Genomic DNA, 252,813 nt, shown 5'->3' with positions numbered 1-252,813 from the left:
TGTGGAATAGCTTGATTGGTGACCCTAAACTGGCTATAGTGGATGTTAATTTTCTTATTTTCAAGAAAAATCTTGGACTTGCCCAGATTGTATCACATTTTCAGCAGAAACATCTGCAGAGGCAAGACAGGTTGACAAGCATTCTGAAGAAATTAAAGCAGCAGAGATGGCTGTGTGTCCTTCAGCCGAACTTGTTGGACAGTAGCTGGAATGTCACCTCTCCTACAGCTCTTTTATGACTTCAATTGCAGAAAAACTGCATTCATCAAACACACATCAATACACTGTATTTGGAACAAATGCTTAAAAACACATTTTACTCTACTGGATGTATGATATTTCATTCTCTGCACAGCTTGATTTTTAATGGCACTTTCAGTAAATGTTTGTATCTAATCTCAAAAAAAAAAAGTCTCACATTAGTTAATACAAATAGCATGCAGTATAAGAACTAGTATGTTTATCATTTCTTTTATTTAAAGGAAAGATTTTTGTTAAATAACACATAATCTAACAAATTAATAAGTGTAATAGGTCTGTCATGTATTGTATTATAATTATACTTTTATAATATACAATATACTATTGTCTCCAACAAGGCTTACTGACTGCCTGTGCTGTTGACTTAATTGGAGCACTAACCTTCAGCCTCATTTCCAGGTTGGCTGTCAGTGTCGTCACTGATCACGATATCCATTTCTGTATTTGTACCACTGCAAAGGCAAAATAATGACAAAAACATAAGCCTGTAGTTTACAAATACTTGATGGATCAAAAGAAAAACTTAGTATGGATGTAATGTTGCTGGTCTATAGGGAAGCTGGAGAAAAAAAAAAGGCCATCACTACATTAAACTTGAATTTAGGGGTTCATCAGTGGTTCATCAGTATGTTGACAATATGGCATATAATACTGTAATGGCATTTATTTATTCTGTATGATAACAACACAAACATATCCAACAAACATAGAAGACACAATCAGCAAAAGCCCATTACAAAGTGGTTAAGTACATTTTTATATTTAGCATTTTAGACAAGTATACAGTAAGTCATTAAGCCAGTAGTAACTTTAGAGGCAAATACAAACCTTTCTTGTTGAGCAGGCTCCGAAGACTGTGAAGCAACTGTAAAGACAGCATATATAGTTAAAAAGCACTTAACTTTTTTTTTTTAACTGCTGTTAACTTTATTTGTTCTAAGATGTGTGGTTAAGAGCCCTACAAGCTGCATTTGGCAAGGGCTATATATATATATATATATATGTGTGTGTGTGTGTGTGTGTGTGTATAGAGTAGCAGAGCTGGGTCGTATTTCATTTCGGTTGGTGACTATTTATTAAGTAAAAGTGATTTTGTGACAATCATCACCGTGTTGGTATTCATTTAATTTGGGCACCCACTGGCAAAAACATAAATCGGCGCCTATGACCTGTTGGAGCTTCCATCAAAGTCCCATACCTTTTTTCTTTTGGGGCCCAATTTCACATGTTGGCAGCGTTATATTGGCTAGCATTAGCATGCTGTTCAAGTACTTAAAATTACACTTCTGAGAAGAACACCATGCTACGCGGAATTAAAAGATAAACACAAAGCATTTCACAGACATCCCACAAACATACCGCCCACCCACACACATGCAAACAACAAAATACACACATTTAACTGCATGTACGTTACCTTCTGCCAAAGTTCGGATATAACTTGGAGAACGAACATTAATTACGACCTCGTCGGAGCTGCCCAGGAGCCATACGACCAGTAATTTGACGAGGTCGTCTGGGTAGCAATTGTCCCATACAGCTTCTCCTCTTATATGAAGTCCAACACCGTATACTCTCGTTTTGTTCAACAAATTTATAATATTCTGTGGCATGTCTAGACTTTTCGTGTCAATTTACCAGCCGTTCACAGCGGTACAAAGTTAAAATCGTGTCATCCAGTAGCAGGATGGATTTCAACAGACCTGGCAACTTCCACGCATTCGCCATGACAGTCACGCATTTTGTCTTTGGCAAAATCATACAGTCTATGGGCAAAATCCCACGGTGACAACAGTGGATCCAATAGTTTAGAGGGCCTCAATCCCAGGTAAAAAAAAATTTACTGGAATGTTTACGTCTCGACAGTCATAATGTGTCCCCTTAGTTGCTTTTTTAAAAATATATCTCTACACTGCATACTGTGGCCAGTTGCCTCCATCTGGAGGATACATGCAATGATGGTGTTATTGACACTACATCGGCATCATGAAGATTCACGGGCAAGCAACAGAAACAAAAGAGGCATGGGAATTCTGCAACAAGTCAATTAGTGGATTTTACATTGTAATTTGTGAAGGCTTCAAGTCAGGATGACTTTCAATTAATGTGGTTATTACATATATCCTGAATGCTAATGTGAACCTACCAGAATAAAGGAAATAACATTTACCACATCCAGCATTTCTTGTGGGACAGACAATCACTGTTCCACCATTGTCTTTTTGTGATGTAATTGGATGTAGGCCCCCCTCCATTCACGAGCAAAAGTTTTTCACCCCCAGGCCACATACACTGACAGTCATTAAAACTTTGAGACCATATTTTTCAAAATAGTTTTATTTTGAAGCCCTGAACTGGATTTGAGTTAAGTTCTCCACAACAACACCACATACGCTCCCAACAATGAGAATGATTCTAATTCTAATTCTCCGGTCGTTGATCGAGGGCTTGTTCCTTCTGGGTGTTTTCCGTGCTGCAGAACTGGCCCGTTGTACCAATACATCCGGTGGCAACGCCACCACAAACAGTAACATCAATTTTTATAACAGAACACATAGCTTTGAAATGATTCACACCTTGTGCAGTTTCCTGCTGTCATGGAGCAGGCAGCCAAGTGGTCCATGTCTGTGTACTTTTCCCAGCCAGTAGTTCCACTCAACAAATTTCAGAGTTCTCTTGAGAGACAGCTCTGACAGATTACCCCTGTACTTAAAAACAAGGTCTTTGTACGTACGCCAGGCACGCTCAAGGTGCTGAGTGTGTGCCCCTGTTTGTGGATGTATAAAATAGCGTTGGTGGTTAACTTGATAGCGTATAAAGCCTTGCTGATGCAGGTTGTTGTAGGCCCTCCAACAGTCGCTAATAACTTCACTCCCTGGCCTTACATATTTAACCACAATATGCTCCAATTGCCTCCTGGTACGCCGCCTTACAAGTTTCAAAACTGGCCGTCGACATTCCCCTGCCACCTCCAGCATGCCAAAAACCCATGATCTTCTCCTCCAAGTTCTTCCGAACCTCCCATGATTGTACTATGTAAAAACAGACAAGGAAAAGTAGTGAGCATATTTTCCCATTACTATCAAACATGGCTGCTATGCCACACACAGCATTAAAACCTAAATATTTGCTGCTTGTACAATGAATACTGCAAAACCTTTCGTTTGTGGCTGAATTTGCTTTCATCGATGACAACAAAAGCACATTGTCCTCCGATCCTCATTTTTCTCCTCCTTTCAAGGCGCTTCATTGCGTGAACACAGGCCTCACGGAGGCTGTCATATACCCTGGTGATAGAGGTGCTGCTCCCACAAATGCCATCTTCAATCAGGTCGATATGTCTCCTCCTGATACCTTGGGCAAAACTGGAGAGACACATTTGTAATAAAAAATTACACAGGTTAGATAGATAAAATACAATTGTTTTGTTTTAAATTATGTGGGTATGTTATATGTATGTTTATGTATGTTTATAAATGGAAAGACATCAATTACACACATAACACCCCAATAAGTAGCACCACTCTTGCTGACTTACATTCAGTCCACAATCTTCTCTGGCTAACTATGGCAGCAATACAGTGTCCTTACCACTACCATGATACAGTATATATGCAATAGAAATACAGGAAATGCTTCAAATAAATCATATTTTTTGGATACTTTCTGTGACATTGTAATATCTGCATAAAGTTTTATTTCTGACAGATGACTGCATGCTAGCCATGACAAATCATGATACATGATAGCATGTGATACTCACTTGTGCATAATTTTAAGCCACAATGAAAGGTTCAAGTGTGAACCTTCAAATATGGAGCCACTCCCAATGGATCTGGAGATGTCTCCATGCCTTCTTCTACATCTCCTGTGGAGAAGACAAAAGGAAGTGATTGTATTAAGAATTCTTACACAAAAATAGTTTATTTTAGTTAAGTTGAGTTTACCTAAGTGAAGTTGGGTACATATTTGGTTGAGAAGAAGTTATTTCACATTAAATATATCTTAACTGTTGAAAAACTTAAGACAATTATTATTCTTCAATTACATTTAGCAGACAGTGCTTTTGTTTAAAGCATACAACAAACACAACATTTCAGGCTGTATGTTATAACTGTAGGGAGAACAAATGCATACAGTTTAATTGAATGCATCTGCAGCAATCTAGTGCCAGAAGAACTCATAGTAGGAAGGGACAGAGGCTCATCTTGTTTTTGGTAATTCATTGTAATGTTTTGGAACAACAAAGGAGAAGTGTCTTGCAATAGATTTATATCAATTACATCACTTAGCTATTACCTAATAATGTCAGATTCACTGTTTATCTAAAAATATATATATTCTGTTAGTCATTCTTGGGAGACTCTTTTATACCACACAGTTTCATAGCGTGGTTGTACTTTAATGACAATATGTATTCGAGGCAAATATTCCCACAAGTACAAAGAAGCACAGCGATGAAAGTCCGTTAAGTTATTGAGTTGATGAACATATCCATTCAGTAACTTACCACCTATATCCATCCCTTTGACAAGCAGCTCTTGTCATTTTCATGTGGTGTCCACATACAGGGCACCTCATTTTACGTGCAAGAAGTTTTTTTTTTTTTGTAGCCACTTCAGTAGGGATGATCCACCCCTTTCTGCTTTGTGAAGCAACTGTCTTGTGATCCTGGCCATGCCTAAGAGACACAGAGCAGTACTTTTGTTAAAATCATTCACAAAACTGTGTGAAATACATTAACAACCTATATTAATCATTCAATATGATTTTCACACAGCTGTTGGAAAGATGCCAGTGCCATAATACGTATGACTTTACGTAAGCCATACTTTTCACAACTTTTATTCATTTCTGCCCTGATATAAATGGTCTATATCTCTGGAAATACAAGCTCTAACTGAATAATCTCAGTATCAAAATAAAGGTAATGATTGTGGGATTGTGGGTACTAGTAATAAAAGTCAGAGTTTTGGCATGCTTCTGTCACAAACCTGTCTCTGGCTCGTGCGGACTCAGCCTCTGATTGGCTGGTGTTCGTTGCTTTGTCTGACTGTTGTCCAGCAGTGAACACCAGCCAGTCATTTCACACCTCTGTTGTCTGTTGTCAGATAATGTCAGCATTTTTTCAAAAGTGTGTGGAAAGCCTGAAATTAATCCTCGAATAGTCTGATTACTAAAATATTTAAATCCATACCACTATGCAGCGAAATTAACAACCTAAAGTTAAAAGTGCCAGACAACTGTGAACGTCATACATGCCATTATGCCAGAATTACAGGTGCTTTTCACATCCAATAATTTTGACAGTCTGCCATTTCTACTGTTGTTCAAGTTGATGGGATCCCATGGCAAGTGAAACTTAAATTACAAGGCCAAACGCGTTTTCAAAGAAATCTTTGAAAACGCGTTGAGGCACACCGCTGAACAGGCTAGAATCTCCGCTCTTGTATTATGAATGATAATTTAGCAAGCCTATTTTAACGTTTACATCGAAATACTCAAACTGACCACATCTATGGATCATGTGAACCTAGACCTAAAGTACTATTATACTTTCTCATGAGCAACATATATCTTAGTAACTTTGGCACCAAACAAGCACACTTACCCGAGAGACAAAAATTTAAATGAATGACTGGACGGTTGCCTCTTCTTGATACACTTATCTTATTTAGCGCCTGCTTGGTCTTCGTTGTCTTCTTCGTCTCCTTCTCCGTAGTCGTCTTCTTCGTCGTCTTTTTCGTCGTCTTCTTCAAATTCGTCTTCTTTTCTTGTTACGTTCACACCGGAACTTGGGCATGAACGTGACGCTTGGTATTTGTATAGCTTTATTATAACATGTAAACATAAAATTGACCTTGTCAGTGATTAAATTATACTTTTCACTACCAAGTACACGTATTAAAAATGTAAGTATTTCAAAGATATGTTATAAGAAGATAAGATTTCAACTTCAGTACCACACTCCAGTCCGGAAGGTGGGATGCCTGCATTACCTATACGTGCATACTATATACGCATGCGTTTAATTCGCCCATTTAGCGTGGACTAAGGTTTTACATTTGAAGGCAAAGGTAGGTTGAAAAGTGAAGGTAAATATATGTGCGTTTTATGTTATTTTCATCCACTATTACGTTTTAATAATTGCATGTGTGTAAAGTTTCGTGTAGAGTTTAAATTAATATGGACACAAATGAGACGTGCTAACCGTTAGCATGCATTTTGAATTGTATGAACGTTAGTGTTACTGTTTGTATATTTTTTCACAAAGAAAAATTGTTGTCCTTAGAGAAGAAATGTCGAGGCCTCGACGGAAGAAATGTCTGCCACTGAAGAGCATGGATGCGGCCCAGTCCGGTGTGGCGCAGGGTGGCGAGACTGGTGAGGAGAAAAGGCAACATTCATCCTTTCTTTTTTGCCAGACAGAAAGCCATTTATAGCGTGGAATAACGGCAAAGTCTTTCTCAGTTTAAGAATAGATGACATGGAGTTATTTTTGTATTGACATTAAAGTACAAATGTGTATGAAGGTAAATTTGTTTCTTTATTCTTTAATCGAAAAAAAAGTTGCTCCAATCGCAAAACATGTTTTCAATCAGAAAAAACTTCACTTCAATCAAAAAAAACGTTTTCAATCAAAGAAAACTCTTGTTCAAATGCAAAAAAATATTTGAGACCCAAAAAATTGCATATAAACACGTTTTTTCTTTGATAGAAATTTTTTTGTTGTTGTTGAAAATACATTTTTTGATTGAAGTCATATTTTTGGATTTGAGCCATATTATGGGTAGGACATTTGTTTCTTTATTACTCGATGAAAAAAAAGCATCCTCAATCTCAAAAAATGTTTTCAATAAAAAAAAGGTCACTTCAATAATAATAAAAAAATTAAATCAAAGAAAAAAACGTTTTCCCAATAGAAAAAATATTTGAGACTAAAAAACAAATGCATTCGAACACGTGTTTTCTTTGATTGAAATGTTTTCATTATTGAATTCAGTTTTTATTTGACTGAAAATATATTTTCTGATTGAAGTCATATTTTTGGTTTTGAGCCATAAAATGAGTAGGACGTTTGTTTCTTTATTACTCAATCACAAAAGATATAGCTTCAATCAAGAAAATTATTTTCAATCAAAGCAAATAAAAAAGTGTTCGGAGTGTTTCGACTTTGTTTTGGCATTCAAACACCTTTTTTTCCGATCGAAGTGAATAAAGTTTTGAAGCCTGTTTTTTGCGATTGAATCATTTTGACACAAACATCCCACAGTGGGCGGATGCTTCTCCATTGGTCGGGCATATTTGAGTGACAGGTGTCCACACCAATGACGAATCTCTCTCCAGAAGAAGCTACTTGTGTGCAGGGAAGTCAGTCTTTTCTATAGTCGTATGTTTGTGCAGCTGACACTGCATCTGTGGTTGCAGGCGCAGGCCACTACTTATTCCACCACCAGCTGCAGCTGCATTGTAGTATCCATGATACTGAATTTACTGTGAGTACAATGCCCTCAGCACACTTCATATTATAGGCTATATAAACACTGTTAAGCACGTTATATGGTTTATACTGGCGGATTCATGAGAATCTGAGCTTTCCATCGCCGTATAGTGTTTGTATATTCATGTTTGCAGTTTCAGACATTTAGCAAATTGCTTATGCAGATCTCAAAGTGAACCGCGGGCGGGACACTGAAGCGCAACTGAAGTGCAACGGGTTAATATAACGCTAAATTAAAAATCTGAATTTTAAGGAATTTTTATGTTTTGTATGCCATTTTTCCTGTGTGTTCTATAAAATATACCACATACATGAAGAAAAGTGCCATTTTAATACTCATAAAATAATCATACAAAACATAAAAATTCCTTAAAATTCAGATTTTTAATTTAGCACCAAACAAAGAGTTGTAGTATGACCAGCAGGAGACAATTGATGGCTCCAGTGATTTTGGTGATTGTACAGTGTGTAAGAGTGAAGTTATTGAATTTTAATACTCATAAAATGATAATTATAAAAAATACAAATTCCTTAAAATTCAGATTTTTCATTTAGCGCCAAAGCAAGAGTTGTAGTATGACCAGCAGGAGACAATTGATGGCTCCAGTGATTTTGGTGACTGTACAGTGTGTAAGAGTGAAGTTACTGAATTTTAATACTCATAAAATAATCATAAAAAATCCTTAAAATTCAATTTTTCATTTAGCACCAAACAAAGAGTTGTAGTATGACCATCCGCAGCCGATTCATGGCTCCAGTGATTTTAGTGGCTCTACAGGGTACAGGAGTAAAGTTATTGAATAAATGTGTAGTGTCTCTTTTCGCTGTTGCAGCGGTTTTGCTATTTGCAGACGGTCCCTGTTCACTCGTTGCACCGCCGGCTGCTCATAGACGCCAATGTTATTTCTGTAGCTTGAAAGACAGCAACTTTTGATAAAATTGGCCTTGTAGCACATTGTCTACCTTACAACGATTTGAAAGAGGCATCGTTCATGTTTTGACAACATATATCTCACGAGTTATTGATGCCGGAAGTCCGAATCTGTGAATATCTTTCCAACTTTACCGAACTCTGCCAGATTCATTGTAAACTAAACTAATGCACGTGTCTGAGTTTGCAAAGAACTAAAACTGGACTTAATTTACAGCAATTTAGACTGTACAATGGGCTGATTCATACGCCAATTGCCACGATTCATAATCTCAAATTATGTTTGTTTTGTTATTAAGCCTCCTTAGCCTCCTCATTAGCCTCCTTGCATTGGAAGGCTAATGTGTCACCGGCCCGGCTCGTTAGCGTGCAAGCTAAGCAGTACCGTCTTTCGTCCATAAACGGTATATCAATTAAAACAGTACAGTTTCATGAAATAAATAAATTACAAGAAGTTGGATGTGTTATTTACTTGACCTGTGAGGCATCACCTGCCCCGGTAGGTCCACCGGGTCCACCCGGCATCTACTCTTTATAAATGGCGCATGCGCGTTTGAAGCAATCGGTGTTCGATTACCTTCCCCTGTGACCTATGTGACGTCATTCCAGTATTTTTCTACTCGTACCCATAAACTTGAATTCGTCCTCACAGGGAAGACTTTGTAGTCGTAGAAATTAGAGTTGCGCTCACAACTTTTAGGTTCATACTCGTAAAAACAATCCTAACCCTTAATTTATCAAACTCATGCATATGACAGCAGAATTTTGTGTACAAGTTTTTTTTTAACATTCAAATGTTTAACATTACGAATACGAATGGTTAGAATTGTGGATGAATACTTTTGACAGTAATCTTATTCCATAATGTAACTCAATTATGTCTTCATGTAATGTAAAATAAAAATGAGTGCTATAAATCATTAGAAAAAAAGAAAAACGGACATTCTATTCTGTGATTTAGTTTTTTTAAAAATTGGAAAAGTAAGGAATTAGTATACACAACACATTTTCAGGTACACTCAAGTCTAAGGGACTCATGAAAAATAGTGTTGGTGTAACTACATTCAAGGAATCTACAAATTCTCAGGCTCTCAGGCTCTATCGTTGGTGCAGCGCTTCTGAGCTACCTGTCAGACACTGCAGAGGGAGGCAGAGTTTAAGGATTTTTTAAATGGCGACCACAGCTTCTACAGAAGTCATTCAGGGCTTACTGAAAATAATAAGAGGAGTAGAAGTATTTATTTTTACAGAATTTAGCTACAGCAAATGGTTTATTTTCTGCAAATTTTCAAAAAAGTATGAAAATCGAAGCGACTTTCAAGAAATTCTGTGTTGTTCTCCGGTCTGGCCCGCCATCTTGATGACGACGGTGGTGGTGCATTCTGGTACCGTCGGAAAGTTGAGAATCTGACGAATACGCCAGTTTTTTTCGGGTTTTAGATTGGACAAAATGCAGTTTATTAAAAATAAGTGGAATTTTGAATCCACCGGCGGGTTTGGGATCCAGAGGGTTAATATCTTTTATATATGGTCTTATGGTTGCCAATGGGGCCAACTGATGAGTGTGCACAGAAACCAACCACATATACATGAATAAAATGCTGAAACAGGAATGCGCTGCAAAAAGAAAACGCTGCAAACAGAACAGGTTTGCAGGAAATGTACCTGTTTGAAAATCAAACCATTTTAAAGCTTCTGCTCATCCCATTTGACCTGTTTGAAATAATCATTGAAAAAAAGCATGTGCTCGTAGACTTATTTTGAAACAAAAAATTTCAGTCAATGCTCATTCCTGAAGAGAAAACTGGATGACTATAAGATGCACAGACATTCATTCGGTTGGTTATCATCACATAATCAAAATAAGGCTCCACTAGAACCCCAACTTTCATTAAAAGGCCTACATCCTTTATGTCCCGCCTCCAGGTCACCCACCGGAACGGACTCTCCGTCCTGTCCATCCCCGGCCAGTCCGGCCCCCGGGCCGCCCACCGGAACGGACTCTCCGTCCTGTCCATCCCCGGCCAGTCCAGCCCCCGGGCCGCCCACCGGAACGGCCCCTCAGGCCCACTCATCCCCAGCCAGTCCGACCTACGGTCCGCCCGCCGGAACGGACCCTCCGCCCACCGGAACGGACCCTCAGGCCCACTCATCCCCAGCCAGTCCGACCTACGGTCCGCCCGCCGGAACGGACCCTCCGCCCACCGGAACGGACCCTCAGGCCCACTCATCCCCAGCCAGTCCGACCTACGGTCCGCCCGCCGGAACGGAACCTCCGCCTACCGGAACGGACCCTCCGGCCCACTCATCCCCAGCCAGTTCTGGAGCTACTGCCTGGCCACTCCAGTTCTGTCCTGTCCTTTCATTCAGTCCAGTCCTTTCCTGTCCTGTCCTTCCCTTCACTCCAGTCCAATCCTGTCCTGTCCTTCCCTTCTCTCAGTCCAGCCCAGTCCTGTCCTTCCCTTCTCTCAGTCCAGCCCTGTCCTCAGTTCCGTTCAGTTCAGCCCAGTCTTAGTTCATTCCCTCTCCCGTTTCTTTCCTTCCTGTTCCTCCCGTCGTTTCGGTCCCTCCCGTCCCTCCCGTCCTTCCCTCCCTCCCATCTTCTCCTGTCGTTTCGTTCCTTCCCGTTCTCCCTTCCTGTCTGTTCCCCTCGTTTTTTTCTGCCCTTCCTGTCCTTTTGGTTCCTTCCGCTCTGTCTGGTCCCTGTGTCTGTCTGTGTGTCTCTGTCTGCTCCCTGGTTGCCCCAGTGGGCCCCTCTTTGGTTGGGTCCATGGGGCGCCGGGAGGCGCCCGTTGAGGGGGGGGGGGGTTACTGTCACAGTTCCTTTCCTCTGCCCTGTCTGTCTGTCTAGTTGTCTCCCATCTGCTTCTCTACCCTGTCTGCCTGTCTGGTTGTCTCCCATCCGCTTCTCTGCCCTGTCTCTCCCCCCACAGCTCGGTGCCTGAGTGGAGTCTAGCTTCTCAGCTGACTCCACTCAGGCAATCAACTACCTCCACGGCTCCCGGACAGCTGACGATCATCTCACTAACGACTCACCTCTACAATAAGTACCGGCTCAGCCTTCCACTCCCTGCCAGAGTGTTGAATCAAAACCACGCAGTTAGTTCGCTCTCTAGCCTTTTGCATTTTCTGTTTTGAGTTCCTGCCTTGTTTTTGACATTGTTTTTTCCTGCCTCCACACAGCCAGCTGTCCGGGATCCCCGCTGTCATCCTTCCCCTCCGGCTCTCCCCCAGCCAGTTATCACCGGTTCTTCCTTGCCTGGACCCCCAACTCCTGCCTGGACCCCCACTCCTGCCTGGAACCCCCCACTCCTGCCTGGAACCCCCACTTCTGCCTGGAACCTCACCCCTGCCTGGAACCCCCTGCTCATGCACTCTGGTTTCTCCATCCTGGCCCTAATCCACCCCATACAATAAATCATTCTAAATCATCCTCTGGTCGAGGAAGCGTGGCTCTCTGCTTGGGTCCAACCAGCTCCGTTTCGTGACACTTTAAGGCAGTGGTTCCCAACCTTTTTCCTCAGAGCCCCCCCTACTTACATCCAAATAAGCCCGAGCCCCCCCTGAAATCGCATGTGGAAAAAATGTTTTCAGAAATTAACTTGAACTTTAATATCTGCATGAGAAATTTTAACATGGAAAATGTACCACTTTTAGTAAAAGTAAACTTTCTTCCTTAAAACTCCAAGTGAATCTCTGAAGACATCAGTACAACAAAAGAAAATAAAAACAATAACTGGCTAAATAAATTCGTTATCAATAACCAGTTCTCTTGTCATTCAGAAACAGAATTATGCTATTTAAACACATCCACGTTTACTTGAAAATAAGAACATTAATAATAATATCATCTGTTTAAAACTTGTTTGCACCAGAGTAGAACTTTTGATAAGTGGCTCAAAAGGCAATGAGACACACTCACAAAATGTATTCTTTGTAAGAAATGTGTTTTTAAAAAAAACAGTGCCCTTTTTTTTGACGTTGTCATCTTGTTCATAATCTAATGACCTCCTTGGGCTTGCACATCTCTGACGAGAGGAGGAATGTCAGGTGTTACGTTTGTGAATGCAAGCCTGAAATCCTGGTGGGCATCGAGCCTGTTACGGGCTTTTGTTTTTATTATAACAAGTGCACTGAAGGCCGTCTCAGACAGGTATGTGGTGCTGAACGGCAGAATAACCCTCCGTATTGCATGCATGGCCAGCTTGGGTGCAACAGCGTGTCCTTTCACTATCCAAAACTTTTTGTATCCATTCTCCTGAAAATATTTCCTTGACACCGTATCAGCTTGGAGGTCGGCAAGCTCATCTTCACAACCGATGTATTCCACGACCTGAAGGCTAGAGGTATAGGGATCGACCACCCACGCTTCCTTTGATAAGTACTCATCAACATCAGCAAAGCGGGACTTAATTTCTTCCTGCAACAGGTTCATGTGCCGCGTAAACTCCGCGCGTAAAGACGCACGCACAGTGCCCCCAGACTGTTTCATCAGCAGCGGAAACTGTTGCAAGTCTCCTTTTGACATTTTTCCTGATCTGTACTCCAGTTTACGCACAAAAGCACCCAGTGCGTCTTTACAATGCACAATGTTTGATTCCGGTCCCTGCATCCGCTTGTTTGTCTCGTTGTACAGAGTAAATGTGTCCCCCAGATATGCTGTTTTGATGCAAAACGCATCAGTAAGTTGCTCGCGCAGCTGTGGGTTGTGATCTTGCTCAAACTCCTTTATTTTTTTCTTGCAGCTCTATAAAACGCACAAGCACTTTTCCACGGGACAGCCAGCACACCTCTGTGTGCAGTAATAGCGTATGGTGCGCTTCATCCTCGCACAGCTGGGCAAAAAGTCTCTTGTTTGTGGGGCGAGCCTTTATAAAGTTTACAACTTTAATTACAGTTGTTAATGTGTTATTTAGGTCCTCGGAAAGTTTTTTGCTGGCTAATGCTTGGCGATGCAGCATGCAGTGAAAAATTACGCACCGCGGCACATTTTCCTTCAGCCGGCTATGATGCCATAGTGTTCTCATCATTATTTTTATGTCTATAAGCAAATCTAATTTTGACACCCTCAAAGAAGTCAAAGCCTTGCGCCCCCCCTGAGCTCTCTGGCGCCCCCCCTGGGGGGGGCGCGGACCCCAGGTTGGGAATCTAGGCTTTAAGGCACCAGGTTATCAAGTGGCTTCCTACTTTCTAAGAATAATGAAGTACTTAGAGTAAAATAAATGGAAAAAATGGACATTATAATGACTGAGTATAGTAGATCCTTTTTCCACCAGTCAACTCTGCATCGCCTTCACTATACTTGTTATGCTAACTTACATACTGTTTGAATTTTACTGCTAGCTATATATGGAGTATGTTTAATATCAGAGCCGTACATCATAAGAGTAAATTATGAGTCAGTTTTCAATGTCAGCTTATACTTTGTTTGTGTCACATATCCTGTCATGCATGTATCCAAATGTGTGTTGTGTTTTCCTTGCTTTCCCACCCCTCCCTCTTCTCCCATCCCTCCCCCTTGCCCTCCTCTGTCCTTCTCAACCCGCCCGGCCAGCAAGCAGATGGGTCCCCCCTATATAGAGCCGGGTTCTGCTCGAGGTTTCTTCCCTGTTAAAAGGGTGTTTTCCTTGCCACTGTTGCCTTTGGGCTTGCTCTGGGGGTCAGGCATATGGGTTCTGTAAAGCATCTTGAGACAATTTGACTGTAATTGACGCTATATAAATAAAATTGAATTGAATTGAATTGAATTGAATTGAATTGAATTGAAAGAAGAAAAAGAAGAACAAAACGAAAAACAAAAAGCATAAGGACTGCAAAAAAAAGAACAAAAAGAAATCAAGGAAATAGGGCATCACTTTTTTTGAAAGCAGACAATGTTTATTGTTTTGGGTGAAACAGTTGTTTTGATTTAAAATCATGGACAATTATCATGTTTTACAGTAAATAGTGTAATAGTTGTGATTTTCTTAGTTGTCCTGTTTCAATGCTTGTTTATTTATGAATAAAAATATTTTTGATGTAGTTACTTCTGTCATTTTTTTAGTGTTCTAGTCTGTTCTGATATCCTGTCAGAACCACCATTGATATTTTGGTGTGTGATGTTAATGCGAACGTACTTCTAGCAGTATTAACTGTAATTATAATATTATTTTAGATAAATGTTGAAACCTTGTACCTTGAATTTTATGCATATTTAGGAAATGGGGTAAGTGTAAATATGATAATTCAACCTGGTTCCAGAGGGTTTTTTTTTTCTTTTTTTTTAAAATTAAAATGATTTGAATGAAGACGTTCCTCTCATCGAAGAGAGGTGGATGAGAGGTGAAACGTCTTCAAGAAAACCACGACGTCCAGTTGAGCAGATTTACTGCCTTGGATGAACGATGACCTGGATAAATGAGAACCTTCTTAGACATACATGAAAAGTACTTGGTACTTACACAGTAAGTAAAGTCAACAAGTGTGATCCTCATAATCCGGCCCGGTTCCAGATGTTACCCTCTTGTTACAGGAAAAGGAGTTAGTAGTTAAACAGTAAGTAAAGGCAACAAGTGCAAATTAAGTAATCCAGCACGTCTCCAGGCGTTAGGGAGTAGTTGATGGTAAAATACTGGGTTGTTGCAGTGGAAGTACTGCTTAGTTGGACAGAAAGCAAAGTCAAGTGTGATCTTAAGGGCTGGATACTTCACTGGAGATGAATTACCAATTGGGTTCTAGGTGTGATAAAAGAAAAAACGATATTTTATTCATCTGCATGTCTTGTCATTGTGTGAAACACATTCAGAATACATTACAGCATTTTCAATTTATCATTGGTCTACACAATCTATATCCATGGTAATTCTGAAGAGGAAGTGACACGTCAAGGTTTGTACAGTAAAAGCACATGTTAAGGAAAAGTACAGTTTTTTGTTAAGTACATAGTAAGACATGGGAACCTACACTGTAAGACACCAATACTTACACTATAAGACACAAGTGTTGAGGAAACAGTTGAGGAAACTACAGCCTAAGACACAGAAAGCTACACTCTAAGACACCAATACTTACACTATAAAACACGAGCCTAACTTCCCCTTAGATTTCGCAAAATGGCATGGTACATGTTGGAAGTTACCCCAACAGTTGAGGATATTACGCTGAAAGAGACCGGAACCTTCACAGTAAGACGCGGGCCGTGTTATAAAGTGATACCTAAAAATCAAATGGAAAATCATATAAGGACAATGTAATGAGGATGTCCTGCTTAAAATAAAGTCCACTAGTCAGTTAATTTTCTTACCTGGTTCTTCCTGTTCTTACATGAACATCTCCTTTCCCTTTCCACTAACAACCACATTAAAATATATTGCAGTCATTAAAAAATTAAATGAGTAATAAATAATAAAATAGTAAATAAATAATCTACCTCTGTGTTATCAAACACAAGGTGTTAACCAAAAAGATATAAATTCAGTATCATCAAAAACAGTATCAATTCATAACTTTCTTAATAAAAAATGATTAAAAGTTAATCATCAAAATGTAATGAAAATACCCTGTTTAGAATAAGGTCAACTGACATGAGGAGAGAATACATAATTATCAGAATACATGTTAAATTATATTATGGATGGAGTGTTTTTAACTTCAGTCACTGGTGATATTTTGCTTCACAGTGACTTTGTTACCTGTTTCCTCCAGGTCTGCAGGTGCCCTCTCCTCCCCTTCTGGCCCTCTCTCTCCTAGCGCTGACAACCATATACAAATAAATTAGGAAGAGGTTTTCTGTATTTCTTTATAGTTACTGTGGGTAATACACTCTCGCCTGAACATGGTGCTTTTTTAGCGAAAAATGTTCGTATGTCCATGGGTGCTGGGAGGATAAACACACGCACCAATTAAGCTAGGCTGATAGACTATAATATGTTCCATTCAATTCAATACAGCTAAAATGAAGACTGAAATCTGTTGATGATAATAACAAAGTCATGGTATTGGGTGGTAGAATAGTTGTTCAACTTAACCAATGTGTAACATAACTACTACTCTCACCGTAATAAGCCTGAGCCTCCACAGACACAGACAGTATGTCGCTAATGACAGGAACGAAGGAGGAGCGGGAGGGAGCAGTTGGGAATCAAATGGATTGAACCATTTCAAGGCAGTTGTTTTGTTTTATTCTTTATTTCTTTATCTAGCGTTTTTTACATCACATTTAAGCGCATCCGGTCATTTATGAGGGAAAAGAGTTTAAAAAATGCTATCATTTTTGGGGGTGCTAGGATTGAATTTGGGGGTGCTTGAGCACCCCCCCAAAATGGGCTGGTTACGCCCACGGTGCCACCTTAAGTGTTGGTGTGTGGAGCTGCTGGTTGATAGCTATGGTGGATTTGCTCCATTTCTTTTGATTTCTTCGTGAAGATGAGCTTGATTGAGTTTGGAGCTGGTGTGATCGTATAAAGCACTCTGGTGGAAATAACCTCCTCTAAGAAGCTTTTTGGAGCCTTGACAGAACCATGAAGCTACATTCCAGGTAGATACAATCAGAGACTCGGCACTCTCAAAGGTTCGTAGGTATCTGAGGTTCTTCTCTGTCTAAAATCCCACTCACAACTCCCCAAGGTCAGCGCTTACACATGCACAACGGTTTGAAATCCACTCCTTGCAGCAGGGAGGAGCGTCCCTATCTGTGATTCTTCATGTGCAACCATGAAAAATCTCTGTTCAAGAGTTGACTACAGCTGCTGAAAAAACAGTGGCTGTAGTTGACTTCTCCACAGAGAAGCCTGTCCATCTTTAAATGTGACAAAGAAAAACTCCTGAAAGTGTTCGGTTCTGTGTCAACATGTTTCACTGTACACCTTCAAACTGGAAGAACATGCAGAACAACCTAAAGGAAGCAGTTCAGGTTGTGGTTTCACTTCCAGCTGCTCTTGTTTTAGTTGGTTCTGGGGATGTTTTGATCAAGTTTTGTTCTCCTGATCTGATCAAAGTAATTCAATATTTAGTCCCAATTGGATATCATTTAAATAAGCATCAAACAATGAATCAAATCATCTGTATCTGTCCTTTGCATTGTCTTCATTAGCAGCCTGCTAGTGTTACACGGCTGAGAAAGATGGGCCAACTCTTCCTGGTGCAACACGTTTATTTTGCAGGAACTGCAAAAAGATGCAAATTAACGTTACTACAGGCGCTCGATGTTGTGACATTACTCAGATCACTGTACTGACTAGGCTTCTTCTACATTACATCTACACGTACTACTGAAGCAATATTAGTACTGTAAACACAATATTCCAAAAGCACATCTGCCTGATTCAAGTTGTACAATTCCACACTTTTACAAAGATACCTTTATGAACACAGAAAAACCTGTCTTTTAACCACTGCTCTTACCATGCTTTTAACCACAGCTAAATTAACTCTGAATTATTTGTATGAACTGTATTTATCTTATTTTTACACATTACTGTAACTTATTAATAACCACTGTACCTGCAACTTATACACACTAAAGCTACTTAAAGTATAAGCCAATGCACCATGTGTGACAATACAGGCTCTCATGCCTCAGCTCAACTACGTTAGCATTGAAATAGCTCCACATGAAAACACTTGGTTAGCTGAACACACAGCTCATGTGCTTATGACCAAAAACCTTTTAACAGCTTGTTTTACATGTCTTTCACATACACTCACGCTTGTGCATTGCTTTTGTACATCTCTGGACACTTGGCATAACTTTTACTTTGTGCAAGTTTCAACAGTCTTTGGTTTATTACGGTGGTCGCTACTGACCGACGTCCGCCATTTCATAAACACAACGTGGTGGCTAACTAATTCTTAACTCATAAACTTTTCAAAACACATGTTAACTCGTCAGACTCTACTCTCTAAGGTGCTTAAGAAACCCGACTACTGTTTTATACAACTTGTGTGTTGCTAGAAACCAGCTTACCTGCAAAAAGATGCAAATTAACGTTACTACAGGCGCTCGATGTTGTGACATTACTCAGATCACTGTACTGACTAGGCTTCTTCTATGGCGTCAGCTACTGATCCTCAAAGCACCACGCGCCCTCTGCTGGTGTAAACGAGTTTTACATCTTACCTTAAAACACACTGTAACTCATATAATAGTGGCAAATATATACCAAAAAGGTAGTTAGTCTTGTTGTTTTCAACCTTACATAAAATAAAATGGGGGGCAACTATTTCAAAGCACAACTGAAACACATAGTGCCACACTAGCTCAGTTGCCATGACAAGGTGTTATTTTCCGAATCTCTGTCTCAGTAGGAAGGAATTCTGGAACTCAAGTTAAACTTTTGAATACTCAGTGAATTTTGTTTCTGGCCAAGGACACAAGCAAACAAGGACAGAAGCATCAACCATCTTCTCCCGAGAGTCGACACCATTTCTGACAGCCAACCGACAGAAAAGACGTCTTCTTTTGACAGCTTTTTTTCCATTAAGGTAAGTAAATAGTTTTCTCATAACAAAATACACTTTAAACATTAGCTCGACTTTCAGTACTGAACAAACTCTATATTTTTAAATGAACATCGAAGGCAAACAATCCAGTTTCTTTCTTACCAAATCTCCACACTTGAACACTTTAATCAAATATAAGACACATTTTAACCTCAGTCTTGCATAACTGACCTGATCTTTCCCAGAGAATCTGAAAGTACACATATTTAAACTGTAACACTCCTCTTCTGCAGTAATGACAGCTGAAACCTGAGCTATACTATAGATGTCGTTTGTAATATTACTTTTTCTGCTAAATCAGTGTAATATTATTCTGTGTAATATTTTACTTTCAGGTGTATATAGAGTGCAATACTTTGTTTTTCAGCCCTAATATTTAGCTTTCATGTTTCATTACTTAGGTACTGCCCTACAGAAATCCATCATGGAGCAACCGATGAAGAGAAAGCTGACCGATGACACTGAGATCTCCTCTGACTGCATGAAGATGAGGATCTCTGACATGACACCCCTCAGAATAACCTCAGACTTCTCCTCCTCAAAAAGACTGGTTGAAGTCATTGAGACCCCGCCCAAAGTCTGGATCATCGGGTCTAGCTACATCCGACGAGCAGAGGACGCGGCCCCCAAAGAGTTCGGGGCCAATCTGGGTCTGAACGCAAAAGTCCACTGGTTTGGCAAAGGAGGCCTGAGATGGAGCGGCGTCATTCCCCGTTTCTACGCCGAGCTGGCCCAGCAGTCTCCCCCCGACGTTTTGGTGGTTCACGCTGGAGGCAACGATCTAGGACTCGTGTCTCCGATGGAACATGTCGCCAACATCCAGGCTGACCTGGTGCACCTCCACAAGGCCTTCCCCTCCATGGCCATCGCCTTCTCAGCCATAAACGAGCATAAGGCTTGGAGATATGGGAAGCCTATCAAGATCAACGCTGACCGTAAGATTGTCAGCAGGTACATCAGCAAGACTGCTGGAAGCTTCACTGGTCGGGTTGAGATATTGACATTATGAACAACCTGAGACAAAAAACAAAAAAACAACACAAACAAGACAAAATAGATACAAATGGCAAAAAATAGACACAAAAGGACACGAGAACATAGTATTTTAATGTATGATCCAAATAACTTGTGAAGGTCTAGAAACTGTTTCAATTTCACATTTTTTTCTATGTAGTTTTTACAGATTGTGAAGTGGGCCAGACTGGATGCTCCGTTGGGCCAGTTTTGGCCCGCGGGCTTGACACCCCTGTGTTATAAGGTTTGAGGTGAAACAGAGGGCTTGTCCGGGATTTCAACACGGGACCTCTCAGACCTTAAGTGAGAATCATACCCCTAAACCAATGAGCCGCACATACATCTGTTCACATCTGTAATTCTATGCAACAAAGTGCTGTAATCGATCTGTTGAAACGTGGCGACTTGGGGCTCCACACTTGGTGGTCAGATGTCAGTACAGTAACAGGAGATTTCTTGTTGGTATCATGTTCAAATGCTTTTTTTTCCCTGTAGATTAGATTCTTCTGTACAAGCTCCTGTGAATCTGACTAGTTACGGTATGACAAGAATTGTTATTTTTGTCACAGCACTGTTTGAAAACCCAGCAACTTAAAGTTGTCATTTGAACTTAATTGTTATGATTAGATTTCTGTGAGCTTCAGAGGTTAAAGTGAGGGCTTGTCCGGGATTTGAACCCAGGACCTCTCGCACCCAAAGCAAGAATCATACCCCTAGACCAACGAGCCACATATACAGCTGTTCACATCTGTAATTCTGTCCTGCTAAGACCTAAAATTGAATCCCCCTGTGACAGACTGGCAACCTGTCCAGTGTTTCCCTTGCCTTCACCCGAGTCAGCTGGGATAGACTCCAGCACCCCCCACGACCCTAGTGAGGATAAAGTGGTGTATAGAGGATGGATGGATGGATGGATGGATGATCATACTGGTGTTTCTTTTGTGTAAATCTGTGATAATGGATTTGGTGAAAGGAGGAATTACATTTTAAAGTTTTGTGATTTATTTATTCTGTTAGACAGTGCTAGCGGGCCATAAATAATACATTATAAGACCGAAGTTGCGGACCGTGATTGGCCCCCAGGCCGGACTTTGGACATGCCTGATCTAATTAAAGCTGACACCAACTTTGTTTAATTGGGGTTTCATTTCAGAATCTACTGTCACCAGGGGCAGATAGAACGTTATTTCATTCGGTCGCTTGACCACATCTAATTTTAGATTACCTAAAGTTCGAACTACTCGTAAAAGTTTTTGTGTGTCTGTGTGTGGGGTGAAACTCTGGAACAGTCTGGACTTACAACACAAGCAATGCCAAAATACTAACAGATTCAAACTGTATTATAAACATCAGATCTGGTCTAATTATACACACTGCATGCTGTAATTCACCTTGTCATTTACAGTTACTGATCAATGTGTCCCTATTGTCCCTATTGTGGTGTTGTCCATTACCATCGCTGGTATTTTGTCAATTTCCAGTATTTTGTCCATTCTAGTATCTGTCCATTTCTGCTATTAGTCCATTACCATTGCTGGTATTTGTCAATTACCATTGCTGGTATTTGTCTAATTGTTTATTGTTTTTTGTATATTATATTGTAATTGTCATTGTAACATAACGTTGTTATGATGAGTCACAGCTCATAGTGTTTCCGTAGATGAGCTTGGGGGTAGGATTTAATAAGTTTTCTTCCTCCTACTCCCTTTTCAGGCATTCTATGTAAGTTACCATATTGGAATGTTTGTTTTTTTGCGTTGTTATTGAAATCGCCTGAAATGAATGAATAAAAAAAAAAAAAAGAAAAAAGAAAAGCTCTCGAAGCGTCGGCCGGACAAAGTAAAACAATAACAGATGGTGCAATTTGTGGCCCCTGTGCCTGTGATGGACCGGCTACAGCAAACATTTCTGTTATTGTTTTACTCTGTCCGGCCGATGCTTCGAGAGCTTTTCTTCTCTTTTCTCTGAGCGCATCTTTGCAATGTGTTTCTTCTTGCGTGTTTGTGTGCTGTATCGTGACGTGACGTGATGACTTCGACGAGGCCCTAGTGTGGATTGGAAGAGTGGTACGTTCAGCGCTCGATTTAAGGCTGAGAGGTCCGGTGGCCCTAATGACATTTTTTGGGCCACCAACAAACGTTAATTTAGACATTTTTAGGAGCCAAAATCAACTTTTAGTGGCCAAAAAAATGAATCCTACTTTTTGCATCCTTTGTGCGTTAAATGTGTAATAATTTGTCTGTGTGTGTCACATGTAGATGTTTAGTGTATTTTATGTGCCCTTGGGCCTCTGTCATCCTCTGCAGCATGCCTGTTGGAACTTAACATAGCTGCATGATGAGTGGTAGTATTGCAGTGCTTGGTGCTGGGTATAGTTCTAAGTTACTGTTAAGAGTAGACCAAAATTGGAAAATGCCTCTTGTATTTGCTTCCTGCTAATTGCTTGCACTCTTTTTTCTGCACATTCCATTATTTTTTAGAAATTATATTTTATTTTTCAGCACTGCAATGCATTCTACACAATAGCCACATGGTCCTTAGCCAGGCAACCTCAGTGTAGGAGGACCTGGGCCTGTACTAAGTACTGTACAGGAGTAAGATCAAGAATTACTGGTGAGTTCTTGATCTTACTGGCTCCATCAGGAGATGCACTAACAACCAGATTATTATGAAATCAAAGACAACATAGTACTTTGTCACACTCTTGGTGACTGAGTGATCAGTAAGTGATGTAAGATGTGCGCTGCACCTGGATTAGAGAATAGAGCAGGATGGGACCAAAATTTCATCATAAATATGATCTGAGCATAAGTTTTAAACTGATTTTAAGTTTTGGAAGAAAACTACAACAAATTAGAAAGCAACAATTATTTACATTGGCCAAAAATTTGTTATTTCATGTGTTTTTTTAATATTTTTATTTCCCAATTCACTAGGCAAAATCAGATTAATGTGTGACAGAAATAGAAATAAATATTTTGATGTGAAATTTACTCTTTTATAATATGGCAAAAGTGTGATTTACATACCTTTCAACTACAGCAGCCATCAATTTTAGGTGCTTCTATTTTCACATAATTGCAACTCCCTGTTCCCAATCAGACCTGAGCTGGAGTTTGTCTGAAGGCAGCTTGTCAAGCTTGAGACTTCACTCAGTCAACTAGGCTAGTAAGTTGACCAAGCGCCGGGAATCATGGGAGGTTGATGACATCATACAAAATGGCTGCCCCCATGAAGAAAACATGATAGGCGGTTCAGCTCAGTGATTTTCGGCTAAAACTTGGATTTGGAGGTCAGTAGCCCAAATCAAAATATTTGGGCCCCTAACCAGCGTGTTTTTTGTCATTTTTGGTCGCCAAAATCGGTTTTTAGTCGCAAATGGCGACCTGACAACCGTGTAAATCGAACGCTGACATTTACTACCTCAGCATTGTTACTTTGGTTACTTCTTTGTGTAATTAGTAATTAGTGATAAAACTGTAATATATTGTAATTTTGAAGTTGTAGTGTATGTGTGTATTTGCGTTGCAGTGATTCCACTTCAGCAGTATACTGTATGTGGGTTGTTCCAAAAAGTCACAGGCCAAATTTGACTGCAAATCCAGCCCTGACTCTCACAGACAGACTCAGTTTTATCTGAAATGTTATTTTCGTTTTGACACAGTAATCAAGACTTGTTCAGAAGACAGCTGTGTTTGAGATACATTTTATACAGGAAGGGCTCGTCCGGGATTTGAACCCGGGACCTCTCGCACCCTAAGCGAGAATCATACCCCTAGACCAACGAGCCATGCATACAGCTGTTCACATCTGTAATTCTGTGCTGCTAAGACCTAAAATTGGATCTCAAAGTGGCTACGTTGTGACTTGGGGCTCCACATTTCACCTTGTCCAACAGCACCCCTGGTGGTTAAAATGTTCTTCTTGCTTTCTTCATGCTGTAGTTTAAATATCGATGTATAATTTTCTGATCTTGGCTGCTGAGACGGTGAAAAAGCTTCACCACGACAAGGTGATGGATGAGATCTGGATAAGATGCTGAAGGCTCAGGACACAGTTGGGATGTCTTGGCTGACATGTCTCTTTAAGTGTCAAGAAGAAGTCAGGGCCAATCAATTTGCTCATTTATTGTATTCAAATTGCACTGTGACTGTGGCATCAGTGCTAGAACACAGTATATGTACTTTATTTTGCAGATGTACTATACAAATAAACCGCTTTTCTGTTTTATGCCTCCAGCAATCCATGTCCATCCAGATTTGACCTTTTGAGTATAAAGTATCATGCCCTGTTTGACTCTTTTGTGACCCTGGCATTTCTGTGAGATAATGTCATTTAATTTTGTCCCCCAGTTGAGCTGAAACTGTGGTATCGTTGACAAATTTGCATTTGAACACCTGCACATTTTGGTGTTAATGTGGAATTGATTGCAGTTTGATTTCTGCAGTTATGGGACTTTAAAGCATGGGCTCGTCCGGGATTTGAACCCGGGACCTCTCGCACCCTAAGCGAGAATCATACCCCTAGACCAACGAGCCACATGTGGGCCTCTTCACAGCTGTAATTCTGTCCAGCTAAGATCTAAAACTGGACTGCTCAAACTGCCATGTGGCAAGTTGCAGTTCCACATTTCATCTAGTCCAACAGCACCCTCTGGTGGTTAAAATGCTCATCTTGCTTACCTCAGAAGCTGCAGTTTAATCGACCCTCCAGAAAAACGTGGGCAAAAATCCTTGATTATGCGGGCTAAAATCCTTGATTATGCGTGCTAAAATCCTTGATTATGCGAATAAATATGCCGGGTTTTTATGCCATTTTATGCGGGGAAATTGCGGAAAGTTGCAAAGTATGCGAATAGTTGTGAAATATGCAAAAATATGCGCGATTCACCTGCCGTCTGGCTGCGGAGGGATGTGTCCTCTAATCAGACACTGGGACTGCTGTGGAGTTACTGGACTGACAGCCTGTGCTTTGGGAGGGGGAGAAGCTCACAGCAGCACCTGCTGCTTGTTGAAAACAGTAACTGCAGAATGATCCGAGTTTTCCTGTCAGTCTCCAAAACGGCAGAAAAAGTCGCTAGATTTGTGGCTAGTCGCTTTTGACAAAAAAAAGTCGCTACGGATGAAGAAAGCTGCGTGGACTTCATTCTTGAGTACATGCGCTCTGACACCTTACTGCAGTTAGAAGATGAGGGCATGAGTCAGTTACTAATGTTAAATGATCATCTGTTGTCCATCATTGGGGGTTGTACCACAGGTGAGGTCACAAAGAGGGTAACACAGGTACAAGAAACACTCAACACCACTACTCCCACTCAGACAGAAAGGAACACTACACTCACACACACACACACGATGGTGACACACCACCCACCACCACGGTACATGTTACACAGCACACTGACAATAATATGGTGACAAACATCGCAGGACAAAATATACATCAGCTAAGGATGATGTATAGTGAATTAGGCAAGAAATTGCAACACTTCAACGATGTGAGTAGTACAGAACCTATTGAGACTGGCAGTGCAGGTGAGCCAACACCACGCTCACAGGTAGTGATGGACAGAATGGTTCCATTAAAGGAGCTTTCTTACCTGCAGCGGAGGGAATTTAAGTTACATGGGGGACAAATTGGGGACCAAAATTCTGACATAACCTACAGTAGTATCTGCAAACAGATAGATGAGGGGGTCAGGGAGGGTTTCGCAGACACAGAGGTGGTTCGAGGGGTGTTGAGGGTTATTAAGCCAGGTGTTTTCAAGGACATGCTTATTAACAAGGATGAAATCACCATCAGCGAAATCAAAGGGTTTATCAGATCCCACCTCGGTGAAAAGGCAAGCACTGAACTGTTTCAGGAATTGATGTGTGCAAGACAAAATGACCAGGAATCCCCCCAACAGTTTCTGTACCGCATGATGGGACTCAAAAAGAAAATAATTTTCCAGTCAAAGCAGGCCACTGCAGACATCCGTTATGACCCCAGAACTATTCAGGAGGTTTTCATGCACACAATCTATCAGGGCCTAGGGCAAAAAATATAGTGACGTTAGACAACAGTTGAGATCACTGCTTTCAGACAGTCAAGTCAGTGATGAGGAAATTCTAAGCAAGGTTATGAAAATAATTAGTGATGAAAATGAACACCAGCGCAGGCTAGGTCAGACATCCAGACAGAAAACTACGCATACACACAGTGTTCAGGCTGAAGGAGGAGATCGAGCTGCAGACAAGAAAACCAGCGAGGCCATACAACAACTCAGTGCACAAGTGGAGACCTTAACCAGCATGGTCGCTACATTGATGGACCAACAGATAGGAGCCTTACAAGCAACACACTCCACAGTGGTGTCATCCCAAACGCCACGACATACACAGTTGCACAGCTCCCAGTTTTCATCTCACCAAGCACCATCTTCTTCCAGCCAACCTTCTGTAAAGAGAAGAAAACCATTTGGTTGTAATAACTGTGTACAGCAAGGCTCAGAAAACTGCAATCATTGCTTTGTGTGTGGAGGCACAGGACACAGAGCAGTAGGTTGTTTGAAAAGAACCAAACAACAGGGAAATGGGAGTTGGCCTCTGCCGAGGGACAGCCAGAGGCCACACCACCACTTCAGTCCCACCCAGTAACTGTGGCAGACAAACGAAAACACCTGAGAAAGAACAAGAGGAGTACAAACATCAGCCAACCCCATCCAGATGAAACACAAACAACCCCTGAAAGCAAACCATGCACAGCTCCACTAATTGGTAGGAAAAGCCTGCTAAATTGTTTCATAAATGGTTTCGCAGTGACTGTTTTATTTGATACTGGTTCACAGGTTAGCATCATTGATAGATCCTGGAAAGAGAAATTCATCCCCAAGGAGATGGTGAGGCCACTGAATGAACTTTTAGACTCAGGAGAGAACCTTGACCTGTGTGCGGCAAATGGACAACCAATCCCATATGATGGATGGGTGGAGCTAACAGCCAACCTCCCAGGAAATAACAACCCTAATCTCACAATTCAAGTCCCCTTCCTAGTTAGTCAACTCCCTCTCCCCCAGTCCTTACTTGGAGCTAATGTCATTCAAGAGATGATTAAAAGCGAAGCGTCTGCTGCTGATGCGCATGGCATGGTAGTCAGCCTCCTCCGAAAAGCACTTGGAGGGGAAGAACAGCAGGCCAATGTCATGGTCAACTTTATTGAAGTTCAGAAAACAGCAAACTACAGTACGACCACAGTCAGAGTAGGAAGAGAAGGTGTTAGCATCCCAGCTGGTAAAACAATGCATGTGCGATGTAGAGTACCACCTACCTTTGATGTGTCCAACACTGTAGTTTTATATGAACCACCAGAAGAGAGCACCCCCTTAGAACAGCTCAGTGTTGGGGAGGGGCTGCTGGAGATTAGTAAGAGTAGATGGCCCTGTGTTAGGGTACCCATTTCCAACCACACTAAGCAGGTAATCACTATACCGAGCAGAACCCAAATCGGGTCCATCCAACATGTAGTTAAAGTACTTGAAATAGACCAACAGGAGGCGTCACCACAGGCTAGTGTAGTGAGAGCTGAGGTTCAAAATGTCGACTCGTCCAGCAGCTCCCCTGCAGACCTGTGGAAACCACCTGTTGACCTCAGTCATCTAAATGCAGAACAACAGCAGGTAGTGGAAAAAATGCTTTTTGAGGAGTCAACAGCATTTGCTCAGGATAGCAGTGACATCGGATGCATCCCATCTCTGCAGATGTCGATCACGCTCAAAGATGACATCCCTGTTCAAAAGGCTTATGTGTCAGTTCCAAAACCGCTGTACAAGGAAGTTAAAGAATACATCCAGGAGCTGCTTGTGAAAGGATGGATTGTGAAATCACAGTCACCCTATTCTGCACCCGTTGTATGTGTGAGGAAAAAGAATGGATCATTGCGTTTGTGTATTGACTACAGACTCCTCAATAAAAAGACTGTGCCTGACCGGCACCCTCTCCCTCGCATACAAGACCTGATTGATTCACTTGGGGGCTACAGCTGGTTTACGATTCTAGACCAGGGCAAAGCGTACCACCAAGGCTTCATAGCCGAGGGGTCTAGACATCTGACTGCTTTCACAACACCCTGGGGCCTGTATGAATGGGTGAGGATGCCCTTCGGGTTATCCAGTGCACCTGCAGCCTTCCAGAGAAGCATGGAGGAAATGCTTGACACACTCAGGGATGAGTGTTGTATCCCGTGTCTTGATGATGTCCTCTGCTTCTCCAAGTCTTTTGAAGAACATGTTGAAGTGCTACGTTGTGTGCTCAGAGCTCTGCAACGCCACGGTGTTAAACTGAGACCTGAAAAATGTGAGCTGTTCCGCAAGGAAGTCAGGTATGTGAGCCGTCTAGTGTCGGCAGAAGGGGTGAGAACTGACCCTAAAGATCTGGAGGCAGTACAAGCACTGAAAGAGAAAACCCTACAGACAGTTGGGGATGTCAGGAGACTGTTAGGTTTCCTAAGCTATTACAGAGCTTATGTGCAAGATTTTTCATGTATAGCAAGACCTCTGTATGAGCTTCTCCAAATAAAGTCTAGTTTGTCCCAATCAACACCAACAAAAGGGAAGACTAAGGGTCCACAACTGCCCTCACGTGCCCAAGTTGAGTGGAACAGTGAGCATCAGAAGGTCCTAACCATTCTAACCAACCCGCCAGTGTTAGCATACCCAAACTTCGATCTCCCTTTCATTCTCCATACTGATGCCTCCCAACAAGGCCTGGGAGCGGTTCTTTACCAGCACCAAGATGGCAGAATGAGGGTTATCAGGTATGGGTCCCGCACATTAACACCAGCCGAGCGGAGTTACCATCTTCACAGTGGCAAGCTTGAGTTTTTAGCTTTAAAATGGGCAGTATGTGAAAAATTTAGGGATTACCTATTTTATGCTCCCCATTTCATTGTCTACACTGACAATAACCCTCTTACTTATGTCATGAGTACTGCAAAGCTTAATGCTGTAGGCCATCGCTGGGTGGGGCAGCTTGCAGACTTCAACTTTGAAATAAGGTACAAGCCAGGCAAATAGAATGTTGATGCAGACACCCTTTCTCGTTGCCCCCTTGACATTAACATCTATATGGGTCTGTGTTCAGAGAGATTGTCAGAAGAGGCAGTGTGTGCTGTTTGGGAGGGTAGCAGAGCAGCCCAGCAGGGGGAAGTAGCATGGGTGGCAGCCCTTAACATGGCATCCCAACCAAATACTCACAGAATACCTTTCCCAGTACTTGATCAAAATGAACTGGCAAATGAGCAGCGCAAGGATCCTAGGCCGTGGATTTCAACAGTAGTGAAATCAAAAGTCTCAAAGAGAAGAACAAAGAATTGACCGAGGAAATAAAACAACTTAAGGCTTCTAATAATGAGCTAACAGATAAACTCCGTCGGGTTGAGAAAAAGGCTGGAGAATCGGAGGAATACAAAAGACGGTGGAACCTGCGTCTAAATGGGCTGAAAGAAGAAAAGGATGAAGACACTCGGAAGAGAGTCGCCGACATCATCATCAAAATTTTGCCACATTGGTATGACAAGTTGGATCTGGTTTTGGATATTGTACACCGTCTCAGACCTACGAGTGATGGCCGCCCCAGACAAGTGATTATGCAGTTTTCGCTGCGAACCCACAGGGAGGAACTCTGTAATATATTGTAATTTTCAAAATAGTTTTGAAGTTGTAGTGTATATTTGCGTTGCAGTGATTCCACTTCAGCAGTATACTGTATATGGGTTGTTCCAGAAAGTCACAGGCCAAATTTGACTCCTAATCCAGCCCTGACTCTCACACATTTTGACTCTGGCAGACACTCAGTTTTATCTGAAATGTTATTTTCGTTTTGGCACGGTAATCAAGACTTGTTCAGAAGACAGCTGTGTTTGAGATATGTTTTATACAGGAAGGGCTCGTCCGGGATTTGAACCCGGGACCTCTCGCACCCTAAGCGAGAATCATACCCCTAGACCAACGAGCCACACATACAGCTGTTCACATCTGTAATTCTGTGCTGCTAAGACCTAAAATTGGATCTCAAAGTGGCTACATTGTGACTTGGGGCTCCACATTTCACCTTGTCCAACAGCACCCCTGGTGGTTAAAATGTTCTTCTTGCTTTCTTCATGCTGCAGTTTAAATATCGATGTACAATTTTCTGATCTTGGCTGCTGAGACGGTGAAAAAGCTTCACCACGACAAGGTGGTGGATGAGATCTGGATAAGATGCTGAAGGCTCAGGACACAGTTGGGATGTCTTGGCTGACATGTCTCTGTAAGTGTCAAGAAGAAGTCAGGGACAATCAATTTGCTCATTTATTGTATTCAAATTGCACCGTGACTGTGGCATCAGTGCTAGAACACAGTATATGTACTTTATTCTACAGATGTACTGTACAAGTAAACTGCTTTTCTGTTTTATGCCTCCAGCAATCCATGTCCATCCAGATTTGACCTTTTGAGTATAAAGTGCCATGACCTGTTTGACTCTTTTGTGACCCCTGGCATTTCTGTGAGATAATGTCATTTAATTTTGTCCCCCAACTGAGCTGAATCTGTGGTATCGTTGACAAATTTATATTTGAAGGCCTGCACGTTTTGGTATTAATGTGGAATTGATTGTAGTTTGATTTCTGCAGTTATGAGAGTTTAAAGCAAGGGCTCGTCCGGGATTTGAACCTGGGACCTCTCGCACCCTAAGCGAGAATCATACCCCTAGACCAACGAGCCACATGTGGGCCTCTTCACAGCTGTAATTCTGTCCAGCTAAGATCTAAAACTGGACTGCTCAAACTGCCATGTGGCAAGTTGCAGTTCCACATTTCATCTAGTCCAACAGCACCCTCTGGTGGTTAAAATGTTCATCTTGCTTACCTCAGAAGCTGCAGTTTAATCGACCCTCCAGAAAAACGTGGGCAAAAATCCTTGATTATGCGGGCTAAAATCCTTGATTATGCGAATAAATATGCCGGGTTTTTATGCCATTTTATGCGGGGAAATTGCGGAAAGTTGCAAAGTATGCGAATAGTTGTGAAATATGCAAAAATATGCGCGATTCACCTGCCGTCTGGCTGCGGAGGGATGTGTCCTCTAATCAGACACTGGGACTGCTGTGGAGTTACTGGACTGACAGCCTGTGCTTTGGGAGGGGGAGGAGCTCACAGCAGCACCTGCTGCTTGTTGAAAACAGTAACTGCAGAATGATCCGAGGTTTCCTGTCAGTCTCCAAAACGGCAGAAAAAGTCGCTAGATTTGTGGCTAGTCGCTTTTGACAAAAAAAAGTCGCGAGGATGCTTTGGAAAGTCACTAGATTTAGCGAGAAAGTCACAAAGTTGGCAACACTGGTGCCACGGTTCGCATCAGCTTGTGCTTCTAGTGTGTGTGTGTGTGAATGCACGAACTGATGACGTCAGGCCGGGCGTCACATAAAAACTCACTCACAACTCCATTTATATCGGTTATAGTTTTCTCATTTTTTGCGAAAATTGTGAAATCAAGCGGGACCCGCATATTTCTCTTTTTTTACGTGAAAATGTGAGATTCTTGCGGGAATTATGCGCTGTTTTGCGGGGATTATGCGGCCTTTTGGGAAATAATTGACCCCCGCATAATCAGTGGCATTTTGGTGATTAATGCGGGAAGTCATGCGATTGCATGATCGCGTTTTTCTGGAGGGTCTAGTTTAAACTGGTTTAGTCTGAACCTAATATTGCAGTCTATTAAGTGGAATAAAGGAAAATCAATAGGATGGTAAAAAGAACTAAACAGTTGACAGAATAAAACAGTCTTTCCAGTTCCTGTCAGAACTTTGCAGAGGTGAAGTATATGAATAAATAGTGTAACATCTGTAGATCAGTTGACTTCTTCATCTCAGTTTGCAGTGTTTCCATGAAGACTATCATTATTGTGCTGTTTCCTTATGACTTTTATAATAAGAAAGTGGAATTGTCGTCTCTCTGTTCTATGTTTCTCAGCTGGTCAAGCTGCAGATTCAATCCATTTTTGTCCATTACTTCTGGAAATGTTGGATATAAAATGTTGCGGCTTCATCATTTTTGTCATAATTACTGGATAAATTCAAACTTAGGTTTCGAGTACAACTCTGCTTCTGTCTAATTAAACTTGACTTGTTAGTGAGTTTGAGGACATTTTATGGTCAAATTAATCCTGAACACCAAAGTAATGACATTCAGAGTAACTGTATGGTGAGCTAGGGTGTTTGTGAGGGCAAAATACAAAAAATTTAAAGTTAAGGAAATCTTTGCCTTGAAGAAGTTCTTGAGTTTCTTTTTTTGTAAATGAATCCTGATCCTAGTGGTGGTACGAAGTATGATGTAAGCGAGTTATTGGTGTCAGCTTAGGTCATTCATATCATATCTGATGTGACCTTTCACCCTGTGGAGTAAGAACGGGGCTCATCCGGGACATTTGAACCCAGGACCTCTCGCACCCAAAGTGAGAATCAAACCCCTAGAAGAGTGTTTTTCAACTTTTTTTGAGCCATGGCACATTTTTTACATTGGAAAAATCTTGTGGCACACCACTAACCAAAAATGTTACAAAATGACACTCTGTACAGTATATTTAATTACAATATAATTTCTCAATTTGTTTATACTCACTCAGTGTGAAACCTGGGCCTGTTTAGATGAACACAAAGCCAATATCCTGGCAGGATTAGAAGAAAGACACACACGAAGCTCTTCTTCAACAGCTCTCAGTCTCTCTCTGTTTTTAGTTTTTATAGCAGTTAGGCTTGAAAAGCTCAGCTCACACAGATATGTTGTGGAAAATGGGAGCAATGTCAGAACAGCTTTGTTGGCCAGAATGGGGAACTCCTTGGCAGCAGTCATGTCCTTTCCAACAACTGACGCTGAGCTGTATGGGTCCCTAACCCAGTCAAAGCATTCAGTGGAGGCTATATTCAGTGGAGAAATAAAATGACAACCACTGCTGCACTGTGTGAGGTAATAGGTAAACATTTGAAAACTCTTGAGGAGAAGTACTTTGCCATTTCTCTGTGAGTGAGAACATCTCCAGGTTGGCACGTTGCACATGTTGTTGCCAGAGGTGCACCTTTAAAAGGACTCCATTTACTTTATCTGTGCTTGTTAGCAGGTTTTCATTTCAGCCCTGCATCCTTATGTTCAGTTCATTCAGATGATGAAATATATCAGTCAGGTGTGCCAGCTTTGCGCACCACTTATCACTTGCAAACAGATTTGAGTAATCAGCAGGGGCGGCTGGTCAATAGAGGGCGCTAGGGCGCCGCCCCCTCTGTCTCACATCATGTAGAGTCACAGCCCTTCCTTTAGTAAAACGTTTTTAAAATAACATTTACATGTATATCCTATGTTTTTAACAAGCAAAATGGATAATAGAGCCTGTAGAGAGTTACTAAAATGTATAATTTGTAATAAAAAGTCAGATTAGAAACGTCATATCCGGCCGGGGCCCACTAATCTTTCCCCATTGACTCTCGTTATAGGATGACGGGAGGGGGCGGAACATGGCGGAGAGAGCGTTAGTGCTGTAAAACCTGGGAGTAGTAAACCCTGAAAAAAAACGGACTCAGAAGAGATTAACTCGCAAACTGGCATAAACTCGACAGGTAAAGCATGAAACTGTCCAGCGTTCTAAAAACTTTGCCAGAAAGTTTGAAGAAACAAAGGCCTGCCAAGTTAAACAACGCCTAGCATAATGGCTAACAACAAAGGTAATGGCGCTAAAGCTTCCAGAGCGCTAATATCTCATGATTATGCTATCAATCAAGAGCCCATGGAGACTAATATCAAGGGAACCAAGAATGCCTTAACATCGTCAGCTAAAGCTCCGGTGCCTCTTAAAAAACCAAAAGGGCAGGAAGAGACCACCACAAGTCCCGAGACAAACATCATACTAGCCACAGTTGAAAATCTGAGAGAATCGTTTGAGGAGGTAAAAATCGACTTGAAGCAAAACACACTCGCCATCGCAAACCTGGTGAAGGCCGTGGATTTCAACAGTAGTGAAATCAAAAGTCTCAAAGAGAAGAACAAAGAATTGACCGAGGAAATAAAACAACTTAAGGCTTCTAATAATGAGCTAACAGATAAACTCCGTCGGGTTGAGAAAAAGGCTGGAGAATCGGAGGAATACAAAAGACGGTGGAACCTGCGTCTAAATGGGCTGAAAGAAGAAAAGGATGAAGACACTCGGAAGAGAGTCGCCGACATCATCATCAAAATTTTGCCACATTGGTATGATAAGTTGGATCTGGTTTTGGATATTGTACACCGTCTCAGACCTACGAGTGATGGCCGCCCCAGACAAGTGATTATGCAGTTTTCGCTGCGAACCCACAGGGAGGAACTCTGTAATATATTGTAATTTTCAAAATAGTTTTGAAGTTGTCGTGTATATTTGCGTTGCAGTGATTCCACTTCAGCAGTATACTGTATGTGGGTTGTTCCAGAAAGTCACAGGCCAAAATTGACTCCTAATCCAGCCCTGACTCTCACACATTTTGACTCTGGCAGACAGACTCAGTTTTATGTGAAATGTTATTTTTGTTTTGACACGGTAATCAAGACTTGTTCAGAAGACAGCTGTGTTTGAGATATGTTTTATACAGGAAGGGCTCGTCCGGGATTTGAACCCGGGACCTCTCGCACCCTAAGCGAGAATCATACCCCTAGACCAACGAGCCACACATACAGCTGTTCACATCTGTAATTCTGTGCTGCTAAGACCTAAAATTGGATCTCAAAGTGGCTACATTGTGACTTGGGGCTCCACATTTCACCTTGTCCAACAGCACCCCTGGTGGTTAAAATGTTCTTCTTGCTTTCTTCATGCTGCAGTTTAAATATCGATGTACAATTTTCTGATCTTGGCTGCTGAGACGGTGAAAAAGCTTCACCACGACAAGGTGGTGGATGAGATCTGGATAAGATGCTGAAGGCTCAGGACACAGTTGGGATGTCTTGGCTGACATGTCTCTGTAAGTGTCAAGAAGAAGTCAGGGACAATCAATTTGCTCATTTATTGTATTCAAATTGCACCGTGACTGTGGCATCAGTGCTAGAACACAGTATATGTACTTTATTCTACAGATGTACTGTACAAGTAAACTGCTTTTCTGTTTTATGCCTCCAGCAATCCATGTCCATCCAGATTTGACCTTTTGAGTATAAAGTGCCATGACCTGTTTGACTCTTTTGTGACCCCTGGCATTTCTGTGAGATAATGTCATTTAATTTTGTCCCCCAACTGAGCTGAATCTGTGGTATCGTTGACAAATTTATATTTGAAGGCCTGCACGTTTTGGTATTAATGTGGAATTGATTGTAGTTTGATTTCTGCAGTTATGAGAGTTTAAAGCAAGGGCTCGTCCGGGATTTGAACCCAGGACCTCTCGCACCCTAAGCGAGAATCATACCCCTAGACCAACGAGCCACATGTGGGCCTCTTCACAGCTGTAATTCTGTCCAGCTAAGATCTAAAACTGGACTGCTCAAACTGCCATGTGGCAAGTTGCAGTTCCACATTTCATCTAGTCCAACAGCACCCTCTGGTGGTTAAAATGTTCATCTTGCTTACCTCAGAAGCTGCAGTTTAATCGACCCTCCAGAAAAACGTGGGCAAAAATCCTTGATTATGCGGGCTAAAATCCTTGATTATGCGAATAAATATGCCGGGTTTTTATGCCATTTTATGCGGGGAAATTGCGGAAAGTTGCAAAGTATGCGAATAGTTGTGAAATATGCAAAAATATGCGCGATTCACCTGCCGTCTGGCTGCGGAGGGATGTGTCCTCTAATCAGACACTGGGACTGCTGTGGAGTTACTGGACTGACAGCCTGTGCTTTGGGAGGGGGAGGAGCTCACAGCAGCACCTGCTGCTTGTTGAAAACAGTAACTGCAGAATGATCCGAGTTTTCCTGTCAGTCTCCAAAACGGCAGAAAAAGTCGCTAGATTTGTGGCTAGTCGCTTTTGACAAAAAAAAGTCGCGAGGATGCTTTGGAAAGTCACTAGATTTAGCGAGAAAGTCACAAAGTTGGCAACACTGGTGCCACGGTTCGCATCAGCTTGTGCTTCTAGTGTGTGTGTGTGTGAATGCACGAACTGATGACGTCAGGCCGGGCGTCACATAAAAACTCACTCACAACTCCATTTATATCGGTTATAGTTTTCTCATTTTTTGCGAAAATTGTGAAATCAAGCGGGACCCGCATATTTCTCTTTTTTACGTGAAAATGTGAGATTCTTGCGGGAATTATGCGCTGTTTTGCGGGGATTATGCGGCCTTTTGGGAAATAATTGACCCCCGCATAATCAGTGGCATTTTGGTGATTAATGCGGGAAGTCATGCGATTGCATGATCGCGTTTTTCTGGAGGGTCTAGTTTAAACTGGTTTAGTCTGAACCTAATATTGCAGTCTATTAAGTGGAATAAAGGAAAATCAATAGGATGGTAAAAAGAACTAAACAGTTGACAGAATAAAACAGTCTTTCCAGTTCCTGTCAGAACTTTGCAGAGGTGAAGTATATGAATAAATAGTGTAACATCTGTAGATCAGTTGACTTCTTCATCTCAGTTTGCAGTGTTTCCATGAAGACTATCATTATTGTGCTGTTTCCTTATGACTTTTATAATAAGAAAGTGGAATTGTCGTCTCTCTGTTCTATGTTTCTCAGCTGGTCAAGCTGCAGATTCAATCCATTTTTGTCCATTACTTCTGGAAATGTTGGATATAAAATGTTGCGGCTTCATCATTTTTGTCATAATTACTGGATAAATTCAAACTTAGGTTTCGAGTACAACTCTGCTTCTGTCTAATTAAACTTGACTTGTTAGTGAGTTTGAGGACATTTTATGGTCAAATTAATCCTGAACACCAAAGTAATGACATTCAGAGTAACTGTATGGTGAGCTAGGGTGTTTGTGAGGGCAAAATACAAAAAATTTAAAGTTAAGGAAATCTTTGCCTTGAAGAAGTTCTTGAGTTTCTTTTTTTGTAAATGAATCCTGATCCTAGTGGTGGTACGAAGTATGATGTAAGCGAGTTATTGGTGTCAGCTTAGGTCATTCATATCATATCTGATGTGACCTTTCACCCTGTGGAGTAAGAACGGGGCTCATCCGGGACATTTGAACCCAGGACCTCTCGCACCCAAAGTGAGAATCAAACCCCTAGAAGAGTGTTTTTCAACTTTTTTTGAGCCATGGCACATTTTTTACATTGGAAAAATCTTGTGGCACACCACTAACCAAAAATGTTACAAAATGACACTCTGTACAGTATATTTAATTACAATATAATTTCTCAATTTGTTTATACTCACTCAGTGTGAAACCTGGGCCTGTTTAGATGAACACAAAGCCAATATCCTGGCAGGATTAGAAGAAAGACACACACGAAGCTCTTCTTCAACAGCTCTCAGTCTCTCTCTGTTTTTAGTTTTTATAGCAGTTAGGCTTGAAAAGCTCAGCTCACATAGATATGTTGTGGAAAATGGGAGCAATGTCAGAACAGCTTTGTTGGCCAGAATGGGGAACTCCTTGGCAGCAGTCATGTCCTTTCCAACAACTGACGCTGAGCTGTATGGGTCCCTAACCCAGTCAAAGCATTCAGTGGAGGCTATATTCAGTGGAGAAATAAAATGACAACCACTGCTGCACTGTGTGAGGTAATAGGTAAACATTTGAAAACTCTTGAGGAGAAGTACTTTGCCATTTCTCTGTGAGTGAGAACATCTCCAGGTTGGCACGTTGCACATGTTGTTGCCAGAGGTGCACCTTTAAAAGGACTCCATTTACTTTATCTGTGCTTGTTAGCAGGTTTTCATTTCAGCCCTGCATCCTTATGTTCAGTTCATTCAGATGATGAAATATATCAGTCAGGTGTGCCAGCTTTGCGCACCACTTATCACTTGCAAACAGATTTGAGTAATCAGCAGGGGCGGCTGGTCAATAGAGGGCGCTAGGGCGCCGCCCCCTCTGTCTCACATCATGTAGAGTCACAGCCCTTCCTTTAGTAAAACGTTTTTAAAATAACATTTACATGTATATCCTATGTTTTTAACAAGCAAAATGGATAATAGAGCCTGTAGAGAGTTACTAAAATGTATAATTTGTAATAAAAAGTCAGATTAGAAACGTCATATCCGGCCGGGGCCCACTAATCTTTCCCCATTGACTCTCGTTATAGGATGACGGGAGGGGGCGGAACATGGCGGAGAGAGCGTTAGTGCTGTAAAACCTGGGAGTAGTAAACCCTGAAAAAAAACGGACTCAGAAGAGATTAACTCGCAAACTGACATAAACTCGACAGGTAAAGCATGAAACTGTCCAGCGTTCTAAAAACTTTGCCAGAAAGTTTGAAGAAACAAAGGCCTGCCAAGTTAAACAACGCCTAGCATAATGGCTAACAACAAAGGTAATGGCGCTAAAGCTTCCAGAGCGCTAATATCTCATGATTATGCTATCAATCAAGAGCCCATGGAGACTAATATCAAGGGAACCAAGAATGCCTTAACATCGTCAGCTAAAGCTCCGGTGCCTCTTAAAAAACCAAAAGGGCAGGAAGAGACCACCACAAGTCCCGAGACAAACATCATACTAGCCACAGTTGAAAATCTGAGAGAATCGTTTGAGGAGGTAAAAATCGACTTGAAGCAAAACACACTCGCCATCGCAAACCTGGTGAAGGCCGTGGATTTCAACAGTAGTGAAATCAAAAGTCTCAAAGAGAAGAACAAAGAATTGACCGAGGAAATAAAACAACTTAAGGCTTCTAATAATGAGCTAACAGATAAACTCCGTCGGGTTGAGAAAAAGGCTGGAGAATCGGAGGAATACAAAAGACGGTGGAACCTGCGTCTAAATGGGCTGAAAGAAGAAAAGGATGAAGACACTCAGAAGAGAGTCGCCGACATCATCATCAAAATTTTGCCACATTGGTATGATAAGTTGGATCTGGTTTTGGATATTGTACACCGTCTCAGACCTACGAGTGATGGCCGCCCCAGACAAGTGATTATGCAGTTTTCGCTGCGAACCCACAGGGAGGAACTCTGGCGCGCCACCAAGAATCACCCAGTGTGCAGAGAGCTCGGAATCAAGTTTGCGGAGGATCTAACCAAGGAGGAAAGAGAAGCGCGCCTTGCTGTGTGGCCTAAGATGAAACGTGCACGGGAAGCTGGTGAAAAGGCGGTGTACAGAGGACGTTACGGTTACATCAATGGACAGAGAGTGTCTGCTTAGTTTCAACTAGAAACGGACTGAAAATCCCTAAATGTAAGTTATAGTGTTTCATGTTGCACTCAGGGTTTGGCTACCTGCTATGTTCTTATTCTCTAAGGTAACATACTTATATATACCATCTCATAAGTGGTTATTCCTTCTGTTTGTTTATTGTTAGTGTTATATGTTCTGTTTGAAAAGTGATTTATCTTTAATATCCATCAATGCAAGGGGTTTAAGAGATATTACCAAAAGGAAAAGTTTTTTCTTATTTTGTAAAGGGAAAAATGCAAACATAATATTACTGCAAGAAACTCATTCGAAACCTGAGGACAACACATTTTGGTCTAAACAATGGGGTGATGGAGCCTATTTTTGTCATGGCACTTCAAGGTCAGCAAGGGTTGCTGTGTTACTAAAGAACTTTCAGGGTCAAGTAGTCTCTCAATATAAAGATGAACATGGTCATTGGTTAACACTAATTATTGGCATAGACAATATTAAACTTATCTTGACAAACACATATGGATACAATACTATAAATCAAAACCGGTTATTGTTAGAAGAAATTGCCCTTCAGCTTGGTCACCTCAAGCTAACACACTCAACTAACAATGTGATAATAGGAGGTGACATGAACCTTGCTCCAGATGAATTCTTTGATAAATGGCCATCAAAGTATACAGAAAGTCATCCAAATGCTGTCCTAAGTAACTTTTGCAATGAACAAAATCTAGTGGATGCGTGGCGCCTTGTTAATCCCAGTATAATTAAATTTACATGGTTCAACACAAATTATAAATCTAGAATTGACCACTGGTTGGTAGCAAATGATTTATTATCTTATGAAATTAGTTCTGACATTTCTGTCGCACCTCTAACAGATCATAGTCTCATTTATTTAAAATTGAAACCTCAAAACAAAAATCAGGGAACATCAAAATATTGGAAATTTAACTCCAGTCTTTTAAATAATGATACTTACTGTGAAGGCATAAGATCCATTCTCTCAGAGGTAATGGCTTTAGAAGAACTTATATCCCATGTTAGTAAATGGGAATTCTTTAAATATAAAGTGAGACAATACTCCATTTCCTTTGGCAAAAAAATTGCAAAAGAACGTCAAGAGAAGGAACTCAATCTGGTACAACAGCTTAATTTATATTGTAACAAACTTAATCCTTCTGAAGAAGAAAAGCAGAAAATACACACTCTCCAATCAAAATTAGATGAAATGTATATTCAAAAGGCTAAAGGAGCATTTGTTAGGTCAAGGGCTAAATGGATAGAGGAGGGAGAAAAAAACACTGCATACTTCTGTAACTTAGAAAAAAGAAGACAACGAAATGCAATAAAATCCTTGATAATAAATAATATGGAAACAACAGATGACAACTTAATTTCAACAGAAATATTTAAATTTTACAGTAAATTATATTCTTCCAAATTTTCAGAACAGAAATGCAACGCCTTTCTGAATAGTATTAAATCTCATATTCCTAAAACTGATGATAACTTTAAACAAACTTGTGATGATAACATAACAACAACAGAGCTTGATAAAGCGATTAAAACCTTATCGCTTAACAAGTGCCCAGGTCCAGATGGACTTACAGGTAACTTTTATCGTCACTTTTGGGATGACATAAAGGAATTATTGTTTTGTGTCTTCTCAGATATCTTTGAAACTTGCTGTCTCCCACCCACAATGTCCCATGGAGTTATCATCTCTATCCCTAAGGCAGATAAAGACCAGAGATTTATTGAAAACAGAAGACCAATTACGCTTAGAAATACAGATTATAAACTTCTCACACACATTTTCAAAATGCGTCTTGAATCTGGTATTGAAAACATTGTTGCAGATACTCAGTCTGTTTTTTTAAAGAGGTCAATTCATAACAATATTAGATTGGTAATGGATCTAGTTGAATATAGAGATCTAATAAATGATGATGCATTCATCTTTTTTTTAGATTTCTACAAAGCCTTTGACTCTGTGGAACACAGGTTTATTTTCTCAGTTTTAGAACAGCTTGGATTCTGAGTTAAATTTACAAACTTAATCAGAGGGTTGTATCAGAATGTCAGCAGCTCTGTTTTATTACCAAAAGGAACCACTCCCAGATTCAATATCTCTGTTGGTATACCCCAGGGTTGTCCAATTTCACCATACCTTTTTATTTTGGTAAGTGAAATGTTAGCAATTCACCTAAAACACTGTGAAGATCTCAAGAAATTGGACATCTTTGGCACAGAATTAATAATAACTCAATTAGCAGATGATACTACGCTATTTCTTAAAGATAATAAACAAGTTCCAATTGCTATTGAAAAAATAAAATTGTTCTCGGAGGCCTCTGGCTTGACTTTGAATTTTAAAAAATGTGAACTTCTTGCAATCCATGACACCCCCTTAAAGGAAATTTGCAATGTTCCCATTAAAACGGAAATCAAATATCTGGGTACATATATATCGAAAGACCAAAACTCCAACCTCACAATGAATTTTGACAATAAACTTAAAGATTGTAAATCAAAATTGAATTTATGGCTTCAGAGGGGTCTCTCGATATTAGGGCGCATTTACCTAACAAAAATGGAAAGTTTATCAAGAATTATATATCCAAGTTGTAGTATTGCAGTCTCAAATAACTTAATTTAAAAAATTAATACTATGAACCTTAACTTCATCTGGAGAAACAGACCTCATTATCTTAGAAAAGATCAAATGGTTAAAGAAATAAAAGATGGTGGCCTGAAGGTCATTGATTTTGATTGCCTTAATGGAGCACTTAAAATTAATTGGTTAAAATCTTTGCTCAATAACTATAATGTGTTTTGGTATTGTGTCCCAAATTTTATATTTAACAAATTAGGGGGGCTAAAAATATTACTCTTATCGGATTTTACTATAAATAAACTACCCATTAAATTATCAGAGTTCCATAAACAGGTATTATTATATTGGAAACTACTTTATGTACACAATTACTCCCCACACTCCACTATAATATGGAACAACAGATATATATTGTACAAAAGTAAGTCACTATTTTATAAAGAATGGATGAACAAGAATATATGGTCTATTGTACACTTGATGAACACTAATGGTGATATGCTAACTTACGAACAATTCTGTATCAAACATAACTTTAATCCTCCTGAATACGAATTCAAAAGACTTATTAAAGCATTGCCAAAAGAATTTATTTTTCTAACCAAAAACATAGTTGAACATCATCCCATCAATCCACTAAGGGGTACTGTTGCAATTCAAGGTGTTTGCCTTACTGTCAAGAAAAGCACAGACCAATTCATAAGACATTGTCTAACCAACAGTCTATTCCCTGATATAACGAATAAGAATGACATAAGGAATAAATATGATAAAACGTCTATTGACAAACTAAGAACAATGTATTTAAAACTTCCAATTCCACCAAAAGTTAAAGAAACACACTTTAAAATTATGAATTGTATTTACCCTGCCAAAGAATTATTAAGGAAATGTTTTAATATAGATGATAATACATGTGCTTTTTGTGAAAACAATGTAGAAACCATAGACCATATTTTTTTTTTGAATGTATCAAAACCCAAATATTTTGGAAATGCATGCAAGACTGGACTCATGGACATTTGGGAGACTCAAGACCAATATCAAGAGACATTGTAACCTTTGGAACTCTTCTGGAAAACAAGAAACAAGAACTACGTTATAATTTGATCCTCTGTCTAGCAAAATTTTTATACATAAGAAAAGACTCCTTAAAACACCCCCCATTTTTAAAGTATTCATAACAGAATTTGAGAACTATTTAAAAGCCCTAAAATATATGAATAGATATGAAAATGTTTATGACCTATTGTATGAACTCAACACTGATGTGTAACTCCCTTGTCTGTTTGCACTTGTTTTTGTTTTGTTTGTTGAATTGAGTGTATAACACTTTTTTTTTGTTATTTGCATTGAAACAACCGAAATAAATTAAAAAAAAAAAAAACTCTCGTTATAACTTTGACATGCGCAGTTCGTTCCTGTTCAATACAAGAGATAGCAGACCGCGGGGCGCAGGATGACCGCGCCCTGCTGAGCGATCAGAGCGATCAGAGGGAGACAGTCTGTGTCTCTGATTGTTTTACACACCACCATCCATGGGGTGGCAGCAGAGAGCGAGCAGAGAACACAGATGTGGAGGTGCTGGCTTTAATCTCTAAAATGTGAGGATTTACTTTTTTGTCATTTAATAATGTAAATATAAATGTTAGTTGACACAAGTGGCACTTTAGACTGAAAGCCTGTTGATTTTCATATGTTCTGAAATCTGAGGAATTACTGTTTTTCTTTATTTTCATTGTAAATATTTAATGTTAGTTGACAGAAGCACTTTGGGCTCAAAGCCTAAGATAAGATAAGATAGGTTTAATTTGTCACATGCACAGTTATACATAGTATAATGCCTAATGGTTTCAGTATTTTTTTTTTCAGGTAAAGTAACACATTTTTATTGCTTTGATCTTAAATATGCAGATTTGCTGTTTTCTCATTGTCATGTAAGGTTGTTAATATAAAAGTTAGCTCACAGAGGCACTGTCTGCTTTAAGCCTTATAGTTAGATTTTTTAACAAAATGTCCAATGTTTGTTGGTTTCACAGGTATGGATTTGTTTTTGTTTATCTGAGTATGTAAATATAAATATGTTGTTCCAAAGATTTTGCTGGACAGAAGAAGCACTTGGCACTCTTTGAAGCTGGAAAAATGAATTGTTTCTTTTTTTTAACTTTTGAAGTAAAAAATAGATTTGCATATTTATACATTCTTAATTTGTTTAATTATAGAAAAGGAGATTTTAAGGGTTTGTGTACCAATTACACCTTATCTGGAGCAAATCATATCAAACACTGGAGAGATAAATTCAAATTCACTAGCTGGTAACATTTACGTGCATTTAATTGTCTATTTGACTGAGCAGTAGTGCTTAGGTGTACCCTCCTAGTGGTGCATAGTAATAGCACATCAAATGGCTGTGAACATAATTTGCATAAATTCTTCTATTCTGGTGTTGCCGACTCGGCTATTTGGTTTGGTAAATTAAGTGCGCCCCCCAAGAGAAAAAATCACCAGCCGCCACTGGTAATCAGACCTCTCATTTGTCAGAAATATTTTAAGTTCCTCTCCCAGCTCATACACACGGGTCAGCACCTTAATGCGCGACAACCATCGGACCTCCGTATGGAGCAATAAGGCTTTATGCTCCGCTCCCATTTCCTCACACAGAGATGCGAATATATGGCTTTTCAGAGGTCGTGTCTTTACAAAGTTCACTATGCGCACTACATCGTCCAACACAGGAACCAGTTCGGCTGGTAAAGTCTTAGCAACAAGGGCCTCACGGTGCAAAAAAACAGTGTGTAACAATCACATCTGGGTTTCTTTCCTTCACTCTGCTCATGAAGCCTTTGGTGCGCCCGACCGTGGCTGCAGCTCCATCAGTGCAAACACTTGTGCAGCTTTCCTACGTAAGTCTTCCCTGGTCATGATATTCCGATGTGACCCGAAAAATTTCCTCTCCAGTTGTTTTTTCTGGCAGTGCCTTGAAAAATAGGAAGTTTTCTCTAATGACATCTCCATCCACAAAACGCACGTTGGCCAAGAGCTGAGAATGTCCACAATCTGTAGACTCGTCAAGTTGGAACGCAAATTTCCTACTGATGCGTATCTTTTCCAAAACATGGCTTTCGATGTCTGTAGACATGTCATCAATACGCCTGGCAATTGTGTTACCAGAGAGCGGGACTTTAAAGCTTGCTTGGCACCATGGCACTGTTGGATAGCTTCTCGCCACACACCAGGCATAATGGAATAGGTGTCGTCTCATCCCCGGTGAAAGTAAATCCGAACGAAAGATAGCTTTCACTATATTGCCTTGAGCTCACCATCTTTGCTTTCTTTTTCCCACCACTCATACTTGGGCCTTCATCTGGGTCAGAATCTTGTCCAGGGCCCTGTTCGGAGTTTGCATTTGTCCTTTTTAAAAACTTCTCCATGACTGTCACCACGACCTCTCACGTGCATCACTAATTCTCTTGGAGGAACGAAGCAATCAGCTATTTGCTGCCACACGGATGAATATGACATTACTCTGCCAGTCTTTGCAGCACGGACACTCGACAATGACATAATATTTGCAGAAAATGATTAATAAATGTTAATTTAAAAAAAATGATTTTGGATAATTTCTCACGGCACACCTGATGATCTCTCACGGCACACTAGTGTGCCACGGCACAGTGGTTGAAAATCACTGCCCTAGACCAACCTACAGATGTTGTGAAAGGACACGTGTCAACGACATGTGTTTTCAGGGTTGACAGAATATTTCAGAGTGTTGATGTGGTATTGCCTCACATTCCATCTCACAAACTGGCACCCTGTCAGCATGATTCGTTCATGTCATGTGAGGTGTTTTGACACAACAATCAGGTCTACTTTAGTACTGTACCAAACAATACAAAAAGTGCATTTACAGATAACAGTCTTTTTGTAGCATTTATTTTCTGCACTCTTTTTGAAACACAAAACTTAAGATCTACTCATATGATCTTAGGCAATACTGAACATAAAATGTACAGTGCAAAAACATCAGTTTGCTGAAGAAACAGGGTAAAAGAAAATATGTGTAATTTTTATAGTGCGAAGATTAACGTGCAAAACAAAGTGAGTGAGATTTGTAGAGAATGGAATATCGTAGGGTCTGTGATTAAACTCTACAGGCCGTGAATGTAGCTTCTTTTTTCCTCTTTATTGCTTCTGCTCTGTTTGCAGTGTTTGCTTAAATCTCAAAGACAGTGTGTCTGACAGGGTGTGATGAATAAGATTCACTTGAAATTATTCTAATAAAGAAAACTACTTGTGAGATGTAGTTGGCCACAAGTACACTTGAGATAAAGACCCAGCCAACTCAACAGCAAAATTTTTTCTTTTTTTATACACTGTTTTTTTTTTGTGGTGTTGACTGAATGTTTTTTATGCGTTTTTTATTGTCGTTATAGATAAACTATAGGGATGTCAGTGAGACGTTCAGAACCGAAGAAGCCAGAGTCCTCATGAGATCTATTTGAAACACAGTCCTCTTAAATGCAGGTGAGTACAGTTGTATACCCTCATCTCTACCTCTTTGTGTATCTTTGGTTTAATCACATTATTTCTCTTCTTGTTCAATTCATTTTTTAGTTTTATTGATCATACTGATAGGGCTGCACAGTGGAGTAGTGGTTAGCACTCTCACCTTGCAGCAAGAAGATCCCTGGTTTGCGTCCCGGCTTTCCTGGGATCTTTCTGCATGGAGTTTGCATGTTCTCCCTGTGCATGCGTGGGTTTTCTCCGGGCACTCCGGCTTCCTCCCACAGTCCAAAAATATGCTGAGGTTAATTGATTATTCTAAATTGCCCGTAGGTGTGAATGTGAGTGTGATTGTTTGTCTGTATATGTAGCACTGTGACAGACTGGTGACCTGTCCAGGGTGTCTCCTGCCTTCACCTGAGTCAGCTGAGATAGACTCCAGCACCCCCCATGACCCTAGTGAGGATAAAGCGGTGTATAGCGAATGGATGATCATACTGGTGTTTCTTTTGTGTTAGTCTGTGATAATGGAGTGATTTTTTAATAGAAGAATCTGTCATTAGCTTAGTTGTGGTTCAAGGTTTTAAATGAGCTGAAACTTGTGTTCACTGGTCAGAGTCACAGGATTACTTCAGCTCTGTTACTACCATACAACTATTATATGTAGTTAAATCTGACATCAACTGAGGTTTCATTTCAGTATCTACTGTCACTGTTCTGCATTCTGACAGTTTTGACTCCGGCAGACAGAATCAGGTTTATTCTCATTTTGCCACAGTAATCAAGACAGCTCTGTTTGAAATACGTTTTGTACAGGAAGGGCTCGTCTGGGATTTGAACCCAGGACCTCTCGCACCCTAAGCGAGAATCATACCCCTAGACCAACGAGCCACGTATGCAGCTGTTCACATCTGTAATTCTATGCAGCGAAGTGCTGTAATCGATCTGTTGAAACGTGGCGACTTGGGGCTCCACACTTGGTGGTCAGATGTCAGTACAGTAACAGGAGATTTCTTGTTGGTATCATGTTCAAGTTCATTTTGTTTTTCTGTACATTAGATTCTTCTGTACAAGCTCCTGTGAATCTGACGAGTTACGGTATGACAAGAATTGTTATTTTTGTCACAGCACTGTTTGAAAACTGAGCAACTTAAGGTTGTCATTTGAACTTAATTGTTATGATTAGATTTCTGTGAGCTTCAGAGGTTAAAGTGAGGGCTCGTCCAGGATTTGAACCCAGGACCTCTCACACCCAAAGCAAGAATTATACCCCTAGACCAACGAGCCACACATACAGCTGTTCACATCTGTAATTCTGTCCTGCTAAGACCTAAAATTGAACCACCCTGTGACAGACTGGCAACCTGTCCAGGGTGTCCCCTGCCTTCACCCGAGTCAGCTGGGATAGACTCCAGCACCCCCCACGACCCTAGTGAGGATAAAGCCGTGTATAGAAAATGGATGGATGGATGGATGGATGGATGGATGGATGGATGGATGGATGATCATACTGGTGTTTCTTTTGTGTAAATCTGTGATAATGGATTTGGTTAAAGGAGGAATTACATTTTAAAGTTTTGTGATTTATTTATTCTGTTAGACAGTGCTAGCGGGCCATAAATAATACATTATAAGACCGAAGTTGCGGACCGTGATTGGCCCCCGTGCCGGACTTTGGACATGCCTGATCTAATTAAAGCTGACACCAACTTTGTTTAACTGGGGTTTCATTTCAGAATCTACTGTCACCAGGGACGGATTGAACGTTATTTCATTCGGTCGCTTGACCGAAGGGCCGGTCCACATCTGGGCCGGTGTGCTGGTATTTATTAAATAATTTTGTTTATTTATCCATATGCGGCCGAATGGGATGAGCGTCCAACCATTCATCAGCCCCGTACAGGCACGCAGGCACACATGCGTCACACCACACGCACGCTCAGCCCCGCCCTCAGGTGACAGCTCTGGGCTGAGTAGAGTTTAGACTTGATATCGCGGTGTGTGCAGTAAAGCCCAGCCAGGCAGTTGGAGATGGAGAAGAATGTCATAAAACGTAAAGGAGGGGCTGAAAAGCTCAGAGAAAAGAGAAGAAAAGCTCTCGAAGCGTCGGCCGGACAAAGTAAAACAATAACAGACGGTGCAATTTGTGGCCCCTGTGCCTGTGATGGACCGGCTACAGCAAACATTTCTGTAATTGTTTTACTCTGTCCGGCCGATGCTTCGAGAGCTTTTCTTCTCTTTTCTCTGAGCGCATCTTTGCAATGTGTTTCTTCTTGCGTGTTTGTGTGCTGTATCGTGACGTGACGTGATGACTTCGACGAGGCCCTAGTGTGGATTGGAAGAGTGGTACATTTACTACTTCAACATTGTTACCTTGGTTACTTCTTTGTGTAATTAGCAATTAGCGATAAAACAAATTTTTTTTTGAAGTTGTAGTGTATGTGTGTATTTGCGTTGCAGTGATTCCACTTCAGCAGTATACTGTATGTGAGTAATTATTAAATACAGTGTACAAGTTCAAAGGTTTGTTGTATTATGTCATATTTTTTAGTGCCAATCAAGACTCTGTTGAAAGGGTTGCACAGGTGGGCTGGTCCAAAAAGTCTCAGGTCAAATTTGACTCCCAACCCAGCCCTGACTGTCACACAGTTCAACAGAATCAGTTTTATGTGAAATGTTACAGTACTTTCGTTTTGACACAGTAATCAAGACCTGTTTGGAAGACAGCTCTGCTTGAGATACATTTTATACAGGAAGGGCTCGTCCAGGATTTGAACCCAGGACCTCTCAGTAATTCTGTGCTGCTAAGACCTAAAATTGGATCTCAAAGTGGCTACATTGTGACTTGGGGCTCCACATTTCACCTTGTCCAACAGCACCCCTGGTGGTTAAAATGTTCTTCTTGCTTTCTTCATGCTGTAGTTTAAATATCGATGTATAATTTTCTGATCTTGGCTGCTGAGATGGTGAAAAAGCTTCACCACGACAAGGTGATGGATGAGATCTGGATGAGATGCTGAAGGCTCAGGACACAGTTGGGATGTCTTGGCTGACATGTCTCTTTAAGTGTCAAGAAGAAGTCAGGGACAATCAATTTGCTCATTTATTGTATTCAAATTGCACCGTGACTGTGGCATCAGTGCTATAACATACTATATGTACTTTATTTTACAGATGTACTGTACAAATAAACTGCTTCACTTTTTTATGCCTCCAACAATCCATGTCCATCCAGATTTGACCTTTGACCTTTTGAGTGTAAAGTATCATGACCTGTTTGACTCTTTTGTGACCCCTGGCATTTCTATAAGTTAATGTCATTTAATTTTGTCCCCCAACTGAGCTGAATCTGTGGTATCTTTAACACATTTGCATTTGAAGCCCTGCACATTTTGTAATTAATGTGAAATTGATTGCAGTTTGATTTCTGCAGTTCTCAGAGGTTAAAGCAAGGGCTCATCTGGGATTTGAAGCCAGGACCTCTTGCACCCTAAGCGAGAATCATACCCCTAGACCAACGAACCACACGTGGGCCTCTTCACAGCTGTAATTCTGTCCAGCTAAGATCTAAAACTGGACTGCTCAAACTGCCATGTGGCAAGTTGCAGTTCCACATTTCATCTAGTCCAACAGCACCCTCTGGTGGTTAAAATGCTCATATTGCTTACCTCGGAAGCTGCAGTTCAAACTGGTTTGGTCTGAACCTAATAGACGGATTTGGAGCCGACATCACTCTTACGTCACACTCAAGTGACTACGCATGACGGCTGCAAAAAGCGCCATATTTACCGCGGAAAGAAGACCGAAAATGTCTTGTTGTGCTGTTGGTTGCTCAAATCATTTTGATAAAAACCATAAAACGCGCAAATTTTACAGAATTCCAAGTACTCGTACCCTTTTTAAGGCAAACAGGAGACGTCTATGGTTGCAAGCCATCCGAAGGACCAACTGGAACGAGCAGCAGATTAGCAATGCCAGAATATGCAATGATCACTTCATATCAGGTAACTAACTTGGCCTTCACTAACAATAAGTATCCGCCTGGCTAAGTTATAAAACCATGATCAATTGTATTTTATCAAGCTTGTGGGAGCATGTTAACTATGTACTATATGCACATGTTCTCTTGTGAAGCAAACTGTTGCTAATGTATGCTAACATGCTAAATGTTTGAGATAATGTAGGTTTTGTCAGTAACATCAGTCATCTGAGTGCATTGTATATTTTGTACAGGAGAAGCATCTGATGACATCAATAATCCTGACTTTGTCCCGTCTATCTTTTCTTATTCATTCCGGTCAGACAAGGAAGGCGATGCAAAATTGAAGCGGTAAATATTCTGATTTTCTTGTGTTGCTTCTCTGATATAACTGTATGTTACCACGTAGTGTGATCATTAGTAATAATAAATAGGAAGGTGACGTTTTAATATATTTGAAATAACTCTGGTTAATGAAATAGCATTACTGGACATCTTTGAATGAACCTCATGGAAACGTGTAGTCAGATTTGAAATGATAAAGTAATCCTGTGCCTAAAAGTAGCTGCCTTCTTTGCAATTGATTACTCTCTTCTGTGCATTTCAGATACAAGAGAAAAAGATGAAGAGATGAAGCCTCCAGAAGATGTCCACACAATGATCAATCTACACCTATTTCCCCAGCAAATGATAGTGGAATGGACCCTGATCAAACTACACCCCCTCCACCTGTGAATGACTGTGAAATGGAGCCAAATGCTGATCTTTGTAATGGTATGAACTCTGAACACTCTTCATAACCAAAACAGTACCATCATTAAGAAAAAAAAAAGTAAATCAAAACTATGTGCCTTTCTTTTTTGTTTTTAATGTTAATATGATAATCGTTTTAGACTGGGACGGTGACTTAATAACATTTATCAGGCTGCCCTAATTGTTTATCAAAGTCTGAATTATCTCCAGGAATCAAATCAAATCAAATCAAATCAAATCAAACTTTATTTATAGAGCACTTTTTCATACAATTAAAATGCAGCACAAAGTGCTATACATGTTAAAAACAGTCCCCTCCCCCCGCCCCATCTCCAATCCCAACACATACACACACACACACACACACACACACACACACACAGATGAAGTAATCTTAAAAGCGCGTGGCTGAGTACAGAAGAGCCAGGTCAGTAAACGCTAGAGGGCCGACTGCACGGGGCGCCGCCTACAGCACAGGGCCAGATGCCTCCGCCCGGGCATGCCCCGCCACAAGGACAGTGGGGGGCCTGCACAGCAAAACAGTGTTGTAGACCCCCGACTTGGCCAAGAAGATGCCAGCCACAAGACGGAGACATCCCAACCAGGGCCAATTTCAGCCCCCAGTGCAGCCGGCCCCCACTGAGGAAACACTGGAGATATGGAATAAAAACGTAAAACTACAAAGTCTAAGAACATAAAACTTAATAAATAAGTAAAGTTAAATAAAATATGAAATAAAATATAAAGTAAAGTACTAACAAATGGCTAAAATATCATTTAAAAGTAATAAAATAAAAATACGGTAAGTAAATAGAGGGCTACGATTCATAAATAAATAAAATTAAATAAAAATATTAATAAAAATAAGACATTAGTTAAAAGCCAAATTAAATAGGTGGGTCTTGAGCCTGCTTTTAAAAATATGAACATTCTCTGCGGCCCTCAGGTCCTCTGGCAGGCTGTTCCACAGACGGGGGCCATAGTGCTGGAAAGATGCCTCACCGTAAGTCCGTGTTCTAGCTTTGGGAACCATTAAGAGGTCGGTGCCAGAGGACCTCAGGGTCCGCGAGGGCTCATATGGTAAAAGCAATTCTGAGAGATAAGAAGGTCCAAGACCCCTAAGACATTTAAAAACCATTAAAAGGACCTTGAAATCAATCCTAAAACACACAGGGAGCCAATGCAGTGATTTTAGAACCGGTGTAATATGTGCCCGCCTTCTGGTCTTCATCAGCACACGTGCCGCAGAGTTCTGTAGCAGTAGTAAACTTGAAATGTTTCTTTTTGGAAGACCACAAAGCAGGGCGTTACAATAGTCAATACGACTGGAGATAAAAGCATGCATCAGCGTCTCTGTGTTTGCCCGGGAGAGAAAGGGGCGGACTCTGGCGATGTTCTTTAAATGATAAAACCCTGTTTTCGTTACGTTTTTAATATGTGGAATAAAGTTGAGCTCAGAGTCAAAAATGATGCCCAGATTCTTCACCTGATTGGATGGAATTAAAGACAGGGTTTGGAGTTTTGATAAAAGTTTCTCTCCCTGAGCCTTAGGATCAATAATTAAAACCTCAGTCTTGCCCTGGTTGAGCTGTAGGAAATTTTCTGCCATCCAGGATTTGATGTCTAAAATACAGTTAAAAGGGGCATCAATCGGCCCTGTGTCATCAGGAGACATGGAGATGTACAGCTGTGTATCATCAGCGTAGCTGTGGAATGTGACACCATGCCTCCTGATGACGTCTCCCAATGGAAGCATATATAGGTTACAAAGTATGGGGCCTAAAATTGAGCCTTGGGGAACACCACATTTTATTTCATGGATCCCTGAAGAGCATGTGTATAGACTTACAAGGAATTTTCGATCTGTGAGATAAGAACTGAACCATTGAAAGGCAGTACCAGAGAGGCCTACTAGGTGTCTTAGTCTATTTAAAAGAATCATGTGATCTACTGTATCAAAAGCAGCACTTAGATCCAGCAGCACAAGGACAATAAGCTTGTGTGAGTCCAGGTTGCACCTAAAATCATTAACAATTTTCAGTAGTTCAGTCTCTGTACTGTGGTTCGTCCTAAATCCAGATTGAAATTTCTCAAGAATAGAATGGTGACTTAAAAAATCGTTCAACTGAATAAAACAAGTTTTTCTAAAATTTTGCTTAAAAATGGTAAGTTGGACACTGGCCTGTAGTTATTAAGAACATTAGGATCCAAATTGTTCTTCTTCAGAAGGGGTCTCACTACTGCTGTTTTAAGAGCAGCAGGGAAAGAGCCCATCTGAAGGGAACAATTCACTATATTTAAAAGCTCGACTTCAAGGAATCCATAAAATGTTTTAAAAAGTGATGTGGGAATTGGGTCTAAAATGCAGGTTGTTGGTTTTACTTGGGAGGAAGGCAATTATGAATTAGATTTGGGGAAAAAAATAGTGACATATATTTTCTTCTTATTAATTTTACAGAAGCTACAGTCCCAAAGGCCGACCATGAGGACCTCAAACAGAAATACCACCTACTGAATATCGAGTGTGACAACCTGCGTGCAGAAAACAACCAACTGAGAGCTGAGAATGAAGAAATAAAAGCAAAGCTCAAAAGTAGACAGTTTCCTTTTGCTTCTGTCAAGTCTAAAGCAGCACAGGTGCTATTTTTCACTAGTTTGACTAGTGCTCTTTTCAGTTGGGTCCTGCTAGCCATAAAAGACAATGTAGAACTTTTACGTTGTGCTTTGACTCTGGAGGACCATCTGCTTGTAGTCCTCATGAAACTGAGATTGGGGCTTACCAATAAGGATATTGCAATCAGATTTAATGTACTGAAATGTGACATATCAAACATTTTAAGGAAGTGGCTCCCTGTTATGGCACAAACTCTGAAACCGTTAATCAAGTGGCCAAGTAAGCAAGCCATATTAAGGAACATGCCAAAATGTTTCAAACCTAAATACCAGCATTGCAGGTGCATAATTGATTGTACTGAAATTTTCATTAACAGACCCTAATCTAACAGCCAGAGCCCAAACATATTCAAATTATAAGAGCCATAACACAGTGAAGTATTTGGTTGGCATGTCACCTGCTGGAGCCATTACATTTCTGTCCACTGGCTGGGGTGGACGTGTGTCTGACAAACAACTTACAGCTGAGTCCGGGTTTTATGACCACTTAGAAATAAATGATGAGATACTGGCAGATCGTGGTTTCACCATAAGAGATGAGCTTGCATTGAGAGGAGCCACGTTGAGAATCCCACACTTTACCAAAGGGAAAAAGCAGCCGTCTGCTCAAGAAGTGGAAACATCAAGGCGTTTGTCTAATGTTAGGATACACATTGAGAGAGTAATTGGTAGATGGAAAACATTCAGAATTTTAACTACTGTTGTCCCACTCTCACAAGTTGACCTGCTAGATGACATTGTAATCGTGTGTGCAGCATTAACAAACATTTGCAAATGTGTTGTTCCAAGAAAATAAACTACAGGATTTGTGTCGTAAACAACACTCAAGTGTGATATTGTGCCAAACACATTATTCATTAACTAACTAATGTTGGTGATATTCATTTCATTGCATTTGTAAACTTTCCTCTATGTAAAGTATAAATGGCAAGTGCAGTAAATTGTAAACAATGGCCAAAATTTTGAGAACAAATTTATTGACACATCATGCCTGATTATGTTTTTTTTTTATGAATTTTTATGGCATCTAACTTAACGGGTATGTAACAAACATAGGCACTCAGTAACCAGTGAAAAGTAAAAGTACAGGCATCAAATTAAAATTTCACTGTTTTGAATACTTTCTACTTCACTACATTTACTTTGAATATTATTAATCTGGTAAGAAAGTCTTCATAAAATGTACCTAAGTGTAAGTTCTTAAAGTTTGTACTTTTTATCTGTGCTTTTACTTTACTTTCCACCACTCCCAATAAAAATGACAGTCAGTTATTCAGATATGTTTTTATTTCTTACTGTTTTATATGTTGAACCTAAGTGCAAACTTTCAATAGTTAAACAGGAACTGGTCCTATAAATAAAACTTGTTTAAGTGCATACTCCAGCTCTTTTCACTTACACTTAGCACAATACCATTGTTTCACCTTTCTTTTTACCTTTGCACATTCATAGTGGAAATGCTTATTGCACTTTGCACAGGTAATGATCTTTCCAAATTCTGGTCTTTCACAGTGAGGGCAGACCGTCGGTGCTTGTTGTTGCTGGTCCATGCTGCGTGTTAACAGCTCAGGCAGAATATTTTGTTTAAAGAACTGTTCAGCAATAGGGAGGGCTGTGGAAAGGAATGGATCATCTCTGGTTGTAGTCATGTAATAAAATATCCTGCACATGGCTGTCCATTACATAGCTGTATGCATCCAGTGTTTGGTAGGATTTCAGGCTTTCCCGGGAATAGAGACTCAGAGTCTCGATCAGGTAAGAATGGATGTCTGGCCACTGAAGTTTATGCCATTTTTTTTCGTCATTTATCCAGGCAGCAGCTTGCAATGCATATGGGTCGTTAAGGCGTATACCGCTTACTAATATCAATTTAGTTGAATAACTTACTTTATCACTTGGCGATAAACTGTTGTAGTATGCTGACAACATCGCTAGCTAAAATTAAAACCGCTATCGACCGCTAACACGGCTGAAAACTGTGTTGACAGCCGACTTGACAATTTAAAGGGCCCTGCCTTTCTGCAGCCGTGATGCGCGCGCATCCTCTCGTGCTTGTAAACAACAAATCCCTCTATTCTGGCATTGCTAATCTGCTGCTCGTTCCAGTTGGTCCTTCGGATGGCTTGCAACCATAGACGTCTCCTGTTTGCCTTAAAAGGGGTACGAGTACTGTAAAATTTGCGCGTTTTATGGTTTTTATCAAAACGACTTGCGCAACCAACAGCACAAGAAGACATGTTCGGTCTTCTTTCCGCGGTAAATGCGGCGCTTATTGCAGCTCTATACAGTCTATGCATGTGACCCACAGGCTCCAAACCAATGTTGATTAACAGGAATGTAAAGGGTGATGAAGACACACCATTTTTTATTCCTTTTGGTTACTTTGTATATTTTATATTAATATTTAACTGTAAATTTTGTCATTTCAGCTCAATAGCTCCCGGGTCATGTGATCTTTTGGCTCAAATCCAACACCGGATAGTAGAGCTAAGCCTGCTCTATGACACACACCTCTTTTAGTCACTCGTTTTATTTTGAAAACCGGAAGTTTTCTGGCGCTTTTGTAACTCACGCTGACTTTTCCACTTGTTTCTGTGCGTTTGCCATAAAGTCTGTACGAGGAGCGCACATAAAGGCCCAGTCACACCGCCCGAACTTTGCTGGAGTGTTCCTGGAGCGGTGAAAAAAATTCATCACCGCTCGTAACCGTTCACCACCGTTCACCACCGTTTACCACCATTTAACAGAAGTTGGCCCCCGTTAAAGCAACGCCGTATACGCTCAGCCACCGCTGATGTTTCTGGAGGGGCCCTCCTACCGCTCCGAAAGTTTTGAGCTGCACAAAATATTGCGAGTGGTGAGGAGGGGGCAATTTTCCACCCCGGCAAAGTTCACCCCCGCTCCACCAACGCCCAGTCAAAGTTTGGCACCGCTAGACGCAAGTTCGTGGACGCTTGGGTCCGCTAGGCCAACGCAGAAATCTTGAACGCTGGACCACCGCTGCTTTGCCAGCGTTGCCCGGGCGGTGATTAAACGTTGCACAAACTTCGGTGGAGCGGTTGTAAGCATTTTACGAGTGGACACGGGGTTGCTGGAACGGTGTCGGGCGTTGAAGCAGCGATCCATGGCAGCGATGAACTTTGGTTTGGCGTTGGTATAGAGGTGTCGGAGCGGGACCAGAATTTGGCTATAAATACGGGGAGAAATGGACCAGGAGCCCATTTGGAATCGAGCTGCCGTTGAGTTCAGACCTCATCTATATCAAATTTGCTCAAAGTTAAAGTAAAACTGTATCACCATGGATGCTGAGAGACTTGCTATGATTGGTGCACTAGTCCAGCAGCAGAATCAGAACCTCCTCAGATTGCAACAAGCTGTTGATAGAAGGAGAAGAGAGAGAAGAAGGAGAGACAGAGTTGTGTGGGTCAGACAGTGGATACTGAGAAGGCCTGAACATGGACTGTATGACAAGCAGATGGTGGCGATCCGTTCAGCGCCGTAGTCACAAGCGGTATGCCGCTAAACCAACTTTATACCCCCGCCGAGCCAACGCCCGCATGCGCAGAACGCCGCTATGGGAGACGCCAGTGTTTACAAACAGTGACGTCAGGAAGTCACGTGATTACCGCGCTGGTTGGCAAGAGGAACCAGAGGAACAATGGCTGACGATAACAATGCGAACTATCCTTCCGTGAAATTGTCCGATTATGCTCAATCCTTATCACCTGAGGCCCGACAAAGATACGTGAGTAAGCTGAGATATCAGGGAAACAGTAAAACCTTGCCAGATCCCTACATTTTGAAGACTGGGTGGGTTGACGATCCTTCATTGTGGCCGGACATTTCCTTCACCGACATTTATTTTTACTTGATTGACACCCCTGGGCAGTTCACACACCCAAAAATATATAATTATGAATTAAAAATAATATATCTTCTGTTAATCTTCAACAAGATGTTAAAGAAACGTCAAGAAGTTGCTGTATTTTTTGTCTATGGCTTCTATGTAACAGTAACAGACCCACAGCATTGGTGATCGAAAATATGACAATTCTAAAAAACGATTGCTGGACGCATACAGAAACAAATATGGTTACAAATATGAGGCTACTGGCTTAAGGAGATGTTATTGAATATGCTTCATTCGACTTTAGTATACTTTCATCGCCTATAAAGCGATCGGTAACACATGACAACACTGAACCAAACCGAAAGTGTAGAGATCGCTTCACGCGAAGGAACGCTTCCTACAGCTAACAACTACACATGATATTACCATTGTGGTAAATACATGTGCAATTTCATTCATGAAAAGCGATAACTTTACGTATTTGTTTCAAACCCAGCAAGCCGTTATGTTACTGCCGGTTCTTGCCAACCAGCAGCGGTCTTGTACTACGTGACCATAACAAATGACGACACGCGGGCTTTTCCCATACCAACGCTCGCATCACCGCTAAAGCAACGCCGGCTTCAGCGGTGCACCGCTTATCCAATGCCCGTGTTTTCGATTTTTTTCCCATTTTGTGCGCGGTGACGAGCGTTGTCGAAATTCGGCCCCCCCTCCCTACCGTTCAAGGAACGCTCCAGCAAAGTTCGGGCGGTGTGACCGGGCCTTAAGATCTTGGAGCGGCTGGCTTGACCACACGAAAACGAAAGACGGCTGACGTGACCGCAGTCCGCAAACGTCACCACAGAAAGCGGGTGAAACGAAGCAGCGTCTTTGTTCAACTGAGAGCCTACCTGGCGCAGTCAGAGGATGATCGTCGTCCTGGAGTCTGTGGTTTCCCCGGGAATATGACGGCTTCATCGTGCGGTGCTCCCTGCAGGTCAGCTGGCTCCGATCAGCTGTTCCAGATGCTAGCGACACATCCCTGCCACTCGTGGCGTGTCAGCATCTGCAGACGAGGCTCCGTGCAGGAAAATCTCTGCCCTGTTGCTCACGGTTCCAAGCAAACAAATAAAACTTTTATCCTGCACGATTTCTTCTCTACACACTGGATTTCCTCTTGTTGATGGAAACGTGGATTAAACCCGGTGATGACAGCGCGGTCACTGTGCTCCTCCCCCCTGCTCTTTCCTCAGCACACCGCAAGCGTAAGGCCGAGGGGGTGGATTCGCCACAGTCTTTAAGGATAATTTGACATGTAAACCATCGCATGTAAAGAATTATTCCTGTTTTGAAGTACAGTTGTTCATGATGGAATTAGCTTGTCCAATCTTATGTGCTGTAGTGATTTGGTTAATTGCAGTAATCTTTGAAAACAGTAACAGTGTGTCTCGTGTTGTTTCTGTCTGACCATTGGACTGAAGCTTCAGACTGTCACCAGAGGGGTATTCCACGAAGCTGGCTTAGGTCGAAGCCTGGCTTATTTCGGTCAGCTTCGCTAACTTTAGTGAGTTTAGTTCCACCAACAAGGCTCAGGGCTAGCCTGGCTTGGTAACCATGGTAACTCAGCCAGAGCGACAAGCTTGGTCCGGGGCAGGCTAACAGTCAAGCTTACTTTAGCCCCATGTCAGAGAAGGTTCTGACGAGCTTCAGAAAGACGCCTGTGAACCGCATGTTACACATTAAATTCATCTTCATCTGTAATCAATGATGTTCTTGTTTGGTGACATACATTGAGACCTTTTTTAAATATTCTTATTTAAATAACGCCGGAATAACCGTGAATCAAACTATATCATATTACACTACACATTTTGTCACAGTGTGCAACTGTGTGTCAGTGGTTAAAGCGTAGTTAAGTAGATTAAATGTGGCTTCACTTTTCATTGCGCCGTGGGTTCAAATTCACCAGCGGTAAATACTTGGAAATATCCGATTTTCTTTCTTCTTTCACCCTCAAAGTGCAGTCAACACGTAACAGGAATAGGCACAGATTGTGTTAAAATAAGCAGGACACAACAGCCACAGTTTTCCATAAAGAATGCCTTCCTTTTACCAGCGGTCCAATCTGATCATGATGATAATCCAAAGGTGATGCCAAATGATGAGAGAACTATTTTGTGTACAAGCTCATTTGTGTCTTCTCCCTTATTTAAATGTAGGGCACAGTAGCACTATCATCTCTAATAAAAATGACATCTCCTCTATAGGCTTACATGTTTATTTCTGCTTTTTTATTCAAAGTTTGAGTGTTTGATGAAACATCTCCACATGAAGTTGCCCCTTTTTTCCAAAGTATTCCTACTTTGGTTTTAGGTGTTACCTGCTGCTTTATTCATCTATGGTGGATATATATTTGTCAAATCAAGAACATGAATTAGGCCTACCAGAGTAAAAAGTGAAAACCACCATCACATTGCACAAAACCAGGCTATGTTGTAGCCTCTTTCTCTCATATATATATGTATGCATATATATGTTTATACACACATAAAAAATGTCTTCAATGGGTTTTGAAAAGCTTTATTTCATCAAGATTGATCTCCTCTGGGCCACAGTAGTGTGACAAACTTCAGGGTGAGGAAAAAAAAGTCATCAACCACTGCAGTTGTGGGTTATCCCTAATCGGTGTCAAAAACTTGCCCTCTGAAAATTAAATTTTCAGACGTGTGCGTGTGTACGCTCAGACTAAGTGCTTCATTAAAAAGAAAATAAACACGCATTTAAACGGTCGGCAATGCTTTGCCAGGCAGCGTCTCGAGCTTTATTTATCGCAACCGTGTTGCCTTTTCTTGTGATAATCTCCCTGTAGTCCTCGTACAACTCCATGAGAAGTTTCTGCTCCGCCGAAGAGAAAGTCTCCGCTCTGTTTTTGGACATAATATCATCATTTCGACGATCGACACGTCTGGGCTTTTTATCTCCCCCAGACGTGCGCTCAGCCTGGCTTGGATCAGCCTGGCTTGAATAAGCGTCTCTGAAAAACAGCTGAGCCTCGTTTGTGGAACTACTTGCAGCTGAGATTAAAGTTGCCGCTTGTTCAAGCCACGCTTACCGGCGTAAGCCCAGCCTGTTTTAGCCAGCTTGGTGGAATACCCCCCAGTTAATCTGGTGTAGATTATCACACTCTACTGCAGCGAAGCGATATTTCCACTCAGTTAGGTGGAAGTCCTCATAAAACCGTGTATTTTATTGGTAGACTGAACAGCCGTGATTCAGAAAAGAACAATAGCGATTTTTGGAGCCAATGTTAAAGCTGACAACAAGAGCATTTCAGAACAGTTTATTGACATCTGTCTGTTTTGAACAGGCATCAACACAGTCACCTATGCTATGTATTGCTGTTGTAACAGCTGTCTCGCTCACTGAATATCACCAGTTGATCGGAACACCAGTTAATCTTGAACACCGGACCCATCACTAGTATTCAACAACAATAACTCACTTCACTAAGTGTGAGAGTTTGAATGAGAAAAGTAACTGTTATATTGATCTATTGAAGGTAAACTCTGAGTCTCATTGGTTCTACTGAGTAACCAGAACACTTATTTCCATATCATTTCATTTTCTATGGGAATATCTGGACACCTTCTACGAATCCAAGAGGAGTGCGAGAATCTCTTCTCTCCCCCTGATCTCTGGCTTCTTCTATGTATCTTCGGCCACATCAGCTCCCGTGTTGCTCCGTCCTCTTTTGGTAAAATCTTCTGCAAACCAAATGCCAGGTCTTTTACACATCTCACAGCCTTTTGACAGCATCCAGATTTCATTTCTGCATTCTCCTTCTCAAACTGAATGATGATTTGCCTCGTGTGGTTTTGCTCTTTCTTCCCGATGTGATGAACAGTGTCTACCATGTCCTCTATTGACCATGGCACTCCTGGCGACATTTTGGAGAGAAGAGAGATTACTGTTGCTCTGATATTTTCATTTTCCTTTTCTTTCAGCCCTTTGACGCGTAGATTCCACCTTCTCTTGTACCCTTCTTGCTGGTGGCATTTCTCAGTCAGTGTCTTCACTTCTTTCTGCAGTTTTCTGACCTGTTGTTCCAGCTCCACTCTTTTCTTCTTGTATTTGGTAACTTCCTCTCTCATCACTACTACATGGCTGCAGTTTTCCTCCATTTTTCTGGTGAGCTTTTCCATGTGATTTTCCTGGATATCAAACCTGTCTGCGAGCATATTGACAGCTTCCAGTATTTTATTAGTAGCAATGTCTCCTAGTTGTTCTTTTTCGTCCGCAGATTTTTTTTCTCGAGGCTTGTGGCTTGTCCGCTGTAGCTGGCGGTGCTTCTTTTGCTGTTCATGTTGACGGCCGGTTCTCTTGGCGTTGTTGCAGAGTAGTCGTGCTCCATACATCCACAAAGGGAAGACAAAATTATCTCCTTTCTCTTAAAAGTCCTACATTCATTTTTTTAGACTAAACGTCAGTTTAAGCAAACCATGAGGGATCGTTCGCAGCTTTCCCAAGGTGCTGCTGCTCAGAGCGACATCTTGCCGGAAGTCCATGTGATCTGGAATTAACACACTTCCTGGAGAAGTGTTTTTGTAATGGGGAACTTAGTAGAAAGGGATTTCTCAGACACACATACAATTTGTTATTTTCCATATAAAATTTGATACATTGGCAAAAAATAAATAAATCTGTCATGATTATCTCAACTTCATAAAAAGAACACAAACTATTTCTGAATAAGCTCATTTTATTATTGTTTAGCCAATTAGAAAGTGGTTGTTATTAAATTTGGTTATATAGTTGACATTTTAGTGATATCCAGTCATTTTTTTATTAATAAGTGATTGTTTACATAAGTATTTATGGAATTTGTAAAGACATAATCCCAATGAACACAAAAACCATCAGTTTTTTTACTTTTAATAAAAATGTATGCAAGATATATCCCATGGACTTTTATCCCTCAATTATATACTCATGCAAAAGAAACGCAAGTTTCTTTTACCAGATGAAAAATTAAATTTGGTTTCCCAAAACAAAAATGCATTTGGACATGTTCAGGAACCAAGCCATCGGACGTCTGCAAGTTGGAGAGTCTGTCCGCTTCGGGGAAGGTCATCAGTGCTCTGTGTGGTGTTGTATCGACGCTGGAGACGGTAAATGGTGGTGATGTTGACATTAAAGTGACGGGCAATGTGACAGACTCTCCAGCTTGCAGACGTCCGATGGCTTGGTTCCTCTCAATTTAGTTTAAGCGTGGCATAGTTAAACAGCAAGTGAAATGCCTATGATCTTGAATGAAATTTATACCCACTGAAGGTGTCAATAAATCGTGCATATTCAATTGCACGTGCAAAGTGTGAATCATGTCCACATCATCAATGCATTGGTGTATTGCGACAATTCGTTTTCCGTTTTCGGTTTTCACACCAACCTTACAAAACGCAACAGAAAATGTTAAGAACACACCATGCACCACAAAGTACCAAATGCATTTTTGTTTTGGGAAACCAAATTTAATTTTTCATCGGGTAAAAGAAACTTGCGTTTCTTTTGCGTGTGAGTATATATTGACCCTGTAACAGCTAGCAAAATATCTAGCTTCTACTGCTGAGAAAAGTTAACATTAGCATGGATTAGCAACCCTGTTACTGTGATTAGAGTAGGGTTAGCAAACAACACATAAAACATGGAATAAAAATTCTACCACTGATGTGGAAGCTGAGCTAATCAAGTTTTTGATAGTTTATTGCCTGTTATTGATGAATATGAAGCAGAAAACAGAAAAGGTCCATTCTTCAAACATTTTGAAGCCCAAATGTCCTCCATTTCTGGAATGAGCCACATCTGTAGACAGCCGCCCCAAAAGTTCAACACGTCTACATTACCTCTTGTTCAGCGAGTCAAAGACTGACACAAATGTTTGATAAAATCTCTTCAATTTTTTTATTTTGTTATTTAGAAAAGTAAAGCTGTTCCAGCACTTACTTGTACACAAGGTGACATCAACAACACAGTTTTCATGTGTAGGAATTTAATACATTAAATAAAAAGAGAAAACCAAAGTTCCACTCCAGAAAGAAATAGGACATGTTGGGTTTGACAAGTAAAACTACAAAACAATGGTGTTTGTGATTTTTATTCTGGTCTGTCACGGCCTCAGGCAGTAGAGCTGAAGATGCTCCACTCAAGATCTCATCTGGAAGCATTCGACACTCCTCCATGAAACTTCCAGGTAACTAAAGGGATGTACTGTGCTCTCAGTGGACGAATGTCAGTGATAACAAGGCCCGTCTGTCAGCCTGTTTTGTCCAAGCTATTGCTCATCGGAACACTGAGATTCTGCTGAATGAGCGGTTGGACTGTTTCTCTAGTAGTTTCTTTTCCTTTCCACTGCAAACTTCAAAGCTGGTAAAATCCATCACAAAGGACTGAATTTAAGAAACCACAGCCATTCCTTGGCAGAGGAAGCTACAACCTTAAAGGGGAGTGTTGTCACTAAAAAGGCTGATCTTGGGTGAAGCACATCCCTCAACTGTCGAAGTTTTGTTGCTACATAAAGGAAATGTGTAAAGTGTTGCAGATCCTGGCCGTTACTGATCCTGGACAAATAGGGGAGAAGACACTACACTGACCTGATTTCTATTCACAGGAAATCCAGCAGAATGTGGAGCACGTGCAGACCAGTTTAACGTATTTGTGTGTAACAGTATGTAAGAACAAAACAGCTCATTTCACTCTATAAACAATAGCAAAAAAAAAAAGTATGATAGAAAATGGCAGTTTATGTTCACATACACTACCGTTCAAAAGTTTGGGGTCGCCTAAAGTGTCCTTATTTTTGAAAGAAAAGCTTTTTTTTTCAATGAAGATAACATTAAATGAATCAGAAATCCAGTCTAGTCATTGTTCACATGGTAAATGACTGATGTAGCTGGAAATTTCTGACGCTATATCTCCATAGGGGTACAGAGGAACATTTCCAGCAACCACCACTCCTGTGTTCTAATGCTACATTGTGTTAGCTAATGGTTTCAAAAGGCTAACTGATGATTAGAACAGATTAGCGCATTAATGAAAGTGGGAGTTTTCATGGAAAATATGAAATTGCCTGAACGGCCAAACTTTTGAACGATACTGTAGCTCTGGAAAAATCCCATTCAGTACCCATTATGCCTCATGAGCCTCGTAAACAGATCACAGCAGCTACTATTGGAGGGGACATTTGGAATTTCTGATGCAGAGCGCTGATGAGGACAACAAAGACTTCCCAAGTCTGTCTAAATCGTAAATAGCTGCTGTTTTGTCTTTGTCTTTCAGTCAAAAGCACACTGCTTTGTAGCTAAAATAGAAGTTTAATAAGTCATCAGTTATTGTAGTCTAAAAATACTCCAACTCCAACTGTGAATATTATTATTAAAAGCACAGAAAAAGCTCCTGAAAGAGGTGGCTTTAGAGAAATGGCTTTTATCACTAACCCCTCCAGAAAAATCCGTTATATTTTCAGCATATCTTTGGTTCTGGAATTATGCTTGAACACATCCATCCAGGGTGGAACTGAAATACACACCGGTAAAGATTAACATCATGTCAACCTAATGATTGTTTAGAGGGGTTGGTGAAAAAATATCAGTCATTTTTTGTCATTTGTTCTGCTGTTAAAATAAATTTGCAGTAATCACAATGGCATCATGTAGCAATCTTATGCACAAGTCTTTTGAATGTTGTCTGAAGCAACATTAAAGGCACAGGTGAGACAACACAGACAAAAATACACTGAACACAAGATGAGATTGGTCTCAACACGAATATGGAAAGTTCTTAAAATCAACAACTATAAAGGGAGCTGTAATAAAAACCACTGGCATCTACAGGAATGACAGCAAGGTGCTAAACACGTACAATCTCACTATTCATCTCTATTGCATGAAAGAAAACCGACTGTAATCTACACCTCACTAGGGAGAATGAAAAAAACATTCATTGAAAATAGCAGCTTCTCACGCAAAAACATAGCTGCTAAAAAAAAATCTAAATACTGCCTACAGAAAGCAGGACAAACACAGCTCATGAGTAAATCTGTTGCTTCAGAAATGAGACCAAGGTCTTTTGATCCCCACAGAAAAGCTGCATTTACACCGTGAAGAAAGAGCAAGAGGAACAGTTGCTTTCTGTTTGAGATTTTTTTTGGGAACACGTTCCTCGCAGCAGAGATCGGACCATGTGTTCACATTGTGCAGCATATAACCAGACTGGTCTCTTCTTTTAGAGCAGGCGGCTTCTAGAGCTGCCTGCTGAGTTCACTTTTACTCAACAGCTGGCAGGAATTCACACCCAACACGTCATTACTAGATATTTATACATTTGAATCAATGTTCTGAAGTGCTCTCTGTGCTCAGCCAAGCTACCAGCAAATTAAAAACCAGCAGTGTCACACCTACATGCTTAATGCGTCCAAACCTTCAAGTTCTCTCAGTGTTTGCATCAAGTAGAGGTCACAATTATACTGCCAATCCAGGGTAGTTCTGCCAGCACAGTGCAGTTCCATCATGGTGGTTCATTAAACTAAATCAGAGCCAATCTGTCTCCTCCATAAAAAGAAACAAATGACCATGGCATCATCATTTAGAAGAAGCTCGAAGGGCTCCTGCAATACTTTAAGGCGCTTTTCCATTAGCACCTACTCGGCTCAACTCGGTTTAGGTGGTTTTCCATTCCAACTGAGTACCACCTCATCGCGGTGGAGTCATCATAGCATGGCTGCCCGAAAGTCCCTTCATGTCATTTGCGACACAAACACAACAATGGAGGACATGAAGGCGATGGTATACCTGCTGATCGGTCTGTGGGTTAGGGTTAGCCTAACCCTTTGTTGGATTCAAAGTAAAACAAGAGTCAGAGAAAGCTGAGGGCGGCGAGTCGAAACACGAGAACAGGAGAGTTTGGGAGGCGACTCAGCAGTATCAGAACAAAGACAAGAGGATACAAACTAGACGACGTATGAGGGTAAGCTAATGCTAGTTTGCTACAGTTATCGTATGCAAGTCCCGTGTACCACCCTGTACTGGCTCCAATTTATCGCTATCAAGTATTAAAACATGTATGCTGTGTAGTGTCGTCACTCCCTGTCCAATCAGTGACCTGCACTCTGTAGACGTCACATTATCAGCTCAGCTCGCTTGGAACCCATGGCTGAGTAGGTGCTAAAATTGTACCTGGGACCAGGTTCTACTTCCTAATGGAAAACCTCACAAACCGTGTACAGCCAAGCCGAGTAGGTGCTCATGGAAAAGCACCATTATTGGGCATTGAGATAGCCTAGAAGTCCCAAATATGCAAACATATCCAGCACCATCTTGGATGCACCCTCCATCCATTCTCTATACACCGCTTTATCCTCACTTGGGTCATGGGGGGTGCTGGAGTCTATCCCAGCTGACTCGGGTGAAGGCAGGGGACACCCTGGACAGGTCACCAGTCTGTCACAGGGCTACATATACAGACAAACAATCACACTCACATTCACACCTACGGACAATTGAGAGTAACCAATTAACCTCAGCATATTTTTGGACTGTGGGAGGAAGCCGGAGTGCCCGGAGAAAACCCACGCATGCACAGGGAGAACATGCAAACTCCATGCAGAAAGATCCCAGGCCCAGGCCGGGATTTGAACCAGGGATCTTATTGCTGCAAGGCGAAAGTGCTAACCACGACACCACTGTTGGATGCACCCCAAATTTCCTAAATAATCGAGGCTCTTTGATTATTCTGGGGAAGCGGAAGAAGTCACATCTGATGAGTTAGCCAGGTGAAGGGCGAATATCGTGTTGTTCAGGTTGGGACGAATGTTCTCCTGCAGGATGCTCCAGTGAAACTCTGCCTGGACAGTCCGAGCATAATTGATGAGTTCATGGTGCACAACCACGTAAATGTTCAAGAAAGCATTAAGCATGCTCCCTCTCTGGTCTTGGAGACTGTACAAACTGCAAAAACTGCTATCTGGTGTTGAGTCAATGTTATAGACCCGCCTCTGGTCTCCAGTTAAGATCTCTCCATAAAGGTTGGAGCATCCTGGCTGCTGACTGACACAGAATGTGATGTTTGTACCAGTGGGACGGTGACATGCTCCATGTTAAGTGTGTCAACTTTTTATTCAACTCTTGCATGATCCACCATCTGGCTTGGTTTTCTCTCATCTACATTTGATGTATAAAAAAAATAGTAAGAATCTGTAGTCACAGTGACACATTGGCTGTGCTATAAAAATAGTGAAAATGTTGACTGGTTCACAGAATGGCACCCTGGTTCCACAGTTCTAAAGCAGGACAGGAACTTCCATCCATTCATTCATCATCTATACACCGCTTAATCCTCATTAGGGTTTTGGGGGGCTGGAGTCTATCTGGGCTGATTTAGGATGAAGACAGGCAACACTCTGGACAGGTAACAGTCTATCACAGGGTGACACGCAGAGACAAACAATCACACTCACATTCACACCTACAGACAATTTAGAATCACCAACTAACCTCAGCACGTTTTTGGACTGTGGGAGGAGAAAACCCACGCATGCACACTCCATGGAGAAAGACCCTGGGAAGGCCGGGACACAAACCAGGAATCATCCAGCTGCAAGGCAAACGTGCTAACCGCTAACCACCAAGCCACAGTGCAGCCCAGGACAAGAACTTTTCTGATGGGAAAGCAGTTAACAGCAAATAATACAAAGATTTTAAGTACCAGAAAGCTACTTTAGGGAAAAACAAAGGGAAAAGGGTGTACGGTGAAGTCTTAAAAGGAGGCTGCTCATTGACTTACAACATTACACATATCGAGAAATAAATGAGAGCTACCTATGGCAGTGGTAATGACTCAGTAGAATTTCACACAAGAGTATTTTAGTGTAGCACCTCACAACTACTGTTGGCCTTACTTCAGACAAAGTATTAGATTTTCAATGTGCTACGCTTATCTCTGCTGGAGTTGTTGCTTACCGTACTGCATCATTAATTCTGAATAAAACTGTAAAAGTTTGTTGTTAGGCACATTTTAAACATATCAAATGAGATGCTAATAAACCAGTGGGCCATTAGGGCACTTTTGGGTTGCAAATAATCCATTCAGTTAGCATATCATCTCCACTCTCAGCACGGTCCAGGCAGATAGCTGCTTACCCTGAACCTGAGTGTGATAAGATGGCATATGTGGGAAATGTGTGCTACATAAATAAAACGGAATTGAACTGAAAATATCTAGTAAGAACTTATTTTCACCTCCTGAACCCCAAAACGTGCCAGCAAGTTAAAAAGGCATTTTACCTTCAAAACAACCGAGCAAGAAAATCACCAAAAATGAATCAGCCTAAAACGATAAAAACAAACAGAACTGACAGATTTTTTCCTCTGTGATGGCCACTGAACTAATCATGCTGGACTTTTGTAAGGAAATGAACCAAGTCTAAGCTTAAAAGCATGTTACTTTACCGGCCACGTTTAAAAAAAATTGTCAAAAATAAACCATTTGCACCAGATCTTGTCAAAAATAAACGCATCAAGCTAAACTCCTCGGCACAAATGTAAATCCACGACTGACTCAGCTGTGACCCACAGTTCCATGACAAAATTTCACAAAATTTCTACTAACCTGCAGGCTGTGTTTTCACAAAGAAAAGACAAATATGGAAATGTAAAATATAAAGAGTAACATATCTAAAGCATGTAAAACTATTTTGTTTATCACAAGTTGATTTCATTTTTTTAAATTTTAGTAAAATTAATCAACAAATAAATTAAAGTTTTGTTTTTTCTTTTGTAAAATCTATATTATTAGACCTTTCTGAATTATCTTTACTTTTAGCCATGACTGCGCAAGACTTTATATTTCAGTAAAAACAAGGCCACAGTGAGGAAAAACATGACCAGGGCAGTAAGAGGATTAACATATTCAGCCAACACTGCATCTGTACTTTACCTCAAGTAAAGAATACGACTTCCACTGCTGATGCACAGTAGGAGAAGGAATTGTCAGACAAGTTGGCTAAATCCTCTTTCAACCATGGAAGATTACTGGGTCCATCAGTCCATGAAAGTGACGGCATTCTGTCACTCAGCCTCCTTTCAGTCATAGGTCACAGTTGCTCTGTGCATAACTGTGCAGTTCTCTCTCTCTAGAGACACTCATGGATCCTACCACTGTCTGATTCAGGTTTGTGATAAATATGATGAAATAATCCTAAACAGCTGGCATTCTGTGTGTGACAGCTCACCTGTCTGAGGTGAAGACAAGCAGTTCTACAGTGTGACCTGTTGGGTGCTGGCTCAGACTGACCTACTCTCCATGCTCTCTCGGGGGTAATTTATAATTGAAAGAATTGAATTAAGCTGCTGGCTCTGTTGCTCCCTCTATTTGGACACACAGTATTGATCATGATGCTGCAGACTCAGTCAATAGTTTCAAACAGGCGTGAACTAACCGTGACGTCACCCGTTGGTTTCAACGTCGAGAAAATGAAGGCCGGATTTTGCTACTTCCTGGTCGCCGTTTTGGATTTTTTGGAGCCAGTGACGTAAAAAGCGTCATCAAACAGGCTGGACCGGAGAGCAACTAGGGGCAGGATTGGCTGAAGACTCTTATCCCGCCCACATTTTACCGCAGAGGCTTCTGTTGCTGTCTATCAAGTATAGCCACGCCCCCTGGCTCCGCCAACTTTAACGATTTATTTAAAATTCAGTATTGATTTATTTTAAGATCGGCCACCTGATCTCTCATTTTGATCATGAAAACTAACGGGAAAAAAATCCTGAGCTGCAGAAAGTCAGTCAATCAAATTTTATTTTTTCCAAAAATGAATTGGGGTCTATGGAGCAAAAGCTTTTTGGAGCCAACCCTAGCGGACGGCGTGATATTGCAAGTTTTTGACACTTCCGGGTTGGCTTCAATTTTGGAGCCAGATGCTACGTCCACTATATATACAGTCTATGATTTCAAACAGCTGGAAGAAACACACTTCGGCTCCTCTTAGCATTTTGTGGAGAAAACTACTTGGACTACATTCATTACTGCTGGGTATCATTAATCTTTAAATTGCGCCATTAATTCGACAGTTCAGTTCACACTTGTGCTGTGTTGAAAGTTATGTGGAAATGTTACTAGGTCCAACAAAGTAACACTGCTGTCGTGACTTTTACAGATTAGCGACGGGCGACCCATTGAGTTGCCATCAGTGTAACAGAGTGCATGTGGTAAAGGGGTATAACTACTCCACCAAGGAGGTGGAGCCTCGTTGGACTTAGACGATGGCTGTTGTTTTTTTCGTCTATCTGTTCGCAAAATTTCACAAAAACAACCAAACTGATTTGGATGAAATTTTCATTGAAGGTCAGAAATGACACAAGGACCAAGTGATTAGATTTCGGCAGTGATGCAGCTTATAGTCTGAACCAACGGATTTGTTAAAGACTTCTATACAAGATAGCAGCACAACATCACTGTAACTATGACAACAAGTGAACAACAAACAAATCTGCATTTCTGACAATGCTATATGGGGGAATGAACAGCCTTGGCGGACTACTACGCTCTGAATGCTTTTCTAGTTGATACCTCTATATGCCACCATGTCTCCCAGCTGTACAGCAGATGTTTTGTCTGTGAAACATCTGGAGCTACTAACACCGACACTGAACTTGCCTGGTCAGTCATTCATTAATCATGTTGCACTGTGAGCACCTAACAAGCCAACTTTCTCCTCGACCCCAAGTGACTGAAAGAGATGATCTTGTTGAAAGGTCGTATTTCCTAAGGGACATGATTGCCACATGGGGCGGCCAACTCACGGACTGAGGGATCATTCATGTCTCGTCATAAAGCTTCAGCTTGATTCTCTGTTAACAAGCAGAGAAAGGAGGGCATCTGAGAAGAGTGTTAGCAACAGCACTTGATAATCATCAACACAGAGTGAGTGATGAGGAGTTGGCCTCTTCTCACACTCCTTCAAGCTTAACAATCAAGAGCAGTCAGGCTGCAGGTAGCCTTGGTTTCAGTTCAGACAGCTGGCTGCTGCTATTAGGGAATGTGGTGCTACAAAGGCAACCAGCCTGCTGTCACTCCCATTCATTCCCTGCAATAATCCGAGGTCCAGGCCAAACACTGGCTTTGTTTTATCATGGGTTAAATGCTGTTTGTCCATTCCACCACTCCACTGTACAAAATATGAAGACTTGGAAATTGTTTTGTGAACATTTTCTGAACATAAAAGTGGCTATTTTAGATACAAATGAATGTTGTACAGCTGTAGGCAAACAAGCTCAGCTTAAAATTGAAGATATCTGTATCCGTATTGAAATATCTGTATCAGTCTGAACAGTCGCTTAACATGTAATTAAGACAGCTTTGATTCAAGTCATGATCAGGTTTTTCTTCAGTGTTGATGCAATCTGAGTGTCCATGAGGATAGAAACCATCCTCCACTTCTTCAGCATCAACAGTGTCACTACTAGAAGTCCATGCCGAGAAAACCAAATAAATTAGCCAGCTTAGCCACAAACTCAACTTGACTTTTTCAGTGGCTATCCATGAATACAATGGTTCAGTCAGTGGAAAGGAGACTTTTCCATCTGTGGTCTGTGTTCAGCGGCACTGTTCTGACAACAGGCCATCACTGACACAGAAGACAAAGAAATGATGGGTGTTAGACCAACCCTGAGAGATTTGTTGTGTTGTAATGTTTGCATGTCTGTGTGTCACGCAGTGGAAGGCCATATTGGCAGGGGATGAGCTTCAGTGTTGAAGACATACTGGTCTAAGCTAATGAGGTTGGTGTTGTTGGAGAAGAGCAAGTAAAAGTATTTCAGGGTCTCCCCCAGAAAGAAACTCTCCATCTTGTCTCTTGGGCTTGGGTACTCTGGGTCCCGCACATTGTTAATGGAGGTGTAGCCGCCAGAGGAAACCTGAGTGGAAACACACATTTGTCCACATTCACACAAAACATTCAGAAGGTTTCCTGATCTAATTACCGCTACCGTTGCAATAAAGCATTATTTCCTAAAGCTAGAGTTGGGCATTGAGAAATGATTCTTTCGAAGAACTAGTTCCAAAGTTCTAATTACAAAGGAATTACTGAGAAAGTTTAATTTTGATTATGCTCATCTGTTCCTAAACAAACTGTACTTGTTCTTCTTTACGTGTACTACTGCAAACACCTACTGTAGACCTACTGTGTTCGTCTGCGTCATCAATCATGCAAGCTGAATGCCTGTGCATCTTTCCATCTCATAATGGATCTGTCTTAATAAATCATTAGTTTGCATTTTTCTCAGTTAACTTACTCAGCCACTGCTGAGTTGCTTGATTAGCAGTTAAACAGCACAAACTGTGCACTGTTCAACTGCAAATGTTCAATTAATATAACTGTTAGAAGACGAGTGTGACTGTAACAGTTACATTAAGTTAACAAACGGTGCAAAATGCTTTACAAGGACAGGATTGGATTCTTAAGTGGCTGCAGTAGACACAAAAATATTCAACAACTGTTGCTATGGTTACTTTATGCAGCTCTACATTTCTGCGGCTAAAATGCATCCATGCAAAGTACTGTTTTCGACAACTCTTCTGTGAAGGCTGCAGAAGGATGCCATCGTAACACTACATCAAAGGGAATTCTTCATTTTCCTTGTGTGACAACGATCATCACATTTTATTACTCCTGCATTACCACCTGCCCAATCCAACCTCACACTAGAGATGTAAATGACACACACATCACACATTTTCCTTACTTTAAAAAAAGGGAAAAAAACAAATATATATACAGACTGTGGTTGATTCAGACTGCAGTTTTGTTAAAATGAGCTTATGACAAACCTAACCTTTTCATGCTACCAACCTTTACATGTGAGGCTGATGGAACTGACAACAGACTTGCATTTGTTCTGATTCTATGCTACAGAATTCCCCCCTTAGGCACTAATCCTTACTTAACTTAATTTGAGATTAATACGTTTGATCTTATCTTTACTTATATCTCTTATTTTATCTTATTAATTTGATCAATGCAATTATTGTAGACTAGCTTGTATTTGACTGACCTTGGTGTACTTTTCAAAGTTTTGGAGAATCTCCCAGCCCCAGTCCTGGTATTTGTGATCATTTGTCAACCTGTGCAGGTAAAAGAGACTCTCCACCGTCTCCGGTCGCAGGAGGTTGTGTCGGTCTGCAAGCTATCACAGACGATATGAAGGAGACACAAACAGGAAAGCAAAAACACATTAACATCTGCTTGACTTACACCCTTCGCCGGATCGTTTACAGTGACATTTTGCTTATTTCTACTACTTTAAACATTTTCACACAATTACAGAGTGAAGATATTAGATGGTGGTGTGACTTTAAATGATACGACAATATAGTTCAAAAAGTATGAGGACATCCAGTAGCAGCTGCCAAAACCCAGACCAATGAAGCTCAGACTACAACAGACACACAGGGAGTGTGAATTCATTCTCTGCTGTACAGGTGCATTTCATATAATTAGAATATGGTGGAAAAGTCTGACACTGCCGAGGGGAAACAGTGCCTTGACAGTGGCCTACAGTTCCCCAACCATTATCATTAAAGTTAAAACAAATAAAGGCTTGAAATTTTTCAGTTTTTGCGTAAAACATATACAATTTTCATTTTGAGCAATGTCTGATGAAAAATACTGAACGTCTTCCACCATATTATCTATGTATCTATATTGTATATATGTATATTATATGAGATGCACCTGTAAATGTCATTATTCTACTATATCTTTACAAAGCCAACACTTGTTTGCTGCAATATCAATCTTCTGAATTTCCTATTTAGAACCTTGAACAGAGCTGAGCCATCATTATCTCCACTTTCGCTTTCCCTACTGTGACAAGTTAAAACGTTTGTTTTTCTAGATTTCACTTAGGGTTCGCGAGCTCTCGCGTGATTTCGGAACGAGATTTGCTTTCTAGCTTCCTGAGATTTGGATACAGACCACAACAAAGAGCGATCGCCAGGTAATGTGGAGGTTTTCGTTCACTTCTCATCTCAGTATGTTGTGGGACACTCATTGAGACTATCTGAGCCGGTCAGTGTGGGGCAAAAAGCATGTTAGGGCGGACTTTGATGCGGGGGGGGCCAGCTGCCCCATATTTTTCGCTAGCTGAGCTGCTAGTTGAGCTGCTAAGCTGCCTGCCTGGCTAAATACTGGAGCTATGTCGAAAATTCATTTCTCCATCACTCACATGTATGAAATTACATATGAAAACAGACCCCAGGTTGAAAAAAATTGAAGTTCCCTTTTAACATTTTTTATGTGTGTACAGAGTCGCTGTCTTGTTGGAGCACCCAACTGCATCTAAGACCCAACCTTATGGCTGATGATTTTAGGTTTTCCTGTAGAATGTCAAAGTAATTCATCTTCATTACTCCATGTATCTTGTGTAAAGCAACAGTTCCCCTGGCAGCAATAGTGTCCAAAGCATAATACTACCACCACCATGCTTGATAGTAGGTACAACGGGTCTTCGGTTTACGACGTCCTCGACCTATGGCATTTCAGTGTTTTGTCGGAACTGGTTACGTAGAACTAGTTGGCGAGCGGAGCAGATGAATATGTTGTCACACGGTGCTATGAGACGGCTTTGTTTACATTCGCAGGTTGTATGTCTCCTTGGATTGTGCTACATTTGCTAACTTTCCTTATGGCTCCCCAACGCAAGTCAGATTCTTCTGATGAGAGAAATATGAAGAAAAGGAAAGCCATCTCCATGGAAGAGAAATTAGATCAAATAAAACGCTCAGAACAGGGTGAAACATTGACGAACATTGGCATTATTAGATCAAGTTGTAAAAACAGTCCAACATATTCTGTTATCTTCTTGCAAAATGACTCATACATGCATGAAAGTCATCGGTATTTATTACTATTCCGAATTACTGATCAATATTGTGATGCACGTAACAGCTTTGTTTACATTTTCGCCGGAGTTCCGACTTCAGGTGAAAATTTACTATGCATTGAAGATCGTAGGAACGGAAATCTGATGTAAGTTGAGGACCAAATGTTTATTGTTCTTTGGGTTAAAGGCGTCATCTTCTCTCCTCCAATAACTTAGGTTCAATGAGGTAAAAAAGATCATTTTTGTTTTATCTGACCACAAAACTCGTGTGTCGTCACTTCCTGTCCAATCAGCGGCCTGCACTCTGTAGACATCACATTATCTTCTCGACTCAGCTCGCTTGGAACCCCGGCACTAAAATAGTACCTGGTGCCAGGTACTACGCCCTAATTGAAAACCTCTCAAACTGAGTAGAGTCGAGGTGAGTCGAGCCAAGTAGGTGCTAATGCAAAAGCGACTTTAAGTCAAATTTTTTTTATTCCCAGGCATTTAGGAAACACCTTTATCCAGAATTACAGAAACTGAATTTGTATGCAGGTAGGACTTCTGAAGGCACTACCAAACTAGTTCAGTCTCTATACTATTGGAGGACTGCATCTACTTACCTTTACTTCAATGTCTCGTGTGCTGCCTTGATGCATGTTAAAGTGGACTATCTCTGGACTGAGGCCTGTCTCCATCTGGATGTACATCTGGTAACAAGTCTCCATCAGTTCTTTGGCCAGATCCATGTGGTCAGCAGGCAAGCCATTGTGAGCACCAAGGGCCAGAGTACCGGGCAGGAAACAAACTAGATGGTCCTGGGGGAAAGAAATAAAAAAAGGATGTTTGTAAGTTTCAAAATGACGGACAGCTGAGTCTACAGATATATGTCCCAAAACACATTTGTGGCAAAAAACACTGACTTGAATAATTAGTTCATGAATGTAAAAGGAGTTCTTGAGAATATAGTTTCATCTCTGTAGCTTCCAAGTTGATCCGTTATCTTCATTTCATAGTGAATTATATAATTTATATCAACAAGTTCTATTCTGTTCATGAAACGTTTTTCAAAAAGTGATAAATTTTACTATATGTTGGCACAAAAGCGCAGAAAAGAAAACCTGTTTTTAGAAGGTTTTCTCTGTTCTAAATTCAAGAGATGTTATGTGAAAAGTCATAAGGTCCACCAAAGTCAGTTCTGAAGACACATGAACAATAGGGCTGCTACAGTTAGCCAGCATAATTGTTTAAAAATGCATTAATATCAATATTTTAAAAGATTTATTTATTTTTTTACATAACTGCTGCATTATGACATTAGTCACTTTTGACTCCAGTCGTTGGTCGACTGCATTCAGTGCAACAGTTTTAGAAAATGGTGACTGAAGAGTCTGACACAGTTCAGTGTACAAGTTTTCAAAGACCCAATGCTGCCAAATTCTCAGAGTACGTAAAATATCATAAAATCAAAGGTTGTGTTTACACTGTGTAAAGTTTCAGAGGTGTGTCACAACACCTGTAGCACCTGAAGATTTTATGAAGGAACTGTGCTCCTGGGAAGATTTTTAATATCACCCATGGTTTTTGGTGCCAATATATACAGAGGTATGCTTTTCTAAACCATTTCAATTTGCCACAGGTTGGCCCCTATCAAGTTCAAGACACATCTCAACCATAATTAAATTAAACAGGACTGATTCTGATGCGTCTGAAAACTATTTCAATAGTGCAAACACTTTTCAAATGAGAGATTTTCTTGTATGGCTCCATCAACCAGAAAAAAAATTGCAGTTTACAGACATATGCAATATATACAATGGAGACTTAGAAGTGTGTAGATAAATACAGTCAAATAGCTTGTTGGGGTTCATATGTTTGTCCAACAGAGCTGATTTTGAACATGAAGTTGTAACTATGACACTGAGCAATGCTTTCAAAAACAGATGTTTCTGCAAAGGAACTCCAAATTCTAAAACATTGATGCTTCCTACACTCAAGCTAAAAGTACAAAAGGTCTCTATACTCACCACAGTGTCAAGGTAGCATCCAAGATTAGTGTCACAATTATGTATCTGACTAACTGTAAAGTATGTTTACAATCTGCACTTCTCTTCCCAAATTATTGTGTTGAATAACGGTCAGAAAAGTGTTTCTGTAGAACAGTGCAATGTCAGAGTGAAGCTGACATTATGGACAGACGTACCTAAAAACAATGCAAATATCTACGGTCACCAGCATGGAGGCATTAAAACAAACCAACAACAGAATAATGTGTGGAAAAAGGAATGTCAATCCACTGTGAAAGAAAACTCGACAAGTGTCAAAAACAATGACTGTTATGTGGATGTTAAAGTTTATTTTGAGTGTAAAATAGATTTAACAGTGAATGCTAATGTGAAAAATAGACATGAGCCAACATCAGTTAAAGAACATACCGCTGCCTTTTTAAACAGATTTGCTGAGACAGACGTTGCTCTCTCAACACTGCACATTTTATGATTTATCTGTCGAGTGTCAACACCAACTGATTACAACTTAACAGTCATAGAAAAAAGAAATTAACTTTTAAATTAATTTGCATTCGACAGGGAAACATTCGTTTCACACCTGAAGTCATAAGAGTTTTAAGAGGACTAACCATTTTTGGGCTGAACTGTCCATGTGAGAGCTCTCCAACAAAGGTAAGGCCGTTTGGTGAAGACTTCTGTAACAGGTTCTTCTTTACACCCTCTATTGCCTGCAGATAGTCCTCCAAGAGTCTAAAATCATATACACACAAGCATAGTCTTCAGGGACAGCATTCTGTTTTTGAAAATTAAATGGAGAAAAATCAAAAACACAGTGACATTGCCCAAAAAGTAAGCAGCTGTGAGTCTGTGAAGACTGCCAACTATTGGTTAAATTAGAAGCATCACACTTGGGCATCAAATGTAACACCTAAAGAACGGCGACAATGAGTAATTCCTCTATGCCCTTTGACTCCAATGTACTACCAAAGAGACGGAGACAAATATTCCAGATATTTAAGGCTTCTTAATCCAAGCCTACATCCTCTTTCATCGGTTCTACTGGCACAGTCAAAGCAACCAAATGCCTGCTGACAGTAACGTCAACAAACAATCTACACATGACACTAGCTGATATATAGACTTCAATTTAAAGTTAATACTGCTCCATTTTGCATGTATGGATCAACAGCTGAAATGGCTGATCCATCAAGATTGCAATAATGATAGGTTTTGATGCTACAAACACTGGCCATTTCCATTGTGTATTCATCTGGCATCTCACTCCTCTTTCACTATCTGTATACTTTGTCCCAAAAGTTCGTTCTCCCCACTGGACAACATGTTTGACTGTTTCTCAAAAAATGGGATACACCTGGTCAATCAGGTACTGCTTGGTTGTTTGTCTGGTCAAGCTGTCAGGTCTCTGGATATAAATATGTTGCTTGACCAAAATGTATTACGCCTGCAACCAAATTTTGGAAGCGTGGTTACCATGGCCAAGAGTGAGAGTGGAAAAGCTACTCTTTCAGAGTCTGAGATTCGAGCTCAGGCCATTACTCTTTGAAATACAGGAAAAACTCATCAGTAGGAAGCTGAAGCCCTTGGAAGAAGTATCCTCTGGGTGCAAAAGTACAACAAAAGAGGATCCCTCAAAGATTTGCCTTGCTCAGGATGTCCATCTGGCCTAACGCCAAGAGACAAGGACCTGATGAGGAAGGCCAAGGGTAAAAGACGCCAGTCAGAGTAACCCAGTCAGAGGCTGAAAAATCTTGGAGAAGATGTTTTTAAGAGCACTGTGCATCTTTATTTAACAGAAACATTGGGGTGAAAGCTTACAAGAGGCAAAATACCTCACAACTCACCAAGCTGCAAAAGGAGAAGAGACTGGCTTTCACAAAGAAGTACAGAACGCCGACTCCCAAAGACTGGCAGAACTGGATTTCCTCTGATGAATGCCCTCTCTACTTATTTCCAACACCCAAAACAACCAGTACCATCGATACAGTACCATCTTCTGAGCAACTGAAATTCAGGGCCCATAGTAAGGTTCTGGGGTCCATAAATGGTAAATGGTAGTATTTATATAGCGCTTTTATCCAAAGCGCTTTACATGATACGTCACATTCACCCATTCACACACACATTCACACACTGATGGCGGGAGCTGCCATGCAAGGTGCTAACCATAACCCATCAGGAGCAATTAGGAGTTAGGTGTCTTGCTCAGGGACACCTCGACATGAGCTGGGGATCGGGGGATCGAACCGCAACCCTCTGGTTGCGAGACAGCCACTCTTCTCACTGAGCTATGCCGCCCCATGTCCATGTCCGCTTCAGGTCTATCAGAGCTGCACACTGTGCCTCAAAGTACCAGTGTTCATGCACAATATTATACTAACAACATTCTAGAAAACGTACTACTTGCAGTTTTGGCCAGGAGGAAAAAAATCGGGACCTGTGACTGAACAGACGCTTGGAAGTAGTATTTATGCAAGATGGTGCCCCTGCTCACACTGCCCGTATGACTCAGCAGTGGTGTTCTGAGGATCTATCTGCCTTTCTGTGTAAGGAGGAATGGCCACCAAACTCCTCTAGCCTCAACCCAACTGAGAACTGCTGGGGAATCCTAAACAGTCACAACTTTACCAGTCCACCATTGACCACCAAGAAACAGCTCAGCTCTAGGTCTGCATGGGAGTCAGGGAAGACAGAACCATCCATAGTCAAGAACCTTGTATATTCTATATGTTACTATATATTCTATATTGCAAATTTCCTTTCAGGGTTAATAAAGTCATTGTATTGTATTCCATGCCTGAAAGACTGAAAGCTGTGATCAAAGTGAAAAGGGAAAGTACTGGTTAACGAATAAATTGATTACATTACATATTCAGTCTTTGAGCTTTGTTTTTCTGGAGAGAACAAACTTTTGGGTCACGGCATATGTTACCATTTTTAAAATCGTCTTTGCTAAAGAGAAACGACTACCTCCAAATAGCAACTTACGTGCTGAAAATGGCAAGTTTTGCTGAAGATTTGGATAATGCAATGAGGCAGGCCTGTTTGTTTCAGTGAAACCCAAGACACTGACAGCAAAGCTTACATACTTTTGTCACATTGTGATACATAATACTGGATTACTTCCCTTAATAAATAAATAACGGTGTATAGTATTTTGTTCGAATTTCTTTCTTTGAACTTGGTGTGAAAATTGGATGATGTGTAGGTCAAAGTCTTGCAGCAACATAGGACATTCCAAAGTCTTCACAAACTTTCAAGCATCACTGTAATTATAAATACAAAACAATTTGTGTGCTACCACTGCAAAAGTACTGGAAAGGCATTACATATGATGGTGTCACATTCATTTCATTAGTTTGGACTTACTGGTTCTCCTTTTTGCCTCCCTGAATCCACTGCTTCAGCAGATATTCATAATAGCTATCTGCTCTGGCTCCCAGTGTGTAGATGCCTTGATGGGTGAACTGTCCATTGTTTGTGTTGATGAACATGGGCACAAGACCATCCAGCTTGCCGTCCAGTTTGTGGACCTGCATCATAACCTCAGCCACTGCAGCCTGTAAAACCAATGATAGAGGTCAGATCAGTTAGGCTGTGGGGATTTCTTTTAGTGCCATAAAGTCACACATTGGGAGTAACCCTATCAACAAACAATGAATTCAGTCCTACATTACTTGTGAGGCCCTGTGGTAAAACATGTCCTTACTCTCAAAACAAGCACAAAAACATGCCAGAAAAAACAATGTGTAGATGTGGAAGTATGCCCCTACTTTTATTGATGAGCATGATTTCTTTCTGTCATGTTCAGATGCAGTCAAATAGTCCCTGCCTTCGAGTGCTGGCCTGAATAGCAGTTGCTGGACTCCGGATATTCAGAAATTCAGGTCCAGCCCTAGTGCCTTCACTCAGATATGCTGCTGCTTTTATTCCTGTGCTCCAACATAGCCACTTCACTGTGCACTAAAACTACTTCAACGTTGTCATGAAGGTAGGTGACGAAGAATTAATATTTAACCAGTGAACAAGAGAAATTCTTTGTTACAGTGTTGCTAATCATACAAGGTCTAAATCCACATGACTCCTGTAAAGTCTGGAGACAGAAACCTAGCCTCTAGTGCTTTAACTAGCTGTCATCATGCAGAACCCAGAAAATTGTTCACATGACCATCATCGATTTTGTTCTAAACTTCCCCAAATGTTCAGTTGACCAAAAAAAGAGATTCTATGCAAAAAAGAGTGTTCTGTTTTGGTTATTCTTTGACTTTTGTCACTTTGAAAATTGAGCCTTCTGAAGTCAGTTCAGGCTGTTCAACATTGAAATAATAGGGAAAATTCTTTCACTTTGACAATCAAAATCTCTCATGGGGACGCTTCCTATTTCTTAAAACTAAGCTGAACTTACCGCTAAGACAGTTTGAAGTTGCCTTCTGCTAATTTTACCCAAGGATATGGCGTAAAATATACCAAAAATTGATATTTTTTTCATACAGATTTGGATGCGCGTAGCGTCACCATTTCTCACCAGAGGGCGACAGCTGCAAGGAGAGAATGAGCACAAGATAGAAAACTGAATGCTATATAAATACATTTATTTATTTTTAAAATTGCACGTTTTTAGAACCAAACATAAAATACAAGCAACTTCCTGTCTCCCATGGAGGTGATGTGTTTCCTGTCACCCGTGGAGGTTGGAGGTCTGCAGCCAGGTACTCTTGGCTGCAAGTCATAATTCATAACATATGGTGCGAAATATCTGCTATGCTTATGCAGAAAATTGTGATAAACTCTTTAATCGTAAAAATATATACTACCTTGATAGCAGTAAATAAGCATGGGGGAAAAAAAATTATTGTTTGCTATTTTGGTGCGGCCCTGTTCCTTCAGCTACAGACAGACCTCAAGATCAGCTGTCAACTGTCAACGAATTTGCAGACAACTCCTAATCATTTTTTTGGTGAAGATCAGAAGATGGCCTGTATTTTTGAAGGTTGGAGAGTGTGACCAGCGCCATCAAAGCAGCCATGTCTTCAACCACGGATGACTCCCTCACAGGAGCTGTTCCTCCTCCCCAGGTATGGGCACTGAAAGGCACCGTCAAGGCCACCCACTACAGCCAGGAGGTAAAAGCCTACCTACAGGAACTGTTTGAGACTGGACGCCACACTGGAAGAAAGTCAAATCCAGCGGATGTTGCGAGAGACTTGAAGTCAGCAAGAACGGCTACAGGTGCAAAGTGCTTCAAGTCAGATGATTGGCTGTCTGCATCCCAAATAGCCAGCTACTTTTCTCGGTTGGCTGCAGCTCATCGCACACAGTCTGCTCCAGATTCAAGCACCACAGCTGAAAATGATGACTCTGATGCCAGGGCTGTTGAACGTGAAGAACTGAGAAACTCTCTTCTGAAGGGCCTTACAGTGTAGCCTAGCTATGTCCTGAATGTTTGTTAGTGGATGTCTAACTCTCACTACTTGATATATATATACATATATATGTTTTGCACTGAATTCATCTTCCTTGGATATGGAAAACATAACCATGTTGTCATGTACACTTAGTGATTACAGAACATGCAGTATCTTTCTTCTCAATTTCTTTGTTCATGCTGCTATAGTACAGGACCACCATGACGTAGATGGCATATGTATGTATACATGTGGATATATGATATATTATATATAATAACTTCTACATAAATATATAGATATTGACAAAATTTGATAAATATAAGATTTTCATTGGAATTTATTCAAACTAGGCTGTTTCACTGGAATATCATTGACTTCAAAACTCAAGTTTTCAAACGTATGTGCCATGAAAATATTAAATTTAGAAAATCAAAAAAATTTTCTCTGTCCCAACATCCTTGGGTAAATACCCTTTTTCTGTGAACAATATCAGTACTGTTAGTGGTTTGAACTGAGATATTTAAAATAAAGGTGACCACATCGGAAATATATTGTCTCATATTTGTTGCTATTTTCCATGATTTGCAATATTGGGAGATATCATATTTTTGGCATGATGCCAAATATTCCATGAAGTAGTAATATATCCAAGCAAACTTTACCTTTTTTCAGTCGGAGAGGGACTAAATTTCCACAATATTGCCAGATATCATGCTTGCAAATACAACGTACAGCTTTTCTAGGAGTTGGAAAAAGTACAATTTTTGCCCCAGAAAGCATGTTTTTTTTTGCTGATCTCAGCTCAAAATCACCCTATCTTCTAAAGTCTGTAAAAGAAAATATAAAAGAGATATGACATTTCTGATTGCAGCTATGATGGTTTAGGGGTTTGACCTCTGTATGTGCCAAATTATAAAAAAAAAATCTGAGTTGGTCATGCATACAGCCCTGCATGATTCTCTCTGAGACAGCTAGTTAACTGTTCGATACTGTCACCCCTTTTTGTTTGCAACACCACTTATTGTCTTTACTTTTTGGCACGTTTTAGCACTAACATGCAAACCACCCACAAATTTACTGTAAAAAAATCCCCATGACAGAAAACTTTGGAACAGAACTTGAGTGATTTCTTTAACACTGGGAAGATCCTAGACAAGCATGATTGCATCTCTTGGTCAGTTACCTGGTACTGTGGTTCCTGGGTCAGGCGGCTCAGCTCCCTGAACTCCAGCTGGATGCTTGTAACTTCGGCTACAGTGCTGTCTGAGGTCCAGCGAGGTGGGTGGGCTGTGCCTTTCCCAATGTTCACATCAGAGTAGGGGATCTTGGACGGAGTGTTGAAGGCAGGCATCAGCCTGTAGCCAATGTCTTTCTGTGAAGAATACAGATTACCAGCAGATGTTTGCAACTGAATGGCACTGAAAACCACAATGTCACAGTTGAATGACTTAATTTGACATCTACTCTTTGATGGAAGGTGTGCAGCTTTGCACTGGGAATGAAGCCACTTTGACTTGTGTTGTTGTTTCTGGCAAAGGACATGTGCTGCTTTTTCTCCTCATTAATGATTACTGAATGCCTTGCTTTGCAGTTTGCCGCTCATGTATTATCAGAGGCACAGTTTTCTCTCAGGAATGCTCGGATGATTAAACTGAGATTGTTCTGCCATTACTAGGCTTTTGTTGCAACGTTACCACTTCAACAGCTGATATCATGAGTCAATTAGTAAACAGAAGAATAATCTGAAACTATTTCAAATAACTATTCAATGAGTCTAAGAAGCACAAACACCGAAAATATACTCCATGACGTACCTCATCCAAGATTTTCTGTTTTTTTTTTTAATAGTACCTTGATTACTATTAAGTTTCTGACTTGTTTTTTGAAGACAACTTGAGCAAGATTGATTCATAGATCAACTGATAATAAAATAAAAAAAATAATAGCTGCCCAAAGTATTTCTATATTCGTTTTTTTTTTTAATCATTCATTTTGAAATATTGTCAACAGTTAAAGAAACAGAAAAGGCCTTTTACTCAGATTGCTGGACTCATTACACCATATTTTACTCTGTGGTCCAGAGTAGTCCTTGAAAGCACAATGAAGGATCAGTTGCTGCTTTCAGTGACCCTGGCAAACACAGATGGGGAGATAAATCCGAGAGCAATGGGAAATTTCTTCTATGTTTTATTAAGTTGTGTAAAGGCAAAAGCAACAGGCAGTAGGAGCTGGGACTAGAGGCAGCTGGGTTCATGATAATGTGTTGGACAAAACTTGTGACAACGTAGACCATCTGCAGTGCAAGTGTCCCAACTGCACACGCGGTCAACTAAAGAAGTGAGACTCAGAGGAAATGCTTCTTTTGAGGAGAGGCTGTGTGAGATCTACACCTTCATAAGTAATCATTAAAAAATATGTAATTGAAGTAGTTGCTGCCTGACTTTGGAGGTGCTTTGTTCAGTATATGTCTGCTACAGCACAAAGGGAAGTTCCAAATTATCCTGTGCCATGTCTGCCTGCAGGCTTCGGACAACAAAGCATCTTCTCCTATTAGCTTCATGCCAGATGTAACAGGCCCCATGTCTTCCAAAAAGGTCCACCTTAGACTGATCAGGCCACAGGATGATATTCCAAAAGTATTGGAGTCATTCAGATATCTTTGGGCAAAAGCCAAACAAGCCTGTATGTTCTTTTAGGTCAGTATTCTTTTGCATCTTGCAACTCTCCCACAGATGCCATTTTTACCTAATGTCTTCCTTTTTGTGGAATCACCAACTTTACCTGAGGCAAGTGAGGCCTGTGGTTCTTTTGATGTTCATCTCGGTTCTTTAGATGCTTGTCTGCGTTCTTTTGTAATCTCCCGGATGAGATGTTCATAGCTCTTGGAGAAATTTTGGTAGGCCGACCACACCTGGGAAGGTTCACCACTGTTCCATCTTCTTTCTATTTCTGCATAAAGTCTCTCAGTGTGGTTTGCTGGAATCCCTGAGCCCTACATATGTGAGTGTGGCTGGTGAAACTGAACCCGCTTGCCAAATGAATTTAGTGATTTGACAAATTGGTAGCTAAGGGAGAAACTACTTTTTCATGGAGAACAGGGACAGGATTTTTCCTTGAAAAAATTAACTCATTTCAAATGCATGTTGTGTTTTCTTGGCATATCTTTGTCCTACATCAAATTAGTTCGATGATCTGAAAAGATCTGCAAAACTAGAAGATACCTGTGGGGGGCAAATACAGTTTCACACTGCTATATAACATTACACAAAAGCCCAATGTGTAACTAGCTGCTAGATACTGTAAAACGGGAGGGTTGTTCAGTGTGTTTAGTGTTAGGGGCAACGTAGTCCTCTGCATTGTAGATTGATGTGTGTCCTATAGTATGTATATTGTAGTATGAATGGAGCCATATGAATGTTCACTGACAATGTTCAAAGTCTGCATCGATCAGTACATGAGAAAGCAGTGTAAAGACTTGGCTTGTGAGTCTTCAAATTCTTGATTTAGGCCATTTTTTCTTGCAAATCACTACAACAGGTGTTTGGCTAGTTAGCACACAATACAGGTGCATCTCATATAATTAGAACAGAAGGAAAGTGTGGAAAAAGTTGACTATTTTTCATCAGACATTGCTCAAAGCACATTAAGTGAAATATTTCAAGACTTTAAATGACAACAGCTTACAGCTCATAAACCCCGTCCCTAAAACCAATCTCAAAATATTAGAATAATGCAAAAAATTAACTAAGACCATTTTAATAAAGGATTAATGATGCAGAAATATCCAAACTCTGAAAAGTTTGTTTAGATGTACTCTGTCAGTGCTTGGCTGGGGCTCCATTTTCTCAACTACCTCAACCATGTAGTGTGACATGGAGGCAATCAGCCTGTGGCATTGCTGAGGTGCAATGGCTGCCCAGGTTGCCTGAATAGTGGCATTCAGCTCTTCTTTATTGCTGGGTCTGGTTCATCCCATTGTCCTCTTGGCAATATGTCACAGATTTTCTATGGTGTTCAGATCTGGTGAGTTAGCTAGCCAATCTAGCACTAATGAGTGGCTTTGGTAGTATGAAGAGATGGCAGGTCCTACTGGAAGACAAAATTTACATCTCCAAACAGCTCTTCAGCAGACAGAAGCATGTACTGCTCCATAATCTGTTGGCAGATGGCTGCGCTGATTTTGGACTTGATTATACATGGTGACCAACAACAGCAGATCTTCTAACTTTGATAACAGGTTACCAAAATTTAAAGAAATAAAGGCTTGAAATATTTCTCTTTATGTGTAATGAGTCTAGAATTCATATAATGTTCACTTGGGCAATGTTTGATGAAGAAAAGGATTTCAGTTTTTCCACCATATTCTAATTATATTAGATACATCCGTACATGTTTAATGATGTTTAATTTAGGCCACTGTGAGTGCATTTCTAAATTCTTCACCTTTTGTTTCTTGAAGCAGTTCGTGGTTAATTTTAACATATCCTTTTTGTCAATGCAGATTGCCAAATGAGAGTGCTCTGTCTTTTACAGCGTTCTCTTACTTTTTGGGCAGTTAACTTTGTTTTTAGAACTTCGATCAGTGCCTCAGAGGAACCTATCGCTATTAAATGTTTCTTCAAGGTTTAAAGAGTCAGAATTTATCAGCTCTGAGATTAGGTGATAGTTTCCCGCGCTGCTTCTTCCTGAGATGTTTTAACAAGTCAGTTTTAGCCCAATGAGGTAAAGAATTAGACTTCACAATTCAAGAATTTACAAGTATAAAGGTAGGTATTTGTATACGACTGTACACGCTGGTGGTAAGGAGAATATAAGACTGGAAACACAATAACAACAAAAAACTGAAGTGTTGAAGTAGCGTGCAGGTCTCACTTCACAATTATGGGCAGTTGTCATACATGGAGAAAGTGCATTCTTTTGTGTGCTTAAAATATGTGTTATTTCTTTTTAAAAGTCTTAGACTGTGAAATGAGTGTGTGTGGATACTCACAGCTTTGTCTAAGAACAGGGTGTCTCCAGTCAGATGGTAAGTACTCAGCAGGCCTCCCAAGATGCGAATGGTGCTTTCAAACAGATTGACATCAACATTTTTGTTGAATGAGAGCTCTGTGGCCACCCATGACTTCGCTTCTTCAAATTCTGCAACATATAGCATTTTAAGAATAAATATATCAAAATATATGATCTATTTCTATATTATTTCATATTAAACATAGAAAATAAAAACATTTAATATATATTACTATATAGATATATTTAGAACTCAACTCATTACGAAGAAATGTTTTTTCTCTTTTCTCACTACTGTCTCAATCAGTGATAAATTACTGTATATGATATTTTTGACTATTGAGGGCATGCCGTATTCAGCTTTGTTGTCAAGAAATGTGTTTGACAAGGTTCTGTGGATGATTTTATACATTTCAACAGAATGATTTGTTCCAGCTACTGATGCCGTCTTCTGCAGAGCAACCTTTTATGCTTGCAAACAGTCAGTACTGACTACAGATTTTTTTGTGTAATATTGGGTGGCATACTTAAAAACACTAATGAAACTGTCTTGAGGAGAAAGTACTAAGTTGGGACGTATAAAGGTCAGTATACCTTCTTTCAGCTCAAGAATCCACATGGTATCCAGGGCATCAATAAGCGTTAACCCCAGACCAAACCACTCGCTGTAAGACTTGGACATGGGTCTGAGCTCATCATGGCCCCAGGCAGACTCTTTATAGCCCTTCCAAGCATGTCTGAAAGCTTCTCGCACCGCCTCCAGCCAGCTAGATTCTGGAACAAATGATACAAACAAGATGCCTGCTCATTATCCCATTACAGGTTACAGAGGGATTTAGAGGATAAAGGGAAAAGTTACACTCATTTAAACTCAATTGCACTTCAAGGAGGACATAACATTTCATAGTCACAAAAAACAGTCACAATCCTACAAACTGTGATACATTCATTACAATTCTGTTAGTTAATTGACTTGACAAACAACGATTTAAAATCAACACAGGAACTGTTAAAAAAAAGAAGACATACCTAAATCTTTGGAGGTTTTGACTTGCTGGTTGGCGGGTGAATCCTCCTTATTTTCCCCATTCTTGGTGCCTTCGGTGGCTTCACCAGTATCAATCACAGCCCCACGCCAACTGAAAGTCACCAGAGGATTCATGAATAAGGAAATAGCACAAATGATAGTCAGATGAAAAATAAGATTGTTGGCTTTGTGAACATATTTGGACAGCAAATATTTGATCCCTTCTGAAACAGTGCCTTCTGATAAAAGTGATATAAAATAAATAACATGAAATACATGAAGAAAAAATTGGTCTCATCTTTACAATTTCATTTACTTAAAAATAATATTTTTTCACATGAAATCACACCTTCAGATTCATAAAATCAAAATTAGTGGCTTCCGATTAGGTGCCAATGATTAAAACCTCAAGGAGTGATAGGTGGAATCTCCATCCATTCATTATCTATCCACCACTTTATCCTCTGTAGGGTCACGAGCCTCAAGGGCCTGGAGTCTAGGGCTGGACCCGAACATCCGAATATTCATTCGCTACAGCAGTATCCGGATATTAATTTTGGCATCTGAATATTCGCCGCCGCCCACATCGGCTCATCCCGTCCTGTGATCACATAAACATATACACATATGTCTATGTGATCACCCCTTCCTCCCCCTAGATGAAAATATCGTCCCTTCCCTCGCCTTCGGCCCACTTCGGCTCATCCCGCTGTCTTTGGCTCATCTCGGCTCATCCATTCGTGTTTCTTACCACCAGCGAATGGCCGGGTTGCTGCCGACTCTGACGTCACGCTTCACTTCGTTGCATAAACACAAGACAAGATGCTGAAGACCTCCACTGTTTGGGAATTCTTCAGTTTAACTGAAGACAAAACGAAGGTAAAATTTGGACCCGGGAGACCAGACGAACGGATCCGAATATTCGGGCCGTCTCCGCCAAAAACTATTTGAAATAACTCATTCCCCTGCAAGTAAAATCATGCACAAGTAGTGCAGATTTCAGAGGACTGTTAATGTTTCCAGGACTGGCTGCACAGCAAAATAAATTTAAATATCTATTTAAATACACTGATGTTGAATTTATTTGTTTGATGCAAAAAAAAAAAAATCTGTAAGAAAATTTCAAAGTAACTCTGCAGCTGATGGTGTAAAATTGCTGCATCTACAATCAGATAGATCTGATTGACCTGCATGAGAGGAATGTCAAGAAAAAGCCTCTGTAATCTACAAAGAACATTTGAACAAAACTAATGTGCCAGTGAGCATACAGGCAAAAAGTTGGCCCTCCCAACTGTTTGGTCCCAGTAAAAATAAAGTGTAGCTGGTCAGCTCAGTGCATCTATCATCACTCATATGTGCCCAGTAATGTGACACAACCCAAAGACAGACTCTTCAAACGATAAAGCTGAACAGAACAATGATCATAAGCAGACCAGCAAATTCATCAAGGCATTTCTCAAAAAGGAGAAATAGAGGGTTATGGAATAACCATGTCAAATTCCAAACCTGAATCCTACTGAAATGTTTGGCCGAACTTCAAACAGGCAGCACATGCAAGAAAACCTTCAAACATCTTGCTACTGTAGGAATTTCGCAGAAATCTTCTTTTCCTTTTGGCTTTTCCCTTCAGGGGTCGCCACAGCAAATCAATTGCCTCCATCTAACCCTGTCTGCTGCATCCTCTTTTCTCACACCAACTACCTTCATGTCCTCTTTAACCACATCCATAAAGCTCCTCTTTGGTCTTCCTCTAGGCCTCCTGCCTGGCAGTGGGAAACTCAGCATCCTTCTACCAATATATTCACTCTCTCTCTCCTCTGGACATGTCTGAACCATCTCAGTCTGGCCTCTCTGACTTTATCTCCAAAGCCTCTAACATGTGCTGTCCCTCTGATGCACTCATTCCTGATCCTATCCATCCTGGTCACTCCCAAAGAGAACCTCAGCATCTTCAGTTCTGCCTCCTGTCTTTTCCTCAGGGACACTGTCTACAGACCAAACAACATGGCTGGTCTCACCACAGTTTTGTAAACCTTTCCTTTCATTTTAGCTGAAACTCTTCTATCACACCTGACACTTTTCTCCAGCCGTTCCAGCCTGCCTGTACACGCTTCTTCACCTCTTTTCCACACTCTCCATTGCTCTGGACCAGGGGTGTCAAACTCAGTTCCTGGAGGGCCACTATCCTGCATGTTTTAGATGTTTCCCTCTTCCAACACACCTGATTCAAATGATCAGCTCATCATCAAGCTCAGCAGAAGCCTGATAACGAGCCTGATCATTTGAATCAGCTGTGTTGGAAGAGGGAAACATCTAAAACATGCAGGAAAGTGGCCCTCCAGGAACGGATCTTGACACCCCTGCTCTGGACTGTTGACCCTAAGTACTTAAAATCCTCCACCTTCTTGATCTCTTCTCCCTGTAACCTCACTCTTCCACTTGGGTCCCTCTCATTCGCAGAAAGAGTGGTCAAATTATGCAGAATGTCCACAAGAATTTATTTCTGCTAAAAGGAGGAATACTAGCTTCTTAATTTTCTTTAAAAAACATTTATTGATATTTTGTTGATTAAATGACTGTAAAAGATAATTTGCTTTGTGGCTGTGTTCAAGTATGTCACCTTCAACTGAAACTGGCACGGTACCAAATAGGATCAAACCTAATGGGCACTGTTAGGTTTTTGGGTTTCTGAAATGTGTTAAAACCCAAAGAATGTCCATGGGACATATATGCTTTTCCACCACCGTAAAAACAAACTTTAGTTGTAATTACACTTTGAGTCTCACCTGATGACTCCATTTTCTTCACCTTCCTTCTTGCTGTCAGCTGCCCTGTCTTCAACCACTGTCTCTGAAGCATTTCCTTTTTGTTGAAGACGATTTTGAAGGACAGGCGGTCCTCTTTTATTGGATGATTTCCTCTGCAACATACGGCAATACCAACAAGTCACTTTAACCATTCACCTCTTTACTTCATTTAATCAAGTTGTTCAGAAAGACGTGCAGATTCACATAACAGCTAAATGTTACATATCAACTTACCACGACATTAAAACCACTGACAGGTGAAGTGACCTAAGAACATAACCCCAGCTCTCTGAGTGATGGTCTAACTATGGGAATGCCTCCTGTGTGACCTCAGCAGAGGTTAAAATACAGTGTTGCTTAGCACAGGTTTTCTTACACGTGGTTTTGCACAAGAAACAAATAACTGATTGCTCCGTCGAAAACTCTCTGTCCTGACCAAACGGGCTTGCACTCAGAGGAGAAAGATGGGGGATAAAAGGCAGTCAGTTCTACACAAGTGCTCCAGCATAAAACTGTTCAGATAGACTGGCTTAGGTCACATACTGATCTTAGTATTTCCCAGAGAAAACTGAGGGCATGCATTTTTTTTAAGTTTTTTTTTTGGCCTTTTTACAGCTTTGTTTGATAGGTGCAGTGGAGACAGGAAAGGAGGGAGAAGAAGGGGGGGGAGACACTCAGCAAAGGGCTGCGAGCGGAAATCGAACCCAGGCCGCTGCATCGGGGAAGTCCCTATACATGGGTCGCTCGCTTAACCCATTAAGCTACTCAGGCGGCCCAGGGCATGCATTTTTCATTCAACCAGTTTCACTATTTTAAAACAAGAAATGGAGAGACAATTTAATGAAGAGGGAAGACAGTTTACGGTGTGCACCTTTTATCAATCAACACACCAAAGACTGCTGGCTCACTGTCTTTTCCCACTGAAGGTTGAGGAAGCTATACCCTTCTGTAAAGGGTCGTGTAGGAATGACAGAATCACTGGCACCAGATACTGAAAAGGGATAGCCTGTGACCGGGGCCAGCTCTCAAACATCTGCCACATCCACATAATAACTCCACTGATGCAGCTCTAGTGAAACTAACAGTGTCAGTCACAATGTGAGGGAGCAGCACCATGTTCAGATCAAACCACTCACTGGCCAGGTCCATAAAGCCAGCCTCTCCACAGACAAGAATAATAATAAAAAAAAAAATCTACAAGGATCATGGACAGTGCCTTCGCCTTGAGCAGGGAGAAGAACACAGGGTACTGAGAATCCTTCGCTGACACATAAAGCATCCAAGGTTGTCTGACTGAAAGGCAGCCAAATCAATTTTACCAAGTAGGGGTCGACTGGATCCAATCATGCAATCTGCATCCAGCAGGTTAACTTTTGATAACAGATTCGCCCCGCAGTTGCAGATATCTCTCAACAACTGCTCCAAACTACCAATCTGTGTGCCAGTGTGTGTAACTGAGGGGACCTCAGCCCTCATGTCTGTTGATGTAAGCCACAACGGTGGAAGTGTCTGTCATCACTACAACATGATGGCCAATCAGCCTTGAGAGTTCAAATATTCAAATACTTAGGGTAATTGCAGCCCTACTCCAACACTAAAACACATTTTGGCAACCACTCTAGTATCTACAAAACAGCTTTCTCCCTACTTTAGCAAACATGTGAAATGTATAGTTGTAATGACACTATAGTGACCTGCAGAATAGTGCAATTAGTGGAGAAGAGAAGTAAACGTATAGAAACCTGGGAGGGTAGTTCTGGCAGTGGTGGTGGACCCTGTTTGGCCGGCTCAGGCAGCACAAGAGGGATGAAGGGCCCCAGAATGCTGTTACTGTCTGCGTCTTGCTTTTCACTTGTAAGGCCTAAATAGACGTGGTGTTAAAATTAAAGCACTGCAGTAACATTTTTCAAGTGTGACAGGTTGACTTGACAATTACTGAAGGTGACTGGTGAGGACCCCTCAGGACCCCACCAATGACTGGAGTTTTTAGTACAGTGGCGGAAAAATGTTTTCAGACACCATGCATTTGAGAAATATTGCATCAAGGTCTTCAGTGCAATTTCTTCTACTACAGTCACAGCCAAAATACTAAAATCCTAAAAAAAAGACATTGAAAACTTAAATTTGATTGATTCCATAAAAATACATTAGAAATTTTGAGTATTGAGTCATTTTGGTCCCAGTGATCCACCGATGAGGGTCGTACTTTTTATGAAAAGACACAATTTTTACAGCTGTGTTTCATGTCCATGTAAAGCAGCACATTTGAAAGTTCTCCAGAGACAAAAACGTCTCAAACAAGGAACCTAATGCAGGAAACACCTGAAGATGCAGATTCTCAGCCAGGAAGGGTACAGCTGCTGCCAGATATCCAGGAAGTGCAGATGCAGTCCTTCAGCAGTTGGATTCACTCTGCAGAAAAACAGACCAACCAACAGCTTGGAAGACAAACCAAGATCTGGGCGTCCAAGAGTTTGTTCAGCAAGAAGTGACTGCTTCCTGATCAACATGTGGAGGAAAAACAGCCAAATGACATCACAGGAGCTTCAGCAGCAGTGATCAAACCAAAGTGCTGTCCAGTGTTCCACCTGCACTGTACATGGCCAACTTTTAGATCATGGCTTAAGGTCCAACAAAGTTTTCAAGAAGCCCCTGATCAATGAGAGACAGAGGTTAGCCCGACGTCGTTGGACCCAAGAACACAAGAACTGGACAGCCAGGAAGTGGAAGAAGATTCTGTGGTCAGATGAGTCCAGTTTCCAGCTTTATCTTCCTCCTGCTGATCTGAGGATTCACAGAAGGCCAGGTGAAGTCTTATCTCCAGCATGTACAGCACCTACTGTCAAGCATGGTGGAGGCAGTATCATGGTTTGGGGATGCATGAGTGCTGCTGGTGTTGGTCATCTTACATTGAACTTTGCCAAGTATTGTGGCATTCTCCAAACCCACATGCTCCCCTCTGCACATACACTGTTCTGTCGAGGTCAAAACAGGATAATGCCCCTTGCCACAGATCCAGGACCAGTAGAACTTGGCTGCAAGAGCTCAGCATCCAGGTCTCAGAGTGGCCAGCTCAGTCCCAGACATGAGCCCCAGTAAAAATCTGTGGTGGATGATCAAAATGTCTGTTTCAAAGCGTAAATTAAAGAATTTAGAAGAATTAAAAGCAGTAATTGAATAAGAATGGAACCATATTACCCCTCTACAGTGTGAACGGCTGGTGGGAAACATCCAGCCAGGATTAGAGCTCTACTGCTGCTAATGCAGGACTATCCATCCATCCATTCTCTATACACCACTTTATCCTCACTAGGGTCGCAGGGGGGGTGCTGGAGCCTATACCAGCTGACTCGGGCGAAGGCAGGGGACACCCAGGACAGGTCACCAGTCTGTCACAGGGCTACATATACAGACACTCACACTCACATTCACACCTACGGGCAATTTAGAGTAACCAATTAACCTCAGCATATTTTTGGACTGTGGGAGGAAGCCGGAGTACCCGGAGAAAACCCACACATTGCACAGGGAGAACATGCAAACTCCATGCAGAAAGATCCCAGGCCGGGATTTGAACCAGGGATCTTCTTGCTGCAAGACGAAAGTGCTAACCACTAGCCACTGTGCAGTCTAATGCAGGACTACTGAATATTAATTTAATGATGTTTGCTAGTTTAGTTTTTGTCCTGTTTTGAACACATTCTCTGTTACTAGTTGACTTTGATACCAACAATGCTGAGAACTGAGAGATTGAAACCGTCAAGAATTTAGTTTTGTTCATTTTTCTTGTGAACAATAAATACAAAAAAATGAATTTGTATTTGCTTATCTAATGCAGCCACATATTTTGAAACACAAAAAAGATTTTTCCATAAATATTTCATGATAATATTTGAGACTGTGCAAAATTTTAAGGATGTCTGAAAACTTTTTTCCACCACTGTATGCCTACTTGTTTTGACTGTATCCTAAAAAGCTAAAGGGGAAAAAAAAATCCTTATTGAGTTGGCATTCAGTAACTCCAGCCTTCAGGAGGTTCTGACAGCTTACCAGTGGCTCAGACTCATAGGATACAAAAGGAGTCTTACCTCTGAGGTGTTCTGTGAAAGAAGGATAAGAAGCTATTCCACAAATGAACAGGAGGACAAAGATTAAAAGGATGAGGCTCCGCTGAAGCCTGGACAGCTGCTTCCATTTCTGAAGGCACACAAAATGAGGAAGACAAAGAACAATGCCAACTTAGATTCTGACTTTTTCACGATTTTGAGAGTGCAAGGTTTTTCTAGCAGCTGACATTTTTCACTTAAACGGAAATGATTGTGTGCTTTTGTGTTGCTAAAATCTTTTGAACAAGAGAATGACAAATTTAGTGCTGCTATTGCATACTGATCAAGCAATAATAATACTAATCACCAGCACGCTTCACAGCAAAAGCTTCCTTGATTTTTCAGGGACATATTCTGTCATTTTTTGTAAAATGATTACATCATATTAAAACAACAAACCCAACAACTTTAGATTTGAATCATGGTTCAGACCTTTATTGCAAGTTGAAGTGTTTGTGGTCTTTGCCTGCATCTTTTAAACTAACAGGTGAATTGTTATGACGTGGATTCAAGATACACACGTGGACAAAATTGTTGGTACCCCTCAGTTAAAGAAGGAAAAACCCACAATTCTCACTGAAATCACTTGAAACTCATAAAAGTAACAATAAATAAAAATTTATTGAAAATTAAATAATCAAAATCAGCCATCACTTTTGAATTGTTGATTAACATAATTACTTAAAAAAAAAAACTAATGAAATAGGGCTGGACAAAAATGATGGTACCCATAACTTAATATTTTGTTGCACAACCTTTTGAGGCAATCACTGCAATTAAACGATTTCTGTATTTGTCAATGAGCGTTCTGCAGCTGTCAACAGGTATTTTGGCCCACTCCTCATGAGCAAACAGCTCCAGTTGTCTCAGGTTTGATGGGTGTCTTCTCCAAATGGCATGTTTCAGCTCCTTCCACATATGTTCAATGGGATTCAGATCTGGGCTCATAGAAGGCCACTTTAGAATAGTCCAACGCTTTTCTCTCAGCCATTCTTGGGTGTTTTTGGCTGTGTGTTTTGGATCGTTGTCCTGTTGGAAGACCCATGACCTGCGACTGAGACCAAGCTTTCTGACACTAGGCAGCACATTTCTCTCCAGAATGCCTTGATAGTCTTCAGATTTCATCGTACCTTGCACACTTTCAAGACACCCTGTGCCAGATGCAGCAAAGCAGCCCCAAAACATTACTGAGCCTCCTCCATGTTTCACCGTAGGGACAGTGTTCTTTTCTTCGTATGCTTGGTTTTGAGTCTATGAACATAGAGTTGATGTGCCTTACCAAAAAGCTCCAGTTTGGTCTCATCTGTCCAAAGGACATTCTCCCAGAAGCTTTGTGGCTTGTCAACATGCATTTTTGCAAATTCCAGTCTCGCTTTTTTATGAGTTTTTTTCAGCAGTGGTGTCCTCCTTGGTCGTCTCCCATGAAGTCCACTTTGGCTCAAACAACGACGAATGGTGCGATCTGACACTGATGTACCTTGGCCTTGGAGTTCACCTTTAATTTCTTTGGAGGTTGCTCTGGGCTCTTTGGATACAATTCCAACGATCCGTCTCTTCAATTTGTCATCAATTTTCCTCTTGCGGCCACGTCCAGGGAGGTTGGCTACTGTCCCGTGGGTCTTGAACTTCTGAATAATATGAGCCACTGTTGTCACAGGAACTTCAAGCTGTTTAGAGATGGTCTTATAGCCTTTACCTTTAAGATGTTTGTCTATAATTTTTTTTCGGATGTCCTGGGACAATTCTCTCCTTCGCTTTCTGTTGTCCATGTTCAGTGTGGTACACACCTTTTCACCAAACAGCAGGGTGACTACTTGTCTCCCTTTAAATAGGCAGACTGACTGATTATGAGTTTGGAAACACCTGTGATGTCAATTAAATGACACACCTGAGTTAATCATGTCACTCTGGTCAAATAGTTTTCAATCTTTTATAGAGGTACCATCATTTTTGTCCAGGCCGGTTTCATTAGTTTGTTTTTTTTAAATAATTATGTTAATCAACAATTCAAAAGTAATGGCTGTTTTTGATTATTTAATTTTCAATAAATTTTTATTTATTGTTACTTTTGTGAGTTTCAAGTGATTTCAGTGAGAATTGTGGGTTTTTCCTTCTTTAACTGAGGGGTACCAACAATTTTGTCCACGTGTGTATAACCATGATCCTTGGAACAAAAGCTATTTTGTGTTTCCACAAGGACACATTACTTTAGGCTTGTGGGTGATCATACAACTCAGTGCAAAAGAAGTCCTATGTTACTTTAAATAGAAGTTCCTTCAACATCATTGCAGTTCCACGGTTGTGTGGACGTTTTTGCAGCCTAAACACCACAGTGTGACTGTTATGGACACAGGTAATTGTGTGTCTTGTTTCTGGGGTTGATTCCTTTTTGGCCTTTGTGTGGGGAGATGGCACATGTGGGCCCAGCTGTGGCTGGTTTCAGAGTCTCTCTGGAACTCAATCGTTTCAACTGATGACTCCAGAGCAGAAGACCTGCACTCCAGCCTTTTTCTTCCCGCCTCTCTGATTTGGCCACCACCCAGTTCCCTCCACCTTCAGTCGACCGGGCGCAGCCATCACCACACCTGAAGAGTATATATCTGCAATCTACACTCTCAGTCGGGGCGGCTGGTTTGATGTAACCAGTTCTCCCTGGTGCCTCTTTGTGACTCGTTTGTATTTTGGTATGGTCCCTCAGACATTTAGAGCTTCTGTTGGCAGCTGCTAATTCAGTGAAGAGCCTCCAGTCTTAGTAGAGACTGTGGCTCCTCTTAGGAGTCCACCACCTTTTTTGAGAAGCTGTTTTGTAACTTGAGTCTTTGTGTATTGTGTATTAAATGTGTGTTCTTCCTGGGCACCACTTTTGTGTAGTTAGTTCTCAGGGATGGGAACAGCAAGTTCTGATTCCAGCGGAAAGTTGTTGATTGGGGGGGGGGCAGCGACTTCCAATCGCTGGGCCGTTTACAATCGAACGACAGCGTTAACGTCGTTACCATCTCGCGGGAGTATCAGCGACAATAAAGTGTTCAAACTTGAAGTGAAATACGCGGAAGCATCCGCGGAAAATTCCCATCCCTGAGTTCTGTGCACTGTTTGTATTAGTTTCTGTTACTTGTGGTGGGTGTTGCCTCTGTGTTTAAATTTGGCGAGGGAGTTTAGGTGTTTTGCTTGTGCTTAGTTAGGTTAGATACTCTGTCGGCCTTCGTTTGGTTTGAATTTGTTCTTTGACTAGGCAAATCGCACCAGTCTTGTTTTGCTTTGTTTGATCAGTTTGCTACTGAGCAATAGATTCCTTTACCGGAACCAGTAACATCTGGTTATTTTATTCCATTCAGCTGACCTTAGAGGTTAAATCGTAACAGCTACAAACAAGCTCTGTTATTTTATTTATTTTTCTAGTTGTCAAATCAGGTCAAAGTGATCTTCTATTAATTCACGACTATGCTTATGGCACAGTAGTGTATTTAATAACTTCTGCATCGTAATTGAACTTAGAACTGTGATGATGGTTCTACAGCAGTATGAACTGCGAGCCAAAGGCAAACTGCCAGTACAGCAAACTGACTGTTCCGTATATGGTAACATTACCTGTGAATATGCATGTTTGCAAATTAAGGGACCAAATATGCATCAGTATAAGCATGCAAAATGCCAGGAGGCTTTGTGGGATTTGAATACTGTTGGTGGGGCTGGCCAAATGCTTACATCATATTAAAATGGCATAATACATCTCTTAAAAGTCAAACAAGCTTTTGCATTGAAGCAGTCTGGTAATTAGTACAATTAGGTGTTTATCTGAGGGAACGGTGGAGTGAATCAACCAACATGAGTTGTGTGTAAAAGCCTAGTAACAGAACATATGTGACTAGAATCTGCTCCTGATCCAATTTCAGTATCAGAAACTGTTCACAGAAAGTTTTTTAAATGTTTTGTTGCTGTAACTAATTTTATTATAATGATTTTATTAACCACAGTCACAGCTTTGGATATCACTGTTCTGTCTTATTTGCCATTTGAATAATGACAGAGAATAGAGCCAACAACTTTGTATTTGTTAGGTTTATCTGTTTAAAACATGTATGTTCTTTACCTTACTATGTGAAGCACTTTGAGATTATACACACTGTGAATTGGCAATATAAAAATAAAATGAAACTGAACTGAATCTGAATAAATGTAAAAGATAACAATAATAACAATCGAAAGTAAAATAAAATACATGTTTGAAGCTCTCATCCTGGCATTAGAATTAATAATAGTTAACACTGTCATGGTGTGGTAATGCTGTACGTTTGGCTAAGGAGGATGAGCAAAGTAAGAATTTCAGTGTAAAGTGTATCTGTCTGGTTTTCTGTGCATATGACAACAAGATTCCTGAATCTTGAATAATGAACAATAGCTTTAAAACATATTTTAAATCTGAACAAAATTGATAACAGATATTTTTCCCCAAATCGTTCAGCCCCAATCACATAAACCTGCAATCATCAGGGCCCAGTATTTCAAACATAATGATTGGATTAAACCCAGATCTGATCCAAAATTGGGTATTTCAAACAGCATTTAATCTTGATAATTTAAATCCAGATTTGGAAATCCAATCCTGCCTTTAATCCAGATTTGAGCCTGTGTTGGGTATTTCAAAACTTCAGTCCCAAATCTGGATCAGTTTTATCCTGAAAAACAGCATTAAATTAATCCCACCTCAGGGTAGGATCAGAGTGTGATCCCATGTATTAGTTCCACATATACTCATCGATAGATAGCTTTTACTTGCATTTCTCGCAATCATTAGAATAAAAAGATATTTTTAATAAATTAAACCTCTTCATGTACAGTTTTTTTATTGAACAGAAAAAATCAAAATTTCACAATTGTCAGAAAAGTAATAATTCAAACAACAATAAAAATGTCCTCAACCCAAAATTGTAACACCTAAACTTAAAGTTTTCACACTACTTTAACATTTGCTTTTCCAGTAATTGTATTTTTAACTCAATGTGTTCTTGCTGAAGCATGGTAAGTTTTATTTGTTCCTTAGCAAGTAGAATTTGCTGGTGTGCTCGCTCAGTTTCCATCTTGAGAAGTTTTTGGTAGGCATGATCCTCATCATGATCCTTATCATGTGATGTAGATCTTCCACCACCTTTACCACATCTGCCCGATGAACCAGCAGGAAGAGTGGTCAGAAGTGCTTTGGTTGATTTGTATTTTTCCTAAATATTCTAGGAATACTTTTGTTTTCCCTTTGTTTATGTTCAGGAAAGCTACTGGATATCTCACATTTGTCTTATGTTTTTATTTTATTACACTAGTCTGTGATGCCCTTTTATAAAATGCATCTCTAAATATGAAAGGTCAGTGACAAGGCAATTGTTTAAACAGAGAATTGAAGTAAACATCGACTCCATGCAACAGAAAATATTTTGAATGACTATATAATACTTTTGCATTTGGTATATTAATTTATCAAAGATCTCTGTAGCCTTAAGATCTACAAAACACACACTCTGTCTCCTGTCTGTGACCCTGAGGGCGGTTGATCCTAGGGGCGGGATGGATTTGAAAATCTCAATCCGAGAGGATCAGGATTATTCTGATCCAATCCAGCAAAGTTTTGAAATACCGGGATAGAAGATCCTGATCCATGGATCAGGAAAGTGGGATTTGGAAATCTCGATCAATTTAATCTGGATTTAATTTTTTGAAATACTGGGCCCAGAGGACTGTAAAGACAAGCGCAGAGAAGAGGGACAGGTCTTGGCTTGGACCAGCTTACCCTCCAGCAGGACTGCCTCCTCCACTGCTTGCTGTTGTTGTAACTTCCACTTCCTTGTCCAGGAAAGCTTATAGTTACATAGTCCGGGCGGGATGACAGGTGCATGTCTGTAACCAAGGCCTGAGTAAAGAAACAGGTTGGAGGGTGGTGAGAGGAGAGCTAGATGGAGGAGGCAGGTGTGATGAGAGTAAACTCACCACTGAGCATTCTGGGGTGAGCAGGCTAGTAGGTCATTTTGTGAAGTTACAGAGTGAACCAAATTGTCATACAAGAGCATCTTCACCCTGCTGAGACTCACTTCACTCACACAAATGGCTAGAACCAAATGTCAAACTGATAGTTCACCCTATGCGGAGTACCATAAGCATAAATGCACAGTACGACATAACTACTTATCCGTCACCACATCTGTAGAGGCACCCAACAGGCCAAGTAGATATTCATTTAAGAACTACTTTATCAGCTAAATCAATATAAACTTTACATCGATATGCAAAGCTCTCCCGCTGATTACAACCCGTTATGTAGCGAATTAAAACAACATGACTTCATGAGACCGCTAACTTACCTTTCATTGAACAGGCTAAGTGTGATGCAGCTACGCTAAAGCCGCTACTTCGATTACGCGTCACCGCCTCAAATGAACGTTTTGGCGGCTTCACCGCCCAATTGTGGACCGAGGCATGACTCGAGGCCTAAAACTACCGACAGCACGGCTTAAACTGTCTAGCAATTTCTAAGTTCTGCAGAAGAATTATTTAAATAACAATGCCTAGCTGGTGACTTAATGCCTATTCATGAGTTAAAACGTGTAACTGACCTCAGAAAGTATTAAATGCAACCGATCAGATCTTCCAGCAGGAGGGTGACAGTTGTCACTGTTTGAGCTGCGGTTAGCTCAAGGTTGCTGCAACAGCTCCAGGGGTTCCCCCATGCTCAAACCACTTCATCGATACTCCAGTCGAAAGCCACGCAGCTTTAATTTTGATATTTTAATTCTTGTGTCGATATTACACAGACGATCAAAAACCTGCTGAATGTCACCAACTTGTAGCTTCGGACATGATGCTGATCTCTGACATCAACAAATGTGTCCATGCTGCTTTCAGGCACTTCCCCCAAAACATCGTACATATCAGAACTACTACATCTCAGCGTTAGTATTTCAATAACTAATTCAAAGCACTGAATCGGTATTAATCAATCTGAAAAAAATGAATCAGTATTTTCACTACTATTTGTATGACGTTATTTTACATTATTACTCAACAACAGTTTCAACTGCTGCTACATTTCAATGTTATTTGCAATACTGATGATACAGGGTGACACAAAAAAACGGGAATTTTTTTTAACAATCCAATAAAACCAAGAGTGATGGAAGAAAAATATTTAATTCATAGTAATTGAAACCTTAAAACATGCCATTTAATAAACAATGATGGAATTTTCCTTTTTTTTAAATTACTTCCTGTAGATGGCGCCCCCCTGTACGAATGCATTCTTGAAATCTACCTGGGGCTATCTCAAGAGTAAAGTGTACACGACTCCACCAAGAACTCTGGATGATTTAAAACAGAGAATTCAGGATGAAATTCACAGTATCCCAGCTGAGATGTTGCAGCGGTCAACGAGGAATCTCAGCAGCAGATTTCAAGAATGCATTCGAACAGGAGGACGCCATCTACAGGAAGTAATTTTAAAAAAAGGAAAATTCCATTCCATTCTGCCTTTTCCATTATTGTATCCATCTCTCTATGCTGTGAGCTCCCTGCAGCTTTCCAACAAGCCTGACTGAAAGGAGGCACAGAAATGGAGATTTACTCACTGCATTCATCTGCACTGCCCGCCAAGCCTCTCTTGTAGAATGTTTTTTTGGAGGTTTCCAACCTGAAAATGAATGAACTAAATCCACCCAGTAGAACAGGAGTGTCAGACAAACCAGAGGGTCCAATCCAGCCCGTGGAACACAGCTTTGTAAGGTGAAGGCATCAACTGCAAACTGTAAATTTGTAAACCCAAAATTTAAAATCATTTCTCAACCTTGACAAGTTGATCATAAAGTAAAATACTAGATTGTTCATTGTTTTTTTTTCTCATTTTTTTTACTTTTGTCATTTTGATCATAAAGTAAAATACTGTTCATCAGTTCCAGATGACTAAAATGTTTTGAGTCTTTCTAGACACTCTGACTTGGAAGTTGTAATGTGTAAATGATAAACTGAGGCATTGCTGAAATTTCACAGATTTTTCTTTAAAAATGTCAGATTGTTTATGTTTTGTATATAAAAAACAATTCCTTAAATGTGAACATTTTCAGAACATACCGGGCTTTGCAAAAGTTCTGTTACACTTGTTGAGACATTCACAAAAATTAACACAATGATTTTTTTGGTGCAATAAGATAAAACTTTTGGGTGGCCACATTTCTGATTAATATTATCATTAACACATATATTGAAATATTTGGAAAATAAAAATTATCTTATTGCACCAAAAAATCTTTGTGTTCATTTTGCTTGCATTTTGCAAGTGTAACAGAACTTTTGCAAAGCCCGGTATTTCTTTCTATACTGACAGTCAACAGAAACTTTCAGGTAGAAATGTGCGCAAATTCTACTTGTAGGGGGGTTGTAATTATTCATTGTGGATTTACTGATGATCTAGTGCCCTGGTAGTTGAGATAATGATGAGTTGTCATTTTGTCATGATTCATTGCACATGGGTTGGTCACTTTGCAAAAGTGAACCAAATACACACCAAGCCATACTCAGTGAGTATCTGCACAATGTGAGAATGGGTTTTGAAGGCCTATATAAAGGCCCAAAAAAGGCCACCATTGTTAGTCCAGTGAACAGCATCATGCCGCGTCTATCACATGAACAGCGTCTCCGGGCACTGGGTATGGTGGAGGCCGCTTTGAGCTACAGTGATGTAGCCAGGCGTATGGGCTGTTCCCAACCCACAATCAGAAGCCTGGTCCAAAGCATGCGCCGACGGATTGCTGCCTGCATCCAAGCAAATGGAGGCCAGACTCGGTATTGACTGTTGTGACTTTGTGTTTGGCAGGTGCTGTTTTCTTTTGTGAAATTCTTTATTTTGAAATCATTCTTGAAACTTTAGATTTCTGTTTCTGTATGCCAATATGCTAAACAAATGATTCATATGAAGAAAATCCAGTTTCGGGCTTCAAAATAAAAATTATGTTTAAAAATATGGTCTCAAAGTTTCTACTGACTCAGTGTACTAAAATAAAGAAAAATGTGGAGTTGCGGTTATTTATTGGATATTATGCTGTAATGTTACTGGTGCGGTCCACTTGAGATCAAACTGGGTTGAATGTTGCCCCTGAACTAAAATAAGTTCAACACCTCTGCAGTAGATGCTTTGTAGATTCTAAAACTAAAATACAGATACACAATACAACCCATCTGTATGCAAGGGGAAAAAATGCATTAAATTAATACATGCACCTTTCCTACTCTGCTACATCCTCTTCCAACATGCAGCTCCACTAAATATTTCCAGAAAAGATTCATTAATCACACCTAAATTCAAACAAGGATTCTCTTTGCTGATGTCATTTGTCTCAACAGAACAAAATAAAATGATCAGTGCAATGAATGACTGAATCCAAGGTATGGTGGTTCTTGTTGAAGAAATACAATAATAATTTGTCTTTTACACAGATTTTATTTTGTTAATGGAAAAAGCTTTTAAGCTTTGACAGCAAATTTGCGGATGGAGTAGAGGAGGTCTTTCCTCTGCTGTTTCTTGGTGCGCAGACTCTCTTCATGCTTGTTGAGCCGACGGCGCAGAGCTCTGGTCTTCTTGGGTCTCAGATCCAGGGGCTTGTACTTCTTGCCCTGGAGGAAATGAAATAAAAACTCAGAGCTGAAAAACGTTTGTGGCAGGATGAAAGGCCAAAGTGCTGTTGATCTCATCTCTAAATGTTTGATGTGTTATCCAATATGTTTCACCCAAATGTCAAACACTGCAGACAGCAATGTAAGTAGTGTTGCAAGCATTTTGTTCTGCCGAGGAATGAACACACACCAAGGCTTTATTATCCAGGTCAATGATGTTATTTCTACATATATTTAAAATCCAATACTAGAAATAACACTTGTGTTAGTACATCGCCAGCTCAGGACACTTGACATGTAATGCATCAGAAGGAGAGCACCACACTGTTCTTTACTAAGTTCACATCGACTGCAGCCTTTTAATAAGTAACAGAATTAGACAGGATGCTGTCTGATTAGCGTGGAAGTGGCTTTTCAGATGTGGCATTGCTATCCAGCACTTTCAATTTGTTCACAAGTTTGGTAGCCTTGTCATGTCAGCTTTTTGGGGAGACAATCTGTACATGTCATCTCAATCTGCAGATGCTTTCAGGGCAAATTTTCACTCCAAGAAAAGCAAAAAAGATATCCCCATAAACACCGTGTAAGCAGTTGCAAAGTCAAGAAAGGACAGCAACACTTAGCGTCACCATCCAGCCTAAACTCTGCAGTGTGCCGACAGAAATATGAAATGTAATATATTTTGTGTAATGGCAGCTCCAGGGAGCCGACAAATCAAAATATAGTCCCAATCAGAATTACTGCAGTCAATGTGAACGTAGCCATCGACATTTTGGAACATTCAGGTCATCTCAAGTCTCAGTCTTTTGGTAAGCAGTTGTGAATGCATCAGCAAAACATCAGCTCAACAACTATCATCTTAGACGAGAGAACCACGGAAAGAAAGTCCCAAGCAGGCATGTCTGAGTGCTAAATGAGAAGCAGCTGTTTGTTCAGTTCAAATGGTCTCACCTTGTAGAACTTCCTCAGGTTCTCCTTCTGTGTCTGGTTAATTACAGTCAGGACTCTGGCGATGGATTTGCGAACAACACGGCTGTGAAGAACAGAGTCAAGTCAGACACTTGTGCAAAAAAAAATAAAAAATTGGGACTAGAGATAATTAGGAAGGCTAGCCCCAGAACAACAGAACTATACGCAAATCACATAAAATTCATTAACAAACAGTGTTCACAGTAACAGTTACACTTCATCTGATGGATCTGCAGACCTCAATCTCTACCAAAAAGACATCTACATTCCAGAACAGGGGTGTCAAACATGCGGCCCACGGGCCAAAATCGGCCCGCCAGAGGGTCCAATCTGGCCCAGGTTGACTTTGAAATGTCTAGAAATTACTTTAATTTTGTCATTTGGTTTCCAGTTTTTGTTGTTTTGTGTTTACCGTTTTGTCTTGCCTGTGGTTTTTGTCTAGTTTTTGCTTGTGTCATTCTGCATCTCATTTTAGTCCATTTTTTTGGCGATTACATAGTAACTTTTTTGTCTAATTGTCTCGCGTTTGTTTTGTGTCGTTTGTCTCATTTTTGGTCATTTTGTTTCTCGCTTTTGTCGTTTTTTGTCCCATTTTTGCAATATTTTGTTTTCTTTTATCTGATTTTTGTCATTTTGATCACAAAGTAAAATGCTGTATCATTCAGTTCCAGAGAGCTGTGACTAAATGTGTTCCTTTGTGGACACTCTGATCTGTAACTTATAATGAATAAATGATAAACTAAAGTATAATGTTGCTGAAATTGAATTTACTATTCATAAGAAATTTCAGGTTGTTCATGTTTTGTAAAAAGATAACTCTTTATATGTGAACTTTTTTGCACCAAAACAAAGGAAAAAATTTGGAGATGTGGTTATTTATAGGTTATGTTTGACACGACTGTTTTAGAATACTGCAATTTGTCCCATTTGCCTTGTAATTCAGTGACACTATGGAGTTTGTCAAATTCAAACCTGTTCGCTACACAGAAAAGTGGCAAACTTAACCTCCCCTTAGCTTAAACTTGCATGTCATCATAATCACTCTATTTTACATATTTTTAAAAAATGAATAGTCAAAAATGAACCATTGCACCAGATCCTGTAAAATAATCTAAATTCTGCACTCCTCGGTCAACTAACATGCCATTACTGACTCAACTGGACCCACAGTCACAGGAGAAAAATTCAGGTACTTTTCTGGTGACAGGGAGCCAGAGGGGAGACACATATTGAAACAAATAAAACATCTAAGCAGGAAAATTGTATGCAGAGTCCTCAGTTTCTGGTATTGGAAAACCAGAAAATTTTGGGCATGCTTTCTAGCACTGCAAGTTGTAAAACACCCAGCAAGTGCTTGAAGTTTAGAAGGTTTACAAGTTCTGAATACACAGCATTAACATGAATATGTCTTATAAGCCTGATTAGTTAAATATTTTGATCACATTTTAGAATTATAAACTGATCAAACCACAAGCATGTGACCCCCTGGCCACAATCACCTGTGCTTAGTATAACCATTTATAGGGACAGCAATATAAAAACTGGGGTACTCTGAACCCATAGGAACGTGTACTTGTGTGTTTCATCATTCAGTACTTACATCTTGGACAGCTTGGAAGCAGCTCCTCCGGTAACCTTGGCCACACGGAGCTGGGACAGTTCATTTTTCAGGTCGTCCAGCTGCTTGAGCAGCTCCTCTTTCTTCTTGCCCCGCAGATCTCTTGCCTTGATCTTGGCCTGGATAATAACAGCGTAATTTAACGTGTTAGTCCGAGAACCACATTTGCTTAAAACGCGCCATTTCAGAAGTCCGAGTAGAGCCATTAGTTCGATTCCGTTATACCGGGTTTACTCCAAAACACATTTTTGGAACCCTGCGCTTCTTCCCTAGGAGTGGGCCAAGTTAACACAAGATTGACAGGCGACCTTAAATCTTCATATAATCCAGCCGGTAAACAAGCTTTCCTCCAATAACATTTACAAAAACGTTAGCTTTACGTGTTCACTATCCATGCAAAGACAACGTTTTACTGTCAATAATATCCAGTGGTACTAGCTAGCAGGCTATTGCTAGCCTGCCATATTCTCAACAGCAACTCTGCTTAGCCGTATCAGTCGGAACTATCGCTCCGTAAAATACCATTTTATTGCACTCCGGTAACAAGCTGCTCAACAACAAGAACATAAACAAGCAGCTAACAAGCTTATGTGTGCATATAACACGAGTTAAACGAGTTTTGTTTGCTGCTACGGGTGAAAATTTCATATTTAATTGCAGAGTGTCGCTGCTCACCATGTTCACTCTCGCTGCCCTGTTGGAAAGGCCGGACGCACCGCGTGCTCACAAGAAGTAGCTTCCGGACAATTTCTTCTTCGTCGGGTTGATCCAGAGGCTGCAACGCCCCCTGCAGGCCGGAAGTCTGGACAAACGAACAAAACAGAAACAGGACACAAAACCGGGTCGAGAACAATCTTTACAATAAAGTATATAACAAAACAAACAAACAAATAATAGCTAAAAATAACACAAAATAAGAAATACAAAAATAAAAACAAAACATGCTCGAATGGAATCTTTGGATTTAATTATTCATATGGTGCAAATACTGTTCTCTGGAAATGGAACCTGCAAAAAGTTTGACATTTTACAAATTAGATCATGTGACACATGGTGACAGTGTGTAACAAAACATGAAAAAATATATATATATAAATGACATTCTGACAAGGATTTGGAGCCTGAAGCTGTGATTTAGATTTCAGGTTTATTTTTAATAAAAGTTGGAAAGGAAACCACGATAGTGGCAGCAATCTTCAAATCATAAAAAGAAAAAGACAAAAAAGCTGTAGTGATTGTACAGTTGTGTTTTAGGGTTTAACACACAGAAGTTAAAAAGTGCATTCACGGTTTCTTTGATTCTCATGGAGACAGTATATTATCCAATGGAGTCAGTGTGACCACATCAGTCTGCTACCTGTCCTTAGAAACAACATGACAGTTCCGCATTAACAGATGTACTCCTGCAATCCAATATATAAAGAATGAATAAAACAGATACAACTTCAAAAGGCAGAAAAATAAATGTTGTGACTGACATCACACTCAGGAGTAGGAGATAGTGATGGGCAGAGGAGCTGAGTGACACGCTGAGGCAGAAACATGTATGGGTTCAGGTCTACAATTATGATAAATATTGCAAACTGCTCACATCAAACCATTTACATCCACTGATTTATAAAGATCTCAATGCATACAGTATGTACAAATTTGTATATATAAATAGACATGTGGAATGTACTTTCATTTAAATTAGCAAAGGCAGGTAAAGGTAGAGCATGTCCTCCAGTCATTTACATAGCATTTACTTTTATTATCACATTAACATTGTCCAACTGTAAAAATACAGCCCATTTCATTCACACTGGTGTTAATGCACCTACAACAGTCTGCATGTACACACTGTGTTTGTTTTTTACCCTGAACTGGGGGACACAGTCAGTTCAACAACACTCTGTACTGTTCAGATATTTAAGCTGACAGGTGGTTTCAGTTAGGGCCATTGTTAGATAACTGTCTACCAAACTAGGTGATGGAGGAAGGATCTAAGAGCAACGTCTACTTGGAGGGTCAACTCATTGTAAAAATACTCAAATGGTAAAGCCGTTTTGATACACGAGTGACAAACCTTTAGTTCTAAAAGCCTTTCTTTGTCTGGGGCATTCAAGATTTTAGCTTACCACACACATGCTGGCATATATATATATATATATATATATATATATATATATATATATATATAGTGAGTAGTAAAAAAAATGCAGTACAGAAAGGCCAAAGTGTACCAGCTACATAGTTTCTCCACCACAGACACAAAATTCTTTGTAGTCAAATTTAATAGATCCTTAAAAAAATGTATTTTGATGATAAATATTATCGTTGTCACATTTTTTTTAAAGTCAAAAATATCAACACTGTCAATATATTACATATTTTTACCTCAGAAATATTGAGTCATGGTCTACTTCTGGGCACTGAGAAATGCTGATATAAATTAAATGGTTATTATTCAGCAAAAAAACAGCATTTACATTTCACTGTTTATAATGGTACTGATGGCAATGTTGTCAAATTCTGTGATTTGGCGGTGCAACTGGACAACAATGTCGCTTGGATTCCAGTGATTGTTCAGATTACTTTGATATTTAAAGGACACTGAGGTGTGCTAACATACAGACAGATTAAGGTCCTTTGACACCAATGTGAAGTATTCATGTTGATTTCACAGATACTATTAAACTTTCATTGATACAGAAGACAAGACAGTTTAAGTATCCTGCACAGATCCTTAAAATGACACATTTTCATCAAATAAGCCCTCTGTGATAAAAATGAAAGAATAACCAAGTAACATGCTAATAGTTCCTTCAGCAATCAAAGGCTGTACTTTCTGTCCAGTGAAGACAATCGCATCACGTTATGATGCTTATCCCATAAAGAGTGCAGAAGTGAGGCCGTCCCTAAAACAACAGTCAAGTCATTCTGTTATTTCTCTCTGATGTCTCATTTTCTTACATGCTAACTTATTTTCAGACTTGTCATATGTCAAAAGAAAAATAAGACCGCTGACAAAAGTTGGTCTGCCTCAGCCACTGAGAAAAAAAAACATCATTTTAAAATCAACAGCTGATTATGAATAAGCCTTTATCCCTCAAAGATGTGCTGTCCCTTCTCTGTCCCCACAGAGAAAAAAAAAAAAACAACTTACTCCCACAGAGAGCCAGAGAAAACTGTGGGAAGCCGTTCAAAGGTTAAAGCTAAAGTGCTGCTTAGCGATGGATGCCACACTAGAAGGACGTTGTTTGTTTCTTCCTGGAGGTGGTCCTTTCCATCCTTTCTCTCCATCACTTCAGCTCTTACTGCTTCCCATCAGCTCCAGTGAGTCGAAGTGCCTGAGATTGACGGCCGGATGATACCTTTTGGAGAAGGTTTGGACCCAAACCAGGACATCTAGAGGACAGACAACAAACCAGTCATACACTGAGCTGAACATAACAAGCTCTCATACGAACATATCCTCTTGGCTGTGTGAGGATGTTGGTACAGGGGTACTGAATAACTGCTCAAATTGTACAGTCCAATGGCAAAGCACAGTCACTATATATTTGGTTTAAACTGAGTTACAACCTGTGTCTGGCTGTTCTACAGGTAAACAATATGTTTTCCTACAGAAAAAAAAAACATTTTGCTCTAGAAATACATAGTTTCAGAATAAATAGTTTTTGAAATTGTCAGCAGCTCAAAATGATGCTAAGCCCCAAAATGCAGTATGGCTAACCTGTGTGTGCACTTGCCATATACTGCACTCTGGTTTGGAAATGTGTGTGCTAAATCCATAGAAAGACAGTTAATTACACAGCTAACTAGCTAAAGTCATAGACAGACAGCTAACTACACAACTAGAGTGAAAGCTGAATTAAGTGAAAGTTAACCGATATAGTTGCACTTAGCCTCTGCTAAAACTAAAGCGAATAATTAGTTCATAATTTTACCCTGATCATTACACTATAAATGAAAAAAATATTAAATATAAATCTAAATAAATATATTTCTTAAAAAAAATCTTGTGTGTAATTATTGCTCTCTACATTTTTGCACTGCGCGTTTCTAATTTATTCTGTACTGCCATATACTATGTTTTTCTTCTTAGAGCTGCTTTAATGGTGAACTTTCCCCACTGTGGGATCAATAAAGTTGATCTTATCTTCACTTTATTTTTCTCTTGAAAATCAGTATTTTCTTAAATCACAATACATCAAAATTAATGTAAACACCTTTATTTAAGGTAGTGTCTACAGATACGGACCCGTACCCGTAGCCTGTGGCCTACGGATACGGCACTTTCCCTTACCATAAATATTAATGAGACGTACATGAAGTAGTTAACCGGCGCCAGCTCTTCAGTGACCTTAACGGGTCCGTACCTCTAGTACAGATGCTACAGGTACGGGTCCGTACCTGTAGCATCAACCTAACCACAAACAAATCTCACAATATCACAGTAAATCGAGTTTGTGGGTTTTTTAAATTCATGCCGAATTAAAGAGCTGCTCCTCACCATTCACGAGTGTTTGTTTCATATGCGACATCCTTAACTTTATCTTGTAAATTAGCGTCCGAAATTAAATGGGAACATTTGCAATGGAGTTCGTCAGCCGCTTCCACCACTGAACGCGGTAAACTAATTAATAGGAACTGGACTTCAAACAATTTAGACACGGCGTCTAAAAGCGTAAAAACTGCAATGTCTAAAGTGTGAGAGGAGACGGTGTATTTTTGGTTAAATTATACAATGTTCGCCGTCAAAGTCATTCATATAAACTGCCTGTAATGTGCAGCAAATAGTAGTTAACCGGCGCCAGCTCTTCAGTGACCTTAACGGGTCCGTACCTCTAGTACAGATGCTACAGGTACGGGTCCGTACCTGTAGCATCAACCTAACCACAAACAAATCTCACAATATCACAGTAAATCGAGTTTGTGGGTTTTTTAAATTCATGCCGAATTAAAGAGCTGCTCCTCACCATTCACGAGTGTTTGTTTCATATGCGACATCCTTAACTTTATCTTGTAAATTAGCGTCCGAAATTAAATGGGAACATTTGCAATGGAGTTCGTCAGCCGCTTCCACCACTGAACGCGGTAAACTAATTAATAGGAACTGGACTTCAAACAATTTAGACACGGCGTCTAAAAGCGTAAAAACTGCAATGTCTAAAGTGTGAGAGGAGACGGTGTATTTTTGGTTAAATTATACAATGTTCGCCGTCAAAGTCATTCATATAAACTGCCTGTAATGTGCAGCAAATAGTAGTTAACCGGCGCCAGCTCTTCAGTGACCTTAACGGGTCTGTACCTCTAGAACAGATGCTACAGGTACGGGTCCGTACCTCTAGCATCAACCTTTATTTAAAGCTCGTGTCCGGAGTTTGAATCGCAGCGTCTCCCAAAACACTGTTGGTCCCTCCCTCTGATTTCGCCCCTTTATTTGTGCACGCGCGCAGTACTTGAGGAGTGCCCGGAGTGCTGCAGCATCTCGCCTGTTTTGCTGTTTTCCACTCTTCTACATTTAGTACATTTGGTAAATAATAAAGGAATTACATTAGAATTCTGTATTGAGTCTAACTTGTCCTAATACCAAAATAACATGAATCTGCTAGGACGAACGAGTAAAGTTTCAATATGTGATTACACTCGTGTATCCCTCTCGATGACGTTGTTTATCAAACTTAGTGCATTTACGCGTGTATATGTGTTACATTGTTTGTTTATTTCTATCTAGAGTTCAGAATTGCATGACTCCTCTGACGAAGAGTATGTCCCAGACGCCCCAACATCTTCCTCCAGAGGTCGGGCATCTAAACGAAGCCGTCAGGCGGGCTATGGAGGTCGTGGTCGGGAAGCGATGCGAGCACCCCGAGCCAAAAAACATCCTGCAGTCTCTTGGCCTGACAAGCCGTGGGATTGGTAACTTTTCTGGAAGTTGCTGATCCCTGATGCTCTCTCCTCCACAAGCAAAACAAATGTGCGCGCGGTTGCGTAGTGTGTAGCTCGCCCACCTCTGCATGGGCTTGCTTGCTGTGCGCGTAACCGTTGATTGACAGCATGACAAAGCTGAAGCTTGAACTTGATTGGTCGGCAGCGACCGGCGCTTTTTGAATAACATGGGGGGTCTATGAGAGGAAGGCGGAGCTCAGGAATAAATTTTCATATCGCGTCATACTAACATTATATTATAGTATCGAACTAGACTAACACATTTAAGCTTTGTTAAAAAATGATACGTAAATTGAAAACAAACGGAAACTCCGGACACGAGCTTTAAAGTAATTGGGTCAAACAAATTGTAACAGCTATTATATGAACAGTTATTGCTAATTTTAATGACTTTCTTTATTAATAGTAATACCATCCCAGGTTCACTGTACAAAGCAACACTTGGAAATGGGACGCAGTGTATGGGGCTGCCTCACAGCAAAATAACTGGTGTCAGGATTTGGATTTCTAACTATCGTCCTATCATCCTGCTGCATGACAGTAAATTTTAGAGAAAATTTACTCTAAAATTTGATTCTTGATTCATTTCTCAAATCAATGCTTCATGACAACGTGTCAGTCATAATTGATTACACAAAAGAAATTGTTCAAATCAACACATTACCCTTTGGTAGATAGACACGGTGGTGGAAAAAAGCTTTTAGACACCTTTAAAATTGTACACAGGCTGGAGTTATTGAATGCCAACTCACTAAAGATTTTCTTCACCCTTTAGCTTTTTCGGATACAGTCAAAACAAGTAGTCATACAGTGGTGAAAAAAGTTTTCAAGTATCCTTAAAATTTTACACAATCTCAAATATTATCATGAAATATTTATGGAAAAATCTTTTTGGGTTTCTAAAGGTGTGGCTGAATCAGACAAACAAATACAAATTAGATTTTTTGGTTTATTGTTCACATGAAAAATGAAAAAAACTAAATTCTTGACAGTTTCAGTCTGTCAGTTCTCAACATTGTCAGTATGAAAGTCAATAAATAACAGAGAACGTGTTAAAAATTTAACATACAATACATAAACTATCAAACATTATCAAATTAATATTCAGTAGTCCTGCATTAGCAGCAGTAGAGCTCTAATCCTGGCTGGATCTTCCCCACCAGCCGTTCACACTGTTCAGGGGTAATCTGGCTTCATTCTTCTTGAATTACTGCTTTTAATTCTTCTAAATTCTTTAATTTACGCTTTGAAACAGACATTTTGATCATCCACCACAGATTTTTACTGGGGCTCATGTCTGGGACTGAGCTGGCCACTCTGAGACCTGGATGCTGAGCTCCTGCAGCCAAGTTCTACTGGTCCTGGATCTGTGGCAAGGGGCATTATCCTGTTTTGACCTCGACAGAACAGTGCATGTGCAGAGGGGAGCATGGGGGTTTGGAGAATGCCACAATACTTGGCAAAGTTCAATGTAAGATGACCAACACCAGCAGCACTCATGCATCCCCAAACCATGATACTGCCTCCACCATGCTTGACAGTAGGTGCTGTACATGCTGGAGATAAGACTTCACCTGGCCTTCTGTGAATCCTCACATCAGCAGGAGGAAGATAAAGCTGGAAACTGAACTCATCTGACCACAGAATCTTCTTCCACTTCCTGGCTGTCCAGTTCTTGTGTTCTTGGGTCCAACGACGTCGGGCTAACCTCTGTCTCTCATTGATCAGGGGCTTCTTGAAAGCTTTGTTGGACCTTAAGCCATGATCTAAAAGTTGGCCATGTACAGTGCAGGTGGAACACTGGACACTAGTTTGGTTTGATCACTGCTGCTGAAGCTCCTGTGATGTCATTTGGCAGTTTTTTCTCCACATGTTGATCAGGAAGCAGTCACTTCTTGCTGAACAAACCCTTTGACACCCAGATCTTGGTTTGTCTTCCAAGCTGTTGGTTGGTCTGTTTTTCTGCAGAGTGAATCCAACTGCTGAAGGACTGCATCTGCACTTCCTGGATATCTGGCAGCAGCTGTACCCTTCCTGGCTGAGAATCTGCATCTTCAGGTGTGTTTCCTGCATTAGGTTCCTTGTTTTAACAAAAATTGTGTCTTTTAATAAAAAGCACAACTTTCATTAGTGGATCACTGGGACCAAAATGACCCAATACTCAAAATTTCTTATGCATTTTTATGGAACCAATCAGTTTGAAGTTCTTAATGTCTTTTTTTAGGATTTTCGTATTTTAGCTGTGACTGTACTAAATGAATTTACACTTGAAGACCTAAGAGAGATTCTTGATGCAATATTTCACAAATGTTTGGCGTGTCCAAAATTTTTTTCCACCACTGTAGTAAAAAGCCTCCAAAGATGAAGACTGAATATAGGAAACGTTATTCCAACACCAACCTTGTACTCCAGAGTTTGCTTCAGCATATCCTCTTCCTCACGAGTGAAATTTAGCAGCACAGATACAGCTCGTATTAGCTGATAGGCCTGAGGAAGCAAAAAAACAAAACAAAACACGGGTTCAGTCTGGGTTCATAGCACAGCCTGAACTGCCATATAGTCCATACATAACAGACTGCTGTAGTGACACACACAAAGGACTTGCTACCAAAGGAGGCCTACCTCAGCTTCTCTGGATGACATGAACTTGAGGACGACGTGCTTGAGATACTCAAAGTTGATTTCTCGTGAGTCGTTGAGGTCTGAGGTGTTGGTCACTGTGGTGTTGGAGGTCGGGGGGCTTGGAGTGGATGCCAGTGGGGAGTCTGAAGAAACTCTCTCCGGTTTTTCAGCTCGGCTTTCTGGCAACTTCTCCCTGCCTTCAGCTTCTGGCTCAGGCTTTATTTTCTACAGATCACACACAGGAAAAGATACATATAACATTCATCCTAATTTAGACTGAATAGGCAGAAAAAAATACAAAACTCTGTACAGTGAAGAACAATGTGAAACAGTCATCCTGCAACAAGTCCTCCCTTTGTGAAGCTTCTCATGTTCAGCTAAAGTCAAAGCTAGCGTTGCTGGCAAACTGGATTGCATTATGTAAAAGTGTTTCCTATGTGACACAATAAACTTCAAATGGAACAAAAAATGTCAATCAAAAAGGAATTAATAATCTATATTTTGGCATTAATGAAATTCATTAAAGGGATTACAGTTGTCATATACAATGTAAAAGTAAAACCTCACACATTTTTATTGTGCTGACACATTTTCATTTCTCAAATCACTGCTTCATGACAGTGTGTCAGCTTTCACTCCTAACCTGTATCTATGCTAGAACTGCTCTAGCTGAGTGTGCTGCAATATGAGAACACAAATGAAGAAAAAGCCACCAAATTTAACCCTTTAAGCTGCAGTCAATTCCAGCCGTTTTCAGTACAAAAAAATCGCTAATATTCTATTTTTAAATTAAAAAAAAAAAGACGAAAAATACAGGGAATATTGGACGCACATCGCGAGGTGCATTTCCTTGAAAACGACCGATTCGGGGATTTTATACCGACTTCAGGACATGTTTTGGACAAAATAGTTTACTGGCTTGTGTTGTCTGGATGTAAAAGGTTGGATTATGGCCGTTTTTTGTGGAATCTTTTTTTCTGTGTGTAATAATGAACCCGGAAATGTGAGTCGCGCTGTGTGCGTTGAAGCCGTGTACAGAGAACGGATGGATGAATATTTGTTTTTGTCGGACAAATGTGTTTTTCTCACCCGCTGTGGTAATCACATCTGAAAGTGGTTTATACCGGCGGATTCATGAGAATCTAAGCTTTCCATCGGCGTATAGTGTTTGTATAATCGCGTTTGCAGCCTTCGGACATTCTTGAAATTCCTATGCAAATTAGTAAGTGTACCGCCGGCGGTACACTGAAGTTTAAGGGGTTAACAACTCCTGCACAGCATTTGAACAAAATACTACAAACAAGCAAATGTACCCAAATATTGAAATATGCTAAAAATACAGAAAACACAATTAAACACTTGGAGGAACAGTGTAAAGGACCATGCATCCTCCAGCAGTGAGGTTGTAACTTGTCTCCAACTTCGTCACCCTCCCTTTCCAAACATGCTGATTTTCAATATTTAAATGTCTTCTGTAGTTGCAGCAAGCTTCAATCTTTGGTTTCACACTACATTTTAATTGTATTTCTTCTTAAGCTGTGCACATAACTGGAATTTTGAAGTATTTATATTCAGAGCAGCTTTAGCATGACATTTAGCCTAAACCAGAGCAGAAAAATATAAAGATGGTTGTCCAAATTACATTGCTTCATGATGCTTTCCTCCCGTTTTAAGAACAAGACACATCAACGACCTTAATCACAACATTTTCAGCATGCAGACACATTCCACCACAATGAGACTGACTGGATCTTACCAGTTCCTTCTGCAGAGTTCTTTTCAGTTCTGCCAGTCTCTGCTGCAGCTGCTTAATGGTCTGCAAAACAGCATAGTTTGTTTAATGTTCGGTGATGTACCTGCTTGTATGTATCTGAAGGTTGCTCAGAGATAATATTGGTATTTTAGAACAACAAAATGTGAAAAAGGTGGCCAACCCTGTTCTTGTCACTGAGCTGCTGCTCCAGCTCTCTGTTGACTTTCTGAATATGATCTAGATCGTCCATGGTCACACTGCCATTCTGATCCTCTTCACACACTTCAGGGCTGTGAAGCTGTTCTGTCAGAGTTTCTACTTCTACCTCCAGGTATGAGATCTGTACAAAACACATCAAACACAGATCATGATTTCATATTCCAGGTAAAGCACATTAATTTAAGTTTAGTTAGTTTTAAAGTAAATGCTGTAACCTGGCCTGACCTTTTTACTGATTATTTGAAAAATGTTGCGCATTAAATGAAATACTAGAAAATCACTCAGAGAGTGCAGACCTCCGCCAAGGATAGAGAGGAAAACAGGAAACCCATGCAGTAAAAGATCATGGGCTGGAATTGAACCTGCGTCTCTGACACAGTTCTGTTTATGAATCACCTTCTTAACCAGTTGAGCTATCTGGACACCTTGCTCCAATTTGTTGGACGACATACTAACCTATGATGTTTTTGTCATATTTTGGACCACATACTACAACATACTAAAAAATTCAAAGTGATCCAGAATCCAGGTTCCTTTCCAGATTGCCACCAAAATTAAATCAGCTCTTCCTCTTACCATAGTCTACATCCCCTCAAAATTTCATGTGAATCTGCCCAGGCGTTTTTGAGTTGTCTTGCTAACAGACAGACAGACACACAAACGCCGGGTGTCACATAACCTCCTTGGCGGAGGTAATAATATCAATCACCTATTATCAAGCATTCGCCAAAGTACGGAATTTAATTAAGTATTGATGCAAGAACACTGTTCTAAATCTGCTTTATTGACACAAAACGAACCTCTTTTTTTTTAAAATAATGAAAGCATGTATGCTCTATGTGAGAGTATGCACAAGTACGTTCAAAGGTTTTTGACAGTGTGAAGGTTCTGACCCGTGCCTGGCAGCTGTCTAGCTGCTGTGTCTGACTGAGCAGCTCGTCCCTCAGGCTGATCAGCTGAGAGTCTTTGTCCCGCTCCATCTGCTCCAGCTGGGCTCGCAGCCGCTCAGTCTCCTCCTGCAGCTGGTCCAATGACGCCTGCCGACTCTGCACCTCTGCATGCCACACACACACACACACACACACACACACACACACACACACACACACACACACACACACACACACACACACACACACACACACACACACACACACACACACACACACACACACACACACACACACACACACACACACACACACACACACACACACACAATCATATGGAATGGTGAGGACAAATTCTAAACAATCAAGCTACATTTTCCATCTTTCTATGTTTTTAATTTTACAATTTGAATTAAATGAATTCATGTGGAATCAGTTTAAAAGGAGCTATAACAGTTGCAAATCCTAAGTAAATCCAATACACAGGTAAACATAATCACAGCTTTCCTTTTGGCAGTGAACAGCACTGTCTGGACCACATCTGATTTGTAATAAAATGGTAAGCTAATGCTTGGTGCAATCCAAACTCTACTGTTCAGGAGGCATTTTTAAAAAAAGAATTTATAAAACAAAATCAGTAAAGCAGTAGATCATTAGACATTTAAGTAGAGCAGATTCTGTACAGTCACAAGTCCTGAACTGTGACTGGAATTTTTCCACAATATTTAATACCACTTTCTCCAAAACTCTGGACAAGAATAGGAACTTGATATGGAAAGGAAATTTTATTTATTTATTTATTTTTAAGATTTGGCTAGTAATGTGAGGCTGGACTTTTGGGGACAGTTTGATTATTAGAACTGCTGTCCATAACAAATACAAACAGTAGGTTCTACAGTGTTCAAAATTTCAATATGTGTCGTGCATGCATACCGATCTGGAGTGTTTCAACGTCTTCGTCTCTCAGGACCAGCTTCTTAGCAGCAGTGGCTTGTTCCTGCTGTGAGCTCTGCAGAGAGGTTGTCAGCTCTTCAACCTGACATCATGAAAAGGAAAGCACTTTTATTTGCATAGAACACACTTTTACACCTGCAAAAAGAATGGCAAACAGCTACGTATGAATTTCTGGATGTACAGAATGCATTTGGAACAAGTCTAGAAAAAGACAGTTACGTCATCGCAGGAAGCCACGTTAACCATTTCTGATTGCTCCATGAAGTTGATTCACCAACAGACCTTTGTTTGCAACTCTTCCTTGTGTCGTCTGGTTTCTTCCAGAGCTTTGGCAATTTCTGTGCTCACCGTCTGCCGACTGTTCAACTCTGCCTGAGGGAACACATCGAGAAATACAAATACACTCAACGTCCTTGCTTTTAGAGAGACTATACATCCTATAAAGTGCTTATTGTCTTATTTTCAGTGTCTAAGCAACAGAATTTCACTATTTCTGCAAACTGGAGATGGAAAAAATCAATTTGGAAAAAACAGGAGACAATTTGTGTTTACATAAATACACAGTAAAAACATATATATAATCTATAACCTGCAATGTTTTTTTTATTTTTGCATATAAACATTAGTTTGTCACTAAATGTACCATCGCAGGTTAAAGTAAGTGAACATAACAACTGATCTGTAGCTTTGACTTAAAAGTACATAATTTAAAAAAAAGTATATGGTATTGATATTTCTCAACCAAAAATTAGATTTACTTGTTAAATTTTTCACAGATTTGGATTTTGGATTGCACTTTTGTTTTACCGGTTGTTCCTCCTGCCAGCCTAATTTGATCTTTAACTGTAAAGAATCCCATTAGGTTAGATCTTTACAGCTAAAAAGTTAAAGTTAACTGCATTTGGAAATACAGGAGTTCAGAATAAAGGTCATCTTTCAAAATGAATAAAATGTGAATGTGTGCAAACAATCTAGTATGTTGTAGTTTTTACCTTGCATCGTTCCAGCTCTTCTGCCTGCTCCTGTAGGGTGGAGTTTGCTTTGTCTATCTGCTTGTCCAGGTGAGCCTACCACACAAAAACAGGCAGCCTGAAGAACATCAGTCAACATAGGACAGTTTCTCTACTCTAGTCACTCTTCTCTAGAATTATTACATACATTTGTTTCCACTAGTCGGTAACCCTTTAAGCCCTTGGCATTTTTTTTGTGGAGCAAAGTTCATAGTTTGACCTGTTTTTGTTCCTTTTTCTTTTTTTAATTCTGATCGGCCCTTTCTCCAAGTCGGGATAATTTTTAGCTGAACCTAACGAATAAAGTGACTGCACAAATGTGTACAGCTCTCCCCCTCTCTTTAAAGACACTTATCCAGACCATTTATTGATGTGATGGTTCGGTTAAGACCGTTTCAAAACACACATGGAAATTCCAACCGAGTCGCATTGTTGGTGCAACTTATACAGAAACATGACCAGGGTTCACATTCAGATATGTTCAATTGCTCTCAGATTAACAGTATGGAATGCATGTCAGACAGGCTTTAGAAAGCTTTGGGGAGCCACGTGTGCCAAATGACAGCAGTGTTTCAGTAACAGGTACAACATGAGGTGGAAAGACTAGCAACACAAGTTAGCCATAGTATTACATATGACACAAAAACTTCAGAAAGAAATCAAAAAGAGGTGAAAATTAGAAGCAGCAAACATACCACCCTGTCAAGCAGTTTCTCTTTGTCTGTCTGTAAAGAAGTGATGCTTTCTTCCAGCTGGCTGGCATTCTTCTGATTCTGCTGCTCTAACAAACACGCCTGCTGGTCCAGAAAGGCTTTTTCTTCACTCCACTCTCTTTGCTGAACAAAACATATAAATGCACAATTAAAAAAATGCATACAAAAAATCTCAACTTCATATTATCCAAATGAAAATTTACACCTTCCTACAGAGAAGGACTTGCGTGCACACAGCCAATGTGAAGTTTTTAATATGAACATATGGTGGCTTTCTTTTATTTGCTCTGGAGTACAAATAGTTGTAGGTTGTAGATTAATAGCCTATCTTACTACAGTCACTCTCCAGCTATTGATTAATCCCCTATAAAATGATCTCAGTCAAAAAAAAGACAGTTCAAAGAGTATTTCATGAACACAATCCCTTCATGCTTCAAAATCAGACCGTCATTGGTACACTGCAGTTTCTAGGCAGAAATGCTCGGCCCTGGTGTTGGCTGAAGTTGAAGTCAAGTTTAGCTTTAGATATTTTGCTTCCTTAACCAAGTGACATTTTTACTGATACCAGGACTGCGCTATGACAGTTCTGCATACATGCATTTATATATGAAAACAAAAGCGACACAAGCAAAACAACTTTAAAAGAAATATTTCTTGACTGTATGACGATTCATTGTGACATTAGGAGCACTATGGGGCTGTGTTGCTGCTTGCCAAATTTTCACTCTTGACAGAACCACCAGATGGCACTAAAGTAAAGAACACATTGGTTTTACTAATTTGAGTTTTGTTTGGTTGTTTGCTGAGCAGTTATTTGAACTTTTGTTTAATTTCAGTTAATATCCTTTTATTAACAAATCAACAACTGATTTAGTTTGGCATGCATGTCAGTTTAGCATGTATGGAATATTACAATACTCCCTATTCAAAAATCTGTACTAATTTACTTTACCTGGCCATTACTACCCAGTTGGTCCATGCTCAGACAGTCAATCAAAATGAACAAGATATAAGATCTATTTATGTTTAAAAAAAAAAAAGAGAGAGTGAGAGAGAGACTCATTTCATGCTCCAAAAGCAATTGGTACTTACTAGTTTATCAATGTGCTGCTGTTTCTCTGTGATTTGCTGCTCTGTACTCTTCAGCTTCTCACTGCTCTCTAGAAGTTGCTGCTCCAGGTTAGCTATCTGAAGAAGAAATAATACAGTGAATGCGTAATTAATGAATGAATGCTGCTGCAAATGTGAGTGTGTGATACGATTATTTTATTATCTTTTCCTTACAGCAGAATGTTTGGTGTCTGACAACTTACTTGTGCGTCCGTTCTCTCCTTGTAGGCCCTGGAAGAGTCATCTTTGTGTCGGAGAAGAGTCTGCAGCTCAGTAATACTACAGCTCATCCTAGATACCTGAGGACAGACAAGAGACACGTTACACTGTATATTCTAAAACTGTGTTTATTTTTCTTATGATCACTTGATCTGTTAAAGGAGATTTTGGGAAAACACCATTTTTTGCTGATATTGAAACTAAACTCAAAGTGAAAGTGACCAGACTGGAAATGAAGGAAGTCAAGAAAGTCACAGGAGTAAGTAATGGTACAGCTGTTTTGTTCATCTGACCTGCTCAGCCGGGTATTTGGGTGCAGCATTTTGTACATCTTGTACCACTTAGCGCCTGATTTGAAGCGTTTTAATCACCACAGATCATTCCACTAATTGGGTACTTCTACTTCTAATTACCTCATCAGGTATTATTCTACTTCACTACCACAAATTACATTTATTTGTATGAGGATTGCAGACTTGGCGCCCTACAGTGTGATCACTGCCATGCATTAGATCTTAGGACTAAATGCCCTGGTTTACCTGTGTCTCCAAAGAGCTGACAGTATCAGCATGGTTTGTCCTCACAGCCAGCAGCTCTGCTCTGGTCTCTTCCAGACTTTGCCACAGGCTGGACTTCTGAAAAGTCATCAACAGCACTGATAAATGGGCGTTCGTGTCCCTGCTTCTTCTTCTGTTAGTCAATATGATGTCTGAATATATACTGACAGTCAGCAGAAACTTTCAGGTAGAAATGTACGCAGAATTCTACTTGTAGGGGGGTTGTAATTATTCATTGTGGATTTACTGATGATCTAGTGCCCTGGTAGTTGAGATAATGATGAGTTGTCATTTTGTCATGATTCATTGCACATGGGTTGGTCACTTTGCAAAAGTGAACCAAATAGACACCAAGCAATACTCAGTGAGTATCTGCACAATGTGAGAATGGGTTTTGAAGGCCTATATAAAGGCCCAAAAAAGGCCACCATTGTTAGTCCAGTGAACAGCATCATGCCGCGTCTATCACATGAACAGCGTCTCCGGGCACTGGGGATGGTGGAGGCCGCTTTGAGCTACAGTGATGTAGCCAGGCGTATGGGCTGTTCCCAACCCACAATCAGAAGCCTGGTCCAAAGCATGCGCTGACGGATTGCTGCCTGCATCGAAGCAAATGGAGGCCATACTCGGTATTGACTGTTGTGACTTTGTGTTTGGCAGGTGCAGTTTTCTTTTGCGAAATTCTTTATTTTGAAATCATTCTTGAAACTTTAGATTTTTGTTTCTGTATGCCAATATGCTAAAGAAATGATTCATATGAAGAAAATCCAGTTTCGGGCTTCAAAATAAAAATTATGTTGAAAAATGTGGTCTCAAAGTTTCTATTGACTGTCAGTGTAAATTCTCAAGAACAGAAAGACGGCATGGACATTACGAAATTTTATTGACCTCCTGGAGAAGTTCCTGCAGATGCTCATCCTGGCTCAGGTTCCCTTGCAGCCGCCTCTCCAAGGAGGTTACTTTCTTCTGAAGGTCCACCAACAGGCGCTCCTTGTCTTCCTCTGCTACAGCAGCCTGATGATAGATGGCCGACACATTCAAAACCAGGTACAGAATCCAGGCTCTCTCATCTATGAAACTATTATAAATTTGCATAAACTAAATTGAAAACTATATTTAACTTGAACTAAGGATTATTTACGATTTTTGCCCCAAGAGACAAGAGGGACATGTGGAACAATTTGTTGTTTTTCTGTAATTTGACATATTTATAAGACTCCCTACTATTTCCTCACAACCCCAGAGAACTGATCAAACACACTGACTTACCCTGGCTTGAGGACACTCTCATTCTGCAGTATTTGACAGTTTTTTTGAACCCGTTATATACAGACTGTTTGCCTTTCACCTTTGGCTGCAGGAGATTATTATTATTGATAACATGTACTGCTCTTTATGTTCTGACCTTTTGTTGTTGCAACTTCAGGGCATCATGTTCAGTCTGTAATTCATGGAGTGACTTGTCTAAAGTTGACACCATACTCTGCGACTGAAAAACAACATGTTGCATTTTAACAGTCAGTGAATGAACAGGGCAGTACAGTGTAGCCTGTGCAGTTTGTGTGTGGGACTGACCTTCTGGAAGTCTTCAGAGACCTGCTGGATAACTGACTGCAGATCCCGGCATCGTCCCTCCAGCTCACCAATCTTCTTATCTGCCTCCTCTCTGAGCAGCAGCAGTTCCTCTCTACAAATCCAGTTAGATGCGCTTTGACTTCTAGTACGCTTTAACAATAATTATAGACCAGCAACAAATGCAGACTTATTTGTAGAAAAGGATATTTAACTTTTTCTTCGGTTTTGCAACGAATAGTAATTGTTGGTAATGTGGTTTGCAGTTTTTCAAATTGTGAGGAAATGTTAACACAGACACTTGACCAAAAGACTCCCACCTCAAAAAACTCCCAATTATGATATGTCATAAACTTGCATGTTGCTGCCTGTTGCAGTCCTGCTTACCGCTCTATTTCAAGCTCAGAGTTAAGTCTGCAGCTCTCCTCGTGCTGCTGTTCCAGAGCCTGGAGTTTCCTCCGAACCTCTGATAGGCCTCGTTTGGCTGATTGAACATCAGCCTCCTTCTGCTGAATCTCTTGTTCCCGCTGGCTCAGCAACTCCTCCTTCCTCAGCAACTGATGGGCATAAATGGGTAACAAATCACAATCTAGAATTGAACCATGCACTGAAAACGTGCTGATATGAACCCATTACATTGAATCACACCTCAACAAACTAAGTGCTTATAAACACATTTAGTGCCAAGAGAGCCTGCTTTCCAACACTGAGGCACATCGATAGCACTGAGTACAAAGCGTAGCTCTTTAAATGACTGCCAATCCTTTCAGATTTCTCTCCAATTTTCATTTTAATTGCAAACATATCATAGAAAAAGTCTCCTAGCTCCACAGGTACGCACCATGTGCTTAACTTTAGCGAGCTCCTGCTGCTGAAAGCCCTCCAGTTCATCCAGGTCATCTCTTTTCTGGAAGAGTGCTAAGCTTTGTTCCATCATCTCTTCTAGCCGGGCTGACAGGGCAGCCTTCTCCTAAACAAACACAACAGCTATATTATACCGTTATTCTGTTGCATTGTCCACTCTATCCATGTAGCTGGAGCAGTGGGGTTTATGGCAGTGTGTAGCACTATGGCACCATTTTTAAGGCTACCTTCACATCAACATATTTTCATTTTAAAACATTGCTTTAAAAGGAAAATGTTCTCCATCCAGACAAGCGCTCTAGCTCAGTTTAACCCTTTGATGCACAACATGGGTCAAAAGTGACCCCTATTCAATGGAAAATGGGTATCTCTTGACCCATGTTGTGCATCAAGGGTTAAGAAATATTCGTTGTGAACACTAGCATGCCCGAAAAGGTATACATAGGAGTATGGCCAATCACGTACACTGAGTATGTGGGTGCTGGTGTAAACGTGAGGCAGAGGGTTGGTTGCATAGTAATAAAAAGAAACTGGAGAAGCAATGGCAAAAAGGAAGACCAAAGACTTCCATAACTGTACAAGAGTTGCTAGCACAGGAAACAATGTCAGCAGCATCTGTAATCCAATATCCATGTTCAACTGATCAGTGGTAGACAAGGGTGATAGCTTAAGACTGGGTCGTGCTTTCCCCATGCACGTCCCGGGCAGAAATGAGACGCTCGAGACACGTTCGAGAGAATGTGTGTGGTTTTATACTTCATGCGCCATTCTGCTCCCAAACTCCAGGGGCAGTATATCACAAATACACGTCTACCTAGTCTACTCTAGTACTAAACTACAGTAGAAGAAGTTTGCCGTTGTTTACACCACTTGCAACATGGCATTTCACCAAACGGTTGCATTTCAGCAGTTAGTTGTAATTTCACATCACGAATTGTTCATAAGTCGGTCGTCACAGTGATCTCTGTGTGATGAATTCTATAAATCCCTGTATATCTGAACTTCTGCTGCTAGGAGCTCCTGTTCTTCCACCAGTTTACCATGTGTCTCCGTCCGCGTTGTTAGAAAAATTTGGAGGTACACGACATGGAAACTTTCAGTTTGAGAAGGGCCATATGAGGAGGTGTTGCTGCTAAAATGACGTAATTCGACTGCACCGAGCCACGCAGACCTCACGGACGCGTCAAGCATAAAACAAGCTTTAGTCCTATTTAAGCAAACACTTGTGTGACATGAGCGTGATGAATCCAGAAACAAATCTAACAGCACAGTCCAATCAGACAAATGTGTCTGCTGTCTAGACTAAAACACAACCCCAGAGTTTTAAAACTAAATCAACATCAGCAGCATTTCCAAAGGTGTCTATTTTAGAGGTCATACAACTCCAGAGTAATGTGGACACTCGTCGTCAACACAGTAGAAGCTACACATTAATAAAAATTAAAAACACAGTAATGTTGATGAAGCTTAAATAAGTCTCCAGTTGATCCCATGCTTGCTCAGGTGATGGGATTCACAGCTAATGGTTTTGTACAACTTCACAGTAGTAGCACAGCAAAATATGCATCAATGCACCAGCAAAAGCAGGAAAGACGACCCCTACCAAGATCTCATGGACATTAACAATGCTTGATTTAAAATAGTCCGAAAGGAAAGGACATGCATTCTGCAGGGAAACTGACTGCAAACCTAACTTTAGCTTTTGTTTACACCACAGGGCACCTTCAAGTTAGCGTTACACCAGTAAACATTTGCTCCTGACCATAGACTGTATAAATGGACAGATGACATATCCATGGAAGTGAAGCAAAAAATATCATGGACGCCACTCTCTCTGTACTGAGGATTTCTTTGGCAACCAGACTGCACAGTAGTGACTGGGGCTAGAGATGTGGTATCAAGTACCTCAATGCCAAACAGGTTAGGTGGAAAGGAGCCCTAGCTGAAATTTCTGATCCTTTGCATTCAATACAGCCAGGAGTTTGAATATCTTTAATTGCAAAACAAATTGCAATTGAGTCATACACAATTTTCATCAACATCAAATATAGATTTAAAGACGTACCTTTTCTACACTGGCCATCTTCTCCATCCATTCCTAAAGGTAAAGAACATTAAGAGGTAAGTACACAAACAACAAACCAGCACTGCTCAGTAAAAATAAGTGAGAAAGAGCGGTATTTACCTGATCCTTCTTTTCTAAAGCCAAAGTCATCCCCTCTGCCATTTTGGCTCTGCTGGCCTGATGAGATTCATTCTGTTCTTGAAGTTTCTTTATGGATGCTGAGCAGTACAAGTGTGAGAGAGACAAAGAAGAGGAAAGATTAAAACCATACAGAAAGACATGCATGCAACCAAAGAGAGCAAATAATAGAAGCATTAAATAGCACAGATAGTGGCACTGTTAGTAGCTGTGAAAAGAGTCAGATTAAGAAGTATGTTCATCCCAGAAGCAAAAACAGGCAAAGACAAGCGATGCATGGCAGCGGACAAAAACTAAAATGCAGTAAAGCAATTGTCGCAGTAAAGCTACCATCTATAAGATATCACAACAATAAAAATTACCATGAGTTTCCTAAAGACCAAGGGAATGCCATCACTCTTTGTTTTGTTTAAAGAACACTCCAAAACCCTAAAGATCAAGTTCGCTACACACAGAAGCAACTATTTTTCACACGATCAGCTGAAACAGGGAGTTTTTGGCAACGGTTATCTGACCAATAAATTTGTTGCAGATTAGTTCTCTGTTGATCAACTAGTTATTGAATAGAAAAAAAAAATGCTGCAGCTCAAATTTCATGCTTTAGAGATGCTAGTCTGATATGTGAAAATGTGTGGAGTGGTGAAAAGATGTTGGTGAGTCCGAAAACAAACCAACTGCCTACAGGGGACAAGAAGGGGGGCAGATTGTGACATTTCTTGCCTGCATAGACTTGTGGTCGTATAGTCCTCAAAACTACTCAGGATCATAAATACACTATGAAAAGTAAATCCCAACAATATCAGAGAGTTCAACAGACGCCACAGAAATTGACCGATGTAATTTATCAAAGAGGTTGATACACGTTTTTCCACTGGTAGTAATGACAAGGAGAACAACTCAACCATAAGATATTTAGACATTTAAATAATATGTGTAATGCTGCAGTCATTACCCGAATGGTCACAGACACTGCTAGAGAGCCAGTGAACTTTACTTGCATCAGTTTCTGTCAGAAATCAACATCATATCTTTAGGAGTTGCTGCCACACTTTGTATGAAATAGGAAGCACCAGTTAACTGATGTAAAAGTGTGGGGGGAACTGAGGGTAGAGTAACAGACAACACATACATAACTCTGAAATCAATGTGCTAAACAAATACCAGTGTGGAAGATGAGACGATGGAGTTTTAGATTTAAAGGAAAAAGCATCCAGCCCTCCCAAAGAAAACCTTTAAAGCCCATGATATTAGCAGCTGGAATCAGAAACTATATTCCTGAGAGGAAGTGATGATGCACAGGTTATGGTTATTAGAGCGGACAGACAGGTAAAAATAAAAAAAGGAAGCTAATTGGGAGGAGAGTAGAGGTACGTACAATCCTGATGCCTTTCTAATGCAATTTCAAGCTTGTCCTTGGTCTTCTGCATAATTCGTAGCTGCTCAGCGTAGTCTGGTATTGGGAAGTAGGATGATGGGATGGGGTATCAACAGTACACACACACACACACACACACACACACACACACACACACACACACACACACACACACACACACACACACACACACACACACACACACACACACACACACACACACACACACCAGTGGGGAGCAGGTAGATGACAGTCAAGAGAGAGGCAGGGGAGGAGGTGAACAAAAGGAGAGGGAGAAAACAAAAGGGAAAACATGGTTGAGAAATAATGGAAAGTAAAACAATTAATGATTTTCTTATCTGAGAAAACCATAGCGGTTTAAAGGCAGCATGAGAATGTGCGACCTTCAACCTTTACTGAGGGTGCAAAGTCACTAAAGCCACCCAAAGGAAAGGACACTAACGCACTGAGAAGAGGAGGGGAGAAATAGCGAACAAAAACCATCATATCTTATGTCTCTTTCACCTGGAATAAACACACCACAAACACTGAAGCAGTAACAAATCATCATTGTCATTCTGAGACATGCTATAACCACAGTTAACAAAAAAGATCTTTCTAACACCCTCTTTTTACAGCATGTAGAGCATGGCGAGGTATACAGAGAAATCAGCCATCCTGCTATAAAGTTAAAACAGGAGGAGGATTCTGCTCTTCTAAGGCAAATGCAGCTCTAGTTTCTTGAGTGGATATAGATGGCTTAGAGAGTGAAGGGCCAAATGAAAAATAATCTGCATTTTTAACACTATCACGACTACTATGACATTGATAAACTGATGTATGCCATTTCTGATAAGCTGCAACCTTCTAACTGTGAAGTTCACTCACTTAAGATTATTAAAATTACAGGAAACAGAACTGGATTAAGTCAGTCAACCAGGGTCATTAAGTGTTGTAACTGTGTCAAAGAAAGATTTAAGCTGGACTGACTCTAATTTACTCGACACTATAACACTGACTCCAGCATAGCTTTCAAACTTGTCAGTGACAAAATTTTACCATATTCCTTTGGCAAAGGTAGCTTTAGCAGAAGCTGTTGGCAGACTCATAGATCCTTTAAGGCATACATAAAGGTTTTATTACCAAGATCAATGTTTTATCCACCATAGTGCCTTCAACATGGATACTTTTTATCTAATTGATTGTATTTGTCTGTTTCCATGGGTGTGGTCATTATTATCCACTTTCTAAAGTGCTTTTGTTCATCATGGCCATGGTTTTTTGCAGAGCAGCAGACAAAGTAAAACTACTTGTTTTGTATGATGCTTGATGTTTGCTTAAAAGGCAATACACTGGTACACTAACAGGCAAATTATTAGTGTAAAATACTCATCAACACTGTAATTTCATCTTTGATTAATGCTTTAGCTCCCTGTGAGAAAATGACCATGTGAGTTTGAAGTAAATCAGATCATCTTACACTGTCCAGCAGGTGGGAAAGGGTTTATCGTTTACAGCCTTGTGCACTGACAGATCTGGTGCTTTTGGTACTGATCTCTCCTGGAGGTTTTAGGCTGAATTTTTCAACTTGCTTAACCGTAGCCTGACATGTCCTACCTGATAGCTTGGCCTCCAGCTTCCTGATCTGATCGTTTCTTCTGAGGAGCTGGGCGGGCAGGTCATCCCTGGAGCTGCTGCCATCAGATGCCTGAAGACACACACAAAGCATTACAGCGCTGCAACAAACCACTGAATGGACAGTATGACAATCAACAGAAACTATTTTGATAGCTGACTAATCATTTTAGTGATTTTCCAAACAAAGGGTCAAATATTCTCAGGTTACAGCTTCCTTAATGCACGTTTGCTGCTTTTATCGTAATATGCACCAGTAAACTAAAAATGTCGACAGCTACCATTACCATTGTCTCTGAGATAATGCCAATTTAAACATTTCATAGACTAACCAGTACTAAATAAGTCAGAAATCACCAAGTTGCCAGAGTCTAAATATTTTAAAAGTAAACACTGTTCTATTTGCTACTTCTCTGATTTGATGACCTGTCAGAATTCCCTGGACATCATTGATCAAATCTAAAACTTTAAGTTTATCCTTAACGTCACATAACACAGAAAGATGCTCTGTAATCTCAGTGCACTGATGATATGCTACAGATATGATATCAAGTCATTGATATTTAGCCAAGTGGCTGCAAGAAAAGTATATGAAATGAATGATGTGCAAACAAGATGGATAAACTGTGGCACACAGGCTACTTGTTGTCATCATACCAAAGGAATAATGCCACATATCGGCTGGCGGCATTGTTACTCGGCCACTTCACTAAATTATTTAGGAATTGCAACTGAGACAACACTATAGCCTCAGGACTCAGTGAGACATGACACCATCTTGTCTGCACCAATGAACAGAGCTTTTACACAGATGCAAATTTGATTTACAAACATTACAAGCAACATTTCTCTTGAAAAGAATTAAGGAAGCATTTGACAAAACTATGACTCTGAGCATGAACATGCTAAAGCAGCCCTGAATAAGCAGAATAAACCAATGAAACAAAAAGAATGACAAAATCTATCACAAAAAAGTCAACACTGAGTATTTTTAATGATGACACAAGAAGGGAATTTGTCAAGCAGAGCTAAACACTGAGCAGAGCTTCATAGTACAGAGTTTGGCCTTAATACTGAATAAAACAGAGGGCGTCCCAAAAGCCAGAGGGTTAGCACACATACCATATGGACACATAGACTGTGTGTGATCAGTCTTCCATTTGATTCTTGGCTGGCTAGATCATTTGCTGCATGTCATTCCCTCTGCTCTCACACAGTTTTTGTCTCACCTCACTGTCCTATCAAAGGAAGCCTACAAACTCTCAGTAACACACTGTCTTCAATAAGCATCAAGTGCCAACCAAACATCCAACTACATATTTAGCAACAGCCAGCTACTTGGTTATATGACATTCTGATTCAAATAAAGTAGTAGTATTCTGTGTACATTTTAAGACCACTAGCTGCCACTTCTAAACAGTGTAAGTAAAATAATGGAGGATTGTGACTGCACTACAGTAGTGTCCTAACAAAAGACAGCAGAGAATCCTCTGTAGTGTTTGATGAATATTAGCACAATAACATTAAATAATGCATTGATTGGACAGACATCCTCTTTGGAAGGACAACAGCAGAAAACACTGATGGACAAAAGTGAATGATTGTGCAGTAAGTATTAAAAAGTTCTCTGAATACACTGCACTTTGTCCATCTAAAGGAGAGGAAAATGTTAAATGGCTTCATATCAAACAAGATGACAGTAAAGATTTGATTTGAGTAGAAGTTGAGCATATTCAATAGATTCACATGATTTGAAATTCAAGTGATTCATTCTAGATATTTTTGGCATTATATAATTTAATATCAATATCTATACCATTGTTTATGTTGGTTGGATAGGAGTGCATTTATGCTTCTGGTTAGAAAATGAATCCACAGACTAACCAAGTCTAATGACTGTTATTAATCAGTCAGCAGTAGGTGTGGGTTTAAACGTGACAGGTATTTACAGACTGCGTATGTGAAGCCTAATTTTCACATACTTCATTTCATTCTATGTCTACATCCGAGTAGCCAACCTGATCAAGACATGGAAAAACTACGACCGGTATATATGATGGAATAAGGACATAAGAATGTGTAAAAGCCCACCAAATCTGGGCTAAGACATAAAAATCAAATAATAATTCTGGCTACTCCATATCCTTGTTAAAGCCCTGAATGTCCTGCCTACACACACTCAGCCTGTCTAGTTATTGTTTAGAAAAAAAGCCAAAATTCCTAGGATAACATTAACCTCAATTTCTAGGATTTTCTGTGATTTTCAGTGACAAATGACATGTACCAAAGATGATAGAACATAATAAATACATAGTCTCTGATACTTCTGTATTTAACAGTTAGCAATTTAACAGCAGCACAAAATATAAAACCACAGTCTTTATAGTTAATTTCACAAGAGAATTAATCAAATGACTGCCTTTCTAATATCATGCAAGCACTGAAAAAATGTCTCTAATTTATTCATGTTTTTCTGCTAAACTGCTGAAATTTGGTCAATTTTTTCATTACACTTGTGAAATTCAGAACTGAGTTTAAATAACTAATTTCATGTATTCTTCTTCTTGAGAACATTACTGAAAGTAAAGATGCTGTACTGATCACAACTTTATAATGGCAGTGATGGAGAGGGGTGGTAAAGCCTCTAATACTGCCACAGAGGGGATTACTAACGCAGCTGGACCACAATCATCAACAGCAGATGATAGAGAATCTCTAACATTAAGACAAGTGGGCTAAATATTACAGTGCCAACTCACAGGGAGAACCACCAACATCATTCCAAAAGCTTTTCTTTCATTCTGTGGGCGTGAGGTGGCATCAAATACTAAGGTCTGTCTGTTTTTGAGAGAACTTATTAATGGTTTAGACAACAGTTTACACCTAGCTGTTTTATTCAACATTACACAGGCCAATGTATTATTCAGACTTCTCTGTTTCCCTGTTCCAAATAGGTTAAGCGTCACAGAAAAAGAGGCACATGGCATCGACTGCAACTTCTTCTGTCAAAAAATAAATAAATCTTATTCTACCTGTGAGAATTCAGTCAGAGCAAAGAAATCCTATCCATGTTGTTTGGTATCCACTCCAGGATGGAGAGTTTGATGTTATCTTACAAACTTCAGGCTTTCTTCAGGAGAACAGCTATCAGCAAAGAATAGCTTTCACACCGATAGGTGTAGTGATGAAATACAATGTGGCACATGTCGTATAAGACATGTCCTTTAAACATTTAAAAACAATTCACCCCACTTAGGACCTGCTGTGATAGCATAGCTGGTAATGTCTTCACCTCACAAACTCTCATGAAATCCACAAAAATATTGTTTGATGTGCAATAGATCATCCAATCAGTGTTTGGTTATGCACCAAAAGCATTGCAAAACATAAAAAACTCAAACAAGAAGAAATGGTGAAACATGATGCTAGTGAGGATTTCAGAGTACTTACAAAGTCATCCCCTGAGTCTGCCCCCACTGAGGTGATGGATTCCTTGCTGATGGTGCGGGGTATACGAACACCACTCTTGGGTGCTGTGGCCGCCTCCTCTGCAATCTTCTTCTTCAATTTGGCAAACATATTGTTCCTTTTAGTGCCACTTTTTTAGTGCGATTTGCAGCCACGTCTTTATGCAGTACCACTTCAAAGAGCTTTCCATTGGTATTTCCATTCTGCTACATCTAGAAAAAGAAAAGACACAGTTAAGAAAATGCCAAAACTGACAACAGTAGCAGTGTCTTTCTTAACAATGGAATGCCACATTGCTGTAATCTAGCTTTTTTCTGCCATCCATCATTGGCATGATAGGTGTGCTACTTTAATATATCAATGACAGCAGCAACATCGGGTGTTGGTTGTTTAATCTGTCTACTGAAGGGAATTTCCAGCTGATTTAATACAAACAGTGTTTTGTTTTTTATTAATCCGTGTTTTTCAAGCAAACATTTTACAGTTGCCTGGAAGACAAAATGTTTCCAACAGCTGTCCGATAATTTCGGTTACACCAAGCAGGTGACAACCTTCTGAATGTTTTTGATGTGATGCAACCTTCACCAGACTTTTAAATGTTTATCACTTCAAGACATGTTTTTTTTTTCCAAAAGCTCCGAAAAAATTTGTTATAAAAAGAATGGAAGTCATCAAAAATAAAAGTCCTGGAGAGCAAAATCAGATTTTGACAAAGCCTCTTCAGTGTGTAACTAAATACTTCTCTATGGCTGAGCTCGAGTGTGTCGTTCACTAACTCTACATTTTAGCTAGTGTGGATGAGTTCAATCATATATTGCTGCAAAGCAAAAGCTAACTGTGTCTAATCCGTGTAAATCCAATTATTAAATGTATAATTACGCTGTCAGACAATGTTTTGACAGACAGCTAGCTAGCTAGCTCGCTTAGCTTTAACAATGAGAGTCAACCACCGACTAATGCTAGCTGTCGTTAGCCTACTGGTTAACTGAAGTCTCCGTTTCTTACCATAAACACTTCGATTAAAATATCCGTTCTTGTCTTTAGATGCTCGGTGACTGTACGTCTGCTATTTCTCCGCACACACTCAAATACAACTAGAGCTTTGGCAGTCGCTGTGTGGTATCAACTGTCTCGTCTGACAAGCTAAAAGCTGCTAGTTGGTTAGCTACACGTAATCACCCTAACACACGTGACTGAGGACGTCACGGCGAGGCTGCTACTCATTGGACAGAAGAACTGAGAGGCGTGGAAACGGAGCTACAACATGCGCTGCCTGCAGGCAGGAAAAGCAACTGCTGCAGCAGTTTTAAATCGTGCACATGAAATATTTCTGAAGTATTTGCTTCATTTTGATTTATTTGAAGTTGAACCAATATGATTAGCCAAACTGTTTTAATTGAACTGAAAGTGAAAACAGTTTGTGTTCAGTATATGACAGAGATGAGTGCAATATCATTAAACTGTCACCTTACAGTAATGGCGTTACTTCTAAGTTGAACAGTAGGCCATTGGCTCTTTCGTGAAATTAAAAACTATTAGTTTAGATTCACTGTATTAATAATACATGTCCCACATAAGAACTCAGTGCAGCTGTAGTCAGTACACCTTTCCCTACTGCGATTTAAATATTTTATTTTTTTAGTACTTCATATGTCCAATTCATTTTTGTTGACAGACTCAATGTTCCTTAGCATGGAGGATACCAGTGTATCACACATATCTGGGGAGATTTTGTGTCTCTTGTGAGATTGGAAGTTTCTTCCTTTTCTTTCGACTTTTCCCTTCAGGGGTTGCCACAGCTAATCATCTGCTTCCATCTGGTCATATCTTCAGCATCTTCTTCTCTCCCACCAACTAACTTTATGTCCTCTTCACTGCATCCACAAACCTCCTCTTTGGTCTTCTTCTAAGCCTCCTGCCTGGCAGTTCAAACTTAGTTTGTGTTCACTATCCCTCCTCTTCACATATCCATGTGATTTTGGAAGTGTGCTTTTCATTACCATGCTGGAATATTCCTCCTCTGCCAATCCTCTACAGACTGGGCATCACCTTGTCATCTAGTGTTTTACTTTATCCACCGACATTTATGGCGCCATTTAAAAATACCATCTCACCAATACATTTTACACTCATGAGCACATTAGATTTTTTTATTTGTCACATGCACATACATTAGGGCAGTAAAATGCAGTGACTGTCTACCAGGTTTTATACATACGAAATGTTAGAATAGGTAAAAATAAAAAATACAAATAATTTTTTTTAAATAAGAAAGAAAATACAAATAATATAAAAAATACAAAAAATACAAATTGGTAAATCTATAAAATACAAGAAATAAAAACACTTAGAATGGTGATATTTATGGAATGTACGCAGTGTAAAAGGTATCAGATGTGCAAAAGTGAGGCTGTGCATTCAGATAGAGAATGTGCAGTCTGAGTGATGTGCAATGTTGCAATATGTACAGTTATGTGTCTGTAGTCATTCTTTGTGAGAGGCTGACTGGAGGTCAGAGTTGACAGTCCTTCCAGCTTGAGGGAAAAAGTTCCTTCTGAGTCTCTCTGTTTTTGCTTTGATAAGGAGAAGGCGTTGGCCGGGTCGCTGCCACTCCAACAGTTCGTTGAGAGGGTGTTCAGGATCCTTCATGATCCTGTTCGCTCTTGCCACACTCCTGGTGTGGATATCCTGGAGGGTGGGGAGGTTTGTACTCATGGTACATTCTGCTGACTTCAGCACCCTCTGCAGGGCACACTGGTCAGTAGCAGTGCTGGATTTCTCATCTCTGTGGCGATATGTTGGCTCACTCTTCTTTGCAAAATTGCTTAACTTCAGCGACACTGGAGTGGTTTCCAGCATGAACGGCCTTTTTAAGGTCATGCCACAGCATTTTAATCAGATTCAAATCCGGACTTTGACTAGGCCATTCCAAAACCTTTATTTTGTCTTTTTTGTTAAAGCCGTTCAGAAGTTGACTTGCTGGTGTGTTTTGGATCGTTGTCCTGCTGCAGAATCTGAGTGAGCTTCAGCTTGAGGTCAGGAACTGATGGCTGAACGTTCTCCTTCAAGATTTTCTGATAGAGAGCAGAATCCATGGTTCCATCAATCACAGCGAGTCATCCAGATCCTGAAGCAGCAAAGCAGCCCCAGACCATCACACTACCACCACCATGTTGGACTGTTGCTATGATGGGGTTTTTTTTCTGAAAAGTGGTGTTACTTTTACACTAGATGTAATGAGACACACACCTTCCAAAACATTTTGCCTCATCAGTCCATAGAATATTCTCCCAAAAGTCTTGGGGACCATTCAGATGTTTGTTTTCAAAAGTAAGACAAGCCTTTATGTTCTTTTTGGTCAGTAGTGGTTTTCACCATGGAGCTCTGCCATGGATGCCATTTTTGCCCAGTCTCTTCCTTATTGATGAGTCATGAACACTGACCTTAACTGAGGTATGGGAGTCCTGCAGTGCTTTAGATGTTGTTCTGGGTTCCTTTGTGTTCTCCTGGATGAGTCTTCTCTGTGTTTTGGGTTAATTTTGGTCGTTGTTTCACTCCTGGAAAAGTTCACCACTGTTCCATGTTTTCTCCATTCGTGGATAATGGTTCTCTGGAGTCCTGAAGCTTTAGAAATGGTTTTGTAACCCTTTCTAGACTGACAGATGTCAATGACTGTATTTTTCATCTGTTCTTGAATTTATTTGGATCATTTTGTTGCAGCTTTTTGAGATCTTTTGTCTGACTTCATTTAGTCAGACAGGTTCTATTGATGTGATTTCTTGATTGAACAAGGAGGTTATTCTTGGGTGTGGTCAGTGAAATTTAACTCGCTTTCCAAAAATGTGATTAGCTACAGTTAATTCATGATTGAAAAAGGGGGGCAATTATTTTTTCACATAGGCCAGGTAGGTTTGGACAGCTTTTTACTCTTAAAACATTAAAACATCATATACAAACTGCATTTTGTGTTTACTTTGGCTATCTTTGTCTAATATTTAAATTTGTTTGATGGTCTTAAACATTTAAGTGGAGGAAATATTCCAAAAAATAAGAATTTGAGAAGAGGGCACTGTATATCTATATGTCCTTATAATAAATAATGTCCTTCAGGATTAATAAAATTTTATCATATCTTAGTTAATTTTGACACAGGGACTATAGTTAGTGAAGCTAGTAGCAGGGTTGACTGCGAAGTAAAATTATATCTTCTTGATAAAATCCCCCAGGGGTGATGGGGCCATCCCATGATTTATATATTATGCAAGCAGTTTAAAATAATTTGAAATTCTCAGGGCTTAGGAATTGCTATTTGTTTAAGACTGCACAATGATGAAATGACTGTGGATTTTTGTCAAACACTCTGATGTTTTTTTTTATAAAGCTGTTCAACAGGTTTTAGAGCAGTGACACTTTTTAATGAGCAGGTTGTGAAACAGTATTCGATGTGAGAAAAGATCACGCATTGGAGGGAGGATTTAGGAGCTTCTGTGGTCATGAAAGGCTGAATTTGCATCAAATTTTAAGCTAAATTTTATTATGTTGGTTATGTCTTTGATCTGTTTTTTAAAATTGAGGTTGAAATCCAACACAACCCCAAGGAGCTTGAAGTGAGTTGCCATCACCAATTCATCCCCATCTAAGAACACAGAGGATCCGCTTTGTGTCACTGGTTGCTTGGTGAGTCTAGATTTTTCAGTAGGATGCTTCATGGTGTTTTTGGTGAACATCATAAAAACAGTGTTTTTGGTGGTAAGCATGAGATAGTTCAGTCTTAACCAGTCTTGTCTCTTGAATAAGGCGTTTTAGAGGTTTTGTCACCACATTCTTTCCCTGAGTGAAAATCACCGTGTCGTCCACATACATCAACACATTGAGGCCAGGACAGACAATCAGTCATCGTGTTTTGGGTCATACCAGAATTGGAGGACATTTGGGCTTCAAATTTTTTGAAAAATAGACCTTCTCTTTTCCAATTTTCGGCTCCATATTAATCAATAATAGGCAATAACCTGTCAAAGGCTTGATTGGTTCAGCTTACACATCAATGGTACCATTTTTATTCCATGTTTTCTGTGTTGTTTGCTAACCCTACTCTAATCACAGTAACAGGGTTGCTAATCCATGCTAATGTTAGCTTTTTCTCAGCAGTAGAAGCTAGATATTTAGCTAGCTGTTACTGCTGACCAAGAGGACAAACTGACTGATGGAAAACAGTCCAAAGAATGAGTCTGATCCTGATAATATGAGGTAGAGTGAGACATTCAATCAAGGCTGACAATGGGATGAAAAGATGGAAACTGAGAGAGAGGACACAGCTTTGCTCTACACATTCTTTTAGAAAATTGCTTGATGATGTTAATTCCAGTGTATCATGTGAGTCACTGTTTTCTTCTTCTTGTACCAGCTAAAAAGGCTATGCTAACATGTTGTGGGATATGTTCCTTCCTAAAAACAAAATTTTGCCACAATTACAAGAGACATCAATGAAAAAAATAATATCAAAAAAGGCATTTAAAATTTCATTTTAACTGTTTTATTCGAGATTCAATTTGGTCATCAGATGGGTGGGACAAGAGAAAAAATGGCATTTTAGGGGGAGCTCAAGACTTATTTGGTATTTTTCAAAATATTTTCAAACATTCTTTTCTCCTTTATTTTTTTTTTTTAGATTTGGTCTCAGGACAAAACCATTTACACAACAACCGGATGTTTTAGTATTTTGTAATTTTAACATGCAGTTTTATAATCTTCAAAAAGCTTTTGGGCCCTGAACTTTTTGAAATTGTGTTTGTTTTTCCTGGAGTCAGATCAATCCTGAACATAATGCTTGTTAATCTTGTTGATAACAGAAATTGTTTTTCATTTCTCCCTCGAGGAACATGGAGGAGTTATGTGACAATCTGGATGATAGATGTGAGTTTGTCTGTCCTGCTGTTTTCCATCTGCGCGCAACAGTATTTAAAAACAGAAAAACAGATTTAGATGAAATTTTCAGGGAAGTTCAGAAAAGACACAAAGACCACCTGATGAGATTTTGGCAGTAATGCGGCTTGTATTCTGGATCCACAGATTTGTGAAGGATTTCTGTATCATTGTGAGATAGCAAAACGGCGTCACTGTAACCATGATAACAAGTGAACACTACATCAGCTGCCTGCTGACGATCACATGACTGTGATCCGACTACAAATCCACCACTGAGGACTTATCAGGATTTTCCCCTCGGAAATCATACAAGGAACAATTAGTATGAGGGGAGTGGGTGCACGGGTTTGTTTGTTTGAAAAGGCCTATTTAGGCAGTCAACAAACACACATAAAGTACCCGACACTCTTTGGGAACAATTTTGATTATAACTGTTTTCTTGGGGTTTGAATTGCTGGAGTCAAACTGACCCAAATTATTAAAGATGTTAGTAAATGTGAAGATAATAGGAAAGTTTAATCGTGGTCTCGGCCCAGATGAACAAGAGTGCTGTTTCCCCACAGGACTTGAATGCACCGTCGCTGAGGGTGGGAGTCCCTCCCTTCTTTAAAGAAGGGTGTGTCTCTCCCAGGAACAGTCTGTTTGCTGACCACTTCTCCTCGGCTCTCCGACCACCCCGGGCTGAGCGTTTGACGGCCAGAGGTGCTGCAGTCTGCGGTCAGTTGAGGTGGAGGAGCTGCTGGAGTCCAGGAGTCTCCTCTGTGTGCCTCTGGGACGCCCTGTGGACCTGCACTGGACTGAGGCTGGGACGTTGAGTTGAATCCACGATGGGGGACCTGATTTCCAGCCACCTGGATGAATCCAAGCGGGAACTGATCTCAGGTAAGCAGCAGTTTGTCTGCACCTACTGGTTTGAAGTTTCAACACATGTGCGTCTATGAAGGTGAAGGAGTTCAGAAAAGTGAGAGTGAGTCCAGTTATCAGAGGGACTCTGGCGCCTCTGGTGGGTTTTTCGTGACAACAGGCTTATTTTCTAACTTTAGTTTACTTTTCCAACTGGTATTGTTTCCTTGTGCTGTCGGTACTGGACCAGAAGGCTCGTACTGGTCGTTGGATGGATCCTGCTGTGTTGTAGATGGAAGAGAGGGTTTGGACACAAGATTAGAAATGGGACTGATTTCCTGCCCACCCCTGGAGTTTCCTTTCAGTACTCCATCAGCCACAAAGGAAATCTTAAATGTTGTGATATTGTGCTTCACACATTTACTTAAGAGTATTGTTTTTTTGTTTTTTTTTGTTTTTTTTGGAGGGTAACTGTTTAAAAATGAAGTCTATAACTTTGAAGCAAGTTGAAGAAAAGCACCGAAGACAGGGAACTAAGGAACATTTGCTTGAAAATGTATTGAAATGGTTAACCACTTATCAAGATAGGTCATTGTCTCTTACCAACAAACTGACTAGTCAGCTAAGTGTTGCAGCTGAAATGAACACTCCCATATTGTTCCCCTTTTCAACAATTTCAAAACTTATTGTCATCTATTTAACTTTTTTAAAATATATAATTTAAATATCTCAGTGTGAATGGTTTGTGAGGTTAAAACCACATTGCAGATAGCTATCAGGTGAAATAATTTCTACATTCAGGGCACACCAGATAGGATGTTATGTCACTGCAGGATGCTGTGGTAGCCATGCTGGTTCAGTGTTCCTTTAGTTTGGAATAAATCCCCAATAGTGTCACCAGCAAAGCACCTCCACCACACCATCATACCTCCTCCTCCATGCTTCACAGTGGGAACCATGCGTGTAGAGACCATCCATTCACCTTTTCTGCGTCTCAGAAAGACACGGCGGTTGAAACCAAATTTGGGATTCATCAGACCAAAGCACAGATTTCCGCTGGTCTAATGTCTTTGACTGATGTTTCTCTTCTTTTTGTTGTTCGTCCTCAGTAGTGGCTTCTTTGCAATAATTACACCTTGAAGGCCTGATTGGTCAGTCTCCTCTGAACAGTTGATGTAGAGATGTGTCTGCTACTAGAACTCAGAATTTATCTGGGCTCTAATCTGAGCTGCTGTTAACTTGTGATTTCTGAGGCTGGTGACTCGGATGAACTTCTCCTCAGCAGCAGAGGAGACTCTTGGTCTTCCTTTCCTGGAGCAGTCCTCATGTGAGCCAGTTTGGTCATAGCGCTTGATGGTTTTTGCGACTGCACTTGAGGATAGATTCAAAGTTCTTGAAATTTTCTGGACTAACTGATCATCAGTTCTTAAAGTAATGATGGACTGTCATTTCTGTTTCCTTAACTGATTGGTTCTTGCCATACTATGGATTACAACAGTGATCTATTAGGGCTGTCCACTGTGTACTAACCCTACCTCTGCACAACACAACTAATGGTCTTAAACGCATTAAAATGGCGGGTAATTCCACAAATAGACTCTTGACAAGGCACGGCTGTTAATTCAAAACCATTCCAGGTGACTACCTCGTAAAGCTGATTGAGAAGAATGCCAAGAGTGTGTAAAGTTGTCATCAAAGCAAAAATGGGCTACTTTAAAGAATCTAAAATATAAAACATATTCAGGTTTAATTGTCTTTTTTTTGTTTACTTCATAATTCCATAGGTGTTCATTCATAATTTTGATGTCTTCAGTATTAAGAAGAGGAAATCGTTGCAATGTTGCTTGCGTACTATATTAACAGATATGAGTATCGGCAGCGAAATGTAGCCCAAGCAGAAGCCACCGTACCATAGAAGTAATGACCAACTCCGAAGAAGCTGCTCATTCTTTGTCTGAAAGCAAACAAACGAGTTGCTCAGTAGGCGTTATGCAAATGTGTTACATGGTGACATAAATAACAGAAGAAAAGCCTGAACTTAAAATGAGGCGTGTCAGGAAGGCAAAGAGCAGTGTGGAATGGGGAGAATACCTCCATTTGGCACGGACTGGCAAATTTCCAGACCTTTTACATGCACAAAATATAACGAAGGAAAGGGCGACAGCCAGAAAGCATAATAAGGGTTGATTAATACTGGCAGCCTGACTCTGATCAGCTGAAATATTTTTTTTTAGCTGAAATAAGTACAGGTCGCTCTGTTCAAAGCGTTGAATTATGTCTAATTTCACTTCGATGGAGAAGACTTTACTTTTCTTCGAACCGCTGCCATCAGAAGAGTCTGATTTATGCTTGGGAGCCATAATGCAGGGCAAGAAGTTCGCGAATGTAGCACAATCCAAGGTGGTGTACAGCCAGGCAATGTAAACAAAGCCATCTTATAGCACTGCATGATGATGTATTCATCCGGTCGCCAACTAGTTCCACGTAACCGGTTCCAACGTATCGACGAAACGCCGTAGGTCAATGATGTCATAAACCGAGGACCCCCTGTAGTTAAAGTTTTTCAGTGCAAGTGCTGATGCCTTATGTGGTCCAAACCTGATGACTTTCCTGTCAGTCTCTGTTGTAGTTTGAGTGTTTTTAGAGTCAGGCTATTCTTTTCTTTTCTTTTCTTTTTTTTTTTTAATTGATCAAAATCAGAAAATCATTGATGAGCGCATAAACCAGCATTTGATGTCAGTATGCGATACTTGGTGTTATTGATTTTGATCGCTACCTGAGTGTGATATCTAGCCCTGCCCCAGATCCTCAAGGGGTCCAAGGAGTCGATGTTTGCTGTGTGGTAATTTAATTATTACCATAGTACACTGATTATGAGAAAAATGTTACAAAGCTGCCATGTGTTACCTGGCAGGAGCAGAAACATAACAGGAAACAAACACAGTCCAAGGCTTCTTCCATTCTTTTTACTTTCTGCACAATTCCGTATTTTAACATGTTCAAAATCCTGATGACCTGGTCTCTGCTCTGACCTTTCAGGTTTACTCAGTTTTTGGTCTTAGACTGGCTTTCCAGCGTTGCTTTCTGCATGGTTTAGGAGCAGCTGACTACCTCTTAAAAAGAAATGCAGAGCAAATGCTATGTTTTGGGCAAGCGACTCTTTTCTTTTATTTATTTATTTTTATTTTTCCCTTTCCTGGTCAGTTCAAACTCAGGCACACAGATGTAAAAGATGTGGAATCTGAGGAATGCATGAAAGAGCGTGTGTGTGTGTATGTGGCTGGATGAAAACCTCCTCCAGGCCTTGAGCTGCACAGCTAGCGCCACACAGTCTCTGCAGCCAAGAAAACCCCAATGCCTGGCCTGCTTCATGGGAAATGCCTGGATTTATCATTGCATACTCACAAACACACTCGCACAGACACATTCATACACACTGATGAATTCAGTCGTTTTGTTAATTCCTGACATAGTGAAAAAGCAGCAATGCAAAAAGCCAAGATATCAGAATACTTTACGTTTTGTGGAAGGACTCCTCATCAGATCTACGATAAGCATGTTCACAGATGGCTTCTTCACTTTGTACTGTGATCAGCTGATGAATGAGCTGCACCTATCTGTTGTCATCTCACTGACAGAAAAACATACTCTGACTGCTGATGAGAAACAGTGTAGAATAACAGTCCCTGAGCAAAAGAATATTTAAGCAGCAAGCAGCATGTTTGAATTCTCTCTGTAGAGCAGTGGAGAAAGATGCAGAAAGTGGAAATTACCCAGATCACATCCAAACTCTAATTTCCTTTTTTTAAAGCTGTCATTCATACTCAAGTTCACTCGTGTCAGGCGACTGCATGTGGACTTTCATATGGAAAATATTTTTAGATTTTTTTATTGAAAGCCTGGCAGTGTCATTCACCTCTGACATGATGCAGTGTGTGTAGGGAGGCTTTAACAGCAAAACTAATGACTCTGCCAAGAAACGCGGCGGAGTTATGTGACTATTGGTGTCTGTCTGCCTGTTAGCAACATTACTCAACAACGGAATAACGGATTTAGATGAAATTTTCAGGGAAGGTCAAAAATGACAGAAGGACCACCTCATTAGATTTTGGCAGTGATTCGGCTTATAGTCTGGATGTAGGGATTTGTTAAGGATTTCCATATTGTTGCGAAATATCGGCACGGTGTCACTGTAACCATGACAAATAGTGAACACTGCGTCAGCTACTTGCTGACGATCACATGATTGCGATCCTGCTACAAATTGATTGCTGTCTGCTTATCAGGACTTATCTGCAGGGTTCTCACCAGGATTTTTTTCAGCGTAACGGCAGGTCCTCTCGCACGCACGCGCAATAGACGGGAACGGGTCAATCGACAGGAAAGTACGGCTGAGGTGGGGAGACATAAATTAACCTAGATAGGCACCCAGTCGATAAAAACAAATGCACATGGTGTTATCTGTCAAAATAACAGGGCAGCGGCCCTAATCGCAGTGTTAACCCTTCCTGTTCGGCCCCCGACCGTGGTCAGGAAGCCCGGGGTTAACCCCCTTCACTTCATCAGCAGCCGTAGAGGCAAAGACACAGGAGCCCAGCTGTATCGAAGAACACTGCAGCCTTTATTGTCTATCAACATTGGCTGAACCGCACAGTACCGCCAACCCAGCAACTACACACCTTCTCTCCTCCTCTACCGAACTGCCGTCTCTCTCGCTCGCGCTGCATTCAGGGTCACTCGGAAATCTCGCACTCCTCCTCTCTCACACTCACAAACGCTGCTCTCTCTCCCTCTCTCATGACGGAGCCACACACTCTCATAACAATATTTTAAACTGACAGCGTAACGGGCCGTTACGACAGCGTAACGGGCAATTACGCTGAAATGTGCTGGCGAGAACCCTGGACTGAGCAGCGTTGAGAGTACTACGCTCTCTGAGTGCTTTTCTTGTTTAGTAAGGGACGATCTAAAGTGATTTCTCTGTATTTAGTGTGGTTGGTGCTGTGAACTTTTTCTCAATATTTTTGATCTGAGCCGTAAAGCGAAGCTCTCGATTTACCAGTCCATCTACGTTCCAACCCTCACCTATGGTCATGAGCTTTGGGTAGTGACCGAAAGAACAAGATCGCGGATACAAGCGGCCGAAATAAGCTTCCTCCGTAGGGTGGCTGGGCTCAGCCTTAGAGATAGGGTGAGGAGCTCGGAATAGAGCCACTGCTCCTTCGCATTGAAAGGAGCCAGTTGAGGTAGTTTGGCCATCTGATACGGATGCCTCCAGGGAGACTTCCTTTGGAGGTTTTCCGAGCACGTCCGTCTGGGAGGAGACCCCGGGGTAGACCCAGAATTCGCTGGAGGGATTACATATCTCGTCTGGCCTGGGAATGCCTCGGGATCCCCCAGGAAGAGCTAGAAAGCGTTGCTGGGGGGAGGGACGTCTGGAACGACCTGCTTCGCCTGCTGCCTCCGCGACCTGGCCCCGGATAAGCGGAGGAAAATGGATGGATGGATGGATGGATTTTTGATCTGAAAATGGACAAATGGCTAGAGCAGCTTAAAACTGCTAAATTTTTGATTATACACTACAGTTAAAAAATTTGGGGTCCCCAAAAATAAAGAACAAATAAACCTTTTATTTATTTATTCTTGAAAGAAAAACATTTTTTTTTCAATAAAGATAACATTACATGAATCAGAAATACAATCTAGACATTGTTAATGTGGAAAATGACTATTGTAGCTAGAAACGGCTGATTTTTAACCCTCAAGCGACCAAGCTATTTTAACGACTAAAATGACCGATTGGCGTCAATTATGACCCCACTATATTTTACACAGGAATATGTCTACTTTATTGCCTCTTTTTGTGCTTTCTTACCTATTCCACGCCACTGCATTTTTTAAGATGGATATTCTAAATTAACCATCTTTTATTATTCATGGTTTGAATCATTTTTGACTCAGAGCTAAAGTAAAACCATATGAACAATATGATGCATTGTAAGAACACAATAACATTTATTTAGACACGCTTTGTCTGCCACTTCTGTTAAAACTTTATTCCTTTTGTTTTCTCAATAGTAAATCAAAAGTACATAAAAACAAAATCTACACAAACATCTTGTCTGTATGTGTGCAATGTAACATGCAGAGAAGTATTTAGATTAGGGGCGGCTGTGGCTCAGGGGGCAGAGTCCTTCGTCCAATGCAAGACACTTTACCCACCTTACCTCCAGTGCTGCCACTTACACTGGTGTATGAATGTGTATGCTGTGTAATGTTGGTGGTGGTCAGAGGGGTTGTAGGAGTGGATTGGCTGCCAGTCAGTCTGCCCCAGGGCAGCTGTGGCTAAAAATGTAGGTCTGCCAGCTATAGTGCACTGCAAAACACTGAAATATAGTGATTAGAGGTAAAAATAAATAAATAAAACTAAGGCCTACAATAGTGAAAAACCTATGATTAGAAAACCCTTATGCAAAAAGTGTGAGTTTTCATGGAAAACATGAAATTGCATGAATACATGAATACATGAATAGCAGTAGCCTCTAAGCACACATAAATATACACAAATGTGAAACGCACATCTTTAAAATTTCTTTCTAGAAAACAATCTGATTTACTATTACATTATCTCAGATTTCATACAAGTGAATAGTAACATTAGCAAAACCACCAAACGGCAACTTTCTTTTTTCCTTAAAGTCGGTGTGTTAATAGAGTATCTATTGTGGACCCTCTTGGAAATTTTTTTATAAAATCTAATAAGTGACTCAACTTATTTTTTTTTCTCCTAAGTTGGTCATTATATTTCATACGGGACTCAAGGTGACAACTTATTGGACAGACGAAGATCGCGTTAAGTGCAGTTCACTAACTTGCTGCTTATGTAACTGCTACTAAGTAAAATAATGCTGTTGGTAAGGACTTTGGTTATAGAAGCATCCTCCAAGACAACAAACAAACAACATCATATTCTCCAATTATAATCAGGAGTCCCACTTGAACATACCACATAAACACACATGTAATTGCTCACATTCCCAAAGAGTTTCTTGGTGCAGTTATATGTAGACCCATAGTAGTGTGGTCAGTGGGTGATGGGCGAGGAAACAGGAAATCCTAACGTGAAGTGTTTTTTTTTTTTTTTTTTCTGGCACTGTTTCACATTTCCAGGCTCTATAGTGTGGTTCTCAGTGGGCTGGAAAGGTGTGGCGCTCCCACCTTCAACACACACAGCACAGATCAAAGTGGCTTGTTTCAAACATTTACAGATAACAAAATGCATGGTTGACACACATACCTTTGTTGGTAACTGATCTCATTAGGGAAAACCTATGAGGTCACTATCATGCTACTGTTCTGGTAGGGTTACAACGCATAAACCACTCAGCACAAAGATCAGTGCACATTCGATAGTTCAGTGGTACAAAATGCATAAGTACTGGATGACAGAAAAGGAGGAGTAAAAGTAATACAATTAGTTGAGTTATCAGTCACCACATTCTCACAAGTGGGCGAGTACATGTGGCACATACATCAGGACACAACACAGACCTGAATGCTTGACCTCTACAGTGAACTGTGAAGTGGGTTTGGGCCATGGCTTGTCTCATTATAGGGAAAATCTGTTCCGAGTGACCAGCCTTTATCCCATGATGAAACATTTCTTTTCCATAAAGATTATTTTTCAGGCTCTTTTGCCTTCATTAAACAGTGGCAGCTGAAGAAAGGCTGGAAAGCAGGAAAAATGACACGCAGCAAAGGGGCGGGCTTTATCTGAGCCCAGCCTGTGACTCAGCCTTGATTACACTCTGCTACGTCAGCTGCCAGTGTGTCCCATGATGAAACATCTCTATCCTGGTGGGAGTGGTCTCTTCCAGGATGAGAAGAGGCTCACTGGAGGTGAACTGTGCCTTGGATGACAGCTGACAGCAGCAGGGGGAAGAGTTACAAATCGACAGTCAAAATGGACAGTTTCTAGTAGCCTTCAGTCTGTAGAGGAAGAGACAGACTGATTTGTTAAAATGCTCTCTCATGCATATATGAGTTTGTGCACAGTCTCAGAAAGTTTAGATTATGGCAGGGTAGTCTATTAAAATACTGTACATGTGGTCTGTGATCTCTGTACGTGGTTCAACCTCCATTTTACATTTGATCAGTTTGCCACTGTACATTATTGAGCTGACCAAACTTGCCCCCCTAAAATTACATAGATAGATTGAAAAGACTGATACATACGCCATAGGAAGAAACACAGTAGAATAACTTTATATTACTAAGTCAACAGATATTCAAACTTTCGGGGCTGAAACATCTGTACAGATGTTATTTTAACAACCCTATCGTCTAACCTTACCCATCCCTTAGGAGCACTGAATGATTTGATGAGCTTGATAATGATCCTTCATACCACATCTCGGCCCAATTGAACATCTATAGGAGAATTTGGGCTGACTTGTTGCACACGGCCTTCCACCACCATTCTCATCATCAACACCACATGGGGGAATGTCTATGGAATGAATGGTGTTTCGTCCCTTCAAGAGAGTTTCAGATGCTCATAGAATCAGTTCTAAGACACTGAAGCTTTTATGGGACAAATTAAAGAAAAACCTGTCTTTAATGTAGCACTTTTAGATTTTAGATTCTGAAATGAAAAGTACATTACAAATAAAATGTATTATTATTATAGTTATCATTATTATTAATGATCACTCAACAGATTTAATCAGTCACTGAACCGTCTGCTGACCTGGAAAAGGAATTGCAAACGATGCTCTGGTGCTTGTCTTTCAATCTGCTACTGTACTGACAAACTATAGGTTTCTAGCTACCTTGCTAACATAGCAAACAGATGGAATAAGTAGGGATGCACCCTGATGTCTCCGTTCATAGTCTGATATTGCCTGTCAGTCTAAAGTTTTACTGTTTTGTTTGAAAATATTACATAAAAATACATATGTTGTACTTTGTGAGTTAAAGTAGTTTACTAATGTAGGCTAGTTATTTTGTACCTTTTAAAAAAACATGTTTTCTATTTGTGAGCCGGCCATCTTTAGAAGTTTTAACAGGTTTTCTAACTGTCTCACATCAGATTATATCAGCGCTGGTGGTCCAGGAGCAGTCCTGGAGCAGAGCCTTTTAAAAACTGCCGTAGTGAAATGTTTGAACTGAAACTGCTGCTCTTCTTCTCTTTAATTACAGCAAATGCGTAACAGAAACTAAATTGTTTGGATTTAGTGTTCTAGATCCCTCTACAAGCACAGCCACGGCCTTGCTTCAGCCCTGATGGGAACACAGTCTGGATTTATGAGTCAGCCTGTGCCTCTATCTCAGTGGAATGTTTTTGTTAAGGCACTGTGGAGAAAGGAGGAGGGGCTGTGGGGGTTCTCTTGTGGGTCTATTAAATAACCGTCTGCTCTCAACTCAGATCTCTGTGATCAAGACATCCTGACAGTGGTGATCTGACAACAGTGTTAAGATGGACTGACACGTAAACCAAAAGCCCTGTTGGTTGTATTAGATTTCCACAGCAACAGAGGACAACACAGTACTGTCGTTAGAGTTGATGGTGGGCCTCAGCTCTGCAGAGGTTCCCTGGACTATTAGTCTGGTAGCTGGATGAAGCACTACAAAGATTCAGCGAGACTCACAGCAACTCCTCGAGCTTCCTGATGTGTTAGAACTGCTAAAATTGACCTGTTTGGTTGTGTGCTTACTGGAAAAAGATTATCTGTTGAATGTGATCCCAGGATAGAGTTGCCAAGTTATTTTTAAGTTACAGAGCTTTCTTTTAGTGTCATCTTCAGTGTTCCTAATCTCCTGGATCATTTTCCATTGTAACTGGTTTATGTTATTTCCTTTAACTGTGATTTTTACCTCTATCAAAGAGATCACAGAATTTGTCTCCGCTTCGTTTTTGAGAAACGGCGTTTTCCTTGCAGTTTGGTGTGTTTCTGTTGATGCTCAGTAGTACATTACTGAAGAACATGTTTCAGCTCTTTAACTTGTGCATATCCGTTTCATGCTGCTTTTCTAGTTCTGCTCTACAACAGTTGTGATAGCAACACAGCACCTTTTACTGCTCTAGATTTGATGGACAAATATGGCACAAGTTACTTTAAAGTTAAAATTAGGGCCCCTCAAGAATGTACATTTATTAAAAGGCAATTAACAAACTGAAAAAGCAATGTTAACAATCTAATAATGCCATTTAGAAAAGTCTTATGAAGTTACAGAGTACATTAACATAAGGAATAATACTTCAATAGCTTAATATTCCACCAAGGAATGTGGTGGAATTGTGACAATCAGCTACATTTGTCCATTTGTTTGTCTGTCTAGCAACATTACTCAAAAACAGATTAATGGATTTGTAATAAATTTTCAGGGAAGGTCAGAAATGACACAAGGACCAAGTGATTAGATTTTGGCAGTGATGCAGCTTCTAGTCTGGATCCACGAATTTGGTAAAGATTTCTGTATCATGGCGAGATAGCGAAACAGCATCACTGTAACCATGACAACAAGTGAACACTACATCAGCTGACTGCTGATGATCACATGATTATTATCCTCCTACAAGTCCACCGCTGCAGACTTATCAGGACTTATCTGTTTGAAATGACGCAGGGAACAATTGATTAAACTGTGGGGGTATTTCCTGCCACCTGCTACATATTTAGGTCCCGCCATTCAGTACATCATGTACACATGCATAACGCACGCCTGTGCTCAACACAAGGTCACTTTTAGCTGTTGTGTAACTTTTGTCTGTTTTGTTTTATTTATTTTACTGTGTTTTTTTATCCTCTGTAAAGTGGCCTTGGGTGTTGTGAAAGGCGCTGCCAAATAAAATGTATTATTATTATTATTATTATTATCTGGTTTGTGGGTACATCTATAATTGGCCACATTCTATGTTGCTGCGAGTTCTGATCATCAATAACTAATGAATAACAAATGTTGGATTCCAAAAAAAACAAATCTGCTGCAATGCTGTTCATTCCCCCTATTGCCTTATGGGGGAATGAACGACCTTGGCGGAGTACTGCGCTCTCTGAGTGTTTTTCTTGTTTTAGAATGCAAGACTTTACATGTAATTGAGTATATTTATATTGGTGTACGTTTGTTTGGTAAAGGATCATAGTATGTCTTCCACCTCTGCATTCCTCCACATCTGGCTTCGAGTTTGATAATGAACATATTTAGAATGCTCACTGTTTTGATCAGGTGTATAAAAAAAGACGCTTTAGCATAATCTCCCTCAGAGCAGGACATTAGAAGAATTTCAAAACACATGATTGGATTAATTTTTACTATCTACATTCTTGGCCTGGACAACATATCTAGCTACACAAATTAAATTCTGTACTAAAGTCTCATGATAACACCGGATAAAGTTGCAGAAGAAGACAACTTGGCAAATATTTTTGGAACTTTTCTATTTTGCCAATTAGCTCAGTTGCTACATGAATTCCTGGGCTGAGGCTTTTGAAGCAGTCCTTGGGCCTGCACTACAAGGCGAGTTCAGCATATCCAGGGTGTCTTTTAGGTATGTGGCTTCATTTAACCTCACTATTGTAATTGGATAAGCGGTCTTGCAAACCTGGTTATCAACTCGGTAAGTCAAACCAGGGCTTAGGAATCTGTCTCTGAACAAGAAGCAGAGTTGGCAACGGCCGACCAATCGCTAACATGCACAGATCTACTGGCACCACTGTGGCATATTTTATGAATGAAGAGCAAATATTGGAGAAATACACAGATTTGTTCTGAAAGCAATACAGCTGCAGCAGTTAAAGAAGGTGGAAAAGCAAAATAAATATTCTGACTGTAAATGTCTTACTGATGTGACTACCAAATTATTAGGACACAAATAGATCTGACTGTAATTAGAACTGTGTATTTTATTAAATGAACATGCTGTTCAGCTGTATCCTTCTGGTGTATAAGACAGTTTTATTGCTTCTGCTCCATCCCTGCAGTGTCAAAAGGTCAGAGAGCAAGTAAAACACAAACGCATATTTCAAAGCGATAAGTAGGCTTGCTCTCTCATTGTATAGAAGGAAAGGTGTGTACAGCTTCATATCTTTCTCTAAAGAAGAGCGAGGACACACAAGGAAACAAAACGCACAATGGGATACATGCATGCCATGAATACCATAGATGATACAAACAAAGTACAAGCCAACATTGAAACTGATTCATAAGTGTACTGTTATAGTGTAAGGTCCCTGCATTAAATGTACTACATGTCCTATAGCTGGTAGTAAGATGCAAACAGTGTGTAGATGAGCATATCAGGTCAAGTAAGGCTGATGCAGAGTAGACTGGTGGAAATGGGCAGCTGGAAGCAGTGGGCTGGAGGAAGGTCAGCAGCAGTGTCCCACAGTGGACATGATGGAGACCAGACCAGTTGGTGGGACAGCAACCACAGATCTGAAGCATCCAGCTCTGGGCTATAGCGGCATAAATAGGGGCATAATTAAGGAAAGTCAAAGAAGAAATCAGTTTGTGCCACCTGAGTCGGTCCTAACTGTAAGTTTTGTCAAACAGGGCGGTTTTAATCCTGATCTTAAAAATAGAGAAGGTGTCCACCTCCTGAACCCAAACTGGGAGCTGGTTCCACAGGAGAGGTGCCTCATAACTGAAGGCTCTGCCTCCCATTCTACTTTTAGAAATTATGGGAATTACACAGAGGTGGGTAGTAACAAGTTACATTTACTGAAGTAACTTTTCGAAAAACAATGTACTTCTGAGAGTAGTTTTACTCTGCCATACTTTTTACTTTTATTTGAGTAGATTTGTGAAGATGAAACGCTACTTTTACTCCGTTACACTGGGCTACATTCGACTTGTTAAGTTTTTATCTACCACATTAGATCTGCTTTATTTTGCCAGTAGATCTACCACATGACTGTGTTTGACCAATCAGACAAGGCAACAACAATCACGTGACTGCGGTCACATGACCTCACACGAACTGTGGCAGCATAGCGACACAAACTGTACACGCGTAGCAGACAAAGAATAGGGGGGAAAAAAAACAGAGTTTTCGAGAAATTTGATCTTGCTTCAGAGTCCGACAACTTTAGCATAGCATTAGCATGGATATCTCTGTCTTTTGTCTTTTGTTTACTAACAGCCAAAGTGAAGTGTAACATCAGGTTTGGCAGGTCCGTGTGATGCAGCGCGTGCGGAGTGGGCGGGTTGAACGACCGAATATTCAGATATTCGGGTCCAGGCCTAGTTGTAATGTTATTTTCTATCTACTGAGCCTGTGCCATTTGAAGGGAAGTGAAATACAGTATATCTTGTCACTGAAAATAGTTTGCACTGTTCAAACATAAAAACGTTACGAAAAGTTCTGCGAGGATAATATGGTATTACAAAGTCTTTAAGGGACACAGGATATTGGTTGATAAGAGCTTTGTATGTTAGGAGAAGGATTTTGATTTCTATTCTAGATTTCACAGGAAGCCAATGAAGAGAAACCAGTACAGGAGAAATATTTCTCTTGCTAACTCCCATCAGTATAGGCAGGGATATTCGTCTAAGGTTTTGATTTCTTAGTCAACCAAAGATGTCTTAACTGATTCTGATGTAATTTTTCCCGTAGAATCCAATTCTGCCTCATACATTTTTGTATCATGCATATTTAATAACTTAATTAGCATTTTGCATAAATTAGTGCTAAAACTAAATTTCTTCAAAATGCAGCTATATTTCACAAAATAAATGGAAAATTTTCATATTTCTGTATTTATTTGAACTTAAAACATCAATTTTTATGTCAATATGTGATGCAAAATTGATATAAAGAGATAATTTGCATAAATTATGTTAACGGCTTCTTCAAATATGCCACTCAAAGGAATGCATTACAATGTCTTTGAATTCGATATCCATATGTTTAATTTTTTAAAATAAAATTGTTGTAAATATAAACAGATGCTAATCAAAATATATATTTATCATATATTCAGCAAAATGTAGTATTTATGGAACCTAATTTGCGTATTGTCAATGACATAAACTCCTGTCTGTCCAGAAAAAAGTACCAAAGTAAGTAGGTTGCTTACACAGTCTGCTACCTGAGAGCCCAGTCTGAATCTTCGATCAGCTGTCTTCCACTTTACATGCTCATGAAGAGATTAATTTAGAAATGTAGCATAAATTATGCAAATATTGCATTATGTAACAACATGCATGGTTAATACGAATGCAAAGTTGAATGTTTATGTGAATGTAACAATGATGTTTTTTTTAGTTTAGATGCACATACATCTGCAAACAGGAGTTTACAATATGTGCCAGTATATTATGCACTCAGGCTTTTAATTTTTAAAAATTAAAATTAGTTTAATAATCAAAATTTGTTATATTACATTATGAAAAGAGTGTTGCAAGCAGATAGTCGTGTGTATGTTTTGATTTATTGATAAAACTTAGATCTACATTGCTGGTGGTGTAAAAAATATGTACATGAACCTTTATGATGATCATAGATTTAAATATTTTGCATTACAGGAAGAATGAATTAAGGTAACTGTTGCATTGTTAAAGTTGCTTGATTTCTTGTTCTGTTGATTTTTTTTTGTATTCAATGCATTTAAATGATAAGATATTTAAGAATAGGTCTAATTCTGACATAATTATTATATCAGAGAAGTTTATTGTTGAATTCTGGTAACGTTTTAAATATATAAGATTAATATGATCAACTGAGAAAATGATAAAGTCTGTACACAATAAATACTGCTTTCAAGACGGGTTTTGATGACATTTTGCTGAATGGATGCTATATTATCTGATTTAATCTACAAGAAAATTGGCATTCTACTCATCAATTTAAAGCTGCTGTCCGGAGTTTGAATCGCAGCGTCTCCCAAAACACTGTTGGTCCCACCCTCCCTCCCTCTGATTTCGCCCCTTTATTTGTGCACGCGCGCAGTACCTGAGAGGAGTGCCCGGAGTGCTGCAGCATCTCGCCTGTTTTGCTGTTTTCCCCTCTTCTACATTTAGTACATTTAGTAAATAATAAAGGAATTAGGTTAGAATGCTGTATTGAGTCTAACTTGTCCTAATACCAAAATAACATGAATCTGCTAGGACGAACGAGTAAAGTTTCAATATGTGATTACACTCGTGTATCCCTCTCGATGACGTTGTTTATCAAACTTAGTGCATTTACGCGTGTATATGTGTTACATTGTTTATTTATTTCTATCTAGAGTTCAGAATTGCATGACTCCTCTGACGAAGAGTATGTCCCAGACGCCCCAACATCTTCCTCCAGAGGTCGGGCATCTAAATGAAGCCGTCAGGCGGGCTATGGAGGCCGTGGTCGGGGAGCGACGCGAGCACCTCGAGCCAAAAAACGTCCTGCAGTCTCTTGGCCTGACAAGCCGTGGGATTGGTAACTTTTCTGGAAGTTGCTGATCCCTGATGCTCTCTCCTCCACAAGCAAAACAAATGTGCGCGCGGTTGCGTAGTGCGTAGCTCGCCCACCTCTGCATGGGCTTGCTTGCTGTGCGCGTAACTGTTGATTGACAGCATGACAAAGCTGAAGCTCGAACTTGATTGGTCGGCAGCAACTGGCGCTTTTTGGAATAACATGGGGGTCTATGAGAGGAAGGCGGAGCTCAGGAATAAATTTTCATATCGCGTTATACTAACTTTATATTATAGTATCGAACTAGACTAACACATTTAAGCTTTGTTAAACAATGATACATAAATTGAAAACAAACGGAAACTCCAGACAGCAGCTTTAATATATCAGTCACAATTTTTAAAAGCAGTAAATCAAAACCTTAGACGAATATCCCTGCCTAGTACTCTGGCTGCAGTGTTTTGAATCAACTGTAGGTGTTTCAGAGAGCTATCAGGACATCCTGACAATAAGGAATTACAATAGGAAGCCTGGAAGTAACAAATGCATGGACTAGTTTTTCTGTATCACTCTGAAACAGGATGTTTCTAATTTTTTGAAATATTTCTCAAGTGAAAGAAGGAAGTTTATGTGCGAGGGAAGGGATATGTCCTGGTTAAAGATAACTCTGAGGTTCCTCACAGTAGTACTGGAGGCCAGTGTACCAAAATAACTGTATGCTTTAAATGCAAATTTTCTGAGATGTTTAGGGCCAAATACAATGACTTCAGTCTTGCCTGAATTTAGTAGCTGGAAATTACCGGTCATCCAGGTCTTTATGTCCTGAAGATGATCTTGCAGTCTGGCTAACTGATTAGTTTCATCTGTATGTACAGCACTTTGGGTCAATCAGTGGTTGGTAAAAGTGCGGTATAAACAAAGCTGGATTGGACTTGATTGGCTTCATAGATAAATACAACTGAGTGTTGTCTGCATAACAGTGGAAGTTAGTTCAGTGCTTCCTAATAATATTGCCTAAGGGAAGCATGTATAGTGTGAACAGTTTTCTTTACAGAAATGTCCCACTCACATGATAGCTGTCCGACATTCCAGGAAATTTTATAGTGAATTCACAGCACTGAACGTTGTTGACTTAATTAATGGATCTCTTAAAATCTCATTTTCATTGATTAAAAATACATGTTTATTTGATTTTTTTTTTTTTTGAATGAAAATAACCCCGTCATGGCTTAAAATAATCTTTATGTAACTCTGCACTGTAGAGTCCACTTCCTCCAGAATGTGCCGATCTATGAATTCTTCACTTCTCTATCCAACCACCCCTCCCTTCTCACTGCAGCTCAAACTGACAGCTCAACTATGACTCAAACACAAACTACTTTGTGCTACATATTGGGAAGTTGTGATATTTTAGCAATGTAGTAGTTATATGTGATCCTACCAGAAACCACTTCTGAAGAAAAATGATACAGACCGCTCTACTTTACAAGTTGACAGGATTGGTTCTGTAGGCCTGTTACATGTAAAACCCAGAAATCTGAATTAGTGTTTTTGAGATGGTTTTTGGTACACTGCGTTCTCAGGGTCAAAATGCTCTACCGTGGCACTGAGTGCTCATCCTACTTGTTTTCCAGCATACAAACTAAAAACTTGTCATGGCCATGTTAACAAAGAAAAAAAACACCTGATTGTCACTGCATTTATGTATCTTTAACGTGATACAGTCAAGGCTTTGATGTCAAGTTTTGCTCAACAACAGCAGCTAGAAGATCCCCGGCCTTCCTGGGATCTTTCTGCATGGAGTTTGCATGTTCTCCCTGTGCATGTGTGGGTTTTCACCAGGTTCTGTGGCTTCCTCCCACAGTCCAAAAACATGCTGAGGTTAACTGATGATTCTAAATTGTCCGTAGGTGTGAATGTGAGGGCTTGGTAGTCTGTATGTGTAGCCCTGTGACAGACTGGTGACCTGTCCAGGGTTTCTCCTGCCTTCACCCTAAGTCAGCTGGAATAGGCTCCAGCTCCTATGATCCTACAGGGGATTAAGCGGTGGATGGATGGATGGATGGATGGAAAGCGGATTGAGTATGGTTTTGGGTTCCAGTTGTTTTTTTGTTTTTTTAAATAGAGGCCAGAGCTTTGGGTCTGAGCATGTTGTCACTGAATTCATGAGCTGGGTCTGATCACTCTCTTTAGGATTTCCCTTTATTCTGTACAGTGTATGCTATTATCTGTCCTCTGAGATTTGCTTTAAGCTATCTTTCTCTATAAACATCACTAAATTTTCATCTGGTGGTAGAGTTGGGGTAAACCACCAATGACTTGAAAAAACAATGAAAACAAGAATGAAGATGAAGATTAGCAAGAATGAAGATAATGTACCAGCAGGATAAGTCGGGTAGCAACAAGATAGTAATCAATTAATGTGTGATGTTAAAAGAAGTATTCTCTGTTTGAGTGTAGAATCCGCCACGCAGGACAGTACCCATCGTCTGAGGCTGTTTTATTGACTGTGCAGGTGCTGGTTGAGGATTGGTCTAAAAACAGGTCTAGACAGCTTTTGCAATCTCCCCCAATTATGAAAGAATATGCAGCGAAGTCCAGAGGCAGTGAGAATAGCTGTTTAAATAAGTCCACATCATCTGCATTAGTGACATACATGCCCAGAAATCGCCCAAACCTCAGCAGTCGGTGTTCATCTAACCGGACCAAAGGTGGTCACACTCTGAACTACACATCAGTTTTTGCAGAAAAGCTATCTGTGTTTAATTTATGTTGTGCATAAATACGTATTTTGTGAGATACAGTGAACCAGTTCACCCTTTCCTCTACTGCCAAGGGTCCAAGTTTTAAAGCTACTGGGAAGATGATAGACACTAGAGGATGAATTAGTGCCATCTAGACATAACCAGGTTGTAGTGAAAAGCCTGCTCCTCTTTTTGACAGTGGAACCAAGCAAACAGTTGATTTCATTTGTTTTATTTTCCAATACATTACTACCACTAAAGAGATTTGTTAAAACGATTAGTTGATTGGTTAATCTGTGGAATTTCATCCTTTTCAAAATTACAGAAAGATAATAATAAGAGTACTGTTGAAGTATTGGATTGATAAGTAATATCAGTACAAGTAGTACAGAGAAGGAAGCCAAGGTTGAAATTCACTCTCAGCCCTTTTTTCTTTGTTCTTGACACAGTTGTACTACTGCTATGCTATGAATGCACATTCAGAAGTTGTGTTTTACAACGGCAATGCAGAGCTGATCGGATCTAATAGATGATCCTTTTCACTATAGCAGTTACAACTAGTGAACATATTTCTGACCAAACACAGATGGAATTTCTCTTTACTAATTACTACCCTACTGTTACTGCTGCATGTCTTTCTGTTTTATTTATTAACAATCAATCAAAGCATTTAGAATCAAAAAAGGATCTAAAACCATTTTAGGACTCAAAGTACTTCATAAAAGAGCTTCTAAAAGGAAAACTCCAAATACAAAATAGATAAGTATACCTGTTCCCCCTAAAGCATTGATGGGAACATTCTTGGTGGTTCCACTGGTGGTTTTATGTCAGAAAGATCCATTTAGAACTTCTGTACAATTATTGTTCTCACTCCAGCTCCAGCAGTTTGCTACTATTTAACCACAATGAGCATACCATTCTCAGGATTCCTGTGTGGCCTCTGATACATAACTAAAAGCTGGAGCTGGTTCTGTTCTCTGCAGGTCTTCATCATTAGGGGGAAATCAAGACATTTTAATAATGTTAGACACATGTCTGATCCTTGTTTTTTGTTTTTTTTTTGTTTTAGTTTTTTTTATCACTAATAATACATAAATCGCAACTAAGGGAAAACAACAACCAGATAGTTGGAACACTGAACAAAATAATAATAATTTAAAAAAATATAAAACATGTTTTGACTTATTTTACACTTTTTTGTTTATTACATAATTCCATACGTGTTCATTCATAGTTTAGATGCCTTCAGTTGAGAATCTACTATGCAGTCATGAAAATAAATTTAAAAAACATTAAACGAAGAGGTGTGTTCAAACTTTTGACTGGTAGTGTACATGCATTGAAGGGCGAAAAGAACAGTGCGAGATGCCATTCTTTAATCAATGCTCATTTTCCCACTGAAATAACTCTTGGTTCTATATAATTCAGAATATCAGATGTACTGAGATCATACAGTTTTATTTGCCCTTCAGTGCCAATGTAATCCTCCTCTATATGAGGGAGATCAGATTGGCACTTTATGCCATTGTGTTTTCCAATTAGGTTTTCCATCTCTGTGTGAAAATATTTTACTGTGTATGTTTTGATTGGTGATGCTACGGGAACATATGTGTGTCTATGTGGATAAAACATTTTCTAATGTTAACACAGTAAATTTGAGTCATATACAACCTTCAGCTCTTTGAAGCTTTTTTAAAAAGGTTCTTATTTACTGAGTTCCAGTTTATTGATCTGTTCTAAATCACACTGATTAGACCCTGATGCAAATTAATGTTAACATAAGTCTATTGTATGGCCATCTTTACGGATCCTGAAGTTGTAATCTCGTTCCACTAATTGTGAGAAACACAATAAGCATTATAGTCCCCAGCCATTGCATATCGAAAAAGGAAATGCATAAGACCAGTTTGGACAATAGGTCTTGTTTTCAATACCACTATTGCTCTAACAACATGTGTCTGTGTTGCAGCTCGCACTGGAAATGTGATGGGAGAGTTTGGCTGTTTGTACGAGCAGCAGTATGCAGTGGCTCTCTTTAACAAAGTCCGCTATGATATTGAAGGAGTAGGTGGCCCACAACCTCAGCTGCTTCACCGCAAGGTAAATTACAATTCAAATTGTTTCAAGACGCTTTTCAGAGCTCATATGTATTGTGCATCTTCTTCCGCCACTCTGTAAAACTCACAGCACTGATTTGATTCCATGTATTACCTCATTGCCTTCCTTCTTTATTTATTTACTTTCTTTCTTTCTTTTATTATTTTTACTACAGACATTTTGTTTAGTCATAGCAAGGAAAACATAGGTGAACCAAATTCCTCAAGAATACAGTGCCTATCGTAAGTATTCACCCCCTTTGATGTTTTACCCTTTTATTGCTTTCATAAATCAATCATGGTCAATAAAATTTAGCTTTTTTAACCAAAAAAATTTATTGGAAAAAAAACTCTTTAATGTCAAAGTGAAAACAGATTTCTATAAAGTAATGTTAATGAAAGAAAATTATATAAATGAAAATAATTGTTTGCATAATTATTCACCCCCTTTTTAATTTAATGGTCTAATTCAATAGAGGTCCATCAAATTGTTGCCAATAGTCTCACAATTAGTGAAATGAAGATCACCTGAGTGGTGTGGGTGTGTTTCAAGTGACTGAGTTGTAAAACACCTGTCTGAAGGGTCCAGAGAGTGGTTGATCAGTATTCCTGGCTACCACTATACCATGAAGACAGAAGAACACTCTAAGCAACTCAGGGAAAGGGTTATTGAGAAGTACAATTCAGGGGATGGTTACAAAAAAATTTCCAAGGCACTGAACATCCCCCGGAGTTCAGTGAAATCAATTACCAAGAAATGGAAGGAATATGGCACTTGTGTGAATCTGCCTTGATCAGGCCGCCCTCGTAAACTGAGTGACCGTGCAAGTAGGAGACTAGTGAGAGAAGCCACCAAGACCCCTACAACTACTCTGAAGGAGTTACAAGCTTCAGCTGCTGAGATGGGAGAGACTGTGCATGTAGCAACTGCTGCCCGGGTTCTTCACCGGTCAAAGCTTTATGGGAGAGTGGCAATGAGAAAGCCACTGTTGAAGAAAAGTCATATTAGATCTCGACAAGAGTTTGCCAAAAAGCACGTGGAAGACTCCACGGTCAAGTGGAAGAAGATTCTTTGGTCTGATGAGACCAAAATTGAGCTTTTTCGCCATCAGACAAGCCGTCATGTTTGGCGGAAACCAAACCCTGCACATCACCAAAAACACACCATCCCCACTGTGAAGCATGGTGGTGGCAGCATCATGCTGTGGGGATGTTTCTCAGCAACTGGACCTGGAAGGCTTGTAAAGATAGAGGGCAGAATGAATGCTGCAAAATACACTGAAATCCTGGGGGACAATCTTTTTCAGTCTGCAAGAGAACTACGTCTTGGGAGAATATTTATTTTCCAGCAAGACAATGATCCAAAACATACTGCAAAAGCTACACAGGAATGGTTAAAAAAGAACCAGGTAAATGTTCTGGAGTGGCCGAGTCAAAGCCCAGACCTCAGTCCTATAGAGAATTTGTGGCTGGACTTGAAAAGGGCTATTCATGCCCGATAACCGCGCAACCTGACAGAGCTTGAGCAGTTTTGCAAAGAAGAATGGATCAAAATTGCAGTGGGCAGATGTGCAAGACTGATTGAGACCGATTCACACAGACTCACTGCTGTGATTGCAGCCAAAGGTGCATCTACTAAATACTGACTTGAAGGGGGTGAATAATTATGCAAACAATTATTTTCATTTATATAATTTTCTTTCTTTAACATTACTTTATAGAAATCTGTTTTCACTTTGACATTAAAGAGTTTTTTCCAATATTTTTTTTGTTAAAAAAGCTAAATTTTATTGACCATGATTGATTTATGAAAGCAATAAAAGGGTAAAACATCAAAGGGGGTGAATACTTATGATAGGCACTGTAACTCAGCCAGGGCAGTAGGGCAGTGTGCACAATAGCAGGACACTGGATCTTCACTCACCTAAGTGGAATTATAATGAATGTCATTAACAACATTTGTGCTAAAAATTAATCTGTTGTTGGAAAGATCTATGGTAGACCGTCCCCTGTTTTTTTTTTTTTTTTTTAAATGTGTGACTTTACCTAGAAATTCAACATTTTAGCAAAGTCTATCACAAATTCTTCTTATTTTACTTGGAAATCTAAAGCCAGACTTGCCAATATTTTTGTTTTCCTTTTTTTCCCTGGTTTTGTAGAAATGTGCTTACATACACATGGAAAAAAAGCTGAATAAATAGATGAAGTAACATGAGTCAGTGGTGATTGTAGATGTGTATTTTATGAAACACAGGTTGGTGTTTCTGCTTCTTCTTTCGTAATTACTCTGGTTTGGGCTGGAATGTGTCTTCTCCCACAGATTCCCCTGGAGAACAAGTCCATCTTCTCTGGCTCACTCAGTCAGTACCTGGAGGAGAACAAGAAATGGAGAAACCACTTCTTCTTCATCTCAGATTCCTACAACATTGACTACTATGACAGCAAAGCGGTAAAGCAGCAGATCTAGATGTATGGTCTGTATTACATGTTGCTGGTTTGATTTGCTGTCTAATTTATTTGCTCTTTATCCTGTCTTAACTCCCAGTCCCATGACAGACGCCACAATCCCAAAGGAACCATCAACTGTGCAGGCTACAAAGTACTCACATCTATGGAGCAATATTTGGATCTGATAAGCAACAGCCTGCCTGGTGAGGAGGGAAAGGGGAGCAGAGACTGGAGTTGCAATATTTTGTGCTGATAATTGCTCTGCCAAAGAACAGACTGACTGTCTGTGAGTAAACATTTCTCAAAAAAATGACTGATGAAATGAAATGATCAGGGAGAGTCAGAAATGACCCAAGGACCAAGTGATTAGATTTTGACAGTGATGCAGCTTATAGTCTGAATCCACATATTTGTTGTAGATTATATAGTGTATTAGTCTTCTACTTTCTCAAATCTTATATCTACCTCTCTATCTCTTCTGTCCCTCTCAACCTGCCAGCCAGCAGGCAGATAGTTCCCCTTGTATAAAGAACCGGGTTCTGCTTAAGGTTTCTTCCCATTTAAAGAGAGTTTTCCTCTTACCACTGTCACCTTAGGGCTTGCTCTGGGGGTTCAGGCATATGGGTTTTGTAAAGCGTCTTGAGACAATTTGACCTGTAATTGGCGCTATATAAATAAAATTGAATTGAACTGGCTTGAATTGAATTTAATGCAAAACCCTGTTTCTTGGAAATTCTGTTTCAGTAAGTTCCGATAGTTTTCCCATTAGCATTAAGTAAGCATCGTTGCTGACTGGATTGCATGTACAGGCAATATTTTATTTTAAGCAGTGAAACATGGAATTTATTAACCTTTTTTTTTTTTTTTTTTTTTGCTTTGGTTTGTTTAAAGCAAACTTCTATCTTTCCCTGACCTTAACCAAAAGCTCCAATTGTCTAAACATATCCATAAAATTTTAACAATGCTGCAGTCTCTATAAAGGGATATTTTGGACTGCAGAATCAGGAATGGTGGTGGATAATCATACATTGTCAGAGACCACAGAAAATACAAGAAAAACACTCGGAGAGCACAGTACTCCGCCAAGGCTGCTCAGTCGTTGTATGATTTCCAACGGATAAGTCCCAATAAGTCCGCAGCGGTAGATTTGTTGTAGGATCACAATCATATGATCGTCAGCAGGCAGCTGATGTTGTCATAGTAACAGTGATGCTGTGCCGCTATCTGGCAATTATACAGAAATCTTTAACACATCTGTGGATCCAGACTATAAGCTGCATCACTGCCAAGATTTAATCAACTGGTCCTTGTGTCATTTCTGACCTTGCCTGAAAATTTCATCCAAATCCTCTAGTCCATTTTTGAGCAATGTTGCGGACAAAAAGATCAAAAGACGGAAGGACAAACGTACACCAATCATCACATAGCTCTGCCGCATTCCATGGCGAAGTAATAATCTACCGTTAGTTGTGTTTGTTTCCTTTTAGGTGTATATGAATATACAGTGCCTTGTGAAAGTATTCGGCCCCATTGAACTTTTCCACCTTTCGCTACATTTCAGGCTTCAAACATAAAGATATAAAATTTTAATTTTTTGTCAAGAATCAACAAGTGGGACACAATCGTGAAGTGGAACGAAATTTATTGGATATTTTAAACTTTTTTAACAAATAAAAACCTGAAAAGTGGGGCGTGCAATATTATTCGGCCCCCTTGCATTAATATTTTGTAGCGCCACCTTTTGCTGCAATTACAGCTGCAAGTCGCTTGGGGTATGTCTCTATCACTTTTGCACATCGAGAGACTGAAATTCTTGCCCATTCTTCCTTGCAAAACAGCTCGAGCTCAGTGAGGTTGGATGGAGAGCGTTTGTGAACAGCAGTCTTCAGCTCTGCCCACAGATTCTCGATTGGATTCAGGTCTGGACTTTGACTTGGCCATTCTAACACCTGGATACGTTTATTTGTGAACCATCCCATTGTAGATTTGGCTTTATGTTTTGGATCATTGTCCTGTTGGAAGATAAATCTCCGTCCCAGTCTCAGGTCTTTTGCAGACTCCAACAGGTTTTCTTCCAGAATGCTCCTGTATTTGGTTCCATTCATCTTCCCATCAATTTTAACCATCTTCCCTGTCCCTGCTGAAGAAAAGCAGGCCCAAACCATGAGGCTGCCACCACCATGTTTGACAGTGGGGATGGTGTGTTCAGGGTGATGAGCTGTGTTGCTTTTACGCCAAACATATCGTTTTGCATTGTGGCCAAAAAGTTCCATTTTGGTTTCATGTGACCAGAGCACCTTCTTCCACATGTTTGGTGTGTCTCCCAGGTGGCTTGTGGCAAACTTCAAACCAGACTTTTTATGGATATCTTTGAGAAATGGCTTTCTTCTTGCCACTCTTCCATAAAGGCCAGATTTGTGCAGTGTACGACTGATTGTTGTCCTATGGACAGACTCTCCCACCTCAGCTGTAGATCTCTGCAGTTCATCCAGAGTGATCATGGGCCTCTTGGCTGCATCTCTGATCAGTCTTCTCCTTGTTGGAGGTGAAAGTTTAGAGGGACGGCCGGGTCTTGGTAGATTTGCAGTGGTCTGATACTCCTTCCATTTCAATATGATTGCTTGCACAGTGCTCCTTGAGATGTTTAAAGCTTGGGAAATCTTTTTGTATCCAAATCCGACTTTAAACTTCTCCACAACAGTATCTCGGACCTGCCTGGTGTGTTCCTTGGTCTTCATGATGCTCTCTGCACTTTAAACAGAACCCTGAGACTATCACAGAGCAGGTGCATTTATACGGAGAGTTGATTACACACAGGTGGATTCTATTTATCATCATCAGTCATTTAGGACAACATTGGATCATTCAGAGATCCTCACTGAACTTCTGGAGTGAGTTTGCTGCACTGAAAGTAAAGGGGCCGAATAATATTGCACGCCCCACTTTTCAGTTTTTTATTTGTTAAAAAAGTATAAAATATCCAATAAATTTCGTTCCACTTCACGATTGTGTCCCAATTGTTGTTGATTCTTGACAAAAAAATTAAAATTTTATATCTTTATGTTTGAAGCCTGAAATGTGGCGAAAGGTGGAAAAGTTCAAGGGGGCCGAATACTTTCGCAAGGCACTGTAGCTCCTCTGAGCTGGAATATACTGCAATAGATGATCCTCCAAAGTCTCCTGGAAATAGGAACATATCTTGTGCTGCAATTTAGTATGATAAAATATATTTATTTTGTCCAAAATGATTCAGTCTCAGTTTATTTGGGGTGTTTGACCTGCTAATGATGACATTCACCTCTTCAAATACATAGATATCCCCTTTCTTTAAAAATAAAATGGTTTCATGATGCATGCTTCAGAAGACGTGCAGAAAGTTCAAACTGACAGCACAGTGTTTTTATGTTGTGTGCATTTTTTCCAGGTGTGAAAGCAAAAGTGGGAAGTTCACCCTTCCTAAAATGTGCCACCCAGTTTCCTCTGATCCTGTGGCACCCTTATGCCCGCCACTATTGCTTCTGTGTGTTGACTGAGAAAGAGCAGCAGAAATGGCATGCGGTCCTCCAGGACTGCGTCAGACACGCCAACAATGGTAAGTCTAACCAACCAATGATCAACACAAATTACTGCACAAATGTGCATGCTAATTGCATTATTAACACACATTAAAATGCTTGGCAACGAGCCCTACCATGATGCTCCATGGCAGGTTTATAGGATTACTATATACTAAAGTCCTTTCATCTAGCCTGTGGTTGCCCAGGGCTCCAAGCTGGATGGACGAGGTCGAAACCTTCCCACAACTGTTTTCTAGAAGAGTGTGTGAGACAAAATTTGGTCATTTCAATTCAGTAAAATTTTATTTATATACAGTTGGAGTTCTGTTCCTACGGAGCGATGTAAGTCCATTTTTGCTGTAAGTAGGAACTCCAGTGAAAATGTAAACAAAGCCTTTATGTACATCACGATATCGATCAGTTCTATTATATTAGAAACACCACACTATGACCTCAGTGATAAACTAGAATTTCACTTTTATGATTCCTTCTTAAGTCATTCAGAGAGACAATATATGGCAAGCTAAGCTTTCACTGATACCATTTTAAAGAGATTATGATTTAAAAAAAATCAAGCAAATCAAAGATGCTTGAACAAAACAGAAGATGATGATTTGAGATGGAATAACCAAAACGTAAAGCTAAGCGACAGTCGGAAATGATGGTAACTGCAGAACAGATTTAAAACCAGTAAATGAGGACTGGATGAAGAATCAGCACCTCATTGGAGGGGTTTCTGATTCTAGTTGTGTTGTCACGAGCAATAGCTCTGAGTAGGGTCTACCCAAACAAATTGGTCCTCAGGGCCAGACACAGCGCGATTCATGAATTGACATCAATGGAGCTTCTGCCTAAGGTATCACCACTCTTGTACCAATCTTTCCTTTTCTGTCTGACAATTAGTTCGATTGTCTATCAAATTAGAGTTTACCACAGTTGCAGGACCAATTTGTGAACACACCTCAGAAGATACCAGACTGCGTCTCGCAGGACTCTGTCTGATGTTGATCAGTTTCATGACACAGCTATTGCCAGTCGCAGTTGATTTTACACTTTTTTTTTCTCTCTGAGTAGTGGCATAAGTCATTGACATTGACTTGACCAGAGCACCAATCATGTGAGCCACAGTGTTGTTGGTTTAATTAAGTTCCTTCAGAGCCACATACCACTAATAAATCATCTGTGGTTTAAATAAGTCCAGTAAGCTCCTTTAAAGCAGTGATACAGATCAGACTTGTAAAACCACATATTGTTGTTAAACCACACAGTAAAAACACTCACTTCCTTTGACTTTACATGTAAAATGTCTCAATTCAGAAATAAGCTTCACAGACCTGTGAATCACACATCAAATAAAGTGAAGCTCTGGTTAACTACAGCTTGTTTGAACAGAGGTCCTGTTATAAATGACAGGTTCCTCCTGGGTTCTATTCTTTGCACAGTCCTAATCTGAAGTACGTGCCATGGCAACCAGATGAATATGTCCTGGTATGATCCCACACTGTATTAACCGCTATTTGCTCTTTTTTGTCCTGTGCTAGTTTAACATTCACCTCTGACAGAGGCAGCACATATAGAGTTGAAAACTCAAGGGTCCATTAGGGCTGTGAAAACCACAAGTACAGAAAATCTCTCCATGCTTTGCCGCAGTATACAAACTAACTGTTGTATCAGAGGTTGCATCAAGGCTCCAACTCTCTTTATTTAATAGAGAAAGTCAAATGAAAATCGTAAAGAAACATGTGAGCCACTGCTTCTTTGGCACTCTGGGATGGTTTTGTCATTCAGAAACCTGTGAAGAACAACATAAGTTACCTATTGCTAAACAACCATGTACAGTGCTGAAATGTGTCTATTGGACACTGTAGGTGCTGGTGGTGCTGGGAGGACTTGATATAAAGGGGGTGCTTGACTTATGTCGGACTTCTGTTCCGTGCATGTCTACGTTATGTTCAGATACCAAATTGTGTGACCTAAACATGTAGCTGGTGGCAGAATTTGATGGGGCGCAGAAACACCCCCAACAATTTGTTCAATTGTTCCTTGTATCATTTCGGATGGATAAGTTTGCAACGGTCGATTTTTAGTAAAATCGCAATCATGTGATTGTCAGCAGGCAGCTGATGTAGCGTTCACTTGTTGTCATGGTTACAGTGACGCCGTACCGCTGTCTCACAATGATACAGAAATCTTTAACAAATCCGTGGATCCAGACTATGGGCCACATCACTGACAAAATCTAATCGTTTGGTCCTTGTGTCATTTTTGACCTTTACTGAAAATTTCATCCAAATCCGTTGGAATAATGTTGTGAACAGATACTGACGCCAATGGTCACATAACTCCGCCTTGTTCCTTAGCAGAGTAATAAAGTTTAAAATTTTCAGTATTTTCTTATCATGCTTGATTTAGAATTGGCAATATTGATAGAAAGTCTCATCCAGGTAGAACAGAGTTTCTCTAAATATAACAGAAAAAAATAAAAACTAAAAGGCATTTCACCTGTCATCCAAACCATGTCACCCAACGGCAACAGCAGCAATCATACTTGTGGAATTGCCGGTTTACACAGCAAAGGATGCGAATCTTCCAAGCCAGGAGTGACTCAAGGTCTAAAGTTGGCGACATTTTCTGTGGAGACACCATATCGCTGTGTTATCGGTGCTTGATAAGTGGTGTCGCAGACCCCCTCCTCGGTTTAGAGATGGCTGTTCTAATTTGACGTAGATAGCTTCCTTTACTCCTCTCTCAGACCATGTGTCCTCTCTGTCCAAAGTGTGTACATTGCTGTCCTCAAAGGAATGTCCCTAATCCTTCAGATGCAGGTGGATGCTGAGTGTCGTGTGTTAAGCCACATGCTTGTGGAACTGTTGTTGTGCTCTCTGTTCATGTGTAGGTGTTTTATCCATGGGGTGAACCAGTTTTTACCTTACTGTTGGTCCCAAGTGCATGTTGTGAAATCCTTGAGTTTCTCAGACATTCCAGCTTCATATGGGATGATGATGTTGTTCATCTGTTCTTTCACTGTTTGGCATAGACATGTTTTGTTTTTTCCACCCGTATCTCTTTATTGACTTTACGAAGGCTGAGATGGACTAGCCACTGTTAGCACATGATAAGTGCCATCTTATCATGTGTATGTTTCCTCTGTTTAAGCTCTGTGTTTGTAGGGACATTCTCCATCTGGTTCTGTAAGGTTCTGATGACCTCCAGCTTACGTTTGAGTTGGGTGGTGGTTATCAGTCAGCAGATACCAGTCTGTGTGTGAGGGTTGTTTGTACACCATGCTGAGGCTTCTGTCTTCCTCAGTGTGTACAGTATAGTCCAAAAAAGGCAGTTTGCTTTCCCTCACATCCTCCCTTGTGAACCTGATGCTGCTGTCCAGTGAGCTGACATGTCCTCTGCTTGTTGGACACTGACCATAAATGTGCATAAATGTTAATGGCAGCTTATGTCTCCATCTCAGGTTTGTCAGAGGAAAATAGAGTCCAGACGCCAGCCTTCACTGATGCAGTACGAATCTACCGCCAAACTAAAGGGCACTACGGCACATGGGAGATGATGTGTGGTGTTCCATCTCAGGTAAACTTGGAAGTAACAGCCGTCATGGGCCTCTGTTGTTTTTGTAATAGTTCTATTTAGAAATCTGATTTGTGACTTGTTTTATTTAAATGTGGTTTAATGCATTAATCAGTAAATATCATGTAGCCATATTCTCCTGCTATAACCTGATTTCGACGCCCGCTACATATTTAGGTCGAGCAATTTGGTATCCGTACATAACAGAGACATGCAGAACACACACCTGTGCTCAGCAAAACGTCATTTTTTATGAAAGATTTCATCTGTCGGAAATGATACAACTGAGGAGCCTTGGCAGAGTACTGCGCTTTCTGAGTGCTTTTCTTGTTCATGTACGTGATGACCAGTCCATAGAAAATTGTCTTGCTGGAGTCCGGTCCGTGGTGCAAAATAGCTTGGAGACCACTGCCCTGAGGGGCAGGTGTAGTCAGGTCCAGATTATTACACTCCTGACACTGAACAGGTTTCTGTGGATGCTACAAACCTACAAAGACATCACATTATAGACAGGATTTACATCACAATAAACAAGCAGGACTAATTTAAGAACTGACATACTAATCTGAGGTCTGATCTTTAATGAGGATCTGTAAGTTGAATCCAACATTAATATGGTGGTTAAAGGTCTTATGAGTCTTTGTTGGCCTGTCATTGTATCGCCTAATGTCTTCCTGTTGTGCATTATATGAAGAAACGTACATCTGTAGTCATTGCAGAGAAACTGTACCATGGTGTTCGAGCAACTGTTTGGAAAGATGCATTCTACATATGACAACTCAGCTGGATAAATATATGTACACTACCAGTCACAAGTTTGGACACACCTTCTCATTCAATGCTTTTTATTTGTTTGTATTATTTTCTATATTGTAGATTAATACTGAAGATTAGCATTGTTTTTGTTTATAAAATAATTCCATATGTATTCTTTTATAGTTTTGATGTCTTCAGTATTAATCTACAATGTTTAAAATAATTAAATTTAAAACCATTGAATGAGAAGGTGTGCACAAACTTTTGACTGGTAGTGTATGTAGTAAGTGAGACCATTGTGCTTGTGGTCCAGTGTGTTATGTGTATCATATTTTTGTAGATCCTGTCTAACTTGGTGATGGAGGACCTCCTCCCTGAGCTGAAGGAGCTCATCTCCCCCCGCCTCAAAGGCAAACTGCCTGAGAGGCAGAGGAACTGGATGCTGGTAAAAACCCAAGTTTAAGCTCTCTGTCATATTATAGAATTGTTGTGTCCTTTTGATCAAGAGTACAGCTTAAGGCTGTAGTAAGCACATAAAGTCTATTCTGAAGCTGTTATTTTAGTCATTTAAAATCACAAGCGTACGCAGTCATACCAAAGGTTCAGCTTTTACAGTTGTGCTAATTAACCTCCTGACATCACTCATTGGTTGACAACCAATTAATGCCTGACCACATTTTGATAAGGCAGCCTGTATGATGAGGGCAGTATGTCCAGCTACTGCAAACATAACACATGCTACAGAGGTGTGAGTGTGGCAGCACGAGATGAGCCTTTTGCAACTGTATGTTCCTGACATGTAGATCAGTGATGCAGTGTACAGCTTGGTACAGAGGCAGTGCCAGGACCAGTATGAGGCGGTGTTGCAGAAATGTGAGGCAGCCCACTCCTCTCTAGAAGCCTCCATACGAACAGACATGGACCAGATCATCACCTCCAAGGAGCACGTCACCAACAAGATCAGAGGTAGCAAGAGAATAACAATCCTACCCACTAAAATAATAGTCATCTATAGAATGAGGAAACAGATTTTTGTTTTGTTTTTTTTCTTAAAATTTGACATTTATATACCTCATAATTCCATTTATGTTAACCCTGTCAGACACATGAAAGTATTTATCTAATACTGACATTTAGTTATAAAGTACAGTATTTCAATGTATTTTATAAAGTTTGCTCTAAATTTCACTTCAATAGGTTTCTTCTTTTTACATCTTAATGTTTTAATGTCAAGCATATAAAAAAATTGTTCAAAAAAGTCTCTGTCTGTCTGACAATTCAGTTTTATTTATCTAGTGCCAATTACAGTCAGATTGTCTCAAGACACTTTGCAGAGCCCTTACTTACTGACTTACTGACTTACTTGTGTTCTCTCTCCCTCACAGAGGTGGTTCTTCCTAAGGCTGAGAAGCTGCTGAAGGTGAGTATCCAGCCTTACATCAGCTCCATCCTGGAAGCCCTGATGGAACCAACGAGTAGAGGCTTCTTTGAGGTCCGGGATGTTTTCTCCAGAGAGCTGTTGGACATGAGCAAAAACACTCTGAACGAGGGCACAAAGGAGACTGTGGCACAGGTAAGAAGAAAGAGGCTAACCTCCTAATGTTTGCTAAGAGTCTTTGCTGTGATGGAGAGATGACCTTTATGGAAATGATCAGACTTTTGAAGAGCAGAAATATTGTAAATGGTTGATGACCATGTAGTTATTGGTCATCAACTGTCCAGTAATTCAGTGTAACTTTGAAAGCAGTCATTTAACTCAAAACCATTTTAAAATTCCAGTGTTAAGTCCAAATAATGTTCTTCTCCATCCATGTCTTCTCCTCAGCACATGGAGAAGATCTTCATGCTGGCCTTCCATCCGGTGAAGATGCAGAGCTGCTATGAGAAGGTGGAGAGGCTGAGTCTGGAGGGTCTGCAGCAGAGGTTTGATGTCTCCAGCCCCTCAGTGTTCGTCCACAGGGCCCAGATTCTCATGAGAGAGGTGATAGGTCACACTTTACCTGTAACTGGGTTTAGGTTAAGTTAAAGTATGTTTTTTTTAAATGACACAATGATAAATAACAGCACTGCTCCACAGTTATTACTCTGCCAAGGAACGCAGTGGAATTATGTGACATCAGCGCACATTTGTCCTTCCGTCTGTTATTCAATCTGTGCACAACATTACTCACAAACGGACTAACGGATTTGGATGAAATTTTCAGGGAAGGTCAGAAATGACACAAGGACTAACTGATTAGATTTTGGCAGTGATATTGCTCATAGTCTGGACCCACTGATTTGTTAAAGATTTCTGTATCATTGCGAGATAGCGACACGGTGTCACTGTAACCATGACAACAAGTGAACACTACCTGCCTGCTGATGATCACATGATTGTGATCCTACTACAAATCCACCTCTGCAGACTGATCAGGAATTATTTCGGAAATGACACAAGGAACAACTGATTAAATTGTGGGGGTGTTTGAGTCCCATCAATTCCTGCCACCCACTACATATTTAAGTCACGTGATTCGGTATCCACACATAATGTACAGCCATGGCCATAAGTTTGGACACAAGTACCATGACGCTTGTGAATCTTAGAAAATACCACAAAATTGTCACTTACAATACAGTACACAACTCCTGAGAACTATATTAAGTTTCATATATAAAAAAAACATCAAGAGAGTTTGGTGTCATTTTGTTATTCTTACCAAATTCGGTTGTGAAAGTACTGCATTTTTTTGTTATTTTCTTCTAATATTATGTTTTGGGAACAAAGTTGTTCCAATTGTTGGAATTTATTGATAATATTATATCCCTTGTTGATTTGTTGATTAATTAAACTGGTGCTGTCAAAAAATATTAGTTATGTTCTGTCATAGACATCAAAACAGACATAGGAAGTCATGCTGTGTCCAAACTTATGGCCATGGCTGTACACATGCATAACACACACCCGTGCTCAGCGCAAGGTTATTTTGTTTGTGGGTACATCTATATTAAATGGACACATTCTATGATGCCGTGATTTCTGATCATCAGTAACTAATTAACAAATGCTGCATTTCTAAAAACAAATATGCTGCATTGCTGACAATGCCATATGAGGAATGAACAGCCTTGGCAGGGTGCTGCGCTGTCTGACTGCTTTTCTTGTTGCTTCTGTTATGAAAGGATAATTCTTTATTAAAACTTGTTCCAGCCAGCATTTCTGTCCTCAGTTATAAGATGCAAGAGTACAACAGCATCACTACAAGGCATTTTGTCAGGCCAAGAAGCATGAGTCAGTTCTTGTTTTGTATTCTTCATGATTTACACTTCCATAAATTTTGCATCCACCTGTTAGTCCATAAGTATCTATTTAACAGACATTCATCTTGGTTGAACTGCAGTCTTTAATTTACCATTTTCAGCTTAATTAGAAATTCCTTAGTTTTGTATTTCACACAAATATAACAATCAACATATAAAATACGTCATGCAAGAAAAATTTGTCTTTTCTATTCCCTTAGTTGAATTATTTTTTAACAAATTAGTTTTGTTCTGCCCTGCTTAAGGGAAACTGAGTATAGCAAAAAAAAAAAAACGAGAAAAGCACTCTGAGCGCAGTACTTTTCCAGACACACAGACAGACGCCGGTCGTCACAGAACTCTGCTGTGTTCCTTGATGAAGTCATTACTGCCGCCTTTCACTGCTTTAGAAGATGATCAGGATGGGGGATTTGTAGTTTTTAATTCATTCATAAACATTTCTAGAATATGCTGAGTATGCACACCTCTACCCTTATAACACAGTGACTGACACAAATTCTGGGCTGCCTGTCATGCAGAGTTCATATGCTAATTAGAAAACTGGGAAGCCTGTCCACAAACCCTGCAAAGTAAAGTAGTAGCAGCTGTTTTCTGGATAAAATTTTCCCTGATCATTGAGCCCACTGTTCTTGGAAGAACAGAAAGCAAATAAACATAAATGTCTGAAAATGTGCTTAGAAAGAAGACACTTTAAATCTTTTGGGTAGTCATGCTATTTTAAAGTCATCTTCATTGTCACAGTAATCTAGACTCTGATCCGGCTGCCTGTATCTTCGTGGCTACATTAACACCAACAGGGATTGTTAATTTGGCAACTTTTAATGGGACCACTGTGGCAAAGTGTAACAAAAATCAGAGCTTAAAAGAGAACAGCAGTAGTACCTGGAGTGTAGTTTTCCTGCATGCATTTAATTTATTTCTGTTTTCATTTTGGCAGCCAAATACGCCTCCATTTCTATACACCAACAATCTAAACTGGATTGCTGTCATTGAAAATCGCTGAGATTGTAACTGAAATCGCCCCACTTCAGGAAGAGAACTACAACCCATCTGAATGGGAGTGCCCTCTCTAAATTAGTCACCAGACAGTAATGAAGCTGTTTACTGTATATTATTATGTATATTTGGGGAAACATTATTCCAGTATTTATAGACTATATAAAGCAAATGAAGTGCTCTGTAGCTCATAAAGACCGATGACCGTAGGTTAGCTTATACCTAGATCTAACCAGGACTGTATCATTCAGTTATTATTCAGCTGAACACTTGATGGTGCTGCAGAAGCTCAGCCGAATCATTTCAATGTTTGATCCTCTGTCTGTCTAATTTCAGTTCGTACAGTTTTACCTGCAAGTCAGTGTTTTAAGTCGTAAAGCTGCTGTATGTTAGAACAGAGTAAGTTCATATTATTTATTTCCAACTCAGATTACTCACAAAAATTATAATGAAGTATGCTGTAGCTTGTGGAGAGGTTGGACAAGGTTGAGTTTGTGCTGACAGCCGCAGTTGAACTGCACTCTCCAATGTTGGTGAAGTATCTCGATAGAGGAGTGAATGAAGGGGAAAGTATGAATAGTTGATTTAGTGGCACTGTATGTGTGCAGGCTCATAGTAAGACAGAGCCAACAAGGCTGGGAGAAGCAGTTATGATAATTTACCCTCTGAATGTGTAGATACAGCCATGGCCATAAGTTTGGACACAAGTACCATGACGCTTACAATACAGTACACAACTCCTGAGAACTATATTAAGTTTCATATTTTAAAAAAAAACATCAAAAGAGTTTGGTGTCATTTTGTTATTCTTACCAAATTCTGTTGTGAAAGTACTGCATTTTTTTGTTATTTTCTTCTAATATTATGTTTTGGGAACAAAGTTGTTCCAATTGTTGGAATTTATTGATAATATTATATCCCTTGTTGATTTGTTGACTAATTAAACTGGTGCTGTCAAAAAATATTAGTTATGTTCTGTAATAGACATCAAAACAGACATAGTAAGTCATGCTGTGTCCAAACTTATGGCCATGGCTGTATTTCACCAGTGATGTGCCTAATTTGTCTATTACTTATCAATTCAAAAGATACACAAATGTACTGATGCGTCTTGATGCAGTCCTTGTAACTCTGTGAATTCTCTCTCAATCTTTATGGATCTGTCCACAGCAAATGGACAATCTAGTGTATACGTTTGAGCAGATCTTTCACCAGAGTCTGGAGTCTCAGGGTACTGAGGATCTCTGCAAGACCATTCAGCGCTGCCAGGACAGAGTCATTAAGGTAAAACACAAAACCACAGCAGGAACATGCTAGCAGATCACGTCACCAGAATCCTAAACCAAAAACACATGGGAAGAGCAGGATTTCACACGACTATACCGCCCTACAGAGGTAAAACATATTAGCCAAATGTAGGGGCATTATACGTCCCACCCATCAAATTTGTAACAGTCCATGTACAAAATACAAAACACGCAGTTGTTGTGTAAATGTACTTGTAATGAGACCAAATCTAAAAAAAAAAAACTAGGAGAAAAGAATGTTTTAAAAATACCAATTTAAGTCTGAAGCTCCCCCTAAAATGCCATTTTTTTTCTTGTCCCACCAACCGATGACAAACTGAAACTAGAAAAATAAAACAGAATGGAATATAAATCTCTATTTTTGGTATAATTTTTTCATTGAGGTCTCTTGTAATTGTGGGAATATTTTTTAATCAACGTAATATTTAAAATAATCATGCATGGATCGTGTGTCCCACAACTTGCACCCAACCCTGTTGATGACGTTTTTGTCTTTTGTGTCTTGTTTTTGTCATTTTCTGTTTTGTTTCTGTTGTTTTGTGTCTTGTTTTTGTCGTTTACATCACCCAACAGTTTTCATAAAGAATAGGTGGAGCATAGCTATATATTTTTTCTTATTTATTTTTCATATTTTCATCACATTGACAGTCTGGATTGAATGTCTCTCTCTACCTCATATTATCAGGATCAGACTCATTCTTTGGACTGTTTTCCATCAGTCAGTTTGTCCTCTTGGTCAGCAGTAACAGCTAGCTAAATATCTAGCTTCTACTGCTGTGTAAAAGCTAACATTAGCATGGATTAGCAACCCTGTTACTGTGATTAGAGTAGGGTTAGAAAACAACACAGAAAACATGGAATAAAAATGCTACCATTGATGTGTAAGCTGAGACAATCAAGCCTTTGATAGGTTATTACCTATTATTGGTTAATATGGAGCCAAAAATTGTAAAAGAGAAGGTTTATTTTTCAAAAAATGTGAAGCTCAGGTGTCCTCTACTTCTGGAATGATCCTTTAACTGTAACTTGTCCGTGACCTCGACTTGATTATCCTGAAGATTATTATGCCATAGAAATGTGTGTAGTAGCAGTAACTACCTCACAGATCCTAAAAACTGAAGGAATATTTCAGCTTTGGGTGTGTCGTTGTTGCATTGTCTCTTTGTATTGCTGCAGTTGCTGTACTCTGTCTTCGTAATGTGTGCTGTCGTACCACTAGAGCAAGAATCACAAAGCAATATAAATCATAAATACTCAAGTGCAATTGAGTACCTTAAAACGTTATTAAACTACAGTACATTAGTCAGTTTGTGGAAAACATTCCAATGCTGTTTTTTTTTCTTGTTTCTTCTGTTTTTTGGTTCAGAAATTTGACTATGACAGCAGCACAGTGAGGAAGCGTTTTTTCCGTGAGGCTCTCCTGCAGATCTTCATCCCCTACATGCTGAAGCAGCTCAGCCCTGCCTGTGCCTCTGTGAGTTTCTCTGTTAGGAACACAGAACATTTCTAGAAGATGTTAAGTGAGAACAGCGTTCAGTTAAGATGTGGAGAGGATCTGACTGTACTTACTGTTGTTGTGAACACCAGGAGCTGCCGCGCTTCCAAGAGCTTATCTTTGAGGACTTTTCTCGCTTCATCCTGGTGGAGAACATCTTTGAGGAGGTGGTACTGCACTCTGTCATGAAGGACATCATGATGGGTCAGTCTTCTACAGTGTTTTCTACTTGTTTTGTATGCGCTGCTGCAAATGTTCCTCTGTACCTCTATGGAGATATTCCATTAAAAATCAACTGTTTCAAACTAGTATACTCATTTAACACATTAACAATGTCTAGACCAGGAGTGCCAGTCTGGCCTGCGGCACTTTGAAGTTCAAAAATTACAGAAAAGACATTAACTGCAAATTTTAAATTATTTTTATTTTATAATAATAATAATTATTACTATTAATTATTCATAATTTCTGGACCCTGACAAGTTGTTTTGGTCATAAAGTGCAATACTATATTGCTCATTGTTCTTTTGTCATTTTGTGTGTCATTTTTGTAATATTTACCTCCGCCAGGAGGTTATGTAATCATCGGAGTTTGTTTGTCTGTTCACAGCATAACTCAAAAAGTTATGGACGGATTTTCACCAAATTTTTACAGAATGTCCGGAAGAGCAAAAGTAACAATCGATTAGATTCTGGCGGCCATCTCTCTCAATTTTGGATCACCTCCAAAATCTAATCGATTGTTACTTTTGCTCTTCCGGACATTCTTTAAAAATGTGGTGAAAATCCGTCCATGACTTTCTGAGTTATGCTGTTAACAGACAAACAGACAGACAAACAGATGGCCTGGCGGAGGTCTGCGCTCTCTCTTTTCTAGTTTGTCTTGTTAGGGTCCGAGCACCGAGGGTGCGAAGGACAGGCGGTGCAAGGGCACCGACTGTCCAAGGCACCAGCGGTGCCAAGGACCCTATTGAAACCCTAGGGTTTTGTTTTTTTTTTAATTTTTTTTTTTTTCTCCCGTAAAGTAAATTGGCTTTTTGACGGCCTTATCATATTCCAAAACGCGTGAAATTTGGCATGCACATCAGGACTGGCGAAAAATTTGATATTTTATGGGAGTTGCGCATGTGCGTGGCAAAATGGCTCTATAGCGCCACCTGCAAAATTGAAAAGTGGTCATTAGGCCAACTGCCACAATGTTTCATTTACAGCTACAATATTTGGTGGGCATATGCAGAACATCAGGACACACCAAAAAGTCAATTACAGCCACGCCCTAAACCCAACAGGAAGTCGGCCATCTTCAATTTGCTGTAAATTTGTCAAAATTAATTTCTCCCGGCAAATGAATTGCCTTTTTGGCGGCCTTATCATGAACCAAAACGCGTGACATTTGGCGTGCACATCAGGACTGGCGAAAAATTTGATATTTTATGGGAGTTGCGCATATGTGTGGAAAAATGGCTCTATAGCGCCACCTGCAAAATTGAAAAAGTGGTCATTAGGCCAACTTCCACAATGTTTCATTTACAGCTACAATATTTGGTGGGCATATGCACCACATCAGGACACACCAAAAAGTCAATCACAGCCACACCCTAAACCCAACAGGAAGTTGGCCATCTTGAATTTGCTGTACATTTGTCAAAATTTATAGCTCCTAGTGGATAAGTCTGAGAGAACTGAAATTTGGCCAGTACATGCACCAGACCTTTCTGATGAAAAGTTATCAAAAACTCAACCAGAAGCCAAAAGGTGTGGCCATGGCGGAGCCTCAAACAACTGATCCTTCGCCATGAAACAGGAATTGGTGTCTAATTCTTCTCAACATGCTCCAATCTGCCTGAAACTTTACATGTATGATGACAGTCCTGTCCTGATGTCATCCACATAGGGATATTCATTGACAGTCATAGCGCCACCTTGTGGTTTCAGGAAATAGACATCGTTTACACTTTCATGCCCTGTTGTTACCCGGTTGATCATATTCACTTCAAATGCAGTGACATCAGGCTGAACACATTGATGATGCATCCCAGTGAAAATGGTGACTTGTCATCAAAGGGCGTGTCTGTGGCGGCCAAACCAATTTCGATGTTTCGCCATGAAAATTTAACGATTCATATCTCAGCTGAACAACATCCTATCTGCCTCAGACTTCACATGCTGGATACCAGGTCCAGTCTGAACACATCCACACTCATAAATTTTGAAAAAGTCATAGCGCCACCTGTTGGTAATAGTAAGTTTAAGGTCTTATATTTTCAGGTACAATGGCCCCAAACTTGGTGATATCATGCTGGAAATTGGTCAGTCGAGTCTTCACCTCTTGACAATCCCACATTGTGAAGGGTGTGACATTTCATGCGACGCTGTTGCCGTAGCAACCAAATATCGCCATGAAAAACAAAGCCCTTTCTGACAGGTTAGGAATACTCCAATGCTCACAAAAATTACCACACACATCACCATTGACCCAAGGAACAACACCGTATGCATCTCGGCACTGCACATGCTATAGCGCCCCCTACAGTATTTTTAACAAACAGCCCCCCCAGCACGTTTCACCTACATCCATGAAATTTGGGAGGCTTATAGAGCACATCAGGACGCACAAAAAAGCCTCTTGGATCCATGCCCTAAATCCAACAGGAAGTCGGCCATCTTGGATTAATTGTGAGATTTTTGATGATTTTTCTCATTTTTGAGAGTGAATACCTCCTAGGGGATAATTCCAGGAGACCTGAAATTTTGTCAGTCCACACAGCAGGACTTGGTTTGGAAAAGTTATCAAAAGTTTAACCAGAAGCCAAATGGCGTGGCCATGGCGACCATTAAAGTTTTGATGCTTCGCCATGAAACAACAACTGCTGTATAACTCTCCTCTGCATGCACCAATCTGCCTCAAACTTTACATGTGTGATCACAATCCAATCCTGATCACATCGACAGGCCAACAGACACTCTCAGTTGCAGCGCCACCTGTTGGATGGACAGGAAATGCTGTATAACTGGCCTCTACATGATCAAATCAGCCTGAAACTTTTCATGAGTGATCAGAGTCCAGCCCTCATCACATCCACTGTTTGAAATACACTCTGAGTGACAGCGCCACCTGGTGGTGGATGGGCAGGAAATGCTGTATAACTAGTCTGAACATGCTCCAATCTGGCTGAAATTTTACGTGTGCTTAAACTCTGGTCCAGATGTGATTCAGAGGCCAGCACACACTCTCAGTCACAGTGCCACCTGGTGGACGTGCATGGATTCGCCGACCAGCGTGGATACGAGGACCCGTCCATCGCTGCTTGCAGCTTTAATTTTTTTTTTTTTTTTTCTCCCGTAAAGTAAATTGGCTTTTTGGCGGCCTTATCATACTCCAAAACGCGTGAAATTTGGCATGCACATCAGGACTGGCGAAAAATTTGATATTTTATGGGAGTTGCGCATGTGCGTGGCAAAATGGCTCTATAGCGCCACCTGCAAACTTGAAAAAGTAGTCATTAGGCCAACTGCCACAATGTTTCATGTACAGCTACAATATTTGGTGGGCATATTGTCGGTCAGTATCGCCTTCTTTAACCCTTGCCTCAGGTTAAATCAGGACCAGCTCTCCGTTTAAAGGGTTAGATTCTATCTGCCTATTAGTATTCCACCTAACAGGTTTCAGCAGAATAATTAAGCTGGTGTCGAGGAATACTCGCCTAGGTCCTAACTGTCTTCTTCCAAACGTCTTACCCCTCTTACTCCAATAAATACTCTCTTACTAAGCAGCCCACCTAAGTAGTAGAATTGATTTATTGAACACGTTTGTTAACGACAGCTTTCCTCTTAAAACTGTGGCACTTGTTGATATTCCTAGGTTTGTTTTAGAGGTTTGGAAAACTAACCTCAGGGGTAATGTTTAAATAACTAGTTGGATTAAAGTAACCTTTAAGAACCATTAGATTTAATGCACACAATCAACTTAACTTTTTACCACTATGCAGAATAAGTGAATCATAATCATTTCATTAGACTTCTCTTTAAATGCAATATAGCGTTTTATTGAGCAAATTTAGCAAGAGCACAGCATCAATTCATGATTAAACAATTAATTATTTCTGATTAAACATGAGACTAAAGTAAATAAATTGAGCGTACCTGACAATCTTCTCTAATTATTAAATTTAGGAGAGAGAGCGAACAGCGTGGCCACTACCGTATCACTCGGTCTTGTCCTGCATCTAGTTGAACTCCTCCGTGGACCAGCAGACTCGGTACGAAGTCTTCTTTGTGGGCAGAGGGTGTTCTTCATAGGCAGGGGGAGTGGAGAGGTCCCGATAGCCAATCGTTGGTCTGGCAGTTATCTTTAGTAGCAGCTGGAACACAAGTGCGGGCGTCTCAGCTGTCTTCTCAGTCGGATGGTGGTGGTGGAAAGCCCCCGTATCATCAGGCTGTGGTGGGTCACTGGGTCTTCCAGCCCCTGGAGTGGAGCAGCCCTCTGCTGCTGCCTCCTGTGCCTCTCTGGATGCCATGGGTGCTTGCCTCTCTTCATCTCTTTGGACAACTGCAGACCTCTCAGGACTCTCCGTCTGGCAGAGTGTGGTCCTCGCTTGTTGAACAAAGTCAGAAAAAGACTTTGCCTCCAACGATGTTCTCAGCGAACTCTGGAGCCTAAGTCCTGCGTTGTCTTCACGTCTCTTGGGCAAAAGGGTCCGGTGTCGACTCTTCAGAACTTTGGCGATGCTCTCCGGCAGCTCCGGCGAGCAGCATCTCTCCCCTCCGGGGGAGAACTCCCAATTCAGTGTCTGTGTCTCTGGGTTTTATACCCTAGTTCGACTTCAGCTTAGCACATACACATTTTCACACACAATTCTAACTAATAGGTACGCCCAGGTAATTAATTCATAGGTTTAAGACACAACCTTCTTCCTATCACGCATACATCATTCTTTCCATCTTTTCTGTTAACACAGCCACTTGTTACACACACTTCAGTTGTCATGACAATGTAGGCCTGAGCCCATCCTGTCATCCTGTGGAAACTCCAAGTTCCTCATTTCTGAGGAGACTTCTGCTTTTCCCATCCTGTCTGCATACAGCTCAGAACAGCACAGATTACTTCCATTCAAAACTCACTTAGTTACACTGAATCACTTCTTTAAATCATTTTTCTTAGCATGATCAAATAACTTATTTTAAATCATTCTCTTCTATAGCAATCATCATTTCCAGAATATATATCAGCCTATTAAAATCATTCTTGCATCAAGCATAAGCATAATCATGTGGTTAACTTATATAGTTTCTCATTTTAACTTTTCATTGGTCTGCTTAAAGCTTGTATTTAGGTGGTGGTTGCTCCTGGGATCTCAAATAACTAGGCCCCACTTGACACCCTCTCCTTGAGATCACAGGTAGCTAACACCAGGTCATTTTAAAAGATACTCATCATCCTCTGGAGCAGACAGGTTAACCACATCACCCAGCTGTGTCCATGCATCGTCTTCAGTGGTGACGGTCACTTCCCCCACGATCTGCAACAGTTCAGATGTGTCCTCACAGCCGCCGATGACTTGCATCTCTGCATCATCTGACAGGATTCTGCTTTCAGCATCATCCAGTTTCTTCAGGGCTCTGCCTGCCCAGAGCCTCGTTGTATTTCTCTGCATAGTAACCACCCCTTTAACGTTGGCTACTCCGACGAAGGGTGGTAAGCCTTGTGTGCTCGTAGCCATGGTTTCTGGTTCCTGGTTTTCTTTAATCTGGAACTGGCTCTAGCTGCTCCACTTCTTGGATTACTCTTCTTTCAAGCAAAACTGTATTGCTATCTAAAACTTGCTTTATTATGTCAGGCTTCTCGTATTTAGCTCTTCTTAGCATGCCAACCACACTGTAGCTGTTAGCTTTCTTCACTGGTTTAGTAACCATATGGAATGACATAGAGTCCACCAGCACTAAAAGGTATTTCTCACCTCTTCTCCCTGCAACCCCCATTGGGCCTGCTACGTCCATGCAGATAGAACCCCAGGGAATAGTGCTCCGGATGGTGAGCCCGTCTACTCTTCGCCCTCGGCATCCTGCGTTGTATCGACCACATACTTCACAGGCCCTCAGCACTTGTCGTATACGGCACTCTGGAATCTTGAGTTGCAGCTTCTCCAGCTCCCTACGGGTAGGTAGTGTGCTCACATGGCCAAGCGCTTCATGTACGACCCGCACCACTTCTTCCACGTACTTCTCTGGGACAATTTTTCTTTTAGGGGTTTGGTCCCATTCCTCGATCCCGACAGCAATTCTTCTCTTCTGGACGAAACGATCTACCTCGTCGTTTCCCAATCAGTGAGCCCCCCAATCTCGTCTGGGCTCTCTGGTACTTCAATTACTCATTTCCTTAGTGACAGCTGCCATCCTCTACAGCCGCTTCTCTGCCTCTGCAGCCGGGGTGCCTGCAGCTGATGTGGCCAACTCTATTTTTGGCCTTACTTCCTCATCTGCGTCTGAGCTCTCACCCTGCAAAGCAGCATGTCCTGTAACTCTCATTTCCTCATCTGTGTCTCTTGCAGACAGTTGCTCCATCCCTCTCCTACCAGTACAATCTGGTTCTGGTACACCGGAGTGGAACCTGGGTGAAGCTTCTTCGAAGCGGACTCTCTTACCACTTCACTGATCGTTGTTTCCCCGGGCACTGGGGTCTCGGAGGATGGATCCTCTTCTTCTTGCTCACCGGACCCTCCGGCTTTTGCGTCTTCTCGTGGGGCTGTCGCCTCTTCTGTATCAGGGACGAGTACATCTTTGTCTTGCTGACTCTCAGCCATCGTCTTTGTCGTCTCGAGTCGTCTGCTCCCTCAAAACCTCTCGTAGGACCGTTGAGCAGGGATGAGTGCAGACTTCGTCTAGCTGCTCCGCGGTGCCTTTCTTCTGGGATGCGCTGGCCCAAGGTCACTGCGGCTTCTTCTAGCCTGCGGTTCTCACTGTACCTCCCGTCAGGCGTGATGATCCCGAGTCTCTCTGTCGGCTGATCACCCGTGCTGTGGATCCTCGGTCAGAAGGTCTCGTCTTTCTCTTCCCCGATCTCCGCAGCGTGGACCCTCGGTCAGAAGAGATTGGCCCTCTCTTCCCCAGTTTCCACTGAAAGGTTCTGGCGGTTGATTCTAGGTGTCGGTGCCGGACCCTCAGAATCTTCTTTTGGACACTTTTTTCTTCACTCGTGCCCACCCAGGGACGCCATGTCGGTCAGTATCGCCTTCTTTAACCCTTGCCTCAGGTTAAATCAGGACCAGCTCTCCGTTTAAAGGGTTAGATTCTATCTGCCTATTAGTATTCCACCTAACAGGTTTCAGCAGAATAATTAAGCTGGTGTCGAGGAATACTCGCCTAGGTCCTAACTGTCTTCTTCCAAACGTCTTACCCCTCTTACTCCAATAAATACTCTCTTACTAAGCAGCCCACCTAAGTAGTAGAATTGATTTATTGAACACGTTTGTTAACGACAGCTTTCCTCTTAAAACTGTGGCACTTGTTGATATTCCTAGGTTTGTTTTAGAGGTTTGGAAAACTAACCTCAGGGGTAATGTTTAAATAACTAGTTGGATTAAAGTAACCTTTAAGAACCATTAGATTTAATGCACACAATCAACTTAACTTTTTACCACTATGCAGAATAAGTGAATCATAATCATTTCATTAGACTTCTCTTTAAATGCAATATAGCGTTTTATTGAGCAAATTTAGCAAGAGCACAGCATCAATTCATGATTAAACAATTAATTATTTCTGATTAAACATGAGACTAAAGTAAATAAATTGAGCGTACCTGACAATCTTCTCTAATTATTAAATTTAGGAGAGAGAGCGAACAGCGTGGCCACTACCGTATCACTCGGTCTTGTCCTGCATCTAGTTGAACTCCTCCGTGGACCAGCAGACTCGGTACGAAGTCTTCTTTGTGGGCAGAGGGTGTTCTTCATAGGCAGGGGGAGTGGAGAGGTCCCGATAGCCAATCGTTGGTCTGGCAGTTATCTTTAGTAGCAGCTGGAACACAAGTGCGGGCGTCTCAGCTGTCTTCTCAGTCGGATGGTGGTGGTGGAAAGCCCCCGTATCATCAGGCTGTGGTGGGTCACTGGGTCTTCCAGCCCCTGGAGTGGAGCAGCCCTCTGCTGCTGCCTCCTGTGCCTCTCTGGATGCCATGGGTGCTTGCCTCTCTTCATCTCTTTGGACAACTGCAGACCTCTCAGGACTCTCCGTCTGGCAGAGTGTGGTCCTCGCTTGTTGAACAAAGTCAGAAAAAGACTTTGCCTCCAACGATGTTCTCAGCGAACTCTGGAGCCTAAGTCCTGCGTTGTCTTCACGTCTCTTGGGCAAAAGGGTCCGGTGTCGACTCTTCAGAACTTTGGCGATGCTCTCCGGCAGCTCCGGCGAGCAGCATCTCTCCCCTCCGGGGGAGAACTCCCAATTCAGTGTCTGTGTCTCTGGGTTTTATACCCTAGTTCGACTTCAGCTTAGCACATACACATTTTCACACACAATTCTAACTAATAGGTACGCCCAGGTAATTAATTCATAGGTTTAAGACACAACCTTCTTCCTATCACGCATACATCATTCTTTCCATCTTTTCTGTTAACACAGCCACTTGTTACACACACTTCAGTTGTCATGACAATGTAGGCCTGAGCCCATCCTGTCATCCTGTGGAAACTCCAAGTTCCTCATTTCTGAGGAGACTTCTGCTTTTCCCATCCTGTCTGCATACAGCTCAGAACAGCACAGATTACTTCCATTCAAAACTCACTTAGTTACACTGAATCACTTCTTTAAATCATTTTTCTTAGCATGATCAAATAACTTATTTTAAATCATTCTCTTCTATAGCAATCATCATTTCCAGAATATATATCAGCCTATTAAAATCATTCTTGCATCAAGCATAAGCATAATCATGTGGTTAACTTATATAGTTTCTCATTTTAACTTTTCATTGGTCTGCTTAAAGCTTGTATTTAGGTGGTGGTTGCTCCTGGGATCTCAAATAACTAGGCCCCACTTGACAATATGCAGAACATCAGGACACACCAAAAAGTCAATTACAGCCACGCCCTAAACCCAACAGGAAGTCGGCCACCTTCAATTTGCTGTAAATTTTTCAAACTTAATCGCTCCTCGGGAAATGAATTGCCTTTTTGGCGGCCTTATCATACTCCAAAACGCGTGAAATTTGGCGTGCACATCAGGACTGGCGAAAAATTTGATATTTTATGGGAGTTGCGCATATGTGTGGCAAAATGGCTCTATAGCGCCACCTACAAAATTGAAAAAGTGGTCATTAGGCCAACTTCCACAATGTTTCATTTACAGCTACAATATTTGGTGGGCATATGCACCACATCAGGACACACCAAAAAGTCAATCACAGCCACACCCTAAACCCAACAGGAAGTTGGCCATCTTGAATTTGCTGTACATTTGTCAAAATTTATAGCTCCTAGTGGATAAGTCTGAGAGAACTGAAATTTGGCCAGTACATGCACCAGACCTTTCTGATGAAAAGTTATCAAAAACTCAACCAGAAGCCAAAAGGTGTGGCCATGGCAGAGCCTCAAACAACTGATCCTTCGCCATGAAACAGGAATTAGTGTCTAATTCTTCTCAACATGCTCCAATCTGCCTGAAACTTTACATGTATGATGACAGTCCTGTCCTGATGTCATCAACATAGGGATATTCATTGACAGTCATAGCACCACCTTGTGGTTTCAGGAAATAGACATCTTTTACACTTTCATGCCCTATTGTTACCCGGTTGATCATATTCACTTCAAATGCAGTGACAACAGCCTAAACACATTGATGATGCATCCCAGTGAAAATGGTGACTTGTCATCAAAGGGCGTATCTGTGGCGGCCAAACCAATTTCGATGTTTCGCCATGAAAATTTAACGATTCATATCTCAGCTGAACAACATCCTATCTGCCTCAGACTTCACATGCTGGATACCAGGTCCAGTCTGAACACATCCACACTCATAAATTTTGAAAACGTCATAGCGCCACCTGTTGGTAATAGTAAGATTAAGGTCTTATATTTTCAGGTACAATGGCCCCAAACTTGGTGATATCATGCTGGAAATTGGTCAGTCGAGTCTTCACCTCTTGACAATCCCGCACTGTGAAGGGTGTGACATTTCATGCAACGCTGTTGCCGTAGCAACCAAATATCGCCATGAAAAACAAAGCCCTTTCTGACAGGTTAGGAATACTCCAATGCTCACAAAAATTACCACACACATCACCATTGACCCAAGGAACAACACCGTATGCATCTCGGCACTGCACATGCTATAGCGCCCCCTACAGTATTTTTAACAAACAGCCCCCCCAGCACGTTTCACCTACATCCATGAAATTTGGGAGGCTTATAGAGCACATCAGGACGCACAAAAAAGCCTCTTGGAGCCATGCCCTAAATCCAACAGGAAGTCAGCCATCTTGGATTGATTGTGAGATTTTTGATGATTTTTCTCATTTTTGAGAGTGAATACCTCCTAGGGGATAATTCCAGGAGACCTGAAATTTTGTCAGTCCACACAGCAGGACTTGGTGATGAAAAGTTATCAAAAGTTCAACCAGAAGCCAAATGGCGTGGCCATGGCGACCATCACAGTTTTGATGCTTCGCAATGAAACAACAGCTGCTTTATAACTATCCTCTGAATGCACCAATCTGCCTCAAACTTTACATGTGTAATCACACTGCAATCCTGATCAATTCCATAGGCCAACATACCCTTTCAGTCATGGCGCCACCTGTTGGATGGACAGGAAATGCTTTATAAGTAGCCTGTACGTTTTCCAATCAGCCTTAAACTTTACATGACTGATCAGAGTCCAACCCTGATCACATCCACTGCTTGAAATACATTCTCAGTCGCAGCGCCACCTGGTGGATAGACAGGAAATGCTCTATAACTGCTCTGAACATGCTACAGTCTGGCTGAAATTTTACATGTATGATTGGACTCTGGTCCAGATACGATTCAGAGGCCGACATGCACTCTCAGTCACAGCGCCACCTGGTGGACGTGCGTGGATTCACCGACCAGCGTGGATGCGAGGACCCGTCCATCGCTGCTTGCAGCTTTAATTTTTGTTGTTTTTTGTCTGACTTTTGTTGTTTGTTTCATGTTTTTGTCATTTTGTTTTTCCTTTTTGTCTCGCTTGTGTTTTCTGGGGCTGGACCCCAATATTTGGCCGTCATGGTCGTATCCGAATATTTATTTTGAGATCTGAATATTCGGATTCCTTCCCCTCCTCCCCCGTCGAACGATGTCGTGCGATCAGTGTTCGACTTGTCCCTTCGTCCCCCGGTGGGATATTACGATCCAGTCGGAATAGTCGGATATTCATCATTAATCAGGGCGATAATCCAGAGCCCAGAAATTGCTATTTAGGCTGACCCTAGTGTTTTCTGTCTTATTTTTGTCATTTGGTGTTTCGCTTTATTCTCTGTTTTGTGCATCGTTTTTGTTGTTCTGTGGGGGGTTTTTGTGTCTCGCTTGAGTTGTCTATTTTTTTTTGTCGTTTTGTTTCTCGCTTTTGTCATTTCTTGTCTTGTATCATTTGTCCATTTTTTGTCGCTTTGTAATGTTTTTGTCTTTTTATTTTGTCCTGTGTTGTTTGTCTAATTTTTTTGTCATTTTTTTTCTCACCTTTGTTTTTGTAATGTTTTTGTTCTTGTCTTTTTTGACTTTTTTTGTCTGACTTTTGTTGTTACTCTAGAAAAAAGGTAAAATTGGAGTTGTGGTTATTTAACGGTTATTATGCTGTAATTTTACTGGTCTGGCCCACTTGAGATCACACTGGGCTGAATGTGGCCCCTGAACTAAAGTGAGTTTGATTCATCTGGTCTAGACTGCATTTCTGATGAATTTAATGTTATCTTCATTGGGAAAAAAAAAGCTTTTCTTCCAATAATGAGGACATTTCTAAGTGAGCCCAAACCTTTGGACGGTAGTGCATTTGAAGTGAAGACAAGCAGCAGATTCTGGTCTGGACCAGTCCGCCCGCCTGTTTCAGGAATAGTTTCTTCTTAGAATTTTAATGAAGTTACCTGCTGTTTTTCCACTTCTGCAAATGTGAGCACCTCTCTCGGCTTGCTTTGGAGGAGCTTGTATGGATCCTGCTGCTGGTTGAAGCTGCAGGTATTTCATGAATTTAGAGGAAAAACTACTCCAAGCAGGTTTAGGTTCTGTTAACATCTAGAGTTGTAAACTGGACCTGCAGGAACTAATATGACCAGCAAGCTCACAAAAGCAGTTGTGACATTGTACAGCGTTTAACTGACTGTTTTACTGTCGTTAACCTCTGGCACTGTCCTCATCCTCACTGCAGCCAAACAGCACCTTTCTTATCCACTCCTTGTGTTTCTTCACTGTGCAGGTATAAAACAAAGAGATCAGTCACATCCCCTTCACCACAAATAGCTGGACAGTAGAGAGATTTGTGGTTTTGCATGTTAAAATTAAATCACTTTAAACTATACAAAACAAAGGAGGTGAAGGTGTCTCGCCATGTTCCACCAAAACATTGATGTTTTTTTTCCAGGAATTCTCATAATAAAATTTCTTTCTGGGATTTTTTTAGGTTACCACAGGACCCCTGTACACAACATAATCAAGAATCGGTCATAATCTCGCACTGTGAATGTGAACTTGAATGAATCGTATACAGCACACTCATCATATGTTCACATATTTCAACCTTTTCTCTCCCCCTGTAGCTGTGAAAGAGGCTGCCGTCCAGAGGAAACACAACCTGTATCGGGACAGCATTTGCCTCAGCAACAGCGACCCCAACCTGCACTTACTGGGAGAAAACCCTTCTGTCGACTGGACCGCAAAGTATGCAAAAACCCAGGAGGACAATGATGGAGCTGGAGAAGACGTTGAAGAGGACAGCGATGCCAAATGCGGGGAGTCTCAGAAAAGGAGGGTAAAGCAGGTGGTGTCCATGATCCAGGATGAGGACTCAGTGGTGCTGCCTAGTGAGTCATGCTTGGAGGTGTCCAGTGTTAAGGACCTGCCAGAGGAGGATAAAGATGAGGAGGATGAGGATGAGGATGAGGAGAATGTGGATAAAATGGCTTCCTCAGAGCCGAATGAACCTGCAGTTTCCACAGTGTCAGAAAAGGCTTCAGATCTGAGCAACGGTGCTGTCTTAAAGGAAGAGGACGGTAAACCAGAGGAGCCCCAGATAGAAGGCATCCTGCTGAAGAATGAATCAGCTGCTGAAGGTGGTTTAGCTGTAAAAGAGGAGGATGAGGGAGCAGACAGCCAGCTGGTGGAGGAGGAGCAGCCCTCCTTTAACCAGGAGTCACAGGAGGCGTTGCCACCTCCTCCTAAGGAAATGCCATCTGGAACTACAGAGGCTGCTTCTGTCAGCCCTCCAGAGGCGACATCTGACTCTCCTCCATGTCCACATGATGACAGTCATAACCAGTTTCCCACTGAAGTGGAGGATAAGGAGGAGGAGGTCTCTAGCACAGCTGACCTACAACCCACATAGGAGCACCTGAGGGGGAAGGAGGCAAATGTAGCCACAAAACCTGTGACTCTGAGACCAGAGAGGACATCATTTCCATTTTTCTGACCTAATCTGAACCCAGCTTCCTTTTGTTTTTGTTTTTTTAAACATTAAAAGACATTTGTAGCATTTTGACCACAGCAGTAAATCACTCAGCAGAAGCGCTCATTCGCAGTCCTCCTTGTAGTTTTCACAACTCTGCATGTGACAAAAACTTCAGCTTGAGTCAACACAATCCCCACACCTAGTTTCTCTTCACCTGGTGGAGGAAATACGAGCACAGCGGAGGGCCTTGAGTTTGTAAGGGTGTGTTATAACCTGTGACATGTTGTAAGAACAGCATAGTTGGGGTGCCTTTGGTGAAATACGTGTTGATTTAGCTCCCAAAACTGTCTTGATTAGCTAGTAGGTGACCTGCAGTGAGTAGATTCTTTTCTGACTGTATTTTATATAAAAAGCAGTTGGTGTTATTTGGAACTTAATAAGGTTCTCACACTTGGTTCATCTCAAACCAAGCGTGAGAACCAAAACTCCAGCTTCTTATTGGACCTAATTAACCAATAGAAAATGTCTTTCAGAATGCAGAAACATTGTTTTTTTCCTTGTCAGACTTGCATGTAATTAATTGTCTTAATGAACACAGACATCTCAAGACTTGACTATTTTTTTGTGTTATTGGGGATTACATTATTTTCTATGACTTTATTCCATAACAAAGAAAGCGTGTGTATATTCTATATAAATGCATGTATGGACCAGTGAACTGCCAAACTGTCACTTTGCATCATTTTATATCATTTTGTCAGTGCCTTAGCTGATCTCTTTCACCTCGTGTTTATTTATTTGGCACCCTTCTATTCTGTGATTGATATTCTTTTAGATTATTTTACTCTTGTGTGATGTAAATGACTATTATTGATAATAAATCATTATTGATTACATAAAGTCAATGTGTCATTATGGTTTCAGTTGGTATTGGAGGAAAACTGTGCTTTCAGAGATGTTCATTGTTCCACATGCCTTTGTGGAGTGATATGACGCTAAAATAGAAACTAAAAAAACACTAAAGCCTTTCACTTGTTAGCCTTATAAAATCTGCAATAGGCCTACTTAAAAGTTTGAATTATGTGTTTATTTATGCTTTTATTTTGTATTTGTATTTTTTACTTATTCTCAGAACCATTTAACACTGATGGGGTTGTAGGTAAATGAATAAAGCTGAATCTGACTAATTCTGGCTACATACCAGGAAAATGCATCTAAGAAACACATGTTTTTAATTTTAAGATAGAGTTGTTATCATCGTCAGATCTACTCATGCCCTCAGGCTTCGGTAATGATAATATACAGTATATAAGCCAGTTAGCATTCACACCGTCTGCAGGGTTTGGTTTGTTTTTTTGCCAGTTTCCCTTCTTACTTTTGCTGCTGCAGCTGTGTTACTTTTAGTCTGGAGTATGTATTTAAAATATTTGTATTTCTGTAACACTATAATTTGCTTTTCATTTATAAAACGTGCCCCTCTTATGCCCTGTAGATGTCTGTGATTGGTCATCTGTCGCCAACTCTGCCTCCATGTGAAGGTGCTCACAGACAGGGTCAGAAGCCCTGAGTTTCTCACCTCGCTGATAACCAGTTCTGTGCTTATCTTGAATGCAGTTGTTCGGTAAAGTGAAGCCAGATAACAAAAAGATACCCGAAGCATGCTGAACTGGCTTTGCAGTACAGTACAAGCCTCAAGGGTGTACCACAAAAACATTTTGACAAAGGCAGGCTGTCTTTGTGTAAACTGGCCCAACAAATCCTAAAACCCAAGGCAGAGTCTAGACGTGGTCATCTGGTGAAATTGTAAGTGTGGCTGCTGAAAGCTCTTATCTTCACTTGGGCTTGTGTCACTCAGCATAAAGCTCAAATACTAATAGAAGACACTCAAAGACTACAAATGACTGCCACAGCACTTTAGAATTCAGTAATCTGATCTGTTTTTGCCCCAAAAAATTCAACAAATGCATAAATTGAGGGAGTGACCTAAAATAAATGACAAGTTAAACAAACTATTATCTACTCTTGAGAATATCTAATATTTGTACAGACAACAACATCACTCTCTGAGCTGTAACCAGAAACCACTAGAGATGATGAGAACTTCACATTTTGTTGAATAAGTGGGTTACATCGAGGATACACCTTTCTTTAGTTGTAACTTTGGTATTTTCACAAAATGCTTAGAGTTCGTAAACTATAAATACACACGTGGACAAAATTGTTGGTACCCCTCAGTTAAAGAAGGAAAAACCCACAATTCTCACTGAAATCACTTGAAACTCACAAAAGTAACAATAAATAAAAATTTATTGAAAATTAAATAATCAAAATCAGCCATCACTTTTGAATTGTTGATTAACATAATTATTTAAAAAAACAAACTAATGAAATAGGGCTGGACAAAAATGATGGTACCCATAACTTAATATTTTGTTGCACAACCTTTTGAGGCAATCACTGCAATTAAACGATTTCTGTATTTGTCAATGAGCGTTCTGCAGCTGTCAACAGGTATTTTGGCCCACTCCTCATGAGCAAACAGCTCCAGTTGTCTCAGGTTTGATGGGTGTCTTCTCCAAATGGCATGTTTCAGCTCCTTCCACATATGTTCAATGGGATTCAGATCTGGGCTCATAGAAGGCCACTTTAGAATAGTCCAACGCTTTTCTCTCAGCCATTCTTGGGTGTTTTTGACTGTGTGTTTTGGATGGTTGTCCTGTTGGAAGACCCATGACCTGCGACTGAGACCAAGCTTTCTGACACTAGGCAGCACATTTCTCTCCAGAATGCCTTGATAGTCTTCAGATTTCATCGTACCTTGCACACTTTCAAGACACCCTGTGCCAGATGCAGCAAAGCAGCCCCAAAACATTACTGAGCCTCCTCCATGTTTCACCGTAGGGACGGTGTTCTTTTCTTCGTATGCTTGGTTTTTGAGTCTATGAACATAGAGTTGATGTGCCTTACCAAAAAGCTCCAGTTTGGTCTCATCTGTCCAAAGGACATTCTCCCAGAAGCTTTGTGGCTTGTCAACATGCATTTTTGCAAATTCCAGTCTGGCTTTTTTATGAGTTTTTTTCAGCAGTGGTGTCCTCCTTGGTCGTCTCCCATGAAGTCCACTTTGGCTCAAACAACGACGAATGGTGCGATCTGACACTGATGTACCTTGGCCTTGGAGTTCACCTTTAATTTCTTTGGAGGTTGCTCTGGGCTCTTTGGACACAATTCCAACGATCCGTCTCTTCAATTTGTCATCAATTTTCCTCTTGCGGCCACGTCCAGGGAGGTTGGCTACTGTCCCGTGGGTCTTGAACTTCTGAATAATATGAGCCACTGTTGTCACAGGAACTTCAAGCTGTTTAGAGATGGTCTTATAGCTTTTACCTTTAAGATGTTTGTCTATAATTTTTTTCGGATGTCCTGGGACAATTCTCTCCTTCGCTTTCTGTTGTCCATGTTCAGTGTGGTACACACCTTTTCACCAAACAGCAGGGTGACTACTTGTGTCCCTTTAAATAGGCAGACTGACTGATTATGAGTTTGGAAACACCTGTGATGTCAATTAAATGACACACCTGAGTTAATCATGTCACTCTGGTCAAATAGTTTTCAATCTTTTATAGAGGTACCATCATTTTTGTCCAGGCCTGTTTCATTAGTTTGTTTTTTTAAATAACTATGTTAATCAACAATTCAAAAGTAATGGCTGTTTTTGATTATTTAATTTTCAATAAATTTTTATTTATTGTTACTTTTGTGAGTTTCAAGTGATTTCAGTGAGAATTGTGGGTTTTTCCTTCTTTAACTGAGGGGTACCAACAATTTTGTCCACGTGTGTATATAAATCTAAAAATGATGCTTAGTTGCCTTTGGCAGTGTAGAATAATTATTAAGTTCTGGGAAGAGGTAAGAGTTATGGTCGAAAGGATTGTTTCCAAATCAATATTATTGGAACCTAAGCTTTTCTTGTTGGGGCTTTATCCAGAGAAACATAACTACAGTAAGTATGAAAAAGCATTTATAGACCTAAGTTTGCTAAATGCCAAAAAGTGTATTGCATTGCTATGGAAAAGAACCCATCAACCAAGTATCAGTCAATGGTTAAAACAAATTTTATCAAGTCTACCATTGGAAAGAATTACCTATATTCTGAAAGGTAAACAGCATATATTTGAAGGTATATGGAAGCCCTTTATTGATTATGTCAAGAACTCAGACTTAACAGAAAACCAAACTGATGACTAACTACTGCAGGTATGGCAATTTCCAAAATTGTGACTGTTAATTTCTTTTCTTTTCTTTTTTAATAAGTTACTTTTCAAATGCCTGTAGCTTATCATTATTGTTACCTTTATGTTAAGATCCATTACATTGGGTTTATAATCCGTTTTGTAACAAGAGAAGCATGTTGTTCATTTTGTATTTTTATTGTGATTGTTTATTTTTCTTTCTTTTTTTTTAGCGATAACTGGCAGCTAATCTATGAGAAATGACATGCAGCCATGGCAGATCATTTTATGCTACTGTAAGAACTAAATAAAGATATTGTGGGGTTATTGTCCATGCATTTCTTAGAGCTTCTGTTGTTGCAGCAAAGGCTTGTGTCAAAGAACATGATCCTCACTGTGCTTCTGTCCAGGTAAGAGTAGCGCTTCTGAAGGAGGTACATCATAGCATCCTTAACACCAGCCTCGGGGTGGTAAGCAGCCTGAAGTAGGTCCAGGAAGGTGATCACCTGAAGCCTAAAATGAGCCAAAACCTCTCCTCAGTTTCTCCTGGACTTCCATGATGTGAGATGTTAAAACAACCACTCTGTAATCATTAAGGGAAGGTAGGGAAGGTGTCTTTGGTAGTGAAAAATGCACAATGTCTTTGAGCTGTCTTCAAGCTTGCGAGAAAGGTATATTATTGAAGCTTGCATTTGGATGTCCAGCAGCACCTGAAGGCAGCACGTTGGCGTGCTGACGTCACATCCTAGCGTGCCTCCACCACAGCTCAGCAGAGAGCCGAGCAGTCATCACCTCCAGCGGACAGCTGCTGTGGACAGAGGACCCGGAGGACGGCTGGACACATGCTCCAAACAGCACAGCAGCGCCAGCCTGGCCACCGCTGACCGTCTCCGAGCTGCTTTACTCGTCCTGTCCTCGGTTTTTGTTTGTTTCTTCGCATCACTACCTCCCGAGCATCAGGAGATGGAGGGATGATCAATACCGACTCCCCCCCACCGTCACCTCCTCCTCCCCCTGCTCTTCTCCTACCTCCTCCTGCTGCTCCTCCGCTCGGTCTTCGTGTCTCCCATCAGCCGTCGCAGCTCTGCCCAGGATGCGGGCTTCGCTGCGGGACCAGGCTGTGGTGTTTGCGGCCCTGATGGCGCTGACCACCTGCCTGCCAGGTAAGGAGCTTCAGCCACACATCATCCAGACCACAGGCCTGCAGGGCTGTCAGGTTGCTGTAGGAACTTATGTTTCTGTCTTCAGCCTGGATTTCATACCCTGGTGATCCTCTGTGGTGTAACAGGCTTGTTTCTTAGAATCTTTGGCTTTTAAACCGTTTTTTAGGGGGGGGAAACAACAGCAGTTTGAAGATGTCTATTGGGACATGAGGAAATTACACTGTGTAGTTCAGCAATTTTCTGACATCAAAATGATTAAACATTCAGTCATTTAACTGAGGGTACAGTCTTTAGATAATCAGTTGTAGAAATATTTTTGTCCCAGTTCAATTATTATTATTGTTATTATTACTATCGGAAACTATAAAGATCAGCTCAGTGCATATTTACTCTAAATAACGGAGGCCATTTAAGCCCTCCAGCTGGGTGAAGAGGCTGTTGTAATCCTCACTGTGATGTACTGCTGTGTTTATTCGCCTGTACATTTGCTGTTTGGTCTTTATTCTCATTTCTCAGATTAAACGTGATGCTCTCTTTAGCCTCAGCATCAGTAGACAGAAGAAAAGCTGAGGACAGTTTTCATGATCAGTAGTAAAGCATCCTGCAGTCTGTATATTTCAGGGTTTTTGAAGTGTTGGCTGGGAAAAAAAACAAAGACTTTATCAGACTGTGCTTTCTGGTCAGAGTAATCCTTAGAGGCATGTCCTATATAGGTTCATTTATATGGAAGTAATCATTAGTTTGGCAATGTACTGCATATCTGTTTTTGCTGTCACTTTATTTGTTACTCCTCCAAGTGTGTATGTAATGATCACCGTACGGTTGTCTGTACACAACATCACTCAAAAATTAAATAACAGATTTGAATGAAATTTCCAGGGAAGGTCAGAGATGACACAAGGACCAAGTGATTCGATTCTGGCAATGATGCAGCTTATAGACTGGATCCACAGATTTGTTAAAGGTTTCTGTATCATTGCGAGATAGCAGCACAGCATCACTGTAACCATGACAGCAAGTGAACACTACATCAGCTGTTTTCTGACAATCACACGATTGTGATCCTACTACAAATCCACCGCTAAGGACTTATCGGGACTTATTCGTCAGAAATGATCTGAGGAACAACTGATTAAATTGACAGTGTGTTTCCGAGTCCCATCACTTCCCGCGGCCCGCTACATACTTAGGTAACATGCTTCGGTATCCATACGTATCGTACACATGCATAGCACACACCTGTGCTCAGCACAACATCATTTTTTTAATTAAAGATTTCATTCATCAGAAATAACTCAGCAGCCTTGGTGGGGTACTGCGCTCTCTGAGTGATTTTCTTGTTGTATCTTTGAATACGCCTCTTCACAGAATTGCTGCAGTTTGTTGGTTGGCTGCCTACACAGACTTGTTTCTTCATTACGGACCACAGTTTCTTGTTGGGTTTAAGTCAGGACTTTAGTGAGACTGGTCTCAAACCTTAATTCTTTGCCTGATTTAACCATTTCTTTATAACTTTAGACGCGTGTTTAGAATCATTGTCTTTTTGGAACACCCAGCTGTGTCCAATAGCCAACCGTCTTGGCTGATGATTTTAACTTCTCTTGAAGAATTTGCAGGTAGTCCTCCTTCTTCATTATTCCATTTACTGTGCGTAAAACACTAATGAAACTGAAGGTATTACTGCTCGAATATTACATACAATCAATCCTGACATATGGATGTGAAGCGTAGACACTGACATCCAATCTTAAAAAGAACATAGAAGCAACAGAAATGTGGTTCCTGAGGAGAATGCTCAGGATATCATATGTGGACAGAGGAAGCCAACAAGGGAGTTCTGAGAAGAGCTAGGACAAAACAAGAACAATTATGAACAAAACGACAGCATAGTTTCCTTGTCCATGTTAGCAGAAAAAATGGTCTAGAGTCTTTTGTATTGTAAGGTCGCATTGAAGGCAAAGAGATCGACAACAAACGACATATCTTGACTGAACTAAGAGACTGACAAGAACAAAGTCCCACTCAGACGTTGTTAGCTGTGCTCGTGATCGTTCTCATGTTGGAGAGCCATGACGGCCCAGACGTCTATCACTCACGGAAGAAGAAGAAAGTGCCAGTTCCACTGACACCAAAGCAGTCCCAGAGCATAATGTCACCACCACCATGCTTGACGTAGGTTTGGTGTTCTTGGGGTTAAATGTGTGACTTTCTCTCTTCTAAACATATTTCTGGTCATTGTGGCAAAAGTTTTGGTTTCTTGTGACCACAGAAGTTTCCTCCAGAAGTCCTTTTCTTTGGTCATGTAATCAGTGGCAAACTTCAGTCAAGCCTTGAGGTGCTGCTTTGAGAGGAAAGGCGTCCTTCATGCATGGCAGCCTCTCAGCTCATAGGGATGTAAAACACTGAAGACACTGACACCTGTGTTAAAGCAGCTAGTTCATTCCAGATCTGCTTTTTGGTGATTCTTGGTTGATTTGTGACCGTCCTGACCAATTTTCTCTCAGCAGCAGGTGATAGCTTGTGTTTTCTTCCTGATCATGTCAGTAACATAACTGTACCACGCACTTCATACTTACAGTTGTTTGCACGGATGATTTTGGGATCTGTCGCTTCTTCGAAATGGCTCCAGGTGATTGTCATGATTTGCTTTTTCAGATGTTTCTGAGCTCCTCATACTTTCCCACTGTAGTCTTTGTGGCTGAGTCTAATGAGTGAAGTTTGCCCTAATTAACTTGAGTCAGAGGAGTCAGCAGCTACGTATAGTCAATCGCAATCATTCCAGAAAGGCCATTGATCATTAATATCAATGCAGTTTTTCATATAGCATTTTCAATATCCTTAGTTTGTGAAAAAATACAAAATGATAAAGTCAGTTGATTAAACATGCCTGTCATTTTTTTGAACAGCATTTGAAGGTAAAGGTAATCATGCGTGCGTGTCATTGCAGTCATTACAAAGACTGATGCAGCACTGGTAGTGGGCTTTTACACCCAGTGACATGTGATGTTGCATCTGGCTGAGAAACCTTACAGCAGAAATCTTATTAGAATATGAAGAGGAGAATTGATCATTCTGAGCCTAAGGGATGGATGGGAGATGTTTTTAGGGTTCGTCAATGCTGGTGGGCAGCCTTAGTTATTAAAGCAGAGGTGTTGGTGTGGTCTGGTCTCTGTCAGAAACACATTCCTGATGTCAGAGCTGAAGAACTCCTTGTCATTTGATAACCATATAGCGTCACACAAATGATTATTGTCTCTACAGAAATGCGATTGAAAACAATGGAAATGGCAGTTTGACCATCATGTGGCACGTCTGTCCACAAAAGGCATGTTCTTAGCAATTTTTTTGAAAGCATACTCACTTTTCAAAGTACTGAAGATCTTAAAGAAACACCTCAAAACATAGTTTAGAAGAAAGTATTCCAACACTTGTTGTAGACTATTTTCAATGGCGTAATCATCCACATTTGATGCTCTAGTGGGTATTTGTTCCAGCAGGAAAGTGTATGTACGACTGAGTCATAATAAACTACAGCATGTGTGTGTGTGTGTTTATGGTATATTTGGGACTGACACATAATAAGCAACAGTGTATGTGTTCATTGTACAGAGGGAACACAACACCCCGTAAAGCAATGTGGCTCACTGCTATGTTTCTAATGTTTCATGAACAGTGGAGGTTTGGAGCAATGCTTACTGTGTAGGAACAATGATAGGAACAATGATGCTATATTTTCGGCTAAGTGCATACTGAATCAAGTGTCACAAAAAATAGTTCCAAAAATATCCTGACTGCCTTCAACCTCTAATGAGGTGCCTACCATCAGTTAGCCGCACATAGAGGGTCAGTATGTTCTCATCTTGTAATGCCACACTGGCCTACAGGACAGTCTCTAAGACTGATTATGTCCTGTGTTCTGTGAAAGATGCCACTACTTCTCTCTTATTCCAATGAGACATGCTGTTCTGTATTTGTTCAACAGCACATGAATGCTCTGCTTAACAAATGTCTTTTCACAAGGTGAGTTTTGGATTATTAAAAAAAATAAATAAAGACTGTCTTGTGATGGAATCACCCCCACTCTAATGCTCATCAACATGTTGACATTTTGACCCATGAACACTGTTTTCATTGTTAATGACTGGATCATACATATTTTAGGATATGGTCTACATTTGTAATCGACTTCATACCTGTAAAGTTTCATGATTGATTCTGCACTTTTTACAGTGCAAGATAAAGACATTGTGTTGACAAATGTCTGTCTGTCCACAGACAGACATACAAATCCTTAAGTTGCATTTGTGGTAGTTGCCATGAAACCAGGTGTGTCCAGGACCAGAGATGGGTACTAAGCCCCTTGGCAAAACTTTTCGGCCAGGCAAATAGTCACTTCATCCCTAGTATCTAGTACCATATTTTGCTATGATGAAACACACACACACACACACACACACACACACACACACACACACACACACACACACACACACACACACACACACACACACACACACACACACACACACACACACACACACACACACACACACACACACAGAGAGAGAGAGAGAGACTTGTGTAGTATTTTCAACTCTGCCAAGAGCTCATGTTTCCAATGATGAAAATTTAAATTTTGTCAGTGTGTTGTATATCATCATCGCTGACAGCATGTTGTACTTATAGTGTGTTTTTGAATCTTATCCACATGTAGATCAAATAAGTCATTCTTAAAGCTTTACTGCAGCTTTCATTTCAAGGTCAGCTCATACCAAAGCCCACATTATATACTTTCCCAAAGATACAAAGAAGGAAATGTGCTGTTGAAGAAATCAGTCAAATCCTCTTTTAGCAGTGTAAGTTTAAGCTGACAGGAGGACCCTCCCATTAAATATCTACAAGCCTTGCTTAAGAAAAAACAAACTAGTGTCCTGCCTTTGGAATTGGCATTGAGTGATGAGTGATCATTGAAGCAAAGTAATGATCAACAGAATCAGAAATGGATTGACTACATACTCCTTTAGCTGTTTCTATGCACAGTATGTTTTTATGACATGGATTCATTTCCTCACTGGACTAAAACAGAATTAATATAATCACTTCTGACACCCACCTAGCATGCAGAACCTCAGTATGTGTGTCGTGTCAGTGCCAGGCCTGTGACATACACAGCTGCCTGACATTTCCATCTCAGGTCATGTCACAGCTGCAAACTGATGGGAACCTGCACTCAGTGGGATTTTTCCCTGCTTTTCAGCTCTGATGGTGTGAGTTCTGAAGCAGTGGAATGTGTTATAGTTTTTTTAATAGAAACACTGTCTCTGCTGTAGCAGTGTTGCAAAACAGCTCATTAGCTCACAACTGACAAGTGAAGGTTTTAGCAAAAGAAATGCTTCAATCATAAAATCTATTTATGTGTTTTATGCTGTCTCTCAGATAAGCAGTGCTATTAGTCAGAAATATCTCTCTGGAGTCATGACAGTTTTTGAAGCTGTTGCTGTTTACTTCAAGACATCTGCATGTGTGACCTTTCCCAACAAACACTTGACTAAAGGTAACAGTCAACTTCAGCATGTTTTTGGACTGTGGGAGGAAGCTGGAGAAGCCAGAGAAAACCCAACATGGACAGGGAGAACATGCAAACTCCATGCAGAACAATCCCAGGCCCAGGCTGGTGATCTTCTACTTGCAAGGTGACGATGTTAACCACTGAGAAGTGTCTCAGTGGTGCAGTCCACTCTTAAGTTTCTACAAAGTAATCATTGAAATCCATACATCATTGCTACAAAAAACAGTCACGCATTTTGGTCCTACCATAGACATATTACACGTCTGCTGGGTCAGTAGTACTGCAAGGCTAATATTTGCTTAAATGTCCCTTGGCTTTTTCACCTCAAGTAGATGCTTTTGGTAACTGTTTGCAAGCTTCTGGTTGTATCTTTGACCAATCTTTTGTTTTAAATTCATTCACTTTCTAACACAGTTGTTTCTTCATCACAGTCCACAGGTTAATGATGGTGTATAACTCAGAACTTTGGGGGGACCAGTCTAAAACCTTAATTCTGGCCTAGCTTATTCACTTCTTTACCACCTTTGATGTTTGTTTGAGGTCATTGTTTTGTTGGAACACCCAACTGCATCCATGACCCAACCTTCTAATTGATTATTTTAGCTTTCCCTGAAGAATGTGGCAGTGATCCTCCTTCTTCATCATTCCATTTACTACGTGTGAAGCACCAGTTCCACTGGCACTAATACAGACCCAGAGCATAATACTACCTGCTTAGTGTTCTTGGGGTTAAAGACCTCACCTCTCGCCACCAAAAATATGTGGTCATTGTGACCAAATAACTTTGTTTGTTTCATCTGACCGCAGAGCCTTCCTCCAGAAGGCCTTTTATTTCCCTGACAAGGAATATAGCAGAGTTATGTGGCCATCGGTATACATTTGTCCTTCTGTTAATCTGTTTGTCTGTGTGCAACATTAAAATTTTCAGAGAATGTCAGAAATGACACAAGGACCAACTGATTAGATTTTAGCAGTGATGACAGTTATAGTCTTTATCCACAGATTTGTTGAAATTTCTGTATCATTGCAAGACAGCGACATGGCATCGCTGTAACTATGACATCAAGTGAACACTACTTCAGCTGCCTGATGGCGATCACATGATTGGATCATTCCGTGTGGTTTCACCAGATGGTGGTTGCCGCACCATTTTCGAATTAGTCCTAAATTTGCATGCCATTAGATAGTCACAAAAGTACTTTCTATGCAAAATTGTAGGCCTGTAGCTCAAATAGTTTCTGAGTTGTGGGGGTCTGAAATTTTCAGAATTTGGGCTATAAAAAGCCTCGCCTCGCATCTTTAAGTGGTTATTTCTCAGCCTCTAGACATACCAGAGAGCTGTGAGTTGGTAGACAAGGCCTCTGCATGTAGCTAGTGCCCCACAAACATCCCCAGGTGTTTCCCTACACTCTGCAGGCCATGGGGGCTTGGTAAAAATGCTAAAAATTAAGAGATACCTACTCACGAGTGGGGTTTGGGACCTTAAAAGTACTAGAAATACTGCACAGAAGTGTTCTAACACCCCTGGGTTCCATTCTACACAAACTTGTGTGATAACTTAGCAAACTGGAGCTTTCTAGGTACCTCAGTTTGGAAAATATGAGCTCCCAAAGTTGGACAAGATTTTTAATTGGCTATTTTTGGTGGTAAAAATCTCAGTGTGGGACAGGTACCAGGGACCCCAACATTTTCTACAAGACAGTTCCATTTGTCTTCTATCACTGTACAAAAAAGCAGCAGGGTTATATTTGTAGTTACTGAGATATTCTTACTCAAAATGGCATGGGTAATGTCAAAATCGTTTTTTTGCTTTTCAGTACTTTAAATTGGGATACAAGTATTAGTAGTCAATCCAATGGTAGTATTATGTATGTTTTGTTCTTTTTGAAATGTTAGTTAACCACACCTGATGAACGTCAGCAGGGTTACTGCATTCGGTGCGGTATCTGGCTGGCTGGGTAAGTATGTATGTATGTGGCTATATCCGTTCCGATATCTCTGCAAGTGCTGAAGTCAGGATAATCAAACTTGGCACTGAAGATCAGTCTAAGGTCCCCTGCTCAGTTGTGGAGTTACAGGTCAGCAGATCAAGTAGGGAGGGAAATACGTACGATGATCAAAATTGATACATATTGCATCATTTGTATAGGGAGGACAGGGTTTTCGCCAGTAGAGGGCGTGGTTCTGCCCTCTACTGAGGGCTCGTCTAGTTGTTAAAGGTGACTACCTTCAAAAAGTGTAGCCACATCACTGTTGTAACATGCAAAACAAAGTTTCTAAAGGATTCACAAACTTTCAAGCACCACTGTACAGGGTGACCCAAAAGTTTGCAAGCAAATGAAAAGTCTATAATCCAAATAATATATGTTATTTCAATAAGTCAGTACCACAGATATATTCAGAAGAGTAACAGATTAGTGTAAAACAAACATATTTTGACATGTTAATGTTTGTTTCTTATACAAAGTTGTGAACGTTTCCACCAACTGGTTACACTGGTATCTTCTGGAATGTACCTTCATTCATGCTTATGAAGGTTCCTCAAACTGGCCAGTAAATGTTGCCTCATAGTACTTTTGGATGTTTAAAAAAATTAAAACTGTCAGATACTTTACCATCAAGAGTTTTGAAATCTGACACTGATGGCCTGCATTTAGAAGTTATGCTCCAGCATACCTGTACCTTATGCTTCTATTAATTTTCTTCCGAGCTATTGCACTCAGCAAACACTATGCTTTTAAGTTATTTTATTATGCTATAACAAAAATGGGTAAAATAAGAGTGAATTCATGCACCCCCAACTCAAATGGACACTGCAGTTTTACATACAGTGTGACTTTTGGGTCACAGTGTATGTAAAGAGACAATACAAGTGCTGCCTTTAATTTAATTTATTCTACACTAATGCTATATGAGTGGGTAGCTCAAAGGGATATGAGGGGAAGTGTTCTGTTGTCTTGTCGTTTTTTTCTTCTTCTTAATTTCCTTGACTTTGGCTGTATAAAGTATGTCATGGTGATAGTTAAGTTGTTTAAATATTCTGCTTAATGTAATATAATGGATATTTATATAACGACTTTCTTGACTTTTGGAGACGTAATAACAGCTGGAAAACTACTCTTCAGCAAAACACACTCATTCTTCTTCTACAAAATATTTGAAAGTGGTGTCAAAGTGGGCAGATTTCACGCCTGCAGAATGCCTTTTAATACCCAGGAGGGACAAAGTTGGATTGTAGGCAAACCACTTTAACAAGACTGTGGCTCACACAAGTGTGTGCTGTTTGTGCTTAATGAGTGCTATTACAATGTTGAGTTCATCCTGAACATTGTCACTATGATCCCTGTACAAACTTGACAGGCTTCTCATCTCTCAAAACATGAATCTAAGATTTTCCTAGGAGCAGTCAAATGCTGTTTTTATTTGGTTGGGTAACCACAACATGATAAAACATGATGAGCATCTTGTGATGGCTGTGACTTCGTTGGTAGAGGGGTTTCCTGGAACTGAAAGGTTGCCTCCTCCGTACCAGCTGTCTTCCACTCTTGCGAGTTGTCCATGAATTGCCCTGTCAAGTTGAACTGGTCTCTTCTTCTGTATGTTTTTCAATGCTCTGTGACTCCAATACTCTTAAAGAAAGAAGCATGGTTTCAAAACTAAAATGTAAAGCAGATAGATGAAGCACCATGACTTTTAGTGCTGATATGTGTAGGACTGATTTTATATTCACATTTTTAGGAATTTTGAAAGAAGTGGGATTCTATGGGAGGAATGACTTAACCTAGTAGCAGCAACAGCTTCGAGCAATTACAGTTGCCTTTTTTTTTTAAAAGAAATTCTAAAACTGTGTTTGGTTCTGGAGACAAACTTACTGGTTCCAGGTACTTCAACTCAGACACACAGAATCTCTATGATCCACACTGGCTCTGAGAAACAGGGGTGTATATTATCCCACTGCTTTCTGCTCTTAATCAACTGGTTGTAAAGCTTTGAATTGAGTAAACACTGTTGTTGCTGCTTTCCATGGCAAGCCATGTGTCTGTGGATGAGGTGTGCATTTTCATAGCTGCTTCAGCAGCAATAGTCATAGTGCAGCGAGGACCATCACACAAACACATTCAAGTATGTTGCAAAAAATTATAAAGGCTTATTTCATTGTGCAATTATACACATGAAAGAAAATATGAATGCTGTGGAGCTTTGCATTTTACGAATTAGATGTTTTATTATGCTGCGTAGAAGAGTCCTCTATAGCCCCTCAAGTACTTTTTGATTTCAGTATTTAGTCTGAAAAAATCATCTATATAATAGCCTTTCTTTACATTTTTCCCCATGTATATCTCATTCCTTAGTGTGTCTACCTGACACGTCAGCCAAAGGCAAACCTTCCTTCCTTGACTTGTAAATTCATGCAGTGACTCATCCCCTTGATGATGTCACGCCTCGACTGCCATGGCAACACAGGAGTCTGGGTTCATGTAGCAGAGATGAGAACGACTCTCACTATGAAGCTAAATGGGTTAATATTCATAGCCAAGAGTATTCCAAGAAGCTCTTCAGGATGGAGATCCTGGCTTTATTCTGCTATGCACACAGGTGTTGGCCTCAGATGTCTTCTGTTCAGTGAGAAAACATTGTCCGTGTGTGAAGTAAACGGATGCATTGTCACACCAAGACCTCAAGAGCGAAAGATACTACCTGTGGAACGCATTTTCACCAATGCTCTGATGATCAGTGGAGCACTGTAGGTGTGTAATGGTAAATAAACCCAAATAGGGACATTAATATTTAACTCTTCATTGCTTCATTCATTGCTGTTTAAAAAAAATTATCTGGTTAAAAATATATTAACTGATAAAGCAGAATATGAGTAACATGAAGTTTAACTGTCAGAAAATGTGTTGTAGATGTGCTGTTGTACCTGAATGCACCACCACTTGGAGCCGCTTACTGATTACAGAGATGGACATGTAGTTTTCAGAGCATAAATACATTTTGGAGATGGTAATAAATACTTACAAATATCTTGGACTGGTAAAATTGTATATATGGACAGTTGCAGCCGGACTGCTGGACTACAGCTAACTACAGTTAATAAGTCATAACTTAGATCAGATGTAAGCATTAGCTGTAGGATCAAACAACTGTCAGGAGATTAGTAACCTTACAGGCTATTTACTGTGTAGAATGCAGCTAATTTCTTGTGCTTATTACTTTTACTATCCCATTTTTAGTTCAAGGAACCTGGTATCTACTCTATTTGTGTTTACATTTCTATTGTAACCGAGTCGATTTTGCAGTGAATATGAAGTGTCAGAGGCTAAAATACAGATTTGACTACTATGGGTGACCACCTCATGAAGTTCATCAAGAGAACGCCAAGTGTGTGCAAAGCAGTAGTCACATCAAAGGGTAGCTATTTTTTGAAGACTCTAAAATATAAAACATGTTTTGGCTTATTTCACACTTTTTTGTTTGCTACATAATTCTATATGTGCTCATTCATAGTTTTGATGCCTTCAGTGAGACTACAATGTAAGTAGTCATGAGCTAGGCTTGTGTTCTTGCACTGTAGGCTACATATATGGTCATAATAACTTACCTGATGACATTTATTATTATATTATTTGTATCTATGGTTCTATGTATTGTACTATACTGTTTTTTATGGTATGAATGTCATTGTTGACTGCTGTTGCAAATCAAATTGCCCAAATTGGAACAGTAAAGATTTTCTAATCTAATGAAAAACCATTAAATGAGATGGTGTGTACAGACTTTTAACTGATGGTGTATATCATGGCATTCTTGTGCTTCCAGTGACTCCTGTGACTAAAAATTTTCTTTGATGGACTTACTGAAACACACGCATCTTTGTCAGAAAAAAACGTTCATTTAGATTCTGACATAAATGTGGTATGACATCTTCTGATAACATGGTAAAAGACATTCATACTGCAATACTATTATTTAGTTAAATGTCTCTTGGCCATTTTTATCTCAACTTTTTTTTCTGTTTTTGTAGCCGTCCACAAGTTTCTGCCAAGCTTCCTGTTGTATCTTTGACCACTTCCCTTGACAGAATTGATAGGGTTAAACAAAATTTGAAGACTTTCAAACACAAATTTGTTTCTTTATCACACTCTACAGATTCTTAATTGGGTTTATATGAGGACTTTGGGGAGACCAGCCTAAAACCTTAATTCTGGCCTGTTGTATGTTTAGAGTCATTGTTCTTTTGGAACACCCAACTATGTCCAACCTTCTGGCTGATGATTTCAGGATTTCCTGACGAATGTGAAGGCAATCGTCCTTTTTCATTGTTACATTTACTATGCATAATACTACCACCACCATGCTTGACGGCAGGTTTGGTGTTCCAGGGGTTGAAGGCCTCACTTTCTCTCCTTTCAATACATAACTGGTCATTGTGGCCAAATTGCTCAATTTTTGTTTCATCTGACCACAGACCTTCCCTTCAGAAGGCCTTTTTTTGTCCATGTTATCAGCAGCTAGTCAATTGTAATCTCTCATAAGAAGTTATGAGGCCATGCTACTATGCAAATTTGATTAACACAGCCTTGGGTATCACCAAAAAAACATATTTGAAATGATATGAAATAGATGGTTTCTGCACTATGCACCGGAAGAAAGCGAAGCAGGGTCTTTTCTGAGATGTCGAACCGACACTATCAAAATCAGCAAGACAAAACTTGAAACTTGAAATCATAAATTTGTCTGCTGAATAACAATGAGGAATATAAAGAAAGAAAATTTGAGCAGTTTCATTTCAAGGCATGAAAACTAATGGCTGTTTTGGGTCTTCCTCCACAGGCTCTCATCTTTGCCCACGGAGTTTAGATTGTGCCCGGGCTGGACGACACTTCTGTCAGCTGGGCAGCTCTTCCTGCGGCCCCTGCCTACACCCTCTGGTGGAGAACTCCTTTGGTCGCTGTGTGGTCAAGAGGAGACATGCTCCTCACACTGCTCCATCCAGTAAAGGTAGGTGGAAGACCCTCACTGTGGCTAAATACATGGTCGCAGTTCTGGTTCTTTCAGCATTTTATTTACAAGACAAAAGCCAAAAACTCCTGCAAGGTTTATTATGGTTCAAATTAAAACATCTGTCGATCCATTATCCATACATGGCTTAATCCTCATTAGGGTCGCTGGGGGGCTGATCTCTGTCCCAGCCGATTTAGGACGTCCTGGACAGGTCACCAGTCTATCTTAGGGCTACATACAAAGACAACAAGCACACTATGGACAATTTAGAATCCACTGAGAGCCTATATATAGACAGAAAGAACATCCAAAGTCCATGCAGAAAGATCTCAGGCCCAGGCCAGGATGTGAACCAGTTATCTTCTCAGCTGTGAGGTGGCGATGCTAACCACCGAATCACCGTGCAACCCCTACTTAACACAGCTGAGACCAGCCTTGCATAATCAGGCGTTTTAGAGGATGACCAGTGCTACCCTATGAGTGAAAATTTTTTTTTTCCACATGTATGCATGTTGTGTTCCGGTCAGGCCCTAATATAGATCCATGCATTCTGGAGGAAACAATAGAGTGGAGTTGGATCCAAGCCATTTTAGAGTCGGAAAGAATTATTTTCAGTGTAAACCTTCTAAATATATTACATTTAGGGATAGACTGATTATTATGGCTGATTATTCAGGTCAATATCTGTAATTTTTGCCATATTAAATATCTCCTGCATTTCTCGTCTCATTGGATAAGCCCAGTCCAGAAGGTCATCCTTGGTCGCGGGCAGAAACAGGAACTGGAGTTTGTTGTCCTCGTCCATCGTGCTGTCTGTATCATTATTATCTGTATTGTTATTCTTATTACCGATGATCGATAAGTTAAATGCACTACTTTGGGTCTGATGCAGCTGCCTCTCTGTCTGCAGTCATTCTGTGGTGGTCTCTCTAGCAGAGACACAACTCACAAACACTGAACACTAAACACAAGTGGTCACCACAAACCAGGACATTTACTGCTTTCACAGTGGCTAAGGTAATGCTAGCGGCTAAGTCAGGAGGCAGCTATACCTTGAAAGCAGTGTCTGAAAAACAATAACTAATAATAATGCTTTAGGGGATGGATCTTGGTAGACAATAGGAATTACAGAACAGAGAAAGATTAAGGAAGCAGAGAAGAACCGTAGCTGCAGGAGACAAACTGTTTGATCTCAATAAATCGATCAATCAGTACACAAAGGAGACCCTCATAGCATCCTGCGATGTTCTGACATCATCACTCATATTGCTAAGAGCTCCTAAAAAACCCATGCTGGTCGATCCCACAGCATGAACACACAGACCTGAGTTTTTACAGGTTGTTCTCCTCATCTTCCCTCCTCCCTGTTGCCATAGTGACACATTTCATTCATGGATCTGTTGAAGACTCACTCCAATATCCACATTTGCCTCTCTCTCTTTCACTTTGTCTTTTTCTTTCTCCTTGTTGCTATCCACCCACTTTGAACAGCCTCTCTTGACAGCACAGCACCGAGCCATCTGCTCACATACAAGCACGCACGCACGCACGCACGCACGCACGCACGCACGCACGCACGCACGCACGCATGCACGCACACACACACACGTGTTTACCCACTCACACTAAATAGAATTAGAGATACAGTATACACTCTTTAAAAAATACACTTTTCAGACATCAACGTATTTCCACCCCTGCTGATCCCTCTACACACATATTCATCTTCCCACACTAGTTTAGTGTGCAGCACACCCACACGCACACTGCATCACTCACTCTCAGGCCTGTGACTTCCTCCCACTCTACTCCCATGCAGCGTAATCTGCAGTGCAGCTCAGGATCTCAGGACTAGAGGTCACTTTAACACCAGAGGTCTTGAAAGACGTTGATGTTTAGTAGAAATGAACATCAACAGAACTGCCACAGAGTTCTGTTCTGGAAATAAAGTGCTTTTTGGGATCTTTGGTGTTTGTTGCGTCTGGCATTGACTCGATTTTGGAGCCAGCCTTAGTTGGCCTTTTGAGGCTGTTTCTGGCACTTCTGTATTGTTGTAATTTTTTAGTACTAGTTGCCACTTGAAAGGAACTGATTAGGTTTTGATGGTCACAGTGACCTTACAAAACAGGTTTATTGCTACAATTAAAGAACTGCACTACTTGGGTGCTAATTAAAAAAAAAATCATACAATTGTCTAATAGCATAAATGTCTAAGTGATGAGATTGTATATCTGAAAGCCAGATCTGGACAAAGAGGGATGCAAACTGCAACATGACTGGTTGGCAGATACATACAACCCAGAGACAGTAATTCTTATCATCTGCCTCTTTTTGCTCCAGCTTCATGGAAGTATATCAATACATAACTCGAACGCTGTCAGATATGTCAGTACCACTATTTTGTGGATTAATGCATCTCTTGCAATACTTCATAGCTGTGTAGAAATGCTATACTAAATCTCTGGAGTATCCCTGAAACACTGGTTAGCTGATGGATTGTTTATAGCTTGAGATATGAGTTTCTGTTAGTGACCTTTTTTACTTTCATCCATTTTTATTTTCCATGCTAAATAAATGTATGATAGAAAAGGAAACACAGCTAAAAATCACTGCGCAGTTTTACTCAACCCTACTGACTACTCAGTCCAACTGTTGTTTCACCTTTTTTAAGGTCTGGACTGAGCCTATGTTAAAATTAATAATGATTAAAAGCAGTGATGGTTTCTGGTTTTGATCCTCCAGGTAAGGTTGGCACTTATCCTCAGCTTGATGAAGAGATTGACTTTCTGTCTGCCATCATCAATGAGCAGAGGACTTCATCGAGGCTGCCAGGTACTGGACAGGCAGCTAATTTACCAGATTTGTTTTGATCAAATACATCCAAGTTGAAGTAATGACCCTGAAGTGTTCATTCCTTATCTCAGCTCCACCGTCTCAGGATGTCACATCCAAGCAGCTCAGCGACCCCAGCTCTACCCCCAGAGCACCTCTGACAGAGCAGCCCACCAACCAGAGCTTCCTGTTTACCAGCACAGCTCCAGCCACCACCACAGCAAACCACACCCCTGCTCTGCTGAGTGATCCCATCATCCTCCCCTACCCCTCTGATGACCATGTCTTCATCAGTAAGTGTCTTCTGTGCTGTGGGGAAATTTCTGTATTTAAAACTCTAAAACAAACATTCTAAACAGATAATGTGAGTGTGTCTGTTTTTGACTGGATGTTAAATTAACTAAACTGCTTTGGAGTTTGGAGGCTGTTTAAAGCAAATTGGTCAAAGTTTCTCACCCTCACAATGTGTCTTTAAGCTCTTCAGCTCAAAATGCTGGAAGATGCTTCATTTCACCATGACTCTATAACCCCTGGCTTTGAAGCTGTTCTAAACATTCTGATCTGCTCTGAAACTCAAAGAGCTACTGCTGCCCCCTTCAGGACAAACACACTGTGACAGCTTCAGCTGTTACATTTTGTGCTACTGGTTAGCTAGATGTTACAAAGCACAAACCAAGGCAAATTCTTGTTTCTTGCATGAAAAACTGATGATTAACTATTGTGGATGGCTTAAGAAATGGCAGAAGTACATGTCTTCATGTCTTATCAGATTTTATTTTACAACTCCAAATTTCTAACAACCAAAAACACAATTAAAATGTGTTTTCAAAATATGTGACCTTTAAGGTCAATTCAATTTGCATTTTCTTTTCCTGACAAGAGGCAAGAAGGCAGCATAAAACTCAGTTAAACATAGTTTTAATAATACAGTTAAAGCCTTTACTTGCCCTATACACAGATTACACTACCCAGTAAAAGGTTGTTTGCTTTCATGTGATGAAAACAAAAAAAAAGCCAGGGGGGAAGGATTTTAGGTTCCAGAGAAACAAGAAGACTTGAATCTGCTGTGGTCAGTGTGTGGATGCCCACATGTTCAGGCTCATAGGCTTCTGCAGGGGTTTAGGAGCAGACTTTGGGAAAATTTGTTAGGAAATTCCAGGACCTGATTTCCTGTTAATTATTATGCTGTTACGTCACATTCACAGAAAATATTATTATGTTGCGATGTAGCTGTTTTACACAACACCTGTTTTGATCTGAAAAGGCATGCTGCAAACTTAACAGTGAAAAACATTTAGGTCACTTTTAGTTCAATGATTTCCTTTGTCTGACCAAATGTTAGCTTTTCATGCACTGAGATCTCGGGACTGATCTTCAATTTGTTACGGGGTTGTACAAAACAGAGCTCATATTGCTGTCGTTTAGTTCTGCCACACTGCATTACTATCATCAGTGTTGCTTTCAGTGTTGGCATTGCAGGGCTAGGCCTGACACTCAGTTATTTTCAGCAGCTCTTCTTTCAGCACTTACACTTTACACTCAGTCCACGAAGCTTTCAGTCAGGGATTATGTCTTCCTTCAGACCTGCACAGCGTCCCCGTCTCCTGACTGTTTGTCTGTATTTCTTTTCAGTCATGAGTAGTGTCTTCATTGTGGCTGGTTCTCTGGCATTGATCATAGCAGCAGCCTGTTGGGTCAGGTAAGATATTTTTTTTTCTCTCTACACTATTGAATGACATTTCAAACATTACCATTCTCTCACATATTAAAATTCAAAAAAATATGTTGAATATTACCTGAAACTATGGACCATACAATATTTTCAATATTGAGAATCTGTGATTAGAATCTCACTGAAATTTTCTTGAGTGCTCTTTTACGTTTCTAGAGTCTAAGGTGGCATCTTCAAGTTTTTTCTCACAAGCAATGTAAAACCTAAAGAATGGGGCAACCCTGATTGTTTAGGCTGCTTACCACATGGACAAATATTCCCATAGTATAGTTGACCCAAAGATAATCAGTTTAATCATAGAAGACAGAAGTTAACCAATAAATATGCAAATAAATATACCAGTATATTGTGCCAGCTTCTCCCCGCAGTCCAAACACATGCTGAGGTTAATTATTCTAAACTGGGAGTAGGTGTGAGTGTGAACATTGCCTGTCTGTTGTCATGGTGTACCCTGCTTTTAGCATTGTATCGGGGCCCTGTGATGGCCCTACACAGTTTTCAGCATATACAGAAAATGAAAGGATGGACATCCATAATGCTGTGAAACCTTTGAATGATTTTTTTTCAGAAAGTGATCAAAATTAAAATAGCCAACATTACAGTTCTACAATTTCTACAATTCTACAATTCTACAATTTCATTTAGCAGACGCTTTTGTCCAAAGCGACGTACAACACAAGCAAGAATTCAGACATAAGGAAAAACCTGTAGTAAGTGCAAAAAGTGCTTCAAGTGCGATTGGTCAAAGGTGCTGCCATCAAGTTGCAGAAGAATTTTTACCTTGTCAGCGCTAAATAAGTGCTGGGTTTTGGACCACCTGACTTAGTCTACCCCTAAGGTGGAGTCAGATTAAGTGCCTAGGTGTTCTCTGAACAATTGAGTCTTCAATTGTCTCTTAAAAGTAGAAAGGGACTCAGCAGAACGCACAGAGTTTCATTTAGCAAATGCTTTTATCCAAAGTGATGTACATCTGAGAGTCGATGCCACACAAGACGCAACACAACTTCAAGTGTGATCAGACCTTGGTGTCTACAGGCAGTGCGGGAGGTAATAGGAATTTTATTTTATTTCATTTTGGATTTTTTTGCAGTCTGTTAAGTGCAAAGGTGTTCAGTGAAGAGCAAAGTTTTTTAGTCTTTTCTTAAAGACTGAGAGAGACTTTACTGATTGAACAGACTTTGGAACCTCGTTCCACCGTTGGGAAACTACAGAGGAGAAGAGTCTAGCTATGGATCGGCCCTGCTGTGAAGGTTGTATCAGGCACCTTTTGTTGGCCAGGTGTAGCGAGTGTGAGGGAGTGTAGACCTGAATGAGGGACTTCAGGTCATAGGGAGCTGTTATCTTTGTAGTTTTGTATGCAAATGTCAGAGTTCTGAATTTTATGTGGGCATCAGCTGGAAGCCAGTGAAGGGGTCTGAACAGCAGGGTGACGTGCTGTTTTTGCCTGACGTGCTGCTGCATTCTGGATCATCTGCAGAGGTTTGACTGTGCATGAAGGAAGGCCTGCCCGTAAGGAGTTATAGTAGTCAATGGTGATATTAAGAGAACCTGTACCAGGAACTGTGCTGCAAATTCAGGAAGGAAGTGTTGGATCTTCCTTATGTTTTACAGGGCGAATCGACACAACCAAGCAACAGAGGCCACACGAGCCTTAAAGGTTACTTGGTTATCAATTATAACACCCAAGTTTGTGGTAGACTTTGTGGGTTTGAGTTGGGTTGATTCAAGCTGGATGTTGATTTCTTGTTATATAGAGGGTAGGACTGGCCCATATAACAATTTCTGGGCTGCGGATATTCAGCCCTGATTAGTGACGAATATCTTTCCAGAAGCTGTTAAACTGTTGGACTTTGGAGATGCTCTGTAGCTTTCCACCTGTCTCAAACTATAGACACTTTTTTTTCTACATGTGCAATACAGGTCACTTGGTCAAATGGACATCTACCTCATAGCATAGTTTTTGAGCATGCACCTATTTGTTTACCACTGGTAAACACTTGTGTATATTGTTTATATTGCTTTGTAATTTCCCTTGCTTTTTTATCTTTATTTCTTGAATTCTAACCAGGACCCGAGTATTAATTTTGCGCCACCTCATGACTTCATGTGAATACGTGTGCTGTTATGAAAATAAAGATCCTTGAGTCCTTGAATCCTTTAGACGGGAAAGCAACGACCTGTTTGAAGACAGTTCACTCAAGGCTGAGCTATCCTGAATATTACACCCTACATAAAATGGCTGTGACCACATTTACAATTCATTGTCCGCGTTTGTTGTTTTCTTAGCTTAAAAATGTTTTGTCTTTTTGCTAGTGTTTTCTTGAATTGCAGTGTACTGAGCTCTCAAGGCCATCGCACAAACACAACTGAACCAAGATTCTGAGATCACAAACAAGATGTCAGTTATTCCAAGTTATACCTTCAGTGACTGGCACCCGTCTCTCGTATGTCCTGACAGTCGATTTCGAATGTGTCACTGTGTTGCTTGTTTTTTTCATTACAGATTGCAGAAAGGTGCGCGTCTAACTCAGAAGTTGGACTTTCCTACATATGGACTGATGTCAGCCCATACCTTTGACAATTTGGTGAGTACATAACTGCTGTGGGGTGACAAGCAATGAAGGTCACGCTGACAGATGGGGTACAACAGGGTGAAAGCACTTCTTAGATTCCTTCTTCGATTCTTAGATTCTACACAAGCCATCTGTTGATGTACAACCACCAAGTTACATTCTGTTAAACAGTGCAATGTACAGATTTCATATGCAACCCATATGTGCTTCATTAGAGTAGGCAATTTACATTTTCTTGTGTTATAAATTTGCATATTAATGTTTGTTAATTTTTTTAATAACTTGATACCTATGGCCTTCTAAGCTCCTCTCTTCATCCAAACGTCTTGCTGTCTGATCTGTCCCTACCTGATGTAAGTCAGTACTCAATGTGAGTCACACGTTGGCATTAACACTGTATGGCTTCACTTTATTTCATTAACTTAGCACAGAAAAAGTATTTGTTGATTTCCTGATGTCTTCTGTTGTTACATATTTCTCACATTTAAATACACTGACAGTCATTAAAAACTTTGAGACCATATTTTTCAACATAATTTTTATTTTGAAGCCCGAAACTGGATTTTCTTCATATGAATCATTTGTTTAGCATATTGGCATACAGAAACAGAAATCTAAAGTTTCAAGAATGATTTCAAAATAAAGAATTTCACAAAAGAAAACAGCACCTGCCAAACACAAAGTCAGAGCAGTCAATACCGAGTATGGCCTCCATTTGCTTTGATGCAGGCAGCAATCCGTCGGCGCATGCTTTGGACCAGGCTTCTGATTGTGGGTTGGGAATAGCCCATACGCCTGGCTACATCACTGTAGCTCAAACCAGCCTCCACCATACCCAGTGCCCGGAGACGTTGTTCATGTGATAGACGCGGCATGATGCTGTTCACTGGACTAACAATGGTGGCCTTTTTTGGGCCTTTATATAGGCCTTCAAAACCCATTCTCAAATTGTGCAGATACTCACTGAGTATTGCTTGGTGTGTATTTGGTTCACTTTTGCAAAGTGACCAACCCATGTGCAATGAATCATGACAAAATGACAACTCATCATTATCTCAACTACCAGGGCACTAGATCATCAGTAAATCCACAATGAATAATTACAACCCCCCTACAAGTAGAATTCTGCATAAATTTGTACCTCAAAGTTTCTATTGACTGTCAGTATATTATGACATTTATTAGTCTAGAAGGGGTTACAAAGCCATTGCTCAGGCTCGGGGAATTAAGAAGGTGTAGTCCTTGCTGAATACTTGGACCAGATCTTGGTATTCTTGGGCATTTGAGTCAAGTTGATGCGTTCAGGTGGAGATGAAATGGGAGCGACTACAGAGGTTGGGGATGAGCAGAGGCAATTGGTTTGGCATTTAGACCTCCAGGATGCAACTTCACCAAGGGATCAGTCAATGTGGGTGTTGGGCTTCTTGAGCCAAGGATACCTGAGAACTAATGGGGAGTTAAGAGTTGTCGATGATAGGGAAGGACATAGTTTCTAGATGTTTGCCCCCTAGGACCAAAGAGACAGGAGCAGTTTTACTGGTAACTCGGGCCAGGTGTAATTCATTGAGCGCTCGGGCTTCTCATGGGGACGACGGGCTCAGTCGGAATTTTCATCTGTTTAAGTTAGGTTATTGTCCACAACAGTGAAACATGGTGGTGCTATGTGATGGTTTGAGGCTGCTTTGCTTCCACAGGACCTGGACGACTTGCCATAATTGATGAAGCCATGAACTCTGATCTCTATCAAAAAGCCCTCCTGGAGAATATCCACCCATCAGTTCATGGCCTAAAGTTCAAGCACAGAAGGGTTCTGCAGCATGACAATGATCCAAAGTGCACAAGCAAGTCCACCTCTGAGTAGCTCATAAAGAACTAAATTAAGGCTCTAGAGTGGCTGAGTCAAAATCCAGATTTGAATCCAATTGAAATGCTGTGGCAAGACCTTAAAACGGCAGTTCATGCTCAAAAACCATAAAATGTGACTGAATTAAAAGTATTCTGCAGAGAAGCGTGGGCCAACGCTTTTCCATAGTCATGTAAAAGACTGATCCCATGCTGCAGTTAACTGCAGTTTTATTTCACCCTTCCTGACTGCCAGAGGCAGTTCTCCTCACTGGATATCTCCATCTCGCGCAAGCGCAGGTCAAGTATTAATATCAACAAAGTCACGTGTGACCCCGGACGACCCGTGGCAGGTATAAATACCGGTGTCATCCGGGCACTCATTCCCTTGACTCTTCTCGCTTGCGCAGGTCACCTGCTGATAGCAGGGACTAATAATAGCATTTTTGAGGAAAGGGTTGTCGCCGGTAGCCTCGAGACTACAAGTCGGAGTCGCGAGCTGTTCGCCCTCCAGAGGCTGCGACAAGTTTCCTGTTTTTGGAAGGAGCGGCGTTTGCCTGGCGTGGACGACCGGTAAGAGCGTGCAGAGCTCGGCATCGCCTGTCTTTGGAGGTCAGCGACGGTAGCGTTCTTGCTGCCCGTTCTACGAGACTGTGTAAGTACAGCTTCTACTTGGTTAGCAGGGGCTAGGCGCTGCCAAGAGCGCGTTCGCTCCGTGTAGCCGCCTTTGTCGGAGCTAACTCTTGGCGTGTGGCGACTCGAGTTAGCTCGCTGCCCCTAACCGAGGCCAGTGACGGCCCCGCTTCGCCGCCCCCTCACTGGTGCTTGTAATATACGGTTGCCATACTGCTTTCGCTAGTGCTGATGCCAGTGACGGCCGTGCTCTCGCTGCCCTCTCGCTGACGCTTGTGAGTGTTGCACAGCTAGTGTGGTGCTCTCGCTAGTGCTAGCTGTTGTTGTACAGATACCAGTGACGGCCGTGCTCTCGCTGCCCTCTCACTGAAGCTTGTGTGTATTAAGCAGCTGACACAGTGCTCTCGATTGTACTGATTCGTGTCGTGTGTGTTGCGCAGTAGCGTAGTGCTCTCCCTTGTTCTGACAGTTAGTACTCCGACAGGCGCGTGCACGCTCGCTGTCGGCTCCCTCGGCCGTGGTGCCGGTGACGGATGCGCTCTCGCTTCCCTCTCACTGAAGCGCATGATTATTACGCAGCTAACGTAGTGACTCTCGCTGGTGCTGGCTGTTTCTGACTTCCTGTGGCTGCGCCATGCTAAACTCCCATTTCTGTGCTACCTGTATGGCCCCTCTTCACCCTGAAGACGGCCACGATCTCTGCCCCTCGTGTCTGGGTATCGAACATCTGAGGGAAGGTTTATCGGAGGACCCGTGTATGAATTGTAGCTTCATGCCAAGCACGTTGAGGGCTGCTAGACTGTCAGAGGTGGAATGCTTAATGGGGGAAACAAGCCCCCCTCAGTCAGTGGTCCCATCTCTTTCTCAGCCAGGCCAGTCTCGGCGGAAGGCGTCGGAGGCTCTGGGCGGCCCCCCGCGTAGGAAGAAGGCTAGGGCGGACACGCTGTCTACTAAGGTGGATCAGCTGTCTAGCGAGTTGGCCCAGATGAAGTCACTCCTCCTGTCTCTGCGCCCTCCTGTTAGGGAGGGGGGAATGCATCGGGTCTCCCCCAATGCCGGAACTGGCTCCAGAAGAGGACATTATTTCTGTGGCGGCTTCGGCTGCCCTTTTCAACGGTGGGGAGGGGCCCTCCCACGCCTCTCGCTCGGGTTCCCGTTCGTCGGCCCGCGGTTCGGTGAGGGGGTCCGAGGATGACTCAATGGAGTCGATACTTCGTATGGCCCTGGCTAGATTGCACCTGGACTCGCAGCAGCCCGACCAGCCTCCTGCAAGCGCCTTTTTCAGACGCGCCTCAGCTCCAGCTAGCTTTTCGGTTCCTACCTCCGGGGAATACCTGAGGGAGCTGCAGGCCTGCTGGAGGGACTCAAAGGCTCTCTCACGGCTGACGTCTGATGGACGCACTCTGGCAGCCATGCAGGATGCGGCTAAATTTGGTCTGAGCCGTATGCCATCTGTTGAACCTGCTATTGCCTCTCTTATAGTCCCCCCGGACGAGGCTCTGAGACCTGAGGCCAGGTGCCCCTGTCAGCAGTGCAGGGTCACTGATGACCTGCTGTGCAGGGCATATGACACAGCAGCACGCATGGGCCGTATTGGTAATTCCCTCTCCCACCTCATGCTGGCCCTGTCGGCTTCCCTGCAACAGTCGACTGCCGACGCATCCACTACCAGCCTGAGCGACGCCTCATTGCAGGCTTTTGCCCTTATGTCCCGGGAACTGGGGCGCCTTATGTTCACCTTAGTCCAGACCCGCCGCCAGGTATGGCTGGCTCAGTCACCCCTGTCAGAGACATGCCGGAGGACCCTCCGTGCAGTCCCAGTGGAACCTGGGGAACTGTTTGGCTCGGCGGCGGGCCAGCTTCTGGAGCAGACGGTGCAGGCCGACCAGACCAGGCAGCAGTTCTCAGGCCTTCGCAGAAACATGCCACCTTCCGGCAGGACTGGAGGTCACGCGGGTGTTTCCCGGGAGCACCCCCAACCACCGTCTCGGCCTTCCCACTATAGAGGGCCTTAACGTCCCACTGGGGCACGAGCCCGCTTTCGACATGGCCCCACTGATTTACCCCGTGATCATCGTGCCTCAGAGCCCTCACGGCGCCCCCCCAAGGCCCCAGGAGGCCGGGGGCGCAGGAACTGAGGCCTCGGGGCCGGCGGTCGGTATTTTCTTCCAGCAGCAGCTCTGCTGCTGTGTAGCCTGTACTTCAGGCCCCTGGGTGTTGTCCACACTGACCCAGGGTTACAGGCTTCAATTCTGACGCCGGCCCCCAACCTCCAGCCGGGTCAGGATGACTGTCGTCACGGACCCGGTGAAGACTCAAGCCCCGGTCGAGGAGCTGTCCACCCTCCTGTCCAAGGGTGCCATCGAGCCAGTGGACCCCCTCTCCAGGCCCAAGGGGTTCTACTCGACCTATTTTCTGGTAAGCAAGAAAGGTGGTGGATTTCGCCCTGTCCTAGATCTCAGGGGACTGAACCGGTTTTTAGACGCTGCCATTCCACATGTTGTGCACAAGGGATGTTCTTCGTGCTGTTGCCAAAGGGGAGTGGTTCACTTCGGTGGACCTGAAGGATGCTTATTTCCACATTCCGATCGCACCTTGCCACAGGCGGTTCCTGCGTTTCGCATTCAGGGGCCACCACTTCCAGTTCACAGTACTTCCGTTCGGGCTCTCTTTGTCCCCACAGGTGTTCACGTGCTGCATCGCTGCGGCCCTTTCACCCCTGCAGTATCGGGGCATGAAGATCATGGCATATCTGGACGACTGGCTGATCTGCGCACCATCCCGTTCTTGGGCAGTCCAGGACACAGCCGTCCTCCTCTCGCACGTGGCACAGTTGGGACTCAGGGTGAACAGAGAGAAGAGCTCTCTGTCTCCTTCCCAGAGTACAACCTTCATAGGGCTGGCTCTGGATTCTGTCATTATGAGGGCCCGCCCGTCACAGCAACGGGTGGACGACATCCTGGGCCTCCTGCTTCGGTTTCGGGGAGGGGCAGCGCTGCCTTACGGCCTTTACCTCCGCCTTCTGGGCAAACTGACGGCCGCATCTGCTGTCGTGCCTCTGGGCCTACTGTCGGTACGCCCCCTGCAAAGGTGGCTGAACAGCTTTCACCTAGATGCCAGGCGGCACAGGAGCAGGAAGCTCAGGGTTTCACGGGGCTGCCTGAGGGCCCTGTCACCGTGGAGGAGCAGGGCCTATCTGGTACAGGGTGTCTCCCTGGGTGCCATCCCATTTCGTCGGGAGACGGTGGCTACCGATGCCTGCCTTTCAGGTTGGGGGGCGGTCTGGCAGGGCAGGATGGCTCAGGGACGGTGGTCAGCCCGGGAGTGCCAGGAGCATGTCAATGTGCTGGAGCTGCGAGCCGTGCACCTAGCGCTCAGGACTTTCATGCCATACCTCAGCGGGAAGCACATGCTGATACGGTCGGACAACATCTCTGCTGTGTTTCACATAAACCACCGGGGGGGGGGGGGGTACCAGGTCAGCCCGTATGCTGCGGGTGTCGCAGGATCTGCTGCGATGGACAGCCCCCCGCCTGGCCAGCCTCCGTGCCATGTATCTGCCGGGGGAGCAGAACCAGGTCGCGGATTTCCTCTCCCGTCAGAGGCCCCTTCCGGGAGAATGGCAGCTTCATCCAGAGGTGGTTCAGTCCATATGGGGCATATTCGGAGAGGCGGTGGTGGACCTCTTTGCCTCATGCGAGACAGCCCAATGCCCACTCTGGTTCTACCTGAGGGAGGACAGCAGTCCTTTGGGACAGGACGCTCTGGCTCACGAGTGGCCGGGGGGACTTCTCTATGCCTTTCCGCCCTTTCCCCTGATATGGCCGACTCTACTCAGGGTCCTCCATCGGGAGCACCGACTCCTCTTAGTGGCCCTGTTCTGGCCTGCCAGACCTTGGTTTCCGATGCTGCGCAGACTCTGTCGCGGGACACCCTGGTGCCTCCCCGACAGGAAGGATCTTCTGTCCCAACTGGACGGTCGGATCTGGCATCCCTGCCCCAGCCGCCTTCAGCTGTGGGTATGGCCGCTGGGGGGCCGGACCCTGTGCTGAGCTGCTGCATAGAGCCTGTCAGGGCTACGATCCTGCAGGCCAGAGCCCCATCAACGCGGCTGCAGTATGCCAACAGGTGGAAGTTGTTCTCTGACTGGTGTTGGAGTCGTGGTCTTGACCCAGTTAGCTGCTCTGTCCCAGCAGTTCTGGAGTTTCTTCAGTCCCTGCTGGACAAGGGTCGCTCTCCCTCGACCCTGAAGGTGTATACTGCGGCTATTTCCTCCAGGCATGTGGCAGTGGACGGCCACACAATTGGGCGTCACGGGCTCGTGTCCCTCTTCTTGAGGGGAGCCTGGCAGCTGCGGCCACCGCAGCCGCGGAGGACTCCAGCCTGGGATCTGCCCATAGTGTTGGATGCCCTATGAGGGCCTCCCTTTGAGCCGCTTGACCGGGCGGAACTTAAATGGCTGTCGGTGAAGACGGCTTTTCTCCTTGCCATGACGACGGCGAAGCAGGTAGGAGAGCTACATGCCTTGTCAGTGAGCAACTCCTGTCTGCGGTGGAACTCGGATGGCTCGGGTGTTACTCTCTGGCCGAATACGGCATTTCTGCTGAAGGTGCTGGCACACTCGCACCTCAATAGACCCATTCATCTGGCTAAGTTTGACCCCCAGCTGGCAGATGGGGACGTACGGCAGGAACAGCTTTGTCCAGTACGGGCCTTAAGGGCCTATCTGGATGCCACTGCCCATATACGGAGGTCGGAGCATCTCTTCGTGTGTCATAGTGGTGCCAAGAGGGGTAGCGCTCTCTCCAAGCAGCGCCTATCCCACTGGATCGTCGAGGCCATTTCACGTGCGTACGAGTTGGCAGGCGAGACCTTGCCATCTGGAGTGAAGTGCCATTCCACTAGAGGCGTATCTGCTTCATGGGCATTGTTTAGAGGGGTGCCTGTGGAGGATATATGTGCAGCGGCCTCGTGGGCAGTGCCGAGCACCTTCACGAAGTACTACAGGGTCAACGTGGCCACTCCCCATCCACTCGGGGTGGTCCTTCGGCCGGGTTCCTCTGCCTCGTCTTAAGGGGGAGGTGCCCTGGATTCCTCGCGACGCTGTTGATATGAGTCATCCAGTGAGGAGAACTGCCTCTGGCAGTCAGGAAGGGTGAAATAAAACGAAGGTTACGCATGTAACCACGGTTTTATGAACCCTGGATGACTGCCAGAGTTCTCGGTCGCTCGGAACCCCCATGTCGCGAGAAGACTCTGTGGGAATGAGTGCCCGAATGACACCGGTAGTTATACCTGCCACGGGTCCAGGGGCGCCGTATAGGGGTGAAAAGTTAGGACAATTCCAAGGGCCCATGGATGACAGGGGTCCATGGATGACAGGGCCCCCAAAAAATATGTAGAAAAAAAATTTAATTATTAAACTTAATATTAAGTGCAGTATTTTACTATTGTGTGTTTCAAATATAATACAGTTCATATTCTCTATGTTTTTATTGAACTAAAAATTAAATATCCATTGACAAAAAGTAAACATCTATATTGACTGACCACCCCCCTGTATCTGCATGAAATGGTTTGGTCCGCTTTAGCGTCACTCACTAACGGTGCTTAATTGCAATCAGACAGGAGATGCGCCAAACAGACGTTGCTGCTGTGTGGCCACAATGTTGTCAAAAAAACAAAAATCTGGTTACCAGAAGAGGAAGGAAAGGAAAGAGAGAGAGGAGAGAGAAAAGAAAGGCGTACGATCTCTGAGCCAGTTTTTCAATAAGAAAGGTGAGTAGCCTGTAGTCTGTGAATTTAGCCTGTTGGTTTAGGCTAATGTCCATGGTGAAATAAACCAACTAGCTATAGATTAGTGTTAGCTTACATTTTATCAACATTTAATCAGTGCAGGGAAACGTTTAGGAAGGTATTCATATTAAATCACTGCCCCTGCCCCTTTTAGCAGCTGATGATGATGAGTCAGCAGCACCCCAGTCTCCCCATACCATCACCCCTCCCTGCCCCAGTGAAGAAGGTGAGCAACACTGTGCTAATGACATTGGCATGTCAGTTAGTATCATTGCAGGGAGTCTGTGAGGATTTCTGTCAATCTTGCTCTTTTCACCATTACAAAAAAGAAAATGAAATATTCATTAATGACATAAATTCCAACAAATTATTTTTTATCGCATGAGCATTATGAAATGATTTATGAATAAACAAATAACCTTCTGTCTGTACTGGATGATGGACAGTTGGAAATAGTGAGTATCTTACCTCAGCCTGCATGCAAGTTACAGGTAATATTAAAATAATACAGTTTTATATGTTCATTAGGGCCATTAAATGGCAGACAGATAGATACAGACTTCATTATTATCTCCCTTCAGAACACACACACACACAAATGAAACATTGTTTTTAAAGTATGTAATCAAGTGGTGATGATACAGAAGTGCAAATAATTTGTGTCAATGCTCTGTAGTCATCTATTGGTATGTGGAATATTTTAATATATATATATACTGTATATATCGCAGACAGTATATATGCATTACATGCATTTTGTACTTCCTACAGAGCCAGGGCCCTCTCATATAGAACCAACAGTCGCAGCAGAGGAAGAAGAACAAGAACAAGGGAAAGAGAGACAGGTGGAAGAATGTAGTGGAAAGGCAGAAAGTGTTGACCCAGGTTTGTGGCCAGCAAATTTAACTGACAAAGACAGAGAAGCTATTGTGAGGGCATTGTCCACTCGAGATGATGATGATGTACAGTTGCAAGCCTTTAATTAGTCATGTAAAGCTTTGATGGGACAGTTAGGTCCTAGAGATGTGGTAACAACGGTTGCGCAGCAGCACAGAGGGGGCCCAAATGAATTTTTTTTCATGGGGCCCAAAATTCCTGGCGGCGCCCCTGCACGGGTCGTCCGGGGTCACACGTGACTTTGTTGATATTAATACTCGACCTGCGCTTGCGCGAGATGGAGATATCCAGTGAGGAGAACTGCCTCTGGCAGTCATACAGGGTTCATAAAACCGTGGTTACATGCGTAACCTTCGTTGTTGCTGCCAAATGTGGCCCAACTACTGTAGTTACTGGGTTCAGGGGGGCAATTACTTTTTCACAGTGGTGATATAGGTTTTCAATAATTCTCCAGTAAACCACAATTTAAAAACGACATTTTTTTGTTTTGTGGGATATCTCTGCATAATATAAATATAAATTTTAGTTTGATGATCTGGAACATTGAAGTGTGAGAAATATGCAAAAATAGAAGATTCCAAATACTTTTACACAGCACTGTGTATATATACACTGAAGATCAAAATTAGGGAACAATTTATGAACATTTAATTTTTAAAGAAATTATGTAATCCTCATTGCTTAACAGTTGAAGGATTTTTAGTTCTGGCTTTCCCATGCTTCTAGAACAGTGTTTTACAAAATAACCAGAGCACTTCAACAAATAAAATTTATTTTGTGGAAAACACAATGATCAAAATAGTTTGTGATAAGTGACTATTTTAGCTGGAAACGTCTGATTTTTAATGGAATATCTCCATAGGGGTACAGAGGAACATTTCCAGCAACCATCACTCCTGTGTTCTAATGCTACATTGTGTTAGCTAATGGTGTTGAAAGACTCATTGATGATTAGAAAACCCTTGTGCCGTTATGTTAGCACATGGATAAAAGTGTGAGTTTTCATGAAAACATAAATGGCCCAGGTGACCCCAAACATCTGAACAGTGTTGGAAAACACATCAAGGGTAATGTAACAGTCAACATCATGGTTTAGCTTCAAACTGAGGTGTACTGACAGAATCAGACAGCCATACATATTACCACTGGGTTTTGTACGTGACAAATCTGTGAAACAATTCCTGTCAACTTGCGGCTTCATACAGCATAGCAGTAACGTCAGTCCTCAGTACATCTATAGTATGTGAGAGTCCTTTGTTTAAACTCACCGCCCTGCAGAAAAGTCCACAACCAGGGCAGCACTGGTGCTTGACCATGCCGGCACGGTGGTCCTCACACAGAACCAGCAGATGGACCGTGTTGGAGGGTCTCATCATTTCCTCCTTCATCACTCGCCTCTGACAATGACTCAGCTGGGGAGAAACAAACAAATAACCGACCACACTGCTACAACATTAATACCAACAGGGTGTTAACTACCACCAGTCCTTTCAAATCCCACAGCCAGCTGCAGATTTCATAGAGTTTTGGTTAAATATGAATGGATCTTAAGATGAAAACCAGCTTTAGCTCACTGGACACCAAAAACTGGTTTATGCTGTCAGAACAAATTGGTAACACACACTGTCTGCCCACACCTCACATCAGAATTCAGTTCTGGATCCGACCAGCCTTGCTGGAAAGCCACATGAAAACTCAGCAGTCATGGAGATGGGGAAGATGTGATATTGGTTAAATATGAGGATAACAAGTCACATTTTTAGGCTTTCTCTTGAAAGTAGAGATAAGCATCGAGCCCTTGTACTATACAAGCAATGGGGCGAAATTTTTAAATACCAAAGGATCAATAAGCTCCGTCATTAACAGTTTTATTAATTGTACTTTAGAAAGTAAGAACAACGTTGTGCTGCACATTTTAAGTTAAGACAGGTGTCTAATGTGTATGTGTCTGTGATAAACTTTCCCTTTCTAAATCCAAAACGGTGTTAGAGGGGTGGAGCAGCTGTCACTCACCGACAGCATGCAGCAGCACACAGGTGACAAATGTTCAGTTCTGTTATGAAACTTCAGTACAGTTAATGCAGAAAAATGTTCGTTGGCACAAAAGCAACAAGTCATTTGCATGTCAGAACAGACACACAACTGATTATTAGAAAATCCTTTTGCAGTTATGTTAGCACATAAATAAAAGTGTAAGTTTTCACAGAAAACATGAAATTGTCTGTGTGACTCCAAACTTTTGAGTGGTAGTGTATATACACTATCAGTCAGAAGTTTTAGAACACCCCAATTTTTCCAGATTTTATTGGAAATTATGCATGTCAATGTTTCACTGTACTCTGAAATGAAATGGAAGGCTCTTACCTATTTGCTCAGGTAAATCCAGAAGGCGACTTTTTTTTTTTGGACAGGCAGTGTATCTCAGTTTAATGCTGTGTGGGTTGGACAAATTCTTAAATTCTATCCAGAATTTTCCTGAGACAAGCACACCTGTCCGTTTACGAGTGTCACAGCACATGCAGTAGAGACACATGCTGCAAAGTAAATGTCAGCTTAGCAGTGTAAATGTGGTGTGGAATGAGTGTGGATGAACACCCCTGACTTTCTCCTGTCCTCTCTGCCCCTCCGTGCATTCCAGCCTGGGGACAAGAAGCTGGCCCACAGCGCTCAGATGTACCACTACCAGCACCAGAAGCAGCAGATGCTCTCCTTTGATAAGTGAGTCATTCTCCTGTGCGAGACAAACTCATCTTTCTTGAGCATGTTTGTCTGTATGCCACTGCCTGTCTCTCCCCCCTTTCTGCTTCATTGGATTTTTGATATCCTTGTTGAATATCTCATGACTCTTTGTGTAACCTCTGCAGACACAGGGATGAGCCAAAAGTTCCTGACTCAGGAGCATCGACAGACGAGGAGAATGAGGATGGAGATTTCACAGTGTATGAGTGTCCTGGACTGGCACCAGTGAGTAAACTCAACATTTACACCTCCACTTTTATTTGTTTCATCTGGTTAGTGTACTCCATTGTAGTGCTACAGTGGAAGTTTTCAGTCTGAATTGAAGAATAATGTTATGACAAGTTACTAAATACTGCTAGTTTCAAATAATAATGCCATGTTCAGACTTAAATCTGTCACTGCAAAAATGACCAACACAGATCAGATGTCCAGAAGACAATCACTGACACCCTCGACATGGAGGGTAAGACTCAAAAGTGCATTTTCTAAAGGGCTGTGTCAAATGAAATTAATGGATAATTGACTGGAAAGGTAAAAAGTGGGTTATGAGAAGGTGCACAAGCAAAAGGGAGGACTGTAGACTTGAGGGGATTGTGAAGAAAAGCAGAATCCAGAATGTGGGAAACATTCACAAGCAGTGGACTAAGGCTGAGACCAGTGTGTCTGGAGCCAAAGCTACCATAGCAGACGTGTCCGGGAAATGGACTACAAGTGTCCTATTCCTGCTGTCGGTGCCAGGTTTCTGGCCAGCTCATCAGATCTGAATTCCAGAGATAATCTGTGATGAGTTGTCAAGAGGAGAATGGGACAAACCAGACTCAACATAAAGCAGAGCTGAAGGCAGCGATAAAGGCCACCTCAGCATCTATAGCGCCTCAACAGTGATTGGCTCCACGCCACTGCTGCAGTAATTCAAGCAAAGTGAGCCCTGCCCAGGTTTTCCCATCATATTCTAATGATATGAGATGTACCAGTCGCCTGTCTAAATTTTTACTTTACCTACCATGACTATGGATCCTGACAATGCAGATTTTTATCCAGGATGATGCATTACTAGTTGCTATCAGTTAGTGAAAAGGAAAAACAGTATTATCTTCTTCTGCTATACTATGTATGTGCATTATGATTTTTTTAAAGTCAGAACCCTTTCCCCCTCTGTGTGTGTTTTTAGACAGGGGAAATGGAGGTGAAGAACCCACTGTTTGACGACTCCACCCTTTACATGCAGCGATTCCACAAGTAAACTTTGACCTTAAGATGTTCTCAGACTCTGCCGTGCTCTGTCCAGCCCTTTTACTCGACAGGATGGAGTGACTAAAATACAGGGAGGAGAGAGAGGTTTAGGAGTGCGGCACTCTCTGACATTCAAAGGACGTGACTGTGCTGTTTTGGAGTAGGACTGACCTGGGACCATTGTAACCCATCCTACAACCATGTTATGTCCTGCTGTATGTCGTCTCTCTCTTTTTTTGCTGATTTTGTTCAGAGCAAACAACTTCTTCTGGTCAGGTAGCAGACACATATTAAATATAATGTCCTGTGCAGAGCCCAGTACACAGACCATTTTCTGATGCTATCACACTACATTTAGGTATTTCTGTCTGGTCATTCATAACTCTTCATGGATTTATTTATTGATCAGTATGTGCTCCTTTACTTGTAGAGTCATCACTCCAGGCTTTGTTTTTATTTCCTTCTATGTAAACTCTTGTTCATGACTGTGTATATATTTATATATAAAAAGGATCTTTTGGGTTCTGTAGTTTGTGGGGTGGGGACCTCTGTGGATCAGGTCTATGCCTGATAAGATGGAAAACTGTTGAGTTTGGAGGCCGGTCAACAGACCTTTTTCTCTAAATGTATTCCTCAAGCTGTTCCTGTTTTGCTGTGTGAAATGGCAGACAGCAGAGTGGACACTGCTACTGTCTCCCCCGTACACTGTACATGGGGGATGCACTATCCACAGTAAGTGCCATTGTAGTAGGGGAAGGTGTTTGTCAACAGCAGTGTTTAGGTGGACATCCAGATAAAGGGAAGGACCCAGGGTTTCCCAGCAGAGCATTGCATTGCAACAAGATGATGTCATATTGTCATTTGTCCTATCATCCCACAGTTTGGCATGTCCTGATGAGGATTATTTGCCCCCAGTCCAATCCGAGTCATTTAGTATTGAGTGTCTGCCAGTGCTGAGTCCCAGTCTAATACCATTTTCCTACATGATGCAGTTACACAGTACACACACAAAGTGTTAAAGTTTTTGAAAACAATCCGATGTACATGCTTGACAATTGAATAGCCTTCCAGTGCATTAAGAAAAATAATGCCTTTATCCAAGCTGTTCTTAAATGTTACTTTTATTTTACAAATAACTAAATCTATCAAAATAAAATATGTCTCAGTAGTTCTTATCACAATTACATATAGTGCTGCTTTATCGTAGGAAAATTAGAACACTTAAAATGACGAATACAATCCCATTTTTGCTTCATTGGTGTACTAGATTACAGTTAACATTCAAACTAAAAAAAGAAATTTTGATTTCAGTCAAAATGGTCGAGCCAATAGGAGTCATATCTTAGAAAAGATGTGACATTTAGTCAGGAGCCTTGTTGTGAAATTCAGGTACTGCGGAAAAACCAGTGATTTGATTTGAAGAAGGAGCAAACAGAGGCAAATGATGGCTTCTCATACAGAAAGCTCCATAGACGAGGAAAACGTCTTATTCTCAACCACAGCGATGAATTACATTCTCTTCAATCTTTGTGGCCTTGTAGCTATCATGAGAAAGTTTTAAAAATAATACTCCATGGTTTGTTGCTTTGGTGGAGCCCTTGCTGAGCTGCCTGAATAAACCTGCTGTTTTCTGGTCAGTGTTTACTTTTCAAGTGCCATATTGGTGGTAGTATTGAATGCAGATGTTACAAGCAGCTTATTTACTGTTCTTGTTGTTCAATTTTAAAACATGTCCACACTCAAGCACTAGTATTTGGGGGGTTCTCAGACGTGAAAATGGCAGTGTCAGGCAAGTAGTCAAGTCCAGGTTTTGAAGATATATTTGACCTGTTTTATTTGTAGCCTGATGCAGCTAGCTTTGCATATTAAAAGGGAAGCAGAGAGAATCCATACACTAGTGCATAACATAGCCTTCTACTAGAACAGAAGAGCCAAAAAAATCTTCATTGGGCAAAGAAATGACAAGACAAAGGTCTGTGTAAAGCTGACTGTCATGCTGATGTTGAGGACAGACTTTCTATTTGACACTCCCAACGTATTCTCATAAAGGAAATTGATATTATAGAGATCAGACAATTTCTGCAGAAACTGTGTTTGCATATAATTAGGAAATTTCAAAATCTCATTCACCTCATTTACAGTTCTAATGAAGGCCTGGGACCCTTTCATGATTTGAAGCTAATAATTTATTCATACTAGGCTAGAAACATAGCAGCAGAATGAGCAGCCAGTCAGACGTTCCACACCTCTGTGCCAATGAGACAAACAGGAAACTTTTTTCCAATGAAGAAGGAAACGCAAGTACATTTTGAAAGAACGTTACACCCAGTTTCAGTGACATGGTTGCAGCGTTTGAACTGCTCTGTTATATTTAATCTGCCAAGAAACATGGTGGAGTTATGTGATGACCGGTGTACGTTTGTCTGTCTGTGCACAACGAAATAACGGATTTAAATGAAATTTTCAGGGAAGGTCAGAAATGACACAAGGAGCACCTCAGTAGATGTTGGCAGTGATGCAGCTTATAGTCTGGATCCACAGATTTGTTAAAGGTTTCTGTATCATTGTGGGACACAGCATCACTGTAACTGTTACAACAAGTGAACACTGCATCAGCTGCCTGCTGACGATCACATGATTGTAATCACATGACAAATCCACCACTGCAGACTTACAGTGACTTATCTGTTGACATGATACAAGGAACAGTCGATTAAATTGTGGGGGTGTTTCTGAGTCCCATCAATTCCCGCTGCCATATTTAGGTGATGCGATTCCTTATCCATGCATAACGTACACATGCACAACACACGCCTGTGCTCAGCACGAGGTCATTTTGTTTGTGGGTACATCACCGGTCAAAAGTTTGGACACACTTTCACATGTTGCCATGATTTCTGATCATCAATAGCTAATAAAAATAATGCTGCATTTCTGCAACAATATGCTGCATTTCTGATAATGCCATAAGAGGTAATGAGCACGCTTGGCAGAGTACTGCGATCTATGAGTGCTTTTCTTGGAGTTTAATTTTGCCATAGCTAATGTGGACTATACATTATACCATGTACACTCTAGTGTAAATGTATTGGGTGCATCCAGCTGATGCTAAAGCAGTCTAATCCAACCTACCGTTGTCTCTCTAGATTTCATTTCAGTGGTCTGCAATGAATGAATAAATATAGCAAATAGTTGAAACACTTGATTTTAATATGGATGGAACTGTCACTGTTAGACTTTTACAGAAGCTGTTTTTGTCACCTGGCTGGTATAGGCTGCAGAGGACTAGATGTGCACAAGTACCTGTCTGTATGTGGTCATAGTACCCCACTGCATGGGTCATAGAATTACCTTAATGCCCACCTGACTCTTCAGCTCACATGAAAGTGTGTGGCAGAGAAAACTCGACATAACTGTGGCCTCTCGCTGTCATCTCTCAGGAAAGCTGCTCTCTGTAGCTCCTCTACAGCCTGCTCTCATAGTTTTAGCCCTATCAGCTTTCACACGCACGAGTGTTTTTATGTAAATAAATATCTACAGCTGATACCAGGGAATATTGACTCTTGAATTCTTGAACTCTGTTGTAAAAACAGTTTTATCCAAATACTTTTGAGCTTCTGGAACAACATGATGGATATTTTATTGGTGGAGAGAATGGGACATTATCAGAAAAGATGCAGTTCTAATGTTCTTTTCCCTTTGTTTTTTAAATGTCACATAGCTCTGCTTTCCCTTTAGCACTGATGAGAGCTAAACACAAACTTAGCTGGTGGTTTTCTTCTGCTTATCCTCTCTGATGATGAATTAGTCTCATGAAGGAAATGTAGAACTGCCTTTGATACGGACTGTTTTCAGGCTGTATATGAGTTCTATACACTAAAGAGAACTTCTTTACCAGCATGTTTAGCATGTATGTGGAAATGCCGGAGCTGAAATGAAAGAAAAATAAATATTTCTACATTCTGAAGTGAAACATGGCTTGTTGTTGATTGTTTTTATTTATTTCTTGAAACAACCACTAATAACTTATTAAAGAGATCTGAGAAACATTGCCAGCTTGGATTCATTCAAAAACTTTGGAAAACCTCCAACAACAAACAAACTGTTCACAAGGACTGTTTATATATTAGTTGTAAATAAAACCAGTGACAGTATATTTTATTCAAAACCCATACAGATGCAATGGTTAGCTTTTTCAATTTTTATTTCATCAAACATATTTCATTTGCCACCTGTGTGTTGGGTGCGGGGCAGAAATGTCAGAGAAAGACCTCTCCTGAACTAAACGAACACTACCAAACTATGTGCATGGATACGTTTGAAACCTATGAAAGAGCAACAGAGTTGATGTTGACTGTCCAGAAAAGGAACATATATTTACAGTGTGTAGGGTTAGTATGTACAGTTGAAAAGCCGATATGATGGAATGCAGTGCTTTGTAAAGTGAAAGCCAACCATTACAAAGGGAGGGGGGGGGGATGTGATAGCATTGAGAGTAACAGGATATATTTTACACCATCATAGGCTCCACATTCAAAGTACCATGAAGTAAATGCTTGCCTGATGGACTGAAATTGTGAGTGTTGATGGAACTGTCTTCTACAAGACAGTTCCATCATACCTTTATTTAACCAGGTAAAAAAAAAAAACATTGAGATCAGGATCTCTTTCACAAGGGTGACCTGGCCAAGAGGTCAGCAAACCCTGCTGCTTTTTTGTACAATGATAGAAGACAGATGGAACTGTCTTGTAGAAAAATTTGGGGTCCCTGGTACCTGTCCCACACTGAGATTTTTGCCACCAAAAATAGCCAATTAAAAATCTCGTCCAACTTTGGGAGCTCATATTTTCCAAACTGAGGTACCTAGAAAGCTCCAGTTTGCTAAGTTATCACACAAGTTTGTGTAGAATGGAACCCAGGGGTGTTGGAACACTTCTGTGCAGTATTTCTAGTACTTTTAAGGTCCCAAACCCCACTCGTGAGTAGGTATCTCTTAATTTTTAGCATTTTTACCAAGCCCCCATGGCTTGCAGAGTGTAGGGAAACACCTGGGGATGTTTGTGGGGCACTAGCTACATGCAGAGGCCTTGTTTACCAACTCACAGCTCTCTGGTATGTCTAGAGGCTGAGAAATAACCACTTAAAGATGAAAAAAATGCTGGCGAGGCTTTTTATAGCCCAAATTCTGAAAATTTCAGACCCCCGCAACTCAGAAACTATTTGAGCTACAGGCCTACAATTTTGCATAGAAAGTACTTTTGTGACTATCTAATGGCATGCAAATTTAGGACTAATTTGAAGATGGTGCAGCAACCACCATCTGGTGAAACCACACGGAATGACCCTGTAGTCTATCCCAGCCGACTGAGAGTGAAGGCAGGGGACCCCTGGACAAGTAACAGTCCATCACAGGGCTACATATACAGACTCACATTCACACCAACGGACAATTTAGAGTTACCAACTAACCCAAACATGTTTTTGGACTGTGGGAGGAAGATGGAGAACCTGGAGAAAACCTACGCATGAACAGAGATCACATGCAAACTCCAGAAAACCCCCAGGCCCAGGCCAGCACACAAACCTCTGATTTTCTAGTTTCAAATTCTCAACAGTGCTAACCACCGAGCTACTGTGCAGCCCTCTACATGTCATATAAAGACAAAATACATATAAAACAATGACAAGCTGTGGACTTGTGAGATTGTAAATACTGTTTTCTGCTAACAGTGGTTGGACAGAAACCAATTCTCATTGCACCCAGGCTTTATGAGAAGTATGCCATAGTCCAATATCACCTGCTAACTATAGCTGCATACTTTATTTCTTTAACCTGTTGTCCTTGTTTAATGCACATGTGTTTGAGAGCAAAAAAAAAAAAAAGATTCATATTCCTTGTATGTGTCCACATACTTGTACAAAAAAGAATTGGTGCTTTTGGGTTGAACATTCCGACTAATAAAACAGATCTTTAATCCCAAGCACATATATGTGTCGGGGTAGAGACTGCGATTTGGTAGAATTGGAGTTTCTACCAGTAGAGTTTGCGACTGTAATCTTTACCAGTAGAAACTCCAATCCTACCAGTAGAGATGGAACTTTAAATCTAACCCCTGCCCTGACCCCTGACCCTAACCTTTTAAGTCTAACCTTAGCCCTGACAAATCTCTACTGGTAGGATTGGAGTTTCTACTGGTAGAGATTACAATCGCAATCTCTACTGGTAGAAACTCAAATTCTACCAAATCGCAGTCTCTACCATGACATATATATATATATATATACATACATATATGTATGTATGTGTGTGTGTGTGTGTTCCTAATCACATTTGCATGAATTAATGAGAAATCGTATGTCACATTTTTGTTCTTTGGATTTAAAAAAAATATACAAATGCATTAGCAGGAAAATATATTTACAACATAAATTAAATTCAGGAGACTAAGTGCTACTCTTGTGGAAATATTGGAACAACAGTTCATCTGTTAGATCTGTCTTGTGGGTTGTGATTTCATCTATGTGGACATTACATTCTGCATTTCACATTTGGCAGATTAAATATTGAGTCTGATCGCCTTGTGATTTGCTTATTTATTTTTTAAAGAGTAAGTTGTTGGTTGAATCTGCAAATTCCAACCATGTGATGCTACAAACACATAAATAACAGCATGAGAGACAGATGCATGTGCCATTGTTGCCCCCAACCTTTCCTATCATTTAAATGTCACAGCAAAGACTAAACAAATATAAGATCGTGTAGTCATAATTACATTTTAAATTCAGTTTGAATGATTTTGATGTGGTCGTAATTTCTTACATAACATTTTTCAGTGTTTTCCAAATTGCAGTGCTATTATGTTTTTTTTTGTTTTGTTTTTTTTTGGTCATCATGTAAGTCAACAAACTATGTGTGTAGAAGACACTGATTTAGTCCTGTTCGCCAGTCTAGCCTTTTTTAACCCTTGCCTCAGGTTAAAGTTGGTCCAGCTCTCCGTTTAAAGGGTTAGGTTCTATCTGCCTATTAGTGTTTCACCTAACAGGTTTCAGCAGAATAAATTAAGCTGGAATCGAGAGACACTCGCCCAGGTTCTAACTGCCTTGCATCCGAACGTCTCACCCCTCTTATCTGATAAATGCTATCCCAGTGAGCAGCCTTTCTAAGTAGTAGAATTGATTTATCATTCACGTCCGTTTTCGGTCAGCTTCTCTCTGAGGACTTGCCTGCACTTGGTGCTATTCCTGGGTTCGTTTTAGAGGTTTGGAAAGAACTAACCTCAGGGGTAATGTTTAAACATTCTCAATTTGGACTGAGTAACCTATAAGAACCATTGGATTAAATGCACACAATCAACTTAACTTTTTACCACTATGCAGATTTTCAGTGGTTTATAATAATTTCATTAGGCTTCTCTTTAAATGCAATAGCGCGTTTTATTAAGCAAATTTTAGCAAGAGCACAGCATCAATTCATGATTAAAACAATTAATTATTTCTGATTAAAAATGAGACTAAAGTAAATAAATTGAGCGTACCTGACAATCTTCTCTAATTATTAAATTTAGGAGAGAGAGTGAACAGCGTGGCCACTACCGTATCACTCGGTCTTGTCTTGCGTCTGGGATAAGCACTCAGTTGTCCAGAGGACTCGGTACGATGTCTTCTTTGTGAACAAAAGAATCTTATCCCTCGGCAGGGGGGAGCGGAGGAGTCCTGTGAGCCAATCGTGGTCTGGCAGTTATCTCTGGAATCGGCTGGAGCGTTAGTGCTTACGCCCTAGCTGTCTTCTCTGTGGTATGGTGATGATGGAAAAACCCTCGTCTGTTCAGGCCGTAGTGGGTCACTGGGCCTCCCAGCCCCGGGGAGGGGAACAGCCCAGTGCTGTTGCCTCCTTTGCCTCTTCGGGTGTAGTCGGTTCTTCCCTCTATTGGTTTCTTCTGAATAACTGCAGAACCTCTTAGGACTCTCCGTTTGGCAGAGTGTGGTCTTCGCTTGTTGAACAAAGTCAGAAAAAGACTTTGCTTCCAACGATGTCCTCAGCGATCTCTGGAGCCTAAGTCCCGCGTTGTCTTCCCGTCTCTCGGGCAAAAGAGGAAGGTGAAGATTCTTCAGAACTCCGGCCAAGTTCCCTTTGCAGCTCCTCTTAGCAGCTCCGGCGAACGACTCCCTCGTAACGTCTCTGCTCTCCCATTCTTATACTCTCTCCGGACACACAAAACTGGCTAGGTACGCCCTCTGACACCGTCTAACTTATGCAATCAACTTTGTCATCACATACAGCAGTAATACAGAAGTCATGTTGTTACAGCAAATACACAGTGTCCACATTCTGTTTAACACACACACATTTCAGCCCACCCTTTTGGGTTTTTCCCAAACTTCCCTTTTTTCTGAGGAGGCTGCAATGTCATTGTGGCTGCCGAGTCATGGTGACTGTTGTTTACTGCACTTCTGCTTTCTTAAGGCCTGGACACACAAGCCTATGAGGCCTGTACGCACACACAGAGCCTAAACAAGGATTACTTCACACAGAATCACTTCTTAAATCATTCCTCTCAATCTGAACACAATAAATCATCTGAATCATTACTCTAATCAAATCAACACTTCAAAAATGTATATATATTTCAGCAAGCATAATCATATGGTTAACTTATAATGTTTCTTCTTAAGATCTTTATTTGTCTGCTTCAAAACCTTTGTTACCTTAGGGCCGTAATGAGCCTGAGTCCTCTCTGAGACCTCAACATCTGCATCTTACTTGACAGTCCTCACTATAATTTTTGTACATGACAAGTTTTCAACAAAAAAGTGACTCAGGCTATTTTGTGTCATACTGCCACCTACATCCAATCATAAATGTTACAGTTCCCTTCATAAAGTACCTCCAAACAGCCATCCATCATCTATACACCGCTTTACAGGCACGTGCAAGGGGGCTGAAGCACCTGCCCCTTTGCCCCTTTGCCCCTTGATGCCCAAAGTGATCTTTTGTTAAAGTTGGCTTTTTAATCTTATTTATCTTTATTTAATTTTGTTTTTTTATTTGTAAGTGTGTGTGTATAAAAGTATTTGAGGCCTAAAATAAAAAATAAAATACCGGAGACCCGAGGGAGAACTTCAACAACTGATGGTCCAGTGAGGAGGTTCTGCAGCGGGATTCCTTTGTGCTCGGTGCATTTTTGCAAGATGACTGATAAAGTGAAGTGAGCATCCTGTGTGTGTGTCTGACTCTAACACACCTCTCATCAGTTATAGCCGCTAGTTAACCACACAGCAGAGGATAAAGTACACCAGGCTTCTTTTTGTTTATCTGTTTTTTTTGTCATGGGCGACGTGCATCAGAGAGATGTGTTATTTTACTGTCAGTGAGTTCCAGTGTGTTTCCTGTTTCTGGAGGCAATGAGGCAGAGGTTATGTTATTTTACTAAAGCTATATACATGTATTTTCACATAATTTTGGACTATTGCAGTATAAATATAATAACAATAATAAGAATTTGAATTGTGATTTTCTAAATCTCTCATTTAAAGATATCAGTACTTGATTATAACATTTGTATATATAGACAAACTAAATATAATATGCATAAATATAAAATATAGAACTTTCATAACTTTGCTGTCTTGAGCAAAGTGGATAGTCAAACTGAATAAAAGCACAAATACATTTAAATGCATGATTTCTGTATCATTTATTTCTAAATAATAATTATTTTTTGTACTTTATTATTAGCACTGTGAATGGTAGAAGGATGCTGAGTTTCCCACTGCCAGGCAGGAGGCCTAGAGGAAGACCAAAGAGGAGGTTTATGGATGTGGTTAAAGAGGACATGAAGGTAGTTGGTGTGAGAGAAGAGGATGCAGCAGACAGGGTTAGATGGAGGCAATTGATTTGCTGTGGCGACTCCTGAAGGGAAAAGCCGAAAGGAAAAGAAGAAGAAGCACTGCGAATAATAAAGGACAGATTATGAATCAGCCCCATGGAGCAAATTCATGGCTATAAAGATATGTAGTCCAAAAACTTAACCATTGCACCACTGCTTCCACATTATGTTTTTCATGAATATGGGTTGCTATAATTCATCCATCCATCCATTCTCTATTCACCGCTTTATCCTCACTAGGGTTGTGGGGGTGGGGTGGGGGTGGGGGTGGGGGGTGGGGTGGGGGGGCTGGAGTTTATCCCCGCAGACTCGGGCGAAAGCAGGGGACACCCTGTACAGGTCGCCAGTCTGTCACAGGGCTACATATACAGACACACAATCACACTCACATTCACACCTATAGACAATTTAGAACCACATATTAACCTCAGCATGTTTTGGACTGTGGGAGGAAGCTGGAGAACTTGGAGAAAACCCACACATGCACAGGGAGAACATGCAAACTCCATGCAGAAAGATCCCAGGACCTGGCCGGGACACAAACCGGGGATCTTCTAGATGTGAGGTGACTGTGCTGACCACCACTGTGCTGCCCAAATGCAAAATGTTTCTGCCAAAATATATTTATCCATCTATCTATCTATGTATCTATCTATGCATCTATGTATCTGTGTATCTATCTATCTATCTATCTATCTATCTATCTATCTATCTATCTATCTATCTATCTATCTATCTATCTATCTATCTATCTATCTATCTATCTATCTATCTATCTATCTATCTGTCTGTCTGTCTGTCTATATATATATGTATATATAAACTATTTTTTTCTTAAATGTACAAAACAAACAACAAAGTCAGGCAGTCCCAACTTACATAGGAAATAATAATAATAATAAAATGAAAACATAAACTTATCCTCATCTGTCTACCTATTTGCATTCTCACACAGTACAGGTGTGCCTGTATATACACCTGCTTAGGTAGATTTTTAAGCAAATAGCAATTTGAAGTTACTGGGCTAAGAAAAGGGTCTATTTTCCCCCAATATTTTTCCCTATGTCCTTTTGTAGCCTCAGATTATAAGTGATCTGCTCCATATTATGTAACTGAGTCACACTACTTCTCATGTGTCCACAGAATGGTCGTGTTTTGACACCAACATCTTGTGATAACCTTCTTGCTGGCTGCCATAAAGCTCTTTAGTAAATATGTGTCATTCTTGTTTAGATCCCCCTGGAGGAAGTCCAAGTTTTGTGTAGGGAAGGACATATTGATCTCAAAGCCTAAAGCTTTGGAGAGTGTTTTGGACACTGCCTCTCAAAACAGCGTGTTAATGGGACAAGACCAGAATATATAGATGTGGTCCACCATTATTCTGCTGCATCTGCAGTGTGACATGGTATCTGTATATTTCTACCTTCATTCATGGATAGGTTGAATCATTAAAATATACGAAATGGCTTGAAATGTTTCTCTCTGTGACTTGTCTCACCAAAGTGATGCTATGCCATTAGGCGTTCACTGGAATGAAACCTGTGAACGTTAAGTTAGACAATTGACTTCATACACTAAGGTCTTGAATCTGTCTTCCAATGGCAGTGTTGCTAATGGTTTTAATAATGATTTTGAACAATCACTTCTCTTTTCTTTGTCTGTCCTGTTACCTCCATGTGGTGGATCATGGAACAGCCAAGACAGTCTCACATGAGAAGCAATAATAGCTTGCACTCATATCAGTTGTTATCACAACCAACAAGAAAATGTTAGAAATGAGCTGAAACCACAAAAGCACCAAGTCCAAAAGTAGGCTACAAGGACACACACATGTAAAGGCATTTTAACTGTGAAATGAAATACTGTTCATAGTGCAGTCAATATTCTGTTATGACATGCATAGATTTAATTTTTACCTTGTGATTAATTTATAATCTATTGTTCCCCTTTTTTTTTAAAGTGCTGTAGAACTATGTTGAGAAAATGGTCTATAAATTAAGTTATTTTCTCCCACCAGGTAAAATTGGTTTTGCTGAATCAGTTACTTTTAGACGTCTAAGCTTCACTGACTCTTGTTGTTTGAAGTACACTGAGGTACTAAGCAGACATGCACAATACTTCAAATGAAGAAACGTGTCTTTCTTGTACAGTAGCATTGTAAAGAGAAACTTGGCTCCACTGTTAAAACAAATGGAACACATTTATTTATGATAACACACAAGTTTCCTCTTCAGCGTGTTGTACAGTGCACTGCCAACACCGCCAAAACACTTTGTGGTTTGCAGTTCCTCTCTGTTTTCCAAAGCTGCACTGCTGAACAAGACATGCGCACATCAAACTGTTTTTTAACCCAGTCGTATTAGCAGCCCAAATCAAAACACATCATTGACCTGAATGCACAGAGAGATAAAGTCTTAGTTGTTAACCCACCTCTCCAGGTCCTGGTAGACTTTATTGACTGGTAAATTGTGATATTTGACACAGATCTGACACAGTCTTTCTCTCCAGTCAGTGTAGGTTTTGATGCTGTGAGTGCGGTGCCACTTGAAGTACATTTCATATGTCTGCCTGTCTGCACTAACATGTTTCAGATAAGCAGCTAGATCTGCTGTGTGCTTGAAATCAGTCACATGAATAAAGGAATGAGGCGGAGCAACGGCCTCATAGGTGGCCCTGCTTGGGCCCAGAACCACCGGTATGGCCCCTGCTTGAAAGGCATTCCTCCAGAGCTTCTCTGTGATGTAGTCTTTTGCCTCAGAGTTTTCGAAAGACAGGTAAAATAGACACTTTGCAATAGTTGGCAACAGTTTCTTGTCAGATAGAGGTTTCCTGTTCCATTTGCCGTACACCTCTATGGGTATATACTTCTTTAGACTTTCGTAAATAGCAGCCCTAGCCTGCTGAGGCCGATATTTACTGACCACCCAGCTGACAAGGCAGGAGCGGTTTGACACAGCCTGGAAGCCTGGGTCATCGCGTGTCATGATGGTTTTTCCATATGGAATGGATATATCTGCATCACGTCTGTAACTCATCGTCCAGTTGAAGAGGCCGTTGAACCGTGAGAGGTTTGCATTGTTGACAGGAGGCTCCATGGAGAGCCACACCCAGTGCTGAGAAGCAGGTCGAGCCAGGTGCAGGGGCAGAGATGACAGACCTCTGCTCAGCTCCTGATGGTGGAACACAACAACATCAGCAGTGGAGAAGGTGGAGGTGTTATCAGTGAGGGAACAGTGGCTGATGTTGAACATTGTGAGGCATTTGTCTCCGATGAGTCTATAGGCGCGCCTGAATGGCCAGTGCCACAGCAGGATGCTGATGTTTTTCAGGGGAACATCTCGATGATATTGCTGCACATGCAACTTTTGACCCAAAAAGCTGTAATAAAACAGAGGTAAAAGGGAGCTGAGGGTTAGGAGGAGGAAGAGGACCTGGAATCCAGACATTCTCATGGCAGGTATGAAACGCTGGAAAGGAAGAGGGATTAGATTAGAGGTGCATAACTACGCTTTCACTTGCTCTCATCAGTGCAGGAATTGTGAACAGAGTGTGATTATGAAAACTACATCAGAAGACATTTAGATGTGTTTTAACTCTCAAAAAACATGCATTTTCTTCCCCTCAAAGTTAAAAAATAGGTGCGCTCTTATCAGATAATAAACAGCAAACAATAAAACTGAGACAAATCAGTGGTTCACTAATCAACGTGTTTTTTAATTAAATACTTTTTGTTAAAAAAATGGAATCACATTTTAGAAAATTCATTGCATTAGCATTTGCCGAAACAGACTCTGCTGTCTTTGTCTTTTCAGTTCTGCTTCTGCGGGATGTTCTTTTCAGATTTCACCATCAGCATTGCACACCCATATTGCAACTTCTCTGTTTACAATTTAAACTTGAAATAAATGCTTTGCAAACCTTCAAATAATTATGTCATGTGTGCTCAGGGTATTTTCTGACTATAGCAAAGTGAGTTTCATTCTCTAATAACTTTATTGTGTGGTTGGATGAAAAACCATCTTGTGAAATGAAAGTGCCATATTGAAGATCTGTAAAGATGGCACACCCTGATAGCTGAGAACCACATTTCTGTTTAAGAACAGAACATTTTTCAGATTAACAAAAAGAAATAAGGTATTTAAAATGACAATTCTCAATAAAATGCGAATAAGACCTGATGTTTTACACAGATGCAGTAACTGTGAGGACACAGCAACATTCTATAAACTCTGAATCTTCAGTAAAGACTGTCAGCAAAGTAGGTTAGATTGACAGAGATCTTGAAACTTACTTGAGTGATGTGGCATCGGGGTGTCTGCTGCCAGCACAGCTTTGTCCTGCTCAATGCATAAAACACAAAGGAAATCCAGCCCACATGAAATTTTTGAGTCATATCTAGCCTGACACGTGTATGCACACACACACATACAGGGCACACTTCAATCACTGGGCAGCAAAAACACCCATTTTCTAAGAGTGATTTCAAATGAACTGTCTTTTCAGACAAGCTGGAATTCAAACTAAAATCAATATCTAGCCCACATTCAGTTTCAGTGAGTTTGGTATTGTTTACTCATATTTTTGATGAATTAGAACTAGAGGGAGTAACCATCACTTACCACCACAGACACCTTCCACCCTGCCGTATTCATTTAATCAGCCGTTAAACCCTTCATGCACCCACTGTTTGCACAATTAGCACTGCTACCAGTGGCAGTCACGAACCTTAACGTTGCTGATTTTAGATTTGTAACCACAAGCTGGTCTTCCTCTTCCTGTTTTTTCAGCTCTGCAGAGAAAAATGGCATAGCTTACACGGCTGTTGTGGGCACCAACCACATCATTACCATTTCAACATGTCGTGACATCAGCTCAGCCATGTTTAAGGTTGATTTGTCATTGCAGAATATTAGCCTTCTGTGTGCTATCATATGACTTTTGTCTGTTTCTGAGCATACAGTCAAGAACAAAACTTTACATGTACCTGTAAAGACCATATGTATCATGCCACTCTTAAGTTTCCTATGGTTTTTCTATGATGAATCACTGAAACTTACACGTCTTTGTCATACACACAAAAAACAAACACACATGCATTTTGTTTCTTTCACTGATTTTGTAAGTCTTCTGGAAATATGACCACAGGGCTGTAAAAGGCATTTGCGGATATCTTCACACTTAAATGTGTCATATCATCAGACTAATTTGAATGTAAGGCAAAGATGACCCAGGAAACCACAAAACGCAGTTTTTAAATGATGATTTTATGTATTGAAGGAAAAATGCTGTCCACCTTGCTCAGTGTGACAATTAAATACCCCCTTTGTCAGGCCGGCAGCTGCTGGGCCCAGATAGTGCTCTCATCCTCTCCCTCTGTCCCTTTCTCCCTCTCTAGGGCTGAATCCCAAACCGCCCCCTACACACTACCCCTCCGTTTGCCCGTTCCTGCGGAGGGTCCTCCATATTACAGTTTTTTCCAATTGTTAAAACACTAAAATGACATGCATAGCACAATTATTTAAACTGACACACAGAGAGCAAAACCTCTTCTCAAGTCTCCAAAACTCTAAACACATGTTCTGCTTTACACACATTTTGCAATTCAAAATGGCACTTTTTAAATGCACTGAACACGGTTCTCTGCATAAGACACTACAATCTGACATAAGGTCACATGTTTGCCATTTCAAAACACTGCCATTCAAAATGACAGTACATGAGCTAATTCGCCAATATATGTGCCACCTGGCCAAACACCTCAATGGTTAATTGTTACCACCTCAATCAGGAAGTAAGCACTATAAATAGACCACAGGTGAGCACCTTTTTTTTACAACAACAATGGAAGACGTGGAAATCAGAGCAACCTTAGTTGATCATGTCATCAACCATGGGCTGACAATGCGAGAGGCTGGACAGAGAGTGCAGCCCAACTTGAGTCGTTTTACTGTCACCTCTGTCATCTGGACATTTAGACTGGAGCACAGGTATGTAACCAAAATTTCTTTCACACTATGTAGTACACGCAATGTCATAGTGTATCAGTTGGGTGACACCTGTTTATTTCTTGAATGGTTGTGATGTCATACACTAACTGTACAAGCTTCCTGTACAATTTACTCTACTGTGGGGGAAATATCTGTAGGCTGCATTGTCCAAGTCCTATATATATATTTTTTTGTTTGTTTTTCCAAAGGACTGAGAGACGTAACCATGGTGGAGGAAGGGGCCAAATGTTCCCCGGGGTACAGGAAGCTGCCATTGTAAACATGGTTTTGGAAAATAATGAAATCAGATTACGAGAAATTCAAAGCCACATCATCCAAGACAACACCATATTCAACAACATTCAGCGAGTTGGTCTGTCCACATTGGCTCGCATTCTCAAGCGAAACCAAATCAGAATGAAACAACTTTATAAGGTGCCTTTTGAGAGAAACTCTCAAAGAAACAAAGAGCTCAGAAGAGCATATGTGGATGTAAGTACAGTATTGACTGCAGTACACTACACGCAACACTGTTTCCCAGTGTACGGGATAACACCATATTGACTGATTTTTGTTCTTTGTTTTCAGGCAGTACTGGAAATGGATTCTCATGCAATCCCACATGAGTTCATCTTCATAGCTGAGGCTGGGTTCAACCTAGCAAGGACCAGAAGAAGGGGAAGAAACGTCATTGGCCACAGAGCCATTATAGATGTTTCAGGCCAACGTGGTGGGAACATCACAATGTGCGCTGCCATCTCCAATAGGCATGGTGTCCTCCACCGTCATGCCATCCTTGGACCATACAACACAGCCCACATTCTCACATTTCTGGACAGACTCCACAACATTCTCATACCACCAGAGCATATGAATGATGCAGACCATCAAAGAAACCGGTACGTTGTAGTATGGGACAACGTGAGCTTTCATCATGCAGCCCCAGTCCAAAATTGGTTTGCTGACCACCCAGCATTTCTTGTGCAATATCTCCTACCATATTCACCATTTCTGAACCCCACAGAAGACTTTTTTTTGGCATGGCGGTGGAAGGTATACGACCAGCAGCCCTTTGTGCGCATGCCTCTTGTGCAGGCTATGGAAGAGGCATAGGCATCAGTTTAGGGGGAGACGGTGGGGATGTGTCCCCCCCACTTTTTGTCAGGGGTCATTTTGTCTCCAACACATTCAAATTCTTCATATGTAAGCCGTTGTAAACCCAGTTATTTTCAGCAGTATAGAAAATTCCGACGCTCCTGAACGCACCATCCGCACTCGGCCAAGAGTTGCACAGACATGCAGCACACCTTCGTGAGGTTAAAAAAAACCGTGCAGATGCTAAATTTGCGCCCGTGCCAAGTGGAAGCTCCGACCAGAGGCGTGCAGGGGCAAAATTTCGGCCCAGGAGAATTAGTACTATAGCGGCCCACAGACCCCTCTACCTGCATGGGCCGATAGCTCAACAGGTTCAGCCTCTGCCTTTGGTGTGGTGGTTGTGAGTTCAAGCCCAGTTTATGGCATTTTGCCGCCGTTCTTCGACATTTTCTCAAAGTGCTGTCTTACCAACGACACGGAAGCATCTGAGAAAAGCAGGCGTGCCGCACCAATGCTAAACTTTGATCTCAAGTAGAGGGCCACAAAATATCGTCCTACGGGCCGCAGTTGGTCCGCGAGTTTGAGACCCATGATTTAAAGCATTATTATTATTATTATTATTTTATGACTGGAGCGGCCCAACAATAAAGCGGCCCACCGGGGATATCCCCGGTGTTCCCGATTACCCAGCACGCCACCCAGGGTGTGCATTTCCATCTGACAATGGCTGTGGTCTCCACCCCACCCACTTTTAAAAACAAACTGACGCCCTTGGGAAGAGGCATGTGATGAAATTGATGTGGGTGCGATTCAGGGATGGAAAAGGCACTCAAGGCGCTTCTTCCCTCGATGTCTGGCAAGGGAAGATATTGCCTGTGATGTGGACGAGGCGTTGTGGCCAGACCCAGCTGTGCAGCAAGATGCTGCCGAATTTTTCTTGCCTCTTTTTTTTAATATATATTTTTTCTGCAATTTTCTTTTTCAGTTTACTGTTTCGTGAGCATATATTTGTTCACTCCAATGTAAACATATCTGTGGTGCATATGTTGCACTGACTTGTTGGTGAAAAATAATAAAAGTAAATGTTTCAACAGCGTGTGTGTATCTGCAAATATTTCTGTGCATGTGAACAATCTGAAGACTGTTCTGCAATTTGAACTATTTTAGTATTATGGCAAAGCATACTAAAGATGAGAGTGCTTTTCATTATGCCCAACAGTGTGTAGTTGATTAGACATAAATTTTGTAATATGAATGACGTGTGTGCCATTTGGTACAAAAGTTTGATTTTGATAAAGCTATATGTAGTTTTGGTTGCAGTGCTTCATTTTGCAGGATATATGAGGGATTTTGCAGTTCGGGTGTGTGGTTTTGTGAATTGTGTTAAGTATTTTGATAAAACCAGCCGAGCTTGCAAAATTGTGTTTTAGCAATTGGAAAAAACTGTAAACTGCAACTTCTGAGGTACGCAAGATGAACATTTTAACCACCAGAGGGTGCTGTTGGACTAGATGAAATGTGGAACTGCAACTTGCCACATGGCAGTTTGAACAGTCCAGTTTTAGATCTTAGCTGGACAGAATTACAGCTGTGAAGAGGCCCACATGTGGTTCGTTGGTCTAGGGGTATGATTCTCGCTTAGGGTGCGAGAGGTCCCGGGTTCAAATCCCGGACGAGCCCTTGCTTTAACCTCTGATAACTGCAGAAACCAAACTGCAATCAATTCCACATTAATACCAAAATGTTCAGGCCTTCAAATGCAAATGTGTTAAAGATACCACAGGTTCAGCTCAGTTGGGGGACAAAACAAAATGATATTATCTCAAAGAAATGCCAGGGGTCACAAAAGAGTCAAACAGGGCATGATACTTCATACTCAAAAGGTCAAATCTGGATGGACATGGATCGTTGGAGGCATAAAACAGAAAAGCAGTTTATTTGTACAGTACATCTGTAAAATAAAGTACATATAGTATGTTATAGCACTGATGCCACAGTCACAGTGCAATTTGAATACAATAAATGAGCAAATTGATTGGCCCTGACTTCTTCTTGACACTTAAAGAGAAATGTCAGCCAAGACATCCCAACTGTGTCCTGAGCCTTCAGCATCTCATCCAGATCTCATCCATCACCTTGTCGTGGTGAAGCTTTTTCACCATCTCAGCAGCCAAGATCAGAAAATTATACATCGATATTTAAACTGCAGCATGAAGAAAGCAAGAAGAACATTTTAACCACCAGGGGTGCTGTTGGACAAGGTGAAATGTGGAGCCCCAAGTCACAATGTAGCCACTTTGAGATCCAATTTTAGGTCTTAGCAGCACAGAATTACAGATGTGAACAGCTGTATGTGTGGCTCGTTGGTCTAGGGGTATGATTCTCGCTTAGGGTGCGAGAGGTCCCGGGTTCAAATCCCGGATGAGCCCTTCCTGTATAAAACGTATCTCAAACACAGCTGTTATCTGAACAAGTCTTGATTACTGTGTCAAAACAAAAATAACATCTCAGATAAAACTGAGTCTGTCTACAAGAGTCAAAATGTATAACAGTGACAGTCAGGGCTGGATTGAGAGTCAAATTTGACCTGAGACTTTCTGGACCAGCCCACCTGTGCAACCCTTTCAACAGAGTCTTGGTTGGCACTAAAAATTATGACATAATACAACTGCATGTACATTGTATTTAATAATTACTCACATACAGTATACTGCTGAAGTGGAATCACTGCATTGCAAATACACACATACACTACAACTTCAAAACAATTTTGAAAATTACAATATATTACAGTTTTATCGCTAATTACTAATTACACAAAGAAGTAACCAAAGTAACAATGTTGAAGTAGTAAATGTCAGCGCTCGATTTAGATGGTCGCCAGGTCGCCATTTGCGACTTAAAACCAATTTTGGCGGCCAAAAAATGACAAAAAACACGCTGCAAACTTGGCCAAATCCAAGTTTTAGCCGAAAATCACCGAGCTGAACCGCCTATCATGTTTTCTTCATGGGGGCAGCCATTTTGTATGATGTCATCAACCTCCCATGATTGCCGGCGCTCGGTCAACTTACTAGCCTAGTTGACTGAGCGAAGTCTGAATCCCAAACCGCCCCCTACACACTCCCCCTACACTACCGAGTGTCACTCCAAAAGAAGTCACACTCGCAGCAGTGGAGGGCACCTATTATTGAAGGGGGAGGGTATAAATATGATCGTCAGGAATGAGACGCCCTGTCGCCTCACCGGAAAACGGAAGACGTCATTGCCATGGTAACACAAAGATGCCTACTGTGCATGGCTGTAGCGCTGTGGCACAGGTTGCAACTAACAAGGATCACTGCTCCTTCCAGAAGACGAAAGTGTCCCACTTTTTTTTCACTCACGTTTTCCAATCCTGTTATCTGGCATTTCAAATCCAACAAATGAATGAATGAATAAATGAATTCTGTCAGTTGTGTTCAAATTTTAAGGTGTCAGAGGGTGCACAATTAAATCAAACGTCAGCAGAGAAGATTTGTTTCTTTTGATTTATCTTTTTACACCACTTTTTACACTACTCTTTTTGTCAGTGTGAAAAAGGCGTGGGAGAAATAATGGACACATGTGGAACTTGCATCGATATGTTGTTTCCTCCTCCATTTCGACGTTGCACTTCCTGAAAAAGTTGTCCAGAGTGAGCATCGATGCAGACTCGCTATTTAAGGGCTGAACAGTCCACTCCCCCTCCGTACTACGCGGTTTGGGACGGCCCTTAATATGGAGGACCCTCCACGGGAACGCGCAAACGGAGGGGTCATGTGTAGGGATAGTGTGTAGGGGGCGGTTTGGGATTCAGCTGAAGTCTCAATCTTGACAAGCTGCCTTCAGACAAACTCCAGCTCAGGTCTGATTGGGAACAGGGAGTTGCAATTATGTGAAAATAGAAGCACTTAAAATTGATGGCTGCTGTAGTTGAAAGGTATGTAAATCACACTTGTGCCATATTATAAAAGTGTGAATTTCACATCAAAATATTTATTTCTATTTCTGTCACACATTAATCTGATTTTGCCTAGTGAGTTGGGAAATAAAAGTATTTTTTAAAAAACACATGAAATAACAAATTTTTGGCCAATGTAAATAATT

General features: G+C 40.9%; 6 protein-coding genes and 9 non-coding genes across 18 annotated transcripts; 4 read left to right on the top strand and 11 right to left on the bottom strand.

The window, feature by feature from the left end:
• Positions 1-23,904: 23,904 nt before the first annotated feature.
• On the bottom strand, positions 23,905-23,976 carry trnap-agg (transfer RNA proline (anticodon AGG)). The gene has a single exon. It is a non-coding gene; the product is annotated as a tRNA-Pro (tRNA).
• A 676-nt stretch (positions 23,977-24,652) lies between these two features.
• trnap-agg (transfer RNA proline (anticodon AGG)) lies at positions 24,653-24,724 on the bottom strand. The gene has a single exon. It is a non-coding gene; the product is annotated as a tRNA-Pro (tRNA).
• Positions 24,725-30,106: 5,382 nt separating this feature from the next.
• trnap-agg (transfer RNA proline (anticodon AGG)) lies at positions 30,107-30,178 on the bottom strand. Its single transcript has one exon. It is a non-coding gene; the product is annotated as a tRNA-Pro (tRNA).
• A 677-nt stretch (positions 30,179-30,855) lies between these two features.
• On the bottom strand, positions 30,856-30,927 carry trnap-agg (transfer RNA proline (anticodon AGG)). Its single transcript has one exon. It is a non-coding gene; the product is annotated as a tRNA-Pro (tRNA).
• Positions 30,928-34,813: 3,886 nt separating this feature from the next.
• trnap-agg (transfer RNA proline (anticodon AGG)) lies at positions 34,814-34,885 on the bottom strand. The gene has a single exon. It is a non-coding gene; the product is annotated as a tRNA-Pro (tRNA).
• A 677-nt stretch (positions 34,886-35,562) lies between these two features.
• Positions 35,563-35,634, bottom strand: trnap-agg (transfer RNA proline (anticodon AGG)). The gene has a single exon. It is a non-coding gene; the product is annotated as a tRNA-Pro (tRNA).
• An 11,739-nt stretch (positions 35,635-47,373) lies between these two features.
• On the bottom strand, positions 47,374-47,445 carry trnap-agg (transfer RNA proline (anticodon AGG)). The gene has a single exon. It is a non-coding gene; the product is annotated as a tRNA-Pro (tRNA).
• A 16,280-nt stretch (positions 47,446-63,725) lies between these two features.
• Positions 63,726-102,995, bottom strand: LOC110971058 (endoplasmic reticulum mannosyl-oligosaccharide 1,2-alpha-mannosidase-like). The gene is made up of 14 exons (XM_051950689.1): positions 102,688-102,995; positions 101,868-101,987; positions 96,071-96,179; positions 93,725-93,843; positions 91,962-92,095; positions 89,178-89,287; positions 88,743-88,922; positions 88,129-88,277; positions 84,322-84,510; positions 81,100-81,290; positions 78,342-78,462; positions 76,327-76,521; positions 73,892-74,023; positions 63,726-72,754 (listed from the first exon to the last, which is right to left on the bottom strand). Exons 2-14 carry the CDS (start codon positions 101,970-101,972, stop codon positions 72,548-72,550), a joined length of 1,941 nt encoding a protein of 646 aa, XP_051806649.1. The 5' UTR covers positions 101,973-101,987; positions 102,688-102,995; the 3' UTR covers positions 63,726-72,547.
• A 2,545-nt stretch (positions 102,996-105,540) lies between these two features.
• LOC110969663 (60S ribosomal protein L35) lies at positions 105,541-109,115 on the bottom strand. Its single transcript, XM_022219789.2, has 4 exons — positions 108,996-109,115; positions 108,303-108,439; positions 106,685-106,766; positions 105,541-105,733 (listed from the first exon to the last, which is right to left on the bottom strand). Exons 1-4 carry the CDS (start codon positions 108,996-108,998, stop codon positions 105,584-105,586), a joined length of 372 nt encoding a protein of 123 aa, XP_022075481.1. The 5' UTR covers positions 108,999-109,115; the 3' UTR covers positions 105,541-105,583.
• A 333-nt stretch (positions 109,116-109,448) lies between these two features.
• On the bottom strand, positions 109,449-136,623 carry golga1 (golgin A1). 3 transcript variants are annotated; one of them, XM_051950670.1, is made up of 24 exons: positions 136,427-136,623; positions 135,404-135,633; positions 131,936-132,026; positions 130,319-130,393; positions 128,926-129,023; positions 128,806-128,838; positions 126,718-126,846; positions 126,264-126,433; positions 125,880-125,991; positions 125,710-125,793; positions 125,193-125,318; positions 124,287-124,382; positions 123,732-123,827; positions 123,511-123,606; positions 122,401-122,541; positions 121,688-121,762; positions 120,978-121,067; positions 120,675-120,777; positions 119,745-119,905; positions 118,814-118,972; positions 118,636-118,695; positions 116,880-117,104; positions 116,658-116,744; positions 109,449-111,710 (listed from the first exon to the last, which is right to left on the bottom strand). In XM_051950670.1, exons 2-24 carry the CDS (start codon positions 135,530-135,532, stop codon positions 111,630-111,632), a joined length of 2,517 nt encoding a protein of 838 aa, XP_051806630.1. In that variant the 5' UTR covers positions 135,533-135,633; positions 136,427-136,623; the 3' UTR covers positions 109,449-111,629. The 3 variants fall into 3 exon arrangements, with proteins under 3 accessions (XP_051806630.1, XP_051806632.1, XP_051806631.1); XM_051950672.1 differs by lacking the exon at positions 126,718-126,846; XM_051950671.1 differs by lacking the exon at positions 130,319-130,393.
• Positions 136,624-141,948: 5,325 nt separating this feature from the next.
• LOC110969664 (protein Niban 2-like) lies at positions 141,949-194,372 on the top strand. The gene is made up of 14 exons (XM_051950674.1): positions 141,949-142,228; positions 162,297-162,427; positions 164,744-164,872; positions 164,969-165,074; positions 168,296-168,463; positions 171,895-172,010; positions 173,104-173,208; positions 173,567-173,729; positions 174,149-174,336; positions 174,589-174,744; positions 178,233-178,346; positions 179,736-179,843; positions 179,957-180,068; positions 192,625-194,372. The coding sequence occupies exons 1-14, from the start codon at positions 142,174-142,176 to the stop codon at positions 193,407-193,409; spliced, it is 2,436 nt and encodes an 811-aa protein (XP_051806634.1). The 5' UTR covers positions 141,949-142,173; the 3' UTR covers positions 193,410-194,372.
• Positions 194,373-198,438: 4,066 nt separating this feature from the next.
• Positions 198,439-235,688, top strand: npdc1b (neural proliferation, differentiation and control, 1b). The gene is made up of 9 exons (XM_022220138.2): positions 198,439-198,864; positions 211,268-211,435; positions 214,181-214,270; positions 214,363-214,563; positions 215,903-215,969; positions 218,506-218,587; positions 230,382-230,461; positions 230,608-230,707; positions 231,654-235,688. Exons 1-9 carry the CDS (start codon positions 198,795-198,797, stop codon positions 231,723-231,725), a joined length of 930 nt encoding a protein of 309 aa, XP_022075830.2. The 5' UTR covers positions 198,439-198,794; the 3' UTR covers positions 231,726-235,688.
• Positions 235,689-241,910: 6,222 nt separating this feature from the next.
• Positions 241,911-246,452, bottom strand: LOC110969952 (fucosyltransferase 7). Of its 2 annotated transcripts, XM_051950715.1 has the most exons (3): positions 246,223-246,452; positions 245,895-245,940; positions 241,911-244,981 (listed from the first exon to the last, which is right to left on the bottom strand). In XM_051950715.1, exon 3 carries the CDS (start codon positions 244,852-244,854, stop codon positions 244,018-244,020), a length of 837 nt encoding a protein of 278 aa, XP_051806675.1. In that variant the 5' UTR covers positions 244,855-244,981; positions 245,895-245,940; positions 246,223-246,452; the 3' UTR covers positions 241,911-244,017. The 2 variants fall into 2 exon arrangements, with proteins under 2 accessions (XP_051806675.1, XP_051806674.1); XM_051950714.1 differs by having other exon boundaries at positions 241,911-245,940.
• A 3,841-nt stretch (positions 246,453-250,293) lies between these two features.
• Positions 250,294-250,365, top strand: trnap-agg (transfer RNA proline (anticodon AGG)). Its single transcript has one exon. It is a non-coding gene; the product is annotated as a tRNA-Pro (tRNA).
• Positions 250,366-251,042: 677 nt separating this feature from the next.
• Positions 251,043-251,114, top strand: trnap-agg (transfer RNA proline (anticodon AGG)). Its single transcript has one exon. It is a non-coding gene; the product is annotated as a tRNA-Pro (tRNA).
• Positions 251,115-252,813: the final 1,699 nt, after the last annotated feature.

The sequence above is a fragment of the Acanthochromis polyacanthus genome, chromosome 7 (genome assembly GCF_021347895.1).
Source record: "Acanthochromis polyacanthus isolate Apoly-LR-REF ecotype Palm Island chromosome 7, KAUST_Apoly_ChrSc, whole genome shotgun sequence".
NCBI classification, from domain to species: Eukaryota; Metazoa; Chordata; class Actinopteri; family Pomacentridae; genus Acanthochromis; species Acanthochromis polyacanthus.
This window is presented reverse-complemented; position numbering and strand designations above follow the sequence as displayed.

Excerpts from the sequence above, each read along its gene's own strand:
- LOC110969952 (XM_051950714.1), bottom strand. The coding sequence starts at position 245,055 with ATGAGAATGTCTGGATTCCAGGTCCTCTTCCTCCTCCTAACCCTCAGC.
- LOC110969663 (XM_022219789.2), bottom strand. Across the intron at positions 106,767-108,302 it reads GCTTCCAAGCTGTCCAAGAT|CCGTGTTGTTCGCAAATCCA; the intron begins GTAAGTACTGAA and ends TGTTCTTCACAG. Across the intron at positions 105,734-106,684 it reads ACCTGAGGAAGTTCTACAAG|GGCAAGAAGTACAAGCCCCT; the intron begins GTGAGACCATTT and ends CATTTCCTCCAG.
- LOC110969664 (XM_051950674.1), top strand. The coding sequence starts at position 142,174 with ATGGGGGACCTGATTTCCAGCCACCTGGATGAATCCAAGCGGGAACTG. Across the intron at positions 172,011-173,103 it reads TGTGTGGTGTTCCATCTCAG|ATCCTGTCTAACTTGGTGAT; the intron begins GTAAACTTGGAA and ends ATATTTTTGTAG. Across the intron at positions 178,347-179,735 it reads GCCAGGACAGAGTCATTAAG|AAATTTGACTATGACAGCAG; the intron begins GTAAAACACAAA and ends TTTTTGGTTCAG.
- npdc1b (XM_022220138.2), top strand. The coding sequence starts at position 198,795 with ATGCGGGCTTCGCTGCGGGACCAGGCTGTGGTGTTTGCGGCCCTGATG. Across the intron at positions 214,271-214,362 it reads GACTTCATCGAGGCTGCCAG|CTCCACCGTCTCAGGATGTC; the intron begins GTACTGGACAGG and ends TCCTTATCTCAG. Across the intron at positions 230,708-231,653 it reads AGTGTCCTGGACTGGCACCA|ACAGGGGAAATGGAGGTGAA; the intron begins GTGAGTAAACTC and ends GTGTGTTTTTAG.
- LOC110971058 (XM_051950689.1), bottom strand. The coding sequence starts at position 101,972 with ATGCACCTGTCATCCCGCCCGGACTATGTAACTATAAGCTTTCCTGGA. Across the intron at positions 96,180-101,867 it reads GGAGGCAGTCCTGCTGGAGG|AAATGGAAGCAGCTGTCCAG; the intron begins GTAAGCTGGTCC and ends GTGTGCCTTCAG. Across the intron at positions 92,096-93,724 it reads TGCCAGAACTACCCTCCCAG|AGGAAATCATCCAATAAAAG; the intron begins GTTTCTATACGT and ends CGTATGTTGCAG.
- golga1 (XM_051950670.1), bottom strand. The coding sequence starts at position 135,532 with ATGTTTGCCAAATTGAAGAAGAAGATTGCAGAGGAGGCGGCCACAGCA. Across the intron at positions 124,383-125,192 it reads TGCAGGAACTTCTCCAGGAG|AAGTCCAGCCTGTGGCAAAG; the intron begins GTCAATAAAATT and ends ATGACTTTTCAG. Across the intron at positions 122,542-123,510 it reads AGCAGCACATTGATAAACTA|CAAAGAGAGTGGAGTGAAGA; the intron begins GTAAGTACCAAT and ends TGTTTTGTTCAG.